Source organism: Erinaceus europaeus, chromosome 15, assembly GCF_950295315.1.
Source record: "Erinaceus europaeus chromosome 15, mEriEur2.1, whole genome shotgun sequence".
Lineage (NCBI taxonomy): Eukaryota > Metazoa > Chordata > Mammalia > Eulipotyphla > Erinaceidae > Erinaceus > Erinaceus europaeus.
The window spans coordinates 84,967,390-85,255,747 of record NC_080176.1 but is presented as its reverse complement, the minus strand read 5'-3'; the positions used below and the strand labels follow the sequence as shown (position 1 = coordinate 85,255,747).

The window sequence follows — 288,358 nt, the reverse complement described above, 5'->3', positions numbered from 1 at the left end:
GAGGAGGAGGGTTGCAGATGTCTCTTTCTCCGGAAAGTCCCCTCCTCCTCTAGGAATAAGAATCACTCACAAACAGTCCTGCAGGAGCCCCGGCCAACCGGCAACCCACCGCCCACACAAGCCTGGAAGCCCGGGAACTTGGAGCTGTAATCGCAGGTCTGAAGCAAATGGAAGCAGAGTTGGGCCAGACCTAGGAGGAGCTCAGGGGACTGAAGCTGAACAGACACCCACTGCCCCGTGGTGCTCAGTCACTGCAACAATTTCGCATGAAGGAAATGCCCAGGAAAGGTGCACCAGAAGCACCAGCATTGCTTACCTCAGCCTCCTGCCCCACCCCAAGCAGTGCCAACCCTTTGCACAGGGGGAGGTGGGGAAGGGTGGGGAAACCAGGACTTGATGTCCTGGGGACCACCAGGGAGAGTTTGAAGCCCCCCCAAAAAATCTGCTTCCCACAGCCCTTCCTCTCAGGCCATCAGAAGAACAAAGCCAGTGGAGACAGAGGGTGGGAACATTATCCCTTTGTCCTAAGAAACTCACATCTCTGCTTCCTTCTCCCCAGGGCAGTCTGAGCCCTCTCTGTTTGGGGGTTCCATCTCAAGAACACTCCTGGCCTCAGATATCCAGAGTCCCAGTTACAAGGTCAGAAAGAAAAAACCTTCTTGCAAGGACTGGTGTAAGGATCCTGGTTCGATCCCCCGGCTCCCCATCTGCAGGGATGTTACTTCACAAGCAGTGAAGCTGGTCTGCAGGTGTCTGTCTTTCTCTCCTCCTCTGTCTTCCCCTCCTCTCTCCATTTCTCTCTGTCCTATCCAACAACGACATCATCAACAATGATGATGACATCAGTAACAACAACAATAATAACAACAATGACGATAAACAAGGGCAACGAAAGGGGAAAAAATAAAAATAAAAAAGAACCTTCTTCCTCTCGAGCAGTATCAGGCATCACAGTGGACTCACCTGTCTCAGCAGCTGGACAGCAGGTGAACCTAAAGTGCACTGGGACGAGAAGGAGCCTGTGGCTTGCCAGGGGTAGCAGTAACCAGAGGGGAGAACAGAGAACTTCTGGTGTGTTCCTGTCCAGCGAGTACATTGCCTAAGTACAGAGAATGTAAGATCTACAGTCTGAGCTTCTCTGTAACACAGTTTAACAATCACAGCTGAAATGAGGCTCAAAGAGCTCGCCTCCAGTGGAATATTACTCAGCTGTTAAGAGTGATGGAGTCATATCCTTCGCCTCATCTTGGAGGGAGCCTGAAGGAGTCACGGGAAGTGAGATCAGCCTAAAAAGAGAAGGGTGAATATCTGACTGTCTCACGAATAGGTGGAACTTAAGAAACAAGGATAGAAAGGGAAAACACAAAGTAAAATTTGGACTGGGAAGGGGATGGTTGTCTGCTGGAAAAAAAAATCCTCTGTTCTGAGCAGGGGTATTGGAGTGGCAGGAGCTGAAATAAACAACCAGGCACTGAGGCAGAGAATAACTTTATTTAGGGAGGGGCACAGCCCCAAGGGAAAGCGGCCCCGTGCTTGATATGCAAGGAGAGCACAGCTGGTTACAAGCTGATAATTACACAATGACATTATGATCATCTAACAAGACACATCTGATAACGGGCTTGTCTGTAACATCCACGTTGTGTGACTATATAACAAGATACATCTGATCCTAGGTAGGAAGGTCAACTTTATCTGCCCTCCAGTGGTGTACTGCATCAAATCAGGGGACTCGGAGGAAAGGGCAGGGATGGGGGTAGGGGGCTTTGAGATCCTAGTAGACAACAGTGGGAAAGGACCAGTTGAGGGTGAAAATGTTTTGCAGACACCTATCACAGGGAGATGAGAAACTGTACCCAACTGTACTGCAAACTGTTAACCCCCTGCCCCAGTAAAACTATAAGAAAGCTGTGGACTGTGTACACAATGGAATACTACTCAGCTATTAAGAATGATGAAGTCACCTTCACCTCATCTTGGATAGAACTTGAAGTAGTCATGTGAAGTGAGACCAGCCAGGAAGAGAAGGTGTGGAGGTTAGAGAAAAGCCCCAAATATTGATAACAGCCGTTAACCCGAAACCAACTGTTCCTTGTTCTGCATAAATGTTTCCACCTGTACCCACCCTGTGATAACTATAAAAAGGTGGGATAAAAAATTATCGGGGGGGGGGGGGGGGGGGGGTCGGGGGGTCGGGGGGTCGCGCGGTGGCGCGGTGGCGCGGTGGCGCGGTGGCGCGGTGGCGCGGTGGCGCGGTGGCGCGGTGGCGCGGTGGCGCGGTGGCGCGGTGGCGCGGTGGCGCGGTGGCGCGGTGGCGCGGTGGCGCGGTGGGTTAAGCGCATGTGGCGCAAAGCGCATGGACCGGCGTAAGGATCCCGGTTCGAGCCCGCGGCTCCCCACCTGCACAGGCGGTGAAGCAGGTCTGCAGGTGTCTATCTTTCTCTCCCCTTCTCTGTCTTCCCCTCCTCTCTCCATTTCTCTCTGTTCTATCCAACAACGAATTGCGTCAACAAGGGCAATAATAATAACCACAACGAAGCTACAACAAGGGCAACAAAAGGGGGGAAAAATGGCCTCCAGGAGCGGTGGATTCATGGTGCAGGCACCGAGCCCAGCAATAACCCTGGAGGAGGAAAAAAAAAAAGAAAAAGAAAAAAATGATCGGGGTCACAGACTCTCCCCTTGCATGGAAGGGTGTCTGCGCCCCAAGCTTGAGCTTGCTAATAAAGGCTCTTGCTATTGCGTGTGGTTCTGGTCTTCTGTGAGATCGGGACACGAACCTCTGGGCATAACATTGGGATGATCTCGTTCATAAACAGAAGTTGAGAAATACGTCAACAATGGCAATAATAACCGCAACGAGGCTGCAACAACTAGGGCAATAATAATAACCACAACGAAGCTACAACAAGGGCAACAAAAGGGGGGGGAAATGGCCTCCAGGAGCGGTGGATTCATGGTGCAGGCACCGAGCCCAGCAATAACCCTGGAGGAAAAAAAAAAAGTTGAGAAATAAGAACAGAAAGGGAAAACACAAGTACAACTTGACTGGTTTGGTTATTGACCAAAGTAAAGGACTCTGGGGGATCAGGGTGAGGGGTAGGGGGAGAGGGGCTTTCAGGTCCTGATACAAGATGATGAAAAAGGACCTGAGCTGGGGGTGAGAGTGTTCTGTAGACACCTATGTTGGTGAGATGAGAAATTGTAAGAGTTCTAATTTTAAATTAAAAATAAAACATAGATAAAATGGAAAAGTAACACGAGTTATATTTACATTGTAATGATCCTTACACACTACACAGTGCAAGCAAGGCATAAACTTGAGAAAGATGTGGTCAGCAGAGGGCCCTGGACCCCCCAGTTCCGCTGGGACCTGAAATGTTTGTCACCAGGAATCTTTGCTTTTGAAACCATTACTGAAAGGGAAGCCAGTCTGGAAAACACCAGAGGAAGCCAGGCACAGTTTCACTAGTCTGAGACAGAAGAAGACAGAGGAAAGTCATGTGGAAGTAGTAATAGGTGTAGGTGTGACTTAGAATGAAAGAAAAGGCAGGACCATAAAAAAGCTGGAGCGGGCTGGGGCTAGCTAGCATAATGGCTATGCAAAGAGACTCTCATGCCTGAGTTTCCAGAGTCCCAGATTCAGTCCCGTGCAGCACCATAAACCAGAGCTGATCAGTAAAAGAAAAGAGAGAGGAAGAAATTCCTTTTCAATGGCTAAAATAGTTCACTGTATGAATAAGTGTGCATGATTTTTTTTATGTCCAGCTGAAAAGCAATTACAGAAGCCAGAATTCCTACCTTCTGCATCCCCCCAAATTTTTTGATCCATATTCCCAGTGAGGGAGAAGTGATAGGAGGAAGAGGATAGAAGGGCTCTGAACAAAATTAATTAATTAATTAATTAAATTAAAAATTTAAAAAAGCACAATGACCCTGGGCCCATACTCCCAGAGGGATAGAGAATGGGAATGCTATCAGGGGAGGGGATGGGATATGGAGATCAGGTGGTGGGAATTGTGTGGAGCTGTACCCCTCTTAACCTATGGTTTTGTTAATGTCTCCTTTCTTAAATAAAAAAACTTAAAAATAATACCTCAAGAGACTTTTAGACCAAAAAATAAATAAATAAAAATAAAAGGGCTCTAAACTCTTAACTCCATCCAGACCTGCAGAGAGAGCAGGGAAAAGGGAGGGACATTTGGACGTAGTAATAGGATCATGAGTGGCTTGAAGGGGAAGAGAGGACTGGACCTGGAAGAAAAAGGGGGCAGTTATGTACAGATGTAGACAGATAGTTGTAGAGATGACAGTTAGCCCATATCTACAGCCTTAGGAGAACTGCTGTGGCTTGCAGTGGAGGGATTGGGGATTCAGAACCCTGGTGGTGGGAATGGTATGAAATTATAACCTTGTTGACATGTAATTTTGTAAACCAATATGAAATCACTAATAAAATTTAATTTAAAAAATAAAAATTGTGGCAGGGATAAATAGCATAATGCCTGAGGCTCTGAAGTTCCGAGTTCAATCCCAGGCACTACCATAAGCAGTGCTCTGGTGAAAAAAAAACAAAAACTTAAGCCTTTGGGGGTATGGACTGACCTGTCCATGTGCATGTCCCGCAGAGAAACAATTAAGCCAGACCTTCCACCTCTGCACCCCATAAAGATGTTTGGTCCAGACTCCCAGAGGGATAAAGAATAGAGAAGCTTCCAATGGAGGGGCTGGGATACAGAATTCTGGTGGTGGGAATTATATGGAACTGTGCCCCTTTTATCCCACAATCTTGTCACTCATTATGAAATCACTAATTAAAAAAAACTTAAACCTTAAAAAAATGGACAAAAATAAAATAAATTTATATATTTATTTATACATAGATATAAATTCAACCCATATCTGTGACCTTGGGAGAACCACTACAGTTTCCACTGGAGGGAACAGGGACACAGAACGCCGGTGGTGAGAAGGGTGTGGAATTATACCTCTACTATCTTATAGTTCTGTAAATCACTATTAAATCAGTAATGATTTTTTTAAAGATAGGGTCATCATGCAATGTGGTTCTATGCTGACTAAATGCCCCCAGACATCATGCTTTCCAAGTAAAAATAATAACAAGCACTGTAGTGCATCCCTTCTTAGCCACCCTCCATCACACCCCTTGTGCTTCAGAAAGAAGGAGATCAAGGCAGATCAAATGGTCAAGGCTTCTGGACAATGTGTTTCCAGTGGCATCAAGGTGGGGGAAAGAAGTATGCAGACGGGTGGGTAGGAAAGGGATGAGTGGTGTGTACCTACCACCTGTTGAATCTGTCTGAAATGCAAGCGTGATGTACTGGGGCCAGCTAGACCAAGTCCAGCTGGAGCCAGGAGCTGGCCTGGGGTGGGGAGTTTCATACAATGACTGTTCTTGGAGAAGAGGGATACCTGAAAACAGACATGCAGGGCTGTGACCACATCAGAAATCTACGGGTCCACAAGTCAAGGAAGATCAAGGTTGGCAAGGGACCAGCAGATGCCAGGAGATAGGTGTGAACAGAACAACTAATACAGTTGTCAACCACTGTACTTACTGTAAACCACTACTCCCCGCAATAAAAAGGGGGGGAAACAAAAAGGGGAGAAGGGATTTGTATAAGATAATAAGAAGAGCAGATATTTGATTATTATTAGAATAGGTATGGTATTCAGGTTAAAAAAAAATAGGGATCAGGGTCAGGCAGTGGCACACCGGGTTACGTGCTCACATTACAGTACACAAGGACCCAGGTTCAAGCCCCTGGTCCCCACCTGCAGGGGGAAAGCATCATGATTGGTGAAACACTGCTACAGAGGTCTCTTTGTCTCTCTCCCTCTCTATCATCCCCTCCCCTCTCAATTTCTCTGTCTCTATCCAATAATAAATAAATTTTTTTAATATTTATTTTTATTTTATTTATTCCCTTTTGTTGCCCTTGTTGTTTTATTGTTGTAGTTATTATTGTTGTCATTGTTGTTGGATAGGACAGAGAGAAATGGAGAGGGGAGGGGAAGACAGAGAGAGGGAGAGAAAGATAGACACCTGCAGACCTATTTCACCGCTTGTGAAGCGACACCCCTGCAGGTGGGGAGCCAGGGCTTGAACCAGGATCCTTATGCGGGTCCTTGTGCTTAGCGCCACCTGCGCTTAACCCGCTGCGCTACAGCCCGACTCCCAATAAATAAAATTTTTAAAGGGAGAGAGAGAAAACGCTCCGGTGCCCAATCTAAATTTTATTTATCTGTTTATTTATTGGATAGAGACAGAGAGAAATCAAAGGGGAATGGGCAGTGAGGGAGGGGAGAGAGAAACACCCACAGCACTGCTTCACTGCTCCTGAAGGCTTTCCCCTATGGGGAGGAGCCAGGAGCTTGAACCTAGTTCCTGTGCATGGTAACATGTGAGCTTAAATGGGTGCACCACTACATAGAGCCCCGAATTCTAAGTTCTTCTAGGTCACGAAGAATGAAGTCCAAGCTTTCCTTGAGATTGTTGGGTCTAGCTTGCCTTCTGCCCCAAAATAACCCACAAAGTGGTACATTTTGGGGGAGGCTTGCTTTGAACCCCTTGAAAGCAAACTTCCTTTTGCTACTGCAGTCAAACTGCCAGAAAGCCAACGTGCTTTGTGCCTGTGACATGGCCTCTCCCTGCTTCTTCAGACTCCCCTTGAGCCATTCATGGTCATCTTATGTATATTACTTCCACTTACTGCGAATTAGACTCTCAGGTTGCCATCACCCAATTGATGTCACTAGTATGTTCCATTTCCTGCTCTCTGGAAAAGTTTTTAAAAGTTTAAAAGATGATCACTGGTGGCAGGGCAGGTGGTGGCGCACCTGGTTGAGCGCACATGTTACAATGTGCAAGGACCCAGGTTCAAGCCCCATGTCCCCACCTGCAGGGGGAAAACTTCATGAGTGGTGAAGCAGGGCTGCAGGTGTCTCTCTGGCTCTCTCCCTCTCTATCACCCCCTTGCTTTCAATGTCTGGCTATCTCTATCCAATAGATAAATAAAAATAATAAAGGAAACAATTTTAAGAGAGAAATACTATGAACTTAAAAGCTTCTTGTTAATCCACTGTCATGATAAATCCCCAGCTAGGGGGCTTAGTGGGATTGAGAAAGGTTTAACTTCTGGCTGTGATGGTACAGAAACAGCCAATTTCTAAGGATTTTAATGTCATGAATGGCAAACCTGCTTCATATGACTATGTAGTGACTGCTCCTAGGAGACCAATCCCTGCTTCAGAGGGAGGATTTGTGAGAACATTTTTAGTGCTTTGGCAGCTACTGTGCACTATGCTCTAAGATTTCTTTTCTGGTTGGTCGGTTTGCTTCAGGGCTGACTTGTGCAATCTCTGCTACATTAGTAGCTAGAAGCCCCAGGACACAGAAGTCATCTTTTCTTATTCCGTGTCCAGCATGTGGCAGCTGTGAACAAAATTATCTGTGGACTCATACATAGGTAGTGGCAGGTAAGAGTCAGTGGGGAGCAGACAATACCTTTGGCCTACCTTTGTGTTTGTTAGTTGTTAGGCTCAGTTAAACATCAGTAAAGTCATGAGAATATTTGGAATATACCTAAAATAGACCTACTGGCTTTTCCCAAAATGGAGACACAAAATCTCATCTGCTATATTCTTGCCTTTAGGTTCATGACTAGTCAACAATTTGTTCTGCTTTATATCTTCATACTTTTTCAGCCAGCCGCCAAGTTGCGGTTCCTACCATGACGCCAACCTGGCTTCCCCAACCTCACCAATGTATCTTGGAACCCACCTCCCCAGGCCCCTGCTCCACTAGGGAAAGAGAGAAGCAGGCTGGGGGTGTGGATCCACCTGCCAACCCCCATGGCCAGTGGAGAAGCAATTACAGAAACCAGAACTCCTACCTTCTGTTCCCCATAAAGATCCTGGGTCCATACTCCCAGAGGATTAAAGAATAGGAAAGCTTTCAATGGATGGGGATGCGATATGGAACTCTGGTAGTAGGAATTGTGTGGAATTGTACTCCTCTTACCCTATGGTCTTGTTGATATCTTTATTTTATAAATAAATAAATTGAAAATTTTAAAAAGAGTCACTGGGGAGAGGGACATATGAACAAGAAAGGAGGGTAGTGATCTGATGCACAGATTTCTTGCAGTTATTCAACATTAGGTCTTTTTCTAGAACAGAAGAAATCTCTCAACCTAGCAATGAAGGGTAAGAGAATAAAGCATCCTTATGTGCTCCCCCACCCACCACCATCCCATAACGTCACTGTCCTTGGCATCTCAGGCTTTTTCCCAGAGAGAGGGGGACGTGGTCCCATGTAGCTTGCCCTACTGCCACAGCTGTTTTTTTTTCCCTCCTCCACCTTTCTTCTTTATTCCTGAAACACTGAGCTAATAGCTATTCTAAAGTTCTGCAGGAGGGAGAGAGATAAACTGAGTGGCTGCACTAGTTTTTCCCTGCTCTTTGCAAGGAAAAAAAAAAAATAAAACAGTTTCTCTCCTCTCCTCTCCTCTCCTCTCCCAGAAATACCAAAGGAGACCAACTGGGACCACAACAAGACAGGACTAGAACAACTTCAGGAACCCACCAAATCACTGGTGAGTGCAAACACGTGTGGCTCATGGACAGAGAGGAACCTAGGGAGAGATTAAGTGGCTGGTAATAGTTCCGCAGTTTATCAGTTGAGACACCACCTCCAGTCTGTTTCACCAACAAGGGGATGGCTGAAGGGAGGAGAAGACTCCCCTGAGACTCACCAAATGCAACTGTGAGTCTCCATTGTTACTGCCCTCAGAATCTGGAGCAGTGGCACGGAGGCCATGTGCTGACACCATGGGACAGAGAACTAACTAACGAGGAAACTCAGGAGAAGATCTATACCTTGGTGGCATGGCAGTGGGGCTATGAGTGTCTCTTTGCATAACCTCTGGATTACCTCTGCTCCTCCTTGCTTTATCTCTTGGTATGGAGTCAGTGATTAAGCTAAGAAGCCTACTTATACTTTCAAAGCCCTCAGGCTCCCATATCCTATAGGGAAGAAAAAAAATAATAAAGGAGGCTTTTACCACTGAGCTCCAACTCAGGGATTAAATAATATTGAAACAACTGTCAATTTCCCCAACTGTGAACCCTTTAATTACATTACTTAGACACAAGTCAATCCAGGCAAGATTGATCAGTAATTTGAAAAGTACTGAGAAAGGGACCTCATAACATACTATATAAAATGGTTAAACCAACAAGAAGAAAGATGAGAGAAATGAACCAGGATAAGAGTCCAGCTAAAAGCCCCCCAAAGGGTGTAGCACAAAATAATGAGGTCAACATCCAAACACTAGTTAAGGAAATAATCACAGGAGTGAGTAAAGAGTTTGAAAGAATTGTCATCAGAAATGGAGAAACAACAAATGACACTCTGGAAAAAAACACTATCTCAAGGTTATTAGAGAGCTGAAAGCTGAAATAGCTAAGCTAAGAACACAACTAGCTGAACAAGCTAAAATATTATCATAACAGGGTAACAAAATAGATGAACTCCAGAGAACATTAGAGGGGAGAGAGAATAGAATAAATGAGGCTGAAGACAGAATTAGCAAGATCGAAGACAAAATAGAGACAACTAAAAAAAAAGAGATCTCAAAAAGAGATTAAGAGATACTGAAAACAACAATAGAGACCTATGGAATGACTTCAAAAGAAATAATATACGCATAATTAGCTTACCAGAGGAAGAAAGAGAGGGAGGGGAAGAAAGCATTCTTCAGGATAATAACAGAACTTCTCTAGTCTAGACACATAAAAGTATCAATAAGCCGAGTGGGCCCCAACATAAAGACACCAAGACACATCATATTTAAAATGGAAAGGAATAAGGATAAAGAAAAGATCCTGAAGGCTTCAAGAGAAAAACAGAATCACCTACAGAGGAAAAACGATAAGATTAGCAGCAGAATTCTCCACACAAACACTACAGGCCAGAAGAGAATGGCAAGATATCTTTCGAGTGCTCAATGAGAAAGGCTTTCAACCAAGAATACTATATTCTGCTAGACTGTCATTCAGACTAGATGGAGGCATCAAAACTTTCTCAAACAAGCAACATTTGAAGGAATCAACTATCACCAAGCCTCCCCTGAAAGAAGTTCTGAAAGGTCTCCTATAAACATCTTCAATGAAACAAATCCACTTACAAAGAAGACTAAGACAAGCATAAACCTATGGGACTACATAAAATTAAAAAGCTTTTGCACAGCAAAACAAACCACTTTATGATCAAAACACTGCAAAAAAATAGGAATAGATGGAAAATTCCTGAAGATAGTGGAATACACACACACACACACACACACACACACACACACACATATATATATCAAACCTACAATTCTTGTGGTTTGCTTTCTACCAAGTTGTTTCCTTTGCTCTTACAGAGGGGGGAGCATCCTCAGAAAGATATGCTGGGTACCTTCACATTTTTATTGCAACAACCCACCACCCTGGCAGAAGACATGCTTGAGGGCCCATCCTATCAGTGACAAAGGGGGAATCCAACTCCATCACAGGTCACTTGCAAGGGAAGCTCTTGAATGTGACATTTTTATTGGATACAATCAAAGCAAGGAGAAATCTCTGGAGACCAGGAAATAACTCACCTGGTAGAGTATATGTCTTAACTCACACAGGGTCCTAGGTTAGAGCCCAAGCACCACATGGGTGCACCATGGTAGACCAGGGGAAGATGGTAGACACCCCTGTGATATATCTGAGTCTCTTCCTCTCTTCTCTACCTAAACAAAACAATGACAGAGAGAAATGGCCCCAAGATAATAATGCCTGTGTGAGTTTCTTGTATTTCTACTGATGAGACTGTTCTAGAATTACTCTATCAGACTGATCACATTATATACCAGCCTCCACCCAGGCCATTCTTGGAAATTCTCCGATGACTTAGAGCAAATGAAGCACTTGTTTGAAAGAGAATCACAGGGAAAGGATTGGAACACAGAGACCAGTGTATTTCAGAAGATGAAAGGCATGAATGAAGCTATCCCAGCTGGGCTTGGGACAGAAACATACTGTCTCAACACATTTGGTTACTCAGAACCTCAGAAAAGAGAGTTCTCATCCAGGTCCGAGGATTACAACTGCCACCTCTGGGCTGCTCTTCCAGACTTGTGGCTTCAGGGGCATGAAGGCTCCCCTGCTTCTTCACAAAGCAGGTGGGAGAGGGGGAACCATGCCATTCCCATTATACCCATTCCCCAACTTGCTCAGTTTTGTGGTGTTATTTTTTCTGGGAAAACTTCAGAGCAATATAAATAGATTTGTCCAATTCAGTTATGTGCAGGAGCTGATTGCCTTTCAAAGCCTGTGTCAAACATTGTAATCTAGTCTCCCATCCTGGGCTGAGTTTATCAGGATCCACTTCCAAGAGAAGGGCTGTTGGTACCAGGGGTGTTTGTACATGGAGTGAAAGGGGGGGGGGGACAGAGAGCTGTGCTGAATGCTGCACTGGCCATTTATTCTCTCTCTCTCTTATTGGATAGAGACAAAGAGAAATGGAAAGGGGTGGGGAGACACAGAGAGAGGAGAGGGGGGTGGGAGGGATAGAGCTGTGAGCTATGCTTAATGCTGCACTGGCCATTTATTCTTTTTCACTCTCTTTTTTAAATATATATTTTTAATTTATTTATTCCATTTTTTTCTTTTTTAATTTATTTATAAAAAGGAAACATTGACAAAACCATAGGATAAGAGGGGTACAACTCCACACAGTTCCCACCACCAGAACTCCGTATCCCATCCCCTCCCCTGATAGCTTTCCTATTCTTTATCCCTCTGGGAGTATGGACCCAAAGTCATTGTGGGATGCAGAAGGTTGAAGGTCTGTATTCTGTAATTGCTTCCCCGCTGAACATGGGCGTTGACAGGTTGATCCATACTCCCAGCCTGCCTCTCTCTTTCCCTAGTAGGGTGGGTCTCTGGGGAAGCAGGACGCCAGGATACACTAATGGGGTTGTCTGTGCAGGGAAGTCTGGTCGATATCCTGTTAGCATCTGGAACCTGGTGGCGGTGATTTGGTGGGTTCCTGAAGCCGTTCTAGTCCTGTCTTGTTGCGGTCCCAGGTGGTCTCCTATTTATTCCCTTTTGATGCCCTTGTTTTATTGTTGTAGTTATTATTGTTGTTGTTGTTAATGTCATCATTGTTGGGTAGAACAGAGAAATGGAGAGAGGAGGGGAAGACAGAGAGGGGGAGAGAAAGACAGACACCTGTACACCTGCTTCACCGCCTGTGAAGCGACTGCCCTGAAGGTGGGGAGCCGGGGGCTCGAACCGGGATCCTTAAACCAGTCCTTGTGCTTTGTGCCACCTGTGCTTAATCCACTGCACTACTGCCCAACTCCTCTCTTTCTCTCTTTATTGGATAGAGACTGAGAAAAATTGAGTGGAGTGGGAGAGAGAAAGACTTGCAGCCCCGCATCACCACTCGTGAAGCTTTCCCCTTGCAGGTGGGGACCAGGAGCTTGAACCTGGGTCCTTACATACTGTAATGTGATCACTTAACCAGGTATGCTATTGCCTGGCTCCACCATTCACTCTCCTTCTCCTTTGCCCACCTTCCAGCTGGTACCCCCTCTCCAGACACATAGAAAACTCAACATCACATCAGCTCACTTCTGCCCAAATGGATGTGAGAGGAGAGAGTTACAGGAGAGATTTCTGTGGCTGGATAAAAGGAGATATGGCCTGTTTTCTCTTGGCCATGGAGATAAACCTTCCATGTGGAGACTGCTGAATGCAAACACAAAAGCAGCAAACCAAAGCCATGGCCCAGATGTGGGAGCCAGAGGGCAGAGAGAGCAGGGAGCCCCTTTGTCCCTAACCCAGCTAGGAACAGTCAACCCCACGCCATCAAAGGCTTGGGTTTGAGACCTGAAACCATCAAATACACAGAAGAAAATCTTGGAGGAACTCGTCACCCTGTTTGTTTCAGAGATGTCTTCAGAGACCTGGATCCAACATCAAGGAAAACAGGAGCCAGAATAAGCCACTGAAATGGCATTAAACTGAAAAATGTCTGCACAGCAAGAGGGTTCACCACCAAAATGGTGAGTCAGCCTACAGGATGGGAGAAGCTCTCCACACAGTATACGTCACCTGAGGGACTAACAACCAGAATAAAGAGCTCACAAAACTCAGTAACATGGCTGGGCGGGCGGGTGCTAGTGCAGGGGATTAAGCGCACATGTCGCAAAGCACAAGAACCAGCTCACGGATCCTGGTTCGAGCCCCCGGCCCTCCACCTGCGGGGGGGGGGGGGTCGGTTTACAGGCAGTGAAGCAGGTCTGCAGTTGTCTCTCTTTCTCTCACTCTCTCTGTTTCCCCTCCTCTCTCCATTTCTCTCTGTCCTATCCAACAACAACAACAGCTATAATAACAGCTACAACAAGGGCAACAAAATGGGAAAAATAGTCTCCAAGAGCAGTGGACTGGTAGTGCAGGCACTGAGCCCCAGTGATAACCCTGGAGGCAAAAAAAAAATTAATTAAAAAAAGAAACTCAGTAACAACAAAAAGCAATGGAGAGAAAGCATAGACAGTCTTCATCAGAAAAGTTACCCATGTGCATGAAGTGAATGAGAGAGAGGAGAGAGAGAGAAAGAGAGAGAGAAAGGAGACAGAGAGCTGTGCTGAATGCTGCACTGGCCATTTATTCTCTCTCTGTCTCTCTCTCTCCCTCTTTCTCTCTCTCTCTTATTGGATAGAGACAAAGAGGGGTGGGAGAGACAGAGGAGAGAGAGGGAATGGGGGAGAGAGACAGAGCTATGAGCATATGAAATGATGCTTAAAATAGACAACAATGAAAAGCCACCACACACAAGAATGCCATCCACAAAAAGGACATAAACGGGTGCTGGTGAAAAAAGACCCTTCTACACTGTTGGCGGGATGTAGAAGAGCTCAACTCCTATGGAAAAGAGTCTAGAGATTCCTTAGAACATTAAAAAATAATAGTATGTGCTGGTGTATTGCACCAAAGCAAAGGACTCTGGGAAGAGGAGGGGAGAGAAGGGCTTGGCTGGCAGGGACGGGGGGTGGGAGTGGGGGTGGTTTCCAGACCTGGTGCATGATGGTGGAGGTGGACCTAGGTTGGGGTGAGAGTGCTGCTTTGCAGGCACCTATCACAGGGAGATGAGAAGTTGTACTCATGTGTCAACAACTGTCCTGTAAACATTTCCCCCAATAAAATGATTTTTATAAATGTAAACATTTGACAAAAGAAAAATGCTTTACCCTGTGATCTGGAAAATTCCTCTCCTAGGGGTTTATTCAAACGGTAGGAAAATCACTTCTCTCAAAAAGATCTGTGCAGGGGTCAGGCAGTAGAGTAGCGGGCTAAGTGCACATGGTGCGAAACATAAGGACTGGCATAAGGATCCCAGTTTGAGCCCCCAGCTCCCCACCTGCAAGGGGGTCGTGATGAAGCAGGTCTGCAGGTGTCTTTCATTCTCTCTCCCTCTCTGTCTTCCTCTCCTCTCTCCATTTCTCTCTGTCCTAACCAACAGTGATGACATCAACAATAATAATAATAACAACAACAACCACAACAACGATAAAACAACAAGGGCAACAAAAGGGAAAAAATAGATTCCAGGAGCAGTGGATTCGTGGTGCAGGCACCAAGCCTCAGTGATAACCCTGGAGGGAAAAAAAAAAATCTGTGCACATCTATGTTCCTAGTAGCACTGGCTATAATAGGCCAAACTGGGAAACAATCCAGGTGCCCCACAACAGAAGAGTGGCTGAGGGAGCTGTGGAATATATACATATATGCTGTAGGGGTCCTGATGAGGACCCCGCTTCTCAATCCGACTGAGTCAGCTGACCCCATTCTGTTGCGCACCAGGGGAGGGGGCTGCAATGGTCAAATAAAGGGCAGCAGGGGTAAGTACAAGCTGGGGGTCTTTCCCTGCGGATCGTGGCAAGAGACCTCCCCCCAGCCAAGGATCACCCCAGGACGCTATTTGTCTCTGAATAGCACGTTTATTGTATGGCAAGCAAGGATTTTTATAGGTTGGGGTAAGGGGAGAACGGGGCAGCTATGTCCTTAGCCTTATAAGATCAGGAATGTTAAGGGAGGAGGGGACTGCTGGGGGCCTTCAGAGACAGTTACTTGTTTATACCATATATGGTCAGGAGAGAGGGGAACTGGATCTTTCCTGTAACTGTTGTGTCAAGCTAGCTTGGAGAATGAAGGAGAAAACCTGCCAGAGAGCACAGAGTGGGGAGGTGCGTCACTGTATAGGTGAGAGAGACGGAAAGGGGACTGGGACCTGTTTAGGCAGGTTCCTTCTTGCTCAACCCATAGAGGCAAAAAGTCCCTGGGGAGACTGATGGAAGGCCTGTGCCTTCCAGGCATCCAGGGGTCCCCCTCCCTGGATGGTCCACGCCATGCTCAACCTCGGCTTATGCAAAGCCCCATAATATGCCATGGAGTACGACTCAGCTCTAAGGAATGATGACATTGCTCTTGCATCATCTTGGCTGGAACGTGAGGAACCATGCAAGTGAGGTGAGACAGAAGGAGAGGGATGAGTATGGGATGAGCTCACTCACAAGTAGGATTTAAGGAACAAACAAAAGGGAACCCTAGGAGGAAACATTGGCTCCCTGTGGCCTATTGATAGTCTATTGGGGTTAAAGAATCCTAAAGGAGGAAAGAGGAAGGGTTGAGAGGACCAGGAGGAGTGTACCATGGAGAAGGGAGATTACATTTGGTGGTGGGAAGGGTGTGCAGACACTTGACACAGGAGAGATAAGAAACTATACCTGGGGGGGGGGGAGGGTAGGTGGTAGCACAGCGGGTTAAGTGCATGTGGCATGAAGCTTAAGGGCCAGCATAAGCATCTAGGTTCCAGTCCCCAACTCCCCACCTGCAGGAGGGGGCCGCTTCACAAGCGGTGAAGCAGGTCTGCAAGTGTCTATCTTTCTCTCTCCTTCTCTGTCTTCCCCTCCTCTCTCCATTTCTCTCTGTCCTATCCAACAACAATGACACCAATAACACTAATAACAACAACAATGATAAACCAGGGCAACAAAAGGGAAAAAATAGCCTCCAGGAGCAGTGGATTTGTAGTACAGGTACTGAGCCTCAGTGACAAGCCTGGAGGCAAAAAACTAAAGATATTAAAAAAACTAAAGAAGAAACTATACCTATGTGATAGCATAAGATGTGTTAAAACATTGTATTATTGGCAGGGAGAAGAGTGAGATGGAATAGAATGAACACAGCATTACTGGGCACATGGGATGCCGGGACTTAAACTCAGGATTTCCTGCTTCCAAGTCCAGCACTACCTGGGCCCTGACAACAACAGCTCTATAAGCTATTATTCATTTCTTATTATTTATTTTCTTTATTTTGGATACAGACAGAGAGAAATCAAGAGGGAAGAGAAAGAAAGAGACATCCACACCACTGCTTCACTGTTTGTGAAGCTTCCCCCCTGCAGGTGGGGACCAGGAGCTTGAACTTGGGTCCTTGCACGCTGTAATGTATGCACTCAAGCAGGTCCACCACCACCTGGCCCTCTGTAAGCCATTACTTCTCCTCATAAAGGGTTCTGAAGTGAATGCAGGGAGGGCTATAGAATTGAAGAAAATGGGCAGAAGAAAAATAGATAGATAGAAAGATAAATAGATAATAGATTAGATAGGTAGATAATAGATTAGACAGATAATAGACTAGATAGATAGATAGATGATAGATAGATAGATAGATAGATAGATAGATAGATAGATAGATAGGCGAATGGATAATGGATAGATAGTCAACCCACATCTATTACCTTGGGAAAGTTACTGCAGTTTCCTCTGGTGTTGGGAATGGTATAGAATTGTACCCCTCCCATCTTGTAATTTTGTAAATCACTATGCCCTTTCTTAGTACCTAGACTGTCCCACCCAGCACTGATATCCTGACACTAAAAGAACACACGTTGACTCAGACTGTGCATTGGGACAGGGCATCTAAAAATACCACACAGAAGTCACTCGGGAGCAATGGCACAGGAGCAGCCAAGTCCGTCAACAAACCTGCCCAAGACTCATCTGGTTACTTCAGAGAATCCTTGAGAGGAAAAACAGACTGGAACCATTCCAGGCCTCCTCAGCCTACAGGCCAATCAGAAATGAATGCTGGGCTACACTGCAACATCCAGTCATTGAGAAAATGCTAAGTCACCCTGTCAGCTACAAAGAGTCAGGACAATTCAAAACAAGCTCCTGCATGGGAAACACACACCTCCTGAGAGACGGAGACTTCCAGCTTGTCTTCAAGGAAAATCAGTCTTGGCAATATCCCAAGAGGGAGGTGGAGGGATGAGGGAAGGGTCATTGGGATGACTCAAGAAGGAGAAAATACCCAGAGTAAATGGTTACCTACAGATCAGTATATACACACAGCCATGGTAAAGGAACTGGTTTGCCCTCAGAGGTCTGATACCTCAGAGTTTCAGCCTGACCTCACTTCCTGGACACGCTCTCTGGGGATGACCCAGCTGGTGACTGAAATGACTCACCTTTTTTTCTTTTCCCTTCTAGAAACTGGGCTAGGAAACAAGAGAGATGACAGATTAAAGAGGTAAACTAAACCATCTGGTTTAAGTCATGGCAATTAAGACATTTCATTAAGCAATTTTTTGGTATATTAATCATTTAGAATGAGAGAGAGAGAGAGAGAGAGAGAGGATAGAAGGCAAGCACCAACACAAAGAAATAGACAAGAATACTTAGCAGAATGGGAGATTTTTCAAGCCAGGTCTACAAAGTGAGCAAAAATGGCTTATGTGAGAGGGGCGGAGAGGGGAGAAATGCTTCAGAACTAGGTGACGACTCATGGGAGAGTCGAGGGAAGTCAGCATCCTGCTTCCATTCATGAGTAAGACAGGTTTGAACTCTGTCAAAATAGTGTGAGTTGATTCAAAATAAAATTTCCGTTAGCCACAGGGTACTGAGAATCTAACTAGCACTGCCTGCGTGCAGTGTCTTCCCTTACCAGACACTTGTCATAGGACTTAAGCTCTTTCTGTCTCAAGCCAACTGCTCAAGTTCATGTGGGAGGCAGACAGAGGTGCCTCTGAGGGAACTAACCTCATATAAGCTTTCATTTAGCTGAGAAATCTCTACGAGAGGTCTACCCAAGTCTCCATAGTAAGGCATGTGCCTCTCTCAAGTCAGCACTTGGGCTCCGTTTATGTTCCTCCTGTGCTGAGGATCACCTCTTGATCAACTCCCTCTTGTGTTGGAACACATGCTCCAGTAGCCTTCTGAGAAAAGGTGTATAAGATGTCATTATTTTTTTAGGGGTGAGGGAGATAACATAATGATTATACAAAAAGATGCTCATACCTGAGGCTCTGAAGTCCCAGGTTCAATCCCCCACACCTCATTAGCCCAAGTTGAGAAGTACTCTGGTAAATAAATAACTATAAAAAATTTCATGCATTGCTTAAAATATTTTTAAAGACTTTCTTTTTTAAATATTTTAAATTAATTCATTATCAGATAGAGACAGAGAGGAATTGAGAGGGGAGGGGGTGATAGAGAGGGAGGGGGGAGAGAGAGAGAGAGAGAGAACCACAGCCCTGCTTCACCACTTGTGAAGCAAGTGTGGTCCAGGGGCTTGAATCTGGGTCCTTGTGCACTATAATGTGTACATTTAACCAGGTGTGCCACTGCCTGGTCCCCCTTTAAAATATTTTTATTTTACCCTCATATCAGATTAACACAGCATGCTGGGTTCAAAATTTTCTTCCTAGGGTCCAGGTAGTGGTACACCTTGTCTAGCACACACATTACTATGTGCAGGGACCCAGGATCAAGTCCCAGTCCCCACCTGCAGGAGGGAAGCTTCATGAGCAATGAAGCAGTGCTGCAAATGTGTGTGTGTGTGTGTGTGTGTGTGTGTCTCCATATATCACTCCCTTCCCTCTCAATTTCTCTCTGTCTCTATAAAAAAAAATAAAATAAGAAGAAATCCACTCCCTCTACTTCCTGAATGATGTTGACATTGGGAATGAGGCTGGTGGGAAGAGGGTTCAGATAGCAATTTCTGGCAATGGAGTAACAGAAGAGAGGTTGCTTTGAATGGTGTTCCCACCACAGACAGCACTTTTAGAAAAAGAAGATTCAGCATACCTGAAAGTGGAGAAGTAACTGCCTTGCGCCATCTATGTCTGCTTATTTTGCAACTATTTCCATGCACTTGTCTAGGCTTCCACAGACTGCACCCAATTTCAGGTTTCCTATCCTAGAGTTTCCACTCTTCCTGGAAGTGATAAATCCAAGGAGTAGAAAGATACAAAATCCCAATTTGTTGCTGCCCACTCCCCTCAAATTACTCCACAGTACAAAAAAGTCTAAAGGTTTAGCTTTTTTCATTTTCTCTGTCTCAGTCTCCTACTACTTTTGAAAACAGTGGTCAAGGGGGTTCAATGGTCTCATTTTATTTTTCTGCTCAATAGTCAAAACTTCTCAAGAATCTAGAATACTCAAATATAATCATCAGTGATGGCTATTTTTTTTCTTTCTGATTGTTCCTTTTTGAAATAATAGGAAGCTTACATTATGTCCTTGGCAAGTTGCAAAGAATGCAAGAAATATCTGTCTTTTAAAATACATAATATATAAAGAGGGAAATGATTTTTTTTTTTTTTATGAGAGCACTGCTCAGCTCTGGCTTATGGTGGTACAGGGGGATTGAACCTGGGATTTTGGAATCTCAGGCATCAGAATCTTTTTTGCATAACCATTCTGCTATCTACCCCTATAGGAAATGGTGATTTTCAAAGGATCTAATACAAAGACATCAATAATATTCTAATCACCCTTATCTTTATGTTAAACACTGGCACGTGTGAATACTAATGATAATTATTAGTAGTAGTATATCAAAATTTAAAGAAAGCATTCATGTCCTAGATACTGGGTGCTCATTGGAGTCAGTACCATGAAAAACTGAGGTGATTAGAGAATTTGCTCCAGAACTTTATCTTACAATCTACTTAGATGAAAAAATCACGTTTAAAAGGAACCAAAGAAAACCACTGTAAGACTCAAGTTACTGTAATATAATTCGCTCTCCAGGCCCAAGGATCGCCATTCCTCCCACAAGTTCTGAACAGAAATAAACATTATGGTATTAAAATTGAATTTTTACCCTAAGGCTAGCATGGAAATGAAAACTGAGAGGAAAATGCACTATTTCTTTTACCCAGAGTTCTCCTAAGACTTTTTGGTTATTTGAACATTTAGACCCTTGGATTTTAAATTCCTCTGAGAACAACAGAAACAGATTCCTACCCTGTTACAGTCTTATCACCAAGTTCCTATAGAGAAATCCTTTCAACTGGAAACAGTTTAAGGTTAAAACACAAGATCCTATCAATTAGTACTAGAGCCTAACAAGTCATAGAATTCATAGCTGATAACAGCTAATACTGAATGTACGTACGTGAACTCCTTCATGTCCTCGAGCTAACAGCTCACATCAGTTAATTATATTTTTCCTTTAGCTGCACATTTAATTTTTCCCATCAGACAGCAAACTTGTCATCACAGGGCAAACATAGATAGCCTGAGAAGTCACAAAGGACTAGAGACAGTGTAAGCGTTCCAGTGTATAAAGCAGACAGGGAAAAAAAAACAATTCAAGATCTGGTTCCATTTATTCTTAAATTAGCTGAAGTTCAGATTTCCCTTTCTGTGGGGAACTGTGAGACTGAGACTGAGCATGGTGTGGACCTCCTGTGAAATAGGTGCCTGGTGGTACAGCCGCCCCATCAGACTCCCCCACCTGGGGTTGAGTGGGGGCGGGGCCTCGGCCTCCAGGATTCTGTTCCCCTATCAGTCTACCTTGCCCCACAAGGGCCCGACATTCTCTAAGCACAAAGGTTCACTTCCTTGTTCTCAAACTGGTTAGTGCACTTACTCAGCTACTAGAAGCCCCCTCACCTCTTCCCTGTCTCCATTCTTCTGACCATATATGGTTCAATTCCCCCTGCCCACGCAAAGACCCCCGTCCCTCTCTCTCTCTCCATGCGCCTGCTGATAATCTCACTTCCTCATCCCCCGAAACGGCTAGACCACCCGCCCAGCGGTTACTGGAAAAACCCTCACCCTTTCTTAACCTCCTGATGCCTTAACCATATTAGGAATAAACAAACTGCTCCCCCCACCACCACCCTTTACAAACTCTGCTCTGCTGCTCAATAAACAGACTATCCACCGCTATCGTCTCCTGGAGTGATCTTTAGTGCCGTCTTTTGCTGTGGGTTGTACTCTCCCCTGCTGCCTCAGGGCATATTCTTGCTGGCACCCATCTCCAGTGGCCAATGGAACGGTCACACCAGAGAGTCTATACCCAAGATAGGGCCCCCATGAGAGCCCGACACCTTTCTAGCTGACATGTGGTGAGTTTCTGAATCCCACCGATTGTCTTTCCTTTCTAAGAAGTGAAAAACAACTTCCTCAGAAGCAAGAGCAGAAAGAAAGAATCACATTACTTTGCTAAGGAATCAAAACCAACCAGAAACCACCACTAAGGTAGATCAGCAGGTAGGGTGTGAGTGCCACTTCAAAGGCAGCCAGTCCTCCCACCACACCTCAACCTTCGACGCACCACGCCTTGGTTGTCCTTGCCAACTGAAGGCTCCAAAAATTACATGGTTTTTAATATGTGAACAGCCCCCGTTTTTCCCAGAATCAAAGGCTCTAGATCATAGTTTGGTCTCACAGTGCTGCTGCTGCTTCCTAAGGCAGTATTCTCATATGACAATCACACCCCCTGGCTGGGTAAACTGAGACCAAGTGAAAAGGTGATCAAAGTCTCAAAGATCATGATGCTACTTATTTAAGGACATGCAAGTACATTTGTCTGAGCCCTGAGGTCACAGGAAAGGAAAGCAGTGATGTCTATTTTTGCTGTGTGTTTTGCATATGCTTGCGTTTACATACATATACATACATACATTTTTTTTTCATTAAAATGATTTGATATGGAGAATCATAGGGGAAAATGAGGGCATATCAAAAGGGGAAGAAAGAGGATGTAGTCTGAAAAGAGTCTGTCATTTTGAACTTTTCAGGCCACAGTTTCAGCAACTTAACATTCACCTTTCATCTGTCCAACTATAAAACTGGAGGGAGGATTCTGACATTGAATTTCGACCCCTCTACAAAGGACACACCTTAATTCCTGCTTTTGAAAAGGGAACTTCACTTAAACCTGGAATATTCTGCACTCTGCATGAGGGCAATGAATACCAATTAATAACAATTAATCAACTGTTATTTCTGAAATAAAAGGATGGGGGGAGGAGAGAAGACTACTGGCATTGGGGGTGGAGGTGGGGGAGGACCAGAAAGTTTTCTATTTTCTTTCTTTTTTTTTTTTACTTTTATTTATTACTGGATAGAGACAAATAGAAACTCAGAGGAGAGAAGGAGATAGAGAGAGGGAAAGAGACAGAGAGACCCCTGCAGCCCTGCTTCACCACTCATGAAGCTTTCCCCCCTGCAGGTGGGAGCCAGGGGCTTGAACCCGGGTCCTTGCACACTTAAATAGGTGCAGCACCACCTGGTCCCAGACTAGGAAGTTTTCCATTCAGAGTGGATTCATCTGACAGTAAATGTTGTTCTCTTGGTTAAGGACTGGCTTTCTCTAGAACAAATGTAACATATTATGAATACATGTGCCATGAGAAATACTGTTACAACAAACATTTAACTATCAATAAATGAGGAGAGGAGTTAAGCTGTCATGTGTATGAGCCAGGTTTTAGTCCCTGGTACAGCACAGGGGAGTGTACTCTGACAGTGAGGGAAGCCTCCGTGCTGTGGTCTCTCTCTCTCCCTCTCTCTCTCTCTCACACACACACACACACACACACACACACACACTCTTTCTCTCTCACTCTCTCTCTTTGTCTCTCTCTCTCTCTCTCTCTCTCTGAAAATATAGTCTGGAGCAGTGAAGAACCTTATTCCCACCCCCAGTGGAGCGAGAGGGCGGTGAGAGGAGAAAGGAATGAACAGATAAAAGGAGGACAAAACAAATTTAAGGTCTTCCCAGTAGGCAAAACTTTGCCTTTTCATGCTATGAGTTTTCCCTTTAAATTCTTCAAAAAGAAGCGACCATGTTCCCATCAATGGTTCCAAAGCCCCATTCCTGTAGTATCAAAGTCACAGCAGAACCTTCATACTGCTTTCTAATGGACCCCTAGGTGGGCCCCTATAGGACCTTGCCCTTAATGTGGATCAGCAATGGTAGGGACTGTACCATTCTCCAAAGAGAGGTAGGACCAAAATCCTCTACCACTTGAGGAAGATGGGTCTGGCAATGGGTGCAGCCTAGAACGTTTAAGACCACAGGATACAAGCTCAGACCTACAGGGATGCAGAGGTTACACAGGCTCCTGTGCTGAATATGGGCCCCAGATGAAATCAATGGGGTTTACAGTTAATGGTATTTATATACTTTTTCCAGATTTTCCCTGATGCAGCTTTCTAGACCTATTTCCAAGCCTGACACCATCTCCCCAGATAATATCTTTAGCCCACCTGCATGATAGCTGTCAGGCTTAGGCAAAAATTAATAAACTTATGAGCCCCTGGGAATATACCTAAGATAGACCTACTAACTTTTTCCAAAATGGAGACCCAAAAATCTCACCTGCTATGTTCTTACCTTTAGGTTCCTGATTATTAAACAATTTTTTTTGCTTTATATCTTAATGCTTTTCAGCCACCAAGTTGTAGATGCTACCATGACACCAACCTGACTCCCCCCAGGCAGACGACCTCACCAATGTATCCTGGAACCCCATCTCTCCAGAGCTCTGCCTCACTAGGGAAAGACAGAAACAGGCTGGGGGCGTGGATCCACCTGCTAACACCTATGTTCAGAGGAGAAACTTTACAGAAGCCAAAACTTCTACCTTCTGTACCCCATAATGGCCCTGGGTCCATGCTCCCTGAAAGATAAAGAATAGGGAAGCTTCCAGTAGAGGGGGTGGGATACAGAGCTCTAGTGATGGGAAATGTGTGGAATTTTACCCCTCTTATCTTATGATTTTGTTGGTAATTTCTATTTTTTATTTTATAAATAAATTTAATTTTAAAAAAAGAAGGGAGGGAGGGAGGAAGGAAGGATGAAAGAAAAAAAGGAGGGAAGGAAGGAAGATGAAAATGAGAAATGCAGATGCCAAGATCTGTATCTGTAGGTGTAAACTTAGATCTGTCCTACAAGTGAGAGTGCTGAAAAGTCTTCACTACTGAAAATTTACTAGCCAAACTTAACTCTAGTTAAGATCTTTTGAATTGTTTTGCAATGACAGAGTCTTATATATGCATGAGTTCACTACTCAGAGCAGATTTTTCACTCTTTACGTCAAGGAGAGAGTGAAGAGAAACAACAGTACCCATCATCCCTGGCGCCATTTTGGTCTTGGGTTCTGTCTGGTGGTGAAGCACACACTCTGCTACATAAGCTATCTTCTGGCTCCTGACTCCTATCTCCTAAGTGCTTATGGAGGAAATTCATCAACTCAGAATTCTTTTTTTTTAATATTTGTTTATTATTTATCCCCTTTTGTTGCCCTTGTTGTTTTATTGTTGTAGTTATGATTGATGTCATTGTTGTTGGATAGGACAGAGAGAAATGGAGAGAGGAGGGGAAGACAGAGAGGGGGAGAGAAAGATAGACACCTGCAGACCTGCTTCACCGTTTGTGAAGTGACTCCCCTGCAGGTGGGGAGCCGGGGTTCGAACCGGGATCCTTATGCCGGTCCTTGTGCTTTTTACCACGTGCACTTAACCCGCTGCACTACTGCCTGACTCCCTTCAACTCAGAATTCTACATTACTGAAATAACTATCAACAAAAAGGCAAAAATAAAGATATTTCAGGTAGGCAAACAGTAGAAGTGGTTGTACTCAGACTACCCTGTAGCAAATCTTGGCATGGGACTCGGCACAGGGAAATGGCTCAGTGACAGAGAGCCCACCTTGCACACGTGTGCTCCAGGTCCCAGTCACAGCACCACAGTGACCTGTTCTCCTTTAAAAAGCAAAACCATTACAAGAGGCCAGGCAGTAGTGCACTTGGTTGAGAGTACATGCTATAGCGTGCAAGGAACTGGGTTTGAACCCTTATCCCCCACCTGCAGGGGAGAAATTTTATCAGCAATGAAGCAGGTTTGCAGACATCTCTCTTTCTCTCTCCCTCTCTATCTTCCCTCCTCTCTCAATTTCTCTCTGTCCGATGAAAGAAAGGAAGAAGGAAAGAGAGAGGAATGGAGAGACAGAGAGAATGACAACAAAAGATGGATTGCAAATAGGATCTATCAATAACTACTTTAAGTTTTCCTTCATTATCTTAATTCTCTGAACTTTCCAGCTAATCATGCATAGACAACTACTATACATTTTTGACAAAAATATTATTTCTATTTTTCAAATGTTTTGTTTTATTTATTTATGGTAGTGGAAAAGATAAGAGAGACACCTGCAGATCTGTTCCAACTTTGGTGAAAAGTGTCCCCCTCAGAGGTCCGGGCAGTGGTGCACTGGCTTAAGCACATATAGTATGAACAGCAAAGACATGCACAAGGACCCATGCAAGGATCCTAGATTGGGCCCCCGGCTTCCCACCTGTAGGCGGGGTTGTCACTTCACAAACGGTAAAGCAGGTCTGCAAGTGTCTTTCTCTCCCCCACTTTATCTTCCCCTCCCCTCTCAATTACTCTTTGTCCTATCCTATTTTTTAAAAAATGGAAAAAATGGCCTCCGGTAGCAGTGAATTTGTAGTACAGGCACCAAGCCGCAGGGATAACCCTGGAGGGGCACACACACACACACACACACACACACACACACACACACACACACACTTCCCCCTCTGCAGCTAGGGACCAGGTACTTGAACCTGGGTCTTTGCACATGGTAACATATTGCTTTTCTAGGTGCTCCATTGCCCAGTCTCTGACTAGTTCTACTTTATTTTTTTGTCATTTTTTATTTATAAAAAAGGAAACATTGACAAAACCATAGGATAAGAGGGATACAACTCCACACAATTCCCACCACAAGAACTCTGTATCCCATCCCCTCCCCTGATAGCTTTCCTATTCTTTTTCCCTCTGGGAGTATGGACCCAAGGTCATTGTGGGATGCAGAAGGTGGAAGGTCTAGCTTCTGTAATTGCTTCCCTACTGAACATGGTCGTTGATAGGTCAATCCATATTCCCAGCCTGTCTTTCCCTAGTGGGGAAGGGCTCTGGGGAAGTGGAGCTCCAGGACACACTGGTGGGGTTGTCTGTCCAGGGAAGTCTGGCCAGCATCATGCTAGCATCTGGAACCTGGTGGTTGACAAGAGAGTTAACATACAAAGCCAAACAAATTGTTGACCAATCATGACCTAAAGGCTGGAATAGTGCAGATGAAGAGTTGGGAGGGCCTCCATTTTATAGTTAGCTAGTAGGCATAATTTAGTTATATTCCAAAGGGCCTGTGGCTATACTAGTTTTTTTTTTTCCTCCCTGAGCCTGAAATCTGTTATGCAGGTGGATCCAAGTTATTGTCTGGGGAGATGATGTCATGGGGTCTATTGTGTTGTTTCTGATAGAGATGGCCAGTAACTATGGAGAGAGGGATTTATTCGAGGTCTAGGCCCATCATGTCTGTTTGGGAATCTCAGGCCTCCCCAACTAGGGTCCCAGCTGATGGGGTGGCCTGATAGTGACTAAAGAGTCATCGTTAAAGTATTTCTACTTTAATAATGACACTGGCATAAATGGCTACTTCCCAGAGCAGAAACCTCACTTGGGTTTATCATGTCAATGAGCCACAGGGATGTGAATGGTTCATTTCTCCTCTGGGGTGTGGGCAGGGTAGCTGGCACCAAGAGTACCACCAGAACTGCTTTGAGAAGGAAGTTCCTGCTCAGGGTGTGCTGACCGCAAGAGAAAAGGCGCCAGGGAGGTGCGCAGGGAATGACAGGCCAGGGGCGGGGTCAAGCCTGAGAGGCCCTCCCACGAGTTGGAATCCAGTTCCACCAAATCGCGTCTACACACTTGGCAGTTTTTCTCTAAGAGCAGGGGCAAGGGTCAGCAATGCTGCAGCTTCAGCATCAGAAGAGGAAACCCAGGGGTAGGGTGGTAGCGCAGCGGGTTAAGCGCACGTGGTGCAAAGTGCAAGGACCAGTGTAAGGATCCCCGTTCAAGCCCCCGGCTCCCCACCTGCAGCGGAGTCACTTCACAAACGGTGAAGCAGGTCTGCAGGTGTCTGTCTTTCTCTCCCCCTCTCTGTCTTCCCCTCCTCTCTCCATTTCTCTCTGTCCTAGCCAACAACAGAACAGCATCAACATCAACAACAAGGTCAACCAAAGGGAGGGAAAAAATGGCCTCAGGAGCAGTGGATTCATGGTGCAGGCACTGAGCCCCAGCAATAACCTTGGAGGCAAAAAAAAAAAAAAAAAAAGAGGAATCCCCAGAGAAGCCGTCTGCCACATCATTATGTTAATAGCATAATGGTTACGAAAAGAGAGACTCTCATGCCTGAGGCTCCAAAGTCCTAGGTTCAATCCCCTGCACCACCATAAACCAGAGCTGAGCAGGGCTCTGGTAAACAAACAAACAAACAAACATTCAGTCTAAAAAGGGGTACAGGTATCATCAAGAAATTGCTAGCATAGCTCAGAGATCAACCCGGATGGTGATCAGGCACTGGAATAATAAACGGTTATGGATCAACCTGCCAACGCCCATATTCAGTGGGGAAGCAATTACAGAAGCCAGACCTTCCACCTTCTGCATCCCACAATGACCCTGGTCCATACTCCCAGAGGGTTAAAGATTAGGAAAGCTATCAGGGGAGGGGATGGGATACAAGAGTATTCTGGTGGTGGGAACTGTGTGGAGTTATACCCCTCTTATCCTATGATTTTTGTCAGTGTTTCCTTTTTATAAATAAAATAAAATAAAATAAAATAAATTTACCAGACCTAGAATAAGAATAATGCTAACTTTCCACTTCTATAAACCTTGCCACTTTTGGTAAAGCAAGACATTTGTTTCTGGGAAAACAAGATGTTTTTGTACCAAGATGTGGTGCAAGTCTAAAAGCCCCCCAGTCATTAGATTTCAGGTAAACGAGCCAAGTCCAGGAAACTGTGCAAAATATTGTATGTAACCAATGCTGGCATATGCTGCAGAAAGTAGAAAAAGATGCCTGTGACTTTGCTTAGGCATTCAGTCCTTGGGTAGCTCCTGGATGAGTCTTCCCTGGGCAGGACCCTCAGCTGAGTAGGCTTAAATAAAATTCATACTCAACCACCTGACTTGGTGTGGAGTATTGTGATTTCTGTGTGGAGAATTCTATCTCATAACTATTGTTGTGCTTAGAGAAAGCATCCCCCTCCCCCTGCCCCCTGCAGGTAGCCAAGAGCAGGCCCAGGTCAGGCCCAGAAGCCCAATGTGTCTGCAAGTCCTGCCCCAGCTCCCTCCCTCACTGCAAAGGCCACAACATGCAGATGGAGGCAGAGTTGACCCTGGAGACAGAGGCTGAAGCTCATCCCTGAGGGTCCTACCCTTCCCCAGAAGGCACTAGAAAGCTGGGGAGACCAGGAGGTTCTGCTTACACACTACCTCCCCTTATTTTGATCTATATTTATTGGATAGAGACAGGAAGGGTAGGGAGAGATAGAAAAGGAGAGAGAGAGAGAGAGACTGTAGCAAAATCTCACCATTCACAAAGCAGTTTCCCTGCAAGTGGAGACTGGGGGCTCGAACTGGGGTCCTTGCACATTGTAACATGTACACTCAACCATGTGCATTACCTCTCTCTCTGGTCTACATGCTTACATGGCTTGTACTTTCTTCTTTTTCAGCCCTTACTTTCTCCCAATAAATGCTCATCTTCTCCCAGAAAGAATCTTGAGATTATTCCATGTAGGAGTCTGTAGAGGACCCCACAGGAGGTAGCTGGGGGAATAGCCCCAGTCAGTTGCTCCCTCCCCCTCAACACTCCAACTGTCACTCCTTCCATAGAGCTTCTTCTGCTTCAGCTAGAAGGATCCATGGGAGGGAGAGAAGGGTGGGTGGTTCACTTGCTTATGGCTGGAGTTCTCTTCCCTGATCATCACAGAAATGTTCTGAATCACAGAAAGCCCTGATGGGGCGGGGGCGGAGCGGGGAGGGAGTGGTGGAGAAGTACAGCATGCTGGGGAAGAAGATGGATTTCAGGATCTGTTATTTCAGGAGCCTGTGTTTATAACCTGGTTCTGTGACTTTCTCTTGATGGCCTTGGGGAGGCCCACCTCTGTGCCTTTGTGTCCTTTCTGATGAGGATACAGCACCTACCTGCCTTGTTTAAGGTTAATCAAAATATGTGCAATTTCTGGGTCTGGGTGGTGGCACACCTGGTTGAGTGCATGTATTACAATGTGCAAGAACCCGAGTTCGAGCTGCGGGTCCCCACCTCTGCTGCCCTGTTCGCAGTGGCCGAGCAACGTGGAGGGATCACGCGTCCAGTGCCCTGCGCCACACAGTGGAGAGCTGGCTCCTGTGGGCTGGCCTGCGTGCTGGCATTGGGCTCCTGCGTGCTGGCATTGGGCTCCTGCGTGGTGGCATCGGGCTCCTGCGTGCTGGCATCGGGCTCCTGTGTGGTGGCATCGGGCTCCAGCGTGTTGGCATCGGGCTCCTGCGTGCTGGCGTCAGCCTCCTGCAGGCTGCAGGGCTGCGGGGCTGCGGGCGCGGTGCGCGGGGTTGTCTGGGCGCAGCCGGCTGGCTGGCTGTTTAACCAGGTGGAAACAGCAGCTCCGCGCCTCACCTCCGCCTCCCGCCCACTGGCTATTCCCGCTGGCTGTTCTGAGTTTGCCTGAGCGAGTGGAAACCACAGAGTGGTCCAGAGATAAATGTTCCAGAAACAGCAAAACAGTCTCGTGAAGAAAGAGCAGAGGCCTTTGGAGATCTCTTCACAAGCAGAAGAGAAGGCCATAGTACATAGGTAGCCAAATTGTCTTTACTTATCTGAGAGATGCTCAGGTCAGGTCCACGTGGGTGCCATTTGTTGTTAAAATTTGGCTCCAGCTGGCCGGGCTATCTTCACGGGCGGGTAACAGACGCGGAGACATACGGCTGGGCAGGGAAGCTGTATTTCTTTATTCAGGAACAACGATTCATAAACTAAACCAAACTAATCACCAAACAGAACTCTGCTGCCTCTTTCCCGTGGCAGCGCCAGCACTCTCTCTTACTCTGTAACTCAGGAACCCTCTGAACTCTGGAACTCTCACGGGGTTCCTAGGGGCAGGGCCAAGCGGGCCCACTAACTGGACTGATCCAATTCTCTTGGCGGGGGAGAACTAGAACCCAATGTAAAGCATACAACACATGGGGAAAGCTTTATGAGTGGTGAAGCAGGGATGCAGGTGTCTCTCTGTTACTCTCCCTCTCTATCAGCCCCTCTTGATTTCTGTCTTTCTCTATCCAATAAATAAAGATAATTAAAAAATAAAAGATGTGCAATTTCCTAACTCTCTGTGTTTTAGGATGACTTGTGCTGGCTACTATTATCACAGGTTGCATCTGATTCTACTGAGGAGATTCTAGAAGAAGCGATTTATCATGAAATCTTCAGTGTTGGAAGGCATATGCACTAAATGGGTTCTTGAGACAGCCCGCCACACCCCACAGCCACTCTGGTTGAGAATTCTCTGGTCCACATGATAGTCGCTGCTTCTGAGTAATAAGAAGCCATGAATGTTAAGAACTATGTCAACAAGAGAAGTGTGAACTGTGGCCAAGGAATTAGGTGGACAGGGGACTTCAAATAATGTTTTCATTTTCCCCCCATTTTATTGGAAAAGAACAGAGAAAGTGAGAGGGGAGGGGACAATAGAGAAGGAGAGAGAGAGATACTGACAGACCTGCTTCATCATTTGTGAAGCAGCACCCTGCAGGTGGGGAGCAGGGACTTGAACCTGAATCCTTGTGCAGGCCTTTCTGCTTCATACTATGTGCGCTTATCCAGGTGTGCCACCACCTGGCCCCCCAAAAGATATTTCTCAGACTAGGGAGAATTAAGACACAGTGTCAGTTCCCAGCATCACTGTATGCCAGGCTTTGGGGTGTTCTGGTGTCTCTCATTCTCTGCCTCTCATCATTCACTCAGTTCACCAATCTTTTCTTTTTATTTGTTGTTTTATTTATTTATTTTGGATAGAGACAGAAAGAAATTAGGGGGAAGGGGAAAATAGAGAAGGAGGGAGGGAGAAAGAGAGAGATAGAGAGAGAGAGAGAGAGGGAGAGGGAGAGAGAGATAGAGAAAGAGAAGGAGAGGGAGAGAGAGAGAGAGAGATCCGCAGCACTGTTTCACCACTTGTGAAGCTGCCCCCATGCAGGTAGGGAGCAGGGACTAGCACCCTGTGTCAGGCTGTGCCAAGGAGAAGAGAGAGAGGAGGTCCCGAGCAAGTGGGATACACAAATCTTTATTATTGGATCAGGGGGTGGCTCAGGCCACATGGAGTCACTACCTCACCACTGGGCAAGAGAGAGAGAGAGAGAGAACCCGGGGGGGAAGTGGGAGAGCTTTTATTGGGCAACAACCAGGGGTGCTGTGTGGGGACTGGATTGGTTGAAAGGGGCACTGCTAGGATTTCGGGGGGCATGGTAAAACCTGGGGGCAGAGACTGCATCAGAATAATTCCTCAGCATCAACCCTGATCCTTGCCCCCAATCCACCTTCTTCTTCTTCTTCTTCTTCTTCTACTTCTTCTTCTTCTTCTTCTTCTTCTTCTTCTTCTTCTTCTTCTTCTTCTTCTTCTTCTTCTTCTTCTTCTTCTTCTTCTTCTAGCGTTTGCCCTTCTTCTGTAGCCAGTCAACAGCGTCAGGTTGAGCCTGATGTAAAGTTTCGAGACCTCCTTTGAATCTGGAGAGGTGGCAGTCGTTGACTATGTGGGTCATAGTCTGTCTGTGGCTGCAGGGGCAGTTCAGGTCGTCTCTGGTTCCCCAGCGATGGAACATAGCGGCGCACCGGCCATGGCCTGTTCGATAGTGATTGAGGAGGGCCCAATCATAACATGCTGGGTCAAAGCCGGGTTGACGCTTGCAGGGGTCTGTGATGAGGTGTTTGTTCTTTACCTCAGCTGACTGCCAACTCTGTTTCCAAGAGTCTGGAACAGAGAAGTTCAGTGTAGGCGTAGGGGACCAGATTGGGTGACGAGACGTCAAGCGTTGGACAGGGTGGGCGAAGATATCCGCGTATATTGGCAGGTCCGGTCGAGAGTAGACATGGGAAATGAACTTAGATGATGCCGCATCCCCACGAATATCTGGCGGGGCGATGTTGCTAAGAACTGGCAGCCATGGAACCGGGGTGGAATGGATGGTTCCAGAAATTATCCTCATGGAGGAATATAATTTGGAATCAACCAAGTGGACATGAGGGCTACGGAACCATACTGGGGCACAGTATTCTGCAGTGGAATAGCATAATGCCAGAGAGGATGATCGTAGTGTGGAAGCGCTCGCGCCCCATGAGGAGCTGGCCAGTCTTGCGATGATGTTATTCCTCGCGCCCACCTTTGCTGCAGTTTTTATGAGATGTTCGTGAAATGACAGAGTGCGATCAAGAGTAACGCCAAGATAGACTGGCTTCATGCCGGATTCTCGTATCGCCAAGCTGCACATTAAGCTCACGCGAGGCCGAGGCATGGTGTAGATGGAAAACAGATGATACCGTTTTTGCAGTGCTAGGGATTAGTCGCTATTTTTTACAGTAATCAGATATCAGAGACATGTCTTTCATGAGTGTTTCCTCGAGGATGTCAAACTTGGATGCCTGAGTTGCACAGCAGATGTCATTGGCGTAGATGAACTTCCTTGAAGAAGTTTCTGGAAGGTCATTGATGTAAATATTAAATAGCGTAGGAGCCAGAACAGAGCCCTGGGGGAGGCCACTTGAGACAAGTCTCCATCTGCTAGACTTGTCACCCAGATGCACCCGGAATCTTCTGTTTTGGAGAAGAAACGATATAGTGTTGGCCACCCATGGAGGCAGGCATCTTGAGATCTTGACTAGGAGACCACGGTGCCAGACCGTGTCATAGGCTGCTGTGAGATCAACAAAGACAGCACCCGTCTTTAAATTCTTCTGGAATCCATTTTCAATGTAAGTTGAGAGGGCCAGGACTTGTTTGCAGGTAGATCTTCCTGGGCAGAAACCAGCTTGGGCGGGCGATAGGAATTTCTCTGTAAGAGGAGAAATATGTGACAGAAGCAGCCTCTCAAGGAGTTTGTAACACATGGAGAGGAGAGAAATTGGTCTATAGCTGGTGGCCAGTGTTGGGTCTTTCTTTGGTTTCAAAACTGCTATTATCTTCGCACGACGCCAAATTTTGGGCATAGATTCAGATTCCAAGATGTGGGACAGGAATGTAGTGAGCCACTTCTTTGCCACGGGGCCCAAGTTAAGAATGAGTTCTGGGGTGATGTTATCATAGCCAGCAGCCATTCCCGGTTTAACCCTCTTCAAAGCGTCTTCCAGTTCAGACAGTGTAAAGGGAGAGAGTTTTGGAGATGGACAAGATAAACGGAAGTGGGATGACCACTCATGGGAAATTTCTCTTTTCCAGACTGGGTCGATCTTAGCACATCCAACTCGTAAACAAATCTAGTGTCCACTAGATTTTCAGAACCAAGTAAAAGATGGGAATCTAACTCAAACAGATCTCCTGAAACTCTAACTTTGCTTAAAGAAAAAGCCAGCCTCAAATGTGAACCTGAGTTTCGAGGACTTTCTTGTCTGGGAAAAATACAGAACCTGTGATTACAAAGTTAAGATCTACCTTTAAAGGTTTCCCCTGCCTTCCAAGCCAGGTACTGAGGAGGCGAGATGACTCCTAAAATGACCTCTGGGCCAGACTTTTTTTATGTTTATTTATCCCCTCTTGTTGCCCTTGTTGTTTTATTGTAGTTATTATTGATGTCGTTGTTGGATAGGATAGAGAGAAATCAAGAGAGGTGGGGAAGACAGAGAAGGGGAGAGAAAGACAGACCCCTGAAGACCAGAGGTGGGGAAGATAGAGAAGGGGAGAGAAAGACAGACACCTGCAGACCTGCTTCACCACTTGTGAAGCAACTCCCATGAAGGTGGGGAGCCAGGGGCTCGAACCTGGGTCTTTACACCAGTCCTTGATCTTTGCTCCAACTGTGCTTAACCTGCTGCGCTACAGCCTGACTCCCAGGTGACCTGTTTATAAAGCCTGTCACAGTAGCTGCTCTCCAATTTCTCCCTGAGTCTTACAGTTGGAGGCAATGTTTCCCCAGAGGGCCCTTTGACTCCACAGAGGGGTAAGGCTGCCTGGTACTATGAAAGGAAAACGCAGCTGAGTGCAGAAGTAGCTACAGAAGTCTGGCTGACAAGGCAGTGTGCTCAGAATAGACAGGGACTCCAGCAGCTGCTGGTGTGCTGGGCTTCTGCCTTTGACGTCCCCAGGAAGCCAACCTCAAGTGCAAGAGGCGACTCTCCTCCCTAAGCCCATGGCTGCCGCTGGGGGTCATGACTGATCTTCCTTCCTATCAGCATGGGATTGATTGTTCCAGATTTCCAAACCAATATAGCCGGGCAGACTGAGAGCTCTCAAGTCTCGTGGGTCAAGAGCTGAGAAGACAGTCTGGAAAGTCATAGTGTATTGGGGAAGGGTCAGAGCTGTCAGGCTTTTAAAATCACCAGCAAGGGGAGTCAGGCGGTAGCACAGCAGTTTGAGCGCACATGGCGCAATGCCCAAGGACCAGTGTAAGGATCCCGGTTCGAGCCCCCGACTCCCCACCTGCAGAGGAGTCGCTTCACAAGCGGTGAAGCAGGTCTGCATGTGTCTCTCTGTCTTCCCCTCCTCTCTCCATTTCTCTCTGTCCTATCCAACAACAACAACAGTTATGACAACAATAACAACTACAACAAGCAAAACAACCAGGGCAACAAAATGGGAAAAATAGCCTCCGGGAGCAGTGGATTCATAGTGCAGGCACCGAGCCCCAGCAATAACCCTGGAGGCGAAAGAGAAAAAAGAAACACAGGCAAGACAAGTCATGCAAACAGAGGAGACAGGTGTCCTTCCCCCCAACCCCAACATGCTCCCTAAGGTTGGAGAACCATCAACATCACAAATTGGATATTGGTTATGGGGTATATACTCAATAAAATAATATTCTAACATTAAAACGATGATGTGCCCCCCCCACATCTCTAGACAACTAATATTTGACAAGGTGGCCCAAAACATTGAAGGCACAAAAGAGAGTCTCTTTGACAAATGGTATCAGGGAAACTAGGTTGAAATATTACAAAGAATCAAATAGGATCACCATGTATCATGTCTAAAAGTCAACTCCAAATGGATCAAAGATAAGGATGTTAAACTGGAAGCCATCAACCAGAGAAGAAGCATTTGAAGAAAGTTCTGGGATGTTTCCCTCAGAAATATCTTTATTCTGTTTTTGATTGTTTGTTTGTTTTTTAGTATTTCTTTTCCCTTTTGTTGCCCTTGTTGTTTTATTGTTATCGTTATTGATGTTATCATTGTTGGATACGACAGAGAGAAATAGAGAGAGGAGGGGAAGACAGAGAGGGGGAGAGAAAGATAGACACCTGCAGAGCTGCTTCACCGCTTGTGAAGCAACTTCCCTGCAGGTGGGGAGCCAGGGGTTCAAACCGGGATTCTTACACTAGTCCTTGTGCTTTGCACCTGTGCTTAACCTGCTGCGCTACCACCCGACTCCCTGTTTGTTTGTTTTTTACCAGAGCACTGATCACCTCTGGCTTATGGTGGTGCAGAGGATTGAACTTGGGACTTTGGAGCCTCAGGCATGAGAGTCTCTTTGCATAAGCATTATACTATTTAACCCCACACCTCAGAAATGTCTTTAAATACTTGTGTCCAATAGTAAGGAAAACAAAAGCAAAAAGAAACCAATGGGATTTCATCAAATTGAAAAGCTTCTGCACATCCAACAAAACCATCACCAAAATTGTACACACCCTACAGAATGGGAAGATAAAGGGCTAATGATCAAAATATATAAAGAGCTCACCAAACTCAACAATCCCATTAACAGACAATCCCATTAACAACAATAGAATACTACTTAGCTGTTAAAAATGATGGCGTCACCTTCTTCACCTCATCTTGGCTAGAGCTTGAAGGAATCCTGTGAAGTGAGATCAGACAGAAAGAGAAGGATGAAGATGAGATGATCTCACTCATAAACAGAAGTGGAGAAATGAGAACAGAAGGGGAAACACCAAGCAGAACGTGGACTGGGCTTGGTGTACTGCACAAAAGTCAAGGACTCCGGAGGGGGGGGAGATTTCAGGTCCTGGTGCACAAAGGGGTGGAGCGTAGTCTAGGTGAAGGGTGAGAGTGTTCTGCTGAAAACTGAGAAATTTTACAACAACTGCCTCTACTGTAAACCATTACCCCCCTATTAGAATATATTTTCTAAATGGGGAACATGATCAGCATAGTCACCAAAGAGACCCAGAGGTCTAACAGACATACCAAAAGATGCTCAAAGTTACTGAAGAACAGAGAAATATAAAGACCAAAACCTACTTCACACTTGTGACAATGGCTTGTATTAGACAGAAACAGCCATTGGAGAGAGTATGGGAGATGAGGAACCCTTCTGCACTACTGGTGGGAATGTAAATTTGTTTGGATACAGTGAAGCCCAGATAAGGACAAAAACAAATAAACAGCTGTAGAAGACTACTGAACAAGTGAGTGTTTAACCCAACTTGGTATTTACGTTTTATTTGTTTGTTTGTTTTGCTTCCATGGTTATTTACTGGGACTGGGTGCTAGCACTATGAAGCCACTGCACCTGGTGGCCGTTTTCTTCCATTTTATTGGCTAGGACAGAGAGAAATTTAGAGAGGAAGGAAGACAGAAATGGAGAAAGAAAGAGATGCCTGCAGACCTGTTTCACCACTTGCAAAGCACCCCCCCCCAGGTGGAGAGAGGGGCCTTGAACTTGGACTCTTAAGCAGGTCCTTGCATTTTGTATTATGTGCACTTAACCCAGATGCGCCACTGCCTGATCCCCTTTAAGAACTTTGAAAGCTTTCCACACAACAATACCCCATTAGGTCTTCTGCCATCCTATTCCAGGACCTGAACTCTCCCCTGACACACACACCGCAGTCTTTCACTTTGGTGCAATACACCAACTCCTGTCCAAGTGTTTTCTCTTCTGATCTTGTGTTTCAACTTCTGCCTATGAGTGAGATCATCCCATATTAATCTTTCTGCTTCTGACTAATTTCACATAGCATGATTTCTTCAAGCTCCAAGATGGGCTGAAAACGGTGAAGTTACCATTTTTAATAGCTGAGTAGTATTCCATTGTGTATATATACAACTTACTCAGCTACTCATCTGTTGTTGGACACCTGGGTTTTTTCCAGGTTTTGGCTATTCACAAACTGTGCTGCTATGAACATATGTGTACACAAATCTTTTTGGATGGGTGTGTTTGATTCTTTAGGATATATCCCCAGGAGAGGAATTGCAGGATCATAGGGTAGGTCCATTTCTGGCTTTCTGAGAGTTCTCCAGACTGCTCTACACAGAGGTTGGACCAATTAACATTCCCACCAGCAGTGCAGGAGGGTTCCTTTGTCCCCACAGCCCCTCCAGCATTTGTTGCTGCTGTCTTTTCTGGTGTATGACATTCTCACAGGAGTGAAGCGGTATCTCATTGTTGTCTTTATGACTGAGTGGAGATAGGACCGTTCAGGTTAAATATTTGTGCTTTCCAAGGTGTTGAGCTTTTCTGTTTATAGAGAATCTATGCACATAGCTGTGCTCATGATGTGCTTTTGTTATATTCACGTTACTGTTGTGTTATGCTCTGCTGCCTTAAAGATCAGCGCCTTGGGGGAAAAAAACTTTGAAAGCGTACAAATTTAGTTGTTAAATGAGAATTCTTTCTTCTCTGTGAAGGGTTTCTAAATAACTAACGGGATACTCAGAAAACCTGGCTCTATTTCTAGCAAATGCAACTAATAATGAACAGATTTATTTGTTTTCAGCCTAACCTGGTGACGTTTTATTTAAGTCAGCGTTTAGATCTTCCGTTCGCTCACTCTGACTTTGACACTCAAGGCATTAGGTTGTTAGCAATGACAGCATTTCAATCTCACATTTTCACTCAAAGGGATCTAACCCTGCCCAGTCTGTGGGTCCCTGAACCCTTTGCCCCCAGAAATCATCAACTGAAGCCTGCCCTTATTAAAATCAGACACTGAATTGACCCAAGTATTAGACAGCAAGGCCCATCTGTGAATGAGGTTTTTTTTTTATTATTATTTACACATTGTATCTAGAAGCAGATACATAAATTCTTATACAATTAATCTTCAAAAAATGTGCAAGAAGAAATTACTATAATTTGTTTACAAACCAAAACATGTATTAAAATCAATGAACTTTGGATAATTTATTCTGTGGTGTTCTCAGTACAAATGGTACACACCTGATTTTGAAACATACAGAAAAAAGTGTGAACTACAGCAATCTGGATTGCAAGTATTAACCCCATGGCACTCCAATGACTAGAAAATTCCTTTAACCCAACGTGTCTACTTAGTACAAAATTCTATAAGAATTTGTTCACCCCCTCTGGGTGTAGTTTGAATCACTTCTCAGAATGAGCGACTATGAACTTGCCATGTTGCGATGAATAAAAAGGATATTTATAAAAAACTTTTCTTTACAGGATTAAAAAAGTAGTAGAAGGAACCAAATTGTGTGATTACTAGTGTACCAATACTCTTATTTTTAGAATTGTAAAATGGAACTGGCAATCGTTCCCCATTAGCCTGTGCAACACAACGGCCTATTGCTGGTAGTGTGACTGCTTCCAGATTCAGACTTCACATTCCATGAAGAACCATCAAGTTGTAAAATATATTATTTGTAATCAAACAGCAAAACCTCGTAATACAATGTGAAACGCACAATGACTGGAAGTGGGGTTTCTGTAAGAGATGCGAGACCCGCAGCACTGACAAGCAGCATGGCGTGTAACCCACTGGAGATCTTAGACACTTTCATCCTGTCTCAATAATACTGGCTCAGAAATGACGAAGAGTATATGCTTATGTTTGACTTCCTATAAGCCGGGACTTAGCCTCTTCGGCACTTGATTTTTTTTTTTCTTCCTCTGGTTACCTTATATAGCTGGCTTCCTTAAAAACTATTTTTAGTTCTGTGATCATTTCCTGTGATGTATTTTTGAACTCCTAAAATTTCAGATTATTGCACCAAGTAGAAAGAGAATAGTTTCCCTTAGATATAAAGAGGGCGAGATAGTTTTCAAGTACTATCTATAGCTTTTTCATTATTTATTAAAAAAAAAAAAAAAAAAAAAGTGTCCTAGAAAGTGGAGATGGAGCTTCTGGTCTTTCTCAGGTTTTGTAATGAAGTGTTTGATTTTAAAAGAAGGAGGAGGAGAGGAAGGAGAAACCTGAGTTATTGTAACAAAAAATAGCTGTCCTGTTTTCATTGTGAAGATCTGCAGAAACATGTGTTTGAAAGTCACTTCTAGTTTGTGTCTGTCCACATCTAAGTCTCCGTTTTGTAGTCTAGAGACTTATCCAGAGTGGACCCATGCCAAGCTACAGGATAAACTCTTGTATTGGCTCTCTTTCCATTCTTGAACCAGAATGCTAAGGTCATCCTCTGAAGTCAAGCTTTCACATATATTGTGCTACCTTGTGTTGGAAACAAGAAAACATTACAATACTTCTTTGTCTGCAAATCATGTCATGGCCAAAAAAAAAAAAAGTAACTGATACACAATCAAACTGATAACAATTTTGTGCTGGGTTAGAATGGGGGCTTTTAAAGTTCAAAATATTTTATATTATGGATAGACAAAAGCTCATGAAAACTTGGCTTTCTGGATCAGAATAGTTATCCAAAAACTCTAAGAAAAAGAAGCAAAGGACAGTTTCACACACAGTGAAATGAAGACCAGAATAATCTCAACTGGGAACCATAGGGTGTGGGGTGAGGGAAAACGTGGAGGGTAGGCTGAGCGGATGTGGGAAGACGGGGTTCAGGGCAGTCCAAAGACCTCTGTGCACCAGGATCTCACCAAGAGTACATGTAGATGCTTCCACAAACAAGAAGCCAGTTCAACATTTATTGTCCAAACACAGTGACTCTGTGACATTGCCTGCCATCTAATATAGAGGCACAGGGACATGTAACTCACCCTAGCTCTATCTTGTTTTAAAAATAAATAATTTTGCAAAAAAATAGTTTAAATGTCTTGCATTGATTTGATAACAAGTTTACAACTCTGTAAATAGTTTTCTTTAATCCAAATAGCTTATAGCGAACACTTAAATTATATTATTACAGTATACTCCACATTCCATCATACTAGGTGAAGACAGAGTATAGGAAAGAGGAGTCTTTGTGACAAGGTACAGTCAACATTCCACCAAGTACCTTTCCCCCTTTGAGCCAAAATACCACAGTACAATATTATGGCGTTGTCTATTCCTGGTAGTTCTCAGTTCTGACCCTAAAAGTAACAGAGGGTTAATTTTTTTTTAAAAGGGGGGGTAGGGGGCAAGGGTTTACTACAAAGCCACTAGTCTGGGCTTAAGGCCGTGTATAAATGGTACAGAGGACAAAGGAGAAAGTGTTTTAAGTTAGTTATATGTTTCTTCTGAGATGGCTATATTTCTGTTAAAGCTCTGTGGCTGGAAACATTCTCTGGAGGAGACAATTTAGAAGCAAGTAGTCACGGAGCTGCCCTGCACTGTCGCTAATGTATCCTGGCTCACCCCTGCAGCCCCCTGGCCCCAACAGTGAAGTCAAAGGCATAAATCAGCTAGCGGCGCCAAATGCCTAAAGACTTGGCCAAATTAAAGAGAGACTAGTAAAAAATGTCTTTTGAAATGGCAGGATGTATGGTACATTTCACAATATCCACAATAGTTCAACTAAAGTCAGTGGGCTTTGTTTTTGTTTTGTTCACAGGGAAAGGCTCAAACCTAGCACATTTTCATAGCAGTTACAATTAAAAAAAATAATAACAAATCAACTTTAAAACGTGTTCTAGTCAAATCAATGTAAAACTTTGTATCTAAACTTTAATGTTGTTACACAAGACTCCAGTCCATTTATGACGTCAGTTCTACGCCAAATTCGTCGAGAAAATGCCGACTATAGAAATCAAAGAAATCTTAACTGAAGGGACGTATAGCTAACACAGAAAGATCGCTATCACAGGAGAAAACTATGATCACCTAATAATTCAGAATAGTTCTGGTTCCATTAAGTCTTTCTATGGTATGCCAATTTGTACCAGAGTTTCGTGTCAGGGAAAAGGCGATTTCTAAATTGGTGGTATACAGTTCATTTTGATTTTTTAACGTAAGGCCATTGATTTAAGAGAGACAAACCCCAAGGTGAGCATGAAGGCAACAGAAACATTTGACTGGTCACAACCAAGACTTTTAGAAATGAGCGTTGTAAAAGATGCAGAAGCGTGTTCCCCACCCCAGAGGCTGCCCACTCACTGGTCTCCACCTCTCTCAACGCCAAGACACAAAACCATTCTCAGCGCACGTGTGCCGATTGGGGTCTGCTTATCGCAGGGGTTCTCCCATAGTGTTTTGCTATCTTTTGGAGGCGGGCCATTGAAGTAAGAACTGTTCTCATTTTCAGTATGCACTGCTGGGACTCGACTTGGGGCTGAATACACACGAAACGTGTGTGTGCCTGTGTGTTTTGTAATGCATAAAAATCACAGTGGCTAGCAGCAAAAGGACTCGTGGGGGGGAGGGGAGGAGGGGCTAAGGAGAGAATCTGATCTTTTCACATTGCGATTCACTTGCAGCCCGCGCGAGAGAGAAAAGGTAGAGGCAGTGGTTGTGGTGATGATGATGGTGGTGGTGGTGGTGGTGGTAGGGGAGGGAGGTTACCCACGCCTCCACGAACCTCCAGAAGCCCCCTTTTCCAGGAGCCCAAGCAAGAAACCCCAGACAGACCCCCCCTCCCCGCGGGGGGGGGGGGACCTGCAGTCTCCCTCCCAGCAACCCCCTATGCCCTTCGCCCTGCACGAACTAATGATTTCCATCCACTCTTACACGAGAAATCAAAAAAAATAAAGAAAATGAAATGAAATAAAATGAATAGCGGGGGGGGAAATCACCTAATAGAACAGAACTGATCTCACTCTTCTTACACATGAAAATAGTAAGACAGAACAGAACAGAGGAAAACAAAACAGCACAAGGGCCGGCATAAGGATCCCGGTTCGAGCCCCCGGCTCCCCACCTGCAGGGGAGTCGCTTCACAAACGGTGAAGCAGGTCTGCAGGTGTCTGTCTTTCTCTCCCCGTCTTCCCTTCCTCTCTTCATTTCTCTCTGTCCTAGCCAACAATAACAGCTATGACAACAATAACAACGACAACAAGCACAACAACAAGGGCAACAAAAGGGGGGGGGGGGGAAGAGCCTCCAGGAGCAGTGGATTCGTAGTGCAGGCACCCAGCCCCAGCAATAACCCTGGAGGCAAAAAAAATAATAAAATAAAAAATTTTAAAAAATAAAACAAACAAAAGCTTCGGAGAGCGAATAGGAAGTCTGTAAACTGTTTTCTTTTTGTTTGTTGGGCCTCCTCTGCTCCCCCTTTTGCAAAGTGCCAGCTGCAGGGGCTGGAGGGGCGCGCACGCGTGTGTGTGTGTGTGTGTGGTGTGCGTGTGTGTGTGCATGATAGAGATCTGGGGAGGGGTGCAGGTGGGGGCGCCCCTCCCCACCCCCACCCCCTTCAGTAGTGCTTCTCCTGCAGGTAATCCTTCATCTTGGTGGGCAAAGGCAGCGTCTGGATCAGGTCGATGCGCGTGTACTGGCGGATGACGAAGCGGCACAGGTACTGCAGCGAGCGCACCTGCATGAAGCGCGACACCGGGTGCGTGAGCCGCACCGGGTAGGTGGCCGAGCCCGGCAGCCGCGAGCGTGAGTAGCAGAAGGCGCCGTTCTCCGAGTCCCGGATCGAGTGCTCGATCAGGTCCACGATGGACGTGTGGCCCTCCACGTCGGGCTGCTCGTAGAAGCTGAAGCGGCCGTTGGAGTGCTCGATGCGGGTGTGCAGGGTCTTGCCGTGCGAGCGGAAGCTCAGGCTCAGCAGGTAGCGCTCGTCCGAGCTGTCCCGCACCAGGAACGAGCCGTCGGGCACGCTGGCCAGCTTGCCCTCGGCCTCCCAACGCGTGATGGGGCCCCAGTACCAGCCCTGCCGGGCCAGCTTCTTGAGCTCCTCCGTCAGGCTGCTGCCGCCCAGAGCGCCCCCGCCCGGCACCGAGTCGTACACCCGCGCCACCCCGGGGTGCCCGGGGCCGGCGGGGTCCAGGTCCAGCGGGCAGCGCCCCGCGTCGGGCCCCGCCAGCCCCGCCAGGCCCGCCAGGTGGCGCTGCAGCAGCGGCGGCGGCGACGAGGCCCGCGGGGGAGGTAGCAGCGGTGAGAGCGGCGGGGGCGGCGCGGCGTCCGGGGGCTGGGGGCGGCCGGCCGGGGGGCTCTGCAGGACCAGCCCGGGGGGACCCCGCAGCAGGCCGGGCCCCGGCGGCTCCCCGAACAGCTCGGGGGGCGCTCCCACCAGCTCGGGGTCCCCCGGGTGCGGGGGGTGCGGGGGATCGGGGGTGCCCCTGCCGGGGGGCGGCCCAGCCGAGACCTCCATGGGCGAGGCGCCGTCCAGCGGGTACAGCCCGCCGTCCAAAGGCACGGTGTACTGGATGTAGTCCTGAGGCACCAGCCCGAGCACCGCGGGCACCGCGGGCACCTGCTCCGCGTCCAGCTGCAGGTGCAGCTCGGCGGCGGCCGGGCCGGGCAAGGGCGAGGGCGCCCCCTTGCGGGGGCCGGCGGGATCGGGGCCTGGGTTCCCAGGGGGATCGGCCTGCAGCTCGCGGAAGTCCTTGCGGACCCCGTTGAGGGCCGGCCCGGGCCCCGGGGCGTGCACCAGGGCCTTGACGCGCACCTCCACCTTGATGCATGTCTCCTCCGAGGCCGTGGGGCGCAGCGGCCAGGGCGTGGGGCTGTAATGGTGGGCGCGCAGCGACGTGGAGCGGATGGGCCGCGGCGCCCGGGGCTCCTTGAAGGCCAGCGGTGCCGAGGCCGACGAGAAGGCGTCGTCGTCCGGGGCCCCCGACGACGAGGACGACGACGAGGCAGGGCCGCCCTTGGCCTTCTGCTTCTGCTTGGCCGACAGGCGGCGCTTGAGCGTGCCCATCAGACCCTCGGCCTTGGGCGGCCGCGCCTTGCCCAGCCTGTCGTCCTCGGCCGCCGCCGCCAGGGGGAGCTCGCAGCCCGCCAGCTCGAAGAGCGACGGCTCGTCCTTGGTCCCGAAGGCCCCGGCCGCGGCCGCCAGCCCCGGCGGCTGCACCACCATGAAGTCCGCCTCGTCCTTGCTCTTGGTGCTCAAGTTGAAAGACTTGCGGAAGGTCTTCAGGCTGATTTTCTTCATGCTGACTCCGGCCCCGGGGCGGCGGGGAGAAGGGGCTCAGTCTGTGCCGGGGGCGCGATCCTCAACCATCGGGAGGGCCCGGGGCGCGGCATCCGGGATGCTGGGGTGGGGGCGCTGCGCTTCACCTGCGCGCTGCTGCTGCCATCGCCTGCAAGCGAGAAGCATCCGCATTAGGGGTTGGCTTTTCAGATTTTAGGTGCTGGGTGGCGATGGAGAGAAATCGGGGGTGGAGTGGGGGGGGGGGGACCTGCGGCCCCTGCTTCACCACTTGCAAAGCTCCCCCCAACCCCACTGGTGGGGGCTGGGGGCTTGAACCTGGGTCCTTCTGCATTGCAACATGTGCGCTCAACCTTTTAGGTAGAGACAGAGACATGGAGGGGGATGAGATAGAGGGAGAGACACCTGCAGCCCTGCTTCACCACTTGCAAAGCTCCCCCCCACACACACTGTGGGGACTGGGGGCTTGAACCTGGGTCCTTCTGCATTGCAACACGTGCGCTCAACCTTCTGGGTAGAGACAACAGAGACCTGGAGAGGGGATGAGTAGATAGGGAGAGAGAGACACTTGCAGCACTGCTTCACCACCTAAGGCGGGGGCTGGGGGCTTGAACCTGGGTCCTTCTACATTGCACCATGTGCACTCAAACCTTTTGGATAGAGACAGAGAGAGACATGGAGAGAGGGTGAGGAGACAGAGGGAAAGACACCTACAGCCCCGCTTCACAACTTGCAAAGCTCACCACCCCCCCCCACCGGTGGGGACTGGGGGCTTGAACCTGGGTCCTTCTGCATTGCAACACGTGCGCTCAACCTTTTAGGTAGAGACAGAGACATGGAGGGGGATGAGATAGAGGGAGAGACACCTGCAGCCCCACTGCACAACTTGCAAAGCTCCCCCCTCCCCCGCCGGTGGGGACTGGGGGCTTGAACCTGGGTCCTTCTGCATTGCAACACGTGCGCTCAACCTTCTGGGTAGAGACAACAGAGACCTGGAGAGGGGATGAGTAGATAGGGAGAGAGAGACACCTGCAGCACTGCTTCACCACCTAAGGCGGGGGCTGGGGGCTTGAACCTGGGTCCTTCTACATTGCACCATGTGCACTCAACCTTTTTGATAGAGACAGAGAGAGACATGGAGAGAGGATGAGGAGACAGAGGGAAAGACACCTGCAGCCCCGCTTCACAACTTGCAAAGCTTCCCCCCTGCAGGTATGACTGGGGTCCTGAACATGGGGGTCCTTCTGCATTACAACACATGGACTCAACCTTTTGGATACAGAGAGAAATGGAGAGGGGATGAGGACAGAGAGAGAGAGAGAGACATGGACTCAACCTTTTGGATACAGAGAGAAATGGAGAGGGGATGAGGACAGAGAGAGAGAGACCCGCAACCCTGCTTCAGCACTTGCGAAGACCCGCCCCCCCAAGCCACAGGTGGGGACTGGGGGTTTGAACCTGGGTCCTTCTGCATAGCAACACGTGCGCTCAACCTTTTGGGTAGAGACAACAGAGACCTGGAGAGGGACTGAGGAGATAGGGAGAGAGAGACACCTGCAGCACTGCTTCACCGCTTGCAAAGCTCCTCCCTGCAGGTGAGGACTAGGGGCATGAACACGAGTCTTTCTTTCTGCATTGCAACATGTGCGCTCGCTCAAGCTTCTGGGCAGAGACAATAGAAAAATGGAGAAGGGATGAGGAGATAGATATCAATAGATAGATAGATAGATAGATAGATAGATAGATAGATAGATAGATATAAAGAGACACCTGCAGCCCTGCTTCACAACTTGCCAAGCTTTGGCCCCCCTACAGGTGGGGACCGGGAGGCTTGAACCTGGGTCATTCTGCATTGTAACATGTGCGTTCAGCATTTTGGATAGAAAATGGAGAGGGGATGGAGAGATACCTCTGTCTTTAAAGAGGAATACCTCAGATAGAGACAGAGAAGTCCCAAGGGAAAAGGGAGGTGGGGAGAAGGAAGGCACCTGCAGCACTACCTCACTGCTCATGAAGCCCCCCCCCCCCTTCAAATAGGGGTTGGGGGGCTTGAACCTGGCTGTGTCTGGTGCCAACCTCTTCGGATGCCTGAAAATTGATTGATTGACAGATCTAGTGTCTTTAGGTTAGTGTGTGCTCTTAAAGTAGGTAAAAGCTTTTCATGTACTGATTCCTATGTAAATACTTGTATCCGCTGGTGAACCAGAAGTCACCATATTTTGATTGTACATTAGAATCAGCTGGGGAGCTTTTGAAACTTAAAAAAAAATTTTTTTAATATTTATTTCCTTTTTGTTGCCCTTGTTGTTTTAATTGCTGTAGTTATTACTGTTGTTGCTATTGATGTAGCCATTGTTGGATAAGACAGAGAGAAATGGAGAGAGGATGGGGAAGACAGAAGGGGAGAGAAAGATAAGACACCTGCAGACCTGCTTCACCACCTGTGAAAAGACTCCCCTGCAGGTAGGGAGCCGGGGGGCTCGAACTGGGATTCTTAGGCGGGTCCTTGCGCTTTGCGCCACGTGTGCTTAACCCGCTGTGCTACTGCCCGGCTCCCTAGAGTGGAATTCTTATAGTAATCATGGAATGGACCAGTCCAAGGAATGTACCAGGCAGACATACAACTTGTATTGCACAAACATAATATACAAAAGTAACAATCCGTAGGATTTCTAATAATAAGTATCAGGAAGTCTGGGCTCAGGCAGCTCCCACAATCAGACACCAGAACACAGCCCCCTCTCCTACCTGGAATTGTCACCTCGGATGCACGCTGGCATCTGCCGGCGGCATAGTTTCTGGAAGATCCGGGCACCCCTGGCAGACAAGCTACCATACATAAACAGAGAAACGTGGCCGGAGTTCTCCGTAACATCTGATCCCCAGCACGAGCTCAGTCACGGCCCCAAGAACACTCGAAGAAGGGACTCAGCAAGTCACTGCTGATGGGACAGTCACGCGAAACGGGGGAGAAGACTGCTCTGGTCCCACCGCCACTCCACGGACGCTGAATAAACCAGCCTCAGTCCCAGACAACAGGAACGAGAGGGAGTTCTATTAGGCCAGATGGTCTCTCATCTCGCCCCTTGGTTTTCCAGGCAAAAGATTACACTGGAATTTTTCAGAGTAGCTGTTTTCTTGTTCTCCCCCCCCTTTTTATTTTGCACATCCAAAAATATATGCCATCTTTTTATAGGATTACCATCTGTCTCATCATGTTAAACGAATGTTCTGAATTAACTCGGCTTCGCTTCTGATTGTAAAATTTTAAGTTTACACATACAATTAAAGATGTGTATGGAAGTCCTAGGGAGATCTTAAGACATGAATACCTTGCCAGTATGAATACAAGATAAATGTAAACAGAAGACAAATCCCAAATAACTTCCCAATCAATATCTCTCTGTGTGTCTGTCTGCCCCCCACCCCACCCCACCCCACCCCCCACACACTTTGGTTCTCTTTTGGGCTTTACTTTTATGGATGGGCTTTTTCAGAAAGGATGAGACAGAGAAGGAGAGGGAAAAGGAGAGGGAGAGGGAGACAGCAAGCACAGCACTGCAGCTCCCTGCAGAGTAGTGGGGGTCTGGCTCCAATCCTGGTCATCACACACACTGCAAAGTGTCCCACTATACAAGTGAGCTATTTTACTGACCCTTCTGCGTCTTTTTTAAAAAAGAAGTGACTGGAGGGCTGCCCCGGGGGTGGTATAGTGGCTAGAGCACTGGACTGACAAGTGTGAGGTCTCAAGTTTGATCCCCAGCACTGCATGTGCCAGACTGACGCTCTGGTTTCTCTCTCTTCTCTATCACTAATAAATAAAATTTTTTTCCTGAAGAAATGATTGAAGGGGGCTGAGCAGTGTTGCACCTGGTTAAGTGCACACATTATAGTGCCCAAGGACCCAGGTTCAAGCCTCTGATCCCCACCTGCAGGGGGAAAGCTTCATGAGTGGTGAAGCAGGGCTGCAGGTGTCTCTCTGTCTCTATCCCTCTCTCACTCCTCCTCTCTCAATTTCTCTGTCTCTATCCAATAATAAATAAATAAATAAAAAAGATTTACTTAAAAATGATTGGAGGCAGTTATCCAAGCTACTATAATAATTAGTCAAAAAAAAAATTCAAGACGACTTCAAACAATCATTTACTCTTCAATAGATGAAACAGTTACATTCCTGCCCATTTTTAAGTGAGGAAATGGTCTCAAAGAGATTAAATTTGCCCAACAAAATAAAATACTTTGCCACTAGAAAATAGTGAGGTCAGAATCTGAAGCTGGCTCTGATGCCAAAGTTCACATTCTCTCTCTCCTTCCTCCCTTGCTCCTGCTGGTCATTCTAGCACTGAAATTAGTGGTTCGCATACTTTCTGACCATGGAATCTTTTATGCTCTGAGAAAGCAGTGAACACCACAAAAAAAAAAAAAAAAAAAAAAAAAAAAAAACTTTATCTGTATGGTTTGTGGCTACTGAAATACCCCTACTGGAAACTGAATCTGGGAGAGATCTTAAAAATGTTTATTTACCTACCCACTAAAAAAAAAAAAAAAAAAAAAAAAAAAAGACAGCTTACTACAAGCTAACAACAAAAAAATCCATTTTGGTGTGTGTGTGTGTTGTGTGTGTGTGGGGGGGGGGCTTCCCCCCAAAAAAAAAAAAACAAAACAACAGAAATCCAGCAAGAGAAGTGGTGCTGCTTCACATTATTGTAAATCTCTCTGTCTGACTTAAGACAGCTGCCCTTGCCTGTCTGCTTCTGCATTCAATCTGCCGCAATCTGCTGCCTCAGTTAAAAGTTTAGCAAGAAAACTCAGAGAGACAGAGAGAATATCAAGACGGACTGTACACCAAAGTTTTCTTCAGTGCAGTGGGGTTCTGGACTCAAACCTGGGTCACACGTGTTAACAAAGCAAAGATACTATCCAAGTATCTGGCCAGGCACAGTTTATTTACAAAACTCTCCATGCATGATTGATTAGTCACCTCGTGGTGTTGAGCAGACATGAGAGTTTCTTAAAACTTGCACCAGAACTCTGTGGTGGAGGAGGGCTCAGGCTGGTGTTAGGTGTGGTTTGCAGACGGACGCCTATCAAGGGAAATAAGAAACTCACAATCTTATAAATCAGTATTAACAATCTTCTAAAGCAATATTAAACCACTAATAGCAGATTTTTTTTAATTATTTTTATTTATTTCCTTTTGTTGCCCTTGTCTTATTGTCGTAGTTATTGTTGTTGTTGTTATTGATGTCATCATTGCTGGATAGGAGAGAAATGGAGAGAGAAGGGGAAGACAGAGAGGGGGAGAGAAAGATAAGACACCTGTAGACCTGCTTCATTGCCTGTGAAGCGACTTCCCTTCAGGTAGGGAGTCGGGGGCTCGAACTGGGATCCTTACTCTGGTCCCTGCGCTTTGCGCCACTTGCGCTTAACCCACTACGCTACTGCCCGACTCCCCAACAGCAGATTTAAAAAAGAAATTGTCCTCTTGTAAATCAGTATTTCCCTAATCAAATAATTTTTTTTTTTTTTTTAAACCAGAGCACTGCTCAGCTCTGGTTTATGGTGGTGGTGCAGGGGACTGAACTTGGCACTTTGGAGTCTCAGGCATGAGAGTCTCTTTGCATAGCCACTATGCTATCTACCCCAGCCTACCACCCTCTTTTTATATATATTTTTTCCTATTTTTAATTAGACAGGGCAGAGAAATTGAGAGAGGGTGAGAAAGAAGATAGAGAGGGGGAAGAGAAAGTCAGACACCTGCAGACCTGCTTCACAACTATGAAAAGTATTTCTAGACTCTGTTAATCCAAGGTCACTGTTCTAGCACTGGTTCTCAAAGAGTCTTCATACCTGTGTGGGTCCTGGTGACATCAGTGAGTAGGTCTTTCCTTATAGACTGATGACCATCCCAAAGGCAGAACAGTCTTCACTTCCTGGCAATCACACTGTCAGTTGTTCTCACTGAAGCAGTGGATTTACTTTACTAAAACTCGGGGTGCGGGGCAGGCAGAGTAATTCAGCGCTCGAGCACAGAACGTGCATGCCTGAAACCACGACCGCCTTCCCTCGGGGAGAAAAAGGTACAAACCCAAGACACAAACCCAAGACTTGCCCAGCTATGTCAGTGCGTAGAGAGGACAAGAAAGCTCCCAGATTTGTCGCTGAGGCTCAAAGATTGTCGCTGAGGCTAAAAGAATATCAATACCGGAAATGGACGAAACCAGGAGAAATGAACAAAGACACCAGTCTCGCTTATGAACTGTGACACTCAAACCTCCACCCTCTGAGGGCACTGGGAGGGCTGGAAGAGAGCAGGGTCCCCTGCCTGGCGCACCCAAGATGCCAGCTCCAAGGAGCAATCTCCTGGTCACAGAACAAGGGCTGGGCCCTTTGGAGACTGTGTGGACGGTCCTTAAAACAAATAAAAATGAACTGCCTTATGATCCAGCGATGCCACTCTTACGCATTCACCCAACAGACACTCAGACACTAATCTGAAGGGTCACATGGACCCTTCTGCATTATTCACAAAAGCCAAAAGAGTGGAAGCAGCCTAAACGCCCATCATCAGATGGCTGGCTAAAGTTATGGGATAGTTATTCCACAGAACACTACTCTGCCGTCAAAAAGACGATACCGTGTCCTCGGGAACAAAGTGGATGGAACTGGAGATGATGATGCTTAGCAAAATAAGTCAAGAGATGAAAGACAACTAACAGATGGTTTCATTCCTGGGTGGAATCTAGAGACCTGATTCACAAGAACTTGTAAAAACAACAAACAAACAAACAAACCTAGAAGCAAACAAACTTTCCAAGTCTCTTGAAAACTATGGTGTTTATCTCTGGGGAAGGTGTGAGGAACTCTGATGGTGGGTGTGATGTGGGACTATACATTGTAATCTTATGATCTTGTAATATACTATAAATAACCAAAAAATTTTTGTTGAAGATTTTTTTATTCTCTTTATTTATTGGATAGAGACAGGCAGAAATCAAGAGGAATTGGGGTGATAGGGAAGGGAGAGAGACAGAGAGACACTGGCAACACTGCTTCACTACTCTCAAAGCTTTCCCCTTGCAATTGGGGAATAGGGACTTGAACCCAAGTCCCTGTGCACTGCCACATGTGTGCCAACCAGGTGCACCACCACCCAAACCCCCCCCAAATTTTTTTTTTTTTTGCCTCCAGGGTTATCGCTGGGGCTCGGTGAATTCACTGCTCCTGGAGGCTATTTTCCTCGTCTGTTGCCCTTGTTGTTTTATCATTGTTATAGTTATTATTGTTGTGGTTATTGATGTCTTTGTTGTTGGATAGGACAGAGAGAAATGGAGAGAGGAGGGGAAGACAGAGAAGAGGAGAGAAAGACAGACACCTACAGACCTGCTTCATCGCTTGTGAAGAGACCCCCCCCTGCAGGTGGGGAGCCGGGGGCTCAAACTGGGATCTTTATGCCGGTCCTTGTGCTTCGTACCACGTGCGCTTAACCCACTGTGCTACTACTACTACCCGACCCCCCAAACAAGAATTTTTAAGGGCTGGATAAACAACTACAAAAGTCAACCATCAATTCCCAAATCCACTCCCCCTACAAAAAATACCTCTGTAAACTAGAAACAGATACGCACTTTACATAAGAAAGGAAGCAGCAAGGTAGATGAAAGAAATACTGAAAATCGCAATGACACCAGAGACCCTGACAAGTGACCAACATATTCTCACCATCTTAAGCAAATTAATTAGACAAGAGTAAGACCTAGGTGTGAATTCTGGAGAGGAGACAAAGGTCATCGTGTACAGACAGTGTGACTGATCGGACACGTGGGAAGACAACACGTGGAGATGAGCATCAATCAGGGAAGAAAAACGCAAGTCAGTTGATGGCTCACAACATTTTTTTATTAAAAAAAAAAAAAAAAAAGCTAGCCAGAAAACAAAAAGACTCAATGATAACAACTTAGAAAGCAAGATGCAATAAAAAAGTGTCCGGAACAACATGAAAACTTTACAAGTGCTCAGAGGATCCTCGCTGATCTGAATATATAGAAAGACACATCTTGCTCTTAGATGAAACAATTCTATCCTGTCAAAATATTAACTCAAGATTCCAAGCAAACAGCAGTAGTGTTGTTGAAAAAAATCTGACAAAATTACACAAAGTTAATTTTAATACGTCAACAATGGAGGAACAGAAAATTCTGAAGACAGAGGGAAAATGAGTTACAACTCCTTTACATGTATGCATGTTAAACATTCTGCAAGGCATACGATGGAGGGTGGGGGAGTCGGGCGGCAGTGCAGCGGGTTAAGTGCAAGTGGCGCAAAGCATAAGGACTGGCATAAGGATCCCTGTTTGAGCCCCCGGCTCCCTACACCTGCAGGGTAGTCGCTTCACAGGTGGTGAAGCAGGACTGCAGGTGTCTGTCTTTCTCTCCTCCTCCCTGGCTTCCCCTCCTGTCTCCATTTCTCTCTGTCCTATCCAACAATGACGATATAAATAACAACAACAATAAAAAACAACAACAATAATAACTATAACACTAAAAAACAAGGACAACAAAAAGGAAAATAAATAAGTAAGTAAATAAAATAAAGATGAAGGGGAGAAAAGACCAGAGAGAGCAGAGAAGCAGAGTGAGACAGCCATCAAAACTATCTGTGGGTAAGAGGAGGCAGTCAGGAAGTGACAGGTAGGGGCTGGGCAGTGGCGCACCTGCTAAAGCGTCCGGGTTCCACCTGCAGGAGGAGACTTCCATGAGCAGTGAAGCAGGGCTGCAGGAGTCTCCCTCTCTCTTCCTCTCCATGTCCCCTGTCCTCTCAACATCTCTGTCTTTACCCAAACTACATAAATTTGATTTAAAGGAAGTTTAAGAGAAGAAAATGGTGAGTAGTAAGGCGGGGGGGAAAGCAAAGATCTAATTTCATTTCTTACATACAAATAAATTCCAGAAAGCCCTGTTGCCCCATACATGTGCATAGTTTAGGGAAAATCTGGCACTGCAGAGAACCTTTATTTGCCCTGTACAAACCTCAAAGCCACACAGGAAACAGGGTAGTTAATCTGAAAATGCAAATGGATACATCTCTGCATAGGCCAAAAAAAAAAAAAAAAAAAAAGGTAAAAAATGAATGATAAAGACATTCAGCCACCAAGTTGCAGATGCTACTATGACTCCATCCTGACTTCTCTGGGCAGATGACCTCACCTCTCCCAAGCCCTACCCCATTAGGGAAAGACAGAAACAGGCTGGGGAGTATGGATTCACCTGCCAAGGCCCATGCCCAGCAATTACAGAAGCCAGAACTCCCACTTTCTGCACCCGAAAAAGAATTTTGGTTCATATTCCCAGAGGGAATATGAAAAACATCAGGGAAAGATGACCAAAGGGCTCTGAACTCCAGTTCCATCAGGACCCACAGAGAGAAGAGGAAGGAAGAGGGTGGGGAAGGAAAAAAAGAGAGAGAGAGAGAGGAAGAAAAAAAAAGGCATTCAGAAGTAGCGACAGGTGTATGTGTGAATTAGAAAGGAAAAGGCAGGACCATGGGGGAGGCAATTATATATAAATATAGTTATAGAAATAAGTTGACCCATGTCTATAGCCTTGGAAGAAGTTCTGCAGTTCCCAATGGAAAGACTAAGGATGCAGGAGTCTGGTGATGAGAACAGCGCAGAATTATACCCGTTATCTCATGATTTTGTAAATCAATAATCAAAAAAACAATTTTTTTTTTTTTTTACCAGAGGACTGCTCAGCTCTGGTGGTGCAGGGCATTGAACCTGGGACTTTGGAACCCCAGGCATGAGTCTCTTTACATCACCATTATGCTATCTACCCCCCCACTAATAAATTTTTAAATAAATAAATAATAAAAACGAAAAGATAAACTGAAGGAAAGCTGCAAAGAACACGATACAAGATTAACACCTATAGACCTGGCTTTTAGAGATCAGAAGCAGAGAGGCCAAAGGTCTTGTAGGCAAACAGGCTTCACCTGAAAAGCAGAAAGAAAGAGCTGATGAGAGGCACCAGCTGGCAGGAGAGAGAAGTCAGCACCCAGGAGGTTCTGTGCCCTCACTGCTGTGAACCTGGAGGAACTGGGGTGAGGTGGGGAGTGGCATGGAGGGCACCGGGTCCCTGGGGCAAGCGTGTGCGTGTCTTTGCTAAAGTCCCCCCCGTCTATATGGCTGGGGACAGCTCACTGTGTGCAGATGTTGAACCTTCCCTGGAAAGAAAACAGGACACGGCACCTCTCACCAAGGAGCCTGACTCAGCAGAGTGAGCTCCACAGCTAAGTGGGGGCGGAGAGCAGTCAGGGAGTGCGGACTGGTGCCACTTGCCGAGGACTGTGCTCTCGAGAGTCGCAGACCCCAATTTTCAGCTCGAATATGCTTTGACCAAGTAATGATGTTCGTATGGGATTTGTCTTCGGGATCTGTATTTTCACAGCCAAGACAAGGTCCTAGGAACAGCGGGCGTCTTCATAGCTCCAATAAGAAAGGAGGGTTTGTAGAAGCAGCTTTCTGATCCCAGACGTTTTGATATTTGTTGTTAAGACATTTTGTTGATTTTATCTAGAGCCTCCATGTTTACAAAATCCTGTCTGGTTGATTGCTAACAGGTGCATTCTTCTAAGAACACAAGGCCTGCCCAGAAGTGAGGCTTCAGGCTCTGCTTCCCGTCACCCTCCCTACCCCTGAAGGCTGAGGTCTGGAGCAGTGTTGACAGGCAAAAGGCATCTCTATAATTCTGGCTCCTTCCCTCAAGGGTCTGGGTATGTACATAATAGAGTGACCTGGATATTTCTTGAGGCCTCAGAGAATTGCACCTGAGGACATTCAGACAAAGACCACTGTCATCAAGGCTTAACACATTCTTGATGTCTCCCACACCTTGAAAGTCATTTGTGCTTTGGCAATTGCTCCTGAATTGTATTTAGCAAAAAGCATCTTTGATCTTCCTGTGGCTTTTGATATGATGTGCTTTTACCAATAAGTATTCTGCCCAGAGTTCTGATCATGGGCACACCTGACATTCTCCCATCTCGAGGTGTCTAGGTGCTGTCCCTCCAGACTCTTCAGATAAACTATATGGTGACTGAAGTCAGCTTCTCTCAACCCTGAGACGCTGTCAGATCTCAGGGTCCTGGTCTTTGGCTAAGGTTCTCCACCTATGTATTAGCTGTGAAAGCCACTGGGACTTGATCATTCACCTGGTGCTTGGCAGGCTTTGGGCTAGCAGACCCTGCTGGGCTGGGGTTTCCACGGCCTCAAAAGGCAGCACCCCTACACCGTCCTGACAGCCCTGAGAGTCTGGCGCTAAGAGTTGAGGTGACACCAGAAAACGGGACTCCACTACTCAGCGTGATATGTAAATACGTGAGTATAGCGGTATTCACACTGTACGGGGGCGCCTGAGGCAGAGGTTAAGGCACTATGTGATGTCCAGGGAAGTACTTTATGGAATGACTCCACTTAAGCCAAACCAGGTTTTCACTGGGCCGACTTGCTTGCCTGAGGCCTCAGAAGCTGCAGGTTTACTCTCCTCACCACTTTATGCCTGAGTTCTGCAGCACCATTTCTCTCTTTCCTCATCTCTCCTTCTCTCATAATAAAGGGGTTTTTTTGATATTTATTTATTTTCCCTTTTGTTGCCTTTGTTTTTTTTTTATTGTTGTTGTTATTGATGCCATCGTTGCTGGATAGGACAGAGAGAAATGGAGAAAGGAGGGAAAGACAGAGAGGAGGAGAAAAAGACAAGACACCTGCAGACCTGCTTCACCACCTGTGAAGTGACTCCCCTGCAGGTGGGGAGCCGGGGGCTCAAACCAGGATCCTTACTCTGGCCCTTGCACTTTGTACCACTTGAGCTTAACCTACTGCGCTACCTACCGCCCGACTCCCAGGATTTTTTTTTTTTAAAAAAAGAACTTTTATTCCAAGATTCCTTGTGGCAAAAAGATGGAATTCACCTAAATATTAGGAAACAACCAAGACGCATAGTAAAAAAAAAAAAAAAAAAAGTGGATGAACTGATTTCATAAATTAACTATAATCCACCAGTACAATGGAGTTTTATGCAAAGAGACCCGAGCCTGACTCCTGAAACGAGCAACGCCCTGAACGAAATGCAAACATGTCGCCATCTGTGTCTGCTTACTTGTCTTAATTTTGTGTAGTCAATGCTTCCCAGAACATCCAAGGAGCAGGGCCGCAGGGCCTGGAGAGACCCCTTCTCTTTCTCTTATCAGATTTCTCGGTAGCCACCGGACTGGGTCTCACATGCTTACAAATCCGCCCCCCCCACACACACACACAAACACTTAAGAAAGAGAAATCAGGTGAAACAATGCATGTCTGTGTGTATTTCCCCACCTGCCCTCAGGCACCCTGGGGCCAAAGGTCTCCACCGCTCCTACTTCCTGGTGCTCAGCCTTGCACTCAGATGCTGCCCCGCTTCTGCTTCTGCTCTCCCCGGGCAAACCACCCTGCATGGCCTCTGCTCCACTCCCACCCCTTCCTCCAACAGCACCCACCCCTCAAGTACCCTGCTCCCTTGGACAGGAGAAAAGGATGCCACACCCTCCCAGTCCCTGGCCTCTGAGGCCGCCCCACACAGCACATAGTCCTACCACCAACTTCCTTCACCCGGGCAGCCTCTCTGCCTCCTGGTCACTCCAGGCAACAGCCTGGTCTGGCCCCTGATGAGGACTGCATACTGTGTGTGTGTGTGTGTGTGGGGGGGGGTGTCGCATGGACTTAAACTTGCAGCCAGCTCTCAGTTCCTCACAGTACTCTACTGGGGGAGGGGAGTGTCCTATCTCCATTTTACTGATTGATTAATTGACTGATTGATGGATTTTGCCAGCAGGTTTATCACTGGGGCTTAGTGCCAGCACTACAAATCCAACACTGCTGGCACCATTACCCCCCACCCCCACTTCTTTCTATTTTATTTGACAGAACAAAGACAAGTGGAGAGGGGAGGGGAAGACGGAGGGAGAGAGAAAGAGAGACACTGGCAGCCCTGCTTTACTGCTTGTGAAACTTCCTCCCTGAAAGGGAGTGAGGGGGCTTGAGCCTGGGTTTCTGTACAGAGTAACGTGTGTGCTCAGCTGGGGACACCACCATCCAGCCCCTCCATTTCCACTTTACAGCTCAGGTCTTTGCTGCAGGCTCTCCCTCTCTGCCTCTCATTTCACTCTCCATTTCTGGCTGTCTCTACCCAATAAATAAAGATAATACAGATGGAGGAGGAGGGGAACTCCACATGACAAAAACATAAAACTGAGGGTCAAAGACGTACACGAGCTACAAACAAATACAGTTCTGGCTGGTCGACACAAGGGACCGTCAGGGACCTGCTAAAGCTGATATTTATACAGAGTTATAAATAAATAACAGCAGGGGGAAATTCATATTGTTCATTTGTTAAGTGCAAAAACACAGGAAACAAAATCATATGTAAAAAAGTGTGGTCTGGAACATGCGGAAAGAATAGGGAGGGGAGTCGGATCTGAAGAGTCAAAGTGACTGCAGAACTCTATAAATTATAAATCATTTAGAACAGCTAGTTTTTAAAATGTATATATATATATTTTTGTAGTGAGAGAAATTACAGAGGGGGAGAGGGAGAGGGAGAGGCCACAGGGAGAGGGAGAGGGAGAGGGAGAGGGAGAGGGAGAGGGAGAGGGAGAGGGAGAGGGAGAGGGAGAGGGACCTGAGCATTTCTCAGCTCTGGCATATGGCGGGATTGAACCTGGGACCTCGGAGGCTCAGGCATTAAAATCTTTTTTGCAGAACCATCATGCCAACTCCCTAGCCCTGTTTTTAAAATATTCTATAAGGAGCATGCGACTATTTTTATTGGGGGGGGGGGGGTAGATGACTATAACAGTGTTTGTTTTCAATCTACTTTAAAAGGGAATGTTTAAGTAAATCCAGTCGGTAGGTTAAAACAAACAAACAAAAACCTGGCCTTCTCTTGGCCTGCAGTTACAACACAACCACACAACAGACAGACAGATAAGCAAAGCTTGGGGGAAGACGGCCGATTATTTTTGCTTTCTCAGAACCCAGGCGTACTCCTCCAGCTGTCTCCCGTAAACAGCTTTCTGCACATCAGACTTAACATCCAGTCTGGCCTGTGTCAGGGAGTATCCCAGACCAGTGTGTCAGGCCCCCTTTCCCTCCTCACCCAGCTCACAGTTCACGGTTTCTCTCACTGTTTCCTAAAAGGCATCCTTAGCCTCCCCCACACCACCACCCCCGCTCCAAAAAAAACCAAAACAACTTCTCAGCAAAACCAGTGTTTAAGTCTGGCTCTGCCCGGGTCAGGGGAGCACCCTGGCAGGACAGGGGCGGGAAGCTGCAGAAGGGCAGAAATACAGAACCACCACCCCCTCGGTGCCCTGGGCACTCAACTGAGCAGCCCTGTCCACACAAGACACGCCTACAACAAGAACACCCCCTGACACCCCATCTTCAGCCTCTGCCCTCTGCGGGTGAACGACCCCGCTTCCTCATTCACCACAGAAATTGGGGCAGTGGGCTGGAGAGACAGCATGATGTTTATGCAGAAGACCCTCCTCCAGGGAGTTGGGCGGTAGTGCAGCGGTTAAGCGCATGTGGCGCAAAGCGCAAGGACCAGCATAAGGATCCCGGTTAGAGCCCCCGGCTCCCCACCTGCAGGGGAGTCACTTCACAGGCGGTGAAGTAGGTCTGCAAGTGTCTATGTTTCTCTCCCCGTCTCTCTCTTCCCCTCCTCTCTGTCCTATCCAGCAACGACAACATCAATAACAACAGCAACAATTAAAAAAAAAAAAAAAGACCCTCCTCCTGCCTGAGACTCTTGAGTTCCCAGGTTCGATCCCCAGCACTACCGTCAGCCAGAGCTGAGCAGGGCCCTGCATCTTTCATTGAAAAAACAACAAGTAAAAACAATATTTATTTATTTTTATTGCCATTAGGATTATCACTAGGGCTCGGTGCCTGCACTACAAATCCACCGCTCCTGGCAGTCATCATCCCACCCCCATTTTATTGCATAGGAGAGAAATTGAGAGGGAAGGGGGAGGTGGAAAGGGGGTGAGACAGAGAGACACCTGCACACCTACTTCAAGGATCATGAAGGGTCCCCCCCCATGCAGGTGGGGAGCAGGGGCTTGAACCTGGGTCCTTGTGCATGGTAACATATTTGCACTTAACCAGGTGCCTCCAATAAGATATTTTAAACTGGTTTTCTTTTTAGTTATTTATTGCATAGAGATTGGATTCTAGAGGAAGGGGGAGCTGGGATGGAGGGAAGGGGAGAGAGGGAGAGGGAGAGCTACAGCACTGTTTCATCATTCATGAAGCTTCCCCCGCAGGTGAGGAGTGGAGGCTCGAACCCAGGTCCTTTCATAGGATAGCATGTGCTCTTAACTGGGTGTGTGGCCCCCAATAATTTAATTTTTATTTATAAAATGGAGACACTGAGAAGACCATAGGATAAGAGGGGTACAACTCCACACAATTCCCACCACTAGAACTCCGTATCCCATCCTCTCCCCTGATAGCTTTCCTGTTCTTTATCCCTCTGGGAGTATGGACCCAGGGTCATTATGGGGTGCAGAAGATGGAAGGTCTAGCTTCTGTAATAAATAATATTTATGGGAGTCCGGCGGTAGTGCAGTGGATTAAGTGCACGTGGAGCAAAGCACAAGGACCAGTGTAAAGATCCCTGTTCGAGCCCCCGGCTCCCCACCTGCAGGGGAGTCATCTGCAGGTGTCTATCTTTCTCTCTCCCTGTCTTCCCCTCCTCCCTCCATTTCTCTCTATCCTATCCAACAATGATGACATCAATAACAACAATAATAACTACAACAATAAAACAAGGGCAACAAAAGGGAGTAAATATTTTTTTAAAAATACATATTTATTATTTATTTTATTAATATATTTATTTTATTATTAATAAAAATATTTATTAACAAAAAGAAAAGAAAATCAGGGCAAAAAGAGGCCAACTCCAGTCTCCTACCACACCTGTACCTGGTGGTGGCGCACCTGGTTGAGAGCACATGCTACAATAATTATTTTTTATTTATTTACTGCTTGCCTCCAGGCTTATAACAGGTGGGGGGGGGGCTCAGTGCCGGCACTACAATTCCACTGCTCCTGGAGGTCATTTTTTCCCCCTCATTTTATTGGATAGGACAGAGAGAAATTGAGAGAAGGTTGGAAGATCGAGCGGGGGGGGGGGGGGGGGAGATAAAGAAGCTTGCAGACCTGCTTCACTGCTGGTGAAGCCACCCCTCCTGTAGGTGGGGAGCCCCGGGGGCTTGAACCTGGATCCTTGCACAGGTCCTTGTGCTTCATACTAAGTGTGCTTAACCCAGTGCGCCATCACCCGGCCCCCATTTAAAAAAAAAAAGTAAAAGGTTAATGAAACTGACTAAGAAGAATTAACTGCTGAAATAATCTCGGTTTGTTTGGGGTTTTTTTGCCCCTTTCATTACCGTCACCAAGGCTGCACTCTCTAGGCTAACTTTTCAGATGAAGTGAGGGTTAGTGAAGATACAGCTGAAGCGTACCCCAGAGCTACAGTACTTACCCCCACAGGGCGCGCGTGTGTGTGTGTGTGTGTGTGTGTGTGTGTGTGTGTGGGGGGGGGGGGGGGTGATGGGTTCAAACCTGGGTCGCAGGCACCCTTCTAACAGAACCACCTCTCTGCCCCCTCAATTTTTTACTTCTGATTTTAACACTGTCCTTATTGAGATACATTCTAAACATTTAATGTGTTCATTTCTATACCATCCAGGCACTGCTTTAGCCAAAATCAGCCAATTCCCTCAACCCTCTCACCATGTTCACTGCCCAGGAGAAAAGTCTGACCCGACAGGTGAAAATCCTTTTGAGATTTAACCAACGGCTGACCATTAGGGTCAAAGGTCAGCAGCTGCTGGCTTTTAGTTTTATTCTGGGGCGGGGTGCTGTGCCGAATAGCAGGTGACAATGTTCGTTCACTCCAAATTGTTCTTCAAAATTTAAAAAGTCAGTTGGCTCAGACTTAAAATCTCTAAAATACAGACTGCACTATTAGAGCAAAAGTTTTAAACTTCTAAAGATAACTTGTCCATAAAAAATAACCGGTTTGATTGTTCTACCTGCAGGTTTTAACACAAGAGTTCCAATTTAGATAGGGATCAATCAACTCTTGAAATACTTATTTTGCCTAGGACAATTTTTTTTTTTGCCACTCAGTTTGCATTAGGGGAGCGGGAGTTCTCAGTTAAAATGATCCTCTCTGCACATCTGGAATACAAAAAAAAGGAACCCAATTAAGTTACAGTATGTGTCTTCAGAGCAAAATGCTAACCTCAGCCACCTAACATTAGAGACTGAAGTCAACTTCAATATGTCCTGGAACCTCCCCTCCCCAGAGCCTTCCCCCACTAGGGAAAGACAGAAACAGGCTGGGGGTATGGATTCACCTGCAAACGCATACATCTCACAAACTAGCAATTACAGAAGCCAGACCATCCACCTTCTGCACCCCATAAAGAATTTTGACCCACTGGGTCAGGCTGTAGCGCAGTGGGTTAAGCTCACGTGGCGCAAAGAGCAAGGACCAGTGCAAGGATCCCAGTTCGAGCCCCCCGCTACCCACCTGCAGGGGAGTCGCTTCACAGGCAGTGAAGCAGGTTTGCAGGTGTCTATCTCTCTCTCTCCCCCCCTCCATTTCTCTCTATCCTATCCAACAACAACTACAACAACAATAAAAAAGAAACCCAAGGTTATTTTCCCAACAAAAGGGAAAATAAATAAGTAAATAAAATGTTTAAAAAAAAAAAAAGAATTTTGACCCATACTCCCAGTGGGGGAGAAATGACAGGGGGAAGATGACCAGAGAATTCTGAACTCCAACTCTTATCAGGACCCGGAAAGAGAAGAGGAAAAAGGGAGGAACAATATTTGGATGTAGTAATAGGTGTTATGATTTGGAAAGGAAGAGAAGATGGGACCACAAGGAGGAAAAGGAAATGGGCAAATAGAGACAGATAGTTGTGGAAATAATAGTTAACCCTTACGATGGAGACAATGCGAACACAGAACGCTGGTGGTGAGAGCTGTGCAAGAGTTTACCCCTGTTACCTTGTGATTTTGTGAGTCAGTATTAAGTCACTAACAAGAAGAAGAAACTGAAATCAAGAACACAACTGTATTCAGAAAATATGAAAGTTCACAAGAAACAGAAAAGGCACTGTAAAAATGATGGCTGAATCTCAAAGTAAACCACCGGTCAGTTTGCCAAATGCGGTCCGACTGGTGCTTTTATACAATGATCCACGTCACGGCCGGAGAACAGAAGGGAAGTTCACAAACCCTGTCACTTAGCGCCCAGCGACACACAGATGTGGCTTCACGACAGCCCTACTTGCCGTGAAAATACACTTCCTTTAAGGAAAGAAAAATCAGATTTGATTCGCCCACCCCCAAAGTAAAATGCTTTCGCAGCCAACAGATGCAAGCGCAAAGATCGAAAACCCTTTAAAAAGAGCTAAGTCTGCATGAAGTATGCGCTTCTTATCGCCATGTCCTCTTCCCCTCCTGCCAATCAAAATAAATACATAAATAGACAACACCACGAAGACATAGGACGGGACGTCGGAAGCCAGGGGCAGCAGCTGGCACACGTGAGCTGGCGTGCAAGCCAGAGAGAGCACTCTGGAGTCCGGTGGGGGAGAAGCAACAGGCACCAAGGCTAAAAAAAAAAAAAAAGCCATCACCAATTTCAAACAGGAGTCAGATGTTATTTATAAAAACAATCAGCCACGGGAGTCAGGCGGTAGAGCAGCAGGCGCAAAGCACCAGGACGGGTGTAAAGACCCCGGTTGCAGCCCCCGGCTCCCCATCTGCAGGGGCGTCCTTCACAGGCAGTGAAGCAGGTCAGCAGGTGTCTCTCCCCCTCTCGTCTTCCCCTCCTCTCTCCATCTCTCTGTCCTATCCAACAACGACGAAATCAATAACAACAATAATAACTACAACAATAAAACAATAAGGGCAACAAAAGGGAATACATAAAAATAAATTTTTTTAAATATTAAAAAAAAAAAAAACAATTAGCCACAATGACTACAACAAATGTGGTGGGAGAACAGAAAACAAAAATTCCTACTGTCAAAGTTGAAAATACAACAGAAGAAAAACGGAGACACTGGTATCAAGAAACCCCCCCCAGAGAAAAAAAAAATTAAGTGAGCAAAAACCTAAGAATTAAGTCAACCCAGGGGAGCCGACGTCCAACAAGGATGATCTCCAAGCAGGAAAAAGACAGACACGAAAGAACGGAAACTACACAAGGACTCTGCATTTTCCAAAAGCCACCGACACTCACTATGGAGTGAAATTATTATGGAGTGAAAAGGTCCCGTATGCTGGTGTGAACCCAGAGAAAACTCGGCCGCCAGGTACACACCACAAAGAGCTTCCAGATGCCTCCAGAAAGGTCAAATGACACATGTGGCGAGGAATCTGGTGACGGGCAAAGTACGCTCAAAGCTGGTGGCGCAATACCTTCAAAATTTAAGAGGTTGTGGCGGACCTAGTTAAGTGCACACGTTACTGCGCACAAGGACGGAAGTTCAATCCCCCAGCCCTACCAGCCACAGGGATGCTTCAAGAGCCTGAAGCAAGTCTGCAAGTGTCTGCCTATCTCTTGCCCATCTCCCTCTCCCCTCTCAATTTCTCTTTGTCCTAGTGAATAACAAATAGGAGAGAAAGAAAGAAAGAAAGAAAGAAAGAAAGAAAGAAAGAAAGAAAGAAAGAAGGGAGGGAGGGAGGGAGGGAGGGAGGGAGGGAGGGAGGGAGGGAGGGAGGGAGGGAGGGAAGGGGAGGGGAGGGGAGGGGAGGGGAGGGGAGGGGGGAAAAATGGCAGCTGGGAGTGATAGATTCACCAGGCCAGCACTGAGCCCCAGTGATAAGCCTGGTGGTGATATAATAAATAAATAAACATTGAAGGGGGTTGGGCAGTGACGCAGCGGGTTAAGTGCACTTAGTATGAAGCACAAGGACTAGCGTAAGGATCCCGGTTCGAGCCCCTGGCTCTCCACCTGCGGGGGGGGGGGGGTCACTTTACGGGTAGTGAGGCAGGTCTGCAGGTGTGTCTATCTTTCTCTCCCTCTATCTACCCTCTCCTCTCAATTTCTCCTTGTTCTATCAAAAAAAAAAAAGGCCGCAAAGGCAGTGGATTCGTAGTGCCAGCACCGAGCCCCAGCGACTGGAGGCAATATATATACTGGCTTGTTGGGAAAGTCATGACACATTTTTGCACAGAAAAAAATACGTCAAATACGTCATGGCTTTTCCAACAACCCAAGGGTTCCTCCAATAGAGCGTATGCAGTTTCACCATTCAGGAGGACCCGGGTTCGAACCTCAGGCACCATGTGGGAGGGAGTAGCACACAGAGCCCCAAGGAGAGGGGTCATGAAATGCAGGGCCTCAGGCAGAAGCCATGCTGTGCTGTCTCCCTTCCTTTTCTCGGAAATCTTTTAAAACAGAGGTAAAAAGAAGGCTGACTGGAAGTAGCAGAAATCCTGCCAGCTATGAGTCCTGGAAGGAAAAAAAAAAAAAAAATGAAAGGAGAGAGGGAGAAAGAGAAAGGGAGAGAGGGAGGCAGACCAACCCAAGAGGAAGCAGGCTTCTAACACAGCACACCTGTCTAGCAGAGCACTCCTACGTGCTCCCACTCTGCACCCTGGCAGACACTGAAAGCAACAGGCATCCCTTCTGGGCCCAACACCCCAATGCCAGAGACCAGTGTCCTCTCTCTCCAGCGACGGCTGTGCTGAGAGCTGCAGGTGGATGCCCATGGGGTCAGAGGGCCAGAGCCACCCCAGGCACACAGCTGCCTTGGTGAAGGCAACAAATATTCATTGCCATGGCTGCATTTGCAAGTGGAGCTGTCTCTGCAGAGCTCATCTACCCTGACGATCTCTTCACCCAGGACTCTACATGTAATACTCAGGTGGCCAGAACGCTGACTGGACTCCCGACATGCCAGGTCTCCAAGAAACCAGCGCTCGCAGCCCCTTTCCCTGAAGTTCTGGGAGGATGCATTCCAGCAAAGCAGGGATGAAAGCGAGAGGCAGAGAACTCCACTTCAGAGAAAGGAGCAGAAGTCCTAGGCTGACCCGCACAGCCCCTCTGGCTCTCCCCGGATACTCTCGAGGAGCTGGCCCAGCTGTGACACCCACCCCCATCCCCAACGTCCACCTCCAAGAAGACACAATCCCCCAGTCCCTGACTTTCCGGAACCAAAGCACCTGTGTGAGCTGGCAGTCGATGGCCCCTTCTGCGGTCATCCAGGAGGTGTGTCACCTGCAGAGAGGACTCAGCCACTCTTGGTCCCAATGTCCTGTCATCTGTGCACGGACGAAGCTGGTCAGTAAGAGAATGTGCCTCCTGCAGCTCAAGTGTGGAGTTCCTGGCAGTGTGAGCAACCACTAAGGTCCCAATGCGGTTCTAGGTCTGGACCACACTTTTCATATTCTGCCACAGTCTGTGTGTGATAGCTTGTAACAGTGTCATTCTTCAAGTACAGCTAAATGTTTTTTCCTAGTTTCAAAAGCAAAGTAAACAAAAATGACAATTGTCAGAGGGAAGATACTTCCTCTAAAAGCAAAATTAAGCCATACCTTTATTCTTTTTTTTTTGTTTTTATTTTTTTTGTATTTATTTTTTTATTTTCCCTTTTGTTACCCTTGTTGTTTTATTGATGTAGTTACTATTGTTGTTGTTACTGATGTCGTCATATTTAGATAGGACAGAGTGAAATGGAGAGAGGAGGGGAAGACGGGGCGGGGGTGGGGGGGAGAGAAAGATAGACACTTGTAGACCTGCTTCAACACCTGTGAAGCGACTCCCCTGCAGGTGGAGAGCCAGGGGCTCAAACCAGGATCCTTATGTGGGTCCTTGTGCTTTGCACCACCTGCACTTAACCCACTGAATTACCACCCAGCCCCCCCATACCTTTATTCTTATAAACAGGAAAACAAAACTCACAAAAAAGAAAAAGGAAAAAAAAAATCATGCAACTTAAGAAGTCTAGGGGGAAAAAAAGAATTAATTAATTAATTTTAAAAAGAAGTCTAGGGCTGGGGGCCAGGTGGTGGCACACCTGTTAAGTACGCACGTTGCAGTGTGCAAGGACCCAGGTTCAAGCCCATGGTCCCCACATGCAGAGGGAAGCTTCACGAGTGGTGAAATACAGCTGCAGGTGTCTCTCTCTCTCTCTCTCTCCTTACCCATCTCCTCTCAACTACTGTCTCTATCCAATAATAAATAAACTAAAAATTTTTTTTTAAAAAGATGAAGAAGTCTGGTGCTGGGGCACTATCTTAGCACTAGGACATAGCACTTGCACGCCTCAAGTCCCAGAGGTTCTAGGTTCAATCCCTAGTACTGCCATATGCCAGAGCTGGGGTGTGTGCCTGTGTGCATGTGTGTGTGTGTGTGTGTGTGTGTGCGCGCGCGCACGCAAGTATACTAAAAAGAAAATCCTTCCTCACCAATGTGTCCCGGAACCTCACCTCTCCAGAGTCCTGCCCCACTAGGGAAATATACAAATACAGGCTGGGGCTGTGGATCCACCTGCCAATGGCCAAGTCTAGCGAAGAAGCAATTACAGAAGCCAGAACTCCCACCTTCTGCACCCCATAAAGACCTTTGGTCCATCTTCCCAGAGGGGTAAAGAATTAGGAAGCTTCCTATGGAGAGGGAAGGTACATGGAACTCTGGTGGTGGGAATTGTGTGGAACTGAACCGTTATCTTACAGCCTTGTTAATCATTATTCAATCACTAGTTTAAAATAAAATACACTAAAAAAACTTTTTTTTAAAGTCTACTAGTGAGACTTCCTCTAACTTTAAAAGTATATTAAGGGGGGGGGCGGGGACAGGCGGTAGCACAGCAGGTTAAGTGCACATGGCACAAAGCACACAGACCAGCGTAAGGATCCCAGTTCAAGCCCCCCGGCTCTCCAACTGCAGGGGAGTCATTTCACAGGCAGTGAAGCAGGTCTGCAGGTGTCTATCTTTCTCTCCCACTCTCTGTCTTCCTCTCCACTCTCCATTCCCCTCTGCCCTATCCAACAACAACATCAATAACAATAAAACAAGGGCATCAAGAGTCCTGGCACTTCACAGATACCACAGATGGCAGCAGGGGTCCTCCATGGATGGCTGGACGGTGCCATGGAGGGACCCTCCACCTCTCTGTACCCGCCTACCTCCACCTCGGAAAAATAAATGTTATGACAAAGCTGGCCCAGGGAGGCCATAGACCACACATGCTGTTGGGTTCCCTCGCTGGCAGTTCAGTCCTCAGTGGGTTAATGGAGTGGCAACAGCAGTGTGATCACATCACCCAAGAAACCAGCGCAAGACCCACCAGAAACAGCACCGAATACTTGACTGGCTAGAGTGTGGTGTGAATTCACCCTTTCTAGAAATTATTACACATTACAAAAATCTGAACATTGCTTTTGACGAAAGTCGTGTGTGTGACAGCAGCCGGCTTCCAGAAGGCACAGCAGCATGCTGTCACCGGGAGCCGTGCACAGGCTGGGGACTCGTCAGACGCTGTTCACCTGCCAGAAAAGCACAGGGTCTCTCCCAGGCCTTCGGAGAGCTTTGGTCCTCCCTCCCTTCTTTCCTTCCTGTCTTCTCTAGCTTTCGAGAGCTGCTCCCTGGGCAGTGAGAATGCCGGCACCTCCTTCACAGAGGTTCTAGGAGGGATGATGTCCTTTCAAGAGTTTGGAGAAAACCTTTTGTAAGTGTTAAGGCGGCCGAGAAGGACCTGACAATAAAGAGTCGACCAGGACAAGAAGAGCACGAGGTCTGGGGAGTGAACGCAGTAGAGCAGCGTTAGGACTTGCACGCCACGCGAGGGGTCCAAGGTTCAATCCCCGGCACCCCCACCAGCCAGAGCTGAGCAGTGCTCCAGTCAAGCAAAGAGCACAACGAGGCTTTGCAGAAGGCTACGGGTAGACAGCATCTGCTGTTTCCTGATCTCCCGCCAGCAGACTTGGGATGACCCAGCACCCAGCACTTACATGGCAGTCAAATGCAAGCTTCGTGTGCCCCCATTCGTCCTGCACACACGCATTCTCTTCCTCTTTCTGACTGTCCACTCCCTCATCCCTTGGACTGCACACTCTCCCCCCACCCCGGGGCTTCCTTAACCAAGAAGACCACAGCTTATCCAGATGCCGTGTGTTAACCAGAATCCTCCTTTGGCCTCGACATCAGGCCCTGAGCTAAGACATTCACACGTATGGCTCTTTTTTTTTTTTTCCCTTCAATCACCACTGGGGCTTCAGGCTGATTTTTTCAGATGGGAAGACAGAGACACCACGCACCGAAGCTTCCCTCATCTCTCGGTGCAAGTGAGGGCTGGGCTTGAATCTGGGCCATGCCTAAGACAAGTAAGTGTACCAACTGAGCGAGGGAGCTCGTCGGCCCTATAAGCACAAATTTATTCAATGTTCACATCAGCACAGTGACAGGCGCTGCTCAGACTGTGCGTAAAGTGAATGCAGCCTCAGTGAGGAGGGCCAAGAGGCAGCTCAGTGGGCAGGGCATGTGCCTTGCTCTAGGCATGGCCCAGGTTCAAACCTCCACACCCCACACTGGAGGGCTTGAGGGATGGGGCTGGGGGCGTTTCTGTGATGTGGTATCTCTTGCCTCTCTGCTGAAGGACCAAAGGGCCCAGGATTAGTGAGATCCCCATGCATAAGACTCTGGCTCTGGAAAAGGAAAGGAAAAGGAAAGGAAAGGGAAGGACTTCAGAGCTGATGTTAAAGGCCCATCAACAAACTCAAACGGGAAACCATCTCCCTGTGAAGGACCCCCACCCAGCCACTCCCACCCCGCTGCGTCCAGGCCTCTGTCTTAGCTCAACCCAAGTGAGTTTTCCTTCCTGCTTCAATCCACACCAGCTACCTGAGGCTCCCAGAAGGTTGCAGATACCTCGGGTCACCTTTTGCTCATCAAGGGATTCAGGTAGCAGGGAAAGTGCTGTGGGGTGAGGGACCCACACAGGTGACAACGGTTCACAGGGGGAGTCAGTGAGTCAGTGAGTCAGTCTGCCAGGCTGGGCGGCACGGCTACAAAGCGGGGGGGGGGGGGGGGGGGGGGATATAAACAAGCCACAACAACAAAAAGACAACAGACACTGAGGACCTGTCAGCACTTCCTGTGCACACACCCCCCCCCCCCAACCCCTGCCCACCACCATCGGGGCTGGGGGTGACCAGGAGACATATCAGTGTTACTGGACTCTGGTGGAACTCCCAAGGGACAGTGGAGTTTGAAAAGGTAGAGAGAGAAGTTGCAGGTGGCAGGCCAGGCCGTAATAACTGCTGGGCCAGACACTGATAAGGGGGTGAGTGCAGAAGCTACAAGCAAGGGCTGCTGGGAAGCCTCTCTGATTAAGGTCTGAGAGGGAGCCCATGGGAGGAGCCACCCAGAACACTCAGGCACACGAATTGCCATGGAGGAGCTGCAAGGGGTTGGGGGGGGGGGGGGTGCTGCTGAGGGAGGGAGACAGAGACAGACACACAGCACAACTCTGAGAGGCAACAGCGGAGAAAAGTACTCAAGATGGGGTACAGAACCAAGCAGGCTTCCTGCTCCCAGTGGCAAAGAGCCTGGATCCTAACACACACACCTGCACACACACACACAGTTGTCACTTGACACCTGACAGGTTCTTGGAAACTTCAAGTCCCAAGAATGAGAGTTATGAGGAAGCCAAAGTAACCACAGACTAGCTGCTATAGACAAGAGCTACGCTCCCACGGTGGATGTCACAAAACATTGTCATGGGGTTTCTTGATAAAGACCCCCAGAGCACCTCTGTGTGCCTGCCTGTACACCCAGGCAAGGCCCGAACCCTTCTGTGCTGAGGACACCATACCCCCACATTGACTCATGCTTCTGGGACTGTGTGACATGCCTTCTTTGGGGCATGCTTGTTGGGGGGGGGGGCATGAAGGAAAAAAAAAAAAAAGCAGAGTTGAGGTGGGAGAGAACCCACAGATGGGGAGAAAGTACGAATTCCACTCATAGTGGCGCCCCCAAACTGTCTTCCTCATCCGCTTCCAAGCTGAACTGTCCTGAGTGGTATTATTTGAGGACTTGCTGTGCTCACTCCTGTCAGATGAATGAGTACCCCCCGACTTGAGTCCCCTGTGAGGAGTAAGGCTCACACAGGGTCTACAAGGAGGTCAGGGTCACACTGCTAGGAAGACATGCTTCCTGAAAGATCGGCCACTTCCACGGTCTTCTGTGTAGAATGTGAAGGCCGGAATCATCTAGTAAGATAGATCCACTTATGTACTCTGAGAGAAAGAGTGAATTCAAGAAAGGAGTGGGGAAAAAAGAGAAAGAAATAGAGAGAGAGAAAGAGAGAGAGAGTGTGTGTGTGTGTGTATCCCGAGCACACACTCAGCTCTGGCATCTGGGGGCTGAACCTGCAGCCTCTGGATCCTGAGGCACACAAGTCTGGTGCTCTCACAGGCTGAGCTAACTCCCCGGCCTGAGGGCCAAAATCTTCAAGGGCTTTCTGTCCATTCTGGAAACATCCACGGGACCAACAGCAGTGCCAAGTAAGCAAACTCCAACAGGTATCACAAAATGGTGAGGGAAGAGTGTGGAGTCACTTGGACGATGCAGATTGGGCCGGGGCCGGAGGGGCTGAACCAGTCTTCACTTCTCAGCCATGACGTGACGACAGGCGGCAGGTGGCAAAGGTGATGATGGTCTGAACTCTAGGCCTTTTTCCCCTCACAGCCTCAAAAGGGGATGGATGGAGGGGTGACCCCACGCTTCAACATATCAACCCATTTCTTTTCTTTTCTTTTTTTTTTTTTTTTTTTTTTTTTTTTGTGGAGCCGCCATCTCCCATACGCACAATTATTCTGTCATTCCCAGAATGACTTTTTTTCATTCAGGGAAATGAAGGCAGAAAGAGAGGTCAGCACCAGAAAGCTTCTCCCGTGTAGCCAGGGTGCTAACCGGGGCAGAAGGTGGGGCAAGGTGGCACTCGACTGGCTGAGGTATCTCTCCAGGCCCGACTGCTCATGACTGAGCATAACTGCCACTGCTACGCATTTGGGAACGGATCTAAAATGTCTTAGAAAGATGTCTGCTTGTGTACCGGGGCATTCAAAGGAACCCCAAGAGCCAAGGCCTCTCTTCACCTCCACTCTGTGTGGCCACTGAAGGCTGCTTGCTACCCAGGAAGAGGTCCGCTCAGAAAGTAAAGGGGAGGGAGTCTGGCAGTAGCGCAGCGGGATAAGGGAACGTGGTGCAAAGTGCGGCAATAAAGATCCCGGTTCAAGCCCCCGGCTCCCCACCTGCACGGGGATCGCTTCACACACAGTGAAACAGGCCTGCAGGTGTCTATCTTTCTCTCCCCCTCTGTCTTCCCCTCTTCTCTCCATTTCTCTGTCCTATCCAACAACAATGACAGCAATAACAACAATAACAACAACAAGGACAACAAAAGGGGGAAAAAATAGCCTCCAGGAGCAGTGGATTCGTTGTGCAGGCACAGAGCCCCAGCAATAACCCTGGAGGAAAAAATAAAAATGAATTAAAAAAAAAAAGAAAGTAAAGGGAAGAGTCTAAAAACTAGTTCTCCCCAAAGATGCTCCAGGTCATCCAAAGCAAAGCAAAGCAAAGGAAGAGTTCAAGTAGGTTACTAGACTTTAGTTGAGCTTTACCTAGCCCAAAAGGAAAAGAAAAAAAAAAAAAAAAGGCAGCACTCAGGCGAGCCCAGATAAGAAGCTCTTTAGGAATCTTTAGCACCTAGCAGTCTAGATATCAGTTCAGCTGGCTTGTGTCGCAGCCAAGTCCAGGACACCAACTAGACTCAGAGCAGAGACCCTTCCATGAATGTTAGATCCAGGGAGAAGGATCATCAGCTATATTTGGGGCAGGAGAGTGTTCAACTACTAAACTTGGTAAGCAACAGCCACCTAGTTTTGTTTTGTTTTGTTTTTCCCAACAACCATGATGCTCAGCAGCAGTGAATATCCCATTTAAAACTCACTCTCCTCCCCCAGTCACGTGGCCTCTGCGTGTGTGGAGGGTCTGCTGAGAATCTCAGGAGTGAGGTGAGCTGCTAATACCTGCTAGGAGAGAGAACCAGTTCCGGTTTAGCTGAGACCATTGACTTTTTTTGTTTGTTTGTTTTTGGTCTCATAGCAAATGCATTCTCTGTCCTAAGCGCAGTCACCTTTGGGTGGGCGGAGTATTTGTATCACTGATTTCAACACTGTCCCTCTCCTCCACAAACATCTGTGAAACTCAACCGAACATATCTTTTCTTTCTCTTTCTCTCATTCCCCCCTCCTTTCATCCCGGGAAGCCCAGAGCTCCCACCTGACCACCAATTCCAAAAAGTGTGGGTTTGTTCGGTAGCCTCCTCAAAGGTGGCATCCCAAACCGTGGAACCCGGGTTCCTGGCACACTTGTCCCAAGTCTGGGACCTGTCACCGGTCCTAGTGCAGAGATGTCCCCGACCAAAGTTGGTTGAGCACCCCAGTTCACAGAAGGAGAAGGCATGTGGGTGCCAAGGGATCTTTAGAAGGTGTGGAGGGTGGTCCCACCGAGAGAGCAGCATCCCAGGTCCGTTCCCCACGTCCTTCGCGTGGTCCACCTCCCCTGCTGCCTCGGTGTGGAGTGGGGACCCCACTCCTGGGGAGACCTCAGTCCTGGAGGCCCCTCCTGGATGCAGAGAGCCAGCGAGCGAGCGAGCACAGGCCCCCGGACTCTGCCCAGGCCTCGCCGAGCGAGGCAACAAAGGCGGCGGAAGCAGGCCTGGGCCCCCACCCGGCCCCGCAGCACCGACCCGGGGCTCTGGGGCTCCCCGTCCGGCCTGGAGCCCCCGGGGCAGAGGCGCCCAGAGAGCAGAGGAGTCCCCAGAACAGAGGGCTCTTTCCGGGGCAGAGGAGGCACCCCAGGAGCACGAGGGTCACCGGAGTAGAGGCTCCCCCAGAACAGAGGGGGGGTTTCCCCAGAACAGAGGGATCCCCAGGACAGAAGGGTCCCCAGAAATAGACGGCCCTGCGGGGCAGAGGGAGCACCCCCAGGTCAGAAGGGTGCCCAGAACACGGATGCCCCCAGAACAAGGGGTCCCCAGCACAGAGGACTTGCATGAGCAGAAGGCTCCCCAGAATAGAAGGCTCCCCCGTAGCAGACGGCAGCCCCCGGGAGAGAGTCCCAGAGCACAGGGCTCCCCCCGCGCGCAGAGGAGCGCACCCCAGCCCCGCTCTCACCCGCGGCCGCCTGTCTCCGTCGGCCCGCGCCGGCGCCACCACGGCCCGGCCTCCGCCGCCAGCTCCCGGGCTCCTCCTCCGCCGCCGCCGCCTCCTCCACCGGCCGCTTCCTCCTTCCTGCCCGGCTCCCGCCCCTTCCTCCTCCAAGCAGCCCGGGCTCCCAGCCCCGCACAGGCCGCCCGCCGCGGGGAGGGCCCGCGGAGGCCGGGGCGGGGTCTGGGTGCGTGATGGGGGGGGGACGGGGATGCGTGCGCAGCTGGGGCGGGTTCGAGAGCCGGGTGGGGCGTGTTCCAGGGGTGCAACGCATGGACATGGGGCGGGATCCCGGGGTGCGTGCACGGTGTGGGGCGGGATCCCGGGGTGCGTGCACGGTGTGGGGCGTGTTCCAGGGGTGCGTGCACGAGGTGGGGCGTGTTCCAGGGGTGCAACGCATGGACATGGGGCGGGATCCCGGGGTGCGTGCTCGGGGTGGGGCGTGTTCCAGGGGTGCAGCGCATATGGAAGGGGGCGGGATCCCGGCTTGCGTGCACGGGGTGGGGTGTGTTCCAGGGTTGCAGCGCGTGGAAGGGGGCAGGACCCCAGGGTGCGTGCACGGGGTGGAGCGTGTTACAGGGGTGCGGCGCAAGGAAGTGGGGCGGGATCCCGGGTTGCGCGCACGGGGTGGGGCGTGTTCCAGGGGTGCAGAGCATGGAAGGGAGGCGGGATATGGGGGGGGGCGTGCACGGGGTGGGGCGTGTTCCAGGGGTGCAGCGCGTGGAAGGGGGCGGAATCCGGGAGTGCGGGGTGGGAGTGTTCCAGGGGTGCATACCATGGACAGGGGTCAGGTTCAAGGGGGTGCGTGCACGGGGTGCCTGCAAGAAGCCGCTTCCAGGGGACCTGTGCGGGGAGCGGATCTGGGGGTGCATGCTCTACAGGTAGGTCGAGGTGTGTGCACGGAGGAGGACAGGGCGGGCTTGGGGGTGCGTGGCTGGGGCATGCTCGCGGAGTGGGTCGACATGCTGGCAGGAGGGGGTTTGCACGTGAGTGCGTGACATAGGGGGCACTGGGAAGGAGGTATGCGCACCCTGGGTCATGCTGCAGACAGGAGGCAGGAGCACTGGTTACCTGAGGGGAGAGCCGCCACTGGTTTGGGGTCTCCAGCCCGCCCTCTGTACCTTGTGCTCGGCCCTACCCCCACTTATGACCACTTTCAGAAAGTCTCCGGGACCCTTTGGGTCTGCCTCCATTCCCTAGCCTAGGGGGACCCCCGACCCCAGTCCCCCCAGCTGCAGGGATTCCCTCACCTGACCTGGTGACCCCTGGGGGAGAGAGATCCATCCAGGACAGTCCAGCTCGCAGCAGGGAACAGGACCCCCTTCTCCAGCTTAATTATAAAATAGGCCCCAAAGAAAGAAAAAAAGAAAAAGAAAAAACTAGTCCCTATTTTGAAGTTTCGTCTACATTAAAGAGGATTCGGGTTGGAACTGCAGAACTGCAATCTCCGAATTCCTTGTCAGTGTGAGGGCAGCTGGATGAGTTCCTCAGAAACTGCCTCAATGGCTTCATGCAGAGTGGTTGCTACAGCAATTGTGATTTCTTGTCGATGAAAATTAATAGGAAAAGTGATCTAAAAAATGTTGTTCAGGGGCTGGGCGGTGGTGCACTCGGTTAAACGCACATAGTGCAATGCGCAAAGGACAACCAGGTCGGAGCCCCCGTTCCCCACGTGCAGCGAGGGACACTTTACAAGTGGTGATGCAGGTCTGTGGGTGTCTGTCTTTCTCTCTTCCTATCTCCCCCACCCCTCTCAATTTCCCTTTGTCCTGTCATATAAATGAAAAAAGAAAGAAAAGGAAGGAAGAAAGAAAGGGGAGAAAGAAAGGAAGAAAGGAAAAATGGCATGGTCTGGGAGGTGGTGAGTGGATGGACATTGGACTCCTGAGTTCTATCCCAGGCAGCACATATGCCAGAGTGATGTCTGGTTCTTTCTCTCCTATCCCTCTCATAAGTAAATAAAATAAAATATTTTTTTAAATGGCCACCAGCAGCAGTGGATGAGTAGTGTTGTCACCAAGCCCCCGATGATAACCTTGATAACCTGGAGGTTAATATATATATGTATGTGTATATATGTAATTTGAGGTCCAGCATACCAGTGAGATCATATTCTAACATAATCTCACACAGAATAGAGGGTAAAACCGATTAAAGAGAAAAAAAACAAACTCTATCTCTTGATGAAAAATGGTCTAAATCAGTATCTCTAAAAAAAAACTTGGATTAGTGCTCATTTTAAAGCTGTTTCGTGAGAAGATAAATCTTTTTTTAAAAAAACCGACAGGACTAGGGAGACAACCTATTTGTTCTGCAAAAGTTCAACCCCTGGCACCGTCATAAGCCATAGCTGCTCTAGCTGGCCTGCCTCTCTCCCTCTCCTTTGGTCTGTCTCTCTCTCTCTAAAAAAATAAAAAAGAAAAGAAAGCAAGCTAAGGGAGAAAGTCTTAAAAATTCCCCAAAGGTAGCATTGTCTGAGCTATTCATAAATCAGTCTTCTTGGGTTTGTTTGTTTTTTTTCTTATATCTTTATTTGATAGAGACAGCCAGAAATTGAAAGGGAAGGAGGTGATAGGGAGAGAGACAATGCAGCCCTGCATCACCACTTGTGAAGCTTCTCTGCAGGTAGGGACCAGGGGCTTGAACCTGGGTCCTTGCTCACTGTAGTGTGTGCGCTCAACCAGGTGCAACACCACCTGGCCCCTTCTTGTTTTGTTTTTAAGTTCACCCTGTTTATATTCATTCTGTCTTGGTGCTAAAGGTCTCCAGGAAGTAGGTACCTCGTCTCCTACTCGTCTCCTAGCAGTTTGGTGAAAAAGATTTGTCTGGAAAGGAGCAACAGTGAGGTAAGGAACATGTTCCACCTTCCTGCAGAAGCTCTGGATTGGGGGGGGGGGGGAGCGGCAGGCTGCAAGGAGGTTATTTTTCACAGCTGACATTAATCTGCAGATTCCCACTCAGGTACATTTATTTATACAGTTCCCAAGACAAAAATCTAGGTCACTCGTCAGAAATGCAGAGCTCCAGGAGATGTCACCAGTTTTGGTGACATGGTGTATATGAGTGTGTGATTCACCAAACCCCCACCCAAAAAAAAAAAAAAGGCCACCTCCCTATTTTTTCTTTTAAAGCTCCTTAAATGTGGAATGGGTGGGGGGAGGTAGGCTGAGTTCTAGCACTACTAATGCAGTGATCAGAAAAGACATGCACAATCCACACTGGTCCCTTGTTTCAAGTTCCTTCTGAAGGGGAGCACGTGGCATTGCTTAGTCCGTGCCTGTGTCCCCTAACCCAATTTTAGCAATTCCAGGAGGAGGAGGAGGAGGCTTTCCAGAGAGGCCGTGGGTGCTCACCTAGCTGATGGCCAGCTGGCTCTGGGGACCCAGTCAAGAATCTAGGCTTCTGAGGCCCCCAGAATGGGGCTGGCATCTCAACTTTGACTATTCACCTTGCTGGGAGGTGGTGCACCTGGCTGACCATTAGGGCATGAGCTCACATTGTATGGACTATGCCTGGGGGAGAAGAGACTCGTGCCTGAAGTTCCAATGTCCCAGGTTCAATCCACCATAAGCCACAGGTGATCAGTGTTCTGGTTTAAAGTAATAATAATAAAAAAAATTACACGTCATGAAAACAAAGCATGGTACTGTGTTCCACATGGAGATGAATAGGACTTTGCAGTACCCAATGGGTATTCCAATGGGAATCTGCCCAATCACTGCAATATATTTCTTTTTCTTCAAAATTTTAAGTTGGACTATGATAGTAGTGGTGGTTTTTTTTTTTTTTTTTTTTTAGAGTCACTGCAAAATTGAACAGAAAGTTTTTTACTGTTTTGAAATTACCAAGCCTTGGCATATATTTGAACTTACTCAGAAGCTGATAATTGGATTTCTTTTTGAAGTAACTTTTAAAGATTCATTTATTTATGAGAGCGAGGGAGAGAACACCAAAGAATCATTCTGGCACATGCAATTCTGAGGAGCAGACTCCGGACTCCATTCTCTTTTGTCCAAGACTTTTGCCACTGTTCTGCCTCCTAGGTCATAATAACTGAATAATTTAGAGATTCTTTTATGTGTCTGTGCAAAAACATTTCTCTTTACTCTGATTTACTTCCCTTCCTTTCTCTATCAGCATTAACCTGGATTGTTAAATTTTAATCTGTAGCGGACCGCATGTTTAATTTAAGAAAGCCAGTCAGGTATTAACATTTTTCAGAAAATCATGTCTGGGTTCCAGTTGTGAGGATTGAAAATACAGGGCCAGTTCATGCCAGAGCCCAACAGCATCCTGGAAAGATGGATCATGGGCCATGTCCTTGTCCTAAACTAATCTGCCCAGGTTTCTCTTTAGTCTTGACATCAGCATCCTCCACTTGTCATTTCCACAGTCTCTACATTCTGCAGGGAAGAAAGGAGACTGTGGTTACCTGAGAACTAAACAGGGAGGAGCTTGAGAGATAGCTCAGCACTGGGGTACAGGACTGGTATATGAAGCTAAGGGCTTAATCTCAGTATTGCCTAGGCCAGAACTGCCAAATGGCAGCTCTCCGGCCTTTTGCTCATAAAGATGCATGTCTTTAAAGTACAATAACAATAACAGTTGCCGGTCCCAATGCAGTGCACCAGTTGCTGGTCTAGCTTCGCAGGCGGGAGACAGAGGACCAGGGACTCATGGCTGAGCTGGGAAGCAGTATCTCGTTTATTAATCAGATACATCACCTTTTATGCATCTCTTCACCTCTTCACCAGAAGTGGCAAGGGAGAGGAAATGACCAGGAGAGGGGGCAGAGCAAAAAAAGAGCTTGAACAGAACATAGAAAGCTTCCATCTAACCAGTGAGGATTAAACCAATACCCTGCAGGCAGGGTGGGACCCAGGTAAAACAGTGATTATGTAAATAGACCACACTGTAAGTAATACAAGCGAACCTAATGTGATGATCAAAACAGAAGGTCTTATAAGCAGAATTTAGAAGCATACCAACAACAGTAATAAAGCTCAAGGGTCGGGGTGATAGCTCAGCTGGGAGGGTGCTGTCTCTGCCAGGTGCATGGCTCAGGTTTTAGTCCTGGGTACAGGACATGGGGACACCATGACCCTGGGGTGGAGAAGGGTGCTTCTGTATTATGGTGTCATGTTTCTCTCTCTCTCTCTCTAGTTCTCTCGTTCTCTCCATTTGACAAAGTCAGTCTAGGTAGGTAGAACCCAGTGACAAAGAAAAGAAAATAGGGGGGAGTCGGGCTGTAGCGCAGCGGGTTAAGCGCAGGTGGCGCAAAGCACAAGGACCCGGCATAAGGATCCCGGTTCGAACCCTGGCTCCCTACCTGCAGGAGAGTCGCTTCACAGGCGGTGAAGCAGGTCTGCAGGTGTCTATCTTTCTCTCCTCCTCTCTGTCTTCCCCTCCTCTCTCCATTTCTCTCTGTCCTATCCAACAACGACGACAACAACAATAACTACAACAATAAAACAACAAGGGCAACAAAAGGGAATAAATAAAATTAAAATATTTTTAAAAAAGAAAAAAAAAAAAAGAAAAGAACAAAAAATGTAATGGATAAAGAGGGGCCCAGAACTATCTCACCCAGTAGAGCGTGAATCTTGCCATATCTTATCTTATCATGCCAGAGTCCCAGCTCTTTGCCCCAGCACCACAACACTGGGCAGCTCCACACATGGTGGAACAGTGCTGCCACTTCTCTCCTGCTCTTTCTCTCTCTCTCTCCTCTTCCCATCTGAAGTAAAACAAAACAACAACAACAACAAAAACCAGCATCAGCCCATGAGTGATGTAACCATGTTTGTACAAGTCCTTGGAGCTGAAAAACAAATAATTAAAGATAAATATGCACATATAGGGAGTCGGGCAGTAGCGAGCGCAGCAAGCTAAGTGCACATGGTGCAAAGCCTAAGAATCCCGGTTCGAGCCCCCCACCCCAGCAGTGAAGCAGGTCTGCAGGTGTCTACCTTTCCCTCCCCCTCTGTCTTCCTCTCCTCTCTCTCCATTTCTCTTTTGTATTATCCAACAACAGCAACAATAACAACAACAATACTAACTACAATAATAACAAAAGGGAATAAATAAATATTTAAATGTATATATGCACATATATAGGTGTGGAAGTAGACCCATAAAAATTTTACAATATTTTAATGTTACACACCAACTAAAAATAATATCATTACACAGAACTGGCATGTCTGAGATCGCAGAGGTCCCCCAGTGCAAAGGCAGCCTTCCAGTGACCCCAGAAAGGGCCCGGTGGTGGTGCACCTGGTTGCACACGTGTTAAAATGTTCAGGACCCAGGTTCAAATCCTCAGCCCCTACATGCAGGGGGAAGGACACCAGCAGTGAAGCCGTGTTGCAGGTGCCCCACTCTTTCTCTCTCTCTTTAATGTTTTCTGATCTTTATTTATTGGATAGAGACAACCATAATCGAGAGGGTAGGGGGGGAGATAGAGAGACAGAGAGACACTTGCAGCCCTGCTTCACCACTCACAAAGCTTTCCCCCTGCAGGTGGGGGCCAGGGGCTCAAACCCTGGTCCTTGCACATAGTAACATGCGCTCAACCAGGTGGGCCACCACCAGGCTGCTCTCTTTCCTCTATCTCCCCACCCCCCCCAATTGTTCTCAGGTTCCACCAAATAAATAAATAAAATACAAAAATAAAGAAAAGGAGGGGAGCTGTGGTCTCTGTGTGTGTGTGTATCTTTCTCTGTACATTTCTCCCTCTCTCTTCATATCTCCCCCTCTCTCCTGTTAAAATAAATGAGAGAGATCTAGAAACAGAAGTGGCTCTACACCAACTGCAGAAAAATAACTGCAGCAACCCTTCCTTATCCAAAAGAAGAAATGAAAGCCTGGCCATCAGGTCCCATTGGAGTGCTGCCTTTTCACTGGCAGAGAGCACACACTTCATTATCCCATCCAGCTGGGAGTTATTCAGATGCCTGACCTACAAGGAGTTTGGACTGGGGTGGGCATTTGGTTTTTCCCTTAACAGATCCTCACTGGAAAACTCTGCTGAGTGAGCCTTGAAGCTCAGGACAATTCTGGCCACTACAGAATTGAACTGGAAAAGGGAAAGCAGAAAAGATCCAGGGAGCTATTGAGGAAACATTGGTGTGATTCACATTTCCTTCTGTCCTGGGCTATTTTCAGGGTAGATTTTGTTTGGAAATAGTTCTGCAGGGTTGGTGCAAAGAACAATAGCAGCCCAAGCCCTGTGCTCTCCTCCCTGGGGCCTCCCCTCCCTGACACATAACAGGCAAAAGAGCTTCTCTCTTAACCAAGTCAAGGTAAAGCCCTGAGTGACTGCAGGAGAAACATTTTATTTCCACACATGGCAGGCAGGGTTGTGTTTAAAGCCTTCATTGCAAGCTGGAATGGAGAAAGCAGTTTAACTTTTTGATAGCTAGAGGAAAGATCTATGGATCTTTCTCCCTCCCCTCCTCTCCTATCCCCTCCCCCTTCCTCCCTCCCTCTCCAAGTCCCTCTCCCCTCCCTACCTCTCTCCCAACCCCCCTCTCTCCCCTTCCTCCCTCCCTCCCCAAATAGTCCTCAAGACTTTTATGTCTACTCTGTCACAGTCACAAACAACTAAAGCCCCTAAGTTCAAAGTTGTACTGTAGTGTGAACAAAATTATTGGCTTGGAAACATTTTTTTTTCCCCAGACCAAGGAGCTAGCACAGTGGTTAGACAAAACACTTTCACGCCTGTGGCTCCAAAGTTCCAGGTTCAGCCCCTGTCACCACCATAAGCCAGAGCTGAGCAGCACTTTAATTAAGGCAAAAACAAAAGCCGTGTTTAATGCAAAGCCAGGGAGTGAAGCAAGGAGCCTATGTGTGCACAGCACTGCGGTATTCTTACTTGTGTACCATATGCTTATCTTGTGTATACTTACGGGGGTGGGCAAAGGGGGACAGTTTGTGCAGCGTTCTTCCATCATCCTTGGAACTCCTCTGGTGTGATCCATAGTGGTCCCCTGCCGTGTCAGAACTTGAACCCAGGGCTCCATATATGATAAGGAATGTTCTCTTTTCTTATTCATTTATTTATATTTGGGTAGAGACAAATTGAGAGGAAGAGAGACACCTGCAGCACTGCTTCCCCGCTATAGGTAAGGACTAGGGGCTTGAACCCTGGCCCTCGAGCAATGCAATGTGTGTTCCACCAGGTGTGTCACCATCTGGTCCCATGATAAGGAATGTTTTCTTCCTGATAAGCTATCTCTTGTTCTTGCTCAAACATTTTTCTTTATCAGTTGGTTTCTGTCACCAGGCCTTTGCACATGTATGACTCCACTCCTGGCAAACTCCCTCCCCTCTTCCTCCTCCTGCTGCTCTTCAGAATGAGAGTGAGAGACAGAGGAGAGACGCTACAGTGCCACTCCACCACTCATGAAACTTCCTCTTTGCATAATACTTCTGTGTGGTGCCAGGGACTTGAACCCAAGTCCTTGCACAAGGTCAAGTGTGCAAGGTGAGCTATTTTCCAATCTCTTTACCAAAACCTTTTTTTTTTTTTTTTGCCTCCAAGATTATCACTGGGGCTTGGTGCCAGCACTACAAATCCACTGCTTCTGTGGGCATTTTTTTTTCTCGATATTTGGGATAGGACAGAGGGAAATTGAGAGAGATGGGACAAAGAGAGAGGGAGAGAGAGAGAGAGAGAGAGAGAGAGAGACACCTGCAGACCTGCTTCACCACTGTGAGGCGACCTTCCTGCAGGTGGGGAGCCAGGGGCTCCAAACAGGATCCTTGCATTTGGTATTATGTGTGCTTAACCCCATGTGCCCCCTAAAACATTTTTAAAAGATTGTGTTTGTATCTGTTTATGAGAATAGGAAGAGAGGGAGGGAAGGAGGGGGAGACAAATAAGAAGGAACTAGACATCACTCTGGTACATGTGCTACCAGGAATCAAACTGTTTGAGCATTTTACCCACTGCAGCACTACCTCATACATCACTCAAAACATTTTTAAAGCTGTTGTAAAGCAAAACTCAGACACTGTCTATGAAAAGAAATACATTCTACTTTTCCTTGAACCTATATATTGCTTCTTTTTTTTTTTTTTTTCCTCCAGGGTTATTGCTGGGCTCGGTGCCTGCACCATGAATCCACTGCTCCTGGAGGCCATTTTTCCCACCTTTTGTTGCCCTTGTTGTTGTAGCCCCGTTGTGGTTATTATTATTGCCATTGTTGATGTTGTTCGTTGTTGGACAGGACAGAGAAATGGAGAGAGGAGGGGAAGACAGAGAGGGGGAGAGAAAAATAGACACCTGCAGACCTGCTTTACCGCCTGTGAAGCGACTCCCCTGCAGGTGGGGAGACGGGGGCTCGAACCGGGATCCTCACGCCAGTCCCTGTGCTTTGCACCACATACACTTAACCCACTGCGCCACCACCCAACCCCCTGTGTATTGCTTCTTAACTTATTACACATTTAGTGTACTTTGTTATTTTAAAAGAGGAAGAAGGTGGGTCAGGCAGTGGCTCACCTGGCTAAGCACACACATTACAGTGCACAAGGACCCAGGTTCAAGCCCCTGGTCCCCACCTGCAGGGAGAAAGCTTCACAAGTGGTGAAGCAGGGCTGCAGGTGTCTCTCTCCCTCTTTATCTCCCCCTTCTCTCTCAATTTCTCTCTGTCTGTATCAGATAATATTATTTTTTTAAAAAAAGGAAGTGTGAACCCAATACAATTAAGAAGTGTAAAATGTGAATTTAAATAGCAGCTTTCACATATGCTTTCAGTATTTTAGCCTCAACAGTATCTATTTAAAATGGTCCACTGTTTCAGCATATGTTAATTGGATTTTTATTTAATACCAAAGAATATATGAATCCAAAAGTCACTTTCCTTCCTAATCTTATTTCTACTTTTTTAGTCTTTCCCATCAAAGACTTTGTTTTTTCCCATCATTTGCTGCATGAACTTTTAAAAACATTTCATCAGATTTTTCAGGGTTGTTACAAAACTGAAATTTTTCTTTACTTTCATTTTGATTATTCTTGCAAAATAAGGCATTTAAGTGATAACCAGTGTGTTACCTTCTACATTTCTGTGTTCTTTTGTGCTGGGCTGGGCTGTTCCTCTGCTTCCTATGACACTGGATGCCTGTGTTGTCTTGAAATAAGTCAGGGCAGAAATGTCCTAGCTGGTACATTCAGGTGGCTGGCAGCTGATGTTGCTTGTCCTTTGGGAACTCTTCAGGTAGCCTGACTGGGTCACTCACTTGTGAACTATGCAGGAGGTTTCACGGCTCCATTCTGAGAGGAAGCATTTTTTAAAGAAATATTTTATTTATTTATCAATGAGGATGGGGAGAGAGAGAAAGAGAGAGAGAATACAACACCCCTCTGGTACATGTGCTGCCAGGGATGGAACTCAGGACGTCATGCTTGAGAGTCCAACACTTTATACACTATGCCACCTCCCAGGCCACAAGAGGTATGGGACTATGTGAAAGCTTGGTAGAGCTTAGGGAAGCTCTCCCATCCTTGGATGGAGGTCTGGAAAGACATCTCACTTGTTAGCCTCTCTCCTTATAGAGATGAGCCAAGAGGGAAAAGTCTCCCAGACTCAGTTTCTCCTTGTTAGTCTCTCAAGCTCACAGAAAGCCTACAAGCCTCTCATACTTAGTTTCTCCCTGCTAGCAGCAGGCCAAATGGCTGCCTGCTTGAGGGTTCACTCAAAGTTCACACATCCACTTCACCTTTTGATCACAAAGGAGAAACACTCTATCATACACCCCTAACACCAGACAGTGAAAAGCCCCAAAATCTTATTTCTTTGTTTCCTTTGATATCTATGATTTACATCAAGTTTTGTTTTTCTTCTTCTCTATCTCACCTTACTGGTTTAGCCCCTATGCTTCTCTCAAATGCCTTTGGATAATTAACCTGCCTGCATCATTGAGACTAATTGTTTTGACCTTTATGTATCTCATCAATTCTTGTCATACCAGCCCCCTACCATAGGGGCAAGCTGACTTTAAGAAACCTGTCATTTCTGACATACTTGAAAAATGTTCTTTGTTTAAGTCTCTATATAAACCTGTACCCATCCCCAAATAAAACGAGTGTTTGTACCAGAATGCTCCCCAGTGCCTCCTTTCTGGATTGCGCAGCCCTTGAGTTGGAGAGGGAGGGTCAGTGACTTGCCCCCTGGTTGTTTTCCCTCCACGGGAGTGCCAGCAAAGTGGCAGCATTTCAGAAGTGAGTAATTCAGGGAACTCAAGTTGAAGCTGCACGTGACTGGCCTCAACTGACATGTTTTCTAAGTCATCATTCTGAAGAAGAAAAGTGTGTGTGGATTACTTGATACAAACTGTATTTGATGAGACAATATCAGAATTTCCTGTTAATTCTTTCAGTAGCAGTAACAAAAAATATGCAGCTGGGGGAAGAGTGTAACTGGTAGGACTTGCACGGCTGAGGTTCCCTGTTCGAGCCCATTTGGTACATGCTCCAGAGTGGTGTTCTGGTCCCCCGTCCCCATCTATGTGAAACTCTCGTGTGCAATAAATAAAATAAGCCTTTAAAATAAACGTTAAATGCTGGACAAACATTTGGCAACTTTTTTCAGTTTATCAGATCTGTGGAAATAGAAATACTGAAATTGACAACCAGTTCAAATGAAGTCAGTTGATATCAATAGTTCAGCTATGAGGAACCCAGTTAAATCACACATGTCTAGGGGGCTGGGCTGTGGCACACTCAGTTAAGTGCTCATATCACCATGTGCAAGAATCTGGGTTTGAGCCCGGCTCCCCACCTGCAGGGAGGGGCACTTCACAAGTGGTAAAGCAGGTCTGCAGGTGTCTATCTTACTCTCTTCATCTCTGTCTCCCCTCCTTCTCTCCATTTCTGCCCTGTAAAATAAAAATAAAATACGGTGAGGAAGATAGCATAATGGTTATGCAAAGAGACTCTCATGCCTGAGGCTCTGAGGTCCCAGGTTCAATCCTTCACACCATCATACCAGCAGTGCTCTTGTAAAAATAAATAAATGTAAATAAAAAAATTAATAGAAGAAAATTGGAAAAGATATGGCCACCAGGAGCCATGGATTTGTAGTGCTGAACCCATAAAGCCCCTGTGATAACCTGGTGCCAATAAAAATTAGAAAAATATACATATCTGTATGCTTCTGTGTTTAATGTTTCTTTTCAAAACAGTCAAATATTTATCCAAAAATGACTCACGCTATCGGCTTCAGAATGAGAATTTTAAAAAGGCTCACTTCTTGAAAAAAGTGTGATAGTATTTCTTCGAGTGAGAATTAACTAACTCAGTAAACTGTCTTCCAGCTGCTTATTATAGCTGCCTTTGAAGATAAATCTTCTCATCCTATGTCAGTATTAAAATCTTCTTGTTACCAGAAAGGTAGTCAGACTATAAGAAAACATCACTCGATGATTAATGTATAAACATAGAATAGCATTACCAATTTAGAAGGTGAGAAAAAAAAAAACTTGATCTTAAAGGCTCAGAGCATATTCCATAATTCAACAGTTATGTTTTCGTTCATGAAGTTTTGCAAGAAGTTGTAGACACAAGGACTCTCTTCAAGAAACTGGCTTCAGATTAACCATGGTTAATATCCTGGGGACTTTTTTTTTAAATTTATTTCTTTATTGGGGAATTAATGTTTTACATTCAACAGTAAATACAATAGTTTGTACATGCATAACATTCCCCAGTTTCCCATTTAACAATACAACCCCCACTATGTCATTTATCATCCTTCATGGACCTGTATTCTCCCCACCCACCCACCCCAGAGTCTTTTACTTGGGTGCAATATACCAATTCCATTTCAGGTTCTACTTGTGTTTTCTTTTCTGATCTTGTTTTTCAACTTCTGCCTGAGAGTGAGATCATCCCATATTCATCCTTCTGTTTCTGACTTCTTCTTCTTCTAGTGTTTGCCCTTCTTCCGTAGCCAGTCAACAGCAACAGGTTGAGCCTGATGTAAAGTTTTGAGACCTCCTTTCTGACTTATTTCACTCAACATGATTTTTTCAAGGTCCATCAAAGATCGGCTGACTCAGGGACCCACAATGAAGAGTGTCTGTCATGAGAGCTGAAGTTTTGCAGTAGAGTTCTTCCTGCCATTGCCTTCGAAGTTGAGTTTTGTTAAGAGACATGTGCGAAGTAAGGGGCTAGGATTTGGGGTCCAGTTCCTGGGAGCCAGAGCACATGTGCAAAGCATCTCTGGGGGTGTGGTCAGGACGACTGTCTCCTAGGTTACGCAGACCTAGTGCATCACTTGGCACAAGTTCCAATTCCTGTGGGTTGGGGTGGCAGGGCAGTGAACTGGAGACATGCTGCCTCAACTTCCCTATTCCTGCGCATTTCTTTAATGGGGAGAGATGAGCCGAACCAGGTAGCAGATGGGAGGGAGGGGTGGGCACACTTATGAGGAACCATAGACACTTCTACACTTGTTCTTCCAGGGTCTTAGTCTGAAGTCTTACTTGAGAGGGGGAGATAGAGGGAGACACTTGCAGACCTGCTTCACCACTCGTGAAGTTTTCCCCCTGCAGGTGGGGACCAGGGTCTTGAACCTGGGTCCTTGTGCACTGTGGTGTGCCTGCTTAAACAGGCACGTCACCCCCTAACCCCTATAAATGAATATCTCTATCATGTCCATCCGCCCACCATGCCTTTTTTAAATTTTTTTATTTATAAAAAGGAAACATTGACAAAACCATAGGATAATAGGGGTATAACTTCGCACAGTTCCCACCAACAGACTTCCATATCCCATCCCCTGCCCTGACAGCTTTCCTATTCTTTAACCCTCTGGGAGTATGGACCCAGGGTCATTGTGAGCTGCAGAAGGTTGGTGGTCTGGCTTCTGTAATTGCTTCCCCACCATGTCTTTATACCTATTACTTGTCTATCTTTCTCCTGTATCTATGAAGTCAAGTGAGGACCCCCTAAGAGCTACCACAGAAAGCCTCGTTCTGTCACACCAGCCTTTGCATGATTGATTTCATTACCCATGGACTTTAAGGAGTGTCAGCCTCTTACACTGGAGGAAGTGGATAGGGTAGGAAAGTCCAGCTGGGTTGGGGACATTCAGGGAGGGGACAAAGGTCTCCAAGACTTCCTGTCTCTACAACTCTTCCCTGTTCTAGGACTGTGGTTCCTCAAAACTTCCTCCTAGGACAAAGCCCACCGGAAAGCCAATGCCAGCAGGAAGTGGAAGGGAATGAATTGATACAGTCCATTGGTCCCCAGATTCAGTTTTTGACCACTGGTTCCCATAGATAGCTCAAGTCATGGCCAGGATCACATCAGACTGTCCCAACTCAGTCCATTTGGGACTCTGTGCCTATAAATGGGTCTGTTTGGTTTGAACGTACCAGTCCTGCTGGTTCTGGTCTCTGTTCTCCATCTGACCTTTCTCCACTCTGTGCTGTACCCCAGGAGGCCATCTGCTTGCTATGGGGACATCTTCTGTGTCCCCTTGCCCACTGGTGTCTGAGAAGGCCCAGCAGAGTGAGGAGCACATGGATATGTATGGAACCCTGGAGCAGGGCGACAGCAGGGTGCCTGTGGGTTCCACTGGCCTCCCCTCCGGCCTCCCCTCCCTTCCTGGGCCTCAGTGTGAACAAACACGCCCTCCCTGGGACTGTGATGGTGTCACCACTCACTGTCTTCCTGCTGTCCCCTTGGTCATCATCTTCTTTCTAGGCTGCAGTGGCCTCCCACTGCTGGCAGCTTCTGAGCATCTCCTGTCCCTTTCTTAGTTACCTGTGCTTAAAGCCACTGGGTCTGCAGCACTCTGACTGACAAGGCACTGGCCTTCCTAGTGCCAATAAAACTTAATCTTACTGGAGCACATGTTTTGGAAGCACGCCATTGTCTCCTTTTCTGGTTAATCCCTAACCAAGTTCTGTTGGCGTGGCAGTAGGCCCTCTTGGCTGGAAAATATATGTCAGAATTCTTCCAGTCAGAACCAGACCTAAAGACACTAGAGGAGAGGATAAAACAGCAGGTGGGACGTCTGTGTTTGTAACATCGGTGAGGAGTCACAGGTATCTAGGCAGCTCATACACTTTATCATTTACGTGCTAACTCAGCCTCATGGGTGGGGGCACACCTGGCCTGCAGCTGCACCCTCATCTCCAGATCCTGCTGCGGCTTCTACCTGCCCAGGTCAGGTGTGTGTAGCCCCTGCGTCACTGATGATGGAAGTGATGAGTGACTCATGGCTCCCAGACCATGTCATGAGGTCACATGCCTGCGGCTTGCTTCCCAAGCCCCCTCTGCATTTCTGTGTCTCCCTTTTCTGTTTGGGACCCATGGGCTGAGGATACAGGTTCAAGCCCCCAGTCCTCAGGAGAAGTTTCACAAGTGGTGAAACAGTGGTGCAGGTGTCTCTCTGTCTCTCTCCCTCTTAATGTCCTCCTCCCTTTTCAGTTTCTCTCTGTCTTTTTAAAGAGAAGAAAGGATGAGAAGGAAGGATGGATAGATGGATGGATGGATGGATGGGGAGGGGGGAGGGGAGGGGAGGGGAGGGGAGGGGAAGGGAAGGGAAGGGAAGGGAAGGGAAGGGAAGGGAAGGGAAGGGAAGGGAAGGGAAGGGAAGGAGGAGAGGGGTGGGGAGGGGAGGGAAGGCAAGGGAAGGCAAGCTAAAACTTCTTTCACTTGGCTACTCAGACTTCCTCAGTTTGATCTCACTCCAGGTTGTGGCACTTGCTATGAACAAAGAAAAAAGTGTTCATATTCTCTTTAGAAAAAAATTTTTTTCGTGGTCTGGGAGATGGCTCCATGGATAACGCATTGGACTCTCAAGCATGAGGTCCCAAGTTCAATTCCTGGCAGCACATGTACCAGAATGATGTCTGGTTCTTTCTCTCTATAGTCTCTTATAATATAAATTAATTAATTAATTATTAAAAAAAAAAAGAAAAATTTTTTTCAGGGAGTTGGGCGGTAGCGCAGCAGGTTAAGCGCATGTGGCGCCAAATACAAGGGCCAGCATAAGGATCCCCATTAGAGCCCCCAGCTCCCTACATGCAGGGGAGTCCACAGGCCGTGAAGAAGGTCTGCCAGTGTCTCTCTTTCTCTTCCCCTCTCTGTCTTCCCCTCCTCTCTCCATTTCTCGCTGTCCTATCCAACAATGGTGACATCAATAACAACAATAATAACTAAAACAACAAGGGCAACAAAAAGGGAAAATAAATTTTAAAATTTTTTTCATATATTTGAAACTATTTTGCTGTCATCTTTGTATGTACATGAACAGAGGTCCTACCTAATCAGTCTAACTTTCTCATATTCTACATATGAGTACATTCTTATTCTATTTCCTATTTTGGAATTTATTCTTCTACATCAAGGTTCAAATACACACTGTATATTTACTATCTGATACCCTTATCTGATTAAAAAAAAGTTGACATGGCATAATAACATCAAGAACAAATTCTATCTAGAACTCTTTTTTTTTATGAATATCTTTGCTTTTATGGGCCAAGTAATACTGTAGGGCATATGCAAATGCTTTTATGCTAAAAAAGAAAGAGTCTCTTTTTTTTTTTTTTTATCAGAGTACTGCTCAGCTCTGGCTTATGGTGGTGTGGGGGATTGAACCTGTGACTTTGGAGCCTTGGGCATGAGAGTCTCTTTGCATAACCATTCATTATGCTATCTACCTGTGCCCTGAAAGAAGTTCATTTTTATAAATATAACATACATGACCAGCATATCTGCCACTAAACTTTATTTTTTTAACTTTCATTTATTACTTAGACTATTTCAAAAAAGAGTAGAAAGGGGAAAAAATCCTTTCATCTCAATTTGTCATTTTGTGAAATTAACTGAGTTTAATACAGTACTCACTTGGGAAAACATTTTACTTCAAAAGCCTTTTGTGTTCATGGGCATGGAAATTATTATTGCATGGAGCCACTAAAATGTGACTTTATTATGTGAGCCCCTTTTAAAGAGTGAAATAAAAAGATTCACATGAAGGAGTCCAGGCATTATCTTATTTAATTAAGTGCCATCCCGGTGGAACTTATCAGTCTGAAGAGGCTAGTGGGTGACCCAGCGTTAGCCCATTACAGAAATTAAGCCAAGCCTGTCTTCCAATTTCAAAAATCACTTTGACATTAAAATATACACTGGGCGAAGTCTCCCTTTGAGTTAAAAGATGTTTATTTTTAAAGTATTTGCCACAGGACCTGCACAATATGCCATTTCACTCACTTTATAGTTCTTGGGAGTTCTCTGCAAATACATGAAAAGCATGTCCAGTCATTTAGTGGGGCAGCTCTGGGGCTATAATTAATGGAGAGTTTGTTTAGTTGGACTGAGGGAAAGAAAGAGGAAGAAGTTATTCCCTAGGAAGGTCACGTGAAACTAACATTCAACTTTCTACAGAAGAGTTTGTTTTGTGTGATTTACTACTCACACACAGATTTCATTTGTTTGAGACATATCCCACAATGCCAGTGGGGAAATAGGCTAACTGATAATGACAAAATCTTTATGATTTTGATTCTTAGTCACTGGAAAAGAAACAGCCAATGATTTCTATTCTGATTTTAATGTAGAGAAGAGGGTAGAGGAGATCACTTAATGTTTATGCAGAGACTTTGATGCCTGAGGCTCCAAAGTCCCAGGTTCAAACCCCTGCACCACCATAAACCAAAAATGAGAAAGAAGGAGGAGGAGGAAAAAAAAGGAGAGAAGGAAATGTTGGCCTTTAGAATTTTATTTCTTGCTTTGTGGGACAATTACTGGATGTTTGGGAGAAGAAAGATGAGTACTACAACAGAAGATGAAAATTACTCATTTTACATTTAACAGTTAGATCCAGAATTCCTAGTGAAATTCCAATAAATTAAGGGGAAAGTGTTAATTTCCTTTTCAGAGAAGTGAAGTAATTAAATTACCCTCTTAAAATTTTTTTAATCCCCTTTGAATTGATAGTCTTTTAATATTTTCTCTCATGACAGTGCAATGATTTTTTTTTCATATTGTGATACAATGAAGTATGTTATTAGTCCTGGATTAATCGTCCAGCACTCATCTCCATATTGAAGCTATTCACATACTCACTTTCGATTCTCAATACCTTAATCTCGAACTCTTACTCTTAAGTTTTCATATCTTCAAGTAAGCAGAGTCAGAGTGTCAGGGTATCTGTGTGAGCATGTTTATGTCTCTCAAAGTTCAACCACATACCCTTTTTGTGATTTTCAGCAGAGTCTCCTGACACCCACATGCAACTCACAAGAAAAACCTGAGGTATTGCATGACTGATGGATCCCCCAAATGTCTCCTAGAACAAAGATGGCATTGTTTTAGGTCTGGGAACATTTATTACCAGAAACACATCTTCAGTGTTATGAGTGGGATGCATTGGATCGACCTTCTCGTGGTGCATCCCGTGAGTACCCATTCATTGGGGAAACTGACGATCCTTTCTAGCCGACTGAATCCACATGGATCCCAGTCACTTTCAAAGCCAGCAACAAGCAGCTCCTGACAGCTTTCAACCTGACCTGTTGACTGGCTACGGAAGAAGGGCAAACGCTAGAAGAAGAAGAAGAAGAAGAAGAAGTGTTATGAGTCTGTCCAAGAATTCTGTCCCTCTCCCTCTCCCTCTTCCCTCTCCCTCTCCCTCTCTCATGTTTTAATTTTTTGAAGTCATGAGGTGCTGATGCTATTTGTACAGTTTCCCTCCAGAGCAGAGATATAATATCACATCTTAAATACAGTCCTTTTTTTTTTTTTTCAGTTTATCTGTCATGAAATAACTGAAAATCCATCTAGTCGAATTTTGTTAACTGGTCCCTCCTTTCCCTGGCTAGATTGACAAGCCTATCAAACGTCACATAAAGCTAGTTATGTCAAATTGTTCATTAATGCTGATTCACACTCTTGCAAACTAATGACGTCAACATTTTAGAAGCAGTTTTGGAGGACAGACTTCAACTTTTCTTTTCTCTCTTTTTTTTTTTTAGAAAACTGCAAACCCTTGAAATTAATGAGCCCTTCTTAAAAATATGGAACAAAAAGAGCATCAAAAACACAAAAGAAAGGTTTCAAAGGTTTCCTTTGAAAATCAATATGCCTAGTGTCCTTTGCAAAGTTCTCATGCTTCTACAAGATTCATTCAGTCAGAGAACAATAAAATCTAGAGAACAATTTACATAAGCAAAGACTAGTCTTTGTTCAGTCTGAATGTTAAGACAATTCTCCTTAAGTATATATATATATATATATACATTATATATATATGTATATACATATATATATATGTGTGTGTGTGTGTGTGTATAGTTGTTGTGCGCGGGCCGCGGAAATGAGAGAGAGGAGGGGTCCGGAGCGAAGAGGAAACACAAATCTTTATTTGTGCTGGCACCTCAGAGTTGGGTGCTAGAGAGGCAGGTTGGGCCACGTGGAGGTAGCAAAAATGGCCACCTCACGCAGTAACCTTTCCTGTGTCTGAACACCGGAGTGGAGTGCTGGCAAGAGAGCGAGGTGCGATCTTGATGGGGATAGCATTAAATTTGTAGATGGCTCTGGGTAATATATTCATTTTGATGATGTTAATTCTTCCAACCCATGAATATGGAATATCTTTCCACTTCTTTGTGTCTTTTTCAATTTCTTTGAGTAGTGACTCATAATTTTCAGTATATAAGTCTTTCACTTCTTTGGTTAGGTTTACTCCTAGATACTTTATTGTTTTTGTTGCTATAGAAAAAGGAACTGATTTCTGGATTTCAATTTCTTCTAACTTAGTACAAACTATTGTATTTATTGTTGAATGTAAAGCATTAATTCCCCAATAAAGAAATAAATTATTTTAAAAAATAATAAAGTTGGGATAGAAGGAAAAAAAAAAGAGCGAGGTGCGGAAGAAGAAGGGCTTTTATAGGAGTAGCTTTCACGAGAATGGGAAGGGGGAGGAGTAACCATAGCACTCCAGGATAGGATAATAACTCTCGTGAGAATGGGAGGGGGGAGGAGTAACCAAAGCACTCCAAATATCACGGGGATATAGACAATGCCCTGAGGGCACAACATGGCTGAACAGGCACTCTGAGAATGTCCCAACTCTCATGGGAACTAGCAGTAGCCTGAGGGGACAACATGGCAGATGTAACTGCATCTGCACAATTTCCCAGCAATATATATATATATATATATATATATATATATATATAGTCACTTTTAAGAAGCATCTTCTTAAAAAAAGCATCTTTTGTGAAATTGAAAAATGAAACAGTAGTATGTAAACTCCTTTGGAAAGGAAAAGAAGTCAGAATATTAGGATGATAGCCTGGGTTCATCAAAAATGAGTGATACTACACTGTCCTATCTTTTTTCAGACAGTGTAACTGAAGAGGTAATTATAGAACATGCTGTAGAACTTAGATATTTGGGGGGCAGGCAGTGGTGCATATGGTTAAGTGCACACATTACAGTGCACAAGGACCCAGATGCAAGCCCCTGGTCCCATCTGCAGCTGGAAAGCTTCGTGAGTTGTGAAGCAGGGCTGCAGGTGTCTCTCTGTCTCTTTCCCTCTCTCTGTCTCCCTCTCCTCTATCAATTTCTCTCTGTCTCCACCCAATGATAAAAATAAGTAAAAAATATATATATTTTTAAACCAGAACTAGAATATTTGGACTCCAGCAAAGTATTCGACAAGTTCTCTGATAGGATGTCTTTAGGGATTATATAGAAAAATGTTTACTAGAAGCAAGAACCCAGTTTGATAGACTGAGCTCTGAGTGAATAGTCATAACTAAGAATTGAGGTGAATAAAATGACAAGAACTGTCAAATGATCGTGATCAAGAGAAAACTTTGTCCTTGGCCTTCTTCTGATCAAATTCATTAATGACTTGGCAGAACATACAGTGTCCCTTAGCTAGCATAAAACATTAACTAGGAAGTTAAGGACAATTGGATTGAATTTACCAAAATAGAATTTGACACAGTAAATTGTTGATGTTTAAAAACAAGTTACAGCTAGCATAATGGTTATGCAAAGAGCCTCTCATGCCTGAGGCTCCAGGTTCAATAACCCTGTACCAGCATAAACCAGAGTTGAGCCGTGCTCTGGTTAAAAACAAAACAATCAAACAAATGAAGAGGGAAAAAAGTTGCTGAGAGTTGAAGAGATGGTATAGTGATTATACAAAGAAATTTAATACATAAGGCACCAAGGTCCAAAGTTCTATCACCGCCACTACCATAAGCCAGATTTGAGCAATGCTCTGGTAAAAAATGAAAAAGAAAACTAGAGAAGAAGCTGCAGTTAATCTAATTCAACCGTTCTAGTGAAAATGTGAATCAACAATAAGATGTGACTTTAGCAAAACTATGATGACCTTGGGCTGCACTACCTGACCTACAACATTCACAGAGAAGAAGGCCTTTGTTGTCTCAATCAGATCCCATGTGGAAGATTACATTTTCTGTGTTGGCAAATTGGTGCTTACACAAAAACAAAGTGACTAGGTTGCTCAAGGCATTCCAAAGCACAGAAATTGAGAAACAGCTAAAGAAATAGAGAGACTTCACTGGGAGACAAAAAACCAAGGGAACCTAAAAAATCATGGCTTTAAAACATTTGACTAATGTCAGGAAAATAATGATTAGACTTGTGCAGAGTTCAAAGGAGTAGCACAAATCATCCTCTACAGGAAAGAGGAAAGGTGCTTTGTGGACATCAATGTTTGCTCATACAGAATTAGAGGACTGCCATTTTGTAAATGCTTCTGAAATCATTGACAGGAATAATCCGTGGTCAGGGAAAGCCAGAAAGAAAAAGGTAGATGAGAAACAGGATATCAAGATGGTGTTAAAGCATTCCCCCAGGGGCAGGGGAGACAGCATAATGGTTATGCAAACAGACTCTCATGCCTGAGGCTCCTAAGTTCCAGGTTCCATCCCCTGCACCACCACAAGCCAGAGCTGAGCAATGCTCTGGTGTTTCTCTCTCTCTGTGTGTGTGTGTGTCTCTCTCTGCATCTCTCTGAAAAATAAAGTCAATAAAAAATTTAAAAATAAAAAATTTAAAAATAGGAGTCAGGCGGTAGCGCAGCGGGTTAAGCGCATGTGGCGCAAAGCACAAGGACCAGAGTAAGGATCCCAGTTCAAGCCCCTGACTCCCCACCTGCAGGGGAGTCGCTCCACAGGCGGTGAAGCAGGTCTGCAGGTGTCTATCTTTCTCTCCTCCTCTCTGTCTTCCCCTCCTCTCTCCATTTCTCTCTGTCCTATGTAACAACAACAGCATCAATAACAACAATAATAACTACAACAACAATAAGACAACAAGGGCAACAAAAAGGGAAAATAAGTAAATAAAATTAAAAAATATATTTCACAAAAAGCATTTCCCCACAGAATACATTCTGCTACAATGGTTGTGTTGAAATACCATTACATTTCTTTTTAAAAAGTTTTTTTTTTTTTTTGCTTTTTTTCCCCCTTTGTTGCCCTTGTTGTTTCATCGTAGTTATTATTGGGTTGTTATTCATGTTGTCCTGGTTGGATAGGACAGAGAGAAATGGAGAGAGAAGACAGAGGGGGAGAGAAAGATAGATACCTGCAAACCTGCTTCACCGCCTATGAAGCGACCCCCCTGCAGGTGGGGAGCTGGGGCTTGAACCAGAATCCTTACTCCCGGTCCTCCTGCTTTGTGCCATGTGCGCTTCACCTACTGCGCTATTGCCCGACTCCCATATTTATTTATTTATTTATTGCCTCCAGGGTTATCGCTGGAGCTAGCTGGCAGCATTACGAATCTACTGCTCCTGATGGCCATCTTTTTTCTATTGTTGTTGTTACTGTTGCTGCTGCTGCTGTTGTTGGATAGGACAAAAAGAAATTGAGAGAGGAGGGGAAGACAGAGAGGAGAGAAAGACACCTGCAGACCTGCTTCACCTCCTGTGAAGTGACTCCCCTGCGGGTGGGGAGCCAGTCAGGGGCTCAAACCTTGGACCCTTGCACCTTGTTCCTTGCACTTCACGCCATGTGTGCCTAACCCGGTGTGCTACCGTCCGTCCCCCCACCCCCCATTTTATTTCTAATGTGATTCATTGGATCATAAGTAAGTGATCTGCACCTTGAGCATAATACAAATCCCACACATGATTTAATCTGGAGTCATCCTCCTGACACCCAAGTGCAAACTTCCTTCCTGGAGACAGTGCCTTTTCTACGTAGTATTTAGACAGTTCTTAACCATTTATTTGGTGTGAAACAATGCTGTCAATTATACTGGGTGTTTTTCTTATTTTGAAAGCGTGTCATTGATGAATTGTCTGTGACTCATGTCTCCAAGTATATTTATTGTATAAACTCTGTTATTTATTTATTTATTTATTTATTGCTTCCAGGATTATTGCTGGGGCTCAGTGCCTGCACTACAAATCCACTGCTCCTGGAGGCCACCTTTTCCCCATTTTGTTGCCCTTGCTGTTGTCATTATTGTTATTATTGCCATTGATGTTGTTGTTGGATAGGACAGAGAGAAGTCGAGAGGAAGCGAGACAGAGGGGGAGAGAAAGATAGACACCTACAGACCTGCTTCACCACCTGTGAAGTGCCAGGCTAGCATGGGGGTGCCTCTTCCCGGGCACGTACTCTCCGGGCTGGAGAGAACTCGACCGGAGCCAGCCTGGGCTGCTACTCACTCAGCAATGCAGGAGAGATGACTCATGAACTTGTGGTGGAGTGGCAATGCAATGTCTTTATTGATCAGAGAGCCAATGCTTGTAAACGGTAGACCCGGAAGTGGCAAGTCAGAAACAGAAATGGCTAAGAAGGGGGTGGAGAAAGGCAAAAGTGAGCTGGAAAGGTAGGAACTTCCTTAGCAACTGTTGCAAGTGTTTTAACTGGTAGGATTAATATTACCCTGCAGGCAGAGAGTGTCTCAAGGTAGAAAGAAGATAGATCAAAGGAATGGAATGGGTGGGGATCTCTCAGGCAAAAAAATGATTATGTAGACAGGCCATACTATCAGGAATGCAGGGTGCTTTGTGAGGCTCCTAAGAATTACCTGACAATGAAGTGACTCCCCTGCAGGTGGGGAGCCAGGGGCTCGAACCGGGATCCTTAGGCCCGGTTGGTGTGCTTTGTGCCATGTGCACTTAACCCACTGCAATATCGCCAGACCCCCTATTTATTTATTTTTGCCTCCACAGTTATCTCTGGAGCTCAGTGCTGGCACTACAAATCCGCTGATCCTGGAGGCCATTCCCCCCACCCACCCCCATTTTTTATTGGATAAGACAGAGAGAAATTGAGAGAGTAAGGGCAGATAGAGAGGAGAAGAAAGACACCTGCAAACCTGCTTCACCTCCCTACACGTGGGGAGCCAGGGGCTGGAACTGGGATCTTTGTGCTGGTCCTTGTGCTTTGTACTATGCACGCTTAACCTAGTGTGCAACTGCCTGGTCCGTCTGTTTTTTTTTTTATTATTATTATTCAAAAGTGTGCCTATTTCAAAATTGTGTGTTTGCTGAGTTAGAAATGACTCACCCTGTTTCCTAATCATCAGGTTTTAAAGTTCCCACACTAGAAGGATCTGGCTACCCCTATTGTAGATTAAATATCTGGTGGTAATCTGATACTGTGTACTTCTCAGTGGGCTATAATGTGCATCACGTGCCGCACCAATACAGTCACTAGGAATGTACAGATGATTGTCATTTTGCTACCGGGTTTACCACTGGGGCTCAGGACCTACAGGACTACTTGGTGTTCTGGTAGCCATTCCCCTCCCCCACTTTTTTTTAGCTTTGTATTTTATTTTATTTTTTTAATTTATTTATTTTATTTATAAAAAGGAAACATTGACAAAACCATAGGATAAGAAGGGTACAACCCCACACAATTCCCACCATCAGAACTCCATATCCCAACTCCTCCCCTGATAGCTTTCCTATTCTTTATCCCTCTGGGAGTATGAACCCAAGGTCATTGTGGGATGCAGAAGGTGGAAGGTCTGGCTTCTGTAATTGCTTCCCTGCTGAACATGGGCGCCAACAGGTGGATCCATACGCCCAGCCTGCCTCTCTCTTTCCCTATTAGGGTGGGGCTCTGGGCAAGTGGAGTTCCAGGACATTTTGGTGGGGTTGACTGTCCAGGGAAGTCTGGTCAGCATCATGCTAGCATCTGAAGCCTGTTGGCTGAAAAGAGAGTTAACATACAAAGCCAAACAAATTGTTGAACAGTCATGGACCTAATGGCTGGACTAGTGCAGATGAAGGATTTGGGGGGTCCTCCATTTTGTAGATAGCTAGTAGGCTGTTAAGCAGGGGGGAGCTGGCGTACTGCCCAACATCAGCTCCCCCCTGCTTAACAGTAGGCATATTTTAGTTATATTCCAAAGGGCCTGTGGCTATACTAGTTTTTTGTTTTGTTTTGTTTTTTTGCTGAGCCTGAAATCTGATATGCAAGTGGATCCAAGTTATTGTCTGGGGAGATGATGTCATGACTGTAAAAAGGACCAGAAAGCTGGATCAAGGAAGACAGTATCTCCCAAATGTGGGGATGGCATATACATATTGTTAACTGTTAACCCCACTGATTTGATTTGGTCTGGGGCCCATAATCAGTTTTGGAGCCTATGTGACCTCTGCATCCCTGTAGATCTGAGCTCACATTCTGTGGTCATGAGTAGGAACATTCCAAGCTGCCCTAATATCAACCCATCTTCCTCAAGTGTAGCATAGAGTATGTTGTCCATCCTCCCTTCGGAGGATGGAACATTCTCTACTGTTGTTGATCCAAGTTGAGGGCAAGGTCCTATCCTTCCCCCGCCTTTTTTAAATAGAGGATGAGGAAGAGAGACACCTACAACACTGCCCCATTGCTCTTAAAGCTTCCTCCCTGCAGGTGGGGACCAGGAGCTTGAAACCAGGTCTTTTCCCCCTGTTTTGATGTGTGTTCTACCAGGTGAGTCATCACCTGACTCTGAAATGAAATCTAATCCAAACTGGACGCCGAACAACTCAGTAGTCATATACAACATTGGCACAGACTTAGGGCAAGTATTACATTTTATTTGAGAGCTAAATCTCAAATTAAACCAGCTATACACATAGAAAATCAGAGAAATTTGAGAATAGAGAGGGAATTATGACTTTTACAAAGTGTAATAATAACAGGATAGTGATTCTGCAGGAGACTATCCTTTTTAAGTGATGCTTGCTGACAGACAAAATATAATGTCCATAAAGTGCCATTCAATCTACCGTGCTTTCAAATTTGTGTAAATCAATGAAAAAATTTAATAAAATGATATGGAAATTAAGCAGAGGAGCATTGTTGATACTGGCACTTCAGGTTAAATATGATTTTTGGACAGGGGAGACAGCATAATGATTATGCAAACAGACTCTCATGCCTGAGGCTCCAAAGTCCCAGGTTCAATCCCCTATACCACCATAAGCCAGAGCTGAACAGTGCTCTGGTGTTTCTCTCTCTCTCTCTCACTCACAAAAAGAGATTTAAATAAATAAATAAACATGATTTTGTGGCCTACTATTAGTTGAACTTCCAGTGTAAATATATGTGTGTCCTACAAGTATATACCATATGTGATTATATCCAATTTTTTTTAATGACAGAATTAGACTAGTTGCTGATGTCATGATCATAGTGTGCCTGGTATTATATAAAAATATATTTTTTCCCTGGTTTATGGACACATGTGAACATATACTCTATCTCAGGGGACCTGGTCTATATCTAGGTTTGGGGTCTTTATTAGGGAGTGGACCACCTGGAATGGAATTAGAGAATACTATGAAAGGAATGGTGATGAAGCTGAAGGGTTGTCATTCCACACCTGAAGTCTCTGGACACAGTCTGAGGTGAAGCATGTTGAAGTGGCACTCGTTGTGTTGATTAGGTTGCGATCGGCAGATGCAATATTATTTTATATGAATTGGGAGAAGCATGCAGGAAAGTGGGCCCCACCCTAACGTTCCAGGTCTGGGGGAAATATAGGCTCTATAGTGGAACTCCCAGAGGGATAGAGAATGGGAAAACTATCAGTAGAGGAGATGGGATATGGAGATCGGGTGGTGGGAATTGTATAGAGCTGTACCCCTCCTATCCTACAGTTTTGTTATTGTCTCCTTTCTTAAGTAAATAAATAAATAATATAGCACCTCCACCTTGGAGGTGGTTGAGTGAAGGAGGTGCATGTCTGAGGCCCTGAGTTTGATTTCAGGTAGCGTATATACTACTAGAATGATGCTCTGGTGTTCTCTCTCTCTCTCTCTCTCTCTTTTTCTCTCTAGAACATACCTTAAATTTTTTTTTAAAGGAACACAGTACCCCTTCATAGAATTATGGATCTCAGAATATGGTGTTGATAGTGCAACAAAGAAGTGCTGGGGGCTGGGCGGTGGCGCAGCGGGTTAAGCACACATGGAGGAAAGCGCAAGGACCGGCTCAAGGATTCCAGTTCGAGCCCCCAGCTCCCCACCTGTGGGGCGGGTGAGAGGGAACAGGGGATCACTTTGCAAGCAGTGAAGCAGGTCTTCAGGTGTCTTTCTCTCCTCTCTGTCTTCCCCCCTTGTCTTGATTTCAATCTGTCCTATCTAACAACAACAATAACAATAGCAACTACAAGAGAACAAAACGGGGAAAATGGCCTTCAGGAGCAGTGGATTCATAGTGCAGACACCAAGTCCCAGCAATAACCCTGGAGGCAAAAAAAAAGGAAGTGCTTTTTGTGTAACCCACTGTAATACAGTGACTTATTCTCTGGAAGTTTTGCGTCAGTATGAAAAAACAAGCAAGTCCTTTAGGAAACAATTTGTTGAAGTAAAACAAACAGCATCTGTGCATATATTTATCCAGAACATCAGTCTAAGAGAAGGGGAGGGAAGGGTTTGTGTGGCTGGTGTTCTCTTGGGCAGTGATACTTATCTCCCCCCCCCCCAATAGATTTTTATTTCTCCCTGAACTAGCAAAGAAGACCATCCGCACTAGGGGGGGTGCATCAGATGTGACATATACCAACATCACTCTGTCTTTGACTTTTTCATTAGAACTACACTGTGATAGGTTATAACTTCAATACAATTCTTAGTCACTTTTAGCGTTTTTTATTGGATAGAGACTAACAGAAATTGAGAGGGTAGGAAGAGATAGAGAGGGAGAGAGAAAGAGAGGCACCTGTAGCACTGCTTCACCATTTGCACAATTTTCCAGACCTTCCACCTTCTGCATCCCACAATGACCTTGGTCCATACTCCCAGAAGGGTAAAGAATAGGAAAGCTATCAGGGGAGTGGAGGGGATACGGAGTACTGGTGGTGGGAACTGTGTGGAGTTGTACCCCTCTTATCCTATGGTTTTGTCAATGTTTCCTTTTAATAAATTTAAAAAAAAAAAAAGAATGAAACACACAAGGCATTTTTTAGTGCAAGTGTAGCTCCAAAAAGAACCATTGAAAGAATAGTAATAAATTCATAGTATGGGGACCAGGCAGTGACACACCTGGTTAAGCAAACACATTATAATGTGCAAAGATGCAGATTCAAGCCCCTAGTTCCACCTGCAAAGGGAAAGCTTCAGGAGTTGTGGAGCAGGTCTGCAGGTGTCTCTCTTTCCCTCTGTCTCTCCCTCCCCTCTTAATTTCTTTCTGTCTCTATCCAATAATATATAAATAAAAATACTAAAAAATTAAAAAATAAAATTATAGTATGAGCATAAGCAAAAGCAAACAAAAAAAAATTCTCTCTGCAGGTGGGGACTGGGAGTTCAGACTGGGCCTTTGTGCATTGTAACGTGCACTCAACCAGGTGTGCCACAACTGGCTCCAACATTGTTTTTCTATATTTTGGGTTCCCTTCAAATTGTTCTTCTTAGATATATTCATCAGTGTTCAGTGCAAAGAATATAGATTTAATTTCATAGTTTTTAAAAAAAATTTTTATTTTTAAAGATTTTATTTATTTATTCAAGAGAAAGATAGGAGGAGAGAGAGAAAGAACCAGACATCACTCTGGTACATGTGCTGCCGGGGATTGAACTCAGGACCTCATGCTTGAGAGTACGATACTTTATCTACTGCGCCACCTCCCAGACCACTAATTTCATAGTTCTAAGACAATTTACTTATCAAATTACCTCCTGGACATTGCTGACCCATATGTCAACATTACAAGGCAAGTCTCTAACACTTACAGCAACCGAAAGTTTCCTGTAATTCACTTGGCCTCTGTCTCATAGAGCCCTAGGCCAGAGCATAATTAATTTTATACAGGAAAAAGTGGGGAAAAAAAGGAATGAGGATGTGCTCTGGCTTCTCAGTCCTCTTGGTGATGAATTAGCAGGCTGACATGATAAGGGGCATTGGCATTACATAAGCCTTTTTGTGGGCCTCTCCAGGACCTTGCCCTCACTGCAGAGCAGCAATGGGAGGGACTGTCCACTCTCTGAAGGGAGGCTGGGTCAGCCTACTCGGCCACTTGAAGAAGAAGGGCCCTGAAATGAGTGCAGCCTAGAATGTTCCCAGCTGTGACCATGGACTGTGAGCTCAGACTGACTGGGACTCAGAGGTTATACAGGCTCCTGTGCTAAGTGTGAATATATACAGGCCCTGAGTCAGATTGATATGATAAACAGTTAAGTGTATTTATATACTTTCTTCAAGTTTGGGAGCTACTCTCTGACCTAATCCATATTTCTAGTTCTATTCTCAACTCTGACGCCATCTTCCCAGACAATATTTTAGTCCACCTGCATGTTAGCTATCAGGCTTAGGCAAAAATTACTAAAGTTATGGGCCCCTTGGAACATACCCAAAATAGACTTCCTAGCTCTTTCCACCCAGGAGCCTTAATCTCATCTGTTCTATTGCTATATTTTTGTTTCCAGTCTATTAACCACTTCACTTTTAAAATAATTTTTTTTATTTTTAAATTTATTTATTTCCTTTTGTTGCCCTTTTTTATTGCTGTTGTTATTGATGTCACTGTTGTTGGATAGGACAGAGAGAAATGGAGAGAGGAGGGGAAGACAGAGAGGGGGAGAGAAAGATAGACACCTGCAGACCTGCTTCACTGCTTGTGAAGCGACCTCCTTGCAGGTGGGGAGCCGGGGGCTCAAACTGGGATCCTCATGACTGCCCTTGTGCATTGCACCATGTGCACTTAACCTGCTGCACTACAGCCCGACTCCCAAACTTCACCTTTTTTTTTTTTAATCTTACCACTTGTCAGCCACCAAGTAGCAGATTCTGCTGTGATGCCATCCTGACCTCCCCGGGCAGACGACCTCACCAATGTGTCCCAGAACCTCACCTCCCCAGAGCTCTGCCCCACTAGGGAAAGACAGAAACAGGCTGGGGGTGTGGATCCCCCTACCAATACCCCAGCATGTATTACACTACACTCTGCCCCTCCCCCAACTTTTAAAGCAGATGGGGAAGCTACTCTTCCTCTGCCTTCTTATGACCTTTTTTCTCCTCAAGAGATCTTTTGAAATTTATTTAACTGGATTTCAAATGGACAAAATTGATGGTTAGGAAGAGAAGGAAACATCTAACATGATTATGTGTGTCCTGATACTTCCTAGAAAGAGCCCTGTGTACCAAATTTCCCCCAAGGAAATGTCTTGCTGTGGTCTAATCTGTAGCACATCTTCTAATTAGACAGCCATTTATTCCTCTTCCTGCTTCCAATTTCATTGATTAACTTATCAAGCAGCGCCATTAAAACCCACATATCATTTTTCACCGTTAATCACTTATTCATGAGTTTTACTCTAAAAAGATGTGCTTCAGGAAAAATAGCCACAATCTGCATTTTAATTGACTGATGTACAGTGGTATCTGATAATATAAATGGTGATTTCTGGTTAAGTTGAAGCCTCTATTTAGTGAGATTGAAGTGATCTTTATTTTATAATTTTCTGAAGTGATTTTCAGAAATGAACTAAAATACAGAACAGGGATTGATTATATGTCAGATGGTTTTGCCAACAACCATAAAGTTAGAGTTGTCACAGCTTGGATATCAGAAAACAACAAATGATATTATGTGTAAATGTGCACACAATATTTGGAACTAAAATCATTGCTCTGGAATTCAAATTGAACTGTGTGCCTATATTTTGATAAATCTGGCAACTCTGGATACATACAGAGTCAAACCAATTGTGCAATTTAATTTTAAAAAGTATTTACTTGTTTGTTTGTGTATTTATTATTTGTAACTAGAGCACTACTCAACTCTGTTTTATGGTGGTGCAGGGAATTAAATCTGGGACCTTGGAGCCTCAGGTATGAGAATCTCTTCACATAACCATTATGCTATCTACACTGTCCTGATATTTATTTTTATTTGATAGGACAGAAAGAAATTAAGAGAGGTATGAGAGATAGAAAGGGAGAGATAAAGAGACACCTGAAGGGTTGCTTTACCACTCACTCATGAAGCTTCCTCCCATGGGTGGGGACTAGGGCTTTGAACCCAGGCCCTTGTGCATGGTAACATAGGAGCTAAAATAGGTGTACCACCACATGACCCCCCAACTATACAGCTTTTTTAAAAATTAAAAAATCTCCCTTTATGACCATGAATATCTTTTAAAGTACATTTTAATGATTCTGAACGTAATTATTTAAGTAGGAGTCTCCTTATAGATAAAGTAGATAGTTTTCTCTTTATAATTTTGAGTAACTGTATTAAAATTACTTTCTTTTTAATTTATTTATTTTATCAGAACACTGCTCATCTCTGGCTTATGGTAGTGCAGGGGATTGAACCTGGGACTTGGGAACCTCAGACCAGAGTTTCTTTGCATAACCATTATGCTATCTTCCTCATGTGAGTAATTGTATTAGTAAGATAGGTAGCAATATTGACTTTTTTTTTTACATTACCTCACTGCTGAGTTTCTTAATTATAGCTCTCCAATTTTTCATTGTAAATCTATGTAGTATCTTCCATCTAATTTCACTGAATAATACACAAAATTTTACACAGACTACATCTTCAACAACATTTGTCTAGTACTTTTGAAACTTACATATGTTTTAGAAGGTCTGAAAACAAATTTTCTTTTTTTATCAGTTAATGTTCCTACTTGATAAGAAAAAATACAATTCCAGTAACTAGAGGTCATGAACATGACTGAAGACAGTCGTCCATCTTTATTTTTACTTCTCATTTCCCCAGACTTTAAGGAAGACATATTGGTTTCCAATCACTGCTGCAACAAACCACACAAACCTAGTGATTTAAAACAAAACACATTCATTCTCTTACAGTTTGGGTGTCAGAATTCCAAAACCACTGAAGGGGCCTGAAATCAAGCTCCTGACAGAGACAATTCCTTCTGGTGACTTCAGAGAAAATTTGCCTCCTGACTTCTCGGTTCAAGAGGTGTAATATGAGGCTCAGATCTCAAGAGTGCTGCTGACTGCCACCTTTATGTGGACAGGTTCACCTTATGTCTCAAGCATAAAAGTAGAATAGATTTTTATTGGTAGGAATCCATACTAGGACAGTACAAGGATACAACTCAGTCAGTAGTTAAGTGGAGAGGGGCCGGGATGAACCATGTAAGGTGAAGGCGTGGGAGGCAAGCCAGGTAACAAATAGCAAAAGTTCCATTATTGTTTGTATTTATTTATTTATTTATTGCCTCCAGGGTTATCTCTGGGACATGGTGTCGGCACATGAATCCATTGCACCTGGCAGCCATTAGATAGGACAAAGAGAAGTTGAGAGTGGACAGAGAGAGACACACACACACAGAGAGAGAGAGAGAGAGAGAGAGAGAGAGAGACCTGCAGATGTGCTTAACCACTTGTAAAATGCCCCCCGCCCCTGGAGGTGGGGAAGCCGGGCACTGGAACCTTGGCAGGGCCCTTGTGTTCACTTAACTGGGTGAGCCACCGCCTGGTCCCCTGGAAATTCCTTTGTAACTGACATTTTATAGGAATCAAGGAGTCTCTTCTCCTAAGTCTCTAATACTTCTAATAAGTCTCTAAACTTCTTGCTGGGGGGGACTTAAAGACCATGAGTGTGGAATCGAGAAGGCATCTGGAGACTGATTTCATTGGATACTCGTGTTTAGAGGTGTGTTGTCAGGACCCCTAGTTAATTTTAATGTGGGAGGTCTCTCCAACCATCAGCCAGGTCTCGATCTATTCTGACCTTTCACACATCTGCTTAGATTAATAATGTTAAGACCCTCTCTCTATTGCCTCCTCTACTTTCATTTTCATGGTCATAGGGACTGCTATGAGGGACAGGAGGCCTGAAACCTCAGTTCACTAGAACTGAATCTGCATCCACTTTGTTTTGTGTTAGCATGTTTCCCTCTATATGTGGGGAAGAAATTAAAGGTAGCACTGAGGAGGTAGTCAGAAGAGTTTTTGTTTGTTTATTTGTTTGTTTGCCTACAGGGCTATCGCTCAGGCTTGGAATCCACTGATCTTGGAGGCCATTTTTTTCAACTTTGTTACCCTTGTTGTTATTGGATAGGACAGAGAAATCAAGAGAGGAGGGGAAGACAGAGAGGCCTACAGACGTGCTTCACTGCTTGTGAAGCAAACCCCTTTTGCAGGTGGGGAGCCAGAGGCTGGAACCAGGATCTTTGTGCTCATCATTGCCCTTCACACCTTGTGCGCTTAATCTGCTGCGCTACCGCCCCGCCCCTGGAAGAGTTTTTAAGAGCACCTTTATACTGTGAGCTTTAGAAAGGTAACCACACCAGTAAAACAGTAATCCAATAGCAAAGACAGGTGTATTGGAGGAGATAAACCAAGATGCACTCCTCCCCCCATGACTGAAGACTGGCCGAAGAAAAACTCAACAAAGAACGGGGGAGAGGGGCCAGGAGGTGGTGCACCTGGTTGAGTGCACATGTTACCATGAGTAAGGACTGGGATTCCAGCCCCTGGTCTTCACCTGCAGAGGGGAAAGCTTTGCACGTGGTGAAACAAGGCTTCAGGCGTGCCTCCGTCTCTCTTCCTCTCTATCATCCCCTTCCCTCGTGACTTCTGGCTGGCTGACTCTATCTAATAAATAAATAAATAAATAAAACTAAAAAAGATTGAGGAGAAAAGTATGATTTTCAGGAACTTTAAGTTTCGTTAATAAAAAGTGAGAACACACGTGGTGGAGTGCATGTGGGCAATGAGAAAGATGATTATGTGTTGATGCTCCCAGGTAGGCAGAGACAGAGAACCCAATGACACCCATAACATCAACTTTATGAACTTCTGAGGCCTGCCTTCACTCGCTTTCTAGGTCACACCCATAGCTGTTACCATTCCCATATCCTGTGTAACATTTAATTCCTCCCCACTGGTATTGGGTATTCATGGTGCAGCAAAGTGTCTGTGTTCCAGGTGCTTTCCAGGCCTGGCTCTCTCCTGGGTCTGGTTCTACCTACACTGACACCAACAACAGGTTACCTCAGCAGACCAATGGGAAGCTGACTCTAGGGGGCAGTAGAATCTGAAATTTAAGAGAAAGGAGAGCACATGAAAGGGTCATTTCTTGGAGGGCAGCTTAGGGAAAACAGCACCCCTCTCCCTGCACCTGCAGGAAACCAGAAGGGGCCAGAAGCATATCCGGTGCCAGCATTTCCTTCCTGCCTGACTGCAAAGGCCATAACATGCAGATGGAGGCAGATTTGACACCTGGAGACAAAGGCTGAAGTACATCCCCTGAGTGTCCTGCCCTTCCTAGGAAGGGACTAGAAGTCTGAGGACACCAGGAGGCTGGGGCCTTTGTGTCTCTTTCTCTGGGGTCTTTTTCTCTGTGGGTTGTACTTTCTTCTCCTTTTCTGTCCTTACTTTTCTCCTAATAAATGCTTATCTTTCTGAAACATGACTCTCTCTGTTTTTTTTTTTTTTTAAGATTTTATTTATTTATGAGAAAGATAGGAGAGAGAGAAAGAACCAGACATCACTCTGGTACATGTGCTGCCGGGGATTGAACTTGGGACCTCACGCTTGAGAGTCCAGTGCTTTACCTCTGCGCCACCTCCCGGACCACTGTTTTTTTTTTTAATAGTTCTTTTTTCTTTTTAATTTCTTTATTGGGGAATTAATGTTTTACATTTGACAGTAAATATGATAGTTTGTACATGGACATCATTTCCCAGTTTCCCATTTAACAATACAACCCCCACTAGGTCCTCTGGCATCCTTCTTGGACCTGTATTCTCCCCCTCACCTACCCCAGAGTCTTTTACTTTGGTGCAATACGCCAATTCCAGTTCAGGTTCTACTTGTGTTTGTTCTTCTGATCTTGTTTTTCAACTTCTGGCTGAGACTGAGATCATACCATATTCAGCCTTCTGTTTCTGATTTATTTCACTTAACATGAATTTTTCAAGATTTTTAATACCTGAGTAGTATTCCATTGTGTATATATGCCACAACTTGCTCAGCCACTCATCTGTTGTTGGACACCTGGGTTGCTTCCAGGTTTTGGCTATTACAAATTGTGCCACTAAGAACATATGTGTACATAGATCTTTTTGGATGGGTGTGTTGGGTTCCTTAGGATATATCCCCAGGAAAGGAATTGCAGGGTCATAGGGTAGGTCCATTTCTAGCCTTCTGAGAGTTCTTCACAGAGGTTGGACCAATTTACATTCCCACCAGCAGTTCAGGAGGGTTCCTTTGACCACACAACCTCTCCAGCATTTGCTGCTGCTGCTTTTTCTGATGTATAACATTCTCACAGGAGTGAAGTGGTATCTCATTGTTGTCTTGATTTGCATTTCTCTGACAATTAAAGACTTGGAGCATTTTTTCATGTGTTTCTCAGCCTTTTGGATCCCTTCTGTGGTGAATATTCTGTCCATGTCCTCCCCCCATATTTGGATGGGGTTATTTGTTTTCTTGTTGTTGTGTTGTTGAGTTTGGCAAGCTCTTTATATGTTCTGGTTATTAGCCTCTTGTCTGATGTATGTCATGTAAAGATCTCCACTCATTTTGTGAGGGGTGTCTTGGTTTGGGTAGTGGTTTCTTTTGCAGTGCAGAAGCTTTTTAATTTGATGTAGTCGCATAGGTTTATGCTTGTCTTAGTCTTTGTAATTGGTTTCATTTCATTGAAGATGTCTTTAAAATTTATATGGAAAAAGAGTTCTGCCAATATTTTCCTCTAAGTATCTGATAGTTTCTGATCTAACATCCAAGTCCTTGATCCACTTGGAATTCACTTTTGTATTTGGCGAAATAATAGTGTTTCAGTTTCATTCTTCTGTATGTTTCAACCCCTTTTTTTTCCATCACCATTTGTTGAAGAGACTCTGCTTTCCCCATTTAATATGACTCTCTCTGTTGTGATTCTTCTCTGTAGAAGTCAGTCTAGAGCCCACAGGAGGGCACTGGGGAATGGCCCCAATTAGTTGTACCCTCTTCCCTGTGGACATTCTCTTCTGAGCCTTCACGGAGTCTGTGTGCTATCCGGCATCTTAGTGCTATCTTGCTTTCTGCAAGACTTCTACCCTGCTCTTTTTGTGATAAAAGGTTTACACTTTGCACACCAGATCACATAGTCTTGTGATTCTTCCAAGTAACGTTGTGACCAGATCCAACTTCTCCCAGGAGGGAACTGGTCCTGGGGTCTCTCCTTGGACCATAGCCAGCATCCTTCTACAGTAATGGTCCCCACATCTTTATTAGCTGAGCTTACTGCAACATAAATGTAGAGAACATTTCTGGCAATTAGGATGTGTATCTGGATGGTTTGGAAACATGTTTAGCTTACTGTCAGAAGGTATTGGCCAAGTCATATTAGTTCTGTTTCCAAAATTGAGCCCCAATTCCCCAGAACCCTGCCTCACTAAGGAAAGAGAGAGACAGTCTGGGAATATGGATCGACCTGTCAACATCCATGTTCAGCAAGGAAGCAATTATAGAAGCCAGACCTTCCACCTTCTGCACCACACAATGACCTTGGGTCCATACTCTCAGAGGGAATAAAGAATAGGGAAGCTATTGGGGGAGGGGATGGGATATGGAATTGTGATGGAATTGTGTGGAGTTGTACCCCTCTTTTAAAAATTTTTTTAATTGTATTTATTTATTTTCCCTTTTGTTGCCCTTGTCTTTTTATTGTTGTTGTAGTTATTATTGTTGTTGTTATTGATGTTGTCATTGTTAGATAGGACAGAGAGAAATGGAGAGAGGAGGGGAAGACAGAGAGGGGGAGAGAAAGACAGACACCTGCAGACCTGCTTCACCGCTTGTGAAGCGACTCCCCTGCAGGTGGGGAGCGGGGGCTCGAACTGGGATCCTTCTGCCGGTCCTTGCACTTTGCGCCACGTGCGCTTAACCTGCTGCGTTACTGCCCAACTCCCGGAGTTGTACCCCTCTTATCCTATGGTTTTGTCAGTGTTTCCTTTTTATAAATAAATCAAAATGAAAAAAATATATAAAAAAATTTAAAAAGTCACATTTCAAAAAGAAAAAAAATGTTGATGTCTGGGGGGTTCCCGATTTCTGTGTTTGCAGTGAGGACCATACATTGCTGGTGAATCTCAAAAGCTGCCTGGTTCAGTCTAGCATGTGGCGGGTACCACAAGCCATTGCCCTAAAGCACAGACCCTGAATTTCCAGAAAGCAGTTGACTGTGACTCACAGACAAAGCAGACGATGAGAACTTTGCTCTGGAGGTCAACTGCAAACCTTGTCACTGACCATCAGAAGGTTTGCTGCCTTTTTATGGCTCTAACACAGGAGGCAGTGACTGAACCTGCAAAGATCTGTTAACTGTTTTACTGTTTGTCAGTGTTTTCCAGAGAAACAGGACCAATAGGGTCTGTACTACCTACATTTCTCTTTATCTATGCCGATCTATCCATCTAGCATCTACCTGTCTGTTACCTACAAACTACTTACTGCAGGAATCGGCATGTGTGAACCTGGAGCCTGGCTGAAAGGTTCCCTGTCAGTAAGCCTGAGAGCCAGGAAATGGAAGAATGTTAAGTCACAGTGCAGGTGAGGAGATGGTTCTAGATCCAGCCTCCAATGCACGAATTCCTTCCTTTCCCCCTCAAAAAAAGGAATGACCTAGAGTGATATTTACTTTTTATTTTTTTAAATATTTTTTAATTTATTCCCTTTTGTTGCCCTTGTTCCTTTATTGTTGTAGTTATTACTGTTGCTGTTATCGATGTCATCGATAACTACATTGTATGTTATGCAGTAAGAAGATAAGAAAGACAAGAAAAACAAGAAAGCAAAGTACTTGCTCAGTCTCTCTACACATACAACCCATATTTCTGTTTGGGGTCATGTAACTATAACTGCTGTTCAGGGCAACCTTTGCTTTCAGCAACGATTCCAGCTGGTCTTTTTTTTTTTTTTTCCTTGTTTATTTGTTGCCTATGGGGATGACCTAGCTCTAAACTCCTGATGGTTCTGGGCAGTTAGTAATCCTGTCTAGATCCAGTGGCTGTAATTTCCTATTGACCTTAACTGCAGAACATGGTAATCCTAAGGGTCTCTGATAGCCCACAGATATTCTTCCTTACCTCCACTGTGGAGTAGAAGTCCAATTTTTGGAGCTGGGCCATGGTGTACCTGGTTGAGCACACATGTTATCCTGCAGAGGGAGCCAGGTTTCAGTCCCTGTTTCTCTTCTGTTGAGGGGGGAGCTTCATGAGTGGTGAAGCAGGTCTGCAGGTGTCTCTCTCTCTCTCCCTTTCTCTCCTTCCCCTCTCAATTCCTCACTGTTTCTTTTTTTATTTTTTTAATATTTATTTATTTCCTTTTTGTTGCCCTCATTTTTAATTGTTATTGTAGTCATTGTTGTTGGATAGGACAGAGAGGAATGGAGAGAGGAGGGCGAGACCGAGAAGGGGAGAGAAAGACAGACACCTGCAGACCTGCTTCACCACCTGTGAAGCGACTCCCTGCAGGTGGGGAGCCAGGGGCTAGAACCAGGATCCTTATGCTGGTCCTTGCGCTTTGTACCACATGCGCTTAACCCTCTGCGCTACCGCCCAACTCCCAATTCCTCACTGTTTCTATCCAAAATAAATAAAGTCTATTTTCCCCTTGGTAGGAACATCCCCACTGGGATCAGGACCCACAAGCATAGTCAACACCTTGAACTCCAAATCTGCCTGCTGGCTCAAAGGCTGGAAGAAGCCCTCATAGCATTGTGACTGCCAATTCAGTGAAACCACTGCTGAGTCTCTGGTGGGTGGCAGAGACCTCCATTTCCATCCCTTAGTTTCTGGACCTGTGAATTCTGGCATGGGAAACATGATGGTTGCAGGGTTCAGGGTTCATGATGGTTTTAGGGTTCAGGGGTACCCTAAAAGGAGGCGGAGACTTGAAATTGATGAATTGGATGAGAGCAGGAGTATTAACTGTCAGCTCTCTGCTTCTAGGAACTGTGTTTGCAAGCAACAGTGAATTTGCTAGAATGGAATTTGGAAAACAAAGGGAGGGGCCAGGCAGTGGCCTGCCTGGTTAAGCGCACATAATTCTATGAACCCTCACAAGAACCCGCACAGATACTGGGTTCAAGCCCCCGCACTCCACCTGCAGTAGGGGCGCTTCACAAGTGGTTAAGCAGATCTACAGATGCCTTTCTCCCTCTCTATCACCTCTTCCTTTTTCAATTTTTCTATGTCCTATCGAGTAAAAAAATATTTAAAATGATAATAATGTTTTTTTTTAAAAAAAAAGAAGACAAAAGGATAGGCATCAGCGATTCATACCCTCCAACCTCCCCTCTTTCTTGTTGTCCTTGCCTATTTCAAAATAATGAGAATATGGCTTTTTAAAATCTTACAAGTTTTGTTTATTCATCTTCCCTTTCCTCCTTCCTTCCTTCCTTTCTCTTTCTCTCTTTCTTTCTTTCTTTCTTTCTTTCTTTCTTTCTTCTTTCTTTCTTTTTTTCCCTACCACCAGGATTATCATTGGAGCTGGGTACCTGTATGACTTTATATTTTTTGCTGGCCTTTTTTTTTTTTAATATTTACTTTTTTTTCTGATAGAGGGTGAGAGACATTTGCAGCACTGCTCAAATACTCATGAAGTTTTCCACCTTCAGGTGAGAACCAGGGCCTTGAACCTAGGTCCTCAAGCATAGTAACATGTGCATTCTTCTGGGTGAGTCACCATTCAGCCTCTTGTTACAAACTTTGTTTCAAGAGGAAACTCATAGGAGGTCTTTCAGGGTTCAAAAGTCCATGACCCCAACCCTCCCTCTACCTCCTTCCTCCTTCTCCTTCCCCAGAATTCTTTGCATTGGAGTCATAAAGTATACGTTAACAACTGTACTATAAACTATTAACTCCCACCACCACCACCATAAAATGATGAGAAAAAAAAAGAGAAAAGATACAAAAAAGAGAGAGAGAAATGAAAAAGTTCATGGTAAAGAAGCAAAAGGATGATTCCCTCATACTCCTTCCCCATCTATTTGCAGAGAGGTTTCCAGCCTCACTTCTGTGTGCATGTCCTCTGAGCACCCCATTATCTGGGGCAAATCCTAGGATTCCTCCTCAGATATGATGGGCCGAGACCTCTAGTAGACCCCTCTCTCCACCACCACTGGTCACTTCCACCAGAAATCACATCACAAGCTCTTCTGAAGGCCTCTCTAGGACCCTGCCCTCACTGTAGGGCAGCAATGGCAGGGATGGCCCCACTCTCTGAAGGGAGGCTGGGTCAGCCTATTCTGCCCCTCCAGGAAGACGGGTCCTGAGATGAGTGCAGCCTAGAATGTTCCCAGCTGTGACCATGGACTGCGAGTTTAGACTGACAGGGACTCAGAGGTTACATAGGCTCACATATGGTAAACGTGAATATATATATGGTCCCCAGGTCAGATCAGTGTGGTTCAGCATTAATTATATTTGTGTATTTTACAAGTTTGGGAACTATTGTCTGGCGTGTGGTAATGTCAGGGACTGAACCTCAGAACCTCAGAGATGAAAGTGTTGCATTTCTGGTGGTGCTCGCTTCTGGTTCTGTCTTTTTTTTTTTTTAACAGCAACATTTTTTTTAAATTTATTTATTGGGGAATTAATATTTTACATTCGACAGAAAATACAATAGTTTGTACATGCATAACATTTCTCAGTTTCCCATATAACAATACAATCCCCACTAGGTCCTCTGTCATCCTTCTTGGATCTGTATTCTCTCCACCACCCCCCAACCCACCCCAGAGTCTTTTACTTTGGTGCAACACGCCAATTCCGGCTTTGTCTTTTTAATTCTCCACGAGACATATTCAGTGTGGAAAAAAACTGGGCAAAGGCGGGTGGATCTGCAGGAGTTTGGGGTCAGCAGTAAGAATGTGAGCATTTCCTCTGCCTTTGTGAGCACAGCTGAGAACTCGCTGCCCTGACCTACCATGACATCCCAGCCCTCTGCCCCAATGGGAAACAACAGATGCCCAGGGAGACTGTTTCCACCTACACGATCACAGTATAGTGCTTTGAACCTCGGTCTTAGTTCACACTTCCTCTCACCGGGGCTGGTTTCCTGCCCACAGAGATAATGGGTGAGGTATGTGAGAGCTATGGGACCTGGGAGATGGCCCAATGGATAAAACATCCATCTCTGAAGCTAGAGGCCTAGAGTTCCATCCCACCGTCTCAGATGCCACCGTGATGTTCTCCTACTCCCTTTCCTCCTCTCTCTCATGAATTAATAAATCTTTAAAAACTACCTTTTAGGGATCCAGGCAGAGGCGCAGAGGGTTAAGCGCAGGTGGCGCCAAGAGCAGGGACCATAAGGATCCTGGTTCGAGCCCCTAACTCCCCACCTGCAGGGAATCACTTCACAGGCGGTGAAGCAGGTCTGCAGGTGTCTGTCTTTCTCTCCCCCTCTGTCTTCCCCTCCTCTCTCCATTTCTCTCTGTCCTATCCAACAATGACAACAACAATAACTACAACAATAAAACAACAAGGGCAACAAAAGGGAAAATAAATAAATATAAAAAAATAAAATAAAAAACTACTTTTTAAAATTATGGGAGCCATTCTTGTGTTATTTCACCATATACCCTCACAGACCAGTGTCTTTTAACTTTTTTTTTAATTGTTACATTATCTTTATGTATTTATTGCATATAAACAGCCAGAAATTGAGAGGGAAGGGGGAAATAGAGAGGAAAAGAGACAGAGAGACACCTGCAGCCCTGCTTCACCACTTGTGAAGCTTCCCCCCTACAGGTGGGGGACCAGGGGCTCGAACCCGGGTCCTTGCACAATGTAACATGTGCTCAAGCAGGTGTACCACCACCTGGCCCCCTGTAACTCTTTTATTAAAAAAATTTTGTGTGTGTGAGTAGAGGGAGATAGCATTATGGTTATGCAAAGAGACTCTCATGCCTGAGGCTCTGAAGTCCCAGGTTCAATCCCCTACACCACTATAAGTCAGAGCTGAGCAGTATTCTGGTAATAAATAAATAAATAAACTTTTTTTGCCAGCAGGGTTATTGCTGTGGCTCAGTACCTCTCCCAGATCTCTTTTGTCTTTTCAATTTTCTTTTAAGAGAGGGTGGGACAAAGAGAGATAAAGAGAGACAGAGAAAAAAGGAGATACCTGCAGCGCTGCTCCAGCACCTGTAAAGCTCTCTCCCTGGTAGGTAGAGACTAGGGTCTTGAACCTAGAGCCTCCTGTGCTCTACCACAGCCACCACTCAGCTCCTGTCTTGTTAGGTGAAATTATCCAGATGATATAAACTTCTCCCATCACAATGTAAATTTCTCCCCTGTAGCATATTAAGTATCCTCCTGCCCCCCTCCCCAATTTAGTGATTAGTCTTAACTAGAATAACTAGAATAAGTTAGAATAACTTTTCCCCCATCAAGAGTGATATTTAAGTTGACATCAGTCTATGTCTTCTAGTCGCTATATTGCGTGCTTTACTTCTGCTTTCTTGGTATTAAATATTTTTGTTGTTGTTGTTGTTTTGAATGTTCCACTTTGTACAGTATCAGTTCTTGTTTCATAGAGGAACTGCAATCTTATACCACTTGGAGAATCTCTCTGCTTTTTCCATTGCTTCCTGACCATCCTCTGGCCTCTGTAAGTTCCTTCTTCTGTTTCTCTGTTTTGTCCTTGAATTTTCTTTATGTTTTCCCTTGGACTAGAGTACCACTCACAGCTTTGGCAGATGATAGTGCCAGGAACTGAGTGAGGCCAGGAACTGGGGCCTCTTGCACACGAGTCTTGTGAGCGTCTTATGTCATCTCCCTGCCCTTTTCCTGATATAGATATTCCTTTTTCTTTGTTCTTTGCTTCCAGGGTTATCACTGGTGCTCAGTGCTGGCACTACAAATCCACTGCCCCTGGTAATCATTTTTTCCTCTTTTTTTTTTTTTTCTATTTTATTTAATAAGACAGGGAGAGATTGAGAGGGGAGAGGGGAGACAGAAATGGAGGGAGAGACACCTGCAAATCTGCTTCCCCACTTATGAAGAATCTCTGCTGTGGATGGGGAGCAGGAGCTCAAACCCAGGTCCTTGCAGGGTCCTTCTACATAGTACTATGTGCGTTTAACTGGGTGCACCACTGCCCATGCCTTCCGTCCCCTTTCCTGATCCTTTATGTCTGGACTTTTTTCAAGTATAGTAATCCCTTTGGTCTGTTTTGTTGTTTTTTTAAATATTTATTTATTTATTTATTTTTCCCTTTTGTTGCCCTTCTTTTTAATTGTTGTTGTACTTATTATTGTTGTCATTCTTGTTAAATAGGACAGAGAGAAATGGAGAGAGGAGGGGAAGACAGAGCAGTGGAGAGAAAGACACCTACAGATCTGCTTCACTGCCTCGAAAGCGACTCCCCTGCAGGTGGGGAGTCGGGTGTTCGAACTGGGATCCTTGAGCCAGTCCTTGCTCTTTGTTCTTATTTTTAAATGAGTCTCTTAGAGAAGTCTCTAGAGGGAGTCGGGCGGTAGCGTAGCAGGTTAAGCACAAGCGGCGCGAAGCGCAAGAACCGGCGTAAGGATCCTGGTAAAATAATGATTGATCCGTTGTAGTTTAAGTGCTCTAAACCTTAAATGTGCACAGATTCTATTTCCAGACTCCTGTGTGTCTCTGTGGACACACACTCTTTCTAGAAAGATGCACATGTCTTATGCTGTTAACAAGGCTTGTACAGAAAAGAAAATTATCAGGGACTTTTAATGTTCCATACTTACTGTTCTGTGCTTTCTTAGCTTTATAATGATTTTGTTTTGTTTGCTATTTCTTTCTTTCATGTTTCTCTTTCTTTCTTTCTTTCTTTCTTTCTTTCTTTCTTTCTTTCTTTTTTAAGCAGAGCAGGGCTCAGCTCTGGTTTATGGTAGTGCTGGGAATTGAACCTGCAACCTTAGAGCTTCAGGCATGAAAGTCTTTGCAGAACCATGATGCTATCTCCCTGACCTATAATGATTTTTAAAAGCAGCTCCCCATGGCATTCTGATGCTCTGCTAGACTTGGAACCTCTGGCCACAACTTAATTTCTGGGCTCTCATCCCATCAGAATCGACTCTAATGGGAGAAATACAGCAATACCTGTGGGACCAAGTGAGAGGAAATCTGCAGGAATCTCCCTGAGGGAGAGGTAGGAGATTGGCATCGAAAGAGAGAAAAGGGAAGTCTGGATTTTTTTTTTATATCATGTGTATCTGAATATTTGTTTCATAGAGCACTGTGGATACCTAAAAAGATATTAGTATCTATTTCAACCATCTACCTGTGAGACTAAGTAACTACACATGACACAATCAGCTCTCCATGAGATTCATTACACTCGGCTGAGGAGACAGCATCATGGTTGTGCAGAAGACTTTCATGCCCGAGACTCTGAGATGCCAGGTTTAATCACCAGCACCACTATAAACCAGAGTTGGCCAGTGCTCTGTTCTCTCTCTCTCTTATTAAATAAATAAGTAAATACAATATTTTTGTTTATTATTTTTTCTTTTAAAATCTTTATTTATTGAATAGAGACAGCCAGAAATCAAGAGAGGAGGGGATGATAGAGAGGAAGAAAGGAGAGACACCTGTAGCACTGCTTTACCACTCATGAGACTTCCCCCCTGCAGGTAGGAGCCAGGGGCTTGGGTCCCTGTGCACTGTAATGTGTGCACTCAACCAGATGCACCACCATCTGGCCCTATTATTATTATTAGTAGTATTAATTATTTTATTTTTTACCAGAGCACTGCTCAGCTCTGGCATATGGTGGTGCTTGAAGATTGAATCTGGGACTTTGAATCCTCAGGCATGAAAGTCTCTTTGTATAACCATTATGCTATCTACCTCCACACTAAATAAAATACTTTTTAAAAGTTATTCATTACTGGGGAGATAGTATAGTGGTCATGAAGACAGGCCTTCATGCCTCTGGCTCCAAAGGTTCTAGGTACAAACACCACTACTGCCAGAAGCCAGAGCTGAGCAGAGCTTTGGAATTCCAGGGGTGGGGGTGGGGATGAGAAAGAAAATTTTCTGTCTGGGCTGGGCTGGGGAGACAACATAATGATTCTACAAAAGACTTTCATGCCTGAGCCTCTAAGGTACCAGGCTCGATTCTCAGCACTACCATAAGCCAGAGCTTAGCAGAGCTCTAGTCTCTCTCTCTCTCTCCTCTCTCTTTCCCTTTCTCTTTCATAATAAATAAAATACAAAAAAATGACACTCATTATACTATGTTAAATACACTCCCATGTTAAATATATATATACATAGAAACCAATAATATGAACCAGATCTTTTATTTTATTTTTTTTAATTTAATTAATTTATTTATTTTCCCTTTTGTTGCCCTTTTTTTTTATTGTTGTTGTAGTTATTATTGTTGTTGTTATTGATGTGGTTATTACTGGATAGGACAGAGAGAAATGGAGAGAGGAGGGGAAGACAGAAGGGGGAGAGAAAGATAGACACCTGCAGACCTGTGAAGCGACTCCCCTGCAGGTAGGGAGCCGGGGGCTGGAACCCGGATCCTTATGCCGGTCCTTGCGCTTTGTACCACCTGCGCTTAACCCGCTGAGCTACCGTGAACCAGATCTTTTTTTTTTAAGCCTATACTTCTATTTATTTTTTAAATTTGTGTTTTTTTAAATTTCCTTATTGGGAAATTAATGTTTTACATTTGACAGTAAATACAATAGTTTCTACATGCATAACATTTACCAGTTTTCCATATAATAATACAACCCCCACTAGGTTCTTTATCATCTTTTTTGGACCTGTGTACACACACACACACACACACACACACACACACACACACACACACATCTGTGTTTATTGAAGAAATGTTTATAGACTGTTGTTGTCTCTGGGGTTCAGTCTCACATCTCCCTAAATAAGTGTCAGCACATCTCACTCACTCACGAGAGCGGGCCACCTCCCTCACCACTGAGCACAGGGCCCCTGGTTCCCTTTCAGCCTCTGCCCCTTTGGGGGTCATAGGTCAGCTGAAAGTGACCATAGATTCACTAACATTTCACTTTGTGTTTTTCCTTACTTTGTTTCTTAGATTCTGTGTGTGAATGACATCATGTGCTGTTTGCCTTCCTCCTCCAAATCTGCCCATGTTTTGGTGAAGGCCAGCTCTCACCTTTCTTTACAGCTGTGTAATATTCTACTGTGTACACAGACCACATCATCCTTACCCATTTACCTGCCACTGGGTGCTGGGGTTGTTTCCAAAGCTTGGCTAGTGCATGCAGCACTGTAATAGTTTATATTTATCTTTTTTAAAAAAAAAAAAAAATATCGTTCCTATCTTTATTAGATAGACACAACCAGAAGTCAAGAGGGAAGGGGATAATAAGAGAGGGAGAAAGACAGAGAGACACCTGCAGTCCTGCCTTACCACTTGCAAAGCTTTCCCCTGTGGGTGGGAACCGGGGACTCGAACCTGGGTCCTTTCAAATTATAACTTGTGAGCTCAACCAGGTGTGCCACCACCTGGTCCCCATATTGCTTCAGGTAAGTGTTTTTTTGTTCCTTTTTTTTTTTAATACCTTTGTCTATGTCTTTATCATCTATCTATATCATTGTGCTGGTCAAAGTCAAGAGATCCTTTAATTTTGCCTGATCACAATGCAATCACTTTAACATCCCTTACACCGTAAGTTTTGATATTTAGTTATCCATGTGAAGAGATTATTTTTCATTTCTATAATTTTAAAAACAAGCATCCCACACCACTTTTTTGTATGCTGGTTTTTTTTCCTATCAATTGCAGTATGTTTGAAAGTATTTTTCCATTAAATAAAAAAGAAAAAATCATGTTCCTGAGTGTCTTTGTAGATGTTTCCACCCACTGAAAAAAACATTCCATGGTTATTTAAAAAAGAAAGAAAGAAAGAAAGAAAAAAAGTCACATTTTCCCCTTCCAAACATTGTCAGAAATTCCTGGGATCATCTTTTTATTCCACTTTATTTAAAGTTGTAGTAGGGTGGAAGAGAGTGAAGGTTGTGCTACTATGGACTTGTGTCCTTTGCAGCTCTGCAAGGAAATTTTGAGAAAAGTCATTTTGAGGAAGCAAAGAAAGCTGCAAATATTCAGTCAGGGAGCCTAATTGACTCCCGTGTGGGTCTTTTTTCTTTGCAGATGGGAATGTTAGGAAGGGCAGCTTCTCTTCCATAGCCAGAGTCCATGCATTTTTTTCCTGTGTGCTCAAGTTAGCCAACAGTCACTTGTTGATATTCACTGTTAATTATGAGTCCTCACCCAGATCCAAGCAATTATACTACTGGGAATTTATATTCTTTCACGCTTGGCCACTGTTTTGCCTTGTACTACAAGCGCGTACTAATGGGTGTAAAGTAGTGCCCTTGTTTTTGAAAAAATCAATCAATGAAAAACCCTCATTAAGACTGGTTTGGCTGTTTTTTTCTCTGGCTTCATGCTGAGCATCCAAATGAGCAGCCTGCTGATTTGTGACTTTTGTCCATTGTCTGTGTGAGTGAGGTATCCTCTCCTGCTTTTGTTTCCACAAGCCTTAAACTTCTGTGAGGACTGTGGGGTTCCACCACACCCTCCCTGGGTTGTATTAGCAAAGGCACACCTTCAAAAAGTATGCAGGATGTACTGTCATTTTTTCCAGAGTTATAAAATTTCACCACTGAGTAACGATGCCCTTGTGGTTTGAGCGATTAAAGAAAGCGATGATAAATAGAGAAAAATTTCTTGTTTATTCTAATGAAAGGGCAGTTGTTGAGAATGGCTGCAAATGTTCAAACAGACATTGTGCTCCACCAAACGCCTTCATTCATTTGTTGAACACGCCCTTCAAAGAAATTGTTATCTCTGATTTAGTTTTATTTCCTAGCCAGTCAGAGTTATTGCACATGGCCACAGGGAATAAAAGCTCACAGACCCATTTTAGAGGCAGACCTCTGCTCTCTCTTATCAGATTGTGTTAAAAGCCCAGCCCAATTGTTCTTCCTGTAACCCACAGAGAAAGGGCAGGATACGCTCTGTCTCTGGGGAGCTCTCCCTAGGATTCAGACAAACCCCTGATCCAGTACAACATATTTAAACCTCTCCTCCACCTTTTCCTCCACCACTTACCAGTTCCTCCACCACTTACCAGTTCCTCCACCTTTTCCTCCACCACTTACCAGTTCCTATGTCTCACACATAGATCCACATGCAGGAGGAAGACAAGGACATTCCAGAATATATTTCTCTGCAAATGGGCTCTGCACAGACTCTGGCTGACAATGGTGGAATCTTTTCTTAAGATTTGTTAATTAACTTCGCTGTTTTTTTAGATTTGTTGCCCCTGTGTTTCATTCTTGTTTTCCCCTGGATTTTTTTTTTTTTTTTTTTTTTTTTCAGTTCCAGCACTAGAACTACAGCAAAGTTGTGACAGCAGAACATGTATTTAGAGCTTGGAAAGTACATTACAGAAGACACAGATCAAAAAGAATTTGTGCTATTCAAAAAGGTGGGACTAGTCCCCTACTTAGGTCCACTTAATGCAAATGAGGTCTTTAGGCAGCACTGTCTTGATTGGTGAAAAGCTATCATGTGGTGCTTGGTCAGACTTTAGTCCTGAGCAGACTTGTTGCCTGGCTTTCATTCACTTCTCTCTGAGTGTTACTTTAAATATATACAATATTTAAAGTCTGGACACAGATAGTTTTGATCTTGCTAGTCTTTGTTTTTCTTTTATGTTTTTATCATTTACTTAGGAAAATAATAATTTGCAAGACAGCTGTTGTCACAATTTCTTTTCTCTCCATGACTGTTCCTGCACAAAAAGATGTAGATTTTAAACATTTTCACAAATGAAACTGTACTTATTGTTACCAAAAAAATATATATATTTTTGTGATGGCAAAATTTTTCACACTCTCTAGCATCGAAGAAGCTTTGAATTATCATTTTAGTTAACAGAGATAAGCAAACTGAAGAGGTTGTTATTGTTGATGTAACTTTTTTTTTTTTTTTTTTTTACCAGAGCACTGCTCAGCTCTAGCTTATGGTGATGGTGGTATCAGGAAATTGAACCTGGGACTTTGGAGCCTCAGGCATGAGGGACTCTTTGCATAACCATTATGATGAGTCCGGTGACCCAGATGTGGCTGACCATCTCATTGCCTCCCTGGATGCAGCACGCCAAGCCTGATGGCAACAACTCACAGAAAGTCTGAACTTCACCCACTCAAGTAGGAAGGCCTGGAAGCTTCTTCATAGTCTGGGTGCCAGTAGCCAACCCTCTCCCGTCTCCCATCCTCCCGTATCTCCAAACTCAGTGGCCAGTTACCTAACTCAAGTTGGACGTGCTAAGATCGACCCAGTCTGGAAAAGAGAAATTTCCCACAAGTGGTCATTACACTTCCGTTTATCTTGTCCATCTCCAAAACTCTCTCCCTTTACACTGTCTGAACTGGAAGACACTTTGAAGAGGGTTAAACCGGGAACGGCTGCTGGCTATGATAACATCACCCCAGAACTCATTCTTAACTTGGGCCCCGTGGCAAAGAAGTGGCTCACTACATTCCTGTCCCACATCTTGGAATCTGAATCTATGCCCAAAATTTGGCGTCGTGCGAAGATAATAGCAGTTTTGAAACCAAAGAAAGACCCAACACTGGCCGCCAGCTATAGACCAATTTCTCTCCTCTCCATGTGTTACAAACTCCTTGAGAGGCTGCTTCTGTCACGTATTTCTCCTCTTACAGAGAAATTCCTATCACCCGCCTAAGCTGGTTTCCGCCCAGGAAGATCTACCTGCGAACAAGCCCTGGCCCTCTCAACTTACATTGAAAATGGATTCCAGAAGAATTTAAAGACGGGTGCTGTCTTTGTTGATCTCACAGCAGCCTATGACACAGTCTGGCACCGTGGTCTCCTAGTCAAGATCTCAAGATGCCTGCCTCCATGGGAGGCCAACACTATATCGTTTCTTCTCCAAAACAGAAGATTCCGGGTGCATCTGGGTGACAAGTCTAGCAGATGGAGACTTGTCTCAAGTGGCCTCCCCCAGGGCTCTGTTCTGGCTCCTACCCTATTTAATATTTACATCAATGACCTTCCAGAAACTTCTTCAAGGAAGTTCATCTACGCCAATGACATCTGCTGTGCAACTCAGGCATCCAAGTTTGACATCCTCGAGGAAACACTCACGAAAGACATGTCTCTGATACCTGATTACTGTAAAAAATGGCGACTAATCCCTAGCACTGCAAAAATGGTATCATCTGTTTTCCATCTACACCATGTCTCGGCCTCGAGTGAGCTTAATGTGCAGCTTGACGATACGAGAATCCGGCATGAAGCCCAGTCAGTCTATCTTGGCGGTACTCTCGATCGCACTCTGTCATTTCACGAACATCTCATAAAAACTGCAGCAAAGGTGAGCGCAAGGAATAACATCATTGCAAGACTGGCCAGCTCCTCATGGAGCGCGAGATCATCATCTCTGGCATTATGCTATTCCACTGCAGAATACTGTGCCCCAGTATGGTTCCGTAGCCCCCATGTCCACTTGGTCGATTCCAAATTATATTCCTCCATGAGGATAATTTCTGGAACCATCCATTCCACCCCGGTTCCATGGCTGCCAGTTCTTAGCCACATCACCCCGCCAGATATTCGTCGGGATGCGGCATCATCTAAGTTCATTTCCCACGTCTACGCTCGACCGGACCTGCCAATATACGCGGATATCTTCGCCCACTCTGTCCAACGCTTGACGTCTCGTCACCCAATCTGGTCCCCTACGCCTACACTGAACTTCTCTGTTCCAGACTCTTGGAAACAGAATTGGCAGTCAGCTGAGGTCAAGAACAAACACCTCATCACAGACCCTGCAAGCGTCAACCCGACTTTGACCTAGCACGTTATGATTGGGCCCTCCTCAATCGCTATCGAACAGGCCATGGCCGGTGCGCCGCTATGTTCCATCGCTGGGGAGCTAGAGATGACCCGAACTGCCCCGCAGTTACAGACAGACTATGACCCACATAGTCAACGACTGCCACCTCTCCAGATTCAAAGGAGGTCTCGAAACTTTACATCAGGCTCAACCTGACGCTGTTGACTGGCTATGGAAGAAGGGCAAACGAGAGAAGAAGATGATATCTACCCTCCCATAACAAATATTTCTTAGATGTCACTTTGTAGTTAATAGCTTAGGCTGTTAATAGGTGTTAGTGGCCAAATCTATGCTCGGTCAGATTTTGCTGTGAATAACATGATGCAAACCTGCTTGAAGTTAAAATGGGGAGGGGGTGGTGCACCCAGTAGCACATAGATCTTACTGTGCAAGGACTCTTCTCCAAACCGCTATCTCTACCTGCAGAGGTGAAGCAGTGCTGCAGGTATCTTTCTATCTTAGCATTTCCTCTCAATTTATCACTATCTCTGTCAAAAAATAAATCTGTAAGTAAAATGCACCATTACTGGTGCTTGTCTTTAGAAAAAAAAATGAAATAGAGAAGATATCACCTCAGTGAGGTGTGAGTTTTTCCACAACTCTGTGGTCTCATTTAAATGGTCTAATATATGACTTTCTCTGCTGAGACTATTACAAGACACAGAAAGTATATTAGGGGGGGTGTCTGGTGGTAGTGCAGCAGGTTAAGTGCACATGGTGCAAAGCATAAGGACCTGTGAAGGATCCCGGTTTGAGCCCTCAGCTCCCAGCTCCCCACCTGCAGAGGGGTCGCTTCACAAGTGGTGAAGCAGATCTGCAGGTGTTATCTTTCACTTCTCCTCTCTTTCTTCCCTTCCTCTCTCCATTTCTCTCTGCCCTATCCAACAACAAGAACAGCTATAACAACAATAACAACCACAACAAGAGCAGCAAAATGGGAAAAATTGCCTCCAGGAACCATGGAATCATAGTGCAGGCACCGAGCCCCAGTGTTAACCCTGGAGACAAAAAAAAAAAAAAGAAAAAAGACAGAAAGAAAGAAAGAAAGAAAGAAAGAAAGAGAAAGTATATTGGGCTCTATTAACATTGCATAGATCTAATGAATTATTAAAACTTCAATCTAGTTTTGAATTTCCACTGATATACAAAAACAGCTCAAGCTGTATAGCTGTGATTGATGACATAGGTAGTTAAACTTGGTAGTTAAACTGAGTGTTGTTCTTCAGAAATAATGACACAGGAGCACTCTGAGAGTACACCTCGAAAGGAGCACATTTCAAAACATACTTCAATGGTTTCAGTAGGAGAATGGGATGGAAGAAAGAATTCACAACCAAAAAACATACTCCATGGGAGGGAGCAAAACCCACAAGGCAATTGAGAATAACCCCATGTTGATTTATAGATAAGGAAACACAGTTCCTAGCAGTTTAGTGCTTAGAGAACCATGCCGTTACATCCTAGCAGGAAGCACCGAGTAAAACTTTCTGAAAGCCTGCAAGCAATATGACTTATAACATCAAGAGGTTACCATATTGACCATTAACTGATAATTCAGATTAACTCTCCCATTCAAGAGAAGAAAGATACAGACCTTCATGGATACACAGTTATCGGGAGTCCGGTGGTAGTGCAGCGGGTTAAAGCACGTAGGGCGAAGCGCATAAGGATTCCGGTTCGAGCCCTGGGCTCCCCACCTGCAGGGAGTGGAGAGCTTCACAGGCAGTGAAGCAGGTCTGCAGGTGTCTTTCTCTCCCCCTGTATGTCTTCCCCTCTTCTCTCCATTTCTCTCTGTCCTATCCAACAAGGACGACACCGATAACAACAACAATAACTACAACAACAATAAAAACAAGGGCAACAAAAGGGAAAATAAATAAATACAAATTTTTAAAAAAATGAAACGGTTATCAGAGCCAGGAAGCCTGTACTCAGGGGTCCTTCTGTGAAAGTTGAATTAATTTTCTACCCTTTAACAATTTCAGTCATCTCTAATAATGATGGTTCATTTTATAATGAAAACTCCAGACACTTTACACATTTTAATGATCTTGAGTTATTTGAATAGTTAAAATGACCAGACTGGATTATATATGATACAGCACTTTTTTTGAGAACGTTTTTCTTTTAATTTTTTAAAATTATCTTTATTTATTGGATAGAGACAGCCAGAAATTGAGAGAGAAAGGGGTGATAGAGAGGGAGAGAGACAGGGAGACACCTGCAACACTGCTTCACCATTCGTGAAGCTTTCCCCTTGTGGCTGGGGGCTGGGGATTTGAACCTGGGTCCTTGTGCATTGTAATGTGTGTGCTCAACTAGGTGCGTCACCACCCAGCCCCCGTTTTTTTTGAGAACTTAATACATGTTTATTCTTATGATATTAATGGGTTGTTGGAAAAGTCAAGATGCGGTTTTAAATAGAAAAACAGAAAAATATATCATGACCTTTTTGACAGGTCAGTAAAATTGCTTTATATGTTGTCAAATGAAGGTCACTTGATTGCATGATAATTTTGTGATATTTAGTGCCAAGCAACATTGGATAATGTTCAGTTATGTGATGGCTAGCTGCAAGTTGTATCTGTTACTATCTGTATCTGTTCTTGTTACTAGAGTCTTCTTGCCATGTAAATAGTTAGCCTCCTCTTCTTTTTTTCCCCCTTTATTAAAATCTACTCACAATCCTATACAATGATACAATCCTACAGATCCTTAAGTCTCTTAGTATTATGCAATTTTGAAAAAATGACGGCAGAAAAACAACTTTTCACATCCTAGGGCTGGGGACTTCCCTCAGTTTCTTAGGCCTTTTTGCAATTGTAGTTAACAGGCCCTTCCTGTTTGGAGAAAGACAAGGCTTTAAAAAAAAAACCTTATTATCTTTAATTTATTATCTTATTTATTTTATTATTTATTTATTTATTATCTTATTTATTTATTTATTATCTTATTTATTGGATGGAGACAGCCATAAATCGAGAGGGAAATGGGGTGCTAGGGAAGGAGAGAAACAAACACCTGCAACACTGCTTTACTACTTGTGAAGCTTTCCCCCTGCAGGTGGGGGGAGGGGGACTCAAACCTGGGGCATTGCACACTGTGCTGTGTGTGCTCCATCAGGTGTGCCACCACCCCACCCCAAGATGAGGCACTGATGGGATGGGTCTTTGTGTGCAATTCCTCAGCCTGTATTTTCTTTGTTTGTTTGTTTCTTTTTTTAAAAAAGATTTTATTTATTTATTTATTTATGAGAAAGATAGGAAGAGAAAGAAAGAACCAGACATCACTCTGGCACATGTGCTGCTGGGGATAGAACTCCGGACCTCATGTTGAGAGTCCAAAGCTTTACCATTGCACCACCTCCCGAACCACAGCCTGGATTTTCTGTGGTGCCCAGCTGCTCCTCTAAGGCTGTTGTCTCCTCTGTTTGTCCTTTGTGTTTGTCACAGGGCTCGCACGTTAGTCTTTGGCTGGATGCTTCCTGGAGGGGTGGATGGTCAGGGGCAGAGGGTTGCTTATACATGCGATTCTCACCGTTGCCTTTAAGCCATCTGAGTTCCTTTACCGGTATTAAATAATACAGCCCTCACACCCCATGCCTGGTCAGCTAGCCCTCCTCCTTCTGACTGTTCCTGTGGAGAATGCAAAAAGAAACAAAACAGCATTTCCTGCTTAGGCTGTCCTCCCACGTTGGCTGAATGAGGCAGATTCAGGCAGGTACAGGAAAACCTGTTGCTAGAATCTGCCGCATTCTTCCATTTGTGTCTCACCACCACTGAGCTGACACCTACAAAGAGGCTGGGGATGATACATAGAGGCAGATATACTGGGTGTTGGAATTTGCCTAAGGAGAGACATGCAGACTGGAGGGTGGAGGACACAGCATAATGGCTATGCAAGAAAAAACCTCTTATGCTTGAGGTTCCCAAGTCCCAGATTCAATCCCCTGCACCAACATTAGCCAGAGCTGAGCAGGGCTCTGAAAAAAAAAAAAAAAAAGTGAAGCAGGCTGGTGCATATCAGCTGTCAGGATTGCCAGAAAGCCACTGCCTGCAAGACCCTCACCAGTGCCAGGTGAGCTAGTCATGAAGGAAAGTCAACAGCACAGAAACCCTTGACCAGATATAATCCATGAGGGGAGAAGGACTGGAGAAGGCTCTAAGACCCAAGGCCTCCATCCAGCTCTTAGTGGGGTGAGGTTACGGAACCCAGCCCTTATGCCCTTTTCTGGAAGGAATGAGTTTGGTAATATATTTTTTTGTCTCCTCATCTCTTTATTTCTTTAACTTTTAATATATTTATTTTGAATGGAGACAGAGAGAAATTGAGAGGGGAGAGGAGGTAGAGGGAAAGAGACAGAGAGACACCTGCAGCTCTGTGCCATGGCTGGTGAAACTTCTCCCCTGTAGGTGGGGACCAGGGGCTTGAACCCGAGTCTTTGTGTACTATAATGTGTGGTCTACCAGGTGTGCCCCACCTGGCCCCTTCATCACTTTAAAATCTTTAAAAGTGGGGGCCTGGTGGTAGCACATTGGGTTAAACGCACATAGTGCAGAGCTCAAGGACTGGCGCAATGATCCCACCTGGGGTGGGGGTCACTTCACAAGCAATGAGGCAGGTCTGCAGGTGTCTATCTTTCTCTTTCCCTTTCTGTCTTCCTTTCCTCTCACAATTTCTCTCTGTCTTGTCCAACAGTAACAGCAGCAGCAGCAACAACAACAATGGAAAAAAGATTGCCAGGAGCAGTGGATTCATAGTGTGGGTACCGAGCCCCAGGATAACCCTGGAGGCAAAAAAAAATCTTGAAAGTTTTGGGGCTTGAAAATAAGTTTCCCTCCTAAATTAACTTTCCTTCAGCACTTCTGTGTTTTTTTGTTTTGTTACTTCTGCTCAGCTCTGGTATATGGTGTTGTTGGGGATTGAACCTGAGAACTCAGAGCCTCAGACATGAGTCTTTTTGTATAACCATTATGCTGTCTCCACGGCACCCCCCCCCCCAGGTATTTTTCTAATAAATTTCCTTGACACTTTAGTGGTTTCTGTGCTTAACTGTCCAGTCTAGTATTTGGTTGACTTTTTCCCCTCAAATGAGATTAAAAATCAACAATAGCAGCAGAAAAAAACCCACCTAGAAACTGCCCAAAAGGAATTGTATAAAACTAGCATAGATATATTTTTTGAGCATGGTGTCACTTGGCAGAAGACTTTGAAACTTAATGGGAAATCCTACTTCTCCAGTCACCACTCCTTCATTCCCTGAACCCTGATGTCCCCTCAGTATTCAACAGGATTCTTCTTTTTTTGCTACCAGGAGGATTTGAGCCGAACCTACGGATGTGTGCGGATTAAAACCCATCCTCTCCCCAGCACCTGCTGTGCAGAGAAAGGATCTTCTTTCTATAATGTAGTGAATTCTGGCCAAAATATGAGTGTTAAGGTTTCCCTGGCTGGCCCAAGGCTTTATCAGGCAGCCCGCTGGGACTCTGTGGTGCTGGAGCTGAACCAACATGCCTGCCTTTTCCTTTTGTCCTGGGAAGGCCCTGCTGGGACCAGCTCTCCACCCTCCCTCCTGGAAGAAGCTGGGTTGTGCTTTGCCCAGCTTAGCCTCTAGATTGTGCTGGGATATCAGGACAGGGGGGCTGAAGCCTGTTCTCACCCCAGGGCCCTCCTGGGGTCTAAGGACATCCCCTGAAGTCACAGCATACACATCCCCCTCTTTTCCCTCCTCCTTATCCCCAGGAGGGCAGCAAATTCTGAACTCTGCTTTGGATTCAGTAAAGGCAGCCTAGTGGGAGTCTGGGGGGGTGGAGGTGGAGGGGGTGCTTAATCTGAGCCCCAAAGGCCTGAAGGAAGGAGAGGGCAGGGTCTACTCAAACTGAATCTTGGGCCTGAAGCTACTTATTTACATGCGTGTGTTGTGTTGTGTGTGTGTGTGTGTGTGTGTGTGTGTGCATGTGCTGGGAAGGTGAGTGTATGACTGGGGAGATAGCACAGTGGTTATGCAACAAAGACTTTCATGCCTGAGGCAACAAAGGTCCTTGGTTCAGTCCCCAGCTGAGGAGAAGAGAAAAAGAAAAGTGAAGAGAAAAGAAAAGGGGGAGTTGGGGGGAGGAACAGTGGACTCTGATTCTTTTCTGCTCCAAGGAGAGGGTGGTCTTTCTCTTTAGAACAAACAGCTCACACAGGCAAACATAAAAACCATGATTATACGCTGGGGTATCTCTCAAGCCCTGGAAGTCCATGCCACTTAAATAATAATAATAATTAATATAACTTATTATGTTAACAATTGACACTGTTCAGAGCCTGCAAGATAGCTCACTTACTTTGTCATGGGCAGGATGCAGGTTCAAGTTTGGGCCCTACTGTACTGAGGGAAGCTTTGGTGTTGTGGTGTCTTTCTCTTTCTTTCTGTCTCTGTGTTTCTTTTCTTTGTTTTTAAAAAAGATTTTATTTATTAATGAGAAAGATAGGAGGAGATAGAGAAAGAACCAGATTATCACTCTGGTACATGAGTTACCGGGGATTGAATTCAGGACCTCACACTTGAGAGTCCAGTGCTTTATCCACTGCGCCATCTCTCAGGCCACCTCTGTGTTTCTTTTATCTATCTATCTGTCTATCTCTTCCTTCCTTTTTAGATTTTTAAAAAACATTTATTTTCCCCTTTGTTGCCCTTGTAGTTTTTCATTGTTGTTGTAATTATTGATGTCATCATTGTTGGATAGGACAGAGAGAAATGGAGAGAGGAGGGGAAGACAGAGAGGAGAGAAATATAGACACCTGCAGACCTGCTTCACTGCCTGTGAAGCGACTCCCCTGCAGGTGGGGAGCTGGAGGCTTGAACTGGGATCCTTAAACCGGTCCTTGAGCTTCGTGCCACGTGCTCTTAACCCGCTGTGCTACTGCCTGACTCCCCTTTCTTTTTTTAAAAGATTTTTTCTTTATTTTTATTATTGGATAGAGACAGAGAGAAATCAAGGGGGGGAGAGACAGAGAGACACCTGCAGCCCTGCTTCACCACTCGTGAAGCTTTCTCCCTGCAGGTGGGGACCAGGGGCTTGAACCTGGGCCCCTAGACACTATACTGTGTATGCTTAAGCAGGTGCACCACCACCTGGCACCCTTTTCTTTCTTTTATTGCCACCAGTGTTATGGCTGGGGCTCAGTGCTGGCACTATGAATTCACTGCTTCCAGCTGCTATTCCCCCCACCCCCAATTCCCCCCTGTCATATGAAGAGGAGAAAATTAAATTTTTTACCTCTTAATTAATTCATTCCTTTATTGGAATAGAGACAGAGAGAAATTGAGAGCCAAGATATCTCAGGTGCACTGACCACTCTGGTGGTTATTATCAGAGAGGTGGGTAGGATAATGAGACGTGGGGGTGGGGCTGGGCACTGGAACTTTGGTGATGGGTGTGGTGAGTGTATACACACGTCTGGATGTGGAATTATACTTCCGAGGGCGGCGAGAGCTTTCACCTCGGAGCACACCTGCTTTGCCACACACTTAACACAGGTTCAAGTCCAGCCTCCACTGCTCTGGGGAAAGCGTCAAAGCTCAAGTGTCTTTCCCTCTCTCCTTCTGTCTTTCTCTAGCTGACAAAATGTTGACCCAGGGCAGTGAAGCCCTAGAAAAAAGAGAGTGGTCAAGGAGGAGGTGCAGTGGATAAAGCATCAGACTCTCAAGCAAGAGGTCCTGAGTTCAATCCCCAGCAGCACATGTACCAGAGTGATGTCTGACTCTTTCTCTCACCTCCTATGTTTCTAATTAATAAATAAATAAAATAAAAAAAGAAAGAGGACACTATACTCCTGAAATTTTATAAATGTGTCTTTTTTCATGTTTAATTTATTTATTATTGTATAGAGACAGAGAGAAATTGAGAGGGGAGGGGAAGATACAGAGACAGAGAGACACCTGCAGCCCTGCTTCACCACTTGCGAAGCTTCCCCCTGCAGGTGGACACTGGAGGCTCGAACCCGGATCCTTGCTTACCGTAATGTGTATACTTAATCAGGTGTGCCTCCGCCTGGCCCCGAAATCTTACAAATTTATAAACCAATGTTCAATCAGTAATGATAATAAGAGATTTGAACAAAAGGGTACTTTGATGCCACAATGAAAGCAAGAAACCAAAAACAATTCCCTTCCATGGAAGGCAATTTAATGCAAAATAGGAGAAATTGTCCAAATCTGCCCACTGGTACTAGAAAACCCTCAAAAATTTATTAAGTTCTTAGGAATAAATAACAGTTGAGAGCACCAGGTGCCAAGGCTTTGGAACACATCCAAAGACATACACAATGTGGATGTTCGTGGACATATTTCCAAGAAAGCAAATGAGAACAAAAATATTCCTTCTTGGTAAGTAGTGACATACCCGATAGAGCACACACATTACCATGAGGTAGGACCAGGGTTCAAGCCCCTGGTCCCTACTTGTCGGGAGCCAAACTTCATGAGCAGTAGAGCAATGCTGTAGGTCTCTCTTTATCCCTCTCTCCCTCACCCCTTCCCTCTCTTCCTCCCTCCCCACACTCCCTTTGTACTTCTATCTAGATCAGAAAAGAAACAAAACAAAAAAAAAAAGGAGGATAAAATGGCCACCAAAAATGGTGGAGCCCCAATGAAAGAAGGAAAGAAGGGAAGAACCCATGTGTTAGGACATGGTGAAATGAAAGACTAGTGAGTGAAATGAAAGACTACCTTACCTTCTGAGATCTGGAACCCCTGTTGGATAGTATGCCAGCTCCCCCTGGCTTCTGCTTAACCATATGCCTATATAGGGATAGATTTAATCCCATTCAAAGCTCTGGTCTATTTATATAAATCACTTTTACATTTACATAAAGCACTCCAGGGCATTGGTGGTTCAGTGATAGGATTCTCGCCTGCTCTGCCCCCTCCTTGTCACACTCTGATTTTCACCAGTCACCTTTCTCTCCACCCTCTCTATGTCACATCCTGTTTCCACCCTACTTGGCAAGTATATATAAAGACAGCATTGTGAGTTTTAGGGTACTTGAATTTAGCTTAGTTCGGCTTAGATTGTGCTGCGTCCTGCATGAATAAAGAGATACTGACTACAGCTCAACCATGAGTCCCTGGTCGTCTGTCTCCCATCAGTGAAGCTCAGCCCGACAAACCCCGTTAAGGAGAAGTGCATTTTTCTCTTTCTTAAGCTGCAGTTTCTGTTAAAATAGCTGAGCTATGGGGCAGGGTGGTAGCAAAGCCGGTTAAGTGGGCATGGCATTATGTGCAAGGACCAGCGTAAAGATCCTGTTTCGAGCCCTCCCCCCCCCACGCCCCGGGCTCCTCACCTGCAGGGGATCACCTCACAAGTGATGAAGCAAGTCCGCAGGTGTCTGTCTTCTTCTCCCCTTCCCTGTCTTCCCCTCCTCTCTCAAATTTTCTCTGTCCTATCCAACAACAACAACAAGGGCAACAAAAATGGGGAAAATGGCCTCCAGGAGCAGTGGATTCGTAGTGCAGGCATCAAGCCCCAGCTGGAGGCAAGGAAAAAAAAAATAGCTGAGCTAATACCCTAACCATTTGAGGCCTATTTCACATCTCAAAGAAGTCAAACTCCATCCCAGTGAACTAGAAGCCTAAGCAAGAAGGCCATGTCATAACTCTGATAACAGCAAAGAAAATGTTTTGAAACTTGGAGTGAAAAAGGTATTTTAAATGAGATGCCCAAGAGAACTAAACATCAAAAAAGAGAGAACATGAAGATTCAGGATTTCTGTTGAGCGAGGTACATCACAGAACATTAGAGGTGTGGTGGTACCCTGGAGATGGCAGAGTGGATATGACCTGGACTCCGGGGCATGAGATTCCAAGTTTGATCCCTGGCATTACTTGTGTCAGAATAATTCTCTGGTTCTCTCTCTTTCTCTCTCCTCTTTCTCTCTCTTTCTCTCTCCTCTTTCTCTCTCTTTCTCTCTCCTTCCTCTGCCCAGAGCCCAGTGCCTTCTTCAGTGAGAACTTCCCTTACGCTCACCAGAAACCCACCCCCCTCCCTGTGATCAGAGGACGCCTGGAACCTTTGACCAGGCCCTGCCTGCACCTCTATGGCACGTCCTGAGCCAGCCCTTCCCTGCTCCCTTTACAGATGACTGAATCGGATGCCGGTGTCTTTGTAGCGGGGTTGCCCAGCCCAATAAAGTCCCAGTGTGAGTACAGGCGTTTGGCTTGAATCCTTAAGTGTGATCTGTCCCAGTTGAGGTGGCAGCCTGCTGGAAATGGAGCCTGATAGAAAACAATGGAACAGCGGCCTGGCAGGTACACAGTAGGCAGAGAACCAGACTTGCATGCACTGGAGGTTGACACCAGGCACTGCATGATGCTCTGGTTTTCTCTCTCACCTTGATGATAATAATTATAATAATGTAACAATAATATGATTAATTATTATTATAATATACAGGATGGAAAACTACTCAGCTGTTATAAATGATGAAGTTGTCTCCTTTGCATCATCTTGGATGGAACTAGAAGACATTAAGTGAGGTAATCCAAAAAGAGAAGGAAAAATACCAAATGATCTCACTCATAAGTGGAACCTAATAAACGGAAATAGGGAGGGAGAAACCAAAGTGAAATATGAACTAAGCATGGTGTATTGCATTAAAGCAAGGAACACTCAGGGTGGGAGATAGCATAATGGTTATGCAAACAGGTTCTCTGTGGTCTGGGAGGTGGCTCAGTGGATAAAACCTTGAACTCTCAAGCAAACAGACTCTCATGCTTGAGATTCCTAAGTCCCAGATTCAATACCCCGCACCGCCATAAGCCAGAACTAAGCAGTGCTATGGTGTTTCTCTCTCTCTCTCTCTCTCAAAAATAAAATAAAGAAAGAAAGAAAAGAAAAGAAAAAAAGGAACTCTGGGGAAGGAGGGAAGAGGGAAGGGTGGGAGAGAACTGTGGAGTCCTGTGTTGTATAATGAAATTATACTCATGGAGAAGGACTGCACTGTAAAGCACTAACCCCCTCAATAAAAAATAAGAAATAATAAAAAAAAAACTCAGCATAATAAATATCCAATACCACAGAATAGTGGATGAATTGGATTATAAACAGTATTATCTAAGTCCAATGTCAAGGGGAGCCTCCACTGTGCAGCATATATGAGGCTCTTTTTCCTGCAGTCTTAAGTGGGGCCACAGGCGGGGCTCTATGGAGCCCCTTTAATAAGAGCACCAACGCCGCCATTTGTAAGAGCTCCACCCTCATGATCAATGCACTTCCCAAAGGCCTTCCCTCTGGACATTGTCACCTTGGGCTTGAATTTTAACATAAATTCAGGACACATTCTGCCTATAGCAAGGGGTCTTCCTCAGTTTAATAGATTCAACCATAGCTGGAAGTAGTTACAATAACTACATTTTAAGTAGTTACAATAACTTTTTTTTTTGCCTCCAGGGTTATAACTGGGGTTCCTTAACAGCACTATGAATCCACTACTCCTAGTTGCCATTTTTTTGGATAAGACAGAGAGAAATTGAGAGAGGAGGGGAAGGTAGAGAGGAAGAAAGATAGACACCTGTAGAACAGCTTCACCACTTATAAAGAAACCCCCTGCGGGTGGGGAGCCTGGAGCTTGAAACGGGATCCTTGTGTGGGTCCTAGGGCTTTGTACTATGTGCACTTAACCTGGTGTGCCACCACCCGACACTCATAACTACTTCTTCCTTCCTTCCTTTTGTGTTTTATTTGATAGGACAAAGAGTAATTGAGAGGGGTGGGGAGAGAGAGAGAGAGAGAGAGAGAAATCTGCAGACCTGTTTCACTTCTCATGAAGTGTCACCCTGTAGATGGGGAGTGGGGCTTGAACCTGGGTCCTTGCACATGGCAATGTGTGTGCTCCACTAGGTGCGTCACTATCTGGTGCCCATAATAACTACTTATTACAGATGGCCCTAGCATCATGCTCTCTCTCAATGACCTACTTTGGACTTCAAGCAGTTCCTGCAATAGATAGATGCTATTAATAACCCCAATTCTTTTTATGGAGCAGAAACGACCCAGTGTAGGCACATTTATTCCTCCCCTCCAAAGCCCTTTCCCCTCCTTCATTTCCTGCCAACATGCTGGGAAACTGTGCCAATGCAGTCACATCTGCCATGTTGTCCCCTCAGGCTACTGCTAGTTCCCACGAGAGTTGGGACATTCTCAGAGTGCCTGTTCAGCCATGTTGTGCCCTCAGGACATTGTCTATATCCCCACGATATCTGGAGTGCTCTGGTTACTCCTCCCCCCTTCCATTCTCACGAGAGTTATCATCCTATCCTGGAGTGCTATGGTTACTCCTCCCCCTTCCCATTCTCACGAAAGCTGCTCCTATAAAATCCCTTCTTCTTCCGCACCTCGCTCTCTTGCCGGCGCTCCACTCTGGTGTTCTGGTGTTCAGACACAGGAAAGGTTACTGCGTGAGGCGGCCATTATCTCTACCTCCACGTGGCCCAACCTGCTTCTCTAACACCCAACTCTGAGGTGCCAGTGCAAATAAAGATTTGTGTTTCCTCTTCGTTCCGGACCCTCTCTCTCTCTTCTCTGCGGCCCGCGCACTACAACATCTGGCTCTACAACACCAACATAACCCCCTTTGTGGAAATCTAGTTTGACTGTAATATTCTGACCTGCTGTTCAGGTAGTAAGAATGTGTTTTCAGAGCGGTGATTCTGAGGGGCTTCTCTCAACGACTGTATCTATAGAACTAAGGTCACTACATGGAAAGAAGTCAGGACCGTACTCTCTTCCCCCTTACAGTTGTGGAGAACCCCGCTCGGGGGGTTAAGGGTCAGCACATTAAGTGAAGCAAAAGGAGAGGGAGAGCAGGAATGTTGACATTAGGGCCTGAATTGCCACATGTGCAGCCCAGGTTCAAACCTTAGCACCACATGGGAGGTGCTATGATAATAGAAGAAGTTCTAGTGTTGTGAACTTTGTCTTTCTAGCTGAGTGGAAAAGGAATGACATTGTGCACACTTCCATCGTGTGTGTGTGTGCGCGCCTTGGAGTCTCTGAGATCAGACTTATTTCTAGAGTGAGGAAATAAATACTTAAAGCATCCTTCAGTATGTAAGATGTCCGTCCTCCTCTCTAGCCTCTTCTTAGTCCTTCAGTGTGTTGCATGCAATGTTATTAGCCAGTTAGTATAAATGTTACTAGCCAGTTAGTATAAAGTTATTAGCCAGTTAGTATAAAGTATAACTCAATATTTTCCATTATATATTAAACTATTTTCATCGATATTTTTAAAGTTTTATTTAAGAGAAAGAACTGGAGAAGACATCACTCTGGCACATGCATTGCTGGGGATCAAACTGGGCGTCTTATGTATGTAAATCCTGCACTCGACCACTGTGCCACCTCCTGGGCCACACCAATATATATATTACCATAAGTTAGCGTTTAATTATTATTAAAACTATTATAAATATAATAAAATTTTTCTGTATACCCACACAGTAAGCTACCACCTACTTTTTAAGCACAGTTGAAAATATTTGATCTTGAAGCTCAAAATCCCAGAAGGTGTAGTTGCAAACTAGGATGCCATAACAAACAAACCAACAAACACCAAATAGCTGAGCCACCGTTTAGAATTGTTTCATCTTTATCTGTCTGGGTCCATCTCAGTGCAAAAGTCAACTGTGGTGGCCAGAAAATGCTGATTCACCTCTGCCTTTTAAATTTATTATTTATTGCTATTAATTTAAATTCTTCAGCTTCTCCCCCTCCCCTCTTTCGTTCACTTAGTTCCCCCCTCCATCCCCCTCACCTCCTCTCTTCTCTTTTTTCCTTTTCTCTCCTTGTTCCCCTTCCCTCCTTTCTTTTTGTTATTCTTGTTGACACTGAGAAGGTATCCAAGGCCACAGTTCCCTTTGCTGGTGCATCCACTGCACAGCTGCCCAGCTAAACTAAGGTAGGAACTGGAAGCCACCAAGTGCGGGGAAACTTTAAGAAAACCACACAAAGGCCGTGTCCAGGGCACCGAACCTCTGGGTTGGTGGTGATGGACGAGCCCCGGCCAGACAGCAGATACCGTCCGCCCTCTCCCCGCTCCCCAGCCCGCGTTGCGGCCCCGGAACCCTGGGCGGGCCGGCGCTGGGGCGGACCCGGAACCCCAGGAGGGGAAGCCCAGCGCTCCAGGGACTACAAGTCCCGACAGGCATCGCGGCGCAGAGCGAGTCCCGCCGGGGCTTGAATCCTCATTCTTTCGGGTTCTGAGCCCTCCCACCCCGACTGCAGGGTAGGAACCGCGGCACAGTCATTCGAATTCTCTTCTGTGGTGGCGTGGGGGACCGAGTGCGGCGGTCCTCACGCCTCTTCCTCTATGGGGAGGGTCTCTCAGACGAGGCGGAACCTTCCGTCGACAGGCGGCGTTTCCGGGGCGGACGGTGTTTGTGAGCGGACGCGGTGGCGCGGCAGTTTAATTCTCCGTCGGCGGTGGCGGCTGCGGTGGCGATGGATCGCGGCGACACGGTGCTGCCGGGGCTCATCAGGAAGCTCGGTAACGCTCCGAGTGGCCCCGAGTCCGAGTCGCCGCCCTGAAGAGGCGGAAAGGGACCTGCGCCGTCACGTTCCCGAGGCCGGCTGTCTCCCCCGGGCACCCCGGTGTCACCCGTGTGTCCCCGGGAAACGCCGCCGGGCTGACGGTCTCTGCGGGAGGGGCGGGGTCTCCGGGGTCACCCCGAGTCTCAGGGTCACCCGGCGCCCCCGGGAGACACCCCCGGCGTCAGCTTTCCGCTTCGTCCCACGTGACACCCCGATGTCCGGGTGCATCTCAGACCTCAGGGTTCACCCCAGGCCCTAGGGTGCCACCACCTTGTGTTGGGGTGCAGGCCGGGTGTCGGGCCAGCCAGGCCGTAGGGTGCTCCTTGTGTTGGGGTGCAGGCCGGGTGTCCGGCCAGCCAGGCCGAAGGGTGCACCTTGTGTTGGGGTGCAGGCCGGTGTCGGGCCAGCCAGGCCGTAGGGTGCTCCTTGTGTTGGGGTGCAGGCCGGGTGTCGGGCCAGCCAGGCCGTAGGGTGCTCCTTGTGTTGGGGTGCAGGCCGGGTGTCCGGCCAGCCAGGCCGAAGGGTGCACCTTGTGTTGGGGTGCAGGCCGGTGTCGGGCCAGCCAGGCCGTAGGGTGCTCCTTGTGTTGGGGTGCAGGCCGGGTGTCCGGCCAGCCAGGCCGAAGGGTGCACCTTGTGTTGGGGTGCAGGCCGGTGTCGGGCCAGCCAGGCCGTAGGGTGCACCTTGTGTTGGGGTGCAGGCCGGGTGTCCGGCCAGCCAGGTCGTAGGGTGCACCCAGGGTTCGGCGCATACTAGGACTCGAGGCCACCCATGTGTGGATACACCCCGGGTTTTCGGGGTGCAGCCCAGTTTCGGGGTACATGCTAGGTCTCAGGCCACCCAGGCCTCTGGATGTACCCCAGGTCTCAGGGTTCTCGCCAGATCTAGGGTCGCCTAGGTCTTAGGGTGGACCCTGTGTTAGGGTGCACACGGTGCCTCAGGGCCCCCAGCCCAGGGCTTAGGATGGACCCTGACCTTGGGGTGCACAGCAGACCTCTGGATGTACCCCAGGTCTTAGGGTGCACATCGAGTCTAAGGCCCCAGATCTTAGGATGCGCATTGAGTCTCAGGGCCCCAACCCAGATCTTAGGGTGCACACCGAGTCTCAGGGCCCCCAACCCAGATCTTAGGGTGCACACCGAATCTCAGGGCACCCAGATCTTAGGGTGCACACCGAATCTCAGGGCCCTCAGATCTTAGGGTGCACACTGAGTCTTAGGGCCCCCAGATCTTAGGGTGCACACCGAATCTCAAGGCCCCAGATCTTAGGGTGCACACCGAATCTCAGGGCCCCAGATCTTAGGGTGCACACTGGCTCTCAGGGCCCCCAGATCTTAGGGTGCACACTGAGTCTTAGGGCCCCAGATCTTAGGGTGCACACCGAGTCTCAGGGTCCCAGATCTTAGGGTGCACACCGAGTCTCAGAGCCCCCATTAACACCCCCCTCCCCAGGGCACCCGCTGGCGGAGATCCGGGAGCGCGCCCTGCGCAGCGTGGTGTCCAAGGTGCAGCTGCGCCTGCTCAGCCCCGCCGACCTGGTGCAGGAGCGCCTGCTGCTCGCCCGCCTGCTCGACTGGTTCAACTTCCCCGCGGCGCCGCTGCAGCACGAGGTGCTGGGCCTGCTGGGCACACTGGTGAAGGTAGGGCCCCCGCACCCCCGTCCCGGACTGCGGGACTGCATGCCACAAGCATAGGACTGACAGACAGACAGGGAGCTGCGGTGCACAACAGGAGCCTGGACCCCTACTCCCCACCTGCCGACACCCCGCACTCTGCACACCCTTCTCTCGTGGCCGGTACACTAGCATTTCATCGGAGAGTGGCCTGCTTGAGTTTGATCTCTGGCTTTTTATTTCTTTATAGACCAGAGCTGGGGAGAGACCTGGAGCTCGGCTCTGACTGACCCCGGACCTGAACTCCAGTGCTCTGTCTACCCTACCACCTTCAGGGCACTGGCCTTTCTTTTCTGTTTATTTTTTTCTTGGTTTAAACAAATGCATTTTATTTAATTTTTTAGTGAATTTTTTATTTTTTAATTTATTTTCCTTTTTGTTGCCCTTGTTGTTTTATTGTTGTAGCTTTTATTGTTGTTGTTATTGATGTTATTGTTGTTGGATAGGACAGAGAGAAATGGAGAGAGGAGGGGAAGACAGAGAGGGGGAGAGAAAGAGAGACACCAGCAGACCTGCTTCACCGCCTGTGAAGCTACTTCCCCTGTAGGTGGGGAGCCGGGGGCTCAAACCAGGATCCTGATACTAGTCCTTGCATTTCATGCCATGTGCACTTAACCTGCTGCACTACCACCTGACACCCTATTTACTTAAATTTTAAATGTTTACTTTTATTAGTGATTAATTACAGAATATCAGGGGTATGATTCCACACCATTCCCACCACCGGAGTTCTGTGTCCCCATCCCCTCCATTGGAAACTGCAGTGGTTCTCCCAAGGTCACAGATATGGATTGACTATTATTTCTATAACTGTCTGTCTATTTGTCTTCTCCCCATTTTTTCCTACGGTCCTGCCTTCTCTTCCTGCTGAGTCACACCTACACCTGGGAGTCTGACCTGACAGGCTCCTGGAGTTCTCGTCTTCTTTCAGCATGCTCCTGCAGCCCAGCACTTGGTGGATCTTGGAGCCGTCGAGTTCTTGTCCAAGCTTCGCCCTAACGTGGAGCCGGACCTACAAGCCGAGGTTGATGGCATCCTCGATGGACTTTTCCTTCTTCCTGCAGAAGATACGCAAGAGTCAGTGCCGTATTCCGCTTCCTACCCAGCCAACCAAGTGGGTAAGGCTTTTGAATCACTTTGATGCTTTCTCTTCGAATGGCAACATGTTGCCTCTAGTGGCTCATTCTAAGCAGCCTTAGTTGATTAAAACAAAATACACCCCCTTCCTTGCCTTTACTTAGTTGTGGATACATGTATGTTCATTGCTTTTCTGGTACAAGGCCTAAAATAAGGGAAAAGAGATGAGTGATCTTTGTGAATCAGTTTGACAGATTACGTCTTGAGCAATGACATTCGATTTCCAGAGCTCTCATTGCGTTGTGCCCTGCGATAACTTATCCTTGCATTTTGGGACTATGCTCTTGACAGGGATATGATGAGATGTGCCCTAGCTCATGATTTTTTTTTTTTTCTTTTTGGGTTCAGAGCAAAGTGAGACAGTACAGCTGAGCTGAAACACAGTGGGGTATTTCAGTCAGAGTCACGGAAGTGCGTGTCTGAGTTCATGTTGTGCCTTGGCTGCCCTGTGCCCTCGATGGGGCCTCATCACTTGCCCAGAGCTTCCTGGTGTTCAGTCCTGAAACACTGATCTCGCAGGCAGCTGTGAGGGCTGAGTGTCTGCAGGGTGCTTAGCACAGGGCGTGGTGCACCCTGAGCACTGACTGCCAGCTGCTACCACTCTGTTCTTGTTAACTGGTGCCCAAGTTGATCTTGGCCATTGGAGCTGATTCAAAGAAAGCAAGCTACCCCTGAGATGCATGTGGCTGAGTGGCAGAAGTGACAAGAGCTTATGTTTCTGCCCATTTTATATGCTAGAATAGACTTTTCTCTAGTTGGATTTTTTTTATTTTTTTTTTATTTTTATCAGAGCACCAGTCAGCTCTGGTTTATAGTGGTATGGAGGATTGAACTTGGGACCTTGGAGCCTCAGGCATGAGAGTCGCTTTTAGAACCATTATGCCGTCTACCCAAAACATCCTTCCTCTACACCAGCACTGGCCTGATCGCTGCTCTTAGTGAACTCTTTTTTTTTCTTTTTCCTCCAGGGTTATGGCTGGGCTCGGTGCCTGCACCATGAATCCACCGCTCCTGGAGGCCACTTTTTCCCCCTTTTGTTTTCCCCCTTGTTGTTGTAGCCTTGTTGTGGTTATTATTATTGCCCTTGTTGACGCTATTTGTTGTTGGATAAGACAGACAGAAATGGAGAGAGGAGGGGAAGACAGAGTGGGGGAGAGAAAGATAGACACCTGCAGACCTGCTTCACCGCCTGTGAAGCGACTCCCCTGCAGGTGGGGAGCCGGGGGCTCGAACCAGGATCCTGACGCCGGTCCTTGAGCTTAGCGCCACCTGCGCTTAACCCGCTGTGCTACCGCCCGACTCCCTATCTTAGTGAACTCTTAAGTGAGTTCAGCTCTCATGCGATTGTGAGTTTGTCTTCTACACAGAGTGTGTTCTAGTCCCTGTGGAGCTGTAGCAGAGATGAAGGAGACTCTCCTTGCGGGATGTCCCCTGTGGATATTTGCCGGTGAGATTAGACTTGTGCTCTAGGACTCAGCTCTAGTTGTCTGTGTGAAAATCGGCAATTTCTGCTCTGAAAACTTCAGACCAAAAGTGAACAGAAGTGTTCCTACCCTTCTCCTCATTCTCATTGTCAACTGAATGTGGAGCCAGCATGTGATAGGGAATTGTCAAGTGCGTGAAAAGCAGTGCTTGAACCCTTTGTTTTGGAACAACTTCAAAAAAAAAATTATAATGAAAGTTGACATTTTTAGAGACCATATAATTTGAGTAGAAGGAGGGAGATGGACTATGAAGAGATGCTCAGTCTTGAATCTGTATCCGTAAGGGATTCTTTATGTATGCAGTGAACGTCCCCAACCTAGCAAATGGAATTCTGTTAGCAGGAGAAGAGGGGGACAAGCTGTCAACTTGAGATGAGCTCAGCAGCCCCATTTCCCACCTCTTGATAGGGAAACACGGACCCGAGCGTTCTTTTCCTCGTCTTAAAAACGATGTAGAAACTTGACTAATGTAGAAGACAGTGGTAGCTGAGAAGAGTAAGTTTTTACTTTTATTCAACAATCAGCTAGCAGTATAGCACTATTTCTTTTCCTTTTCATTTCAGAATTGCCCCAGCAACCCGCAATCACAACAGGATATTTTCCTCAAGATAAAAGTAGCTTCCGGCAGGTAGAAGTGGCTCCACGACCCACGGGTGTGTATTTGGGGTGTGACCCCTGGGCGTGGCCCTGGTCAGTGGGAAGTGAATGCGCCCGTCCTCATGCTTGTGAAGACGTGCTGTAGTCAGACTCAGCTGCCTTTCCGTATCTGACACGGCTCTGGGCTCTGGGCGGAACAGTAGGCTTGCTCTCATGCAGCCATCCTGGTCAACCTCGTGGTCAAACTGGAATGTTTCTTTCCACTGCTTCAGACCGTGTTGGCATGCAGGGTCTAGGCAGTAGCATCCCCTGTTGCTCTGACTGTGTTTGGGCTACCCTCTGGGTGGGTGGTAATGACGGCAGAGGCTGCTTCATGCCCTGTCTCACTTCTGTCGTGCCCCACACAGTGGTCCTCTCTGTCTGACTCCTCCCACTGGCCTCCATCCCAGTGACATCCACTCGACTGAAGGGCTCTCTCTCTCATTGCCGGCCTCTCCCCGGAGCCCCATCCAGGTCCTTAGTCTGACTCAGTCCCTCTCTGCTCAGTGCCACCTCTCCTTTTTTCTTTTTTCTTTTCTTTATTTTTAAATATTTATTTATTTATTCCCTTTCGTTGTCCTTGTTGTTTTATTGTTGTAGTAGTTATTGTCATCGTTGTTGGATAGGACAGAGAGAAATGGAGAGAGAAGAGGAAGACAGAGAGGAGGAGAGAAAGACAGACACCTGTAGACCTGCTTCACCACCTGTGAAGTGACTCCCTTACAGGTGGGGATCGGGGGCTCAAACCAGGATCCTTATGCCGGTCCCTGCGCTTTGCGCCATGTGCGCTTAACACGCTGCACCACCGCCCGACTCCCAGCGCTACCTTTTCTTTATTTTCTTTCTTTACTTACTATTATTTTTTAACTAGAGCACTGTTCAGCTCTGGCTTATGGTGGTGCGGGGGATTGAACCTGGGACTTTGGCGCCTCAGGCATGAGAGTCTGTTTGCATAAAACCATTATGCTATCTACCCTCCGCCCCCCAGCGCTACCTTTTCTAAGAGACCTTGAGGATATTGTGCCAGCGATCAGTTGCTCTCCATGTTTAGTCTTTTCCTGACACGTGCTGTGATCTGCAGCTGTGCTCATTTGCTTCTTGTTGGTGTCCTTCCTTTAGAACTTGGTGGTGGTGAGGACACTTTAGGAAACATGCCCGCCTTTCAAACTCAGCTCCAGCGTGCAGAGGATGCTGGGAAAGTGTTGAACACTCAGGTGCCCATTTTTTGAATGGATAAATCATTACAGAGTCCTAGGGAAATTTATATTATTTTTTTATATTTAGTATCTTTAGCTTTATTTTATAGGACAGAAAGAAATTGAGAGGGAAAGGGGAAGGGATGAGGAGAGAGACAAAGATACCTGCAGCCCTGTGTCACCAGTCATGAAGCTTCTCCCCTGCAGGTGGGGACCAGGGGATTGAACCCAGGTCCTTGTGCATGGGTAACACCTGGCCTCTATTTTTCATTCTTATCATCAGTTATTTATTTATTTTTTTTGAAACAAGGCACTGATCAAATCTGGCTTGTGACAGTGCCAGGGGTTGGTCCTGGGACCTTAGAGCCTTAGGCATGCAAGGCTTTTGCATAACTACTATGTCGTCTGTGTGCCCTGAAAGTGATGCTATGAATGCCTCTCCTTTGCTGGTGGAAAATACTAGCCCAAGGAGGAACAGAAAACTTGTATCAGCTGTTAAAATATTTTACCTTTTCCTTGTAGAAAAGTTTTGTGAAGACTGGTGGGGGAATTCTGGTGTGGTGATTGCAAGCTGTTTGTTTTTTTTTTTTGCAGGGGGTGGTGGAGGTGCAGGTGGTCTGGCTTTTGTGTGTGTGGACTTGAGTGATAGCGAGTGACACCAGAAAGGAGGGAACGTAACCCAGGGCTGGCAGTTGTGGGTGGCTGAGTGCAGCTGCTGACAGCATGAAGGGAGGTAGACACGGCCCCCTCTTTCCTGGTTGGTCTGCATGGGCACCGAGTCCCATTTGGACATACCTCCACGTGCCCAGTGTCCACGGTCCTTCCCGCCACCCACCTCGTCCTTTCCCCCCATGAACATACATCCTGCCTTCCCATTGGCACTTTGGAAAGCAGCTGTGCTGTGTTTGGGAGTCTCACCGTACTGCTGTGTGCAACCAACAGTTCCTCGCTCTTTTCCAAGCCTCTGGCAAAGAAACTGTTTGCATTTTGCAAAGGGCTTCTGGAGATGCTGTTTCTCAGTATTGCCACCTCCACTTACACAACACAAGATCTGTGAGAAAAGAATTTGATGGGGAGAATTTCAGTTGTGTTGGTGTCTCAGGTTTCTGCTAATCTGGTTTGAGCACTGACATTTGATCTCCAGCCTTATGGCCCTCAAGTCTTCAAAGAGGCTTAAGCATCTAACACCACTTAGGCTGTGTGGACATGGCTAATTAGATCTGGTGACATGGTGACGTTGTGTCATCATTTTCTTTGATTTCTCCAATTAAAGATCTCATCTATATGTCAGTTCCTTTTATGGTAAACTTCACCTCTAAGTCTTGGCCAGCCCTGGGGGTGGGGTGGGGGAAGAAAATTAAGTGTCATACAACAGTGCTGTGTATTGTTGGCTCTTGTGACAATAATATTCTGATTCTACTTAACTGATGACTAGAGAGCCTGGTTATTTATCTTGTGAGGGAACATTTGCTGCTGGTCTTACTTGGTATACGTGAGGTTGCCACACGAGAGAACTTGTTGAGAGGGCTTGTTGGAGGTGAAGCTGGCCTGTTAACAGTGTGCTGTTTGACTCTTTGATGCCTAAAGTTCTTCTTTTTTTTTTTTTTCTTTTTTCTTGACAGTAAATCAGACTGTGAAGTGTTTAAAGTTTTCCACGTTTCCTTGGCTCCCTCTGAGCACAGCTGACAGGCACGTGCTCTCCTCTCATGAAAGGTACAGTGTCTGATGCACCACGAGAGTTTTGGCCCCTTGGCAGCCATCTTCTGAGGGCCATCACAGCTGGGTTTCAGCGGGTGAAATGGGACTAAGTGACCGCGGAAGGTGGTCATGATGAGCTGCAAGGCAAGAATCGACTCTCCACACTTCAACAGCCAGATGGCTCTTAGCTGCCTAGTCAGACTGCATATTCATCTACTCTTCCTCCCTCTCTCTTTCTCTCTCTCTCTTTTCCTTCTTGTGATTAGAATCTTGTGCTGGTGACATGAATCATCTCTTTTTTAGACAGAGACAAGACAGATAGACACACACAAAGAGAAAGGGAGAGGGAGAGAGAGAGAGACCATAACACCAAACTTTCCTTCAGTGTACTGAGGACTGGTTTATTTATTTATTTATTTATTTTCCCTTTTGTTGCCCTTATCTTTTTATTGTTGTTGTAGTTCTTATTGTTGTTGTTACTGATGTCATCATTGTTAGATAGGACAGAGAGAAATGGAGAGAGGAGGGGAAGACAGAAAGGGAGAGAGAAAGACAGACACCTGCAGACCTGCTTCACCGCCTGTGAAGCAACTCCCCTGCAGGTGGGGAGCCGGAGGCTCGAACTGGGATCCTTCTGCCAGTCCTTGCGCTTTGCGCCACGTATGCTTAACCCACTGCGCTACCGCCATACTCCCCTGAGGACTGGTTTGAACCCGGGTCTTGCACAAGACAAAGCAGCACACTTTCCAGGTGAACTGTTTTGCCAGTCCAGTGACATATATATATATATATTTAATTGTAATGCTTCTTAAAGAACCTTTATTATGAGAGAGAACCAGAAAACTGTTGAGATCTGGCATAAGATGGGATTGACCCTGCAGGCTCTGGGCCATGAAAGTAAGCTTGTGCTCTCTCAAGCTGAGCTGTTCCCCAGTTCGCCAGTCACTGCTTATGGCCTTATGGCCTTGGCTAAAATGGTGAAAAAAAGCCAAACAGAGTTTCAGTCTGTGTAGCAGAAACTGTGCAGCTACATGGGCTTTGCCAAGAGGAAAACCGGAGGATATCGGGTAACCACTGCTTTAGGCTTGTGTGATGACTGTTCATCGTTGCTGCCTCCAGAACACATAACTGATTTATGCAAGTTAGAAGAGTGCTTTGACTTTCTTACTAGTCAACTTAATTTACTTGCTGAAACCTTAATTACAGTGAATGGACAGCAAGATGCCAGTGGGTGTGATTCAGTGATTTTTGCTCATAGCACTTTTTTGTTTCTTAGGACATACATGTATGCATATGCATATATGTGGGGCTGAGGGAGAGAGGAAGAGGGAGAGAGAGAGATAAGAACAGGCATTGCTCAGCTCTGACATTAGTTGGTGCCAGCGATCTTGATGCTGGTGTCTGGGGCCTCTGACTTGCCAGTCTTGCTCCCAAAGGCTGAGCTGTCTCCCCTGCCCCCCTCTGGTGGCCCCCAAAGCGTCGTCAGTTCTTTGGAGGTGACGTGCTGAGGAGATGGTGTGCAGGCCGGGCGAGACAGGGGTGGGGCTGCTTTGACCTTCGTCAGAGCCTCTGAGGAAGAGACGTCCTGGTGCTCATGTCTGCATGGTGGATGGGGAACCGGAGCTGAGGAGGGGGGGGTGTTCAGTTCTTTGGGTGAGAACTACCCATCTCTAGGAAGGCAGATACAGTTGAGGGTGTCTTCTGCGTGGGGCAAGGGGGGATTCCCAGCCTGAGTGACCTACACCGGGAAGACATACAATTCCCAGATTCAACGCTGTCTTCAGCAGGATCTTCCTGTCTGTCAGATTTCTTACTTCACGGACTTTGACATCCCCTGCATTCCTTACACTTGTGCAGCGCACTGGCCATTCGCACAAAACACCACGCAGTCCCTGGCCTTGAAGAGGGTCACGGGGGATTCACAGTCAGCTTGCAGTTTTCACACCACAGACTGTGCTAAGTGGCGTTGTTTGCTGACAGAGACGGGGGTGGGGGTGTTGGGGGGGCACTTCCCTGGCGGAGTGACCCGTCAGCTGAGGCCTGAAGGATCAAGCACAGAGTCCTTACGCTGCTGTAGCCAGCGCCCTCTCTCTCTCTCTCTTTTTCCTTCTCTCTCTTCATCAGAGCGCTGCTCAGCTCTGGCTTATGGTGGTGAGGGGGACTGAACCTGGGACTTTGGAGCCTCAGGCATGAGAGTCTCACCATTCTGCTATCTCCCCCCGTCCTGCCACCTCTCGCTCAACGTGAACGCCGCTCTGTCCTCCAGCTCCCTGAGAAGCAGCAACCACGCTCTGATCTGGAGCACGTGCGAGCTGCTGAAAGACGTGATCATGCAAGACTTCCCCGCAGAGATCTTCCTGCAGAGACCAAACATCGTTCAGGTGTGTCCCTTTGGCAATCGCCGAGGACTCTGCCGAGTAGGAGTCCTCCCGCGCCGCCATCTTGGCAAGTGACCCTCCAGCCACTTTTTCACTCACTCCTGCAAGGAAGTGGTCCCTTGACACCTGTGTGAGCACCACACAATTCCCCTTTGTGGGTCACCTGAAGGGGAGAGCAGGCTCTGGAAACTGAGGGTGGAGGTTGGTGGGGAGGGTGTGTCAACCCTTTCAAATGTTGCCGCTGTTGAACTTGGCCTTATGTGATGTGGGCCCTGTGTGGTAGGGCTTCCCTGCTTTGAGCCACCTTCTCATTTAGTCAGAGAAGCATAGCAGGAGAAACAGGAGCACTGGAGAGGCCCCTAGTGCCATAGCTCCTCCCATGTGCCCGGGTTTGAATCTGGGCTGTGTCATGGCAAGGCACGCCCTGTCTCATGGGCTGTCTAACCCAGTAAGCAAGCTTTCTTAAGGTTTTCTTTCTTTCTTTCTTTCTTTCTTTCTTTCTTTCTTTCTTTCTTTCTTTCTTTTCTTTCTCTCTCTCTCTCTCTCTTCCTTCCTTCCTTTCTTCCTTCCCTCCCTCCCTCCCTTCTTTCTTTATTTCTCTCTCTCTTTTTACCAGGGCACTGCTCAGCTCTGGCTGATGGTGGTGTGGGGGATCGAACCTGGGACTTAGGAGCCTCAGGCACAAAAGTCCAAGTCCCTTGCTGCCCTTTCCCCTAGAGCCTTTTATCTCTGCTGAAACTGGCCTTTGCTGGAGACGGGAAGCATCGCCTGGCCTTACAGTCCGTGTCCTGCCTGCAGCAGCTCTGTGTTTACTTGAGAAACAGACTCAACTTTCACCGAGATCCTGGGTTTTTCTGTAGTAAACAAGGTACTCGCGTCCACTCACTCATTGCCTTGCGGGAGGCGCTTGCAGTTTCTTCTAAAAATGTGCTGTTGTACTTGCTGTAATATAGACATTTTCTTCTTTATTTTCTAGCCTTTATTTTATCGCTCTAGGCCACGTTTTTGCTCCGTTCCAGAGACAGAGAGGGCTAGACAGGCACCGCATTCCTGGAGTTTTCTTCTGGCACCGGGGCTTAAGCCTGGGCCTTGCGCATCACAAGGCGTATGTAGGATGAGCCCTGTCTCTCTCTGGTGCACTGCGCACACATTGTCACACTCCCTCCTTTAAATGTGTTAAAATGATCAATGTGGAAGAACAAGTTCTATGAGTGATGTAACCTTCAGGAACCCATGATCCTATGCTTATTAAAAAAAAGAGAGAGAGAGATTTATGTGATCTCATATGAGATAGAGTGTTTGGGGGGCCGGATGGTGATGCACTGTTAGGACACGCTTTACCGTGAGCAAGGACCTGGGTTCAAGCACCTGGTCCTCACTTCAGGAGCAGCGAAGCAGTGCTGTGGGTCTCTTTCTCTTCCTCTCCCTACCTTTTCCTTCCTTCCCTTTCAGTTTCTCTCTATCAAAAAAAAAAAAAAGAAGGAGAAGGAGAAGGAAAAAGTGTTTGGGGTGTATGTGTCTGTACTCTCTCTGTCTCTGTGTGTGTGTGTGTGGGGGGGGTGGGTACCAGAGCACCTCACAGTATCATTCGTGTTACCAGAGATCTCCCAGTATCCTCAGACACCAGTTGCAGATTTCTATGGTTCATTTTCCCTTCCTTCCTTCTTTCCTTCCTACCTTTGTATTTTTTTGGATAAGAGACTTCTGCAAGGCCTTTTTTCTCCCATGCCCACAGTGCTGCTGGGAGGTAGGGTCCAGGATCCTGAGTCCACTATCCCAGTTACTGTGGGGGTTGTTTGGCTTGAGAAGTAGCTGTGTGTATTATGGGAATGTTTCTGTTCAACACGTCTGACAGCAGTGTCAAGTTTTCAGGAGACAGGCACCACCTAATGGCCAGACAGAGCCCTGAGCTTCCGAGCAGTGTGTGCAGTGTAGGATTTCTGAGCACAGACACAGTCAGGGTGCATGCTAAGCCTCTGTGATTTGCCATCGTACCTCGCAGCTGATCCCTGTTCTGTCCAGAGCCTCACGGGTCCCCTGCTGCTTGGACATGCGTGCTTTGCAACAGCTTCGTGATAGGCAGAGCTCAGAGGCTGTGAGGTGCCTGCTCCCACTGGCATTCACATCTTGCAAATGGGTGAGAGCAGAGCCCTGGTGGGTTCCCCAGTTCTCAACAGGAAAGGTTACAATGTTGATACGATTACCTAAAGATTTGATTCCACACTGACAAGTATCGAAAAGTATCAGGGCCTGGGAGATGACTGGGTGGGGGTGGGGGAGCCCCCAGATGGCAGAGAAGTGCTGTAGCATCTCTCTGTCTCTGCCTGTGTCTCTCTGTCTCTTCCCCTGCCTGAAGTAGAGAGGTTGAACACATTGGCAGCCTCTACTTTGATGTTGTGTTGGGCTGTCAGAAAAGTCATGGCACACTTTTGCAAACGAAGATCCATCACAGCTTTGCCGACAGCCCAATAGAAGCATTGCTACCACCTTAACTTGGTGAATAATTTTTAGATTTATTTATTTTTTTTGAGGAAGGACAGTAAAGACACTGCTAAGCAATTGCCCACAACTAAGGGACCCTTCTGTTGACTCGTTTCTCCAGATACGGTGTCCCAGAATTCTTCTCTATCCTACTGCCATGAAGTGAGAGTCACTCAGCACTCCCAGAACCCTTCCCCGGGAAGCAGCAGCCCAAGGCCTTCCGTGGTCGGACGCACCGGCCAGCGGCCTCGAGGAGACGGGCAGGACTGGGACGCGGTGTCCTCCAGGTGACGGGGGTGCAGGCTGCGGTGGTGGCTGGTGTCTGGCCTGTGCGCTCTCAATGTAGATGGAAGCAAGACATCAGTACAGGTTTCAAGCCAGCCAGAAAACAGTGGCCTTTAACTCTTTTGTTCAGGAACCGCAGTATACGCTGCCTTGCGACTCAGAATACTGTACACAGTCAGTGCTCAGTGTGTGTGTGTGTGTGTGTGTGTGTGTGTGGTCTGCTTGCCACAACAGTGCTCATAGACTCGTGCTCTAGTCCGGCACTTTCTGCTTTGTTAACAAAGAACCATGGGGCCAGCAGCATGGGACCAGCACACCTGCCTTGCCATCCACAGAACCCCATTCCAAGCGCTGGGAGAAGCTGGGTGCTCTGGTGTTGTTTTCACCGGGCTGGCTTCACGGGCGGGTAACAGACGACCAGGGACTCATGGTTGAGCTGTAGGCAGTATCTCTTTATTCATGCAGGACGCACCACAATCTAAGCCGAGCTAAGCTAAACTCAAGTACCCTAAAACTCACAATGCTGTCTTTATATATACTTGCCAAGTAGGGTGGAAACAGGATGTGACATAGAGAGGGTGGAGAGAAAAGTGACTGGTGAAAATCAGAGTGTGACAAGGAGGGGGTGGAGCAGGCGAGAATCCTATCACTGAACCACCAATGCCCTGGAGGGAGGGTGGTGCTTGTTAACAGCGGTTATGTAAATAGAATGCAGTGGTTATGTAAATAAAATAGTGTTAAGCAGGGGGGATTTAAACCAAATGAAACAGAAGGGGTCTCATGCATACCAACACTCTGGCATTGTTTCTTCTCTCCCCATCTCTCTGTCTCTCTGTCTCTGAAAAAGTTGACTTAGAACAGTGAGGCAGTGAGGCCCTGATGATGACAAACAATAATGACTTAGGGGCTGGTTGGTTGGTGGTGCACCTGGTTGAGCGCACATGGTACAATGCGCAAGGACCCAGGTTCAAGCCCGCAGTCCACATCTGCAAGGGAGATGCCTCAGGAGTGGTGAAGCAGTATTGCAGGTGTTTCTCTGTCTCTCTTCCTCTCTGTCTCCCCCTTTTCTCTCGCTATCTAGCTTGTCTCTATCCAATAAATAAGGATAATGTATATATTTTAAAGTAATGGCTCTGACCCACTGCTTTGTTTTTGTCAGACATGATTGGAATCTGATCTAGTTTCAAAACGTGACTTTTAAGTACTTGGCGCCTTTTGATACCCATTTTTGTAAGCCTAGTCATCACTTACTTTTTAATTTTAATGAGCAGTCTCTGAGCAATCTATTCCTCATCATGCTTTTCTGGTATTTTCTAGCATTCTTGGGTTGCTAACATTGTCTTATTTACAGCGTTTGGTGAAGGTCACAGAATATCTAGGATGTTCTCTGAGCTATTTCATTTTGCCCTTAGGAGTTCATGATGGACAGACTTTTTGATGACTCTGCTTGCCTGCCTTCCTTTAGAAATGAATGGCTTATCATGGACACAGTTGTAGAACATCAGTTTCTAAAAGCAAACTATAAGTGCCTTGTTGGTTTCATTTACAGTTTGATGCCATCTTAAAGGAACTTGAAAATAAAGTGTTCTGAAAAGTATTTGTTTGTTAACACGAAAGAGAACCAGTGTGACGGCCAGGATTGAACCCCAGACCTCATGCCTCAGAGTCCAAAGCTTTATCTAACACTGTTCCGTCTCCCAGGCTGCTCTTTATGGAACTTAATCTCTTGTGTGTGTGTGTGTGTGTGTGTTTATCTGACTGGAAACAGTGCAGGAGACAGTGTTACGTGTGTGCAGGAGGAGGCAGGTGATTGTCTCTCTGGGGGCCATTGGCTCACTCAGGTCACCCTGTGTGATTTTGCAGCGGAAGCAGCAGCCGCACCCATGTGCATTCCAGGCTGTCTGTGCCTTCTCCTCTGGACATGGCCCCTGTTGAGCTGCCTGAGCTGGAGGCAGAGGACGCCCTGGAGCTCCAGTTCAAGCAGCTCAGTCTCCCCCAGCTCTGTGTCTCCATCCTCGAGTCAGCGGTCCCCCTCCTGAGGACGGGTGAGTTGCTTTGGAAGCCATCTTCCATTCCCTTCAGTCTCTTTCTTTTGTCTGGTTTCTAGAACTCTCTTTCTGTTCTGCACTCACTATGTGCGTGAGGATCTACAGAGTCTCTGTTCACTTACCACTGGGGGTACGATTCCCAAGAACTGAAGAAGATCTTTGTTAAGGTCGACTGGCATGTAGGTGCCGTGGAGCACCGTTGAGATAGAACGTCTCTTCTGCGTGTGCCTTCCACTTCTATGTGGCTTTTTTTTTTTTTTTTTTTGGTTAAGGTTTATTAAATTTGCTGAGAAACAGCAGACACAGAGAAGCAGGTTGCAGGGTTGCAGGGCGGGGGAGAAACCAGCGCACTGCTCAGCTCTTGCTGAAGGTGGTGCTGGAGATTGAGCTAGACCTGGGGCCTCGGGCATGCGGACCCTCAGGGCTACTGCCGTGCTGTCTCCCTGGCTCAGCGGGAACATCCCCACTGTGAGCCCTGGCAGAGAAATGCAGTGAGTGTATGTTAGGGAAGATGGACTGGCCCACGAGACCAAAGTAGAAGTGCTCTGATTTTTTTTTTTTGTTTGTTTGTTTCCTGTGAGAAACTTTATTGAGTTGCTGTCTGTTGTTCACTCTTCTCATCTGGTTCTCACTTATGCAGTGAGATTCCTCATCTTGATTCTTAGCCTTTACAGCAATTTAAAAAAAATATTTATTTATTTATTCCCTTTTGTTGCCCTTGTTCTTTTTTTGTTGTAATTATTATTATTGATGTTGTTCGTTCTTGGATAGGACAGAGAGAAATGGAGAGAGGAGGGAAAGTCAGAGGGGGAGAGAAAGACACCCGCAGACCTGCTTCACTGCCAGTGAAGCGACTGCCCTGCAGGTGGGGAGCCAGGGGCTCGAACCGGGATCCTTACGTCAGTCCTTGCGCTTTGTGCCACGTGTGCTTAACCCTCTGCACTATCGCCCGACTCCCATAGCAATTAACATTTTTCTTTTTTTATTTTGGTGCAAAGCGCAAGGGCCAGCATAAGGATCCCGGTTCCAGCTCCGGCTCCCCACCTGCAGGGGAATCGCTTCACAAGCGGTGAAGCAGGTCTGCAGGTGTCTGTCTTTCTCTGCCCCCCTCTGTCTTCTCCACCTCTCTCCATTCCTCTCTGTCCTATCCAACAACAGCGACATCAATAACAACAACAATAACTACAACAAGTGCAACAAAAGAGAATCAATAAATATTAAATCTTTTTATTTATTTATTATTGGATAGAGACAGAGAGAAACAGAGAGGGGAGGAGAGGATAGGGAGAGAGACAGAGAGACACCTGCAGTCCTGCTTCACCACTTGTGTCCTCTGCAGGTGGGGACCGGGGGATTTGAACCTGGGTCCTTGTGTGCACTGTAATATGTGCTCTTAACCAGGTGTGCCACTGCCTGCCACCCCCCCACCCCCGTAGCAATTTTTTTATCAGAAAGCAAAGAAAACAAACATGAAATAAACAAATAAAAAAAACCATCAAATATTCTGGAGTTTTTTTTCTTTTTGTTTCCTTGCTCTCACGTGTCCTGGCACCCCCCCCCCCCCCCCCCCGTGCAGAGCCCCTGCTGTGCACCCAGGCATGTCGTTGTCACTTTGGCACAGTGAGTAGAGAGAGCAACGACGGCGGCCGATGTCCAGTCGCCTATAGGGGGTAGGCAGCGGCTTCTGCGCCTTGAGTCCCTGTGAGCTCCGTGGCTTCCCTGACTTTGCGTGGGCTCTTTGCTCGCGCTTTGCAGCCCTGCTGGATCTTCCTCCGGAAGGTGGTTACTGCCCTTGTCCCTGCAGCACGACGTGGAAATTGAGACTCAGATTGACTGAGAATCTCAGCCATAATCAGACAGCTCACAACAGAGAATTGAACCAGGCTTCTTTTCCAGCCAAAGTCTATGTGGGCTCTTCAGGTCTGAGCATTTTGCAAGGTCAGGAGTTGGAAACCATAGTAACTTTTGCTCCCTTAAATCTATGCATGGACAGTAGTTGATATGGCTCGTCAGAGAATAAATCCAAGCTCACAGTGTTCTGCCTTTTTTTATTTATGCCCATAGAGTAAAATAATAAAAATAATAATCTTACCCCCTGCTTGCACTTTTTTAAAAGTCTTGTAGGATTTGTTTTTCATTTCTCTTTCTCTCTCTCTTTTTTTGTGCATCCAGGGTTATTGCTGGGGCTCAGTGCCTGCAGTATGAATCCACTGCTCCTGGAGGCCATCTTTTTTTTTTTTTTTTGTTATTGTTGTTGCTGTTACTGCTGTTGTTGTTGGATAGGACAGAGACAAATCGAGAGAGGAGGGGAAGACAGAAAGAGAGAGATAGACACCTGCAGACCTGCTTCACCGCTTTGAAGCGACCCCCTTGCAGGTGGGGAGTGAGGGCTTGAACTGGGATCCTCGTGTGAGTCCTAGTGCTTTGCACTATGTGCGCTTAACCCGCTGTGCTACCACCCGACTCCCTGTTTCCTGTGGACCCGCAGCATTTTTTTTTTTCTTATATAGAAGTGATGGTGAGGAAAATAGGGGGTAAGTAGATACATCTATGAGAAACAGTACTTAAAAAAAAAAAATTCTGGTGGGAACATCCCCTATCTGATTGTCTGAGTAGCTCTGCTTCTGGGAGATCAGAGCACACATTAACTCCTGCACTAAGGATGTGAGATGCCGGAAAAACTGAACCCTGGCATCATCAAGGATATGTGTTTGTCTGCCTGGCCTACAGAGCAGAGCAATTTCAGATGTAATGATTCTGCATTTAACCTTTTCTTGATATGCTGTAAAAAGTCAGATTGATAATTAAAAAGCGGAGTCTTGGTACATAAAAATTTCTAAATGTTCCTTTGCCCTTTTGTGGTAAATTACGGCACAGTTTGAGATCGTGCGGTATCTCACAAGAGATCACTAAGAGAACTTGCTCCAGCTGTTCTAAGGAATCCATTAATCTACAGTGCTCAGGATCTGCTAGTCTGCTTTGCTGTGATCCTTCAGACATTGGCCTTTGGCATGTGGGCATGAGTGTCTTGACCAAGTGGTTTCCCCCTGAGAGTTACGGAGTCAGGGACCCCTACTTTTCTCTCCCTGCAGACAGCATGGTCCTGAGGGTGTGGCCCCAACAGCTGAGTTTTTCTTGGAATTGTGTTTATACTCTAGAAAGTAGAGGCTGAGCACTTGTTTCAGGTGGGATTTCTTTAACAGATTCCAGCTTGGACTTTGATTTAATTGCTTTAATTGCTTCTTCTCAAGTTAAGTTTGCTGGGCAGTTCCTGGGGTGAAATGTGAAATGTCAGTTTTTTTTTTTTCCTTTTTGCCTCCAGGTTTATTGCTGGGGTCTGATGCCAGCATGACAAATCCCTTGCTCCTGTGGCCATAGGACAGAGAGAAATGGAGAGGGGAGGGGAAGGTAGAGAGGGAGAGAGAAAGACAGACACCTGCAGACCTGCTTCACCGCCTGTGGAGCGACTCCCCTGCAGGTGGGGAGCCAGAGGTTTGAACCGGGATCCTTGCTTGGGTCCTTGTGCTGTGTACTATTTGTGCTTAACCTAACGGTGTGCCACCGCCCGGTCCCCAGAAATACCAGTTTTTGATGAGGAGTAGCCTTGTGTTTCTAAATAGGAATTAAATTAATCGTTTACTGTTGTCATAGTTGGGGCGCCAGTATGCTGGGCTAGCTTCGCGGCTGGAGACAAACGATCAGGGACACAAGGCTGAGCAGAGAAGCTGTATTTCTTTATTCACTAACGAACGGTTCAAAAAACTAATCTAAACTAATCACAACCCAAATCTGACTTACATCCTTCTCCTTCGGTGGCAGCATCAGGAATCGAAGAAGTATGTAGGATAGGGGGCAGGGAGAAGGGAGAAGCGCGAAAAGGCAAAGACTAAACCACAATCTCCCGGAGGCAGGGGGAGTGAGACCAAACCAATGTAACAGAATGACCATGTAAATAGACCATGACGTCAAGCAATGTAACAGAAGGGATCCCAGAAGCAGAACTAGAAGCAAACCAACAGTTTACAGATGTATGTGTATATATAGATGTACATTTATTTTTTATTATTTATTTATTTTTTTAACCAGAGCAGCACTGCTTAACTCTGGCTTCTGGTGGTGCTGGGGATTGGACCTGGGAACTCAAGCGTCTCAGTCGTGAAAGCCATGTCCCTAAGTATGATATTATTAAGATGGCATTGTGTAAACACACGCAGAATGTGCCATCTGTGGATTTGAAAAATAATACAGTATTTTGTTTAAAGATTTAGTTATTACTGAGAGAGAGAGATTGAGAGAGAGGTGTAGATAGACTATGAACACCACTGTGGCACATGCTGTGCTCGGATTCAAACTCAGGCCCCTGTGCCCGCAAGCCCTGAGTTCTTCCGGTGTCCTCTCCCAGCCACTGCCTCACTGCCCCTGGGACGTTGTGCTACGCCCACCCAGAGTCTTTCCTGCTGAGCAGCACATTACACTTGTTGTGGTGAAATGTATGATCAGGGTCTTTCATGGTGGTGTGGCTTCTGACTTCCATATTTATTGTCTGTCACCGTAATCCTAAAAAACGCCAGCTACAACATGCAGAGAGAGAGAGAGAGAGAGGGGAATCTGGGAGGTGACTGGAGGGCTGAGCAGGATGGTCTGTGCTTTGATGCCTCTTTGACAGCTAACTCCTGTGTCTTCTCTCGTTCTGTGTTTGTGTCTCTAGGCAGTAGGCAGATGCTGATAAGGGTCCTGGAGCTGCTTGCAGAGGACTTGATCCTAATCGGCGAAGCCCTTTCAGCAGACGTCTGGGATGACAACAGCCTTTTTGCTGTCGATATGGTGAGAACATTGTCTTCCTCGGGATACAGGTCCTAGGATTGGGGTTTGCTTTTTCCCTCTGTCCTTTGGAAGTTGGTTTTCATCGCTCATTAATTCTGGAAAGCTGTCATTTAGATACAGCCATGTTTTGGGCCTTGTCTAGAGCAGATATTGGTTGCTCTTCGTGGGGCAGTGTCTGTCAGCCAGAAGCAGGCCAGTAGGGACGCTTCCAGTTTCTTTTCTCTTTTAAATCTTATTTTATTTGTGACTTAACACTGATTCACAAAACTGTGAGATAACGGTCACTGTTCTGCACCACTCCCATTGTCAGGGATTGCCCCCCCCCCCAATACTGGAAACTGCAGTAGCCTTCCCAAGATTGCAGACATGGGCTGACTATTATTCTATAACTATCTGTCTATAATCACATATATTTGGCTATGATTTTTAAAAAATTATTAGTGACTCAATAATTGATTTACAAAATTAAAAGATAACAGGGCTGTAATTCCACACTGTTCCAGCCATCTGAGTTCTGTATCCCCATTCCCTGCATTGGAATCTGTAGTTGTTCTCCCAAGGGTACAAATATGGGTTGAATATTATTTCTATAACTAGCTGTCTATATATATTTGCCCATTTTTTCCCATATGGTCCTGCTTTCTCTTCCTTTCTTTTTTTAAGAAGTCTTTTAAAATTTATTTTTATTTTATTTATTAGATAGAGACAGAGAAATTAAGAGGAAAAAAGGACATATATATATATATATATATATATATAGAGAGAGAGAGAGAGAGAGAGAGAGAGAGACAGAAAGATACCTGTAGCCCTGCTTCAACACTTGTGAAGCTTTCCCCCTGCAGGGGGCGGGGGACCAGGGGCTTGAACCTGGGCCCTTGTGTACTATAATGTGAGCATTTAACCAGGTGTGCCACTGCCTGCCCCCCTTTTCTTCCTTTCTAAGTCACACCTACACCTGTTACTACTTCCGAATGTCCTTCCTTTTTTTTTTTTTTCCCCCCCTCTTCTCTTTCTGGGTCCTGATAGAGTTCAGAGCCATCTGGCTATCTTTCCCTATCATTTCATTCCCTCTGGGAATATGGACCAAAATTCTTTTTTCGCGTTGCAGAAGGTGGGAGTTCTGGCTTCTGCAGTTGCTTCTACAATGGACATGGATGTTGGCAGGTCCATATGGGGGGCTTCTAGTGTCTGTGGTAACATTCCTTTCTTTTAGCAATTGAACTAGAAAGTGAATTTTAAAAACACTGAGTTCTTGTGACTTAATTCTCTGGTTTTGGTTATTTAGTGTTTTAAAGATTTTATTTATTCATGGGAAATGATAGGAGAGAGAGAAAGAATGAGGCCTTGCACGTGTGTGATTTTACCTCTGCATGTCAGCATTTTAGAGAGATAGACGAGACCGATGGAGAGATACCACAGCGCCAAAGCTCCTTCTAGTGCATCCTATACTCCCCCCTAACCCCCTCCCCCCAGTATTGGGGGCTTGAACCCGGGTCCTGTGCACAGCAAGGCAGGCGTCTTCTGTCATCTTCTTTCTGCTTGAAATCATTTGTCATCTTCTTTCTGCTTGAAAGATGCAAACTTCATCCTCTGATATGCTTATATTCTGTGAAAAATGGGCACTTTGCTTTATAAAATGAGAACTCTGTCACCTTCTCGCTTACGCTTGACTTGTCAGAAATGGAAGCCACATTTATTCGTCATGAAACTATCTAAATAGCCTCTTCTCTTAACCACTTTTTCCTGCTTATAGTCTAATATTTATTTAATACTAATACCCATTCAAATCCACTTTTTCCTTCTAATAGATCTTTAGGAGAGAAAGTATTTTGCAGTAGATATAATGCATTGATTGATAGTCTTCAATTTCCTCACCTATAGAATCAGGATAATAATTCTCAGTCTTAGTCTTTCTCCAGTCCTTAAGGCTCTAGCACTGTTTTACAGTGCTTTTAGAAGATTCTCATATGTTGAGACTCTTCAGCAAGTGAGTTTTTCTTTCAAAGTGTGAAGAATGTTTTATCAGTTGCTTCTTAAATTAACTTACATTTTCTTGGCTAGAGCATTTATCTGTAAAAAAGTTTGTCACTCACTTTTAACTTTTGGCTGCTGGTCTTTTATGATTCAAAGGATTATTTTTACTTTAAAGGTTAAATTTTCTGTACAATTGCCAACTGGTATGCTGGGAATATTACATAAAGCAGCAGTGCTTGAAGTGATATTTGATTTACTTTTGCTTGTTTAAGAGACTGAATGACTCCCAAGGAAAAGTCTCTTTGGGCTCCATGTTAATAGAGGAAACACTAATAGGCTTTCTTAATGTTCGTACTTCTGCTAAGTTTAAAAAGAAAGATAAAAGATGTGCATTTGTTGAGTCATGAAAGGAAGGAAGAAAAAGGAGAGAAATTGAAAGGAAGGAAGGGAGGTAAGAAGGAAAGAAAGAAAAAAGAAATGTTATCAGTTCAGAACTTGTCAAGTTCAGAATCTTGTCCAGGTCTCTAGATCTTTCCATATTATGCTGATTGACAGCAGTCCTGTCTAGAGCTCCACCACTCAGCTTATGAGCATAACCCAAGCCAGCTATCTCCCTTGCACTCACTGAATATTTTTATTTTCCGTTTTTGTGTTCAGACCGAGGCCTTGTCATACTGGAGGAAGATTTTGGTGATGTGCAGAAGCTTTTTAGTTTGATGCCGCCCCATTCATTTCTGATTTTGTTTGCTTCGCTGTTGAACTCGAGAAGGTTTTGGTGATTCTTCCAGATGGGAAGACACTTGTGTTTAGTTCTTACTACTTAATTACTATCCTGAATGGCTTCCTGTGGCTGAACATACATACACTGCCTGCTAACACTAGTTGTTTCTCCATTTTGTTTTTTTAAATGTTTGCAGAAGGAGAAGCTGCTCATGGTGCTGGGGTCCGTGGGCGACACGATCTGTTACCACAAAAACAACGCCGACTTGGTGCACCCGGAGGCCGTGCTGGCGCACCACAGGATGGCCTTTGTCAGCGTTTCACTCTTCTCTGTCCGCCTGCTGCAGACGCTTCTCCCCGTCGAAAAGGTGAGGCAGGCCTCGCAGCAGACCTGCACCGAGAGTCGCCAGTCAGTGCCTTGCGGTAGAGGCCTCTCTCCTCTGTCATCTGTGCCTCTGTGTGTGCATGTAGCACCTGTGCAGGGATGACTTGGGACACAACAGCTGAGACATGGCTGGCATTTTTGAACAGTTTTGATGTATCATTTGATAGAAAAAAAAGGAATTAAAATGCATTAATTCTGTGGTCCAAGGGATGGTGCAGTGGATAAAACATTGGTGCAGTGGTAAAACATGAGGTCCTGAGTTCAACCCCCGGCTGTATGTGTACCAGAGTGATATCTGGTTCTTCCCTTCCTATCTTCAAAACATACAAACCACCACCACCACCACCACCACCACCACCAACAACAACAACAACAACAACACATTAATTCTGTAATAGCTTTTTTCTTTTAAAGGATCCTTAACAATATGGTGTAACATGTTTAGAAAAATTGATAGTTGGGGGCTGGGTGGTGGCTCAGTGGGTTAAGCGCACATAGTACGAAGCTCAAGCACATAGTACGAAGCTGTGAGGACCCCACAGCTCCCCACCGGCAGGGGGTGGTTGCTTCGCAAGCAGTGAAGCAGGTCTGCAGGTGTGTCCGTCTTTCTCTCCCCCTCTCTATCTTCCCCATCCCTCTCAGTTTCTGTCCTATCCAAAAAAAAAGGCCACAGGAGCAGTGGATCTGTAGTGTAGGCACTGAACCCCAGTGATAACCCCAGAGGCAAAAAACAACAACAAAAAAACAACCCATAGCCTATGTGTTTAAGAAATGACTAGGTACCCGGACATGGAGGAAAGCACACCTGGGTCCCCAAAGCCCACTCCCATCCATTTTCTCCTTTCCATTCCACTACACTCCTTTCTGACTTCTGCCACCACAGATCAGTTCATCTGTGTTTGAATGCTGTAATTGGAATTACAAAGCATGAGTTGCTGATGGTGTTTTTCAAAGGTTCATCTCTGTTGTTTGTAGTGGACAGTTGTTAATTTTCTACTGCAAAATGTTATCCTCTCATGTAACTGCTTGTTAAAGGGGATTGTAGTGGCTACAAGTATTTCTTTAAATCATCTCACTGTTGTTTTAAGTCGACGCCACGTCTCTGAATTTGATTGCTAACAGTTAAGGCATCTAAGTGGTTCACATATAAAGGCTTTACAGTTTACTGCAAAAGGAAAGATAAAACACGCTTAGATGAAAGTACGGGGGGAATAAGCAGAGCAGCATGATCACTGCAAATAAGTCACGGCCGGTACAGAGCAGTGTCCTGGGCACTGTGCAGCTGCCTTTCACTATCCATCAATCACATGCTTATTTGTTCTAGGAAATTCTGTAGAGCATGTGGTCTAAGCATCATTTACATTTTTTATTTTTTTGAGTTATCTTGTGATTTTATATATGATTAACTTTTGTGTGTGGTATTTTGACATGGATCAATCAAAGTAGAAGCTAGTTTATTTTACTTTAACTACTTTAAGGTTAAAATAATGTAAAATCATTTCTTTTTTTTAGGTAGTCTTATTTTTTGTTAAGGTAAATCAGTATTTGTAACTTTGTTTTCTTTTTTTAAAATTTTTTAATTATCAGGGAGTTGGGCGATAACGCAATGGGTTAAGTGCACATGGCGTAAAGCGCAAGGACTGGCATAAGGATCCCGGTTCGAGCCCCTGGCTCCCCACCTGCAGGGGAGTTGCTTCACAGGCGGTGAAGCAGGTCTGCAGGTGTCTGTGTTTCTCCCCCCCTCTGTCTTCCCCATCTCTCTTCATTTCTCTCTGTCCTGTCCAACAACAACGATATCAATAACAACAATAATAATAAACAATGATAAAAACAAGGGCAACAAAAAAAAGGAAAATAAATAAATTAAAAAAATTTAAATTATCTATTTGATAGAAACAGAGATTGTGAGGCGGGAGGAGGTAGAGAGGGAGAAAGACAGAGAGATACCTGCAGCCCTGCTTCACCACTTGCAAAACTTCCTCCTGCAGATGGGGACCAGCGACTTGAACCCGGGTCATTGTGCATTCACCCAGCCTCTGTTTTCTCTTTATATATAACTGAAATTCTGCTAGACAGTAAGTGGGGTCATTGAGTGGTTTGCTCTTAAGGTATTGATTTATGGATGGCAATAATTGCTTTGTTGATTCATTGAGAACTTTGAGATGAGTCCTAAAAAATGTTCCATTTTTAATGTTTAATTTCTCCTTGGATTTACATAAATACACAGTTACCCTGCTTCTGCCTGCTGCAAGCCCTCCAGAAAGGAAAGGGAATTTGGGTTCTGAAAATTCCACCTTGACGGGGGTCGGGGGGTAGCACAGTGGGTTAAGCGCACATGGCGTGAAGCACAAGGACCAGCGTAAGGATCCCGGCTCGAGCCCCCAAGTCCCCTCCCACTTGCAGGGGAGACACTTCACAGGCGTGAAGCAGGTCAGGTCTTCAGGTGTCTGTCTTTCTCTCCCCCTCTCTGTTTTCCCCTCCTCTCTCCATTTCTCTGTACTATCCAACAACGACAACATCAACAACAACAATAATAACTACAACAACAAAAAAAACAAGGGTAATAAAATGGAAAATAAATAATAGTAAAAAAAATTTTAAAAAATTCCACCCTGAAAAAGTGGGTTTGAGCAGATATCAAATCATTTTGGAGTTTGGCAAACTATTATAATATGTATTTATAGAGATTTCCTGAATTTAAATGTTTTGACACAGTGCCCTTATGGAACTGTTTTAAAATGCTAATTGTTGGCCTCAAAGGATTTTGGAGGCTCCCTGTATCCCCATATACAGATCAACATGGCGCTGATAATCTTTAAAAAACAAAAAATGTCCTAGGGTGGGGGGGGGAAATAGCATAATGGTTATGCAAAGAGACTTTCAAGCCTGAGGCTCCGGAGTTTCTGGTTCAGTCCCCTGCCATAAGCCAGAACTGATCAGTGCTCTGGTAATATGAACAAATACATAAATAAATAAATATAAAAACAAAAAAAAATTAATGCTCTGATTGGATAAATCCACGAAGGTGATTTGACTCAGGGAGCCGTGCGAAACCTTCCGAGGGGTTCGATGTCCCTGTCCTGGCAGCTGGCTTCTTCAGGGAGTCGCAGAAAAATCTCATGATTTGGGAGTCGGGCGGTAGCGCAGCGGGTTAAGCGCACGTGGCACAAAGCACAAGGACCGTTGTCAGGATCCCGGTTCGAGCCCCCGGCTCCCCACCTGCAGGGAAGTCGCTTCACAGGCGGTGAAGCAGGTCTGCAGGTATCTTTCTCTCCCCCTCTCTGTCTTCCCCTCCTCTCTCCATTTCTCTCTGTCCTCTCCAACAATGATGACAACAATAATAACTACAACAACAATAAAACAACAAGGGCAACAAAAGGGAATAAATAAATAAATAATTTAAAAAAATCTCATGATTTGCCAAAGCTGAGTGGTTTAGATTTAGTGCTTTACAGCATGACCTGCCATTCTGATATCTTAGACTTGGGGGAGGACCTGAGAGTGCTTCAAGCACTACTGTACTCTTTCTCCCCAGTATCATGAGGTCACGCTGTTGACTTTAAAAAAAAAAAAAATTCTAGGGAGTTGGGTGGTAGCACAGCAGGTCTATTTTTGTCTTTCCCTCTCTGTCTTCTCCTCCTCTCTCCATTTCACTCTATCCTATCTAACCACGTCGACATCAATAACTACAACAACAATAATTAAAAAAAAAAGGGCAACAAAAGGGAAAATAAATATATCAAAAAGCACTATTATGTTAAATCCCACCCCGTCCCTCCAAAGTGAAGGTGAAACAACCAGCTGCCCGGCTACCCTTGATTGAGTGTGGGCCCTGCCTCATGGGCAGTTAAGGAGAAGTGTTCCTGAGCTCAGTGCTGGCTGCTCGACGTTGGAGATAAGTGTGTACGTGTTCAAAAATTCTTAGAGCAGAAGCCCTCCTGTCTTAATCTTAGCAGAGATCTCAGTATGATAGAGAACTTAGGGGGAGTGGTTTTCATTGCTGGTTTGGGGGAAGAAGAAATAGCCCATTTCCCAGACTTTGGGAAAGAGCTGAAATTAGGACTTGGTCTCTTCTGGCCAGAGAAAAGTTGCCTTATATGAAGGCATAGAGATGGTGTTGGGGGCGTGAGGGGGCACACTGGGTTAAGTGCACTTAGTACCAAGCACAAGGACACACATGATGATCCTGGTTCGAGCTCCAGGCTCCTCAGCTCCGGGAGGGTCAGTCACTTCATAAGCAGTGAAGCAGGTCTGCAGGTGTCTTTCTCTCCCTCCTATCTCTGTCTCTTTCCTTCCTCTCAGTTTCTCTCAGTCCTATCAAAAAAAAAAAAAAAAAGAGAGAGATGGACAATGTGGTGGGAAATAGAATCTGTTACAGGAAAGCCGATATTGAGAGTTAACTGAGCAAGTGAGGTACTTTGAGGTTCTATGTTTGGTGGTGTACTCTGTTTACATTTTGGGTGCTAACATTTTGTTTCTGTTTTATCAAGGCAAGTGAGTTTTTACCAGAGCCCATGTCTGCAGCCTTATTTCTCGTTTCTATGGACATGCCTCTTTCTTTGGAATATGCAAATATCCACGAAGCTGTTGTGGCCTATTTGGAGCAGCTGAGTGCTGAACACCACAGCCTCTATAAACACACTGCAGAGACCGTCTACTCAATCGAGTGCACCTGTAACTTCCTGGCAGATGTTGGCAAGGAGGTGAGCGTTTATTAACATCTCTTTCGAGTGCCCTTCCTAATAAACTTAGAAGTTTTAGCTTAGATTGTTTTCAAATTGATGAAGTTGGAATACGTATCTAGTAATGCCAGTTATCAGATTGAAGCAAGAGACTTGAGATTAACCCACAGTGGACATTCACAAGACCAGTGGTTTTTATTAGCCCCATGCTATAATCGACTAAGTTAATCAGATCCTTGAAAGCAGAGATATTGCAAAGACAGTACTTGAATAGAAAGTGACTTACTGCATATGAACAATGATCACAGACAAGGAAAGACAGGATTGTAAGGGCCATTTTAATGCCTGTTTGTATATATACTCAGTATTTCATACACTCATTACATGGACAATCACCCTAATTTTTGAATCATAAACCAAATTATAAAGGCACTGAGATAAGTTTATGTGCAGTGTTGTAGCAGTGATTGTTTATTGTTACTTACTCCTTTTAGAGCCACTACTAGGACCTTATGCTTTTTGTTGTTTAATTTTTGGGGGCATTATCTTTATTTATTTATTGCATAGAGACAGCCAGAAATTCAGAGGGTATAGAGTGCTAGAGAGGGAGCGAGACAGAGAGACACCTGCAACTCTGCTTCACCACTTGCAAAGCACAGCTTTCCCCCTGTAGGTGGGGACCAGAAGCTCACACCTGGGTCCTTGCGCATTGTAACGTGCGCTCAACCAGGTGCGCCACCAGCCGGCCCTGTTATTTACTTATTTACTTATTTATTTATTTATTTATTTATTTATCAGAGCACTGCCCAGCTCTGGCTTATGGTGGTGCAGGGGATTGAACATGGGACTATGGAGCCTCAGACATGAGAGTCTGTTTGCATAACCATTATGCTATCTTTCCCAGCCCGGACCTTATACTGTATATTATACATGAAAGGCCTGTTGAATCTTAACACAAACACTGACTACATTGATTGTTTCTTTTGGAAAATACAAATGGACCCTGAAGATCTTGAAGCATTAAGGACAGAATTCTTACTCTTTCTGGCACCCAGGGTCAGGTCTGCCTGAACCTTATATTTATAATTTTCCCCACTATTCTTTTTCTTTCCTTCCTGTTTGCTACAAATCAAGGCCACTGACTTCTTGTTTCCCTCAGGTAGGAAGTCGAATTGTTTCTACATTGAGTAATTCTGGGGCCAGCTGAGTAATTCATGGCCAGCTAAACACACATGCATAGGCTGCCCTCTGACTCTAGAACTGGTCAGCAAGTTGAAGGGGAAGGTGGACACTGGCTCCGCCATGAACCACAGCAGAGAAGCTGTAGGTGCTCAGAGACTAAGAACACTAGATCGTGAGTCTCCTTATTGATGACCACTAGGAAGTCTTGCTGGGGCAGTTAGCCTGGAATTCCCCCATCTCCGCCCCTCCTTGGCTGCCATTTCAGTGGGAAGGTGGACACAGGCAGTTGTGAGCAGTCTCAGATCTCAACACCTGCCGTGTTCACTGTTGAGTATTTCCAACTGGACATGAACTGCCTGTTTACTGTTCTGTTTACCTGATAGTTTTGTTTACTCAACACTTATGCGAGAGTCTTCTTTTTCAGGGAGAGAAGAACCTCTTAGAACTCGTGGAGCTGGCAGACCAGGCCTTGAGGAGCTTTGCCTACCACCAGCATTTCCCCCTAGTGAAGGAAATCATCTGCATTTGTTCAAAGATGTAATGTCCACTTATTAAGACAATCATGCTGTTATAGGACATTCTGCATGTGCGCACGGCTTTAGAAGCAGTGACAACAAGGCTTAGCTTCAATGCAATTATATTTCAGATAGTTTTAATATGCATCTGGCTTTTCAACTCTGTGTAGAGTAGCATTAAGACAGTTACTTGTTTTAGAAGAAACTTTAAGAATGTCATCCTTTATACATCAAAAATGAATTATCCTTGGGTTTTCCCCCCATGACATACTGATTTAATAGTGATTTATCCTTGGATTTCCTTTCTTTTTTTGTCTCCTGGATTATTACTGGGGCTCGGTGCCTGCACTATGAATCCACTGCTCCTGGAGGCCACTTTTTTTCCCCACTTTGTTGCCATTGTTGTTGTGTTGTTGGATAGGACAGAGAGAAACTGAGAGAGGAGAGGAAGCCAGAGAGCAGGAGAGAAAGACAGACACCTGCAGACCTGCTTCACCATCTGTGAAGTGACCCCCCTGCAGGTGGAGAGGCGGGGGCTCGAACCAGGATTCTTGTGGAGGTCCTTGTGCTTTGTGCCACGTGCGCTTAACCCGCTGCGCTGCCGCCCGGCCCCCTCCTTGGATTTTCTTATGTTTGCTTTGGTGTCCACCCCAGCCAAATAGTCCAACATACTTGTCTGTTTATCTTTAAAGTTTTGAATAATAAATTAAATTGCAGGGTTATTATTTTTAGTGTAAGCTTCATTATTCTGTACCCCTTTCTTATGTGGAAAAGACTACATGAAGACTAATGTGCTCTTGGGACATTGAAGCAGATTCCTATTTATCAGTTAATATCATCGTTGCTTTGGGAAAGAGTGAACTCCGTGGAAATAAGCACTGTTTGAGGATGGGCTTTGATAATTCACCTTTCACCTCACACAGTTACCTTTGTGTATGTGTGTGGGGGGCATGGTGAGGACACTTAATAGCTGCTCTCCTGACAAATGTCAGAAATAGAGTGTTGTTAACTAGTCCCCAGGAAGCACGCCAGACCCCCCAGCACTGACGCCTCCTGCAGGTCTGAAGCTTTGTACCTTTGGCCCTGCAATTCCTTGTTTCCTCTACTCCAAGTTCCCAGCACTAGGTGCTCCAGTCTCTGCTGATACTAATTTGACTGACTTTGGACTTTGCATATCAGGGCGATGTTGCAGAATTTGTCTTTCTGTGGCTGCCTCATTCCACTTAATATAGTGGCCTCTAGATTGATTGATTTATTAGGCCCTTTTTAGGGCCAGATAATATTCCACCAATAGATACCTCATTTTCTTTATCTGTTTGCTCTTTGATTTGGCACTTGGGTTGTTAACCTTTCTTGATTATTTTGAATCATGCTGTAGCAGGTATAGGGGTGCAAACATCTCTTCAAGATGCTGATGTCACCTCCTTTAGGTATATACCCACAAATAGGATGGCTGGATCATGTAGTAGTGTAATTTCTGATTTTTTTTTTCTGGAGGGGGCACCTCCATTTTGTTTTCTATAATGACTATAGACATTTACATTCCAAATACAGATTTTTAAAGACAATTTAAGTTTTTGAGCAGTCTTCAAGAGAGAATGCTTTCTTCCTTGAAACAAGTAAGCTTGTTTCAGGCCAACGCAGATAGTAGGTTAGTGAAATATCATTTCAGGTGGGCGAATCGGCGGGGAGTGGGAAAGGACATCTCCCCTAACATCTCACTCTCTTTGTTAAGTCACTTACTTGCCTCCCAGATCTTACTTGCCTTCCATGTCCTTTCTGCCAGCTCTAGGTCTGCACAGGCCAGCCCACTCCTGCAGGGGGGCAGCCAGAGGGTGTTTCTGCGGATGCTGTCTCACCCACTGCCAGGAGTAAAAGTAGAAACCTACCGCTGCTGTCTGGATATCATTAAGGTGGGTTTGCTTGGGGGTGGGGTGGGGCACGGGGTGAGAACTCATAGTGGATCCTCTGTTTTTTTTTTTTTTTTAACTCCAAAATTAAATGACATAATGTTCGGGCAAGAGACAGGACTGTTCATCCTTAATGCAGTGCTAGTTCTCTCATAAGTATGAGGTATTCAGTTCCCTTAATTTAATAGATCTAGCAATTAAATTGTTTCATTGGAAGATTTGCACAGTAGCATTTATGTTGTGTTATTGATTGATGGATGGAAAAGCTGTTTAAAAACTTGGCTTTCATTAGGTCATTCAGGAGTGATTTCTAGGACTTGAGAGATGGCTCACTGGGTGGAATGCTGGCCTCACCCTGCCTGTGATCCAGGCATGAGTCCTTGCACCACATGGGGCTGTCTTGGTACTAGGGGAAGCTCAGAGGCTATGGTGTTTCCCTCCTTACTATGTCCCTCTCTCAGGATGAAATGAATGAATAAATATCCCTGGGATTTATGAGATTGCACTAGAGACAAAAACAAGCAAAAACCAAAAACAAATAAAAACAGAAGTAATTTCTGTGCTGAGCTACAATGTACATTTTATAGTACAAATGTTTAAAAATGTCTTAATTTGGCTTCTGAGTTGAGTATACCATACTTGAGTCTGCAGCATGATTCTCAGTCACTCTTCTCTCTCTTATTCTCTCCAACTTGAAGTCTCCTCAGATCTGCATTGATCTTTCTCATTTCAGAGAAAGTGAGGGTGTCTCTGAAACCCTCTTGTACTTCCCCCATCTTCTTGTCTTGCATTTGGATGGAAATTTCTCAAAGCTGCCTTTCCACATACCAGTTCTCTCCTCAGCTCTCTCTGTTCTGTTTTGCTTTCAAAAAGTTTTGCTAACTGCTGGTGGGAATGCCAGCGGTTCCAGCCCCTGTGGAGAGCAGTCTGGAGAACTTTCTGAAGGCTAGAAGTGGACCTACCCTGTGACCCTGCAATTCCTCTCCTGGGGATAGATCCTAAGGAACCCAACATACCCATCCACAAAGATCTGTGTACACCTCTGTTCATAGCAGCACAATTGTAAACTCTATACCTGCCAATCAGTAACTCCCTATCCCCTCCCTCGAAGCTCCTGGCAGTTAGCATTCTGCTGTCTATCTGGATTTGACTCATGGAAGTGGAGCTGGGTCGTGGAGGATATCTCTTTGTGTCTGGTTTAGTGCATTTAGCATAATGACCACCTCATGGGTCATCTGTGTTGCAGTGCAGATCCATTCTGAGGCTGAGTAGTGTCTGTTTGTAGTTACCACACGTTGTTCACCCATTCTCCTGTTGGTGACATCTGGGTTGTTGTTATCCTTTGGCTATTGTGAATGGTACTTTGTGAATTTCAGTAAACAGCTGTCTGTCTGAGCCCCTTTTGGGTGTTTACCCAGCAGTGTAACTGCTGCAACCTTTTGTGTTCCAGACAGTGTTGCAGCACAAGACTTCTATTTGTCTGCATGCTTGCCAACAGTTGTTACTTTCGTAGGTTTTTATTTCTTAACTTCTTGTCTTTTTCTTTTTTATTTTGTTTTGGCATTGAGCATCGATTGGCTGCTTTTGAGTTATCCATCAAAAACTGTTAGACCCCACATGAGAACAATCATCTTATAAATCATTACTTCCCAAATAAAACAATATAATTAAAAAGAAAACTTTACACACACACACGCACACACACACAAGACAGCTAGGCAAGAGTGTCTCTTTTTAACTTTTTAAAATCCTCTACCAGGTAAAAATTCAATGCAGTAAAAACCGAACTCAGGATTAAATTGTAAATGGCAGAAAGAGGAATCGTTTGGAAAAAGCAGTATCTGAGCTTGCTGAGCCCCTTATGTCTCACTTCACAGGACTGTCTAGGTGTCCACAATGCCTTGAAGCCTGTGTCTTCACTCTGTACCGGAATTCACTTTCTGCTTCATTCGAAAGTTCTTTATGAAATCTCTGTGTTTGGCATTCAGGAGCCCAACATTGAGGTAACAGCATGTGACAAGTTAAATTCAAACTTATTTGTTGTTATTCCTTAAAGACTGCGGTTATTTCTTCCAGTGGTCCTTCTCAGTCAAGATAATGCCCGAAAATAACTAGAGAGTATAGTAAGACATTGAAAGGAAACCTTGCTGTGATGAGTTGAGTTGAGGTGCTCGTTAAATAAAACAAAGGGCCTGGGAATTAGCTCCACTGGTGATGTTCAGGACTTGTACAACTGAGCTTCCTGGGTGGATTCCCAGTGCTAGAGGTGTGGCAGTGGTGCTCCGGCGTCCCCCTCAGTCATGTGAAATAAGCAAAATAAGCTTTGAATAGACTGACTAGAAGGCGTCCCCCTCAGTCATGTGAAATAAGCAAAATAAGCTTTGAATAGACTGACTAGAAGTTATTCTAGGAAAAGTGAAAATCAGATCCCAAGACATCTGAGCTCTCAAAAGAATTTAGATGAAAGGATTTACTTGTCTTCCTGTGATGCGGGGAACTCGATAATTGTTTTTGTTAGCAGACGTTTTAAAAGTTATTTATTTTATTTAAGAAAAATTTTAATTTTTTATATTTATTTATTTTCCCTTTTTTGTTGCCCTTGTTTTTTTTAATTGTTGTTGTAGTTTTATTATTGTTGTTATTGATGTCATTGTTGTTAGAGAAGACAGAGAGAAATGGAGAGAAGGGGGGAGAGAAAGATAGACACCTGCAGGCCTGCTTTACCGCCTGTGAAGCGACTCCCCTGCAGGTGGGGAGCCGGGGCTCGAACCGGGATCCTTCTACCGGTCCTTGCGCTTCGTGCCACGTGTGTTTAACCCACTGCGCTACCGCCCAACTCCCAAAAGTTTCTTATTTACTATTGGCTAAAGACAGAGAGAGAAGCTGAGAGGGGAGAAAGAGGTAGAGAAGAAGAGATACAGAGAGACTCCTGCAGCCCTGCTTCACCACTCATGAAGCTTTCCCCTGCAGGTGGGGACTAAGGGCTTGAACCCAGGCCCCTGCACACTCTGATGTGTGCACTTAACCGTGTGTGCCACTGCCTGGCCCCTGCAGGTTATTTTTAATTTAATGGAGACGTGCACCTTCAAGGTAAAGTGAAAAAGGAAAATAAAGATGAGTGAGGAAGGAATCAAAAAAAGTAAGATGATGCCATGGAAGGGCAGACATCTGAAGGAAGAGAAGAGCTTAACAGAAGATTCCCGATTCCCCAGCTTGTCACAGGTGGGCGAGGGGACTGGGCGGGCCTCAGGCCTCCGGCTCCTCACCGTGCCGGCTGTTCACCCAGGTGAACGCCACCGCCAAGGCCATCCTGCTGTACCTACTGCAGGGACGACTGATGATGGCGGCGCCAACCTGGAGCAGGTTCCTGGAGTCACTCTGTCCCGTCATCCCAGTGCTACAGGTATGTCGTGCTCACTGCCACGCCGTTCCCTCTGCGTGAGTGTGACTGATGGAAATGGGCCTTGGTGCTGCTGTCTGGCTGGGGAAGAAATGGAGACAAGCCAGAAGGGGAGGCTCAGGAGACAGCAAGTGGCTGTCGTGTCCCCCACAGCAGGGCAAAGCAGGCTGGCTGTGCGTGCCTGTTCTGTCTGCCTAACCCTGTCAACTCACCCTTACGTAGCAGCATTTAGGTAAAGGCAGCCCTGCCGTCCATCTTTCTCTTGCTAACAGTGATGCCATAAGATCCCAGCAGTATAGTTTCACACCCTTAACTGTGTCTGCAGCTCACCAAATGCACCACCAAGGCTCGTGACCGCCATGGTTTGCTCCGTCTCAGAGATGTTGGCTCCTTGTTTCTTGTTTTCATCCCCAGTCATTTCCCCCTCTGGTAGTATAGACCAGAATTCTTTATGGGGAGCAGAAGGTGGGATTTCTGGCTTCTGTAATTACTTCTCTACTGGACATGGGTGTTGGCAGGTAGGTCCACACCCCCCCTCCCCCCAGCCTGTTTCTGTCTTTCCCTAGTGGAGCAGGGATGTGGGGAGGTGGTTCCAGGACACATTGGTGAGGTTGCCTGCCCAGGGAAGTCAGGATGGAATCATAGTTGCATCTTCAACTTGGTAGCTAAAAGGCAGTAAGATATAAAGCAGAACAAATTGTTTATTAATAAGGAAACAAAGAGTAGTAATAGAGCCAACGAGAATGGTGACCTTCGGGTGGAAGAAAGCTAGGATGCCTATTTTAGAAATGTTTCTAGAAGCCTATGTCCTAGTAATTTTGGCTTGAGCCTGATAACTGACATGGGGGTGGTATAGTTCTTATTTTCAAGTAAAAAAGTGAGGATCTGTGTGCAAAATCCAACCAGGACTTCTCTTTGTTTGGACTTTGTTAGGGCTATGCTGACACCGAGGACCCTCTGGGCAACTCCATCCTCCTCCTCAGCAAGGCGAGCTCGGAGGCTGAGGAAGGGATGCTTCCCTGCACCATCCGCTTCAAGTCCCTGCTGAGGCTCCTGCTGGTGAAAAAGCCGGCGTGAGTAGGACAGAACCACTGCGTGCGGACAAGCAGTGGGGTCCTCTGAGGAAGTACAGTAATGACCAATCTGGGCCAGACGGGGAGTAAGGAGGGCAGAGGAGAGAGCTTCCTGCTGTCAGAGGGAGGAAACAAGCCCGAGAAACGGGCTGCTATGAGGCCTGGGTCTCTTGCAGGCTTTCCTAAAGTAGTCCATCCAGTCTCCGGCTCCTGGGGTCCCCCCCATCCCCTGTTCCAGCCTCACTGTCTGCTGCTTTCAGGTGCTTCTAGGGTCGTGGGCCAGAGAGGAATCACACAGCCTATGGAACAGCCTCTTACTCCTTTCTTCTTTATTTTATTTTATTTTATTTATTATTTATTTACAATTAATAATGGGTTACAAGACTGGAAGATGACAGTGTGTCTTACCACACCTCACCCACCACCAGAGTTCTGTGTCCTCCCCCTCCCACCTCCCAATGAGAACCACCAGAGTTCTCACAAGGTCTTAGAGACAGTGTGTTTGCTTCTGTTTTTTGCTTGTTTGTTTGGGCCGGTTCACGTGTATAAGTTTTCTAAAATTTGTATATGAGTAAAACCTTCAGGTAGTTGTCTTTCATCTTTTATTTTGCTAAACGTAATCACCTCCGGTTCCATTCATTATTGACCCCAAATTCACAATAGCATCTTTTTTGACTGTAGAGTAATATTTCATAGAGTAGATATTCTGTAACTTCTTTACCCAGTCATCGTCTGATGGACATTTAGGCTGCTTCCACTCTTTGGCTCTTGTGAATAATGCAGCTATGAACACGGGTGAATTATATTCCTTTGCATTAGTCTTTGAGTTTCCTTTGGATAAATGTCTAAGAGTAGTCTTGCTGGTCATAAGGTAATTAATTCCCTTTTCATTGTTTAAGGCTGCTCCCTTCTCTTTAGCGCCTGATAGCATCCTAGAGTGAGCCTCTTCTAGCCAATTGCCCTGAACATCGCGTTTCTCATGGGAGTGCAGCTAGCGGACCTCACGTGCCAGCTCAGCAATCCTGAGCCGTTTTCTTGTTCGGAAAGCTGAGCAGTGTTCCCCCTTCCCTTGTTAGTTAAGTGCCATCGAAATGAAATGCAGGGAAAGAGAGGTATGTTCAGGGGCCGGGTGGTACTGCACCTGATTGAGCGCACATGTTACAGTGCACAAGGACCAGGTTGAAGCCCCTGGCCCCCACCTACAGGGGGAAAGCCTTGCGAGTGGTGAAGCAGGGCTGCAGGTGTCTTTCTCTTTCTCCCTCTTCCCCCTCAATTTCTGGCTGTCTCTTTCCAATAAATACAGATTTTTAAAAAAGAAGAACTAGGTGCCATCCTTCTGTCTGTGTTAGTACAGCACGGAGATTCTGCTCCTCTCTTGAGGTAACAGTGCTTAGGTTGTCCGTCATGGAAGAAGGAAGCAAGCTTCAAACCTAGATGGGTGGATGGGTAAGCAGAGACAAAGAGGAGTCAGACGGACATTGTTTTGACACGGATGGTTTTGCTCTCGCTCCACCTTATGTCAGGATAATGCAACATCTTGGTGATTGGCGGTTTATTTCCCGTGATCCCCGGACCAACAGACTTTCCCAGGAAGGGAGTCCCCAGATAGGGCCGTATCACTCTTGAGGGAAGGAAATTCTCCACTGCACAGAATTTAAAGACTCGCGTGTGTGCTTTCACTCTGACTAATTCTACCCCATTCCATCAGACTGAAAGCTCCGTGCAGTCAGGAACCCTTGTCTACTGACTAAGCGTTGTCCTCAAGACTTCGTAGAGTTTCTTGGACATAAGTTCCAACACATATGTCCACTGACAGGGTGCGTGGAGGAATAAGCAGACTCTGATGCCCCCCACACTGAGGTCAGGGGATGCTAAAAGTATTTGCCATCAGGGAAGGGACACACTCAAGGCTGCACGACAGGTGTGTGACTATCCCCCTAACCGGATCACCCCAATTTTAATATAGATGGTGCTGACTTACAATGAAAACAGCCATTCAGAACTTTCATGGAAGTGGGAGAGGGAGAAAGTTTGTTGGTTTTTCTCATACCAAATACCAGTGCTCCAGAGATGACATCTGTTAGCACCATCACAGCACGTTCCTGTGTTCTGTGAGGCTCAGGAAGTTCTTACCGAGTATCACTGGTATGTCTCAGAACTGTGGTTAGCCCAGCATGGATGGCACAGGCAGGGCACTGCCCTTCCAAAGCTGGCATGCAGTTGGGAAGTGAGAACTAGCAATTACGGAAATTTGTTGTTGTTGTTGTTGTTAATTGCACTAGAGAGAGACTGTTATGATGAGGTGCCTGCAGGAACCAGGCTAGAGTACTGGGACCCAGCTTGGCTGTGCTGGGGAGGCTGCCCTGCGTTTGCAGCTTTGACTTAAAGTTTTTTGTTATATTTTTGCAGCTTTGACTTAAAGTTTTTATGTTATATTTTGTTCTTTAATGAGAGAGAGAGACAGAGACAGAAACCAGAGCACTACTCAGCTCTCGCTGATGGCGGTGCTGGGGATTGAACCTGGGACCTCAGAGTCTCAGGCAGGAGAGTCTTTTGCAGAACCACTATCCTGTCTCTAGCCTATTTTTACCTGTTGTTTACTACCTGATAGTCATTTCTAGCTATCCGTTACATTTTGAATCACTCATAGACTTAACATTGCCCACCTCCTTCTCCTCAACTGCTCTCAGTCCCAGTGCATTCCAGACAAAGTAGACTTTTGATGTGATCCAGAAGTCTTTGCTTTGTCAAGTATGAGCACCGTCTCTGTCACTGTCTAAGAGGAAATTCCCCGCACTGCTGTCCTGTCACAGTTTAGTTACTTAGTGTGGTTAGTCTCATAGAGGTTTGCCTTGGTGTTTGGACTCTTCCTGGGTCTGTGTCAGTTTCTGTGGTGGAGATAAATCACTAGACTTGAAGGCAGAAGTGAGATTTCACTTGTAGATGAATTTATTGCAGTTGGCCCTGATGTTCAATCTCACCCAGTCTGTCATAGTTACTGATCATCATTACTTCTGTTGTTTACCTTGTGTGTGTAGAATTAAGTGAACAACTGTGGGGGTGAGCTTCATGTTTTAAACAGGAAACACATAAGAATCTCCTTATGAGCAATAGCAGTGTGCGCACAGCGAGCGAGTCTGTTGACACGTAATAATCCTTTGTGCTTATAGGGCTTTATAACTTGCAGACTCGTGTGTCTCAGAAACTGCAAGTTAAACACTTTGTTTCTCCAGGGTCCGGGCACAGGCTTTGAAGCTGTTAGCATGTCATCTCACACAGGAGGAAGGGGCTGACAGGAAGCGTCCTATCCTTGATGCCAGACTCCTCTCCAGACTCACTAACTTATTTATCGTGAAAAAGCCGCTGGATCTCAAGTTGGATGACAGAAGAGAGCAGATCATTAAGGTGACTGTCACATTGGAGTTTTATTTCTGGGTGGTTATCTGATGACACATTTATATACCACATGGTTTTTGTTACTGCACTTTGTGTTCTAGTGAGAAAAGGCGGAAAGTGGTGACTTCAAGTGTGGCTATCCATGGCCAGTTTGAAACTGTGTCCTGGATTTATCTGGCTTCTTGATGTATTTATTTACTGAACACATATGTTTGAAGTGTAGCCCTGTGTCAAGTATTATGTCCTATTTCAGTATATACACAGGAAACTCAGATTAATTGAGTAGCACCAAATATAAACTATGGATAATCTCTTGGCAAGCAGTTACATGATTCAGTTATATTAAAATGTTACTGGTTTAAAAATTATTTGGAATTCTTGTCCTTATGTTATAAATTGCCTGCTGGGACCAGATGGTGGCATACCCTAAGCGCATCTATTATATATAAGGAAGGATACAGGTTCAAGCCTCTGGTCCCCACCACAAGCAGTGAAGCAGTGCTGTGGGCATCTCTCTCTCTCTCCTTCTCTGTCTCTCCATTCCCACTCAGTTTCTGTCTGTCCTATCAAATTAAAAAAAAAAAAAGAAGGTTTATATATATAGAAAAGAAATTGACTGCAGTAGAGAAAGGGAGAAGGATAGCACCTATGACAGAAGTTCTTAGCCTCTTCATTCATTGTAAGAGGAGAAAACCACCCAGCTTCTCTGCAACATTCCAGTATTGCTGAACTTTACTTTAAGCATCTTGAGGACTCTTCCCCCCCCACCCACCCAAGGGAAAGGGAGAGAGAGAGAGAGAGTGTGTGCTGGAGAGAAGTGGGGGCTAGGTGAAGGCACAAGGACCTGGTGCAAATCCTTGAGTTCCCACCTGCAGAAGGGCAGAAGGGATGCTTCATGAGTGGTGAAACAGGTCTGCAGGTGTCTCTCTGCCTCCCTCTCCCTCTCCCTCTCCCCCTTTCCTCTCAAATTGTTTCTATCCAAATAAATAAATAGTTAAGGGCTGGGGAGACAGCATAATGGTTCTACAAAAGACTGTCATGCCTGAGGCTCTGAGGTACCAGGTTCAATCCCCAGCACCACCCATAAGCCAGAGGTGAGAAGTGCTCTGGTCTAAATAGGTAAGTAAGTAGATACATAAAATATTCCAAAGGAAATCTGCATTCTGTATCCAGGGTCAGTGTTGTTTGCTGGCCAACCTGACATCACCTGGTTGGATGCTGTGTGACCTGCGTGTTTCCCGGGATATTCCTAAGGTGACTGATAGGTGCTGAGTAATTTTCCTTTTTTTTTTTTTTCAAAGCATTTTTTAAATTTATTTCCTTTTGTTGCCCTTATTGTGTTTATTGTTGTAGTTATTATTGTTATTGATGTCATTGTTCTGGATAAGACAGAGAGAAATGAAGAGAGGAGGGGAAGACAGAAAGGGGGAGAGAAAGATAAGACACCCACAGACCTGCTTCACCACCTGTGAAGTGACTGCCCTGCAGGTGGGGAGCCGGGGGCTCGAATTGGAATCCTTCCGCCGGTCCTTGCGCTTTGCACCACCTGCGCTTAACCCGCTGCGCTACCGCCCAACTCCCTCTGAGTGACTTTCTTTCAGAAATACACAGAAGGAAGAAGAGCTCATGGTACGCTCCAGCACCTTGCTTCAGATCCTAAGCCCCTCCCTGACCGAGCACTTCACTGTTGAAACTCCCATGTAAAGATGTCAGTTTCTGCAGGGAGTTGGTATTTCGCCTCGAGCTTTCTGTTCTTAGGCTATGCTCCATGAAGCTTTATGAGTGAATTGAAAGTTGATGGAAATCTCCCTCTCTCTTTCTCTCTCTCTCCTTCTTCTAGTTGGAGACGGTTGAGAAAGTATATGGAATCTTCACCTCCAGCGATGTTGATCTAGCCTTGCGCAAGTCCGCCGCAGAGCAGTTGGCTGTGATTCTGCAAGGTAATGTCTGCTGAGGACACTGACTGCTGTGAGTGCTGCCTGGGCTCACTCTGCGTGTGGGTACATGGGGCAGGCAGATTGTGCTGAGGGCCGGACCCAGGCTGAGGCCTGTTGGCTTAGCAGCCCTCCCTCAGAGCAAACACGATTCTGTCAGAACTGTTGAAAACAAAGACCAAGACAATGCAGCAGAGCTCTACCATCTATTTATTTATTTTTGCCACTAGGGTTATCGCTGGGGGCATGGTGCCGGCACTATGAATTCACTGCTCTTGGTGGTCATTCCCCCCCACTTCTTTCCCCCCATATTTTTATTGGTTAGGACAGAGAGAAATTGAGACAGGTGAGGGAGATAAAGGAGAAAGAAAGAGAGACACCTGCAGACCTGTTTTTACTGCTAGTGAAGCTTCCCCCTCTGCGGGTGGGGAGCAGAAGCTAGAACCCAGGTCCTGCTTGTGGTGACTTGGACTTGCTGCTGTCTGCTGGTGCTCACGTGGAGTGGCTCCAACGGGGCGGGGGTAAGCCTCTGACCCTCCCTCACCAGCTCTAGAGGTTGCGTGACTTAGAAAGAGGCATCGGAGAATGTTCTGGTACGAACATTCATTTATTTGGAGAAGGGTACAGGCTCTTATACTGAGTTAAACAAAGAACATTTTTCACATATGTCAGAAATTACAGGTTTCTTAAAGGTCAGCTTGCCCCTATGGTAGGGGGCTGGTATGACAAGAATTGATGAGATACATAAAGGTCAAAACGGTTAGTCTCCATGATGCGGGCGAGTTAATTATCCAAAGGCATTTGAGAGAAACATAGGGGTTAAACCAGTAAGGTGAGGTTGAGAAGAAGAAAAACAAAGCTTGATGTGAATCACAGGTATCAGAGGGCACAAGTAAATAGAATTTGGGGTCTCATTGCCTGGTATTGGCGGGGGTGTATGAGAGAGTGTGTTCTCCTTTGTGATCAAAAGGTGAAGTGGATGTGTGAACTTTGAGTGAACCCTCAAGCAGGCAGCCATTTGGCCTGCTAGCAGGGGGAACTAAGTGTGAGAGGCCTGTAGGCTTTCTGTGAACTTGAGAGACTAACAAGGAGAAACTGAGTCTGGGAGACTTTTCCCTCTTGGCTCATCTCTATAAGGAGAGAGGCTAACAAGTGGGGTGTCTTTCCAGACCTCCATCTAAGGATGGGAGAGCTCCCCTAAGCTCTACCAAGCTTTCACATAGTCCCACAGCTGTCCACCCCCATGAAGCTTCACTTTTAACAGATTTACTTTCTAGATCCTTACAGAAAAGGCTAGCTGACTATTGGTCTAGATTCTCACTATTTAGCCAATAAACGCTCTTTGATAAAATCAGCATCCTTTCTGTTCCCCTCCCCCCTTTTTTATTGCCACCAGGGTTATCACTGGGGCATTGTGCCTGCACAATGAATCTCCCACTCCCAGCAGCTTTTTTTCCCTCCCCATTCTTTTATTTTTGATAGAACACATAGGAATTGAGAAAGGTGGGAAGATATAGAGATGGGGAGATACAGAGAGACACCAGCAGACACCTGCTTTACCACTTGTGAAACTTTCTACCTGCAAGTGGGGATCAGGGACTTGAACCTGGGCCTTTGCTTATGGTAATGTATAATCTTTCTTTCTTTCTTTTTTTTTTTTTTTTTACTATCTTTACTTATTGGATAGACACAGCCAGAAATTGAGACAGTAGGGGAGAGAGACAGAGAGACACCTGTAGTACTGCTTCACCACTTGCAAAGCTTCCCCCCTGCAGGTGGGGGCAGGGGGCTCAAACCCAGGTCACTGAGCACTGTAACGTGTGCTCAACCAGGTGCGCCACCACCCAGTCCCATATATAGTATTTCTGATAGTAAATCCCATGCTTTCAGTTTACCTAGAACATGACATTTCTAATTATTTTTTATCTTGCTTAGAGAAATCACTCAAAAATTACCTTGTGAGAACATAAAATAAAAATAATGCACTATAAACTTTGTATTTACTTGACAGGTTTATTTAAAAAAAAAAACCGTGTGAAATATTCTGTTTCTTTGTAGTGTTTTACTCTATAGACTTCTATTTTTTGGGTTACTTAAATTTTCCTCCCTACATAACTGTATTCCAAGACTCTGTATAGCAACATTCCATGATTTTAATAACAATAGTGCAGATAACCAGAAAATTAAGCTGTAGAAATTTCTCAATGTCTCAGATGAAAAAAATAAAAAATAAACAAACAGAAACACTTTTAGAGTATTCTTAGAGCATTGCTGTCGTTTTAAAAAAAACATAGCTGAGAATTCTAGGAGGAGATGAGCCTACTTTTTTAAAATTAACAACTTTTTTTTTTTTTTGCTGGGGCTTTGTGGCCTGTGCAGTTCCACCAGTGCAGGTGAGATAGATCTCTCCTTCTTTCTCTCTTCCAGTTAGAGGGTGATACACACACACACAGACACACACACACACACACACAAACACAACCCCGGGAGGGGCGAGTGCGGAAGGAGATCTATAACAGCCCCGCCTGAAGCTTTCCCCCTTTGCATAGTGCTTCCAGGTCATACTGGGGATTCGAACCTAGGTCCTTGTACATGGTGAAGTGAGGTATTTCCTAGCCCCCGACTTTTTAATTTTAAGTAAATAATTACAGTAGTCTCTACTGATTTAATATCACCATGTGTATTTGTGTGTTTTTCTCAATGCAAGATGAGAAGGAACCAGTAGTAGCGTGTGTGTGTGTGTGTGTGTGTGTGTGTGTGTGTGTGTGTGTGTGTGTGTACATGTACATCTACGTCCTTGTAAATGGTAAAGTTTGTTTTCTACCCAGTGAGGCCCTTGGCTCATAGGTGACTGTCTTCTTCCTGTGTCCTCAGCCGTTGGAGGCCTCTCTGTGGGACAGCAAAGGCTGATTGGGCTTGGGCCTCATGATGGCCCCCTTACCTCACAGAGGCCCCGCCTCCTCACACAGTCACAGCAGAGAGCTTCTTTTTTTTTGGGCGGGGGGTGGGAGTGTTGTGTTACCTACATTAATACCCTAACTTCACAGGCTACCAATCTGCACAGCCTGAGACTCCAGTGGTCACAGATTCAAACCCAACATCACCTTATTATCAGAGGCCTCTTACTCTCTCTCCTTCCCTCCTCCCTTCTCTCATTGTTTCGCTTTCATAGTAAGTAAATACATCTTACAAAAAAGATGAGAGGATACCAGTAGCGGTGTATACATACCTCCACACACACATATGTGCTTATTAGAAAGAAAAGGAAAAGTCCATCTTCTGCAGAAATCTGTTGAATATCTTGCAAACCCACTCCTTTATACATCATACACTCTAAGTAAAATAATTTGCCAGGTGCAGATGACAGGGGTTGTGTATTTTAATATTCTAGTACTTTTCAGAGCCTGCAGAATTCATTTCATTGGTCTTTGCTGGAGATGCTCTTTGTTACCTTACAGAAGGAAGGTGTGCTTGGTACAGGAAGGTTTTTAAATTGTTGAGTTGTATCTGAAGTCAAAAGTTTAAAGTTTTCCCCCTCTCATTTCCAGCATCAGGGGCCATTATTTTTAGCTCTGTCTAAAAGTGATATGGAGTTCTATGCTTACAAAGCTATGAAAGTGCTCCCTAACTTTCTTTCTTTTTTTCTTTTTTTTTGTCTACAGATATTAAGATGCATGCCATGGTAAAAAAGATGTGCTTAGTTGACAAGATAATTGAATATTTAGACGAATGTGTGAGTCAGGATGGGGAGGTAAGACTAATATGTATGTAGACATGTTTTTATAGATTGAGGTTTTCATTAATCAGATGCAAAGTGGAATTCAAATGCATTTGAATGAGTTCTTAAAGTTCCAGTCCTGGCTAACACCCACCCCCTTGTTCATCTTTTAATTTCTTTTTTTTTTTTATTCCCTTTTTGTTGCCCTTGTTGCTTTATTGTTGTAGTTATTATTGTTGTTATTGGTGTCATTGTTGTTAGATAGGATAGAGAGAAATGAAGAGAGGAGGGGAAGACAGAGGGGGAGAGAAAGACAGACACCTGCAGACCTGCTTCACTGCCTGTGAAGCGACTTCTCTGTAGGTGGGGAGGTGGGGGCTCAAACCAGGATCCTTATGCCAGTCCTTGCACTTTGTGCCACCTTTGTGCCACCTGTATGCCACCTGTGTATGAGCCGCTATGATACCGCCCGACTCCCTCATCTTTTAATTTCTAAGTTATGAGGTCATAAAGGAAAGCTCATCTGGAGGTTTCTATAGGCTGTGTAAGCAGAAGTATGTACATGCAAGGTTTACTTCCAGTGGAAAATGGCTCCTCTTGTGTATTTGAAGTTTAGTTGCACATAATGTTGACGAAAAGGCATAGAAATTAGAGTGAGAGCAGACACTATCATGATTCCATCCTGACTTCCCTGGGCAGACGACCTCACCAATGTGTCCTGAAGTTTCAACCCCCCCAGAGCCCTACACAACTAGGGAAAGAGAGAAACAAGCTGGGGGTGTGGATCCACCCATGTCCAATGGAGAAACAGTTACAGAAGTCAGACCTCCTACCTTCTGTACCCCATAAAGAATTTTGATCCATACTCCCAGTGGTGGAGAAATGATGGGGAAGATGACCAGAGGGCTCTGAACTCCCAACTCCATTAGGACCTGGAAAGAGAAGAGGAAAAGGGTGTGTGTGTGTGTGTGGAATGTGGATGTAGCAGTAGGTGTATGTGTGACTTGGAGAGGAAGAGAAGATGGGTCCATGCTCCCAGAGGGATAAAGAATAGGAAAGCTTCCAGTGGAGGGGATGGGATACGGAACTCTGGTGAATTCTATGGAATTGTGCCCTCTTATCCTATGGTCTTGTCGATCATTTTTAACTCAATCAAAAAATATATATATGAAAAAAAGCCCAAATAATACAAATATAGACAGTTGTAGAAATAATAGTTAATCCAGATAGTCAACCTTACAGTGTAGTTGCTGTAGCTTACAGTGGAAGGATTGGGGATTCCGAACTCTGGTGGTGGAAATGGTGTGGAGTTGTACCCCTGTTGTCTAGTGATTTTATAAATCAGCATTAAACTACTAATAATAAACATTTAAAAAAAGAGAGATTAAAGTGAGATTCGGTGGCTGGATGGGTGGAAACTGGCCATGCTTTTTTCCTTCCTGCCAGGTGGTGGAGGGCCTGGTACTGCCCAGCCTCGCGCTCATGAGGAAGATCCTCTGTGCAGACCCAGTCCTGCGTTTATCCCTCTCGCAGCAGCCTCAGCTCCTGACCATGCTACTCAGAGGTGAGCACAGCAAATCCAGCCAGTAATGAGACCAGTCTCGAGCCTTCCTTGCTTTAACCGGAGGCAACATTTATGTTCCACTGGGCTCCTGGAACAGCATTGTTTCTTAGTGGGCAAGCCACTAGAAATAGCCCACTGGGACAGAAGATGCCTGACACGCAGATGGGAACGTGCTGTGATCCTGCTCAGGTGTTGATCCACGAACGGAGGGAGGCTGACGCCCTGGCATTTCTTTGCACCTGGGTGGAGCTACCCGCCCACCTGCCTGCTGTGTGGGCTCTGACGTGAACAAGCTGCAGCTGTCCACACCGCCGGCCTCCCAGTGCCTGACACCTGATTTGATCTGCTTGTGCCTTTGCCTTTGTTTTTGCTTTCTTTTCCAACTTTAGTCTGATTTACTTTAATATTTTATTGGGAGATTAATGGTCTACAGCTGTTGACCCCTCGCCTCCCCACAAGGGGTATCTAGGTGTCTGGGAGACACTCACTGCTCCAGCCTATCATCCCTTCCTCCCCGTCACACACCAGGACCCCAATGTCCCTTCCTCTCATCCCTCCCTGTCCTTCCCCAGAGTCCTTTGCTCTGGTGCAGTACCCCACAGCTAGTCCAAGGTTCACTGTGTGTTTTTCCTGACTGCCTTTTTTTCTTAGTTTTCCTACAAAAAAAGACCGCTGGGTATTGTTTGGGGTGTATCACGTGGAATGATCTATTTTTCATACCATACATTGAAGTCTCTGGTTGCTTCTTTCTCAGTGGGAAATGTCCCTTGAATATCACATCTGAGTCTGCCTTCTTAGATAGAAAAGCTGAGATCTGTTGCAGAGTGAGTTTCAGTGTGGTGATCACCCTATATGAGTGCTCTAATTGAAATTTCTGGGTCAGAACAATTTTATGAGATTTAATTAGGTTTCCCTCCATACCACCACCAGTGGTGTTAAAATTGCTTATTCCTCGCCTAAGAGTTAGCCAACTGGCCATGCACTAAACCTAGGTTTGAGGTCCTCCCCAGCCTCCACAGATCTTTGGCATAGATGTAAGGTCAGATCTAAGTCTGTGTGGGCCCCCCGCCCCCGCCCACTCCATCACAGGTAATTGTGTTGATCTGATTTCCTGTGTCTTAGGAAACGGATTCATTCTGTCTCCACTGATTGGAAAAGTTATCATAAATCACCATGTTACCTCTTCCTGCTTTTTCACTTCTTGATTTGTCACTCCTTTTAGTTGTGGGAGTTATGCAATGATGCTTCCTCTTTCTTTCAGTTAGAAGACCATCTCCATCCAAACCTGAATCTGCTCCCTTGGACTTGCTAGCTGTATTTTATAGCTGTTGCTTTTCCTGTTGGCTGGAATGACCAACATACCTGTTTGGTTGGAATCTCATAAGTTTCAAGCACAAGTCAGTTGTAGGGTTGGTCCTATGCGAGAGGCAGAACTGAGTCCTATTGATGTCAAGAGATTTGGTCAGGGCACTTAATAAATCCTAAGTGTTAGAACTAGAGTGCACCTGTTAGTTCATAGTGCTCCCTCCCCCATTACTGTGTTGTATTAAAAGGATACAAGAGACAAAACAACGCCAGCACAAACAGCTTGAAGTCACACTTACAGGAAATGACCATAGTTATAAATAAGTTTTTTGTGTGAGCCAAATTCAGCTCAAATTCAATGACCTGGCAGAACCCTCTGCAACTGGGTCAGTCTGCGTCTTTGATGGATCAACACCGCAGAGTACCCACCCAGAGAGTGCATTTGCAAGTGTAACTCTTGCACCAGCAGTCTCTGTATCAATTCGAAATCTATCCCCCCGCACCCCCCCACCTCCTAGAGCAGAATTGCTGTTGTAACAAGCCCCTCAGATGATGACATTTTTTTCTGAGCTGACAGTGTGCTTCCTGGAGAATGGCATCTTGTCCTTCAAATTAAGGAGTCTGGAAGTTGAAGTTTCTTTGTCTCTAGAACTCAAAAAAGACTTTATAACATGGCGCTTCTTTTTATTTCCCAGTCTCCTTGATATTTCATGAGGACTGTACTGTCGTGACTGAAGTGGGAGCTCTCTTTTGTCTCTTACTGTTTGATGAAGTATCCCGAATGGACTCGTGGTAAGGCTACGAGAATGAACATCTTCTTACTCAGTGATTTGTCTGAGGTTGCTGATGGAATCTTGTAACAATTCACAGACATTTCTGATTTTTAGAAAATTCCATCTGCCATGGTCGACATAATGACTTCTCATATTATTTGAGTAAGTGGCTATTATTAATAGCCAGCATACTTATTTGATTAAAAAGACACCCTAAGTTTGTTTGTTTATGGCAATGTTGAGGCATGAACCTGGGGTCTCCAACCTGAATGTAGTCACCACTAAGTAGCCTATTTATTTTTGTTGTTGTTGTTGTTCTTGTTGACGGGGTTCACTGCTCTGAATTGAGTTTTTCAGATAAGAGAGAGACGGACAGAGGGAGAGGAGGAAATACACCAAAGCACTGAAGCTGTCCCCAGTGAACATGGGACTTGGGCTTGACCTGGCTCCTGTGAATGGCAAAGCAGGCAACCCTCGATGAACTGTCTTGCTAGTCTTTGGCTACTAGTTTAATTTTTTAGAACTTTTTTTTTTAAAAAAATTTTATTATTTATTTTCCCTTTCATTGCCCTTGTTTTATTGTTGTTGTAGTTATTGTTGTTGTTATTGATGTCATTGTTGCTAGATAGGACAGAGAGAAATGGAGAGAGGAGGAGAAGACAGAGGGGGAGAGAAAGATAGACACCTGTTTTACCACCTGAGAAGTGACTTCCCTGCAGGTGGGGAGCTGGGGGACTTGAACCAGGATCTTTACGCTGGTCCTTGTGCTTTGTGCCAGCTGTGCTTAACCCACTGTGCTACCGCCCAACTCTCTACATATATAATTTTGATTACCTTTTATTTTTTTTAATATTTATTCTTTTTTGTTGCCCTTGTTTTATTGTTGTAGTTATTACTGTTGTTGTTATTGATGTCATCATTGTTGGATAGGACAGAGAGAAATGGAGGGAGGAGGGGAAGACAGAGAGGAGAGAAATATAGACACCTGCAGACCTGCTTCACCGCCTGTGAAGCGACTCCCCTGCAGGTGGGGAGCCGGGGGCTCGAACTGGGATCCTTACTCCGATCCTTGTGCTTCGTACCATGTGCTTAACCCTCTGCGCTACCACCCGACCCCCTTGTAAAACTTTTATTATTATTATTTAAAAAATTTTTCTTTATTTGCCTGATGGTTAGATCCACATGTATCATGAAACGGTTACTGTACTTGCTTTAGCTCACTTTCACTTTTGCACTCAGTTCCCCACAATGGAAAGAAGGAAGAAAAAAAGGGGGGAAATTTCTTCTTGTGATGAGAGCCCGATGTTAGTCCTGACTTGAGTTTCAAAGAAGCGAAGCCATCTCCAGCTGCGATACCATCTTCTGATCTGCTGTCTCTTTCCCTCCTTTCTGTAAAACAGGTCTGCTGATCCTTCCAACGAACCTTGCTCACCCTCAGTGTTCAGTTTGCCGGCTTCAGTTTGTAGAAGGTAGAGATTTCATCTCTTTGATTTTACTCAGAGGGCAGAAACTTGTTCCAGAAAGGGAGGACCAAGTCTGTCATTGATCACAGGTTTTTGCAGCGTTTAAATCACGAGACTTATTATTCACTGTTGCCAGCAGAGGCCCTATGTGTCCTTTCACCAGTTGGATAAGACAGAGAGAAATGGAGAGAGGAGGGGAAGACAGAGATGGGGGAGAAAGACCAGACACCTGCAGACCTGCTTCACCGCCTGTGAAGTGACCCCCCCACCCCCGCAGGTGGGGAGCCGGGGGCTTGAACTAGGATCCTTATGTCAGTCCTTGTGCTTTGTGCCACCTGCACTTAACCCGCTGTGCTACTGCCGACTCCCTTTTTCTGATTTTTTTAAGGGTCCTGCCTTCACTTCCTTTCTAAGTTACCCATACACCTATTACTACTTCCTGGTGTGTTTCCTTTTTTCCTCTTCTCTCTCAGATAAGAGAAACAGTGCCTGGCTTCATCTGGTGTTTTTCCAGATTTGCTTCCCTTTCAGTGCTGGTTTAAAAAAGAAGGTTCCTGATGACAAACACTTTGGGTGCTGGTGGAATGGGAATACAGAGCCCTCTTGTCATCGTCCCCTATTCTTTATCCCTCTGGGAGTACGGACAAAAGTTCTTTTTGGGGTGCAGAAGGTGGGAGTTCTGGCTTCTGAAATTGTTTCCCCACTGAACATGGGTGTTGGCAGGTGGATCCACACCCCAGCCTGTTTCTGTCTTTCCCTTGTGGGGCAGGGCTCTGGGGAGGGGAGGTTCTAGGAAGCATAGGTGAGGTCCTCTGCCCAGGGAAGTCAGGATGGAATCTTAGTAACATCTGCAGCGAGGTTACAGTGCGTCTCCAGATGTCTCATCTGTAGTTTGTTAAGTTTGATAGTTGACAGGTTTGCTATTTGGAGGAGAATCTCTTCTGTTCCCTTTTACTGTACAGCCATGCCTCCCGGAAGCATTTACAACGTTCAAAGCTTAAAATTACTTATGTTCATTTTCCCTAGGTATCATCTGCCAGTACATGTACTCGGTCACCATGCCGTGAGTCCTTACTCCATCGTTTTGCCCTTATCTGCTGAATATTTGGCCTTGAAGTCAGTGACAGACATGCTGAGGATAGCCTGGAACCTGTCGTGGTATCATGGGAGTGATAACCTGCTGAGGCAGATGAACTCTGGTGCTCAGAGCCAAGAGTAAGCCATTAGATTCCGTTTAGAGGACACTCACATTTAACTCATTAGAGTTTGTCATCGAAAATGTTGTTTTCTTTTGCTAGTAGCTTTTAAACTTACCCAGTAGTGCTTTTTCACTGCAGATTTTAGCATTGCTATAAAGTTGACAAGTGTTCAGTACTTCTTAGACACCCCCGTGTTGGGATATTTCAACTGAGCAGCACTGTGGTTTAGACACTGACAGTCTGGCTGCTTAGTAAGTGTGAATCACTGGGAAAAGAGACCTGGACTCCAGGACAGATCCACGTTCCCACTCCTGGGGTAAAGATTACTACTTTCAAATCTTCTAATATTTTAAGCTGTCACCTTTTTTTTTCCTAATGGAAAATACTTCCTGTTTCTACAGATACAAAGCTAGTAATAATATAAACACTTAGCATCCTTGGGTTCAGCTCAGATATTGATAGATATATAGATATGATTTCCTTTTGATCACGAACCAACTTTAAGTTAAAAGTGTAAAGAAAAAACAGAATTTGGGGGAGAGAGTTTCTAAGGTAAGAAAGTATGGACTGGTAAGATGGCTCTCCTGTGAGCATGTCTCTCCCCTCCCCGCCCCCGCCCCACCACTGGGCTGGAGCCACAGGTAACGACCCCAGGAATTCTGTGACACTAGGGGAAACTTTGATGCTGTGCCACCTCCCTCTCACTCCCTGCATGTGAAACAGTGGGCCCAGAGCCAGGAAGACCTCATGGTGAAAGAAAAGTGCGTGTGAGCTTTTGCTGATGCAGCCCCTGTGGCTGCTCTCACAGGTTGAAGAAGTTTTCAGATCCCAGATTTCTTAATATTTGTTGTTAGAAATTCTATTGATCTTTACCTTAAGCCTCCATGTTTGCAAAAGGCATCTGGTTGATTGCTAACAGGTGCATTCCTCTGTCTAAGAACTCCACATGGCCTGCCCAGAAGTAAGGCTTCAGGCTCTGCTTCCTGTCACTCTCCCAACCACTGAGGCCTGAGGTCTGGAGCAGTGTCAGGCCTTGTGATTATGCAAGAGGCATCTCTGTAACTCTGACCTCTGGCTCCTTCTCTGAAGGGGTTTGTGCATAATAGAGTGACCTGGATATTTCTTGAGTCCTCAGAGAATTGCACCTGACTAGGACATTCAGACAAAGACTATTGTCATCAAGGTTTAATACATTCTTGATGTCTCCCACACCTTGAAAATCACTTGTGCTTTGATAACTGCCCCTGGATTGCGTTTAGCTAAAAGTGGCTTTGATCTTCCTGTTCCTTCTGTTGTGATGTGATTTTACCAATAAATACTCTGCCCAGAGTTCTGATCACGGGCACACCTGACATTCTTCCATCTCGAGGTGTCCAGGTGCTGTCCAGGTGCTATCCCTCCAGACTCTTTAGCTAAACTGAACGGTGACTGAAGTGATTTGCTCTCATTCCTGAGATGCTGTCAGATCTTAGGGCCCTGACCTCTGGCTAAGGTTCCCCATCTGTGGAGAAGCCATACATGTGCATGTCCTGTCTAGGTTTGCGGACTCCCTGCTGCTGTCAGCGGAGGACAGTCTTGCTCTGAAGACCACTCACACAGCCAGCGGCCTGCAGGCCTGTCTCCACTGCATCATGCAGGCTGCCGGCCACAGGGAAGTGAGGGCGGCAGTCACCAGGATGACTTTCTACCTGCTGAATGACCGGCTGTCCCTGAAGGGTGGCAGCGGTACCTGTGGGGCAATCCTGACGTCCATGGCCTGGCATATGGCACTGAACAGGTGGGTGTAAGTGCAGTCTCAAAGACCCGGATTGGGAGTGGGTTCATGTCCAGTCCTCTGACGAGAAGAAAGAGCATTTACTCTTACTGTTGCTCTCGTGAGAGAGATGTTTTTCATAGAAGGTAACTCCCTGGATCTTTATTCTCCGCAATAATAGTTAATTAGGAAAGAGTTTCAGCTTAAATGCTGTATTTGGGAAGGCTTTTTTTTTAAAAAAAATTTCTTTATTGGGGAATTAATGTTTTACATTCCACAGTAAATACAAAAGTTTGTACATGAATAACATTTCTCAGTTTTCCACATAACAATACAACCCCCCCACTAGGTCCTCTGTCATCTTGAAGGGATTGTTAATAAACACATGCCAATTAAAAAAAAGAAGAAGCTGATTTTGTTATCTCAGAAAAGCAAATGACTTGGGTGAACAAAGTGACTGTCTGCACTCTGGCCCACATTATAACTGAGCCCGGACAGCAGGGCTTGACATTCCTCTGCACAGAGCGCTTTCATCGGGGCCCATGCTGGCTTTGTTCTTAAGTATCATTTTTCTCTTGGCTTGGAATTTCAGCAAGATAATCGTCACCTGGTGGTCCTTGAGTACTGGGAAGGTTGTTATCAAGAAGGCTGTCACATAGGAATTTAATGGTACCAGGTGGCTGCAGCTTTAAACACACAGGAGTGGTCAGTGGCAGTAGCCAGCACTTGAGCAGACAGTCCAGCTTTCTGATTAAGCATAGAGTCTGCATGGTTCCAGATGTGGGCGCTTTTATTCACATCTGCTCCCACAGTCCGGGGATCTGACTTGGCTTTTATCCTGAGGTTTTTGAGCCAGCCTGTATTGCCCTGTGAGGGAGCTGACGAATCTTTTTTTTTGAAGTTATATAAGCTTCTAAGTCAGTAACTTCTATGAAAAGGGTAATGGTTTTGCAGAAGCTGTAACTTCCTGCTTACCGCCCGTCTCCCTGTTGTCTGTGCCCGTGTATGTGTGTTGGGTGAGGCTGTGTAGTGGTGTGCTGCTACTCACCTTTCTGAGTGTTTGGTCGGTGCCTTGCAGTTAGCTAAGAAGAGGACTTAACACTGGAGACAGTGAACGTTTTTGCCAGCACTCTGCTTAACGCTCCAGAGCTCGAAACCACGCTCATTGTCTTCTTCCCTGTAGGTTTTTACAAGTGCTCCCTGCTTGCACCGAAGATGAGAAACTGTTGATAGATATTGTACATTTTTTAAAAAAGTTACTGAAGGACCAGAGGAAAAATGCACCAGTAGAACTTCTCACCTGGCTTCTAGAATTACTACTTAGACAGGTAAGTGGGAAGTTATTTGGCTTTTAGCTGTGACAACCGTTCCATCTGTAAACATTATTAATGCTATGGTTACAGAAAACTTGATCTTTCTCTGGCCAACGCTTAGTCCCATGTTGTAAAGGACGGCTCAAAGCAATGTGGTCTACCTGATAAGACTGACAATAGTTACAACTTTGAAGGAGTCTGGAATGAGTGGTGTTTCACAGAAGCCTTTTCTCTCTGTCTGTGAACACTCTGCTGCAAGCCCTGGGCACAAGAGGGCAGCTGGTGCAGGTGTGTGTGTGGAGAAGGAAGGCCGTGGATGTGGCGAGGGATGTTGTGACACAAGCTTGGGAAGGAGAGTCAGGCCTTGCTCAGGCTTCAGTGGAAACGTCCTATAGTCCTCACCCTCCCAACCTCTGTGACTCAACTCTGTCGGGCTGCCCCGCGGAGGAGGAGGGAGAGGAGATCAGAGTGGAGAGAGAACACAAATCTTTATTCACGTGGGCACCTCAGAGTTGGGTGAGAGCAGAGCGGTTTGGGCCATGTGGAGTTAGCAAAATGGCTGCCTCCCGCTATGCGCAGCAACCCTTCTCTGCGGCCGGTGGCCGAGGTGAAAAGGGGCGAAGAGAGACTGGATCTGCAGCAGCAGCTAGTTTTATAGGGTAAAAAAAAAAAAAGTGGAAGTCGGGATAGGATTGGTCGGGAAAGGCACTCAAAGAATAGAGTTTCAACTCTCGCGGGAATTGACAATACCCTAAGGGGACAACATGGTGGAACAAGGCAATCTGAGAATAGAGTTTCAACTCTTGTGGGAATTGACAATACCCTAAGGGGACAACATGGTGGAACAAGGCACTCCGGGAATAGAGTTTCAACTCTTGCGGGAACTGACAATATCCTGAGGGGACAACATGTTGGATGTGACCATATCTGCACAATTTCCCAACACAACTCTTCGTATCTGATTATGTTCTGAGAAATGTAACTTGCTCTCTGTCTCCCTGTTATGGGTTCAGAATTCACTTACCTTACCAAAGATGAGCTTTGTACAAATAATCACCAAGTAAAAAAGCGAGCAGGGGTGGCGGGGCGGACATAAATGTTAGAAAAGAGAATGGAAGCTAAGAAAGAAGATAGTTGACCTTATAAGATGAACAGGTCTGGTTAGAGCTGAATACAGATTTTGTAGACCTCATTTAAAGATATGCTTTTCAAAAATTACCTAGTGCCAGCACTCTGTGAGATAGAAACTTGAATTGAGAATGCTTTTAACAGTATATATTATTATTATTTTATTGCCACCAGGTTTATTGCTTGGGCTCGGTGCCGGCACTATGAATTCACTGCTCCTGGTGGCCTTTTTTTTTTTTTTTTCCTATTTTATTGGCTAGGACAGAGAGAAATTGAGAAGAGGGGGAGGTAGAGAGGGTGAAAGAAAGAGAGACACCTGTAGACTTGCTTCACCACTTGTGAAGTCTCCCCCCGGCAGGTTGGTAGTTCAGGCTTGAACCTGGGTCTTTGCACATGATGATATGTGAGCTTAACTGTGCCGTTAAAGTTCGGGGCTCCAGTAGGCCGGGCTAGCTTCGCGGCGGTAGACAGAGACTCGCAGACACATGGCTGGGCAGAGAACGCAGTTTAATCTTTGTTCATGAGCGGGCAAATCACCACACCATGTGCTTCTCCATCTTTCTCCTCCGGCGGCTGCGGCTGGGACTCAGGACATCCGTAGGGGATCAGAGGCAGGGACAAGGGGGCAGGGAGCAGTGTGCACGTGAAACTAGCAGGGCTAAACCACAATCTCCCAGAGGCGGGGGAAGGAGACCAAACCAACATGAAGCATACCAACAATTTCCCCTTTTCTTTTTAATTAAATGACCACAGTATCTGGGGTGTGGGGTGAACAGAAACCTATATCGTACAGGCATTTTCAAAAAAGAAACTGGCACAAACATGGAGGAACATGTAAGCAGGCAACAAGAACCAGTGTGCTGCCAAGGGAAGGCCTGAGGGGGCCATTTTTTGCCTCTGTGGGCAAAGTTTGATCAGCTAAAGAACCTTTGCTGCCTCTGGGGGCTTTCGCCTCGACGGGCATTTTTTTTTTCCTCTGTGGGCATTACCTAGCATGGGGGTGGGGATATGGCCTAGAGTCCCAAGGCAGCTGGCTGCAGTCAGCCTTTGAGAAACCCAGCAGCATAAAGGGAAGCTGCTAGTTTTGTGCAAAGTGTCCAAGAGGTGTAACAGTGAGTCTGGGGAGTCGGGCTGTAGCGCAGCGGGTTAAGCGCAGGTGGCGCAAAGCACAAGGACCGACATAAGGATCCCGGTTCGAACCCCGGCTCCCCACCTGCAGGGGAGTCGCTTCACAGGCGGTGAAGCAGGTCTGCAGGTGTCTGTCTTTCTCTCCTCCTCTCTGTCTTCCCCTCCTCTCTCCATTTCTCTCTGTCCTATCCAACAACGACAACAATAATAACTACAACAATAAAACAACAAGGGCAACAAAAGGGAATAAATAAATAAAATAAATATTAAAAAACAAGACAAAACAGTGAGTCTGATAGAAATGCCAGTCCAAAGCAGATGTCCACGGAAGAATGCCAGGGGGTGGAACGTTGTATGAGGAAGGTCAGCTGCTGGAATTCCGCTTTTCTGTAGAGAACTTGACAGCTGCAATTTACTTACTATGAAACAAAACTTGTAGCAGGTTAGAAATTTTCTGTTACAATTGGAAGTCTTTTTTAGTATGATTTTAAGGTTGTTTATTGTTTAAACAATAGAATGTGGAAAGGTAAAAAAAGCCTCAGGCATGAGAATCATTAGCATAACCATAGCGTAATCTAACGTTTCTAATTGAGAAGGAATTTGAGAGTTTTACATATCAACAAGTCTAACCTTTTGTTACACCCATTCAAGATGGAGACACACCCTAGGTGTGCGCAGGTTTTTTTTTTTAGACTAACTTAGTTAAAATATATTGAATTTTAACTAATTTTTACCTCAGACTTTAAATGTAAGTTAATTTTATCTTTATGAGAATTACATTGAAAACCTTTTTCATTTAACTTTGTCTGGTAAGAATATAGCCTTAAAGTTATATTTTTAACCTTAAAGTTAATGTTTACCAAACTTTAAACACACATGTAAACATGGTCTTTAATACACAAGGAGAGAAACCTTTGTTACAAAGACATATCATTTTAAACACGAATTTACATCTATACTATCTTAGTTGTTGGGGGGGGGGGGATCACCATCTGGAGGTGGCCTCCCGTGTGGCTCCACTTCTAGGAATTGTAGATTGCGGTCTCTGGACGAATCTCTGCATATTCTAGCTCGTCTGCCTTCAGACCCAAGTTTGGGATCTCTGCCAGGGGGCCCAGTTTCGGCAGGAAGCCCGCGGTCTCCGGGTGGTCCAGGATCTGCCCAGACTTCATAGCAGGAGGGTGGGCGGGCCAGCAGTGCAGAAGGCAAGGGCCGAGGTGCCCCAAAGTAGCGGCCAGGATAGGTTGCCGCGGCCCTGCCCCATGGCTCTGCCATGTCTGCTGCCCTGCTCCCGGTGGCCAAGCAGCGTGGAGGGAGCCCGCGCCCAACGCCCAGCGCCACGCGGCGGTGAGCTGATTCATGTGGGCGGGCGGCATGCAGAAACCAGAGAGAACACAGAAACAGTCTCGTGAAGAAGGGCAGAGGCCTTTGGAAACCTCTTCACAAGCAGAAAACAGCCCATAGTAGATAGCCAAATTGTCTTCACTTATCTGAGGAGATGCGCAGGTCAGGTCCATGTGGGCGCCATTTGTCGTTAAAGTTTGGGGCTCCAGTAGGCCGGGCTAGCTTCGCAGCGGTAGACAGAGGCTCGTGGACACACGGCTGGACAGAGAACGCAGTTTAATCTTTATTCACGAGCGGGCAAATCACCACACCATGTGCTTCTCCATCTTTCTCCTCCAGTGGCTGCGGCTGGGACTCAGGACGTCTGTAGGGGCTCGGTGGCGGGGACCAGGGGGCGGGGAGCAGTGTGCGCTGAAACTAGCAGGGCTAAACCACAATCTCCCAGAGGCAGGGGGAAGGAGACCAAACCAACATGAAGCATACCAACATAACTGGGTTCACTACCACCTGACCCCCACCCCGCAAGTGTTTGTAGGAGTCAGATGGTGGCACAACAGGCTCAGTGTACACATTGCCAAGTCCCGGGCCTCCACCTGCAGGGTAGAAGCTTCACAGGAGGTAAAGCTGGTCTCTCTCTCTCTCTTTCTCTCTCTCTCTCTCTCCCTCCCCCTCAACCCCACCCTCTGTTTCTCTCATCTCAGTTTCTCTGTCTCCATCCAGTAAATAACTAAATATATTTTTACTTTTTTTTTTATTGTTGTTATTGATGTTGTTGTTGGATAGGACAGAGAGAAATGGAGAGAGGAGGGGAAGACAGAGACGGGGAGAGAAAGACAGACACCTGCAGACCTGCTTCACCGCCCATGAAGCGACTCCCCTGCAAGTGGGGAGCCGGTGGCTCGAACCGGGATCCTTACACCGGTACTTGGCGCTTCACGCCACATGCGCTTAACCTGCTACGCCACCACCGGACTTCCTAAATATATTTTTAAAAGTATTTAGACATCAGACAAATCTATGCATGGTGTGTGTGTCCATGCATGTGCATGTTCTCGTGCATGTGACTATCTCTCCGTTTCTCCCCAGAGTGGCCTTTTAGCTCCCAGGCTGGTCTCCTCTCCCCTTCTCCGGATCACTGGAGTCTCCCAGCTTCTCTCCTGGCTGCTCTGCTCCTCACAATAGGTGCTACAGTGCTTTCCTTCCTTTACCTGGGGCTTCACTGGGGTGTCACTGTTTGGTGTTTTTTTTCAGATAGAAAACTAGACACAGAGATAGAGGGGTAGAAAGACACACCGTGGGCTAAGCGCAGGTGGCGCAAAGCACAAGGACCAGCATAAGGATCCTGGTTCGAACCCCGGCTCCCCACCTGCAGGGGAGTCGCTTCACAGGCGGTGAAGCAGGTCTGCAGGTGTCTATCTTTCTCTCCTCCTCTCTGTCTTCCCCTCCTCTCTCCATTTCTCTCTGTCCTATCCAACAACGACAACAACAATAATAACTACAACAATAAAACAACAAGGGCAACAAAAGGGAATAGGTAAATAAAATAAATAAAATAAAAAAATTTAAAATTAGCATTAAAAAAAAAAGAAAGACACACCGCACTCAGTGGGTACTGGATTGGAACCTTGGTGGCCCCGATGGCAAAGCAGGCCCCCTCCCAGATGAGCTAACGGCTGGCCCTGTGTCTCCTCGTAGAAGATCCTGACCCCAGAGTTTTAAGTAAACAAGCCCTCCCCCCCTTTTTTTAAAAAAAAAAACTATTAAGGCTCTATTTCCTTTCCATTTTTCTTTCCTCTGAAATTTTCTTTTGGTGTAGATTTTTTTAATAGGTAGAATTAGAGTGAGGTGTCCCCATTTAAAAATTCATGATTGATTTCCCATGCAAACATAACTCTTTGATTGGTATTATATTCCTTTGAAATGACTGATATTTTGTGAACTACATTTTAAAATTGCTGTAGCAAGTTATCCCTAATTCAAGTTAAAAAAAAAAAGTGTCTCTCTGGCCATTTTTACTTTTTACTTTTTTTTTTTTTTTTTTTTTTTTTACCAGAGCACTACTCAGCTTTGGCTTATGGTGGTACAGGGGATTGAACCTGGGACTTTGCAGCCTCAGGCATGAGAGTCTCTTTTGCATAGCCATTACGCTATCTACCCCTGCCCACCATTTTTATTTCTTTCAGATCAAGTTTATTTTTATTTTGTGACACAACAGAAGAGTTGTCCAGTGGGAGGGCATTTATATGTGAATTCTACTGGCTTCTGTATGCATGGCAAGCAGCACCTTAAGCATAGTCTATGGGGCCAGGCAGTGATGTACCTGGTTGAGCGCACATGTTGCAAGGACCTGGGTTCGAGCCCCCAGTCCCCACCTGCATGGGGAAAGCTTTGTGAGTAGTGAAGCAGGGATGCAGATGTCTCTCTGTCTCTCCCCTTCTCTATTGCCCCCTTCCCTCTTGATTTCTGGCTGTTTCTATCCAATAAATAAATAAAGATAAAAAAATCAAGAAAAAAAAAGCATATCTTGCAAGACAAGGGAAATGACACAAACATCTGTGTCGCTTTGCCGCGGTGGGACGTGGAGGAGAGAGAATCCAAGCAGAGAGGGAGCACAATCCTTTATTTGCCCTGGGCCCCTCAGGGTTGGGTCCAAGCTCAGTGGTTCGGGCCACGTGGAGCTAGCCAAAAATGGCCACCTCCACTATGCACCACTCTTCTGTCACCGAGGTAAAAAAACTGGGCGAGAGAGGGAGGGAGAGAGGAAGGGAGGGAGAGAGATGGGGGGGCGGAAGTAGGAGGGCCTTTTATAGGGCAGCAGCTGGGACAGGATTGGTTGGGAGAGGCACTTGAGAATATAGTATTAACTCTAGTGGGAAATGGCAGAACCTGAGGGGACAGCCTGGGAAATGTGACTGCATCTGTATAATTCCCCAGAACATCTGTAACACGTCTGAGAGGCAAAATGAAGTTTCTCTGAAGTATATTTTGGAATCCTTAATAAGATGTTTGAATTTCCAGTATATACACTTTTGCTTTAAGGAGGTTTTCTCTTTAGTTACTCTTTTTTTTTTTGTAACACCAAGACCTGCTGAGGCATGAGGATTTCACTTCTCCCTGGCAAACTCTTTTTCATCCAAGCAGATGCAGAGACAGAGACACACACACTGGAGAGGGAGAGACATCACACCACCAGAGCTGTTTCCCCAGTGCCATGTGTGCCCGACTTGCCCCTGTCTATGCAGCCTTTCTAGTGAGCTCCCTCCAATCCTTTTCTGTTAACCTTCCTCAGGAGGTTTTCAAAGTTCAGAGACTTTGATCTTTTCCTCTTTTTATTCAGACACACATTAAGGAAAGGTAGAGGCAGTCACTTTCTCCTACATTTTTAATAAAGCAAAGTGGTGCAATGTAATGTCCCAGTTCTTTTAGCTTTTAAGCTGGTTTAAGTATTTTAGAAATGTGATGCTGAAATATTAAAAGAACCCATATGAAGCTTTCATCTTTGAGTTTCTTGATGATTCATTGAACATTTGTGTATGACACTCTGTAGTGTGTAATAACAGAAAAAAAAAACTCCACTGTATAAAATTAAGGAACAGTAGCAAAAAAGGTAAATTAGAAATGTTGGGGCTGGGTGGTGGCTCCCCCAGTAGAGTGCATACCACAGGATTGTCCCAGGTTCAAGCCCTGGGCTCCACCTGCAGGGGAAAGCTTCACTCGGAGCAGTGTTGCAGTTGTCTCTCTTCTTTGCCTCTCTCTCCCTCTGCCCCTTTTACCTCTTACATATACCTGTGTGTGTGTCTATGTATTTGTGTCTGTATGTAGATATGTCTTTGTGTGTGTGTGTGTATATATATATATATATATATATATATATATATATATATATAAAATAAAAGAAAGTAAAAGGAAAGTGAACATGGTTGGCAGGAATAGTGAGGCCGTGTGGGCACAGAGACCTGGCAGTAACCCTGGTGGCAATGATAAACACATATAAATTTTCTAGTGTGGCATGAGTACTGAAGAGTATTGTAAAACTTTATAGTTTTAAAATTAAAATGACATTGCCACAAGATTCTAGATGACTACACTATACTTTCAATTTCTAGAATGGACTCATGGTGTTAATGACTGTGTTTGACTTTGTGTGCTGTGGGTGCTGTTTTTGGAAAGCTTTGTCTCTTCATGGGTGAGAAAAGTTGATTAAAGAAGAGTAGAATCTACTCTGTAAATATCAGGCTACAAAGGTAAAGCCATGCACTGTTCAATATTATAAATAAAGCAAGCTGGAAAATAGAAAACCAGGCACCTTGTGTCCTATGAAGTAGGTCAAAAAAGTGAGAAATAGAGTCTAAGACATTCAGCAAGATGGCATTTCTAAAAGAATTGCTTAAAATGTTTAGAACTAACATGAAACACACACCAATTCAATAGTAGCAGATGCCAATAGACTTGCAGATATTAATGTTTGACTAGGCAGAAGAGTAGTAATAGGTATATAATAAAAATGAGATATTATTTCATTGTTTTTATATCAATGTGAGAAGAATCAGGGCCTTCCTAATGCGAATTCTCTGTGTGTCTCATATAAACAATTTATTATAAGCATCTTTTAATTGGAATTTATTGTATCACTTATTTGTGGTTTTAGGTAAATAGGATATATGTCTCCTAGAAATGGCTGAGTTTGAATGCCTTTTTTCCCCCAGTATAAATTATTTTGAAAGTTTATAAAAAGTAGGGTAGCGTCCCCCTCCCTCCCCATTCCCCTCCCTCCCCCCGTGCTGAAATTATACAGAAATTCTGCGTAGCAGTCAAAAGATAGCTCGGCTGCTGCATGGAGCTCTGGGTTTTAGCCCTGATACCAAATGGAATCACCACGCCACCCAGGGAAGTTCAGGGGATGGTGGAGCAGTCCGTGGCCCTTCTGTGCTCTTCTCTGACTGCAATGAAGTGAATAAAATAAAAAAATTAGGTGGAGCAGGTGGAGCCCAGGGCTTGAACCCGGGTCATCTCCTGTGGTATGCACTCTACTGGGGGAGCCACCATCCAGCCCCAACATTTCTAAGTTTAATGATGAAACCATATATGCGCGAGACCCTGGCACCACTGAGTGAAGAAATGAATTAAAAGAGAAGAAAGGAAGGAAGGAAAATACATGCGATGCAGTACCTCTCTCTCTGCTGGCCGACTCTTGTGCTCTCAGTTCACAGAGGGCATGGTGCAGCCTGGTGCGGTAGATTGCCGATGGATTGGAAGCCGGATGCGACAAGTGGTAGCAGCCGTGCACAGAGAAAACGAGCTGTCGTGATTAAGATCATTGCCTTATGAAGGTCACCAGTGACAAAATAACGACCCAAGTAGTTGGTTCAAAATGAGGATTGAATACTAATGTCTAAAGCCAAACCCCCCAGGTCTGATCAGCAGGTATCAGCGACGACCCCTTTCTTCTCTGTCCTCTGCTGCATGGGAGGAATGGTGGTTGGTGCCATAGTTGACAAGTCATATTGCTCACACTCACTGAACATTACTGCTCACGTGTCAGCCCGTGACCAGGTCAGGAAGGGGACAGGCCCCAGCAGTTCACAGTGGACACGGAGCTGTTTTGTTGTTCAGAGGCATACCCTGTGAAGTTCACACACTTGCCAGGAGCTCCTGCTTGACTGGCCTCTCCATGTCGGAGTGAACCGTTCCTGCTCTAGCATGATGTGTCTGTCACCAAGAGACCAAGGGGTCTGCGTTAAAGACAGCTTGTGCATTGTGTCAGTATTTATGGGAACTGGAGGGAGTATGGGTGTCAGTCTTTGGTGATTTGTGACTAGCATAATGTCATGCTCATTTTCTTTCTTTCTCCCTTTTTTTCTTTCAAGTCTTTTTTTTTTTTAATTTTTATTTATAAAATGGAAACACTGACAAACCATAGGATAAGAGGGGTACAACTCTACACAATCCCCACCACCAGAACTGTGTATCCCATCCCCTCCCCTGATAGCTTTCTTATTCTTTATCCCTCTGGGAGTATGGACCCCGGGTCATTGTGGGATGCAGAAGGTGGAAGGTCTGGCTTCTGTAACTGCTTGCCCGCTGAATATGGGCATTGGCAGGTCGATCCATACTCCCAGCCTGTCTCCCTCTTTCCCTAATGGGGATCTAGAGAGGTGGGGCTCCAGGACACATTGGTGAGGTTGTCTGCCCAGGGAAGTTGGGTTGACATCATGTTAGCATCTGGAACCTGTTGGCTGAAAAAAGAGTTAACATATAAAGCTGAACAAATTGTTGACTAATGATGAACCTAAAGACTGGAATATTGCAGGTGAAGATTTGGGGTCTCTGTTTTGGAAATAGCTAGTAGGTGTATTCTAGGTATATTCCAAAGCGCCCATGACTTCACTAGTTTTTGCCTGAGCCTGACCTCTGATATGCAGGTGGATGCAGGTTATTGTCTGGTGAGATGGTGTCATGGCTGGAAGCTCATTTTCACTGTAGTGATTTTGTTGAGTGTGTGTTGGTTGCTCTATTCATGTATGTGGCACAGACACTGTAGACAGCTGTTATGGAGTCTTATTGGACCCAAATGAGGCAATTCCTATTCCAGATGTCGGGAAAAGATAGAAGCTATGCTTACTTGGTGGGAGACATGGCTGAGTAAGTCGAAGGCATAATAGCTCTTCCTAGAACTACCAGGAGCTCTCAATTGATTTATAACTGTGTGTGCCTGATTCAAGTATCTGCTACATATGATATAAACACCCTCCTTCCCCCCTTTTATATTTCTTTTTACTAACAAAGATTGTGGATATTTCTAAGCTGAGATCTTTAGGTGAAGGATTTCATAACATCAGTAGTTACATCCTCATTTCTTTCTTTTTTTTTTTTTTTGCATATTGCAACATTTTCCCTATCAATGTAAAGTTCAAATTGTTAACTAGCTTTGAAATGATCAAGGTTGAATTCTTACTCTATATGACATTGCATAGGTTACTTATTCTGTTAACTAATCTCTCTCTGCCCATTTCTAACTGTGAAAATACATACCATCTAGTTTAATGAGAAAGTTAAGTCTTGCTTTCTTTCCCCTATCGATAATGTTTCTTGTTTTCTATTTCCTTTTACATGATTAGTATTTCTTTTTTTTTTTCTTTATTTAAGAAAGGATAAATTAACAAAACCACAGGGTAGGAGGGGTACAACTCCACACAATTCCCACCACCCAATCTCCATATCCCATTCCCTTCCCCTGATAGCCCTCCCATTCTCTATCCCTCTGGGAGCATGGACCCAGGGTCATTGTGGGTTGCAGAAGGTGGAAGGTCTGGCTTCTGTAATTGCTTCCCCGGTGAACATGGACGTTGACTGGTCGGTCCATACTCCCAGTCTGCCTCTCTCTTTCCCTAGTGGGGTGGGTCTCTGGGGACGCAGAGCTCCAGGACACATTGGTGGGGCCTTTATTTCTTTTTTTTTTTTTTTTAAGAAACTTTATTATTTTTCCCCTTTTGTTGCCCTTGTTGTTTATTGCTGTTGTTGTTATTGCTGTCGTTGTCATTGGATAGGACAGAGAGAAATGGAGAGAGGAGGGGAAGACGGGGGAGAGAAGAGAGACACCTGCAGACCTGCTTCACTGCCTGTGAAGCGACTCCCCTGCAGGTGGGGAGCTGGGGGCTCGAACCGGGATCCTGATGCTGGTTCGTGTGCTTTCCTCCATGTACGCTTAACCCGCTGCACCACTACCCAGCTCCCTCATTTGTTTTCTAATGCCGCGAGTTAATGTAAGCTCCTACTGTTTCAGTATTATTGAGAAATGGGGCTGGTTGCTGGGGCATTGGGTTAGGCACAGGTAGTACTAAGCACAAAGACCCACTCAAGGATCCAGGTTTGAGCCCCCAGTCCCTTCCTGCAGGGGGTTCGCTTCATGAGCGGTGAAGCATGTCTGCGGGTGTCTATCTTTTTCTCTCCCTGTCAAGTCTCCCCCTCCACTCTCAAAGTCTCTCTGACCTATCCAATAAAAAAAAAAAAAAAAGAAAAAATTGCCACCGCCAGGAGCAGCGGATTCATGGTGCCAGCACCAAGCCCCAGCGATAACCCTGGAAGCCAAAAAAAAAAAAATCATTGGAAAATGATTGTATTACATTTCTTCAGCTATTTCTTTAAAGCTGAACACATTTTAAAAGAGCTTATTTTTGTCCATCAGAGACTCAGACTAGCGACTAGGATATAAACTTGGGTAATTCAGATTATGATTGGCAACAAGAGCCTTCACAGGAGGAACAGCATCAGAGCTAATCTCTCTCACACATTTCGTTCTCCAGAGTCCAAACCCACTCTTAGACCTGCTGGTCCCAGCAGAATCTCAGGCTCGTGAGGACATGGACGACGTCCAGACGGCTGTTAGGCAGCAGCTCCAGAAAGAGCTGATCGCTCTATTCAACACCTTGCTGCTCAGTTTCGAGGCAGTTACCGACAGGTACAGACCCACCCCTTGGAAGGTGTGTGGATGCTTGGTGGGAACCCCCTTGTCTTTGATTTCCAAGTCGCCTTACTTTCCAGCTAAAAGAGGGAAAAGAAAGCCTTCAGTCACAATCCATTTGGCGGTGTGTTTGTTTTTATTTCGACTGAATTTCTGTCGTAGCCTGATTATCAGTTCACACACACAGTCTTGTTATTTTTCTAGGTTTCACTTAGTTCTTGTTCCTTCCATAATTTCTACACATTTCTCTTGGATTCATAGCCATGTCTTTGATGTTATAAGTACTTTGGGGCTTGTTCAGCAACTATAGGGAATACTTAAAAATTAGAAAAAAAAATCCATTCTTTATTGCACCAAAGCTAAAGACTCTGGGGAGGGCAGGGTTTGGTGGCAGGGGGATGAGGGGTGGGGGAGGGTCCTGGTGCCTGACGGCAGAGGGGGGTGCCCAGGCTGGCCAGAGAGTGTTGTGCAGACACCTAATCATGGCGAGATGAGAAATTTTACCCATGTGTCAACAACTGTACTTACTGTAAACCATCAACCCTCCCACATAAAAGGGAGAAGCTTCATTCTTGACCATTTTATTTTAATTTTAAAGATTTTATTTACTTATTTATTGTGTGTGTGTGTGTGTGTGTGTGTGTGTGTGTGTAAGGGTGGGGAGGGGCAGATTGAGAGAGTGAGAGAGAGAGACACACCAGACAGAGCATTCAGTTCTGGCATATGAGCCTGTTGACAATTGAACCTGGGACCTTTGGCAGGCAAGTCCTGGGCTGTAATATTGTATTATCTCCCTGGTCCTCCTTCGCCATTTCAAAATGCAAACTCGAGTGATTTCGGCCTACTCATCATGTTGTACAGCTGTCAGTATTTGGCCGTGGAATATTCCTATTACCTCCCTGGTGCCCCAGGAATGAAGCCCTGGATCAGTTGAGCAGTCCTTCCCCACTCACCCTTCCTCCTTCACACCCCTTGGCCCCCTTTACCCTTTCTGTCTGTAAAGATCTGCCTGTTCTGGATACTTCACACAGATCGACTGAAGCAGTGTGTAACCTTTTGGGTCTGCCTCAATTGGTATATTTTCAAAGCCCACGCTTGTCTTAACACAGGCCAGTGCGTGTTTCTTCCTGCGACTGGATGACCTCTCACATAGGAATACATTGTAGTTTGCTTATCTTGCCCTTGTTGCTGGATATTTGAGTTACTCACATTTCATTCTCCAGAGTCCAAACCCACTCTTAGACCTGCTGGTCCCAGCAGAATCTCAGGCTTGTGAGGACGTGGAGGACGTCCAAATGGCTGTTAGGCAGCAGCTCCAGAGTTGGAACCTTGCACACAGACAACTTCACTGCTTATGGACCGACTTACTCATTTCTTTTTAAGTTCAGAGAGAGGGGCATGACCTGCTCTGGGAGCTGTGCTATTGCATGTGTGTGAGTCCCCTGACTTGACATACAAACAGAAAGCTCCGTTTGGTAAGTGTTGACCGAGCTCAAGAATCTGCATGTTAAGCACCACCAGTTGCCTCTGGACTAGACTTGGACAGACAGTATTACCGACTGCTCTTTGTCAGACTCAGTGTTAATGGAGGGAATGACTGTGTGCTCACCTACATATGTGGGTCATGAGCAGATCAGGATTTCGTTCATTTTGGGATGGAAGATACTTATGCTTATGAGACAGGAGAGCAAGAGAGGCAGACAAACAGAGAAGAGGTAAGGAGAGAGGAAAACAGTGAGGGGTGATGTGCATGCAGGAGAGAGGCAGCGGCCTGAGCCATGGATTGAGATAGTTGAGAGAGGTTGGGCAAGGGATGACTCGGGCATTGAGTTCTGATTTTTCCCCTCGTTTTTCTCTCTGCAGTAAGAGGCAAAGACTTTTTCCAAGAGGGCATCTTTCATGGGAATGAGACTTGTTGGCTGTGGACCTTGAGGGAAATCTGTAGAGAAGGGAGACAGAGCTGCTTGCTGCTGTGCCAGCCGTCATGGAGAATAGAAGTAGGATCTGTCCCTTTGCTTGTGTAGTAATTAGAGGCAAGAGTAGCAGGGAGTCAGCAAGACGTGTGTTACTAACTGAAAAAAATGGAAGACCTTAAAAACATTTTCTATAAGTGAGCAAGACAGACGTCAGAGTTTCCTCCATCCTGAGCAGTGCTGAGTGAAGCTCAAACTTGGTCTTTTTCATGCAAGTCCTGCGTTCTACTACTGACCTATCCCCAGCTCCAGAAAGAACATTGTTTTTTGTTTGTTTTTAAATTCCTTCCTCCCTTCCTTCCTTCCCTCTCTCCTTTCTTCCCTTCCCTTCCCTTCCCTTCCCTTCCTCTCCCCCTTCCCCCTTCCCCTTTCTCTTCCCCTTCCTCTCTTTGATTTCCTTCCTTCCTTGGATAGAGACATCCAGAAATCGAGAGGGAAGGGGATGATAGAGAGGGAGAGAGACAGAGAGACACCTGCAGCACTGCTTCACCACTTACAAAGCTTTTCCCCTACAGGTCGGGACTAGAGGCTTGAACCCAGGTCCTTGCACATTATAACATATGTGCTCAGCCAGGTGCACCACCACCTGGCCCCTGAAGAACATTGTTAATGACATTAGTCCTACACGTCACTTTGTTGTTGATCTGTGAGGAAAATGAACATATACAAATGATTCTGAGGCAGTGATGTAGTCCTCTTTTAAAGCTGTAAAAGCAGCTAGGTGACAAACAGCACTCTAGAGATCATGATTTATAGAAGACTCACTCACTCACTCACTCACTCACTCACTCACTCACTCACTCACTCACTCACTCACTCACTCACTTTTCCCCAGCTGCTGGTACAGCTTGGGATTCCACCGTCCTCTATCCCACAATGCTCTTCCCTGCCACACTTTCTATATGCTCTTCTGTACATACTGAGTCCTCGAATTGTATAGGTTGTGAGGTTCTAGGTGTTCTTTTTAAAATGATTTCATCTTTTTTTTTTTTCCCTAGGCACAATCATTCAGTCATTGTCACTCCTTGGCCATGCCCCTGGAAGCCCCTAAAATTTACTTTTTCCTGGTACAGAGTAATTATAATGATAGGGCTCACAGGTATCAGTTTATACTTATTTAAGCTATGCATTTAACTTTCCATTGCAAACTTTTATTTATTTATTTTCCCTTTTTTTTTTTTGCCCTTGTTGCTTTATTGTTGTAGTTATTATTGTTGTTGTAATTGTTGTCATTGTTGGATAGAACAGAGAGAAATGGAGAGAGGAGGGAAAGACAGAGAGGGGGAGTGAAAGACAGACACCTGCAGACCTGCATCACCACCTGTGAAGCGACTCCCCTGCAGGTGGGGAGCCAGGGGCTGGAACCAGGATCCTTACGTGGTCCTTGCGCTTTGCACCACGTGCACTTTACCCGCTGCGCTACCACCTGACTCCCCCTTGCAGATTTTTATTGGGTAGGTGGCAATACTGCTGTCTGTAGATTTTTTTCAGTGGAATTTTGCAGCAGACATCCCAGATGCTATTGTGACTGTGTCCTCTGTGAGAAGTCTTGCTTGGAGCTGGAATGTTTTCTGCCATTTCTTGAGGTCAGGCTTTTCTGAGACAGTCAGTCATTTGATGGTCACCCTCTGCTCCCAAAAGGAAAGCCCATTCGCCAGGCCCATCCCGCTTGTCTTCTGGTTGATTTTTCCCTCCTCTCCACACACAGGAAGTGCTTGGAACTCCTTTATGTTTTCCACACGCAGCTGGCTCTCAAGTTGCTGCAGTGCCTGCGAGTCACAGACGCACCCCATTTCTACGGACTTCCTTCCCTGGAGAGGAGCCTGCGAGGCCTGGCGCACCTCACCGCCTTCCCCGGATGGAGCGCCCACTCGCCTCTCACAAAGCCCCTGGACATCTGCGTCAAGTACTTGGCGGGTCTCCTTGAGGTAAGCAGAAATGGCCGATGTCTGCCACAGCCGTAACCACTACGCTGGTGCATGCCAGACACTGCTATCGATCAGTCAGTGGGTGCCAGGAGCAGGTGACGTGTACTGTGTATCACTGTATTTTCGTAGATTGTTTTCAATATTTATGACTCATGGCAGCCCATTTTAATTCTTTTAATGTGAGTTCACTTTCATGTACACTCATTTATAAGAAGAGTAAAGTAAGGCTTGCATTCAAACCCCACACATTAGAGCATTTTGTGTATTCGCTTTTGTTTTACAGCTTTAAACAATATATGTTTTCACGAGACAGAGAGATGGGATTGACTCTGGTATGCGGGAGTACTAGAGATTGAACAGGGGTCTCTGGGGCCTCCGGCACTCAAGTCTGGTACGCTATTTCCCAGGCCCTGCTTAACCTTTTTATTTGTAAAATACAACAGGAAAGATACAAAGCATAGATACATAGTGGGCTTTTTTTTTTTCCTTTCATGTTAGATTAATTTTGGAGACTAATGCTGCCAGATTCTAACATGTAAAAACGAGTAAATCAGATTTAACAAATTCACTTTCTAAGTGCTTTTGATCTATAAGACAGACTCCTGTTGGGGGCTGGGGGGAGAGTACAGGTCCAAAAAGGATGATAGAGGCCTAGTGGGGGTTGTACTGTTATATGGAAAACTGGGAAATGTTATGCATGTACAAACTATTGTATTTACTGTGGAATGTAAAACATTAATTCCCCAATAAGGAAATAAAAAAAAAAAAGAAATAAAGTGTGGAGAGTATGCAGAGCAGAGGAGCTCTCATGCACTGTGGGTGAGACTGTAAATTAGTGAAGCCACTATAGAATGTAGTGTAGAGATTCTTAAAAAAAATAATACAGTACTCTGATACCAAATTGCATATGCTACCATGACACCAACCTGACTGCCTCGGGCAGACGGCCTCACCAATGTACCCTGGAGCCCTATCTTTCTGGAGCCCCGCCCTACTAGGGAAAGACAGAGACAGGCTGGGAGTATGGATCCAGCTGCCTTTTTTTCTTCTAGCGTTTGCCCTTCTTCCATAGCCAGTCAACAGGTCAGGTTGAAAGCTGGCAGGAGCTGCTTGTTGCTGGCTTTGAAAGTGACTGGGATCCATGTGGATTCAGTTGGCTAGGAAGGATCGTCAGTTTCCCCAATGAATGGGTACTCACGGGATGCACCACGAGAAGGTCGATCCAGTGCATCCCAATGCCAATGCCCATGTTCAGCGGAGAAGCAGTTACAAAAGCCAGACCTTCCACCTTCTGCACCCCATAATGCTCCTGGGCTCATGCTAACAGAGAGATAAAGAATAGGAAATCTTCCAGTGGAGGGGATGGGATATTGAATTCTGGTGGTGGGAAATGTATGGAATTTTACCCCTCTTATCCTATGGCTTTGTTGATATTTTCTATTTTTTTATTTTATAATAAATAAATTAAATAAATAAATAAATAAATAACAGGAAAAAAAAAAAGACCATTAGCCATGAACTTGGGCATCCTTGTTTCTAAACTCAGAAAGGAATTTAATGGGTTGTCTTTCTGCATACTGCTTTTTTTTTTTCTTTCTTTTTTTTCTAACTAGGAAAAAGTAGATCAAAGAAACTTTCTGTTAGGCTTTGATGAGAGTCTTTTTTAAATCTTTAGTCATAAATGTACGTTACTTTATCTGTATTTATAAGATAGCCATGCCATTTTCTTTTTAAATCTTCATTAAATATATTGATTGATTAAAAATGTTAACTTGGTATTTCTGGAAAGATTTTTAACTAGGTAATGAGTCATTGCTCTTTTTATATGATTCATCTTTTTTTTTTTTTTCAATTCTATTTTCTTGGGAAAAATAACCTGTTTGTAGAATGACTGCATATCCATCCTTATAAAACTTTTGCCAGGTCTTAATAGTGCCCCCCCCCAACTTCCAATATCACTATCTTGAGGAAATGTTGATTCATAGAATTGCTGTCACAGGGGTCATTTCTGCATTTCCTCCAAGGTGGGTGCCAGTGCTTTTCACCTTCAGCCAAACCGTTAGCTTGTGCTGCGTTGGGGTCCAGGTCCCTGCGGTGCTTACCCTCTCTGCCTCCCCCTCTCCCCCCAAGGCTGCTGCAATGGACTGTAGTACACTGAGGGCTAAAATCTATTCATCCATGTAGGGAGAGAACTCACCCTTTCCTTCTCTTTATTGGGGGGGGGGGGGGGACGGACCTTTCTAGTGCAGTCATTGATATAGGAGTACAGTGTCATTATGCACCAGGACTCCACCATTCTCTTCCACCCCCCTCCTCCCTCTCCTTCCCCAGAGTCCTTTGCTTTGATGCCATGCACCATGTCCAGGCCATGTTGGCTTTGTTTTTTTCCCTCCCAGTCCCTGTATAGTATGCCCTGCTTATAAGTGAGATCATTCGATATTTGTTCTTTTCTCTTTGGCTTATTACACTTAACATCATGTCTTCTAGTTTCATCCAGGATGATGCAAACAAGATGACTTCATTTTTGTCAGCTGAGTAGTATTCCACTGTATATAAACACACCACAGTTATTTATTTATTTTAAGTAACTCATCTGTCCTTGGACATCTGGGTTGCTTCCAGGTTTTAACTATGACAGATATATATATATATATATATAATCTTCTGATAGCTGGTGCTTTTGTTTCCTTTGTGTAAATCCCAAAGATAACAAAGGTAAATCCCAGAGATAAATTGCTGGATCACAGGGTAGGTCCATTTCTATCTAGTGTGCTGAGAAGTCTCCAGACTGTTTTCCACTCGGGTTGGACTAATGTTTACTCCCACAAGCAGTGCAGAAGTGTCCCCCTTTCCGCACATCCTCTCCAACATTTTTTGCTGTTGTTACTATCCTTTTATCTTTTTCTTTACATAATTTTACACAATTTCCTTTACATAATTTTCTCTTTTTTGCTTATGGGAATAGCTTGTTTGAATTGGTGTTATTTCTTCCATAAATGTTGCACGCCCTTTGTAGAAAGGGGAAAAATTCAGACTAAGAATATTTGTTTAAATTGTGATAGCCATACATAACACCTGCCGCCTGAGCTATAGTTAAATGTCTACGCTAGACACACATGCCTCACGTGCCTGGGCCTCAACTCAAGAGTTACGTGTCGTGCCTGTGTGCCACTCAGAGGGAAGCCACCATGAAGTTGTGTGTGCTGCCTTTCAGGTCATCACTTCTTTCTACGTGGAGCGTGGAGGGAATGCCATGTCCTTCATGGGAAAAGGCGTCACAAAGAGCACGATCCTTTGTTTGCTGCACTTGTGCCACGAGATGATGGAGCAGACCGAGAACTCGGTGAGAACATTCAAAGCCGCCTGACTTCTGAGCGGTCGGTCGCTGGAGCCAGGAATGTGTTATGTTTAGCCCATTTCACAGTCTGCTCTTTGAAGGTTTCTGTTTTTGAATTTTCTTCTTAGGAGGCCAAAGTAAATTAAAAAAAAAAATTTATTTATTCCCTTTTGTTGCCCTTGTTGTTTTATTGTTGTAGTTATTGATGTCATCGCTGTTGTATAGGACAACGAGAAATGTGAGAGAGGAAGGGAAGATAGAGAGGGGGAGAGAAAGATAGACACCTGCAGACCTGCTTCACAGCTTGTGAAGCAACTCCCCTGCAGGTAGGGAGCCGGGGGCTCGAACCGGGATCCTTATGCCGGTCCTTGTGCTTTGCGCCACATGTGCTTAACCCGCTACACTACCGCCTGACTCCCAAAAGTAATTTTTTAACAGTGTTTCTGGAGGGTTGTGTATTGCACAGGCTTCACTGTGCTTGGAAATTCACTTTGATGAAATCTTCCTGCAGTGGAGAAATACATTTTATTGAACTTGTTTGTGTATGTGTGTATGTGTTTAAAAGAACATCTAAGATTTTTACTTGCCATCTTTTGGCTAAATAATGAATTAAAACTAAGGGCATGCAGTATAGTTCACCTGGTTAGTGCATGTGCTTTGCCAAGTGTGGCAGTCAGGATTGAGCTGAGCTTCCATCATTTTGAAAGACGTTTTGGTGCTGTGATGTTGCGCTTTTCCCATCTCTCTCTTTAAAAGTTGGCAGAGAGCAGTGAGTGAATAAATAAACAACGGCATAAGTATATAAATAAAGCAACTTTTACATACATTTTTACTTTGGAATTTTAAAAATTCAGAATGACTTTGAAAATCCCTCTGTTTTATTCTTAGAACCGTACTAATGTGTTTTAAGCCCTCTTTTTTCTCATTCTAGGACTGGATGTCACTGTGGTTCTTGCCTTTGGGCAGTCAGAGTGAAGACCGGGCTCTTCCTCAGCAAGGACTCACTTGGCTGATCCCCTTATGGGTTGATCGAGACCCAGAGGTCAGTGCGAAGGGAAACAGAGTTTATCTTGCATAGGTTAAAATTCAAAAGAAACAAAACAGATACTGTATGACTATATTCCTTTTTGAAAGTGAAATCATGGGGCTGGGTGGTGGCATACCTTGCTGAGCACACAGGTTACAATGCACAAGGACCAGGTTTCAAGCCCCCGGTCCCCACCTGCAAGGGGAAAGCTTTACTAGTGGTGAAGCAGGGCTATAGGTCAGTCTCTCTTCCCCTCTCCCTCTCCCTCTCCCTCTCCCTCTCCCTCTCCCTCCCTTCCTTCCTCTGTCCCCTTCTCCCTCTCCCTCCCTCCCTCTGTCCGCTTCTCCCTCTCCCTTTCCCTCTCCCTCTTCCTCCCCCTCTCCCTCCCTCCCTCTTTCCCCTTCTCCCTCTCCCTCTCCCTCCCCCTCTCCCTCCCTCCCTCCCTCTTTCCCCTTCCTCTCAATTTCTGGCTGTCTCTATCCAATGAATATAAAGATAATAAAAACATTAAAAAAGAAAGAAAGAAAAAGAATGTGAAATCACTAGCAAGCAAGTCACTTATAGCATTTAATGTCTTGTTGCTAAAGTTGTAGACACCAAATAGCGAAAGGTTGTTGAGATGCTGGAATTTTGCTTCATTCTGTCCTCTGCTCTTCAGAGAAGACTTCTATGCCTCATGGAGTTTGGTTGAGATTCCAGTCCATTTCTGTGCAGATTTTCTATGTATTGTTGTGGTTTTGCTTTTGTTGTTAAGTGGAAGGAAACCAAAATCCTCTCAATTTGGGCATCTTGACCTTGCCTTGATTAAGAAATAACCTTTTAAAATGAGGAATAAATATGACTTGTGTGGTTAACCAATATATAAATGTTCTATGCTTTCCCAAGAAGAAGCCTAAATTATCATTTTTATCCTGATACTTGATTTTTAAAAATTTTGTGACATTTGCTTTTAAGCTGTCTAGATAATTGCTTTCTGAAGTCATTAAACATGCTCTTTGACCTACATGAGTCTGTAGGACACTATTTTCTACAATTTCCTGGTAATTTACCATCATAAAGACAATAACATAAAAATATGCTATTTTCTGTAACAGAAAAACAAAGTCTTCAAGTCAGGAAATCTGCTTCTTTCATATCACAACTTTTTCTTTTCTTTGAGCAGGTGAGGTTCACTGCGCTGGGCTTGGGGTCGGCACTGACCACCCTGGAGACTGGTTGTGTGGCTTTGGCCAGCAGTTGTCAGAACATCTCTGGGGGGCTCTGGGGGACGGTAGTGAACATTCTTCTGGACCAGTCGGAATGCAGTATGGTGCGTCGGGAGGTATGTCTGCTGGACTTTTTTCTTCTTAGAAAAAAATTTCCATAGAAATGCATTGTGATAGTTCTTTTCCCCCCTTCCTTTCACCCCCTTCCTTCCTTCCTTCCTTCCTTCCTTCCTTCCTTCCTTCCTTCCTTCCTTCCTTCCTTCCTTCTCTTTCTTCCTTCCTTCCTTTCTTTCTTTCTTTCTTTCTTTCTTTCTTTCTTTCTTTCTTTCTTTCTTTCTTTCCTTCCTTCCTTCCTTCCTTCCTTCCTTCCTTCCTTCCAAGTGCCTGTTTTTCTCTTTTTAAAATATATGTTTTTAGATTTCCTTTTTTTTCTTTTTTGTTTATATTTTTTTTATTTTTCCCTTTTGTTGCCCTTGTTGTTTTTCATTGTTGTTGTAGTTGTTGTTATTGATGTTGTTGTTGTTGGATAGGACAGAGAGAAATGGAGAGAGGAGGGGAAGACAGAGAGGGAGAGAGAAAGACAGACACCTGCAGACCTGCTTCACTGCCTGTGAAGAGACTCCCTTGCAGGTGGGGAGCCAGGGGCTGGAACCAGGATCCTTTCGCCGGTCCTTGCGCTTTGCGCCACGTGCGCTTAACCCACTGTGCTACCACCCGACTCCCTTAAAATATTTTTAATTGATTATTGGATAGAGACAGAGAGAGATTGAGAGGTGAGGGGAGATAGAAAGGGAGAGGACAGAGACACCTGAAACCCTGCTTCACGAACACTCCTGAAGGTGGGGACCAGGGGCTTGAACCCAGGTCCTTGTGCTCTGTAATGTGTGCACTTAACCAGGTGCACCACAGGCTGGCCCCCCTCTCTCTTTCTTTGCTGTTTATTTCATAGGAGAGAAGGCAAGAACAGTCAGAGCACTCAGTGCACTGCTCTCGATGGAACCTGGAAGCTCTGGCATTCAAGGGGTGTGTTCTAGCCTTCTGAGCTCTCTCCCTCCACTCTTATTTGATAGTTTTTTTGAAACTATATTTGATTTCTCATTCAATAACATAGGTGAGCCACTACCTGCCATCTCTTCTGCCTGCAAAAACTCTAAATTAAGCCTTACAGTGGACAAAAAAAAAAAAAAAGAAAAGAAAAAAAAAATTCATAGTAAAAGCTGGAATTCTCTATTTTTATAAAATCAAATTTTGGTATGTTTTTAAATATGGCTTTCTGCTTAATTACATGTTGAAAAGTAGTTCATAAAAAAGAATCACTTTCAAGTTATTTAAGTTAGCATTTATGGATCCCTAATGTTCATAAAGCTTTTGTTAAGATACAGGGTTGTCAAAATAACTCAGCGGTACTTATAACATGTATAATAGGAAAAGAAAACCCTATTTTAATTTTTTCTGTACAATTTGCTCTTTTTTCTTTTCTTTTTTATTTTATTTTATTTATAAAAAGGAAACATTGACAAAACCATAGGATAGGAGGGGTACAATTCCCACCACCATATCTCTGTATCCCATCCCCTCCCTTGATAACTTTCCTGTTCTTTAGCCCTCTGGGATTATGGACCCAGGGTCATTATGAGGTGCAGAAGGTGGAAGGTCTGGCTTCTGTAATTGCTTCCCTGCTGAACATGGGCTTGGCAGGTCAATCCATACTCCCAGCCTGCCTCTCTCTTTACCTAGTGGGGCGGGGTTCTAGGGAATCGGAGCTCCAGGACACATTGGTGGGGTTGACTGTCCAGGGAAGTTTGGTTGGCATCATGGAACCTTGTGGCTGAAAAGAAAGTTAACATATAAAGCCAAACAAACTGTTGGCCAATCATGGACCTAAAGGCTGGAATAGTGCAGATGAAGAGTTGGGGGTCGGGGGTACTCCATTTTGTAGATAGCTAATAGGCATATTTTAGTTATATTCCAAAGGGTCTGTCGCTATACTAGTCCCCCCCTCCCCCAGCCTGAAATCTGATCTGATATGTAGGTGGATCCAAGTTATTGTCTGGGGAGATGATGTCATGGCTGGAAAAAGGACCAGAAAGCTGGATCAGGGAAGAGAGTAGCACCCAAATATGGGAAAGGGGTATAAATATTGTTGACTGTAAACCCCATCTATTTGATGTGATCTGGGGCCCATATTCAGCCTATATGACGTCTGTATTCCTGAATTTGCTCTTTTTCCAAAGTGGTGATTGGTGCAAATTGTTTTCAAAAACAGTAATCTGATGGTGCTGAGAAGTTTCTAAAGCAAATGGTAGCCCCTGAGCTTACCACCAATCTGTTTCCAGTGCTCAGTCCCCAAAACTGTAATTTGCTTTCTTTTGTTTTTCAATAATAGTACTTAAATGTGCAGCTTAAAAATTTTTTGATTTAACAGCTTAGACTGTATTCATTTTCAGTGCATTTTGTTAGGAAGAAGAAGAAAAGGAAAACAAGTCAAAAAATGTAGTGATTACTTCTAAATACTTGTGAATATATATATCTGGATGATTCCTGAGTCAATGAATGAATCAGTCAGTCAAATCAGTAAAAAATCATTATAAATTTCAATCTTTAGATTCCCTCTATTAGTCTCTATTACATCTTAATTTTTAATTAAATAGCTACTTAATGTTAACTTGGTCATCTAAATTTAATTAAGTTGACCATTTTTAGAATCTAGGAGGCTAATAATTTGTGGCTTTTAATTTTTTGTTAGTGATTCTTTTAGAGGAGTTTGCATGGAACAGTGGTGTGTGTGTGTGTGTGTGTGTGTGTGTGTGTGTGTGTATACACACATATATGTGTGTGGATGATCTGTAAATGGAAAATAGAAACACCAAAGTATTATTCTTAAATGCCATACGGTTTATTTTTTATTTTACATATCAATTTTTTTTAGAATAAAAACCAAAGTTCTCGTATAAGAACAGTTTATTTCCTGGTGAAGTAATTTTACCTACCATTAGACCATCTCCTACCAAGAAGAGCTGTGTGGCAGTTCACTAATGATGTCTTACCAGAGACGTGCTATTTGTTAAGAAGATGTATTGGTTATTTCAGAGATGACAACAAGATGGCAGTGTTGATATTTTATTTTTTTAAATTTCAGGCTGCATTTATCCTTCAAAATCTTCTTGTAATTCCAATGCCGTCAGAAACTACTAAGGAATATACTTGGCAGGTGGGTGACTCCAGATAATTATAAGCTTAGTAGACAGTTGCAGTTGATTATGATAAAGTTTCAGTCTCTATATGTATTTCAGTATGATGCAACTTTGTACAAAGAAACAGAATCTCTTATGAGAATTTGTATGAAAATAGTTACGCTTGGTCAGACTGACACACTCCTCAGTTACGTTGAGAATGTATTGAACATGCGTAGTTGTCACTAACGTGGTGCTTACTATATACTGGGTAGTCTTCTCTGAGCGTAATAAGAATTAAATTGTGTAATGGTTTGAGTTATGATCCTTTATTATCCTCATTTTGTAGATTAAGAAACTTGAGAACAGAGAATTTCAGTGATTCACCCTGAGCAAAGGGACTTCAGTCCAGTGGCAGGACTGGTGTGCAGACTCCTATCTCAGGGAGATAAGAAATTGTAGCCCAAGTGTCAGCGATTGTCCTGTAAACTGTTATTTCAACAACAGATGAGTTGGGAAAGATAAGGTAGTTCACTCTAAGTCACTCACTTTTCCCTGGAGCCAGGCAGTTGTTCTCACCCACTTTATGTTGCCTCTCTGACTTAATAATAAATAATTTTCTTTATAGTTTAATGTGCATTGTTGGAAACAACCTTTTTTTTTCTTTGTTGGGTGAGTATACAGTTACAGTCATAATGTCTCTTTGCATTTCTGCTGCATTAAATGCTGGTTTCATGTCCTAAATGTCAGTTGGATAAATAGTTACATCAGAGATGACTTTGAGGATGCCAGGTACTCTGTCTCTGTCTATTTTTATCTTACACGGTGTGTTTGTCACACTGTTATATCCCATTCCTCAGGATCTAGCCTAGTCTCAGGCCTCTTGTTAAGTCCTTCTTTGAACATATTCTCAGGAAAGATAATCTGTTGGCACTGAAGATAGTGGCTCTGTGGACAGTCAGCTGCCTGCAACAGAAGTCCCAGCAGTCGAGGCCCAGATAAGTTCACTGCACCAAGTGACCAGGCCAGTTAGCTTGACTGATTACTGTAACTCCCACTCCACTTGCCCTCTGGTTGCACTGGTCTGTTAAAACAAAGCACACAGGGCCATGAGCTCGCTCAGCAGGGAGGGCTCCCATAATGCATGGAAGAACCAGAGGGAGCTGTGCCATCTCTCTTCTCTCTCTCTCTCTCTCATTGAAAAAGAAAACTAATGAAAGAGTTGGCAGGGGGATTGTGGTATAGCTCATGTACAGGGCCCAAACCTCACCACAAAAATCAAACACAAGTAAATGATTGTGCAGTGTGTAGATAGCCCAGATCATTTGGTTTCCATGGAGAAACCAAACATATTTCAAATTCAAGATGGGCAGAGACAACCCCCCTGGGGAGGTATCTGCTTTGTAGTGTGTGTGAGCACATTCGAGCCTGGCCTCCACTCTGCTGGGGGAAGCTTCAGTGCTTTATGTCTTTCTTTCTCTTCCTCTCTCTCTCTCTCACTTTGAAAAAAGTCAATGAAGTAATGGAACCCCACACTTTTTTTTTAATGTGATGTTTGGAGTTTTAGAAGAAATTGTTTTTTGCGGTAGTAGACACTAGGATTAGGACAGCTAATAGAGCTCCTAACACAATTCACAGTTCTCCTTTCAGAGACAGCCCTACCTCCTACTGGCTCTAATTCTGCAGATAGTTACCTTCCGAGATCCAGATACTCTGTCTGCAGTATGCTTGTGCCTTTGCTGTATTAGTACAGAGGGTTTGGCTAAGTCCCTTCAGCAGGTGGAGTCGGGCTACCCTTCTCAGCTCCTCCATGGCCGGCCAGGTGAGCCAGCTTCCCTGTCCTTTTGTACTGGGGACATGATTCTCATTTAGAGCTAAGACCCCATTAAAGGGTTCCTGTGCTTTTACTGGCTCCTCCCCTCCTTGGACTGCTAGCTGTTGTCAGGGTCTGCTTCCCTTCACTTTTGCCTTCTGAAAGTTTATATTGTCTTCTGAATTCTCAGCTTATCTGTAAATCGACTAAAAACTGAAAACCAGTCGTTCAGTGCAGAGCCACATAGTGGGCTGTGCTTACACATCCTCTCCGCTACGAGGAACGTAACCCTCAGCCATTCTGAGCAGTACTTCTTGGTGTTTATATGTGAGAGAGAGAGGGAATCATTAAAAAGACGCGGTGACTTCTTCCCTTTGAAACTCGCCCCCCTTCTTTTTTTTTTCTTGCATTACCAGTTATATCATAGCTCCAGTTTCTCTAAGCTCTTGATCTCTTTTCTCTTCACTTAGAATTCTCTGCCCTAGAAATTATTCTCAGTGTGATTAGACTTGTACATAATACCAGGTGTACTAGTGGCAAGTACTGTGAAGTCCTCTATGTTTGAAGGTGTACTGGAATGACATCATATTGATCATTTGGGTTGGCAGCATTTCTCAGGAGCTCTTCCCCTCAGCCTTCTAGGATGGGGGGTGTCCGTGCATGCATGATTTCACAGCTCTGGGCCCCTTTGTTCAGGTGGAGAGACAGCTTGAGGGAGAGTCAGCAGGACACTGAATATGCCGTCTTTGCCATAACACCTCCCACATATTGCTGGGACTCAGGCTTGGGCTGTGTACCTGGCAAAGCCCTTTTTACTTTTTTTTTTTTTTTTAATGTCTGGCTTGTTCTTTTACTATCTTTTCTCTCTCTTTGGTATTCTAGAGCTTTACTGATCATGTTCCTTTCTTTTCAATTCACTTGCCTGATACCGAGTTAGCGCTTTAATTTGAAGATGCCCATGTCCTAGGTCTTTTGGATCTGATGCTTTCCCCTCCCCTTTCATTGTTTTATTTTATTTATTTTTTTAAAAAATTATTATTATATTAATTTATTTATTGGATAGAGAGCCAGAAGTCGAGATGGAAGGGGAAGATAGAAAGGGGCAGAGGCAGAGAGACACCTGGAATCCTGCTTCACCACTCAAAAAGCTTTCCCCCTGTAGGTGTAGACTGGAGGCTCAAACCTGGGTCCTTGCACACTGTAATATGTGCACTCAACCGGGTGCGCCACCACCCAGCCCCCTCTTTTATTGTTTTACAAAGTGATTCTTAGGGGCCAGGTGTTGGCAGACCTGGTTAAGTGCACACATTACAGTGCTAGGACCCAGGTTCAAGCACCTACAGGGGGAAAATTTCATGAGTGATGAAGCAGGGCTGCAGGTGTCTCTCTGTCTCCTCCCTTCTCTGTCTCCCCCTCTACTCCCAATTTCTCTCTGTTTCTGTCTAATAAATGAGTAAATAAATAAGATATTTTTAAAAAGATGAATCTTCTGGGCTGGCTGCATTGCTATATGGTTGACTGAGGTGTCAGCCCTTGACACACTGCAGGACTATTGTACTGGGGGAAGTTGAGATGCCTTGGTGAAGCTGCGGTGTCTCTAAGAAAAACACTTTTCTCTTCCCCATGAATCATGTGAGTCACATATTAAGACTCCTTAGGTGATTTCTCTTCCTTCCGGTCTGTTTCTTAGTCTTTATGCTCTGGGATTCAAATTGGTTTAATTTTTTTTTTGGTGTGTGTGTGTATGTGTGTGTGTGTGTGTGTGTGTGTGTGTGTGTGTGTGTGTATTTAGACAAAAACAGAGATGTAGTGAGACAGAGAGAGATAATGAGATAGTGAGAGACCACAGCTCCCTGGGAGCCGGGCTCAGGAAAGAATAGCTCTGGCTTCTGTCTGTGGGGGAGTGTAGGCGACAGAGGCTTCATGACTGAGAGGCAGGAGCAGGGAGCCCAGGGGCCCGGTTTCCATTTGTCTAGAGCAAGGGTGAGGGGAGCTAGTTCTCCTTTTTGAAAAAATGAAAGCAGCATCTTTCTCTGTGTCCCCTCTACCTTTCCCTCTCTCCCCTCCCCTCCCCCCCACCTTCCCTTCTCTCTTCCTCTTGCCCTTTTCTTCTGCAGGGCCCCTGCGTCCACGATGAGGACTCGGGCCTGTCTCTTGTAGGGAAGCCCGCCCTCCAGGCCCTGCTCCATCACTGCCGTTTCTATGAACACCTGAGCCAGATGGTAAAGCACAGCTACCTGGGGCGGAGCACGTTCCATCTGAACTTGCCCGCCCTTGACGGAGCCTTCGAACACACTGAGGTCAACGGTAAGTGTGATGTGTTTATATATATATATATATATATATATATATATATATATATATATATTCTTTTTACAAAATGTCATATTAAAAAAAAAAAACGTGTGAAAATCTGTCTGCATGTTAAAAAAAAAAAAAGCTGAGTGCTGGGAAACGCACTCACCCCCACCTCAGAGAGCTCCCGGGCCAGCTCAGGGTGGGCGCCGCTCTGCCTCAGCACTGCGGGTGGCTTTGTCTGCCTCCTGTGACTGTGCTTCTCTCCCATGCATCTCTTTTTCTGTCTTCTCTCCTTTCAGTAAACATTGCCTAGGCATTTCTCTCTGTTATAAATTCTTCATGGAAACCATTTTTGACATCTTATTAATATTTCATAAGTTATTTCTTGCCCTTCAGTGAGGTTATATTGTTGTTGTTTTTTTTTCTCCTTCTCTACCCATGTCTTATGCTTTTGGAAACATTTCTTCTAAGGCAATCAATCAAGAACAGGACTTTTTCCAATCGAACTTCCTAATTTGTTTGCTGATTTTTTAAAAGCTACTTGTTATTGGTATGTTATGCACTTGCCGGATTATTTTGCTGAAGCCTTTTTTTTGTAAAATTCTATTCATTAGTAGGTTCTTTTGAAATTCCCAAATATAACCTCTCAGAACATACGGAAACAATTATGTCTCATAATAACAAATGATAATTTCATTGCAAGGAAGTTATATTTTAAAAAAGGACCAAAATGAATATTAGACAATACTTTATCTAGAGAAGAGGAACAAAAGTAGAACAAAGAATTCCTAAATGTGGGGCCAGGAAGTGGCACCTATTAAGAAGCCCAAGGACCAGTGCAAAGACCCCACAAACTCCCTACTACCCACCTGCGGGAGTGGGGGGGGAGGTCACTTCACAAGCAGTAAAGCAGGTCTGCAGGTCCTTCTCTCCCTCTCTCTGTCTCCCCTCTTAATTTGTCTCTGTCCTATCCAAAAAAAAAGTCCCTAAATGTTAATATTTCACTGTATTTTCTCCTCTTGCCAGATATATGTATGAGTGTGTCAAGTGACACTTGGTGATTTTTTAAATTTCCTAAATAAATAGCCCTTTTAAGAAATTGAGTTGTTCTTATGTTACTACTCCTCAGAGTATGGCTCTCAATCAGCAAACCAGTGTCTTCCATTAGCCTGTAAGAAATGCCAGGTTGGGACCTTTCCTCACATGGAGACTAGATCACAGGGAACAGACCCAGGAAACTATTTTTACAAGCTCTTTGTCGTCAAGTTGGGACCTGGCACTCTACATGAATTAAATCAGATCAATCTAAATCAAAGGCAATGAATTCCTGTTACGTTTTTTGAAATAAGCTTCTTATACATAGAGAAGTAAAAACTAGCCAGACCTCTTCCCGTAGCTCCTGGTTTCATGTAATGAGCATTCTTGTTGTCAGTCGGGCTGGTCTCCAGGGTATATCATTCATGGTGACACTTTTCCTGTTGACATAGGTTTAGATGACTCCTTCAAGTTTTGGAGGGTTCCGTCCAGGATATCCACTCAAGATCGAGATCCAAGCTCTCACTCCACCTTGGAAACGATGGTACGTCCAAAGAAATCAGCGTCATGCTTCATCTTGAATCTCTGAGAAAAAAAACATCAGGATTTATAGAAAGACATAAGAGTGGATATTAAGTGTAAGATTATGATCAGAACGGCTGTTATCTGTACAGGCTAGCGTCACCTTGTAGCTCGTACAGCTACACTGAGTCTAGCTCTTTTGTGATGAATTTTCAACCTCTTTCCTCTGTTGTTACAACCAGAAACACGAAAGTTAAACAGAAATTTACCAGCATTTACCACTAATAGTGGAAGAAAAGACCAGATCCCTTATGATTAATTAATAATTGCCATGAAATTCTGCTGATAGGCAAGGCAATCTGGAGAAAGCTGACCCATTCAAATGATTCTGGTGGGATCCTAATGATTTTAAACACATTTCTAAGTACTAAGTAAATCAGTAGAATATTGTCTTGGGTATCTGAAATTTATATATGCCTGTCTGTCTTGTTTTATTCTTTTCATTCATAAACTGCTTTCTTCTAGGTAAGTTTAACTATTCTAAATAATAGCTGATACTAGGTTTCCATTGTTTTACAATTATACTTTTTTTTTAAACCAGAGCTTATGGTGGTGCAGGCATGAGAATCTTTATGCTTTCTACCATTACGGTATCTACCCACATCCTATACAAAATATTTTATTAACTAGAAAACACTGCTTTCGATAGTAAAGTGTTTTTGGAAAGATCATTAAACCACAGAACTTAATAGAATGATTTAGATTGGACACCTCTTATTCAGGAGTAAAACTAATATAAAAATAGTCATACAGGTAGTAATAAGGCAGGCGTGTCTCATGTAGTTTCTCAAGACACTAGTGCATTTTGCTACAGCTTTAAGTCTTTTTTTTTTTTTTTCCTATTCTCAAAAGAAAAGTTTGCAGTTAGTGCTAAAGTGATCTGTTATTGGGAAAAGGAGAATAATGGTTCCTTTCCACTAGGTGTCATGCTTTCCTTGCAAAGCTGGTGCTGGATGCAGTTTGGTTCCAATAAGAAGATGATTGGATGAATTGCAAAAGGAAGTTTTATTAATTGGTTATTTAGTTCACAGAAGACAGTATTAGTAAATGTTTCAAAGTGATTATTTCCCGGCTTGTTAAATTTGTTTGTCTACAGACCAGCCATGAAGTCTGTCTGTTCTTCCTTCATTTGTTTATTGTAGGCACCCAGTAAACAGTCATTTGCTCTAATGACTTAGACTTAACTTTTTTGTAGAAATCAGGGTGTATATATCCTATATATGAAGACTTACATACAAAAGCCAGATGTTTGGATTTCTCTATTTTATGTAAATCTTTGCTGCTGTTTATCTGTCCTTTTTAAAAAAATATTTAAAAAATATTTATACTAGAGCACTGCTCTTTTTTTAAAATTTGATTTATTAAAAGGAAACACTGACAAAAAACATAGGACAAGAGGGGTACAGCTCCATACAATTCCCACCACCAGATCTCCGTTTCCTATCCCCTCCCCTGATAGCTTTCCTATTCTTTATCCCTCTGGGAGTATGGACCCAAGGTCACTGTGGTCCATACTAGAGCACTGTTCTAATTATGGTGGTGCCAGGGATTGAACCTGGGACCTTTGGTGCCTCAAGCATGAAAGTCTCTTTTAGCATAACTATTATGCTGTCTCCCCAGCAATGTCATAAAGCTAAAAATTTAGGGTAATAGATTTTCCAAGAAAACTTTGGAAATATGCTATTATACCCATTATTAAAATAAAAATACCTCTATTTCGTAAAAGCCTATAACTTGTTTGTGTTTAAAGATCAGACAGATAGAAGTCTATACCCATGAAATTTTTTTTTTCCCTCACCTTTTTTCTTACTTCCCTCTATGGTTATAGCTGGGGCTCGACGTGGGCACTATGAATCCATTGCTCCTAGTGGCATTTGTTTGTTTTTTCCTGTTTTGCTTCGTAGGGCAGAGATAAATTGAGAGGGGGGAGAGATGCCTACAGACTTGCTTCACTGCTCAGAATGTGTCCCTCCTGCAAGTGGGGAGTTGGGGCTCAAACCTGGGTCTTTGCACACGGTCTTTGCAACTGTCCAGCACTTGCGACCTTGTTTTTAATTAATTAATTAATTTGGTAGAGATAGAGAACACTGGGAAGGCAGAGGTGATAGGGAGAGGGACAGAGAGACAACTGGAGTGCTGTTTCACCCTTAATGAAGCTCCACCCTCCAAACAGGGACCAGAAGCCTGTTATTTCTGTCATCATTTTGCGTGTCTCCCAGGACCAAAACAAAACGTGCTCTGTTTGTTGATTTGCTTGCTTTCCCCCCCCCTTTTTTTTTTATTTCTTTATTAGGGGATTATGGGCATACAGTCGACAGTAAAATACAATAGTTTGTACATGTTTGACACACAAGTATCTTAGTAAAGACATTTTCCCTTTCCACTCCAATACACGAGTAGTTGAAAAACACTAGAGTGAATTAGAAGGTACTGGAGAAAATGCTTTTCCCAAGTGGTAATCAAAGGTCAAGAAAGTTTGCTACCTGACCTAAGTTTAGCTACTATCCTCCCCACATTGACTGCAAAATGGGATAATATCCCCCCCATGATAGTTAGAATTGAAAGGAAGAGTCTGGGGGAAGATTTATTTTGCAAGGGGACAGAGAGAGAATTTACAATTAAAAGTTTCCTAAAGCAGATATTCTAAAAGAGAGAGAGAGAGAAAGGGAGAGAAAGCGAGGAATCTAGCATCAGAAAGCAGTACTCCTAAAATGTAGTCAAATTGAAACAATGCTTAGCCCTTCCTGATTGATATTCAGGATAAAGGCAAAGGTAATTGCAAAATGCACTTGAAAATCAACTAGCAGTAAAATGGTGTGCATTCCACACTCCTTTTCTTTTGAATAAATATGGTATAATTTGAGAGCAATGATACCCTTTTGGCTTTCTAATAAGCAAAGAGCCCTCTTCTGATTTGGTTAGATGGGACAGAATGTGATTCTTTCAACTTTCTGGAACCACCAACTTAATGAAAGCTGATTTGTTTATTTACTTAACATTTAAAAGAGGAATTGTACTCATCCCTCTACAACATCTTATGGAAAACAACAGTCATTCCTATCACCATCACTTCACGAAAAAAATAGAGGAGACTAAGCACAGAATGAACGTGTATCTGGTTCATGTTCTCAGCTTGGTGGCTGGTAGAACACGCTTGACCCTGGGTTCCAGGCTGTTGACCATGATGGGAACACAAGATGGCACAGATGCTGTGATGCCTCAGACCGTCAAACACAGCCGCCATTTGATTTAGGAGGCATCTTGAGTTGTCACACCTGTTTATAAGTACAATAAAGCAAAAGGGTTATTAGCTTCCTCCATTTCTAGAAGCAAGCTCTGAGTCTGGTTACACCAGCCTCTGCACTGGAGGTGTTCCTTGCTTTGATGACATAAAAGTTGACACGGCTGGGAACATGTACACTTGAGTGGAAGGAAACCCAGTGTTCTCTGCATTTCCCAGGGGGAGGAAATTGAGAAATCTCTGGATGGGTTGTGGGGCGGATGTGAAAGAGAAGGGAAGGTTCTAGATTGGGCTAAAGAAGTTTACTCTCGCCCGCTGGCATTTGGTCACTGGGAAGGAATAGGCTTTATCTGAACTGGCACATTCTGAATGGACTTCATAGCAAAACTTGGCTTCTTTGAATTAATGATTCACATATGCTGTACCAGGTCCTATAGAAAAAAAATAGAAAATATGATTTTGAAAGCTTAATTTCCAAGATACAGAATGTTTTCCAGGTGCACTAGTTCGTGTGGTTTTGTTCAACAAGTGCCTTGAGCAAGGCTGATGTATGGCTGTATGGCTGCTGTTTTTTCGTTTTCATTTTCTTTCCTCTCTCTCTCTCTCTTTTAAATATTTTATTTATTAATGACAAAGATAGGAGGAGAGAGAGAAAGAACCAGACATCACTCTGGTACATGTGCTGCCAGCGATTGAACCCAGGACCTCCCGTTTGAGATTCCAATGCCTTACCCACTGTGCCACCTCCTGGACCACTTCTGTTTTCGTTTTCCACGTCACAAAGGCAGTGACTGCTGCATGCCGTGTATGAGACCGCTCTCTTTGCTGACTCACAGGTGACACCTTCATCCGGGAGTGCCGACTTTCAACAGACCCTGGCGCCCTCACCCGTGCTTCCGTCCGAAGCTTCTCACGACCAGTTTGTGGCTTCAGGTAATCCTTTTATGAGAGCATTCTACTAGCAAAAAAAAAAAAAAGAAAAAAGAAAAAAGAAAAATGACAAGTCAGTCTAGATAGATACTTGGGAAATAAATGTCTAGACAAGACTAAAATTAAATAAGTCACAGGCACAAGATAAGAACAAAATGAAATGTCAACATAAAAGAATAAAGTAGAGCAAAGATATGACAGATTAACAAAACAAATACCCTTCCTTCACTGATAAATTGGAACTGGGCCCTCACAGAAGTGGTCTGGTCGCCACATGGTTTCATTACTCGTTAAGCACAGATATTTGGTGTGTGAATTGGGGTGTTGATGGGTATTAACTTCATCCCCCAAGAAGGCATATTAGCTCGAAAGTGAGGAGAATCTGGTCATCAGTGTTTTTCTCTAAGGCTATGCTTCTGTTTTTAAGTATAGAACATATATTGAGTATGCTGTTAGAAATGCATGCTAAGTAGCATGGGATCCATGTCCTATTAATGGCCATTTAGGTTCACTCTCTGTTTTGGGAACTGTCTCCAACTTTCTTATGTTTCAAGATTTGTCCATTTTAAAAATCACAACTTGATTTTTTTTTTTTATGATAGAGTATATAGGTGTTTACTAAGTAGCGTAAGATCCCTCACCTGTAGAGAATATACTACTTAAAAAATGCTACTTTCAAGCACTGAATTGTAAGCATGTGAAAAAAAATTGCTTTCTAACACGAGAAATTCCTGCTTAGTTAATATTTTAATCTCAATTTTCATCCCATAGTTTCCCAAACAGTGTGCCAGTTTGGTCTTTAGTAGCCTGTGTTAACAGTGTCTGAGTATTCTGAAAGGACTCCTTTTGCCTGTTATAAATGAAAGGAGCCAACTCAGAGTATTAAACTGTACCACGGGGCATGAATATGATCTTGAGTTTCAGGAACATTCATTTCTAAATGTTTGTTACCAGATGCGGTTTTTAGCGGCTTTATTACAACACTCTTCACACTCCATACAAGCCACCTAGTTAGAGTGTCCAGTTCCTCCAGGTTTAATGTTAGTGTCCAGTTCCTCCAGATTTAATGTTTCCGCACAGGTGTGCTGCCATCACCAGTCAGTTTTAGGAGTTTTTTTTTCTTTATCACCCAGAAACAAGCCTAACCCATTAGCAGTCTCTCCCCTCTCCCCCATGCTCCCCAGCCCTGAGAAATCACTAGTCTATATCCCCTCTTCACAGATCTGCTAGTTTTGGACATTTCATGTCTGCAGGATTATGTAGTTTGTGGTCTCTCTCGTGACTGGCTGCTTTTGTTAGTACCGTGTCTTCAAGCTTAGGTAATGGTGTAAGTGTCAGGACTCCATGTCTTTTTTTTTTTTTTTTTTCTATTAAAGTCTCTGAATCTCTTTTTCATTGCCAATTATCATTCTCCTCTATGGCTGTCCCACTTATTTATTTTTGTCAGTTGGTGAATGGGATTTTAGACTCACCCACCCCCATTCTGGACTAATGAGTGATACTGTTGTGAACATCCATGTGCATGTTTTTTTGTGTGGGCATAAAGTTGCATTTGTTTTTTTGTCATGGCACTCGATTTGGATTTATTCTCAGAAATTGTTCTTAAAATGTATCATGCTCAGTTTTAGCGGTTGCCAGTTGCTTTAGTTTGTTTATTTCACAGAAGCACCTTTTCTTAAAACTGAGAACCTTATCAATACATCTTTGAGAAGTGTTGTAAAGTATTAAATATAAACCAACAATGAGCCTAAAGATTAGAGACTTTTGTTGTTGTTAGGAATCTTCCTGACTTCCACCTCTTTAAAGGTATATGAAGGTAATTTTTTTTTATTGCTAGATTTTAGTTCTCTCAGTTGGAATATCCAGTAAGATTTCCAAGGGAAGCTAGTTAGTCCTTCTATTTCTTGTTCCAGTAGTTCTTAATTAACCAGGGAACTATTCTGCCCCAAAGTGAAAGAGAAGAGGGTTTCAGGAATTTTCTCTTGCATGCACATTAGGGTTTCATTAGTAAGCCAGCTGTTCACCTTCTGTGAGCTGAGTTTCTAACTTGTGTAAAAAGAAATTCTCGAACCTTTATGTCTTTGATGTTGTCTAGACTAGAGAAGTTCTCAGCTATTAGGTCCTGAAGAAGGCTTTCTTTCCCTCCCTCTCTTTCTTCTTCTGGTAAGCCAATAATGCGTCTATTGTTTCTTTTGAAGTCATCCCATAGGTCTCTGTTGTTGTTTTCAGTATCTCTTAATCTCTTTTTGAGATCTCTTACTTCTTTTTTAATAGTCTCTAATTCATCCTCGATCTTGCTGATTTTGTCTTCAGCCTCATTGATTCTATTCTCTCTCCCCTCTACTGTTTTCTGGAGTTCATCTATTTTGTTACCCTGTTATGATACTGTTTTAGCTTGTTCAGCTAGTTGTGTTCTTAACTCAGCTATTTCAGCTTTCCACTCTCTTCTAACCTTGAGATAATTAGTGTTTTCTTCCAGAGTCTCATTGGTTGTTTCTGCTTTTCTGATGACAGTTCTTTCAAACTCTTTACTCACTCCTGTGATTATTTCACAGGAGTGAAATTTTTATTATTTCTTTACTCACTCCTGTGATTATTTCCTTAACTAGTGTTTGGATGTTGACCTCATTATTTTGTGCTTCACCCTTTGGGGGGCTTTTAGCTGGACTCTTGTCCTGGTTCACTTCTCCAATATTTCTTCTTGTTGGTTTAACCATTCTATATAGTATGTTATGAGGTCCCTCTCTCAGTACCTTTCAAATTACTGACCACTCTTGCCTGGATTGACTTATGTCTAAGTAAGGTAATTAAAGAGTTCACAGTTGTGGAAATTGACAGTTCTTTCAATATTATTTTAATCCTTGAGTTGGAGCACAGTGGCTTAAAAGCCTCTTTTTTTTTTTTTTCTCTCCTGTAGGCTATGGGAGCCTGAGGGCTTTGAAAGTATAAGTAGGCTTCTTAGCTTAATCACTGACTCCATACCAAGAGATAAAGCAGGGTTGGGCAGAGATAATCCAGTGGTTTGCAAAGAGACTCTGACAGCCCCACTGCTAGGCCAGGGAGGTATAATCTTCTCCTGAGTTTCCTGGTTAGTTCTCTGTCCCCTGGTGTCAGCACAGGGCCTCCCCTCAGCTGCTCCAGATCTGAGGGCAGTGGCAATGGAGACTCACAGTTGCATTCAGTGAGTCTTAGGGGAGTCCTCTCCTCCCTTCAGTCGTCTCTTTGTTGGTGAAACAGACTGGAGGTGGTGTCTCAACTGGTAAACTCCTAGACTGTTACCAGCCACTTAATCTCTCCCTAGGCTCCTCTCTGTCCACAAGCCACACGTGTTTGCACTCACCGGTGATTTGGTGTGTTCCTGAAGTCATTCTAGTTCTGTCTTGTGGTCCCAGGTAGTCTCCTTTGGTATTCCTAGTTGACCCAGGAGAGGAGAGGAGAGAAACACAGCTGCTGCTGCTCCGTGGCCCCGCCTCCAGAAGTCTCAAGAAATTCTCATAATTAACAAACTATAGAAATGTTCCTGAAAATTATAAATTATGGTTCCACACCACACTCACCACCCAAGTTCTGTATCCCCATCCTCCCACCTCCCAAAGATAACCACCATAGTTCTCATAAATCTTATAGTTTGCTTGCTTCTGTTTTATTTGCATTTATTTTTTACAAGTTCAGGTAAATCAGATCTCTAGATTCCACATAGGAGTAAGACTGTCTTGTAGTACCTTTCATGGAAGAGTGCTGTTTCTTGTGCTTCTCTTCTGAACAGGTCAGCCTGACACCACGTCCCCCTGGCTTCCCCGTGACTCCTCCCTGTCTGCCCCTTTGCCCAGGCAGCGTGTCCTCATCACTCCACCTCTGCTCTCGGCCATGTGCAGCCTCTTAGACAGCCTCCTGGCGGTGATGCCACACAGTACGGCACATGCTCTCCGTCAGGTCCGCCTCGTGGAATTGCTGAGCAGGTGAGCGGGCAGGAGCAGGGACTGGCCACAGAGCATTGACCCAGCTCCACAAGGACTCAGTGGGTCCTCAGTGGGTCATTTCTTGGGCCCATTAGCCGACTTTTCCTTTGAGGCTGGGTTTCTCCCCCTGACACCCCTTCCCCCCCCCCCCCCCCCCCCGCTTTGCCAGACTTGTCTCAATGGTTTTGATTTCTGGTCAACTAAAGCATTTGCCTTGATCTGCTACGTTAATCATTAAGCACTTCCCTACTGCCATTGCCCCTTCAACTTATATTTCCAGTCTGAAGAGTTTTTTAAGCCATATCCATCCTTCCCCACACTCAAGGGATGTCTAGTCCTGTTCGGCCATTCTAAAGAGAATCAAAGCCCTCTGGTCACTGATCTCTTCAGTGGCCATATTAAAATACTGGCAATGAGCTAAGAGATCCCCTTTAAAATTCAGCTGGAGTTATTTGGTTATGGAAGACTACACTCTTACCAGGAAACATTCCGATCAGACCTAAGTATGTCTGGATTTGGTTCTCCCCTGTACCTGGCTTCAGCGAGTCCCTGACATAACTTTTTCTGATTTCCTCACTAGTCATGCAAGTGCAGCAGGAAAACGCTTTAGAGCGACTGAATCCCATCTGGCTTGCAGGCCTAATTACAGTTCATTTCCTGAGCCGTGTTGCAGCCTGGGGAAAGCGGCTTTCATCTCTGTCGTGCTATTAGCAGCACCTATTGAAAGGGGTCAGTGTGGGAAGGGGAGGTCATGTGTCTGACGCGCTCTCATCTCCACCAAGTGTTTTTATCTCTTCCAGCAACCGGTCTCTTCAGGCCAAGCGAACCCACCTCCTGTTAACCACATACGTACTTGCACGTCTCTGCCACTGAACACTTACTCTCTGAAATGCCCCTCTCCTCTTTTGGCGTCCCAGTCCCAGTGCCTTCTCTTTCTTCTGGGAGCGTTAAGGAAGGTCTCCAAAGGCAGCAGTGTTCCCTTTCTCATGGCACCCAGTGTGAGGACCCCTCCGGCATAAGCAGCAAGCCGCACTCGTCCTGTGTGCACGTGTTGCCTTTTCTTCCGCTATGCCTGTGAGAATTAGGGGAGGAAGCAGCCAGCTGGTTGGCATCCCATCTTGAACGGTTCCTCCCCCCAGAGAGAACCAGAGTGAGGCATCTTTGTGTCTCTCCCGAGTCAGTCAGCTTCAGTTGTGACACTGAGGCCACCAGGCTCGGAAGGACCCTCTGTGCTTCTGACATTCTGTCATTAGCTTCTCTTGTTTTGTTTTGTATAATTTTGCTTTTTTACTTCTTAGATTGAAACTGATTTCCTGGCAGATAATTCTTCCACTTTCACACAGGAGTGTAGTCACCAAGGGCACTTCCTCGTTTCATTTGCATTGCTTCTCCAGTGGCTTTACTACATTCTTCTCCTCTCTCAGTAAAGTCACTCGACTTCTTTCCTCAGTTTCTCGCATTGGTTGATCTTTTCCCTTGTTCTGAAATGTGGCATAATTCCTTTGTAATTATTCACTTATTTTGGTGGAACTGGTGCCTCGCACATGTGGGATCTCACTGCTCTGAGACATTCTTTTTCTTGCTCATGGAGAGAGGGGGACAGAGAGGGAGAGGTACCACACCGCTGAAGCTTCCTCCAGTACCAGAGCATCTCCCGTATGGTGCCACGGCCCTGGGCTTGGCAACACAGGGACCCCCCCTGGGCTGGAGCAGGGGTGGGGGGGGTCCATCTCTCTGACCTAGGAGTTCCTTTTTAAACGCTTTTCTCTCTAGCTAAAAAAATCCTTCCACCTGATTTCTGTTCAAAGTTCTTGCCAACATCAAAAGCTGGTCAATCTACCTTTAACAGGAAGGTCCTGAGTGTCTAAATGGCCTTCTTGTCCCACCCCTTACAGCATAGCCGACCCCAGGCTCCTAGAGGCCCTGGTCCAGGAGCTCAAGGTGCGGTCCTCGCCCCCTGCCCTAGAGCACACGCATGCTCAGGTGAGTGTCTGTCTCCTTGTCTCCTGTGTGCAGTGTGTGTGTGTGTGTGTGTGTGTGTGTGTGTGTGGTCTGCTCACCACAGGAAAGGGACCAACGTCTCCCAGGATGTGCTGGTGTGATGAGGTATTTGGAAGCTGGTCATTTAGCATCAAAATCTGAGACACCCTGAATGGCAGGAAAGAGCACTGGGCTTGGAAATCTAACTTCTCTTCCTGGCTCCATCTTCACCAGCTTTGTGTTTTTTAAATTTTTCTCCCAGAGCCCTGCTCAGCTCTGACTTATGGTGGTGGAGGGGATTGAACCTGAGACTTTGGAGCCTCAGGCACGAGAGTCTTTTGCAGAACCATATGCTCTCTCTCCTGCCCAAGCAGCTTTAATCTTTATCTGGATCCCATGGAGCACCCTGGTAACAGGAGGATGTACTATGTCTAGCCCTCCTTGCTGTGGTTTAGACTGTCTCTGTCATTGTCACCTAAACAAAGGCTGTTAAAATACTTAGTGACTGGGTTCTGTATTTTCAGAACCCCATCTAATAATAAAATATAATTTTGTTCCTAGGTATTGACTATTTTTTTCTTTTTTTACATTTTATTTTTAAATTGTAAAATAAAAATATCAATAAGTCCATAAGGGAAGAGGGGTAAAATTCCACACAATTTCCACCATTAGAGTTCCGTATCCCATCCCTTCCACTGGAAGCTTTCTGTTCTTTATCCCTCTGGGGATCGTTATGGGGTGCAGAAGGTGGAAGGTCTGGATTCTGTAATTGCTTCTCTGGTTGACATGGGCATTGGCAGGTTGATCCATACTCCCAGCTTGTCTTTTTTTATCTATAATTTTAGCCTGTACATATGGTAGTCTTGGCGATCTTTGTGTGGTTGTTACTGATGGAAATATTCTCTCAAAATCATTTTTATTTTGGAATGTAGTACTAGACCATGAATCAGGACATCATGTATGCATGATTCCACCCAGTGGTCTCCCATGCCCAGTTTTTCATTCTTTCTTTCTTTTGAGAAGAGATGGAGGGAGGAGAGTGGGAAAGGCAGAGAAGAGAGACATCACAGTCACACCCCACCATCCACTGAGCTCCCCCTGTTGCCTGGAGCTGTGATGCGGTGCCTGGGCCCAGGGTCTCATGTATGAAAGACTTGTGCTTTGCCAGGTGACACTAAAAGTAAACTAGACGGGCATCTCTTGCTCTTTCTTGGAACGTTGTGAGGAGGACTGACCCTGTGAGGAGGCTGGGTAACACCATGTAGGTTGTCTCAGACACCCATCCTACGACCCCCACTTCCCTGGTGAGTGCGCATGTTCACATAGCAGCTCTCCGTGCTTTCTGTTCAGCCATCTAGCAGATCTTTGTGAGGACTTGTTGCTACCTAGAATCTCTCTTAATAAGAAAACAAGAACTCTTCCCCTCAAGCTGGGGAGCGAAGGCAGGCATGCTGGTGGCTTAGTAAGACAGCTATGGAGACAGTTGGAGATGCCACCGGCGGGGTGGGGTGAGAGGGAGGGATAAGGCTCTTCCAGAAGGGGGACCTTCACGGGGATCTAGGAGACCGAAAGGAAGCTCTCACATTGGGGTGTAACTGGGCCCTTGGGGATGTCTGCTGGCCAGAATGGCAGAGACAGTAGAGGACAGAGGACGGAGAGCCCTGCCTGGCTTCCTGTGCTACTGTGGCTCCAGTACCCGGCTCAGCACCTGGGCCATGGCAGGCACCTCTGGTTGAAAGAGCAAGAAAGGTCCCAGACATCCCCTGGGTGCCTGTATGATTTGACACGCCCTTCACAACAGCCAGGTGGAGGGCCGTGAGTGAGGTCACTTTATGAAGGGTTCTGAAGCCAGGAGAGACAGACACAGATCTGCTCTCAAGGGCAGCGTCAGGATGCCAGCCCACACCAGTGGGCTCCAGAGCCCATCCGCTTCCCCGAGGCCCCGCCCGCCCTTCTCAGACTAACAGCTAGACGGTTTGTCCTTAGCCGAAATCACTCATTCCAGAAAGGGTCTAGACGGAGCATCTTCTCTGCCGCTCCCCTACTAGGTGCTGGGGACCCTCCCATGAGCACAGCAGACACTTGCCATGCCAGGGGGCACCTTATGCCAGGTGCAGTAGACAGCAAAGCCAGAAAATGCAGTATTTTGCCAAGTGGTGATAAACAGTAGGGAGACAAGTCACCAAGACGGGGAGCTGGGGCACAGTGTGGGATAGTCACTGTGCTTGGGCGGGTGGTAGGAAAGGCCTAGGAAGGTGAGGGGCTTTTGCTAGTTAGCTCCCCTGTTATTAAGCAGGTGGTGTTGTGTGTGTGTGTGTGTGTGTGTGTGAGAGAGAGAGAGAGAGAGAGAGGTACAAATTCTCTCAGGGGTGGAAGCAGTTCACCTTCCCTGCCACCAATATCACCAGTCACAAAGGTGAGATTTGAGCAGAGACCCAAGGGGGTGAGGAAGCCAGCTGAGGATGGCTGGGCCAGAGCTTGGGGCCGACCTCTGAGTGGCCGGTGTGGTCAGGGGCATGGACCCTGTGGGTGGGTGGTGGAAGTTTTCTACAGAAGAGGCACTGTTTGCCGTGCTCACTCACTGGGTTGCTGAGTCTTCAGTGTGAGCCTCTCCAAAGGACTCGACTCTTCTTTGCTCTGTTGGTTCCATTGGCTCTCGGCTTCTGAGGTATGTGTGCGTTTATGAGGACACTTCACACATGGCTCCCACACCATTAATGCGGAAAGTGGAAGGCCCAGACCTGACCTCCCAGCAGCAAGGGAAGTGAAAGCCACAAGCTGTTTGCATCTCTGCTCCCCGTCATCAGAGCAGGGCCTCCTGTCTGCTGCTCCAGCAATGGAGACTCACAGTTGCATTTGGTGAGCCTTAGGGAATCCTCTCCTCCCTTCAGCAGCCTTTTTGTTGCTAAACCTCAGACTGGAGGTGGCTCGTCAACCGGCAGATTGCTGCACTGTTACCAGCTGCTCCCAAGTAGGTGCGGGCTTTCAGCCCCAGCAATCTCTCCTTAAGCTCCTCTCTGTCCACTCACCCGGGACTTGGTGGGTTCCCAAAGTAATCCTGGTCTTGTCTTGCTGAGTTCTCAGGTGATCCTCTTTGCTGTTTCTAGTTGATCAGGGAGAGCGAAACACAGCTGCTGCTAGTCCACAGCCCCCGCCTCCAGAACTCCCCCTGTGGAGAACAAGCAGCAGGTCAGGAGTTCGATCCCAAGCATTGTATACGCTGGGCTAATAATGCTCTGTTTTTTTCTCTCTTTCTCTCACTTCCTCCCTCAGAACAGATACATTGGGACAAGTAGGTCAGAAGCACTATTTTGAAGTAGTTTGAGGCCTTTTGCCTCGGAAACTCACGCACCTCCACAAATACAAAACAGCCTTTTGACTCTCAGGACAAGAGAATAAAGTGGTGGTGGTGGTGGTGGTGGTGGTGGTGGTGTGTGTGTGTGTGTGTGTATACATGTGTGTTCAGAGAAGGAGGCTTCAGGATATCTGTGAAACTCACTAATTTAAAAAATGCCCCCAAGAAACCTCACAAATTACTCTTAAGTATTTTAGATCCAGAAAATTATCTTCAAAACATCTTGCCTAATGCTAGTATCAAACAACATGCCAAGTAATGCTTTTATTGATGATATGAAAAGATTAGAAAACTAGGACACTAGTTTTGTGCTAAAAGGTAGTTGAGGACGTAAACTGAACCCACTTGCACCTGGTAGCAGGAACAAGGCTATTAGGCTGGCTCCCCCCACTCCTGCCCAACTGTGAAGCTCGAAGAATACTTTACGGGGCCAGGCGGTGGCGCACCTAGTTAAGCATACACATTACAGTGTGCAAGGACCCGGGTTCGAGCCCCTGGTCCCCAACTGTAGGAGGAAAGCTTCACAGATGGTGAAGCAGGGCTGCAGGTGTCTCTCTGTCTCTCTCCCTCTGTCTACCTCCCCCCATCTCAGTTTCCCTCTCTGTCCCTATACAATAATAAATAAAACAAAAAAAATAATAAAAAGAATACTTTACAATTTTTCATGGCTGCAGAATGTCCCTTTCTGCTGCTTTCAAGCTTAGTTAATTGAAAACTACAAAGTTATTATTTTTTTCCGTTCTTTGAGTGGACCTCGAGATTTGGTTTTGGAAATATCTGCTTTGGTATGATTATGGTTGACAGTGTGAATCTGGTCACTGATGTCACGTATATAATAATAATAAAAAAAAACAACGCTTTTTTTTGCTGTGTTTTCATGTCTTGGAAGTGATGGTTAATATTTAATCCCTGCTTTTTTAGCTTATGTCACATAGAAGTGACTTGCTGCATTGTATAGGATAGTAATATGCTTTCTCCCCGAGGGGGTCACTTTTCATGCTGTTTTTTTTTTTTTCTTCCCTCCCTGATAGGTGTCCTTCCTGCTGGAATACCTGGCCTCACTCTCCAGGCTCCTGCAGTCTTGCTTACTGGTAGATCCCGACCTGGTGGTCCAGGACGAGCTTCTGAGACCTCTGATCAGCAACTTCATCGGCGTTCTCACAATATGCACCCAAGACGTGTTGGGTGAGCTTCACGTCGCTGGTCTAGGATGGAGGTGGATAATATAGACGGGGAGAATTCTTACTCAGCACTAGATAATTCACTTGAAGGTTCTTTTTGATGGTGGGTTTTTGCCCAGTATTCATATTTTATGCTTTGGATCTCCCCCCCCCCCATTTTATGAGCTGGAGGTTAATGATTATAGTACAGTTGTTGACACGAGTACAGTTTCTGTCTCCCCCACCCTCAAATGTGGATATGTCCAATGGCTCCAGGGGACCCTGAGAGGCAAATATGGTATCTCACCAAGGCCTACCTAGCTCCTATGTTATCAGCTTAAAGAAGAGCAATACTCTTTCTATAATGTATTTGTTTTTTTTTTAATGTTTTATTATCCTTATTTATTGGATAGAGACAATAAGAAATCAAGAGGGAAGGGAGAGAGAGAGAGGGAGAGAGACACTTGCAGCCCTGCTTCACCACTCACAAAGCTTTTCCCCTGCAGGTGGGGTCCAGGGGCTTACGCCTGGGTCCTTGTGCACTGTAACATGTGCGCTCAACCAGGTGCGCCACCACCTGGCCCCCTATTTATTTACATATTTACTAAGCATAGAGACAGAGAGAAGGTGACAGGGAAGGAGGAGATAGAGAGGGAAGGGGAGACACCTGCAGCCCTACTTCACCACTCATGAAGCTTCTCAGATGAAGGCGGGGACCTGGGGTTCCACACTATAATAAGCGCACTCGACCAGGTGTGCCACTGCCTGGCTCCCTCTGTATGTAATCTTGAATATACAGTGATTTTTTTTCTTTTCTTTTCTAAAGGGTGAAGCTAAAATCTGGATTTAAAAAAAATTATTGGAGTTAATGGTTTACAATCTACAATAAATAGTTGTTGGTACATGAGTAAAATTTCTCAGTTTACTTCAAAACACTCTCAACCTCCAGCCTAGGTCCTCCTCCACCATCATGCCTCGGGATGCAAAAGCTGCCCTCCCCCATCTCTGTCTCTATCCAATGATAAAAATACTTTTTAAAAATGAGAGAGACACCTGCAGCACTATTCCACCACTCATGAAGCTTCCCCTCTGTGGGTAGGGAGGGACTGAAGGCTTGAACCCGGGGCTTGGTGCACTGTGATGTGTGTGCCACCACCCAGCCCCTAGTTTATACAGTTTATATATTTTCAACATTGGAAGTTTTGGCTGCACATTGTTTGTTACGGTTTCTGACTCTGATGTGTTTTTTTTGAATATTTATTTTCCCTTTTGTTGCCCTTGTAGTTATTGTTGTTGTTATTGATGTCGTTGTTGTTAGATAGGACAGAGAGAAATGGAGAGAGGAGGGGAAGATAGAGAGGGAGAGAGAAAGACAGACACCTGCAGACCTGCTGCACCGCCTGTGAAGTGACTCCCCCCTGCAGGTGGGGATCCGGAGGCTGGAACCGGTATTCTTAAACCAGTCCTTGGAGTTTGCGCCACGTGCACTTAACCCACTGCGCTACTGCCCAACTCTAATGTGTTTTAATTGGAGGAGGGAGTGTGTGTGCCATGACTTGGTGGGTTCCCAAGATAATCCTAGTCTTACCTTGCTGAGAGACATTTAAAGGACAAAGAGAGGGAAGCAAGCTGCAGGAAGTTTGGGGCTGTGCTCATTGCACTTGTCTTTATTTGACACATGTAGGCTTCTCCTGTCCAGTATGAAGACAGGTCCAGTGAGGTTTCTGTTTGGAAAGGTTTCTCCCTTGTACCAGTCACTTGGCATGTTGTGATTCCTCTTCCAGATGCGGAGTTAGCTTCTGCGTTTCATCACACCTGGACACATCAGTTTCACCTCCTGGCCGCGCTCCTGAGGAAGGCCAGCACTGCCTCGCTCCCCTCCATCACCATGGGGCTGGCCAGACGCTGGACACCTGTCATCGGTGAGTGGATACTTGGTGACTGCCGCCCACACACTCTGGAGACTCAAGATGGCTGAGATTCACGGGGGCACATGCTCTCCAATACAAAGCAATTCTGGCAGGGGCTGTGACACCAGCTGTGTTGAGAGAGGTCTGCAGCATGCTTCAGGGGCCTCAAAAGTGCATCTGTGAAAAAGTTGAAATACTTCTCAAAGCACAAAAAAATAAACACAAATTGTGGTGTAGCAGAGATACATTCCTAAAGCAAGGAAATAGACTTTCTTGTGCTGGGGTAGAGGTAGAAACCAGTTTGTTTATTTTAGCATCTATGCATTGTGGTGGGAAAATGTAAGTAAGAACTTGTGTACTTAATAGCATGAAAAGTTAGAGTCAATATTGTGTCTGGGGCCAGTGGTAGCACAAAGGACTTGGATATGAGAGGTCCCATGTTCAATCCCCAATACACTAATACCAGGGGCTGAGAGGTACTCTAGTCAAAACAACAAGGGAGCAAAAGAAATTTTTGTTACTGCTTAGAATGGCCAAGAATAGGGGGCTGGGCAGTAGTGCAGTAGTTTAAGCGCATCTGGTGCAAAGCGCAAGGACCAGCTTAAGGATGCCGGTTCAAGCCTCCAGCTCCCCACCTGCAGGGGGGGTCACTTCACTAGTAGTGAAGCAGGTCTGCAGGTGTCTCTTTTCCTCTCCTCCTCTGTCTTCCCCTCCTCTCTCAATTTCTCTGTGTCCTATCCAACAACAACAATAGGTATAACAACAATAATAACTACAACAAGATCAACAATAACCCTGGGGGGAGAAAAAGAAAGGAAGGAAGAAATGCCAAAAATATAGTTTATTTTTTAATTTTTTTATATAATAGTTTCCAACCAGAGTGAGCAGTTTTGCTTTTTTTTTAACTTGCCACCAGGTTTACCACTGGGGGCTCAGTGTCAGCACTATGAGTCCACTGTTCCTGGAGGCCATCTTTTCGGTTTTGGTTTGTTTTTTCCTTTTCTTTCTATTTTATTTGATAGGACAGAGAGAAGTTGAGAAAGGTAGGGTGTTGTTAAAATTCGGAGGCTCCAGCTGGCCAGGCTAGCTTCACGGGCGGGTAACAGAGACGACCAGAGACATACGGCTGGCAGGGAAGCTGTATTTATTCAGGAACAACGATTTATAAACTAAGACAAACTAATCACCAAACAAAACTCTGCTGCCTCTTTCCCCGCGGCGGCGCCAAACACTCTCGAACTCTGCAACTCTCCAACTCTGAAACTCTGGCACTCTCTCGGGGTTCCTAGGGGCGGGGCCAAGTGGGCCCGTGAAACTAGCAGGACTGATCCAATTTTCTTGGCGGGGGAGAACTAGAACAACCCAATGTAAAGCATACAACAATTCCCCCTTTTCTTTTTAACTAAATGACCACAGTATCAGGGGTGTGGGGTGAACAGAAACCTATATCATACAGGCATTTTTAAAAAAGAAACTGGCACAAACATGGAGAAACATGTAAGCAAGTAACAAGAACCAGTGTGCTGCCAAGAGAAGGCCTGAGGGGGCCTTTTTTTTCCTCTGTGGGCAAAACTTTATCAGCTTAAAAAAAAACATTTCTTGCCTCTGGGGGGCATACTTGTCTCGACAGGCATTTGCATGGGGGTGGGGAACGGCCTAGAGTCCCAAAGGCAGCTGACTGCAATTTACTTACTATGAAACAAAACTTGTTATTAGCATAACCAAAGCACAATCTAACGTTTCTAATAGAGAAAGAATTTGAGACTTTTACATATCAACAACGTCTTTTTGACCTTTTGTTACACCCATTCAAGATGGAGACACACCCTAGGTGTGTGCAGGAAAGGAAACCTCAGGCATGAGAATAATTAGCATAGCCATTGTGCGATCTACCATTTCTAATAGAGAAGGTAATGGAGAGTTTTACATATCAACAAGTCTATTTAACCTTTTGTTTAGACCAACTTAGTTAAAAAATATTGTTAACTAATTTTTACCTCAGACTTTAAATGTAAGTTAATTTTATCTTTATGAGAATTATGTTGAAAACCTTTTTCATTTAACTTTGACTAGTAAGAATTTAGCCTTAAAGTTACTGTTTACCAAACTTTAAACATACACATAAACATGGTCATTAATACACAAGGAGAGAAACCTTTGTTACGAAGACATGTCATTTTAAACACGAATTTAGATATGTTGGAGGGGGGGGGGGTTCATCATCCGGAGGTGGCTTCCGCGCAGCTCCACTTCAAGGAATTGCAGGTTGCGATCTCTGCACAAATCTCTGTGTACTCCATCTTGTCTGCCTTCAGATTGGACCGGCAGCTGGAGATCTTGTGTGCCCAGTTTCAGTAGGGAGCCCGGGGGTCCGGGAGGTCCGGGATCGTTCCAGAATTCATAGCAAGAGGGCGGGCAGGCCAGCCTTGTAGAAGGCGTGGGTCTAGGTGCCCAGGGGTGGCGGCCATGATAGGCCGCCGCGGCCCTGCCCCATGGCCCTGTCATGTCTGCTGCCCTGCTCACAGTGGCTGAGCAGCTTGGAGGTATCACAAGTCCAGTACCCTGTGCCACGCGGTGGAGAGCCGGCTCCTGTGGGCTGGCCTGCGTGCTGGCATTGGGCTCCTGCGTGGTGGCATCGGGCTCCTGTGTGTTGACATCGGGCTCCAGCGTGTTGGCATTGGGCTCCTGCGTGCTGGCATCGGGCTTCTGTGTGGTGGCATTGGGCTCCTGCGTGGTGGCATCGGGCTCCTGCGTGTTGGTGTCAGCCTCCTGCGGGCTGCGGGGCTGCGGGCGCGGTGCACGGGGTTGTCTGGGCGCAGCCGGCTGGCTGGCTGTTTAACCAGGTGGAAACAGCAGCTCTGCGCCTCGCCTCCCGCCCGCTGGCTATTCCCGCTGGCTGTTCTGAGTTTGCCCGAGTGAGTGGAAACCACAAAGTGGTCCAGAGATAAATGTTCCAGAAACAGCAAAACAGTCTCGTGAAGAAAGAGCAGAGGCCTTTGGAGATCTCTTCACAAGCAGAAGAGAAGGCCATAGTGCATAGGTAGCCAAATTGTCTTCACTTATCTGAGAGATGCGCAGGTCAGGTCCACGTGGGCGCCATTTGTTGTTAAAATTCGGTGGCCCCAGCTGGCCGGGCTAGCTTCACGGGCGGGTAATAGAGACGTGGAGACAACGGCTGGGCAGGGAAGCTGTATTTCTTTACTCAGGAACAACGATTCATAAACAACCAAACTAAACACCAAACAGAACTCTGCTGCCTCTTTCCTCCCGCGGCGGCGCCAAGAACTCTCGAACTCTGCAACTCTCCAACTCTTGAACTCTGGAACTCTGGCACTCTCTCGGGGTTTCTAGGGGCGGGGCTAAGCGGCCCGCAAAACTAGCAGGACTGATCCAATTTTCTTGGCGGGGGAGAACTAGAACAACCCAATGTAAAGCATACAACAGTAGGGGAGATAGGGAGAGAGACAGACACCTGCAGACCTGCTCCACTGCTTGTGAGGCGTCTCCCCTGCTGGTGGTGGTAGGGCCCAAACGCAGGTCCTAATGCACGGTAATATGGGGACCACAGCCTGCCCCCCAGAAATTACTACTAAGCTTTTTACAGTCACATCTGAATTTTAGCATAGCAACAAGCCACTTTTTTAAAAAATACAAAGTTTCATTAAATAATACTTGTTAACCTTTTTGCGAACTAGTTTGCATTCTGAATTGCTTATAACTAAGTTGACTTTTTCTTTCATTCTATTTTGTGACTTGGTCATTCTGTCAACTTAGATGCATGATACATTTCATAACCAAACTTGCGGTTTTAGAGTAAGATTTACGGAGAAGTGCATGATTTATAAGAAGCAAAGTCACTAGGGCCGGGTGGTGGCGCACCTGGTTGAGCGAACACATTACAGGGCCCAAAGACCCAGGTTCGAGCCCCCAGCTCCCCGCCTGCAGGGGGAAAGCTTCACGAGTGGTGAAGCAGGGATGCAGGTATCTCTCTTGTCTCTCTCCCTTTCTACCACTCCCTTCCCTCTCTATTTCTTGCTGTCTCTATCCAATTCTTCTTCTAGCGTTTGCCCTTCTTCCGTAGCCAGTCAACAGCGTCAGGTTGAGCCTGATGTAAAGTTTCGAGACCTCCTTTGAATCTGGAGAGGTGGCAGTCGTTGACTATGTGGGTCATAGTCTGTCTGTAGCCGCAGGGGCAGTTTGGGTCATCTCTGGCTCCCCAGCGATGGAACATAGCAACGCACCGGCCATGGCCTGTTCGATAGCTATTGAGGAGGGCCCAATCATAACGTGCTAGGTCAAAGCCGGGTTGACGCTTGCAGGGGTCTGTGATGAGGTGTTTGTTCTTTACCTCAGCTGACTGCCAACTCTGTTTCCAAGAGTCTGGAACAGAGAAGTTCAGTGTAGGCGTAGGGGACCAGATTGGGTGACGAGACGTCAAGCATTGGACAGGGTGGGAGAAGATATCCGCGTATATTGGCAGGTCCGGTCGAGCGTAGACGTGGGAAATGAACTTAGATGATGCCGCATCCCGACGAATATCTGGTGGGACGATGTTGCTAAGAACTGGCAGCCATGGGACCGGGGTGAAACGGATGGTTCCAGAAATTATCCTCATGGAGGAATATAATTTGGAATCGACCAAGTGGACACAGGGGCTATGGAACCATACTGGGGCACAGTATTCTGCAGTGGAATAGCAGAATGCCAGAGAGGATGATCACAGTGTGGAAGCGCTCGCGCCCCATGAGGAGCTGGCCAGTCTTGCAATGATGTTATTCCTCGCGCCCACCTTTGCTGCAGTTTTTATGAGATGTTTGTGAAATGACAGAGTGTGATCGAGAGTAACGCCAAGATAGACTGGCTGGGCTTCATGCCGGATTCTCGTACCGCCAAGCTGCACATTAAGCTCACGCGAGGCCGAGGCATGGTGTAGATGGAAAACAGATGATACCGTTTTTGCAGTGCTAGGGATTAGTCGCCATTTTGTACAGTAATCAGATATCAGAGACATGTCTTTTGTGAGTGTTTCCTCAAGGATGTCGAACTTGGATGCCTGAGTTGCACAGCAGATGTCATCGGCGTAGATGAACTTCCTTGAAGAAGTTTCTGGGAGGTCATTGATGTATATATTAAGTAGCGTAGGAGCCAGAACAGAGCCCTGGGGGAGGCCACTTGAGACAAGTCTCCATCTGCTAGACTTGTCACCCAGATGCACCCGGAATCTTCTGTTTTGGAGAAGAAACGATATAGTGTTGGCCACCCATGGAGGCAGGCATCTTGAGATCTTGACTAGGAGACCATGGTGCCAGACTGTGTCATGGGCTGCTGTGAGATCAACAAAGATAGCACCCGTCTTTAAATTCTTCTGGAATCCATTTTCAATGTAAGTTGAGAGGGCCAGGGCTTGTTCGCAGGTAGATCTTCCTGGGCGGAAACCAGCTTGGGCGGGTGATAGGAATTTCTCTGTAAGACGAGAAATACGTGACAGAAGCAGCCTCTCAAGGGGTTTGTAACACACGGAAAGGAGAGAAATTGGTCTATAGCTGGCGGCCAGTGTTGGGTCTTTCTTTGGTTTCAAAACTGCTATAATCTTCGCACCACGCCAAACTTTGGGCATAGACTCAGATTCCACGATATGGGACAGGAATGAAGCGAGCCACTTCTTTGCTGCGGGACCCAGGTTAAGAATGAATTCTGGGGTGATGTTATCATAGACAGCAGCTGTTCCCGGTTTAACCCTCTTCAAAGCATCTTCCAGTTCAGACAGTGTAAAGGGAGAGATTTTTGGAGATGGACAAGATAACCGGAAGTGGGATGACCACTCGTGGGAAATTTCTCTTTTCCAGACTGGGTCGATCTTAGCACGTCCAACTTGAGTTAGGTGACTAGCCACTGAGTTTGGAGATACGGGAGGATGGGAGATGGGAGGGGGCTGGCTACCGGCCAATAAAGTTAATTAAAAGAAATAAAAGGTCACTGCTTTCCTGGGTTGAGGTTGACATCAGTGGTCTGTTTGTCCCACAGGAATAGTGTCTGTCTGGAGATCGATGTCTCGTTACAGAGAGAAAACCTGAAAGAATCTGACTGAGACTCTCCTTGTGAGTCCTCAGGGTGACGGCTCCATTACTGGCTGAGCCGCTAGTAACAGCACTAGATGCTTCGTGGGCCTCCTGAGGGCCACCTCCGCCAGCTGGCTGAGTAAAAGAGAACGTAGCAGAGCACAGCCCCAAGATCCTGGCTGTGCTGCCAACAGCTGCTTCCATTCTACAAGGCAGAATGGAGTAACTGTGACACTGAGAGCAGGAAGTACAAATCTGCTTGATCCACTGCAGAGAAGGAAATTTACTGACCTCTGATCAAGCCTCTTGACATGACACCACTTCCCACTGCAGTGGGAAAGACATTAAGTTCAGAATCCTTCTTGAAAATGCCATTTTATGTGATCATGATACAAATTAACAATTGACTAAACTACAGAAACTTAGATTTGCTGACAATAATGTTAATAACCCGGGTGACAGTTTACCCTGAAAACATAAAACTTGCACGTCTGAGCCCCTAGTTTCGACCCGAAGCACCACCATACGCCAGAACTGAGCTATGCTCTTTCTCTTTCCCCCATCTCTCATAGCAGTAGACTTGTCTTTTAAAAGAGATCATGTTAATGGGAGCATAACTAATAATGGACTGATCTGTAAGCCTTTCCTCAAGCATGACTTATATTCACATGCCATTCAGAGACCATCGCAATCTTGTGAAACTCCCCTACGGCCAGTTATTTATCTGATGTTACTTAAGAGCATAAGACTTTGTAAGAGCCACGGTCTGCTGGTGGCTCACCCATTAGAGTTGCACAGTCCCTTGTACAAGGACCCGGGTTCACACCTCCAGCCCCTGCCTGTGGGGGAAGCGACACGTGAGCAGAGAAGCAGTGCTGCAGGTGTCTCTTTCCCCTCTCTCTGTCTTTCTCCTCCCCCTCTCAACTCCTCAGTCCTATCAAAATTAAATAATAATAATTAAAAAAAATTAAATGAAAAGAGGGGAAGAATTTCTATGAGCCTATACCTAGGCAGAAGCTTATGGTTCAAGTCCTACACAAATACAGGTCCAAAGCCAAGAAAGTGAACAGGTGCGACTCAAATTAATACAAGTAATGCAGCACGTCGGCTGTTCTTCTGATTCAGTTAAATCAGTGCTCACAACAGGAAATTAATCACGCCGGATTCCGTGTAGATTCTTTTGAGTTGACTTGCCTGTTCTTTGCAGTCTGTGTTATGTTTGCAAATCAGTTCATAACACTCTTGTTCTCTGCTGGAGCGACTGTGAAACCTTTGTTCCTACATCCCACTGGCGCCGCATACTAAACAGATCTTGCTCTAAGTCCTGTGTGCCATCGAGTTGTTTGACAGTGGAAATTCAATCATGACTCCCAGGTGTCCGTCTCCACAGAGCAGATATCGTTACATCAGCCGTCTCGTGTGAGGGTAGCACCAAGATAAAAATCAAAAGGCTCCCTACTTTGGAGACATTATAGCTAATAGACCGAGGGATCAGTACTCAACATCTATATGATTTTCTTTCTTGGAGTCTTAGCGAGCAAGTATTTGTTCTCTAGAGCTCTCTCTCAGACAATATTAATTTACATAGGTCACATAAAATGTAAATCAAATATTTCTCATGATTATTCAGTATGTCCTCAAAATACCAGCATTGGGAAATTCCTTTTTAACCCCAGAATCATACTTATGACCCTTGAACGATTTGTGGCTTTGCTTCATTGGAAAGTAAAAAAAAAAAAAAAAAAAAAAAAAAAAAAGTCGGGGCCAAGAGGTGACTCAACCAGTCGCGTGCACACCTTCCCATACAGGATGACCCGGGCTCCGATCCTTGGCCGCCATGTGGGAGTGCCCGCAAGGGAGAAGCTTTGCGAGTGGCGGAATGGTGCCACAGTGTCTCCTCCTCTTTGTCTGTCTGTCTTTCTATCTCCATTTCTCCCTCTCTCTATCTCTTTCTGTTTCTCACCCTGCATCTAGAAGGAACAAAAGGAGGGAGAAAAAAAAAAAGATGTGGTAGCCAGGAGCAGTGGAGTCATGTAGGCACCAAGCCCCAGTGATAACCCTGGTGGTAAAGAAAAGAGAGAGAGACATAGAGACAGAGAGAAACCTGAATGGATCTGATTCACTTCTGTAATTCTGAAGGTGTTTCCTAGCACTGATACGTACAATTCTTGCAGACCTGTTCTGCCAGTGTGCGGACCTCTCTGCCACCCGCCCTGCCCTGTACACCGCCAGCCTGCAGTTCCTGTCCATCCTCCTGACCGAGGAAGCGAAAGGGCGTCTGCAGGACAAGGAGAAGCCGCATCTGGGCCGCGGGGTGACGATCGCTTCCCTTTTGGATGAAGCCCGGGAGCACCAGAAGGCTGCAGAGCGGCTGAATGAAGCAATTCTCCAGGTTCGTGAAGCCCTGGTTTATCAGAACTTCCTTTAGTGTTTCAGTGATGTGACTGTCATCCTTGGGCCTGTAAAAAAATTTTTTCAGTCATTTGCACTAAAAAGCACTGAATGTTCCTCTTACCAGGCCCATTGAAATCATAGAAGCCCATCTACTGTAGATATCACCCAGTACTCTTGTTTTTTTTTTTTTCTTTGTTTGTTTTGTTTTTGCAATTTCATTCATCCACGAACAGTCCTAAATCACTGATGTATTGTTAGCAATTAACAAGGGGGCCGGGCAGTAGCGCAGTGGGTTAAGCGCACATGGCACAAAGTGCAAGGACCGGCATAAGGATCCCCGTTCGAGCCCCCGGCTCCCCACCTGTGGCGGGGTAGGGGGGGGTCACTTCACAAGTGGTGAAGCAGGTCTGCAGGTGTCTGTCTTTCTCTCCCCATCTCTGTCTTCTCCTTCTCTCTCGATTTCTCTCTGTCCTATCCAACAACAGCTACAATAACAATAACAACTACAACAAGGGCAACAAAATGGGAAAAATAGCTTCCAGGAACAGTGGATTCATAGTGCAGGCACCGAGCCCCAGTGATAACCCTGGAGGCAAAAAAAAAAAAAAAGAAGAAATTAACAACAAAAAAGGGACTACAAGTGTTCCTAAAGCTGCACGTTATACCAACTTGTTACCTTCCTCCATCATGCAGCCTCCCCTCTCCCCAGTTCCCCTTAGAGCCCTTGAGCCTGCTGCAATAGACCATCATTAAGTATGGTTCCACCCTATATTTCCCCTTCTTTGTTTCCTAAGTTCCCACCTGAGAGTGATAAGAAAAAACAAAACAAAACAAATAAAAAAAAAATCCTCCAGCCATTTCAGATAGAAAAAACAAAACAAAACAAAACAAAACAAAACAAAACAAAACAAAATAAAACAAAACAAAACACAGTTTTGTTAGGTTCTCAGAAGCCAAGGCAGCTGCTTGTCACTCAGACCTTAGGGCCAATGAATAAAACCACATCACACCAGAACAGGCACCAGGGCAGGAGTTGCTTTTTTTTTTTAAATCATTATTTATTTATAAAATGGAAATACTGACAAGACCGTCTGTAGGATAAGAGGGGTACAGTTCCTACCACCAGAACTCCGTATCCCATCCCCTCCCCTGATAGCTTTCCTATTCTTTATCCCTCTGGGAGTATGGACCCAGGGTCATTGTGGGATGCAGAAGGTGGGACGTCTGGCTTCGGTAATTGCTTCCTCACTGAATATAGGCGTTGACAGGTCGATCCATACTCCCAGCCTGTCTCTCTCTTTCCCTAGTGGGGCAGGGCTCTGAGGAAGTGGGGTTCCAGCACACATGGGTGGGGTCGTCTGTCCAGGGAAGTCCAATTGGCATCATGGTAGCATATGGAACCTGGTGACTGAAAAAGAGTGAAAGCACGAGTCTAATAGCAGCCACACGCCATGAGTCAGCTCCTGTCACAAGTCTGCTCCCCAGCACTCAACTTCCCAGAGAACCCGCTTCCTCAGCCAGAGGATCCTGAGAGTCTGCTTCCACTCATGGCCTCCTGAGTAGCTTTTCAGAGTTACTACAGTCCCCTCTTCTTGTTATGCCCTATGCTCATAGTACAGTGACCCCCCATGGCCCCGCCCCTCTCTGCTTATTGGCTCTGACAAGAAAAAGGCATCACTAATCACCCATTTCCAACAGGTGAGATCATCTAGCATTCACCTTGCCGGCTTATTTTACTTGACACAGTCCCTTCAGGTTCCATCCAAGACGTACACAAAGCAGGCATTTCATCATTTCTCTCACAGCAGAGTCATATCCCATTGTGTGCATAGAACATAATTCCTTATCCATCCGTCTGTCCTTGGACATGTTTCCTCCCCAGGTTGGGACCATTAGTGCTACTGTGACCATAGATGAACCTAGATCTCTCTGGACAGATAGTTTTATGTTCTTGCAGTAGAAACCTAGGGGAGGAATTGCCAGGCCATGTGGCAGGTCAGGGCACCCACACCCTCCGGGAACCTTGGGCAGGTCGAGTTCAAGGGGCCTGCAGCCCAGCCTCCAGGCACTGGTGGCATCTGGAGGCCCCAGCAGAGCAGGCCCAGGCTCTGCTGTGTCCCACCTCCTTCTCTTGCTCCTAGTGGTGCTGTGTTCCATGGACCTGTGCGCCTGGACTCAGAATGGATGTGTTCTTGTTGGAACACTGGGAGTGGCTTTTTTTTTTTTTTTTTTTTTGCCTCCAGGGTTATCTCTGGGGCTCGGTGCCTGCACTGTAAATCCACTGCTCCTGGAGGCCATTTTTCCCATTTTGTTGCCCTTGTTGTGGTTGTTATTGTTATTGTAGTTGTTGTTGGATAGGACAGAGAGAAATGGAGAGAGGAGAGGAAGCCAGAGAAGAGGAGAGAAAGAGAGACGCCTGCAGACCTGCTTCACCGCCTGTGAAGCAGCCCCCCTGCAGGTAGGGAGCCAGGGGCTCAAACCGGGGTCCTTGCAGTCCGTGCCATGTGCGCTACTGCCCGGCCCCCCCGGAAGTGGCTTATTTTAAGTTGTTCCCTCTCCCCTCCCCTCCCCTCACATCTTGTTATCGTTCATTATAAAATTTCCTGTGCATGTTGTTTGGCTGCTAACTCCTTGGACAAGAAAATTGGGGTTTCCTGGGGCCTTGAGGGCATCTCAGCTGTTCCTACCGACTCGACTCGCTCAGTGTCCTCTCCATTCATCATCCTGAGTCACTAAGGCCAGGAAGTATTCTATATGGGTGTGTAAACACGAGCCAGTCATTTAAACCCTGTTTCCTAGGAAGCTAGGCTTTTCCTGCTTATGTAGACAGCGGGGTATGACTGCACAGCATTTAATAGGTGGACGCAGGCAAGCTGAAGACAAAAGAAGCAAAAGAAAGGAACAAAGGTCTGGCAAAAGAGCTCACGTGGGTAGTAAGTACACTGCTTTGCCGTGGGCGCTACCCAGCTTCCAGCCCAGCCCGTACAGAATCAACGAAAGCTTCAGTGCTGTGGTCTTCTCTCCCCGCTCTTTATTTACTTATTTTTCACATTATTATTATTATTATTAATTTGCCTCCAGGGTTATTGCTGGGGCTAGGTCCTTGCACTACTGGCAGCCATTTTTTTCCCATTGCTGTTGGTGTTGCTGTTATTGTTGTGGAATAGGACCGAGAAAAATTGAGAGGGGAGAGGGGGAAAGATAAACACCTGCAGACCTACTTCACCGCTTATGAAGCAGCCCCCCCGAGGGTGGGGGGCTCGAACTGAGGTCCCTCCCCATTCATCTGGAAGGAAAGAAAAAAATGAAATCACAGCTGTTACACTACTGAGAAAATCCATGCAGGCCTCGCAGAAGGCAGCATGTTTATTAGTGAGATAATTAAGTGATCGACTGTTTTATTGGCTTTACCTGGTGATAAAATATGTAGCTAGACTACATCAAACTTCCGCACACTGTAGTCACTGATAGGCATCTCTCGTGGCACAGCTGTGTAGGTTGGTTGTACTGGTGTTAACGTGAAGCAGTGTAGATAAGAACACTTAGACTATCAGAAAGTATTATTTTTAAATTGATGCTCTTCAAATATATATACGTTAAACCTCTCTATAAAACTGTGTTCTGAAAATATGGGATGCGTCATCCTAGACAGGTCACTTAGCCTCTTAGAACAATTTCTTCAAATGCAAAACAAGAGGACCAAGTTATATAATCACTGTTTCCATTGCCTCCAAAGCTCTCCATCTTCCTGATCATTTATTTCGGGGCAGCTACATCTCAAGTTTGGCGGAGACTGTTTTTAAGTGGCTGCTTCACCGCTGTCTATCAGAGAGGACACGTGCTGGAAACGGATCTCTTCTTCTTCCTCCCTGAACTCTTTCCTTACTTTCCCCCTATTTTGGTTGCTAATTTGGCAGGCCTCTAGTCACCTCGGTTATCTTGTGTACACATGCCTATGTCAGAATCCCTCCCAAGACTGAACTTGCAGGATTTGCAGGGGCTGGGGAGGAAGAGCTGGTGGCAGAAGACGAGGGGGTGGTGCGCAGGGTCTGGCCGTCTCACTGCCTCACAGAGGGCTTTCAGACAATCTCGCTCTCACTTCCAGGGTACCCGGTGCTGAATTGCCTTGGCTGCTGGCAGTTCACTGAATGAGTAGAATTCAGAGTCAAGCCTGCTGATATATTTGCCATTCAGCCATTAGCTTTTTTTGTTCCTAAACAGTGTGTGTGTGTGTGTGTGTGTGTGTGTGTGTGTGTGTGTGTGTGTGTCTGTCTGTCTGTCTCTGTCTCTGTCTGTGTGTATCCTGTTTCTACATTGTGGGATTTTAGGAGGGACTGAAAGACACATCTGCACATACAACTTTGTTCCTAGAAGTCTTAATTTCCCCCCCCTTTCACTGTTGTAACTAGGTGACTAGCATTTTTTCAATAAAATCAATTTGTTTTTCCTCAGAGCATTAACACATGCAGGTTTGATAAGCGTGTGTATACTGAGAGCAGCTTTCCTATTAATGGTGAGGATTTAGTTTACAGACAAAACGTGGATTCTCATAGTTCAGGATAATGACGCTCCCGGAAAGACTCATCATCCAGCAGTACTTCCTACCTGGTTTTCATGGCCATAGTCAGCATGAGCCTGAACAGTCCAGCTTAGCAGCTACCCTGGGGAGGCATCTAGGGTGGACTCCGACACCTGGTGGTCAGGGCTGGGACTGCCCCCTCTGTGGTTTCTGCCGGTGCCATGTTGCCGAGCACAAACCCATCAGGAAACAAGTGGAGTCTCCTCTGAGTGCCTGTGCTGCACTGCATCTTATATCAAATCAAACTTCTTTAAGTTTAGTTTCAATAATGACATTATAAAGCTGGATCATTGTGACAATTGCCAGGAAGAAGAACATTACAAATTTAAATTATATTTAGCATACATAATTCAAACAAGGAACTTCTAGATTATTTTTTTCTGTCATTGCTAGGGCTTCACCATTTAGAACTGACTTTTTTTTTTTAGATAGAAAGAGAGACAGAGATGGACAGACATACCATAGTACCAAAGCTTGTGCCAGTGAGATTTGTGCCTCATGGAATTCCACCTGAATCTCATCAAGCCTTTTAGAATAAAAACACCCAGAAAATAAGGAAACACAGAGATGAGAGGACACATCAATCACATTATTAAACTTACCACAAGGAGGGGTCAGGCTGTGGCCCACCCAGCTAAGCACACCTATCACCATGCATAAGAACCCTGGTTCAAGTCCCTGCTCTCCACCTGCAGGGGGGATGCTTCAGATGTGCTGAAGCAGGTCTGTAGGTGTCTATCTTTTTCTTTTCCTCTCTGCCTCCCCTCTCAGTTTCTCTCTGTCCTGAAATAAAGTAGAAAAAAAAATGCAGAAAAAGGGAGGTCATCAGGAATGGTGGATTTGTAGTGCTGGCACTGAGCTCAGCAATAAACCTGGTGGCAATGAAAAAAAAAAGTTAAAAAAATATATATATATACCAGAAGGCAGCAAGTTGACAAATCCAGGATATGGGGCATTCTGTAGGAGACCTGGTAGGTTTTTTTTCAACAACACCAAACATCATGAAGGGAACAGGCCACAGTGAAGTCTGGTGGGCAGGGGTGGGGGTGGGGGGAGCATGAAGCGGGATGAGGAAGTCAGGGTCTCCGGCCTGAAGAAGCAACTGACACGCAGGGTGTGAGGGCCTCCGCAGGCCATGAGTCCAGCAAACTCTTTCCAGGCAAAAGAGCACTGGGATTTGGGTTGACTGTTAGTTGATCCCACACTCACTACAGTGTGAGTCATCTGTGAGGTAGAACAGTGGCTTCTCATATACCAAATTGCCGTCCTTCCTGTGAGGAGGCCTCTTCTCGGGCACAGACTCCCGGCTTGCCTGCCTTTCTGCGCACCAGATGCAGTGGCCTAGGAGACTGTTCCAAGGCAGCAGGGATGAGCGTACGGGACTGACTTGGTGTCAGGTGCTAGTGCTGCAGCAAGAGATGACCCGGGGACTTATCTGATGGACAATCCGTTTATGCAACCGCAAAACAGGGTTTATAAGGGGTTGTAGGGGGAAGTAAGTTATCCATTCCATATATGGTTTGGGGAAAAAGGGGCAAAGAGAGGTAAGGGGTTGGGAAAAGGTGAGAGCATTCCTAGCAAATGTTGAGCAAGGGGTTTAGTTGATCAAAGGAATGAGGAAAATAGGGTTATTGCTAACCAGCAGACAGAGAGGGGTCTTAAGGGCAGAGAGAAGATAGATCATGTAAGATTAAAAGTACCGGAGGGGGTGGAGGAGTAAGGAGAATGCTCCTAGTTACTGTTTGACGGAGCAGAACAATGATATATGGATCATATGTAATCAAAGAAGATGGACTTCTATTAACCTCTGAGTAAACAAACCAACTGGTTTTGGAACAAGGAAATGGGCTGCGTGCAGAGTCTTTGTGAGGCAGGGAGACTGACAGAGGGGACATTTCCTGCTGGTCGTTTTCCTCCATGCCCCATCTCAGGTAGAGAGACTAATAGGGAGGTCATGCCACCCAGGCCCCCATCTTTCAATAGGAGGTCCCACACCATGCTCAGCCATGTCCTCACAATTTCCCTACACCAAGTCTCACATTGTGTGATACCTGGTGTTTACTTTAAAAGTACTTGAGCCACATTCACTTTACTAGAGCTTAGGCTGCCGCCTTTTCCCTCTGCTACATATATATTCAAAGTTCCTCCGGTCATGACTTCTAACTCAAAACATTCACACGTATAAAGAACAGATACTGAAATGTTATTTTTAACATTTAAAGTGATTTTCAGCTTAGCTAAAAAGGGTAAAAATGAAGTATTTTTCTGGAAAACAGTCATCCGCAAATAAATTACGATGAAACTGAACAAAATGGAAAGAAACCACCTGAGGGACAGGGGTGTACAGGGTGGAGATGGTGAGAGGGGAGTGTGTTTTAAGGAGAGAAGGAGAAATGTGATGCCCTTGTTGAATCTGAAGGCCCCTTTATAAAAAATTACATTCACGAATACATTTTCTCCATTGAATTTGAGTTTCAAGTACAAATGTCTGAACATGTTATGTGCTGATACTAAGTATAGCTATTTTCTTTTTCTTCCATCTAAGTGTAACCAGGCCCCCATGCTTCCCAGATCAGACAAGATTATGTCTATAGACTAAATACATCTGCTTTCTCAAATGCTGAGTCTTGGAAGATAGATCGTTGAGCATTTCCACACTGTAATTTATTTATTTATTCCTTCCTTCCTTCCTTCCTTTCTTTCTTCCTTTCTTTCTTTCTTTCTTTCTTTCTTTCTTTCTTTCTTTCTTTCTTTCATTCTTCCTTTCTCTCTTCTTTTTCTTTTTTAACAGTCTTTCTCCATACAGAGCATTCTCAAATCCTCACAACTCCTCAGGTTTCAGAGACTATCAAACAGTCAAGACCTAGCAGTGCCTTTGAAATACAGCCCCTATACAGTTCACCGCAGCTGCGCTCCAAACGGAGCTCTTCCCCTCACAAAGTCAGTCTGATATGTTTCCTTCACAGAGCTATGAAGGGAAGTCCTCCAAAGACGTCCTGAAGAGGGTTGCTGCCAGTGCCTTGCTGTCACTCCTGGCCACTAGCAGACGTGCACAGAAGCACGCTCTCAGAGGTGAGTTTCACGGCCCGGCCCGACCCAGCCGGCCTAGCCCCCCACTCCTTATCTGTCATCAGCAGAAGTACTTCACTGCTGTTCATGTTCACTTCCTGTGGACTCAAAATGTGAAGAACTGACACCTCAGTGTAACTAGAACAGATTACTTTTTCTCATGCAAATGCAGGAAACATGCATTGCTCCTCCCCCTTTGTTGCCCTTATTGTAGCCTTGCAGTGGTTATTATTGTCGTTTTTGATGTCGTTCGTTGTTGGATAGGACAAAGAGAAATTGAGAGAGGAGGGGAAGACAGAGAGGGAGCGAGAAAGACAGACACCTGCAGATTTGCTTCACCACCCTTGAAGCGACTCCCCTGCAGGTGGGGAGCCGGGGCTCGAACTGGGATCCTTACGCCGGTCCCTGAGCTTTGCGCCATGTGCGCTCAACCCACTGCACTACTGCCTAACCCCCACATGCATTGCTTTTAAAATACACAGATTATACAGATAGTCAGTAGATTATTATTTCTTGCTTAATGATTCCTACTTGAGATCCTGTACTTAATTTTAGAGAAGCGTTAAAAAGTAACATGGCACCCAGTTTCATAATACTTAAGCATTAGCAAATAGTGAGCCAACGTCTGAAAAAAATTGACATTATTAGGGGCAGTAAGATAGCTAGCTCACTTGGTAGCGCACTGCTTTGCCATGTGCAAGACCCAAATCTGAGCCTGGCCCCAGTGTATTGAAGGACGTTTCAGTGCTAAGGTCTCTTGTACTCTCTCTTCCTCTTTGTCTCTATCAAAAAATAAACAGATAAATAAACAACATTTTGGGTTTGGGGAGATAGGTCAGCATTAGGTCACCAGATTTCCATCCATGCCTAAGGCTCCAGAGGCCCAGGGTTCAATCCCTGGCAGCACCAAATGCCAAAGCTAAGCAGTGCACTGGTGTTTCTCTCTCTCTCTCTCTCTCTCCCTCTCTCCTTCTTTCTCCCTCCCATTAGAAATAAGCAAACCAGGAGTCGGGCGGTAGTGTAGCAGGTTAAGCGCACTTGGCACAAAGCGCAAGGACCGGCGTAAGGATCCCGGTTTGAGCCCCCGGCTCTCCACCTGCAGGGGAGTCGCTTCACAGGCGGTGAAGCAGGTTTGCAGGTGTCTATCTCTCTCTCCCCCTCTCTGTCTTCCCCTCCTCTCTCCATTTCTCTCTGTCCTATCCAACAATGATGACAACAATAATAACTACAACAATAAAAACAACAAGGACAACAAAAGGGAATATTTTAAAAAGTTAAAAAAAAAGAAATAAGCAAACCGTTTTTAAAATATACACAGTTTCTATAGTAACAACAGCAGAATTGTATGATCTTGTATTTTCATGGAGCTTTCCTTATGCCGGTCCTTGTGCTTTGCGCCACCTGCGCTTAACCCACTGCGCTACAGCCCGACTCCCCTCATGGAGCTTTCCATTGTAGGATGTTGAAATTCCTCATCTGACATCAGGAAGCTTAATCTTTGGGTTCAGAGAGAAACAGGAATAGCACATTCATTCCATTGTACTGTGCTCTCTACAATACAGACTGCCTGCACCCTCTGTGTGAGGCAAGACTATAGGACAAACGGGGCACAGCTCCACACAATTCCCATCACCAGAGTTCTGTATCCCATCCCCACCCTTTGAAAGCTTTCCTGTTCTTTATCCCTCTGGGAGCATGGACCCAGGGTCACTATGGAGTGCAGAAGGTGGGAGGTCTGGCTTCTGTAATTGCTTCTCCATTGGATATGGGTATTGGCAGGTTGAATCAGCACATCCCCAGCCTGTCTGTCTCTTTCTCTAGTGGGGCCGGGCTGTGGTGAGGTGGGGTTCTAGGATACATTGGTGAGGCCATCTACTCAGGGAAGTCATGCCGGGATAACCTGAGGGGCCAGCCCGACAAAGTCAGGTTGGTGTCATGGTAGCATCTGTAACTTGGTGTCTGAAAAAGCATTAAGACAGAAAGCAGAACACATTGTTTAATTAATTCTCCTCTTCTGAGTGATCTCTCACTGAATATACTAAAATGAAGCTAATCAGAAGTACAGAATGTTGATCTAATGTATCTTCTCTTGAGAATTTGATTGTGGTGTGGTTTTGGAGACGGTTCTGGCTGTAGCTTTTCTTTGGATTTTGACTTTAGCTGACCTAGTTGAGAACTGCGTGGCCCAGATGAAGGACATCAATGCTCAGCTGAATCTCGAAGCTCTGCGGCCTGGGAAGGCAGCACTGAAGAGGAAGGTGAGGGGAGTCTTGCATCCTGGAGGAATGAGGGCATGAGGACAGCATATGGGCCACCCCTGCAGGGCCCTTGTGGAGTAGAGTGAAAGATTTAGAAGAATGGTACAGAGAATTTAATGAATTTGTATAGTAGTTGTGGGTATGTTTCTTTTTTTTTTTTTTTATTTAAGAAAGGATTAATTAACAAAACCATAGGGTAGGAGGGGTACAACTCCACACAATTCCCACCGCCCAATCTCCATATCCCACCCCCTCCCCAGTAGCTTTCCCATTCTCTATCCCTCTGGGAGCATGGACCCAGGGTCATTGAAGGTTGCAGAAGGTAGAAGGTCTGGCTTCTGTAATTGCTTCCCCGCTGAACATGGGCGTTGACTGGTCGGTCCATACTCCCAGTCTGCCTCTCTCTTTCCCTAGTAGGGTGGGTCTCTGGGGAAGCGGAGCTCCAGGACACATTGGTGGGGTCTTCAATCCAGGGTAGCCTGGCTAGCATCCTGATGGCATCTGGAACCTGGTGACTGAAAAGAGAGTTAACATACAAAGCCAAACAAATTGTTGAGCAAACATGGACCCAAAGTTTGGAATAGTGGAGAGGAAGTGTTAGGGAGGGTACTCACTGCAAACTCTAGTATACTTCTGCTTTCTTACTTTGGTGCCATACTCCAAACTCAGTCAATTTCTGCTTTGCGTTTCTACTTTTTTTTTTTTTTTTACATGCATAACATTCCCCAGATTCCCATTTCACAATACAACCCCCACTATTTCATTGTGGGTATGTTTCTTAATTCTCACACCAATGTCTTTGGATGAAATTTTAAAAACATCTACTTATTGGGTAGAGACAAAAATGAAGAGGGGGTGGGGAGCTGGAGAAAGAGAGAGACACCTGCAGCACTGCCCCACCGTGTATAAACCCCTGCTTCCCCCACTCCCAAGTATAGACCAGAGGCTTGAACCCAGGACCTTGCACATTGTAACGTGTGCTTTGCCACCGCCCAGCCCCTTTTAAATGAGATTGTCTCTATTATAGCTTTTGGCTATTTAAGGGGCATTCTGGAGTGTGCAGAATGTTTTACTAGATCAAGAAAATCATTCTTCCAAAACAAGTATAACTTCACTAAGAAACCATCTAAATGACTCAGTGGTTTTTTTTGTTGTTGTTGTTGTTTTTGTTTTGTTTGTTTTTTCTCTTTTTCTGCTAGGCACTGTTCTGAATGTTTCATATTCATTATCTCAAGAACATTTGTGACAACACTGTCATACAGCTAGTAACTGAGAAGGCTGGTGGCTGCCTCATGTCTGGATGGTTAACAGAGCTGCTCTTCTTCTTTCGTTTATTTCCTTTTATGGCTTCTGGATGTCTGCCTAAGTTAGATTCAGAGTACATGCTCATGAAAACCTACACTCGCACAGTTATGATATAATAATGACAGGGATACTGAGAAAAGGGGTGTGTGTGTGTGTGTTTATTATAAATTACATACACATAGCTAGGGCCATTGTAGCAGCATCCTATGGAAAGAGCCGGTTTCTACTGCATTTGATAAGAACCCAGAAAAAGAAATCTTCCTTCATCATTTCACTGATGCAGAGGTTACGTACTTGGCCTCGTTCTTGCTCGTCTCTTGGAAAAGGCCCTTTACTTCGTCATTGAAGCCAGCCAGTTCTGGCTATACTTGCAAACCAGCCAGGGCCAGCTTCACCTCCTGGACATGAGACATGGAGCCTGTTATAGATCTCAGTTTGCCTGTGCTTGAGAGAACAGAGCTCCTCTTCTCCCTCCTCCTCCTTCCTCTTATACTGCTTTTTTGTTTTGTTTTGTCTTATTTTGTTTTGTTTGTTATCTTTATTTATTTATTGGATAGAGACAGCCAGAAATCGAGAGGAAGGGGGTGATAGACAGGGAGAGAGAGAGAGACACCTGCAGCCCTGCTTCATTACTCGAAAAGCTTTTCCTCTGCAGGTGGGGACTGGGGGCTTGAACCCAGGTCCTTGCACATTATCACATGTGTGCTCAACCAGGTGTGCCACCACCCGATCAGAGAGAGATTTTTTTCATGGCAGATTCTCATCTTGATAAACAGTCACTCTTCAGAAAGCATTGTAGTTCCTGGAAGCCATGGTAGTCAAGTGCCGGGAGAGCATCTGAGGGGAAGAAACGGCCATATGGAGAAAATGGCGAGAGCCTTGTCTGCTGAGCGTTCTGACTTTTCAACTGTTTTTCCTTTCAGCAGGAGGATGGTTTTATTAAGGAGTTAAGCCTTGCCATGCAACTCCTAAGAAACTGCCTCTATCAAAATGAAGAATGTAAGGTAAGTAGAGCTCACCTCTCAGCATTTTGATAGCAGCGTTGACTTTCAAGTTTGATCCCTTTTTTTTTTATCCCAAGTTTGATTTCTATAAGCCGTAACATCGAGGAAGTTGGTGGTCTATTTGAATTCTAATTTACTCCATTGCACCACTGAGTGGTTCTCAGACTCACTGTTAATCCTCAGACGTGGACATTCTTAAGGTATCTGCTATTCTTCAAGACCGTTGGGATTTCTTGTTGACATGAGCATTTTAACTTTATCATCAGATTTTGACTCCAGGCAGTTAAAGCAGAGTTGAGCCCTCAGTGTGACAATAGGCATTTCAATTCTTTGCTTCCTAAAACAGAATGGCTGGCTGCCTGTGTCACAGGCCCTTTTTCAGACAGCTCCCAGGAGCTGCAAGAAACTGTTAGTACCCTTCAGGATGGAAGAGGCCATCTCGTGCTTTGGTGTGGAAGATGGTGACCTCGCCTGATGAGGGAGAGTATGAGTGGCCCTGCCCACCTCGGGGGGGTTTCCTCACTTCTGTCACCTCTGGGGATGGTCCCCTTCTGTGTTGCTTTGAGGGCTCCGGACCTGTCGTGTGAGCTTAGCCTTGGGGCTGCTGTGCAGGGTACAGAGACTTCAGCACTCTGGTTTGCTTTCTCACAGTGATACCACACCTTTGAGGCACAGAAACCCAGTGAAAAATGAGCTTGGCAAAGATTTATGATAGATGCTTCCTTTAAAAAAAAAGTCCTTGCTCTTTTTGTGGTAAAACTGAAAAAAAAAACTTTAAAAAATGATTTTTATTAGTGGTTTAATAGTGGTTTACAAAATTATAAGATTACATGGGAATAGTTCCAAGCCACACACCACACCACACCACACCACACCACACCACACCACACCACACCACACCACACCACACCACACCACACCACACCACACCACACCTGTCACCACCACTGTAGATTTAGAGAATTTATATTTTGCTCCTTTTTTTTTTTTGCCAGTTCACATGTTTTAAGTCTTTACATTCTAAATATGAACAAAACCACCTAGTAGTTGTGAGGAAAGCGTACTTAACCGAGAAAGTCAACTTCTTCAACACATGTTCTCTAAGCCGTGGTAAACGATTTGTTCAAGAAACCTAGTTCACAATTTATATTTCAAAATGACACGTTGAATATTACCTGTGAATTTCATTAAAACTCCCAGCGGGAGTTTTAGAACTTTTTGCTCACTGTTGTAGCGTCATTTACAAAATCCATGACCCAGGACCAAGCAGTGGCACACCTGGTTAAGCATACACATTACAAGTGCACCGGTTCAAGCCCTCCCCCCATTTGTAGGGGGTCTGATTCACACATGGTGAAGCAGGGCTGCAGGTATGTCTTTGTCTCCCTCTATATCTCCCTTCCCCTCTCAGATTCTCTCTGTCTCTATTTAGTAATAAATAAGTAAAAATATTCTTTAAAGAAACCCACGACCCTGTATGCTAAACAGCATCCTCGTGACTGGATGCTGCTGCTCTCCAGCCATGACTGTTTTCTCTGGGACTGTTTTGAAGCCCTGTCAGGAATGAGCTGCCTCTGTTGACTTCTCTGCTGGCCCGGTATCCACAGAGGGCTTACATTTCTGCCCCATTAGCCATCTCTACAAGGGTGATTTTCCTTCCTTCCTTCCTTCCTTCCTTCCTTCCTTCCTTCCTTCCTTCTCCTTCCTTCCTTCCTTCCTTCCTTCCTTCCTTCCTTCCTTTCTTTTTAATTTATTTATTTATAAAATGGAAACACTGACAAGATCATAGGATAAAAGGGGTACAATTCCCACCACCACAGCTTCATATCCCATCTCCTCCCCTGACAGCTTTCCTGCCCTGGCCAGTGGGGCAGTGAACAGGGGCTAGGAACCTAAGGACCTGGAATGACAGGGACAAGAGACACGAAAGAACAACAGCAAGACAGGTTTCTGATCAAGCTGCAAAATTTTATTGTGTTCACAGGCATTTTAAGGCTTCGGGGAAGGGGGAGCATAGGGGGAAGGGGGAGGCAGAGATCGCGGTGGAGGGTCCCTTGCAACTATTTCTGTTAAACTATAACTATATGGTATGTCACTTAGTTTCTGGCAAACATCCTTCCTACGGGAATTAGAAACTTATCTCGAGGGCTTCTGTTGTTTCAAGGCTTAGCTTCTATCAAGCAGAGAAATGGCTCCTGGCACTTTCCTGTCCTTTTTTTTTTTATTAATTTTTTAAATATTTATTCCCTTTTGTTGCCCTTGTTGTTTTATTGTTATTGTAGTTATCATTGTTGTTGTTATTGATGTTATCATCATTGTTGGATAGGATGGAGAGAAATGGAGAGAGGAGGGGAAGACAGAGGGGGAGAGAGAGACAGACACCTGCACACCTGCTTCACTGCTTGTGAAGCGACTCCCCTGCAGGTGGGGAGCCGGGGGCTCAAACCGGGATCCTTATGCTGGTCCTTGCACTTTGTGCCACGTGCGCTTAACCCATTACGCTACCGCCTGACTCCCCAAGGGTGATTTCTTAATACATCAGGGAACCCTGCATTCATGCTAACACCGAATGAAGAATATTTAGATTATTCTTGACTAGTAGTATAGTCCTGTGGATCAGTTTCTTCCCCCCTCTCCACAGACTTTCCATGTCAGAGGGCATGAATCAGAGCAAAGACCATTTCCGGTTTTGTGTCCTCCTCACCCCTGGTGGACAGTTTCTCTGGGTTTGGGAGACTTTGAACGTATGGACTCCTCTGGTGAGACTAATGCCTCCCTGCATCCTTCCTTCCCCAGGAAGCAGCCCTTGAAGCGCACCTGGTCCCTGTGCTGCACTCCCTCTGGCCGTGGCTTTTGCTAGAGGACTCCTTGATGCAGACTGCCCTTCAGCTCCTTTGTGTCTACACCGCAAATTTCCCCAACGGTAATTGGAACCCACTACTATTTTTCAGCAATGTACGACAGGGCAGGGCTGGTTTTCTCTAGTGTGAACAGTGGCATGGAAAAAAACAAACTCATCTTTTCAAGTATGCCTACTACTACTGCTGGCTAAGGGCCAGCTGTGTTGGAGGAATTCTGAAAGCAAACAGCTATGTCAACCCGTCGTTGGGGAGGCCAGTCAGGCAGGCAGGCAGGCAGTAGACAACTCAGAAAACAGAGCAAGAGAAGCTCACCTACTTCTATGTTCAAAGAAAATTGAACTTAGTGGGCATATCAGGTGGGTGACATAATGATAAAAGAACCTGAAAGGCAGGGCAAGGTAACACTTGACCTTTCTCGAGCTCGGTGCTGGCTCCGTGGAAGCTAATTCTAGACGGGCTGTTCTGCTAAGAGTTGATAACATTGGGGCCCCTCAGCCAGTCATTCATTCATCCGTCTCTTCCCCTGACATGTTGTACTGAGAGCCTGACTCTTCTCCTGACATGTTTTACTGAGAGCCTACTAGAGCTCTCAGTAAATATTAGAAGCCAGCAACTGGAGGGAGCTTCTGTCCTGCTGCTAACTCTGCCCCCTTCCTCCTGCCTGTTGCTTTCCTCTGCCCATCACCATGTGCCCCTGTGCAGGATTCAGGGTTTAGGGGAGCAAAGTGGTGACTGAGGGCGGAGTCAGCTCCTAGGTGAGGAATAACATACATGTACTGTCACACATTTTTAGAAACTGCAGTCTCTGGGATTTTCATACTTAGAACTGACATGGCCATGAGAACATGGTGAGGTTACTAAATAGAGGAAGAGCTAATTTTTACTCTCTTCCATTTCTATCATTCTTGGTCCCAAACAAAGCTGTCATTTCGTGTATTTGAGTCTTACCCTTCCTGGGGAGCTGGGGAGTTGAATACTGCCACTCAGATGGAAAACAGGGAAGAGGCCGTGCTTATTAGTATGTACTTGTCTCTTGACAAGGTCTCCTTGGTTCTGATGTCATTGACTTAAGCTTTGTAGCCTGGAGCCCGTCTTGGCTCGTAGGGCTCTGTGCCCTTCTCCTCATAGCCAGGGGTGATGAGCCAGGCTCTTATCCTGTCCCCTGTGTGGCACGATTGTACCCCATCTGTCTTCTATAAAACGAAGACCTTTGTCCCAGTTATCTTCCACCTCTAAAGTTCGATTCGACTTAGCCTTTCTTTAGATGTCTTCTTTAGGAACTATTTAAAATCCCTATTATACTTTGCTCTGTTGTTTTAAAGGAGCAAATGCAGTGTTTCCAAATGCCCTAATATGATCATTAGGCCCTTAATGGGGACAGTCAGTTCACACTGCTGAAAGTGGACTTGCATGAGCTGGGGCCCTCTCGGCCGATTTGCAGCCCGCTGGCTGGTTAAGAGCCAAGTCATTCCCTCGCTCAGCCGCTAGAGTTTCTATGACTCTGAGCGGGAAGACCTTGTGATGGCTGTTGTCTTTCAAGGCTGCAGTTCTCTGTGCTCCTCGAGCTTCGGACAGTATCCTGCTCCAGCCGCCTGCAGGGGCGCCCCCGGCAGCTCTCTGATGCACTGCATCCTGAAGCTGGCTGCGCAGATGGCCCTGGAGAACACCGCAGTCCAGCAGATGGTCTTCATGTTCCTCTCCAACCTGGCCTTGTCTCATGACTGCAAAGGAGTCATTCAGAAAGTAAGTGCTCGGGGCTGGCTGGAGAGACACCTGGCAGATGTGCTACAGTCAGCAGGGTGCAGGTGGGGAAGCAGGTCTGCGGGTGTCGCTCTCCCTCCCCCTTCCACTCCCTGTCTTCCTCAATTTCTCTCTGTCTCTATCCACTAAATATTATATGTGTATGCGTATATGTGTATATACATATATATATGTATCTATATGTATGCATACATACAAATTTAAACAAAATTTAAAAAAGAAAAAGGGTAAGTACTGCGACTCTCTTCCAGAGCACAGAAGAGATTCCATGAAACCATCCCTCCAGTCCAGGACATGTGTGAAAAGTTTAGAACTCAATTTGGGGGGGCTGAGTGGTAGCACAGCAAGTCAAGGACACATGGCGCAAAGCTCAAGGACCAGTCAGTGCTTTGTGAAGCAGGTCTGCAGGTGTCTATCTTTCTCTCCCCTTCTCTATCTTCCCGTCCTCTCTCAGTTTCTCTCTCTCCTATCCAACAACAACAATAACAAAGGCAACAAAAACAAGAAAATGGCCTTCAGGAGCAGTGGATTCATAGTGTAGGCACCAAGCCCCAGAGCTAACCCTAAAGGCAAAAAAAAAAAAAAAAACCCTCAACTTTGAAGATTATTTTATTATGGCTTCAAGACATTTTCTTTTCAAGGATTATGAAAGAATTAAGAGGAGCACTCTTTTTCAAGCCAGTTGCTAGATGAAGAGTATCAGGAGGCAGACTATGACTGTACCGCTTCCTTTATGTTGATCTTCTGGGCTTTGGGATTATATTTTATCTCTCTCAAAAATGAGGGTTTTAGAAAGACAGCTGTCTTACATTCAGATGAGATCATAAAAGTACATTCCGTCTTTAAAGAAACCAAATTGAGCAGTAACAGCTTCAGTGCATTTAAAGCTTTCGGCATGGCTTTACGTAATCACGGCCCTCTCTTCCCCCAAGTTAGACCTGACTTCTCTTTGACACAGTAAGTGATTTTTATCCATCTTCTGTGATGGCAGCCCTAGAACCTGACTTGTCAGCATGGATTTTGACTTAGGATGTTGTAAAAGCAGCAAAATGAGCTCCAATCTAGTGTACATGTGCAGCTCATCTGTACACACACTTGGTATGAAGAGGATCCCTAACTAGGAGCCGCCCGAATGTGGGACTCCATCAAATGGAAAAGTCTGGGGTGCCTGCTTCTTCCTGCCTGCTAGAGGGGCCTGTCCGTGTACCAAGTAAAAGAAGGCACAGCCTCCTGTGTACAGTTGAAAGCACTGGGGTCGGTTTCAAATCATGGTTCCCAGCTCCAGAGCTCAGAGATCCTGGCAGAACGGAGCCAGTGGGAAAGGCGAGGGGCGGCATCTTGAAAGCATCTTCTGGGGCCGAGGTGAGCGCGGGTGGGGGCTTCCAGCTGACTGAGCTCTCTGCTGAACCTGCTCACGTTTCAGCAGCTCACTTCTTTCTCAGGCTGAGTCCTTTTACACAAATGTGTTAAATTAACTTTATAGATTCAAGCCAGCATCTTGATTTAGGTCCAGGAAACTTAAGAAATAAATCCAAGTAGATGATTAGAGAGAGAGAGATCCATGAATATCTCACGATAATTATGCATTGTGCAATAACACAGATCAACATTGTACGATTATGCATTCATACGATATGTTAATGGCATATAATCAGAAGGCTGAGTAATTCTATTTCCACTCCTTGGTCAAGCTAAAAGCAACGGAAAATCTCCAGTTTACCGTGGTGCCCTGGCCACTCACCCCTGCTTCTTCTTGATAGTGTGTGTTTGTGCCTCCTTTTCTGTTTGTACATAGATTACTCTAGGCAGTGAGTGGGCTTCTTTTCACATAGTTGAGTACTTGGGCTTTTGTGGACTGTGATAATGACTAACTGTTGACATGTCAGAGACTGTTTAAGTTTACTTGAAGGCCATGCAGCCGCAGGAAGTCATCTGTAATGCTTAGTGGGCCAACTGAGAGAGGAGGGGAAGACAGAGGGGGGAGAGAAAGACACCTGCAGATCTGCTTCACCGCCTGTGAAGCGACTCCCCTGCAGGTGGGGAGCCAGAGGCTCCAACTAGGATCCTTACACCAGCCCTTGCGCTTTGCGCCACGTGCGCTTAACCCACTGAGCCACCGCCCAACTCGCTAAAAAAAAAAAGAATTCTTTAACACACTGTAGCTATAGTGATTCAGATATTCCACCCCCACTCCTACCAGAGCCGCTAACTGACATTTAAGACAGATTGGGTTTTGTCCCTCCCCCCCACCATCCAAAGGATAACTTTTAATGAGTATCAGAATTGCCAGAAGGCAGACAGACAGAGAAAACTCAAGTGGCCCGAAAGAATCCCCAAACCAAATCATCAATCCTAAATAATTGAGTTGACTCTAGCTTACTCTACCCGCCATCAGGAAAGAATTAGAAAGAATTAAATTTGATCCCGTTTTGTTCTCCTTTAACTTTTCACTCAGAATGGAAATACCACAGACGAGATATTTAGGAGGTGCTGGGGGGGGGGGCATGTGTACGGGGCGGGGGGAGAAATTCTGGCTGGGGGAAAGACAGCAGGATGCTGGTTAATTGGTCTCGCAGGGACTAGGGAAGTCATGAAAAGTCTCCCAAGGAAAATGACACACTGTCTCCACGCGCCCACAGAGCAACTTCCTGCAGCACTTCCTGTCCCTGACCTTGCCGAAGGGAGGGAACAAGCAGCTCAGCAACCTGACGGTCTTGTGGCTGAAGCTGCTCCTGAACATGTCCTTCGGGGAAGACGGGCAGCAGATGATCCTGCGGCTGGACGGCTGCCTGGACCTGCTCACGGAGATGAGCAGGTACAAGCACAGGAGCAGCCCCTACATCCCGCTGCTTATCTTCCACAACATCTGCTTCAGCCCCGCCAACAAGCCCAAGATCCTGGCTAACGGTGAGCAGCGAGGTCGAAACACACATGCACACCCGACACGTCCCCATATGTGTGGCCCACGGTGCCCGTCCTGTTGAGATGAAAGCACACAACAGTTGTATAAATAACTGCCTGGCATTAAGTATTCACCATGGCCAGGACGCCGGGGAAGGGAAGACAGACCAGCTGTTCTCAGAGCTCGGCCAGCCCTCAAGGAGCTGCCAAGTTCCCTGGGGTTGACCACTTGGTCACCAACGGACGGACGTACTGGGCCCAGAGGCCCCAGAAGGATGGCTGTGGGCATGGATAATCCCTCCTTGCAACTCCCTCCTCGTCCTCTCTGCTCCTCTAGCTAATGTCACCATGCCAGCACAGCCTTGGGGCCAGGCGGTGGCGCTCCTGGTTAAGCGCACACGTTACAGTGCGCAAGGACCCAGGTCCCCGCCTGCAGGGGAAAGCTTCGTGAGTGGTGAAGCAGGGCTGCAGGTGTGTCTCTCTTTCCCTCCCTACCTCATCCTCCACTCTCGATTTCTCTCTCTAATGGGAAAGAAAAAAAAAAAGTCAGCGCAGACTCTGCAGAACAACCCACAGCCTTCTTCCTCCTGCATCCTTCCCCGCCGCCCCTCTCCAGCCCTGGTCCTTGTTGTCTCTCTCTGTGTAGCATCCCTGCTGTGTGGTGGACCTGCTTTTAGGAGTGCCTGCTGGGCGGTAGCCTCCTCCATCCCATCCAAGAGCTAAGTTCTCGAGGTGGAGTCTGTCTCACAGGCGGGTGTTGGCCTGCAGCAGCCAATCTGTGCCAGGGGCTCAAGCATCTGTGAGCAGCTGATGCTTGAGACAAACCCTGAGCCCACACGCTAGAGGCTGGCCTACCGAGAAGCCCCTCTCCTCTGGAACACAGGACAGATGGGAGTGAGGGAGGGTGAGGATTTCGAGCAGCTGTGAAGCGGAGAGATGGAAGGCCCTGTCTCTGCCACCACATGCTGCACATGTGTGAGCGTGCGCGTTTCAAAGGGAGAGAATTTTCTGACACGTCATGTCACCGTAGGGGAACGAATAAGAGGTGGGTCCTGACCCCCGCCCAGAGCCGCTGCAGGAGGCAGACCAGGCTGTGTGCTCATTCCCGGGGTGGCTCCGTGGCTGCGATACCGCCCTGCTCCTCTGGCCTGGAGAGGAGTCAGTTTATAAAGACTCACGAGGCGGCCATTTGCGGCACATGGCAGGTGCTCACGGTGCTTCTGCTCATGCGATCTGTTCCTGGAGGTGCTTCTCCCTGTGATATGGGATTTTCCAAGTGAAGGGGACTGGCTCTGCTTTTGTTCCATCTGTATGATAATGATGACTGAATCATCGAGGATACCAGGGAAGGTTCCAGAAGTTCAATCGGCTCTGAGTGTCCCAGCTTCAGGGAGCGTCTGGTCTGGATGCAGCTCTGTCCCCAGTCTGGGAGTGGGGGTGCAGCCCCCTGACTTCACTCCCTTCTCTGCCTTGTCCTCAGACTCGTATCCCAAGGACAGTCCTAGTGTCATTATTCATCTTTCTCAGAATCCTTTCTTGTTTTTTTGATTCTTTTGAGTGGAGCTGCTCACACTACTACAGCATGATTGTTGGGCGAACTAGGACAAAGAGCAGCTCAGGCCCTCGGGCACTTCCCACCTCTGGGACCCTCTGGCATTATCAGTAGTGCTCTCTCTCCTGCAGTAGATTCAAGCAGGTAGACAAACACTGGGTTTTGTGTGTGTTTTTTTTTTATATTCTATTTATTGGATAGAGATAGAGAGAAATTAAGAGGTGGGGGAGATAGAAAGGGAGAGAGACAGAGACACTTACAAACACTGCTTCTCTACAGGAAGCTTCTCCCCTGCAGATGGGGAGCAGGAGCTTGAACCTGGGTCTTTGCGTGTGGTAATATGATCAACCAGGTATGTCGCCACCTGGCCCCCATAAGACTTTTGGAAAGGAATCTTTCTGCCTCACAGAGGAGAGACCGGGTGCCTTCAAGACCAGGGGAGGAGCTGGCAACTGTCCCTTCTAGACCATCGAGAGCCATCATAGGGAGGCCCAGCCTCTGACCACCCAGCAGGGCCATGTATCTGTCTATCACAGCCAGACATCTGGCCAGATGGTCAACAGTGAGTAGGGCTTGACCTTGAGGTGAAAACAGAGCCTGAGTATTCATTGCTGCTGCTGAGGTCAGCCTGGACCACTTCTGAAGAAACAGATGAAATATATTACCATTCACCTTCAGAAAGGCAAAGAACCAGAAAGAGTGGGAAGAGTCCAGGCCCTGGTTGAAACCCCGTGCCCAGAAGGGCAAGAAGTAGGCGTGAAAAGCCCTGTGTTCCCAGGACATTGCCCCCTCTGCCCACTGGGCATATATGTTCAGGACTCCAAGGTGAGCGGGCAGAAGTCCTGACTCCTTGGATTGCTGTGGACCGTGCTGGGTGCCGGCAGCTGGCACTCCACAGAACTCTTTTTTTTTTTTTTTAATATTTATTTTATTTATTTATTCCCTTTTGTTGCCCTTGTTGTTTTATTGTTGTAGTTATTATTGTTGTTGTCGTTGTTGGTTGTTGGATAGGACAGAGAGAAATGGAGAGAGGAGGGGAAGACAGAGAGGAGGAGAGAAAGATAGATACCTGCAGACCTGCTTCACCGCCTGTGAAGCGACTCCCCTGCAGGTGGGGAGCCGAGGTTCGAACCAGGATCCTTATGCCGGTCCTTGTGCTTTGCGCCACCTGCGCTTAACCCGCTGCGCTACCGCCTGATGACTCCCTCCACAGAACTCTTAGGTGATCTGAATCTGAGTTCAGTTGGTTCCCCAGCCCTCAGTCAGCCAGGGAAGCAGAAAGAAAACTGAGGGTGAGAATGGACTCCGAGCTCTGCACCCCAGAGACTCAAGGTGCCCCAATGACTGTCACCTTGATTTGAGCTGACTGGGAAATGACAAGGGGGCCTCCGGGTGGCTTGCAAAAGCAAATTGCTGCTCTGGTGGGTGGAGGATAAGTTCCCAGGAGGCCTCAGGGAGCACCCTCTTCCCAGTCAGTGTCCTGAAGTGTTGACCTATGCCCAGTTCAGAGAGGACCAGGCATATCTGGACACAGTGTGACTGAGACCTGGGGACAGGACGGTGTACCTGTTGAGACACCAGCCCAGCTGCTGGTATTATAAGACCAGGGCTTAAGACAACTCTGGCCATATCCTTTTTATTTATTTTTTAAATTAATTTATTTATTTCCTTTTGTTGCCCTTGTTGCTTTTTTAAATTGTTGTAGTTATTATTATTGTTGTTATTGATGTTGTTGGATAGGACAGAGAAATGGAGAGAGGAGGGGAAGACAGAGAAGAGGAGAGAAAGATAGACACCTGCAGACCTGCTTCACCACCTGTGAAGCAATTCTCCTGCAGGTGTGGAGCTTGGGACTTGAACCAGGATCCTTACGCCGGTCCTTGTGCTTTGTGCCACCTGCGTTTAACCTGCCGTGCTACCGCCCGACTCTCCATTTCCTATTTAAAGAAACACCGAGCTTACAAACCACTGAAGGGGCAGCCTGGGAGGTGACATAGTGGATCCAAGCATCAGGCTCTCAGCCTGTGCCAGCTCTGAGCTTGGTCCCTGATGTCACATGCGCCAGGTTAATACCCTTGCCTCTCTTTCTCCTCTTATCTCATGAATAAAGGAATCTTGGAAAATGTTTGAAGGAGACAGGAAGCTGAAAACGGGCAAATTTTTAGTAAGAACCAAAGAAATTCTAGAATGTCCCTGACCAGTGTGATGATCAGGTAGCCGCGTGTAGCTGTTGAAGTCCACGTTCCCTCAGGTGTTGAGTTTGTCACTATCACCAGCTCTGTGTGGCTACAGTGTAAAGGCTTCCTTGTCTGAAATCTATTCATAGAAGAGAAATTTTGTTCTCCTCCTCTGTGAAGTCCACCCTGGTTTGTGGCAATTTCCCTGGCATTCCTGTACTTTTTTTTTAATCTCCTAAACTCAACCAGATCACTCTTTTTAAATTTTTATTCTTTTAAAAAAATTTTATTTATAAAATGAAAATATTGACAAGACTATAGGATAAGAGGGGTACATTTCCACACAGTGCCCACCCCCAGAGCACCATATCCAATTCCCTCCCTTGATAGCTTCTCTACTCTTTAACCCTCTGAGAGTATGGACCCAAGGCCATTATGGGGTGCAGAAGGTGGAAGGTTTGGCTTCTGGAATTGCTTCTCTGCTGAACATGGGCATTGGCAGATGGATCCATACTCCCAGCCTGTCTCTCTTTCCCTAGTGGGGTAGGACTCCGGGAGGCAGGGCTCCAGGACACATGGTGGGGTCTTCTGCCCAAGGAAGTCAGGTTGGCATTATGTTAACATCTGCAACTTGGTGGCTGAAAAAGAGTTAAAATATAAGGCAAAACAAATTGTTGACTAATCATGAACCTAAAGGCGGGAATATTGCAGATGAAGATTTGGAGTCTCCATTTTGGAAAAAGCTATGTCTGTTTTAGGTATATTCCAAGGGGTCCATGACTACTAGTTTTAGCCTCTGCCTGACATCTGATATGCAGGTGGACCCAAGTTACTGTCTGAGGAGATGGTGTCATAGTTGGGAAAAGAACTAGAAAGCTGGATCAGGGAAGAGAGTAGCTCCCAAATATGGAAAAATTATATAAATATTGTTAACTGTAAACCCCATCAATTTGATCTGGGGTCCATATTCAGCACAGGAGCCTGTGTAACCTCTGCATCCCTGTAGGTCTGAGCTCACATTCTGTGTCTGTCTTGTTGGGTCAGGTGGGATTCTTGCAAACCATCCATGGCAGTGATGACAGCGGAAGTTTGTCCAGGCCACGGATGGTTTGTGTGCTGTGTGTGCTACAATGTGTAAAGTCACCACTTGTGGACACTTAGCTGGGTACCCACAAGGCACCACCCAGGGATGGCATTGCCCCGAGCATGCCAGAACCACCCACCTGCATGGCCAACTTTACCAGAAGTCTCTGTCGCTGGCAAGCATGGTTACCAGCCAGGAAACAGGGAGTCAGAGCGTGGGGCCAGGGTGGTCGGACAGCAGGAAGCTCAAACTCCCTAAACCCTCTTTGCAGACCCCAGGGAGGTCCATCTCTGCAGCAGTCCTGTCCGCTTAACTGCAGAAACTTTCCTCCAGCTGGTCACCGAGCCCCTCAGGTCACCTGGCACTGGACCCCGGCCTTCCCCTTCAGCCTAGTGAGGGGCAGCCAACGGGGCGCAGGGGAGAGAGGCTGTTGCTTTCCAGAGAGCCCCGGACACAGGCACCTCAGCCCTAGAGGAGAAGTAGTCAGCCACCGCTCAAAGCAGTGAAGTAGGTTGCTGCATTCTTCTGAAGCCCCATGGAGCCACACCCGGCTCCTCACTTCCAGCGGCTTCGCTGGGGAAGACAGAGAGGGGGAATTGACTCGGTCTTGGTCCCAGCCTCAAGTCGGCTTCAGGAAGAGGGAGCTTAGCCATTGCGTGGATGCACCTCGAAATCATTCTTTCTTTCCGACACACACCGCTCCAGGGGGACGCCTAGGTTCTAACTAAAACGTTCTCAAAAGGCCTTTGTCTTTCTCCTTTATTCTAACTAAAACGTTCTAACTAAAACGTTCTCAAAAGGCCTTTGTCTTTCTCCTTTATTATGAGCGGGTATGAGCAGCTCCTTAAGGGAACCTGCACGTCTCTTTCTCCTACTCCTCTCTGGTCCTTAAGTCGATGCACCTTGTCCAACTGGAGCTAAAGTCAAGGGCTGACGGCTCCTGTTTGGGTGTTCACATGGAGTGAAGGCTGGGGTTCATGCCACGACCAGGCAACACGGGTATCAGGGAAGGTCTGGCCGGCCCGGGAGAGGACTGCTGTGCGGGGGATGGGCCTGAGCCGCCTCTTCTGTTTCCATCCTCAGAAAAAGTCATCCACGTGCTGGCCGCCTGCCTGCAGAGTGAGAATCGGGACGCTCAGAGGATTGGAGCCGCGGCGCTGTGGGCTCTGGTTCACAACTACCAGAAGGTGGGTTTCACTCCATCCTCAATCTCAGGGGCCAGCACTGGGCCGGGAGGGTGGGGCTTGGAAGGGGTGACACGGGGGCAGCGGGACAAGAGGAAAACCAAGCCGAGGTCCCCAGCTGCATTTTGTGCTGTTGAGTTCCTTGGTCAGCAGTGGCAGGCTGAGTACTGTGGTATCCTGGCCCTTATCTCCTGTGGAGATAAGATCTCATGGGTTGTTTTGTGTTCTCTCCAGGCCAAAACAACTCTAAGAAACCCATCAATAAAAAGAAGAGTGGATGAGGCTTATTCCTTAGCAAAGAAAAGTAAGTTTCCTCATCAAAGGGAGTGTTGTGATTAACAGTATTTTTGGCAATAACCAGCAAAGTGGCAGTTGTCTTTATTGATGTTTCAGGAGGTTGTTTTTTTTTTGTTGTTGTTGTTCAGACATCATAACAAAATGCCAGTATTTGTTCTATTCTTTTTTTGGGGAGGCGGTTATTGCTGGGGCTTGGTGCCTGCACTATGAATCCACTGCTCCTGGAGACCATTTTTTCCATTTTGTTACCATTGTTGTTGGATAGGACAGAGAAATGGAGAGAAGAGGGGAAGGCAGATGGGGAGAGAAAGATAGACACCTGCAGACCTGCTTCACCACTCCTGAAGTGACTCCCCTATACGTGGGGAGCCAAGGGCTCCAACCAGGATCCTTAACCCACTGTGGTACTGCCCAGCTCCCTATTCTTTTTCTAACACTTTGCAGTAATGGAATTGTCTAGCAGACAGGTCTGAGATACTGCTGTCTTCATAGAGCCCTTCTGAGTGGTCTCTGTTCCAGTTCTGTTTCTCCTACCCTGACTTCCTTGGCCAGCACCCCCCCCACTGGCAAGACTCACCCAGAACAGGAAACTAGACCTGACAGTTGAATTGCTTCCCTCCAGAAAGCACTCCCAGTTGGCTGTGACCTGCAGCCCCGCATAGTGATCATGAGGTGGGCCACCAGGGGCATAGTCGGATCTATAAGTGGTCAGTGCCTTTTGGTTTGTTTCTGTCTGTGAGAGGGCTTTTCAAGGTGCTGAACTGAGCTGAGTCAGAAATCTGTGTGTGAGGGGAAGGAATGGGAAGTAAAAAGGAAGGCCATCATTGGGCAGGAGGTAAGGTAGCCACTCTGGAAGTGTGTCGTTTCCATTTGCACTCTGACTAAAGCAGTAACACAAATAATCAGTACAAATTCTATGACTTATCACTTCTTTCTTTTTTAAGATGTTTTATTTATTTATTTACTTATTCATTTATTTGTTTGCAGAGCACTGCTCAGCTCTGAATTATGGTGGTGCAGAGAATTGAACCTATGACTTTCAAGCCCCAGATATGAGTCTCTGCATAACCATTGTACTATCTCCTCTGTCTTTTTTTATTATTATTTTTATTTCCACCAGGGTTATTGCTGAGACTCATCCTGGCACTATGAATTGACAGCTCCCAATGCCTTTTTTTTTTTTTTTAACTTTTTCTTTTCTATTTTTATGTGACAGGACAGAGAGAAATTGAGAGGGTCAAGGGAGATAGAGGGAGAAAGAAAAAAAGAGACACCTGCAGACCTGCTTCACCACTTTTGAAGTGTTCCCCCTACAGGTGGGGAGTGGGGGCCCAAACCCAGTTTTAAAAATCTTTTGCTTATTTATTTATTTATTTAATGAAGGTGGGGGGAAATCCTGGGGCCCCAAGCCTACAAGCCCAGCTCTCAACCACGAAGCTACAACTTCTTAATGTTCAGAAAATGTAAAAATGGTTTTGGAAGATCAAGAACGTAAATAGAGCTCCCCGTGTGCATGTGTGCCCAGCCTCCGACACCGTGTGTAATAAAGTCACACTTCCCTTCTCTCCCTTCCTCCACCCAGCTTTCTCAAGCTCGGAGAACACCCCCCTCAATGCCTATTACCTGAAGTGTCTGGAGAACCTGGCGCAGCTCCTCAACTCGTCCTGAGCACCGCGAGCCGCTGTGTCTGTGTCGGAAGCTGATGGATGTGAGCGTGAGCCCAGCTGGCGGCGGGGCTGGGAGCCCAGGTTCCCAGCTGCTCCCACTTGCAGGGTGCCCTTTCCCACCTTCCCCCCCCCCCAAACTGGAAACTGGAAACAGACCACCAGGGGGGAGCAGCCAGCAGGAAGACTCGGGAAGTTCTGGGAACATAAACACCTCCCTTTTTCTATGCAGTGTGTTTTTTTGTTTGTTTTTTTACAAATCCTATTTAACAATTATTTAATAAAATATATTATTTTTAGAAAAATGACAACTGACTTCTGTTTGCAAGCTTTCAGGAATATACATGATGGGAACTAATGCTATGTTCTGACTTTCTTTGAAAACATTTTATGTGAATTCTGTCAATTGAAATCCTTACTGCTCAAACCTTTAAGTTGCTCAGAACATAGTCTCTGTGTGTGTTTGGTTGTGTGAGCTGCATCTTTTAATTTTACACACTTCACCTTGTGACTTCTGAAATGCTGCCGCGTATTAAGGAAGGAATAAATAGACTGCATGATGATAGAGTTCTGGGTTCAAAGTCTAGCTCAGGCCCAAGCATCCTGAAAAACAAAGATAGCAGGAACAAACTCAGTGCTGTGCTCCTTGTCAGAAGTCCCCACTGACGTCCAGTGAACTCAGAACTGAAAGTCATTTCAAGTATTAGTTAACTTTTTTTTTAAAAAAAAAAAAAAGTTATCTTTATTTATTTATTGGATAGAGACAGCCAGAAATCGTGAGGGAAGGAGATGATAGAGAGAGAACAGAGAGACACCTGCAGCACTGCTTCACCACTTGCAAAGCTTTCCCCCTGCAGGTGGGGACCAGGGGCTCAAACCTGGATCCTTGCACATTGTAACATGTGCACTCAACCAGGTGCGCCACTACCTGGCCCCTCCAGTTAACCTTTTTCAACAGTTTCTCCCACTCTTTTGAAAGTCAGAAGGGAACATTGTCAAAAAAAGTTAAAGCTGAAGTACTTGTGTACACATACACACAGACGCCACGCCACATAGCACTTAGGGAAGAGTCTTCTAACCGACTCTTAGTTAACAAGGAACAATGCCACTTTGTACTAAATGCCGCCACCAAATTGCGATCCATCAAGTCAGCCAGGTGATACTCTTTAAGCCAGAAACACGAAGGCCAAGGAGAGGCTAGATACTAAAATGGATCAATAGGTATTGCCTGAGAGTTCTTGATCAATGGTCGGAAATGGAGATCAAGGAAGTTTAGAAGTTTTTGGACAGCCCAAGTTAGTCTAAAGCAATGCTGTGCCTACCAATATTCTGGGGAAATCCATCTTAAGAGTAGACATCTGAGGGGCTCTTTTTCCATTTTCTCTTGGTTTTTTTCTTTTTTTTTTTTCATATTCCTGCCTGTCTCTCAGTGTTCCATTGCAAGCCAGGCCTTCTGAGGTGAGTCATGAGATGCTTGCTTTTGTAACTCCCATTTAATAATCCCTATAGCCCGAGCTCTGGTCTATTCCCTGAAAATACAACTGTTACCACTGTTGCAGGAGGGTGAATGGAGACTCAGTGATTTGCTAGATTTTGGGGTTGTTTCTTTTTGAATGTATGATTCTGCCACCCTGAACTGCCCTTCTCTTCATATAGAGTGAGGGAGAGAGGGGCCGGACGGTAGCACACCCAGCGGAGCACACACGTTAGCAGGCACTATGACCTGGGTTCAAGTCTCCCCACCCCCACCTCCCAACTCCCCACCTGCAGGGGGAAAGCTAATGACACAGGGCTGCAGGTCTCTCTCTCTCTCTCCCCCACCCCTTTCAATTTTTATTGTCTCTATCAAATAAAGTATTTAAAAGTAAAAAACATATATATAAAGAGAGAGGGAGAGGCACCTGAGCATGTCCCAGACCCAGGCTTGGTCTTTCAGCCCTCACTTGGTCTTTCCTGTGATACAGAGTATTCCCTGAAGAAGAGAAACCAGAGCACCATTCCACTCCGTGTGGCATCGAGGATCAAACCCGAGCTGTTTACCTCGGCAGCTTGGTAATCTGTGGCTGGGGAAAGTCAGGCTGGGGTTGGAACCCAGCAGGAATGCCGATGAAGTCAACCCGTGGCCTTTTTTTTAAAAAAAAGCCTCACTCTCCAAACCGCCGCCACATGGTGGGCTCCCTCTTCTTTTCATAAACCAAAGAGCCTGTCCCTGTGGTGTGGCCCGATGGAGAACGGCCTCTTTGTAAGAGGTGCTGACAAGGAAATCCCCTTCGTGTCCACTGAAGGGTTGTTCCCGCCTCTGCACCCTGCCTCGGCTCTGGCATCAGTGACAATTGCAGTGGGTTGTCTCCTTGTTTCCTTCTCTCTCCTCCTCAATCACCGTTCAGTCCCTGGTGCTACCTTGGCAGCTGCACAGTTGGAGCCACTATGGGATTTTTTTTTAATTGGGGTGATTAATGATTTACAGTAAATTGAATTGTTGGTACATGAGTAAGATTTCTCAAATGTGGGGGGCTAGGCGGTGGTGCACTAGGTTAAGTGCACATATAGTATGAAGCCCACGGACCTGCGCAAGGATTCTGGTTTGAGCCCCCGGCTCCCCAGCTGCAGGGGTGTTGCTTAACAGGCATTGAAGCAGGTCTGCAGGTGTCTGTCTTTCTCTCCCCCTCTCTGTCTTCCCCTTCCTCTCTCAATTTCTCTTTGTCCTATCCAAAAAAATTGAAAAAAAAATGGCCACAGGAACAGTAGATTCATAGTGCAGACACTGAACCCCAAGGGTAACCCTGGAGGCAAAAAAAAAAAAGAAAATTCAAATGTATTTCTACAAAACTCTCCCACCCCTCCCCCACCTACTCCGCCCTGCCTAGGTCCTCCTCCTACATCAGGCAGCAGGATCTGAAAGCCCCTTCACCCCCGCAGAGTCCTTTACTATGGAGCAATACACTCAACCCACTCCAAGTTCTGCTTTGTGGTTCCCTTTCTGTTCTTATTTCTCAACCTCTGTTCATGAGAGAAATCATCCCATCTTTATCCTTCTCTTTCTGGCTGATATCACTTCATAGGATTCCTTCAAGCTCCACTCCAGCTCCATCGAAGCCCAGAAGGTCTAGGAGACAGAGGAACAAGGACTGTTGAAGAACTTGCATCTGCTGGTGCCCAGGGGCACTAACCTCAGGGACCATGGTGTCCCAGGCCCCCTTCCATCTGGGTCCCTTCAATGGGGCTCCGTCAGCTGCATCTCGTTCTCCCACAGTTGTTCCCTCTCCTGCTTGATCCTCACATTGTCCGATGCCTAAATGATGAAGAATGCCTTTCTGCATTGCTTAGGAGCCAATTGTGGATGGATGGAGGGGAACAGATGAGAATGGAACGCCAAGTGCCATCAACAAGCTTTTAGAGAAAGTCCTACAGATGGGGCTTGTAGATTTCAGTTTTGCAAGAAAACATCTCAGTGACCCGGTAATTGTTCAAATCACTCCAACAGACTGGGCAGCCACAAAAGTATTCCCCATTTCCACCCTGCCAACTTGGCTTGCTATTCTTTTTTATTTTATTTATTCCCTTTTGTTGTCCTTGTTGTTTTATTGTCGTAGTTATTATTGATATCTTCGTTGTTGGATAGGACAGAGAGAAATGGGGAGAGAGGAGGGGAAGACAGAGAAAGGGAGAGAAAGACAGACACCTGCAGACCTGCTTCACTGCCTGTGAAACGACTCCCCTGCAGGTGGGGAGCTGGGGGCCCGAACCGGGATCATAAAGCTGGTCCTTGCGCTTTGCATCGCGTGTGCTTAATCCGGTGTGATGCCGGCCGACTCCCAGCTTGATATTCTTATCCCTTCCCTGTATAGCCTCCAGACCTAGTGCCGGGGGGGGGGGGGGCTCACCAGATAGAATACGGCAGTCATCATGTATAAGGACCCAAGGCCGAGCCCCCAATTCCCACCTGCAGGGGGTTGGGGGGAGTTTCATGAACAGTGGAGCAGTGCTGCAAGCCTCTTTCTCTCCCCAGCCCCCATCTCCCACATGTTATTTAAATAAAAAAAAAAGCCTCCTGGAATGGTAGTCATGCAAGCATCAAGCCCCTGCGATCACCTTGGTGGCAAAACACAGAAACTCCCAACCCTGGACCAACGGTAAGATGGCGTTTTGCGTCATGAGTCAACCTTCTCAGACTGTTATCTCCTGCCAATCAGCTGGTCTTCCTTGCACCGTTCCCTGCCTCTTAATTTTCACCCTTGGGACTCAGTAAAATCCAAAGTTGACTATCTAGTTGAGGTTGCTTTTTGTTTTCCCTCCAGGGTTATTACTGGGGCTCAGTGCCTGAGCCGTGAATCCACTGCTCCTGGCAGCCATCTTTTTTTTCTTTAAAAAAAACAAAACAACTTTCATTTATTTATTATTGGATAAAGACAGAGAGAAATTGAGAGGGGAGGAGGGAGATAGGGAAAGATACAGAAAGAGACACTTGCAACCCTACTTCACCATTTGCAAAGCTTTCCCTTTGCAGGTGGGGACCAGGGGCTTGAACCTGGGTCCTTGCACACTGTAATGTCTGAACTTAACCAGGTGCACCACTGCCTGGCCCCCCAGCCATTTTTTTACATTATTGTTGTTGCTGTTAGTACTGATGTTCTTGTTGCTGCTGCTATTGTTGTTGGAGAGGACAGGGAGAAATGGAGAGAGGAGGGGAAGACAGAGGGGGAGAGAAAGAGAGACACCTGCAGACCTGCTTCACCGCTTGTGAAGCGACCCCCCCCCCCCCTGCAGACAGAGAGCTGGGAATCAAACCTGAATCCTTGTGCCGGTCCTGCGATTTGCGCCATCTGTGCTTAACCCAGTACCACCTGGCCCCTAGGTTGCATTTTTAACTAGTCTCGTGCAATTAGTGAAGTTGGACTTCAGACTCCCACTATATAAAGCAAAATGAATCAAATGATCTTAAATGTACATATTGAGTTGGACTATATAACATTACAGATATTTTATTTTCTTAAATGACTTATTTGTTGGAAGAGAAAGAAGTACCTCTTTTGGCATAGGTAGTATGGCAATCAAACCCAGGACTTCAGACATGCAGATTGTGTGCCCAAGTCCCCTCCCAGGCTGCTAGATGAACCACTGTAAAAGATGACGCACTATCAGTAGAACGTGTCATAAGTCTCATATAAAGGCACATGAACTTGCTAGGAGAGCGGTTGCTGTTTTCTGAGGTTGTTCCATGTGGATTCTCTGATACAGAGAATGAACATTTTGCTGGTGTCATGAAAACAGAGACTTTCACTGTGGGTGAAATAATAGATGTAATATATTCATGGAAATGTGTGTCATAGAAAACATTCTGCTTTGGAATCATTTAAGATTTTAATAAAAAGTCTCAGTGACTATAAACAAACAAACAGAAAGCAATGTGGAGAAGCATTGCCCAGTGCCCCTGGCCTTGCCAGATACAGCTTTGAACCTTAAATGACTCCACATCACTCAGCTACATCGAGACTAGAACCTCGGCCTCTTGAATGACGTTCAAGGCTTCTTTCAGTCAACAACCTCTGTATTTAACCGAGATCCGGCAGAGACAGGTGTAGGAGGTCAGTTCACAACTCTCGACTCCCCAGTTTTAGGAGATTAGGGTTGGGGTGAGTCCCTGGGTGGTGCCTGGTCACAAGGATGGTCAGTCTGACTCAGCGACCACAGCTTGGATCTCGGACCCTGAGCTGTTTGGGAAATGGAGGCATCTGTGATTTTGCAATCAGATGTAATAGATGGGTGAGCAAACCTTGCTTGAGTCTTCCCTGCTCTTCCTACAATGATGCTGGAATGTGAGAAGCAGGCTGTCCCTTGTCATCTGTTCTGCAGGAATTGGAGAGGGAGGGTAGCTGCATGGACCTGCCGGTCTCAGGTCACCTTCACCATGCCAGTCACTCACACCACCTGCGCCAGCTCTGCGCCATCTGTAGGTCCCTGGGACCACACCTTGTCTGCTCCTCCTCTCCTGACATCTGCTGTCTGATGTCCTTTGAATTTGCATATGGGTGAGAGGGTCATGTTGGGAAATGATAATGTTCCCAAAAGGAAGGTTTGGGGCTGTGATCTTTTCATTCTACCTCTCTCTAAAGAAAGAGAGCGGAGCCAGGCAGTGGCACATCCACTTAAGCGCACATAGTACTAAGTGCAGGGCCCCTGAGTAAGGAGCCGGGTTTGAACCCATGCTCCCCACCTGCAGGGGAGCCGCTTCACAAGCAGTGACGCAGGTCTGCAGGTGTCTCTCTTCTCCCCCTCTGTCTCCATGTCTTCTCTCAGTTTCTCTCTGTTCTATCCAATAAAATGTTTTGCAGACACCTCTCATGGTGAGAAGAGAAAGTATATCCATGGGCCAACAACTCAACTGTAAACCATTAACCTCCAATAAAAACACATAGTTGGACAAAAAAAATGCCTTTGCTTCTGAGTGAGGAGACTGACATGAGAAATAAGTTTGCTTGTTTGTTTGTTTGGTTTTTGCCCAAGTTCAAAGTTAGGCCTCAAAGACTTCAACTCCTTGTAAAACCCCAGGACTCTGTGGGCCGAGGCTGTGGTCCAGGGTGTGTGGGATGTGTACAGAGACCCCCAGATCTGGAGACTTGGCAGCAGGACTGCGGAGGAGCTCAGCCTGGTTCTCTTGTAAAGGTTCCCAGTGACGTGCAGCTTGGCGTCTCCTTTGCTTCTTCTGCTCAGAAGAAAATCTCACTTCATGGAGCTCAGCTTCCCCAGAGTCACACCCTACTAGGGAAAGAGAGAGGCAGACTGGGGGTATGGACCGACCAGTCAACGCCCATGTTCAGTGGGGAAGCAATTACAGAAGCCAGACCTTCTACCTTCTGCAACCCTCAACGACCCTGGGTCCATGCTCCCAGAGGGATAGAGAATGGGAAAGCTATCAGGGGAGGGGGTGGGTTATGGGGATTGGGTGTTGGGAATTGTGTGGAGTTGTACCCCTCCTACCTTATGCTTTTGTTCACTAATCCTTTCTTAAATAAAAAATTAAAATAAAAAAAAAAGAAAATCTCACTTCAAAAAAAAGAAGAAAATCTGTTTTTTGAAGACAGCACTTCCCTGCAGATCCATACGGTAACATTTAATAACTTTCTCTTTCATTTTACATGGAGGCCAAGAGAGAAAAGAAGTGTAGACTTCAAGAAAAATCTGATGCATTCCTCCTCTTTCTAGAAGGTGTCTCTATGTTATTCCTCTGCTGGAGGACTAGGCCTTCATGAGACCACTCGGTGTTCTGGCCAGAGTCTGAAATCTGACACCATGTTCCCTCAGAAACTCTATTAGAAGATTCCCTCTCTTATATGTACAGAATATTCACCAAAGAAGAGATCCAAAAGACCAACAGACAAGAAAAAAAAAAAAGCTCCAAGTTACCGTCAGAGAAATGCAAATAAAGACAACAATGAGATACCAGTTCATCGCTGTGAGAATGTCACACGTCAGAAAGGACAGTAACAACAAATGCTGGAGAGGCTGTAGGGACGAAGGAACCCTCCTGCACTGTTGGTGGGAATGTCGGTGGGTCCAGCCCCTGTGGAGAGCAGTCTGGAGAATTCTCAGAAGGCTAGAAGTGGACCTACCCTATGACCCTGCAATTTCTCTCCTGGGGATATATCCTAAGAAACCAAACACACTCTTGCAAAAAGATCTGTGTATACCTATGTTTGTAGCAGCTCAATGTACAATAGCCAAAACCTAGAAGCAACTCAGGTGTCCAACAACAGATGAGTGGCTGAGATAGCTATGATGTATATATACATACACAATGGAATACTACTCTGCTATTAAAATGACTCATCTTGGATGGAGCTTGAAGGAATCCTGTGAAGTGAGATCAGCCAGTGAGAAAAATGAAGATGGCACGATCCCACTCATGGACAGAAGTTGAGAAATAACAGAAGGGGAAACACTAAGCAGAACTTGAACTGGGGTTGGTGTATTGCACCAAAGTAAAGGCCTCTGGGGAATTGGAGAAAGGACTTTCAAATCCTGGTGCATGGTGATGGGGGAGAATCTTGGTTTAAGGGAGAGTGTTTTGCAGAAAACTGAGAAATTTTACCCATATACCAACTGTATTTACTGTTGACTGTAAACCATTAATCCCCTAATTAAAAAAAAATTTTTTTTTAAAAAAAAGATTCCCTTCCGCTCTTGTATTCCATGGGAAGAGGTGGATCAGAAAATGAGTAACAAAGGCAATTTAAGGGCACGTCCTGATGGGCCTAGAAACTGGGTTGCAAAGAATCAGTTGACAGCTTGGCTTCCTGCTCCCCTTGTGGAGCTGCCCAGGATGACCAGGACTGTTTAGAGCAGCAAGTCCAGCACAGTTACCGCATCTGGGGACAGTGCGTGACAGATAGTGGCCAGGGACGCTTGGGTCCCGCCTCCTTCTTCCCTTAGAAGCAGGCTGCTACCCACCCTTGAAGAGTGAAGAGGATGAGGATGTCACCAGCTGTCTGTTGTCCCTGGAAGCAGCCTCCCCACAAAAGAGAGAGTCAGTGATGTGCCCTCACAGCTTGCCAGACACAACACAACATGTGGCAGAATGCTGATCTGGCTTGATTCATCTCTCTCTCTTCTCCCTCTCTCCCTTTCCTGCTTCCCTCTCTCTCTTTTTCATTAATAAATCTTTCGTCTTAAAAATCTTTTTTAATATTTATTTTTCTATTTATTTTTGGTTAGAGACAGAGAGAAATTGAGAGGGAAGTGAGAGATAGAGAGGGAAGGAGGGAGGGAGAGAGAGAGAGAGTCTTGCAGCCCTGTTTCACTATTTGTGAAACTTCCCCCCTGCAGGTGGGGACTGGAGCTTGAACCTGGGTCCTTCCACTTAGTAAAGTGCATCACCTGGCCCCCATTAATAAACCTTTCATAAAGGGCAGAGAGAGAGAAAGAATGTGAGCCTTGCTGCACAAGGGCCCAGCATCATGTGGAAAGTTTCAAAGTAGTAGGGGAGCTTAGTACTCTGGTTCCCTCTTCTCTCTCTCTCTCTCTCTCTCTCTGTTCTCCCCACTCCAGTGATAGAGAGGCAGAGAGAGTAGAAGAGACCACAACCATAGCACCAAAGCTTTCCTCTTTATTTTTTTCTCTCTATTCATTAATTCTTTCTTTCTTTCTTTCTTTCTATCTTTCTTTCTTTCTTTTTCTTTATTGCCTTGAGGGTTATCACTGGGGCTTAGGCCAACACTACATATCCACTGCTCCCAACAGCCATTTCCCCCTTTATTTATTCACTATTATTATTTTATTTATGACTTTTGTTTTAGATAGGACAAAGAGAAATTGAGAGAGAGAGATGGGGAGATCGAGGGAGAGAAAGCCAGACACCTGCAGATGTGCTTCACTGCTCATGAATTGGAACCCTGCAGGTAAGGAACAGGGTCTTGAACCTGGGTCCTGGTACTTGCTAATATGTGTACTCACTGCCCACCTCACCCCCCACCCCTCCAAGCTGTTCTTCAATGCCATGGGGGTCGGACTTGAATCAAGCACATGGCGAAACAGAGCACTATCAAGTCAGAGCTGTTTTGCCAGCCCCTCTCTCTGTCTCTCTCTAGCTGAATGAGCCCAAGACTTCACCCTCTGAGCCAGCCCAGGAGCTGTGAGATTACACAGGCGAGTCCCTGACTCTTCAAAACAACATCAGCTTCTTATATCTGCACATCTCTAGCTTTTACTTCAAATCCGGACCTGTGTGCTCCCTATTGTCTTTTTGGTTCAGGGTCAGAGGCTCTCTATGTAAACGCAGGACATCAATCAAACCTAACACAGGTGAACAATTTCCAGCTTCAGTTTCTAAAAGAGGGGCAACAGCCCAGACTCTGCATCCCGACCTCTTCAAGATCTGGTTACTTTGACCACCCTCAGTGGCTTGGGGCCAGGCACAGGAAGGTCCTGGGCAGTGGGCGGGAGGCCCACATGCTCTGGCCAGAGTGTCACTAGGAGAACCGAGAGCATTGCTTCATCGTCACAAAGCCATGGTGGCCACAGAAGAGAGGCGTCATGAAGAGCTTTGAAGATGTCTGAGACTTTGAACTTCCCCTTGTTTGTCTTAGTGGTTAATCCGCGCCCGGGTCCCATCATTAGAAGCCCAGATCAGAGATTTGGAGGAGGTGGAGGTGGGCAGAGCCGTTGCCTGCATCTCTAGATTGCTCAGTCAAGACCTTTTCTTCTCCCACTTCTCTGCTTCAGTTCTTCAACTTTCTTCCACCCATATTTCCATTTCTACCCCCTTTGAAAAGGCCATGCTCAAATGCCACCGCCTCCAGGAAGCTATCTCAGATTCCCTGGTGGGGAGGAAGCCCTTGATAATCTGTGTTTCCACATCCATTTTAGTTGCCTTTGGTTCTTGTATGCTTTGGTGGCACTCACTCCTTCCCCACCATGGGTTCTGCTAATTTGCATAGAGTTCTTGTTCCCGCCATTTGCTTGAATAAGTGGCTTCTGAGCTGGGAACTCTGCCTCACCCAAAGTAAGGGCTCAGATCATATCTGGGTGAATGGATGAATGAATGAATGAATGAATGAATGAATGAATGAATGAATTTGGAGATTCTTTATTTCCAAAACCTCTGGAGTGCCATAGTGGACATTACACTTGAAATATGGTCAACTTCATCAAAATATGTACAATGATAAGTGAAGTGTTTCTTTGATTCGAAGATTTTTGTTTGGCTCAAAAAAAAAAAATGGGTGAGAGCTAAATCATTGCTGAAGATCTCTTTAAAATCCTCAGGACATTTTTATTTTCCCTCCACGTCTGTATAGAAAGAGAAATAATAAAAATCTGGCATTTCAGAGATTATTTGAAAATACTGGGCTGTCAAAAAAAAAATCAAGACACTTTGTTTTTTTGCATGGAAAAACAGAAAACTACATCATGGCTTTTCTACTCTCTCTCTCTCTCTCTCTCTCTCTCTTTTTGAAGCAGCAAAAAATCTTATTCATTGCTGCTTTATTTTTTTATTAGTGATTTAATACTTATTTACAAAATTGCATGTCAACAGGGTGATAATTCCACACCATTCCCACCACCAGAGTTCTGAATCCCCACGTCCTCCATTGCAAACCACCACAGTTCTCCCCCCAAGGTTGCAGGCATGGCTTATCTGCAGAGAATGTCATCTCTACAGCTATCTGATTAGATTTGTACATAATTGCCCCCTTTTTCTTCCAGGTCCCATCCTCTCTTCCCCTCCAAGCTACTTATCA

The 288,358-nt window shown here is 45.7% G+C and overlaps 2 protein-coding genes and 2 long non-coding RNA genes across 5 annotated transcripts; 2 read left to right on the top strand and 2 right to left on the bottom strand.

Moving 5' to 3' along the window:
* Positions 1-42,863: 42,863 nt before the first annotated feature.
* Positions 42,864-74,107, bottom strand: SOCS6 (suppressor of cytokine signaling 6). Its single transcript, XM_060174035.1, has 2 exons — positions 73,943-74,107; positions 42,864-44,766 (listed from the first exon to the last, which is right to left on the bottom strand). Exon 2 carries the CDS (start codon positions 44,616-44,618, stop codon positions 42,933-42,935), a length of 1,686 nt encoding a protein of 561 aa, XP_060030018.1. The 5' UTR covers positions 44,619-44,766; positions 73,943-74,107; the 3' UTR covers positions 42,864-42,932.
* Positions 74,108-129,095: 54,988 nt separating this feature from the next.
* On the top strand, positions 129,096-130,366 carry LOC132533039 (uncharacterized). The gene is made up of 2 exons (XR_009544925.1): positions 129,096-129,581; positions 130,032-130,366. It is a non-coding gene; the product is annotated as an uncharacterized LOC132533039 (long non-coding RNA).
* A 9,337-nt stretch (positions 130,367-139,703) lies between these two features.
* On the top strand, positions 139,704-277,422 carry RTTN (rotatin). Of its 2 annotated transcripts, none has more exons than XM_060174034.1 (49): positions 139,704-139,862; positions 141,359-141,546; positions 142,511-142,697; positions 144,764-144,853; positions 147,655-147,745; positions 149,997-150,111; positions 150,826-150,976; positions 152,711-152,876; positions 154,738-154,919; positions 159,631-159,746; positions 162,638-162,808; positions 167,316-167,528; positions 169,114-169,226; positions 170,991-171,117; positions 172,992-173,117; positions 174,401-174,517; positions 175,448-175,587; positions 178,821-178,992; positions 180,824-180,923; positions 184,580-184,668; positions 186,082-186,199; positions 188,200-188,296; positions 189,678-189,746; positions 190,767-190,955; positions 192,477-192,716; positions 193,876-194,020; positions 205,909-206,063; positions 209,748-209,967; positions 213,182-213,310; positions 214,236-214,346; positions 215,494-215,652; positions 218,676-218,747; positions 222,640-222,829; positions 224,308-224,399; positions 228,515-228,611; positions 232,375-232,567; positions 234,463-234,550; positions 238,934-239,087; positions 240,847-240,984; positions 249,206-249,423; positions 256,971-257,076; positions 259,234-259,331; positions 261,563-261,640; positions 264,437-264,563; positions 266,042-266,244; positions 268,902-269,169; positions 275,060-275,163; positions 275,395-275,464; positions 277,040-277,422. In XM_060174034.1, exons 1-49 carry the CDS (start codon positions 139,817-139,819, stop codon positions 277,123-277,125), a joined length of 6,714 nt encoding a protein of 2,237 aa, XP_060030017.1. In that variant the 5' UTR covers positions 139,704-139,816; the 3' UTR covers positions 277,126-277,422. The 2 variants fall into 2 exon arrangements, with proteins under 2 accessions (XP_060030017.1, XP_016044017.1); XM_016188531.2 differs by having other exon boundaries at positions 261,560-261,640.
* Positions 224,327-233,581, bottom strand: LOC132533185 (uncharacterized). The gene is made up of 3 exons (XR_009545103.1): positions 233,449-233,581; positions 228,411-228,636; positions 224,327-224,440 (listed from the first exon to the last, which is right to left on the bottom strand). It is a non-coding gene; the product is annotated as an uncharacterized LOC132533185 (long non-coding RNA).
* Positions 277,423-288,358: the final 10,936 nt, after the last annotated feature.

Excerpts from the sequence above, each read along its gene's own strand:
- SOCS6 (XM_060174035.1), bottom strand. The coding sequence starts at position 44,618 with ATGAAGAAAATCAGCCTGAAGACCTTCCGCAAGTCTTTCAACTTGAGC.
- RTTN (XM_016188531.2), top strand. The coding sequence starts at position 139,817 with ATGGATCGCGGCGACACGGTGCTGCCGGGGCTCATCAGGAAGCTCG. Across the intron at positions 169,227-170,990 it reads ATCTGCATTTGTTCAAAGAT|CTCTAGGTCTGCACAGGCCA; the intron begins GTAATGTCCACT and ends CCTTTCTGCCAG. Across the intron at positions 188,297-189,677 it reads GTATCCCGAATGGACTCGTG|GTCTGCTGATCCTTCCAACG; the intron begins GTAAGGCTACGA and ends TCTGTAAAACAG.